Source organism: Stigmatopora argus, chromosome 10 (assembly GCF_051989625.1).
Source record: "Stigmatopora argus isolate UIUO_Sarg chromosome 10, RoL_Sarg_1.0, whole genome shotgun sequence".
Taxonomy (NCBI): Eukaryota; Metazoa; Chordata; class Actinopteri; order Syngnathiformes; family Syngnathidae; genus Stigmatopora; species Stigmatopora argus.
In genome coordinates this window covers 10,311,343-10,569,492 of record NC_135396.1, presented here as the reverse complement: position 1 = coordinate 10,569,492, position 258,150 = coordinate 10,311,343, and the positions used below count along the sequence as shown (strand labels likewise).

The window sequence follows — 258,150 nt, the reverse complement described above, 5'->3', positions numbered from 1 at the left end:
AAGTATGATCAATACTACATAACAAATTTACACAACAATTGAGATTGACAATATGAGAACCTGACTTGTTCAGATAAAGTTTTTAAGACCAGGCATTGTAGATATTTGAACATTACCGAATTGCTGTGGAATGACTAAATAGGGTACCCAACTATTTCATTGAGGACTGCATCTAAAAGTTGCCAGTAAGTGCGTGTCTAAAACGGCTGTGCACAGAATGACACAACCAAAAAGAATGGGAAGAGCTGTGAATCACCTCAAAAAAATGTCATCGGAGCTCCACCTATGAAAATGCCTTCTGCGGTCTTTTGCGTTCCTACAAAATGTGTTTTCACTCAGGAATACCATTCCACACAAATCACACAGTCATAACGGTGAGATCTAATCTTTATAACTATTTTACTCAAGTGCTTCATGCAATGTGCATTATCTACAGGAAAAAGCCCAAACCCACTAATTAATACAATAACTCGCTAGAATCATTCTGTCTGGCATTATTTGGAGACCATAAATCTGACGGCCATCAGACTTGGTGGACGGGTGCATATTGTTTAGGCATTGTTGTGAAATCAGGTAAGAAAAACATGCAATTGTTTACGTCTTAACAAACAGGCATCACCATTTGATCAGGAACAAACCGTTCGTCATTGTTAAAAACAAAACAAATGAAAAAAACATTACTATTCATTGAAGGACTGACAACTTTGATAAGCAACTTCCCCTAAAAAACAAATCCAAATTTGATGGGTTGCTAAGGATTTTTGAAAGGGATAAGCAATCCGACTTGCACAAATTGTGTCATTACTTTTCAGATGCACACGTCAGTCAAGTTTTTTTTAATTCAGCGGCTGGGCTGTAAAGATTATTTGTGTGTGGCCATAATCCTACGACTGAGGGGTGGGATTTAGAACAAAACCAGCGATAGGTGAGACACTTAAATAATTTGAAATTTGACAGAAATTTGCATCACGTCACGGATAAAACATGCATGCATCGCACTCACAGTTCTGGTGTCCTTGGTTCGAATGCAGGTCGGTCCTCCTGTGTGGAGTTTGCATGTCATCGCTGGGCCTGCGTGGGTTTTCTCCGGGTATTCTGGTTGCCTCCCACAATCCAAAGAAATGCAGGGTAGGCTGATTGAATGCTCTAAATTGCCCCTAGGTATGAGTGTGAGGATGAATGGAATGGTTCAGAAAATGAATGAATATTCCAAAAGGCCAATTGTAAAAAGGACTGTCAAGAAAAGAAGAATATGAAATTATTTATCCCAACATACCATACAGTGAACACACATTGATGGATTAATCCCCCCACCCCCATTTAAAATAAACATTAAAACCAGTTTCCTTATAGCAAGGTTTATGAAAGCAACAATTAGATATTGAAGTGCCATTATTTTTCAAGCCAATTATTTTGAAATTGCCCATATCTTGGGAACAAATTGTTTTGGGTGTTGGAGCTTCTATACTATTTTTGAAATATTCAAATGGAAATGCCCAAACTGCTATACAGCAAAAATTACAGACAAACAATATGCCATATTTAGTGCAATGACTGTTAATCATTTGGAGTCACAAGTAACATCAGGCCTTACCACAACAATTGGCATTCACGAACAAATCAGATCAACATATTGCTTTTATACTCAGTCCTAGATCAGGATTCTAATACCACAAAGTATTACTTCCTCCAAATTCAGGATGGAATTTGCTTCAGGAAGAAATGACGTGAGCTGGCAGGAAGTCAGCAGGTGGGAAAGATGAAATGACCTCTACCGACTTAATAGTGCACATCTGGAGCCAGGAATGCTCGAGAATGGTGATATGCGCACGTGTGCATACCAATTTGGGCTGGTTTACGGCTCGTTGAAGTCATTAAGTAAGAAGTCAACAACACGGTAGTCATGCTGTGAGGAGACTAGGATGCCGCATGACAACGCATCTGGGTGTGCTGGAAGCTCATGTGAAGAGCTGTTTCACATGCACAGACTAATTTGAGAGAGAAAGCTTCAAACGAGATCTACACAGAGTCGTCGTCAACGACAGGATTATAAAGAATCAAGATTTCTGATCTTCATGCATCTATAGTGTGTCAAAGACTATGTTGTTCCATTTTACGTTTGTTTGTGTCACCATGAGTTCATCCTCGCGAGTCTGTATGCATTATATCCTTGGTCGCCCTCGCCCAGAGCAGCAGACCAGTTATTAGCTGGAAGACAGGAAATGTTGGCCAGGCAAAGGAATAAGTGCCGCCCGGGTTTGGTATATGTGCCCCATTTCATCCTTTCTTCTGCCCTCCACCCTTAGAGGATGACTGTCATCAGAGTTGGATTTCAAACATTTTGCATGTGGTTAGCCAACACCCAAGTGTCATGTTTAGTGGTCGGCACAAAGGCTCTCTTCTCAAGGAAATTTCCTATCGCTGAAGATATAACCTTGATTAACTATAGCAGCTGAGGCAAACGAAAATAACGTAACCAAATAAAATTGCAGATAAGGGCAGTATTGCAACTATGACTCAGATGCAATATCCTGAGAAGAACAGATAAAATAAATGTTCAAAAATGGCAGAGGAAAAAAAAGTGCACTCTGGAGAGTGAAATGCATCCAAAACAAGACCCACACAAAGCCCTAACTAGCTCCTACGTGAATAATAGCACCAGCGTATCATGCCTTAAGCATACAGTATGTTCAGATCTAAATCCACACGTTCACATATTAATGCAAATAACACAATCTTTTAAATCTAGATATAATTCTAAAAATCTCAATGACCCAAATATCTCTAATTTAGTTACCAAATTGTTTCTTGATGCATATAAAAACTGCAAAGTGCTAAAACAATTTTGTCTCACAGGTATTCATTTTGCTGATTGAGTTTATGAACCGAATTCTCATTTAACTAAAAAGGATTAGGAGGGCATATCTTGATGAAATAATCTGATGAGAATTAACCTCAATGAATAAATGTGTCGAGAATAAAACAAATTAAAATGAATTGAGATGCCATTTCTCACACTCCAGCAGACTAGGGGTGTGCATGTGAGTAGACAGAGTATAGAGGTTAACGCAGTATGAAAACAATGGCACCATCCGTGCTAGTGTGTTGTGCGTTTCCTGTCGTGCTCAATGCAGCTGTATCCAGATGGCCTACGAGCCCGGCATGCTAAGCTAACGGAGATGAGAACAATACATTTGCCCTGAGGTAGCAAAATAAAAAAAACACTGCGGTCGCCGGTCTGACATACCTTTGCATTAATATGATCATATCCATCTAGTATATAATTTACATGACTTTATGTTGGCAAAAACCTGCTAACACAATCCTTTTACCTTGGTATTGAGTAGGAATGCACGGAAAATAAAAATTCCTGGTTGAAACCGACTATGAGGAAACCACTGCTAGCTATTACCATTCAAAATATTTTTAAATTTATCTAAAAACACAAGCCAATTATGCTGATTATCTTTGTTATTGAATTTATTCTGAACAAAAAATGCTTAGTATTCAATTACAGAAAAACTTAATTGATAAATTTGGTACTACCATTTTAACAATGCAAAACATAAAATCCTCGATTGCATTGGAATGCAATTCTAACCTATTCCATTCCTACCTACCGGTAAACCCTGTAACCAAGATGTGCCTTTACCAATAATTCATTAATTGTTTGTCACAAACTGAGGCCTCTTATTAGAACTCAAGACCAATACAAGCAATTTGACTTAACCCCTGATTTTGCCATGGTGAGTGATTACAAAGGTGTGTTGTGGCTCTTGACATCAATATCTATCTACACTTACACAATTACAAAAGTTCCAGGTAAATTTATACCCACTGAACTGTCCTTTGCATTAACATGAGATAATTCTCCTATTCCTCACATCTCCCTCCCTGACCACTCCCAACAAGCATGTGATCCATACTTGTGTCTTTAAATCAGTTCTCTTGACATTATCTTATAACTTTCTCTCCTCCTTGAGTCTGTGTATCTTTAGGTTGGTCAGTTCAGCAAGGCCGAGTTACATTCTTTGGATGCCTGCTGCATATGGTCCACATTCCATTCTGTCTGCTGAGAGGCCCACTGCTCCTCATCACTGGCTCTGCACACACACCAAGCCAAAACGGTGTGCGCTGCAGCCCAAAATAATCTTTAAATAGCTCCTCCGATGGCAGCAAGAGACCAAATCTTACTAAAGACTCAAAAATTAGGAGCTATAAGTTATGTCCTGATCTGAGCCAACCATGTTGTTTTATTTAGGTGTATGGAAAGAGGTGGTTACTTTTAGTGAAGAAATATCCCTGCCCTAAAGCTTTTAGCTCAATCTAAAAGGAGTGTGTGTTTGACTGTGTTGTTGTGTGTGCGCGTGAGTTTTTGTGTATAAGACACACAAACTACGCACAGACTCTGTTTGTTATCTAGGTCACTCATAGAAAGTGATAAAACCCAAACCTGGATGGCGTTAATTCGGTGCATGTTTACATGCATTCATAGAAATCAAATGCATTTCATTCATCATTTCGGCCTTACAAGTGTAGTAACTCACTTTTATACTCTAAATGAGTTTTGATTCATGATGCAGGCATTTTCAATTGCAATATGCTAGATCTGATCCTGCTCACTCAGTTATCGAGGTCCCGGCACAATTCCCACCAAAGGCCAGTTTGGAATTCAACTGAAGAGCAGGCATTCTACTGTCAGGCAGTGGAAAGTCTTGTTCCTGGAAGCACAAAAGAGCAGAATGATAACATTTATATTAGCGGTTATATCAAAACACAAAGCTATACTCCCAAGGTTATACCTGCAGATGCTGATGTGAAAATAAATGGTTTGCGGTATTACGGTATTCAATTTCCGCAAGAGAAAAGTCTTATTATAAATGCTATGCATTATACAAGCATAGCATGAATTCTTTTGCATGTCAACAAATTATAATTGATCTAAATTATTTCATTGGGCAAGCAAACAGGAGCCCCTTTCACAGCGTTAATGCGCTATTATTACAGACTTCCCTTTCTGTTTAAAACACAGAGACAGAATAGGAGAATGGAATGTTCCAGCGATATGATGGCAGAGGAAATAGTCTCAACCGATGTAATGTTTGTGTACTACATTTGGAATAGTAGGAAATGTACAATACAGTACATTCAGTTTTATGTCAGGCTGCTGAGCATTTTATTATTATTTTTTAATCGCATACCACTAGGGTGAAGAGGCATTTTCTAACACGCCTAGGTCTAACAAGTGATTTCATTGCTTCCATTTTGCCGTGCACTATACGACAGTAAAATCCAACACTGCCATGAGCAAGATATCGTCCTCCATGATTCTAAATAGAGTCCAAACCAGTCGAAGCAAATGGAAGCCAGCAGTTCTGCTCATCTGATGGGCCTGCCGGGGCGTGGCCATCCCAAATATGCAACCTCACTGCAGCTACCGCATTTCCACCGCAGATCCTCCGCTACGTCGATAACAGTCAACCCTAAATCGTGCTTACGTACACCAAATCACTCCACGGGCTTGTCACTCAGAAGTCTACTTGGAACCGAAAGAATGACTCAGCAAACGACATTTTTTTTCTGTTTTGTTGGTTGAGATAAATGTCAGAAATCCTGACTGTGAAAAAAGTCAGTTCCACGGTGCTCTGTGGACAATTTGGATGAGTTGAGGCCACTGGTCTTACTAAATCCTTCCAAATTCGATGATCAAGACACACACACTGAGATGAATCAGTATGTCGCAGAATTTATACTATGGAGGGTGGAATTACCATTTAAACAAATACAACAGAGTAGAATATAAATCAAGTATATGTACTTGCGCATGTGTGAGTGTCTAGGGAGTGGCCCACTGGACGTCACTACTGGACGACGATTTATTACATCTAACCATGTAAGGGTTGACAGAGAACTACCATTAACACAAGCACAAATTGGTCAAACCATTGAACTGCAACTAAAAAACAAAAACAGGAAAAAGCCAACATCTAAATTAGGTGGTCATACAGTAAGTTGGGTGGAAAAACGCCCAATTACAAACAAGAACGTTACGGTAACGTCACGTTAAAACAGACCAACCAAATTGCTGGTTATCGTGAATCACCAGTAACTGCTCTAGCTGGCTAAATAATGACAGACTCCAAATTTGCAGCCCATTTTTACTGAAAATGTGACAGTGGTAGCCAAGTCAATTTTGTGAGACACTAGTTATAACACTGTACCTCTCACCCAGAATGCAAGAGCTGAGATTGGAACATGATTAACACTAATAGTCTTAAAAAAATGCCAGCCACAATCCTCCGCATCGGTCCAAATTGTGCAAGATCACCGTGCATAATGTTCTTTTCACAGTCAACAAGTGATACATTGCGTAGCGACAGGCCATTTGTGGGTTAGTCTGCAGCAGGCGATGGCCAGAGCATCGTTTACAATTAACTTTTTGATGGTAGAAATGTTTGAACAATGAAGTGAAATTTATTAGGTTTTAAATATTATTATTAGTTGTTATCACTTAACCAGGGTTGCAAATCCCAAACCTCTGAAGGTTATTACATGACAAGGTCAGAGCCATTTTAGGGCCAACATGCTGTGTGCAGGTGGGAAAAGACACCCACTGCTTAAATAGGAAGTAAGCCATTAATATTACTTTCTTAAGAAGTGTAGACAGGCGTGCGGGGCTATGACCACCGCCAATAGGATTATATAATTGGAACCACTAATGGAGGGCAGAGGTCATTGCATAACTAAACCTGCAACAGGTTGCGAGACTTGCAGTATGGCACATCATCACATGCAAATTTTATGGTTGCTTCACAAGATTATTATTTTGAGACTAAATATTCTCAGATATATCAAAAAGCCTCACCTTTCATCCCTTTGTATTCGCCTGGACGTAGATCCTGTCCTGTGGCGCAAGTGTAAAACGGTTTTTAAACAAGTGTCTGTTCAGTGGGCACCTGGAGATATGAGGTGGGGAGGGGGGCATAGGAAGAGACAAGCTTGAAAGGGGAAATAAATGACTGAGGAGGTGGAGGAGGGGCCACTCTCCACATCCATGTTGCGCTGCAAAGGGTGGGGCCTTAAAGAATTCACTCAATCTGCTTTACTTGACTAAAAGCTTATCTTAATTAGACTATACAGGGTCAATGTTCCTGTACACTTAATTATGATCGAACTGTACCCTGTACCGCCTTTGCCTTCTAGGACAACTGCTATTAAACCAACTCTTGGAGGCTTTGGCTTCATCCTTCCTTCACCCAGACGATCGACCGGGACATCGTAGTACATTTGGACCCAGTTAGACAAATTATACAACCCTGATAGAGATACCTAGGGGGGGTATATTTACTCAAATCTGGAATGTAAAAAAAAAGATGGCAAGATAGCCATCTCTCGTTTAAAAGTTTTCAAATGGGATATTTACACTTACTTTGAGGGGAAAATCCGTCGCTTCCACTGCGCCACTGGACAAGCCGATTCTATAAGAGCGAATATGCGCAGTTGACATGCGAGGACGAATCGCACTGTTCGGGCCGGTTCCACCCCACGCCCAGTTGGCCTGTAGCGGCTCTCTACTGTAAAGTTGCCACGTCCGTGACATTCTGACGGTCCTTTCTAAACCTCGTAATAACGTCCAAAAGCCATCCCCCACCTCTGGCTGAGGTATTTATCTCGACTGCCACTTGCATTTCAAGTCGAACCGAAGCGGAACGTTCAAGGTGGGCACGACGTTTGGTTATGTAAGATGTTGAAGAAAATGACCGAACATGTCTGACCGCTTCGGTTCGGGGAGAAGGCAAAAGAAGGGGGGCCCAACCCTGGACGATCACGCTCCCACGAAAACATTTGGGTTTGATAAGATTTCTCCAACGCGGACGCCTGACAGCCACACCTTAAACTCTGAGAATTTCTCCTGACAATTCCAGAGCGTTCGACGAGAGAAGTTCTCCGCGGCTTACACTGTATGTCGAGCGGTGACAACGTATGGAGCTGTACACGATAAATGTTTGAAAACGACAGAGAGCGGAGCTAAAGCAGTATCCTGTTGACCGGTCACACCCCGTGCTGCTTCGCTGCTCCTCGGGACTCCCTCCCCGGTCTCTCCCTCCGGTCCAACTCATCTCTTCAAACCGGCTTCTCTGCTCGATCAGCTGGCAGGCTCGTGACGTAAGAGCAGCCTGCTGACCAATCAGAGTGGCGAGTGAGACACCAACCGCACACGCCCTCCTCGGGCCTGCTTTGACGAGCGGTGTTACTGGCCAATCCAGGGGTAGAACGCGATGAGAAAATAGGCGGGCTTTCCGAATGACCGCCAATCAGATTGCTTCCGCCCATAGGAGGTGCTTCATCCTCTGACCTATTGGATTGCTGGAATTGTTATGTGAAATGTTGGACCATGCTTCATATACATCTGTGACTGTATTTCTGGAGGAAGGTAGGAGTCATATTCTGTGACAAATGAGTGTTTTAAATGAGTTTTGTCTCATATGACTCTCATGTCTACTGTCATACAACTTGCCTATACTAGACTATACCACTTAACTACATTTTACCACTCCTAAAGGGCATCGGCCTCCTAGTGGATGGTGGGCTTAAGTCCTATATCAGTTCAAACAACTCCATCATCATATTACTATTATAGATTGTAGATATAAGTTGTCAAATAAAAGTGAAAAAACATGACTGCAATGGGAAAATATAGTGAAATGCCAACTCATGAGGCTGATTATGGCTATGTTCACTCTCTTTTCAAGCAGAATAAAATTCAAGTCAAATTGTCCTCGTGGATATAAATCAGATATGTATCTGTTGGAATGTGAGTGGAAATGGTAGTTGTGCGATTGGTGGGCAATCAGTTCTGGGCGTCCTTTGCCTACTGCTCAAAGTTGGCTGGGATAGGCTCCAGCACCCCGACCCTTGTGAGGATAAATGGCTCGGAAAAGACATGAATGTATGCCTGTGCACGATGCGCATTTGTTTATTGACATCTGATCTACATGTTATTAAGTAAAATACGTCACCACTTTTCAACAAGCAAACATGAAGGAGCAATGGAAGATCATCTCATATCTCCCCTTTTTACGTTCTCTTTCCGATCCACTTCAGATGAAACAGCATGACGAGGTGAACCTGGATCACCTTTTGTTCACAATATATAGGTTACGTAAACTTCATAGGTTAAGTAAACTGCTCACAGGACTCTGAGTGAACCAACCCAAGACCACGCTAGAGGTTATCATTTCACGTTTTTTTTTCCATTCTTTTCTTCTGAGTGCTCTGAATTATTTTAGAAAATTTACTATGCGATTACTACAACTGGCTGGCAACCAATTCAGGGTGTCCCCACCTCCTGCTGCTCATAGTTGGCCGGGATAGGCTAAAGCACCCCGTGCGACCCCAGAAAATGAAAGAATGAATGTATTCACTAATACAAATAAGCCCAAATAGTCACGTTTGCATAGCTGCATGGGGCCATTTAAGTATTTGCCTCTCATCTTTTTTAAGTTAACAAAGCATTTTTGTGGACTGGAGTGCAGTGGGAATTGGCTTAAACACCAAAGTAGTTCTAATGGGAAAAAGCTTTTTCTATGCTTTGTCATTAACTCATTGGTTGCCATTGATGGCAAGTGATGTCCAAACCACAGCAATTGCTGTCAATGTCACTGAAACATTATCATTTACTGCCAGACCTCCCAGGTCCAATAGATTGGATATTCATTATCGTCAATAGCAACCAATGGGGTCAAAGTGAAGAAAAACCAAATTGTGCAGCTATATTTTTTTGAGCCCTCCCTTTGGACCTCTCTTGATAAAATATTATAAAACTGCAGCTAATTACATTTTTGGACGTCTAAACTAATTTTTGCTGTCCACACACAAGGGTGATGATTTTTTTTTTTACTTTATTCAAAAATTTTGACAAAATAAAGTCATTGGAACAAAAACCTAAATGGAGAAGTCTGTCGTTACTTATAGATCTTGTTTATATGCTTAGAGCGACAAATTAAAATTAGTTCTAAAAGGTTATGAATGGTGCAACAGAGTAATTCCATTAGTCACTTTGGTAAAAAATAAAATAAATCAAAATGGCTTCAAAACTAATCAAATGTTTTCCAGTGCAATAAATCTTTGCGGTTCTACTTTTCTATATTAAAACATAAACTTAATTGTCAATAAGAAACAGCATGCACTGAAAACATTTCTTTTAACTTGAAGGAAGCATAGCCTTAAAGCGATAAACCTCCTCCGAGTGGTACACTTGAGTGTCCCTCCTTTGTTGCACAATCACATATTAACATAAAAATGAGCAAGAATGGGTGTAGCTTTGCTTATGCTGTGCTGGCAAATGAACTCGTGTGCTGCACGGTTGTGGTTTACTAGTCTGTCTGTTCATGAACAGTCGCAAATAGGCCAAAGGGGGAGTCAAGGGAAAGAGTGGCTTCTATCACTTCCAAAAACTCCTATGGTCAAAAGAAAGTGATTTGTAGTTCTGGCACCCAACCAGGTTGTGTGTACTGTTGAGGCTGAAGCCAATGAACAGCCTTACTGGGTAGAGGTTACAAAAGTAGCCTTGAACCCAATGACTCAGCACAGTTGCCTGCAAGTGAAATGACACTGCAACAATTTAAAGGGGCAGCCTGCATGTATGTGCATAGCCTTCAACAACAGCTGTAAAGTAAACCATCTATCTAAAAAATGAGGTCAATCTCCATATTGTGAGATCATGTAAAATATGTGACCCTGTTCCAGACTGCTTATGCAAACAATGCAGTCTTACAGAATGTCCCAAAAATGTTTTTACTTAGGTTTTGGAAGAAAAAAAAGTCATCAATTTACGCAATCCCGTCTTTAATGAAATCTATTGGCTGCTAAAAGTTGTGTTTTTAAGTAATCATAGACAAATTTGCATTCCCCTTTGTATTTTATGCTGTATTTATATTGTATATTCTATTTTATACTACTAGGAAGTAAAATTTGTTCTGATTTACTAATGAACCTTAAACATTTGGAGAAAGGTTTTCCTGAAGGAAACAATGGTGATAGCAAGAATCTGTAATCAAAAGCAAAGGAACAGTAAAACATCCAGTATTGACACAATGACATGATTATTACTGTGATATGTGCCAAACAAAACATAATTTGCATTGCAATTTCAATTCCATTTCAATTCAGAGACTTTAAAGTTTGTATGTTAACATTTGTCAAAAATAGGCGTCTCAATTTGAGCTTTCACAATATGGCATTCCCAAGAAATAGTTCTCAGATTAATTTCCTTTTCCATTGTCAGGCATCAAATTACAGTGGAATTACATAATATACCTTTCTGGGCAAGCAATATTATGAATGAATGTACTATATTATGGCCATTTGGATAAGTCTTGACAATTGTAGATAAAGTTATCATTTTGTTTAAAGTACATTGCATGTCGGTCCAAAGTGCCATTTTGTTCCTCAGTGATTAGTAACTCCTGCCTTTGTTTCATATCACCTCTTCAAGATATAATTGTGATCATTAATGCCAGGAATTGCGGATACTTGATTGAACCCTAACCTTTTTCCACCACAGCAAAAAAATAGTAGCAGCAATTTCCTCAGTGATTTATATGATTCACACTCAACTGTTTCATAATCTGTGCTAAAACAGCTGATCAGTAAATGGGGGGTCAAAGGTCAACACCTGACAGTTACTACATGGGTACTGAATAAAGCGAGGGGCTACTAGTTTATACATATTGTATATGTTTTCAGACTGCTGATAAGGTATATTTACACAATAGATAATAATATTTTTTTACTGATATACTATACTAGTGTACATTTTCCACAAAGTTTATCTTGGTTGCCACATGCGGGGCCAAGGCCGACTTGCTGATATGATCAGCCTTGTGGCTGGAGTAAAAGGAACAAGTTATTCCAAGACAGCCTGAACCAACCACCATCTTCTACAAACACTTTTGTTTGTCTGATACTTGAAAAAGGACTTAATGAAGATGGTAATGGGAAAAGACTCGCTCGTTGAACTGTATTGGCTGAAAGTGATGACATCACTATGATAGAGTGTCACCAAGTAGTGTTTGTAACTGTACTGGTAACCACTGCTGACATTGTATCCCAGGCAGTACATATTTTTCTGTGTGATATTGACGCAGGGTTTCCAATTTATAAAAATTGTTTAGAGTGAAACTGTATGTTAATTTACTTTAGCATTTCTTTTAGCAGTGGGGTTAACATAAATATAAAATGATTTTAGTTAGTATTTGTAGTAAATGTGTATGTATTTAGTATTTAGTAGTTTTTAATTTAGTATATATTATGTTTAGTAAATAATTATTTATTTATTAATAAATATAAAGTTAAAAAAAACATTTTTAAGGAGTAGTACTACTGTACTTGTATTAGGTGCTACTTTGAGTAAAATGTTTGAGAATCACTGCTCTAAACAATAATTAAAATGGTTATAAACAATCATGTATGAGGCAGGCAGGCCAGCGGGATGCTTCAACCCTGACTGTCACTCAATTTTCCGACACTCGCTTTCACAGATCAATAAACCTGCTTACGTAACATTCTGGTTTGGACTCGCGGGGAGATTCTTGCTGACTTTAAAATGTGCTACGCCTAATGTGCGACACTGCCAGGAGAAATGTGTGATCTAGTGACAAAAAGCAAGGCCTTGTGTAGTAGCATTGTAGGTGGCATTGTATGATATCACATTTTCACACAGTTGCAAGCCTACAAAACTAACATTTTCTTTAACCACATGAAGACCACACAGTAAGCTTGAAAAAGAGGATTTATAGAAAAATTCAGTCGTCCTGCAGCGCTATTATGTTTGCCGGTGGCATGAGAAAGGCAATGCTTGTGGTCTTTCTGTTCTTTATTCCTTTAAGATGGCGATCACAACTCTTTTTGAGCAAAACATGTTTCAGATGATGAGGTTAAATACTTATATATATCTTGTTGTTCATGGCATCATTTCATTTCCACAGATGTTTGATGGATGTCATCCTGCATTCCCACTATGTGAACCTGTTGTGAATCTGATACATTACTACAGTAAACAGAGTAAGTGTGTTACCTTCAAATCTATGATTTTTTCTGCTCATAAAGATGGTGGGAAATTTAACAACCACCTTATTACCAAACTCTGATTATCATGTCTATTTTTCTATTGAAGAGTTGTTTTAATTTTCCACCATATAAAGAGTAATTGCGGGTTTATAGAATTCTTTTAGCATACAGTTTGCTCTTTCAGGAAGTCACAATGAGTCATTTTTCTGCTTCTCTAAATGCCACTTATTCATTAGCTCCTATCTCTCACGGAGGAAGCATCCAGATCTTTTTACGTGACCAACAATTCCCCTAACCCATTGAGGAAAATTAGTCATCTGTGTTAAAGTTCAATTGAAATCATGTGCATTGTGGTTGTGACAGCTGACGACAAATCACAATGATTATGTTTTAAAATTAAGGTGAAAGTGTTGTTTCGTTGTTTTTTTCCGAGTTCCTCTATGTCCAAGCAAATCCATACGATCTATGATATTTATTAATATCTTCCTAGCACTCCTTCTGACTCCTTTCTCACATCTGTAAGAATAGAGAATGTGACAAATGGACAGAGAGCACCGTGAAATGTACAATTAAATCAATGTTCATATTGCCCAGTTCCACTTTAGTCACACATATGCTGCTCTGAACTCCCCCTGGTGCCCATAATTGGCGGGGATAGGCTCCAGCACCCCCCGCAACCTTAGTGAGGTTAAGCTTTTCTAAAAATGAATTAATGTACAAGCACAGCATGCAATAAAAAAAAATCCAGATTTTTTGTGAATTGTTTAGAGAGAAAGAGTGAGGGAGAGAGAGCTAGAACATTACACATATACAGACATATTACGTGTGTTCACACTCTTCACGTTGATTGTAATTTCTAAGCATTTGAGCAAGGATTTTTGAGCTGCCATGTTTAATTTAATTATTTGCGATTAGTATAGTTAAGTCTGGTTTAGCCTGAAGCAGAGGTGTTTACTGCTAACAACATCATTCCATCAATATCTGAGAACATGCATGCACATGCATAATGTGATAGCCCGGACAAACACATATTTGCCCCCATATACGCCACGCCTCAACAATTATATAACATCTGCATATAGGGGGAAATCAAGTGTCCAACCTAATGCTCCTCACAGAACCAATAGGGGGAAAATGGCTCAGCAGCTAGTGGACAGACAGACCAAGCTTAGAAGAAGGCCACACCTTGGATATAATGTGACAGTTGAGGAATCTGCTGCCGGCTAGCCACAAATACTTGCAGCCTGGATTTAAAGTCCATAAGCCACTGGAAAATCGCACAGTGGAGATACCAGAGTTGATGAAAACCGTTTTTATATGCTAAAATACCAGTCCAATATTTTCAAAAATATAGTGGAGTCAGTCCAGTCCACTATTTATTTGTATTAGATTATTTTATTTTAGCAGTCAGTCAAGCCAATTCTAAATCCACATTTGTCACTCCCAACATTGATTTTAAAAGTATAACAAATGTGGATGACACCCTTAAGGTACGCTCAGAAAATTTGAGGAAGTCTTACAAGCGGGTTTGCATTGAGTTTTTTAATGTAGTATTTATTTATTACAAAAAAATCGTTAGGTTAAATAACAAAGTTGCAAACTTGTTTGGCAGCCAATTTCCATTCTGGTTTCCCATTAGCATTACATTTTCATATCAGAATTTTAGATTTCAGCACTGTTTAGATTTGGGGAAGTGTATTTTGTGTTTATTTTGTGCACTTGACTGGTTTCAAGGCTTATGGAGGGCCTACCAGTCTCCAAGTCTAACATTAAAAAACTGAAATGATTTTTCTTATTATTTTAGTACTTCTGAATTTATTGAACCCCAAATTAAAAAAAGCAAACTAATTGAAATATTCATTTTAGGGTTCATGGTAGCCCTTACACAAGTTTTACATGCCTCAAGATTGCCTCTGTGTGAACTAATAGGTCCAGTCTGACTCAGCAGAATGCTAAATTTACCCCTCCCTGTACCATGCTCTAATTTTAAACGGTGCTAAATATATGATTAAGTTTCCAAGCCAAAAGGAATGGAGCTGCCTCATTGTGTCAGTCACTGTGACGTCTGAGGAAGTTGGCGTATTGGAACCTTTTAGGAAGAAACCTTGTCAGTGCTACCATCTTCTGGACATTTCTAGAATAAAGGTAGTCTCCATGGAAACCTAGGATGACATGACTCAAGACATTGTGCAAGTCAGTAAATTAAAACAGTGAAGTAGTATTTCACAATGCCCTGTCACAGTATCATGTACACCTGTAATATTGTCTTTGGCAGCTAGACAAAGCAATAAGTTCATCTGTCAAAACTACACTGTCAATAATTTACACAGTGTGACACTAATACTTCTGAACGTTATATTTGTAATGGCGTAGTACTTTGGTACACTGGCGGTGCAGGAGCATTATTAGGTTTTACCATATATGTATGGTGTGGACCACAGGTGTCAAAGTGGCGGCCCGGGGGCCAAATCTGGCCCGCTGCATCATTTTGTGCGGCCCGAGAAAGTAAATCATTAGTGCCCACTTAATGTTTTAGGATCAAATTCAAATGATTATAGATGTACATTACATTTCCTGATTTTCCCCTTTTTAAAATCAATCATTGCAATTTTTTTAATCCAATTTTTTTCTTTTGTGTTTTTAGTTTAAATATACAAATATTTTCCGTTTTCCACTTTAAAAAATTATTTTGTTTCCATTTGAAATAAAAAACATGATTAAAAGACATTTTCCAATACTAAGAAAAAAAAGCTCAAATAAACATTGCTTTAGATCTATAAAAACGGACTATTTAGGGCTTTTGATCCAGTTCTTTTAATCAAATTTAGAAAAAAAAAAATCTAGATATTAGATCTGAAATGGTCCGGCCAACATAAAATGGCGTTGATGTTAATGTGGCCCGCGAACCAACCCGGGTTTGACACCCTTGGTGTAGACCATTTTTGTGAATTTTTAAAAACTCTTACTTTATTTGATTTTACGTTAAAATCTTTTTAAATCATTTTCTGTACCACTTATCCTCATAAGGGTCGCGGGGGCTTCTACACGGAGTATACATGCCTTGATTTGGTGGCCAGCCAATCGCAGGGCACAAGGAGACGGACAACCATTCAGGCTCATATTCATATCTACGGTTGCTCATAAGTATATGAATGTGAGCGTGAATGGGTGGGAAACTGTAGTACCCAGAGAAAACCTAAGCAAGCCCAGAGAGACCATACAAACTCCATCCTGACCTGTGATCGAATCCTCGATATCAGAATTGTGAGGCAAATGCTCTAACCACTCGGACCCTGGGCCACCTCATTTATTTTGAGAGTAAAACTTAAGGTTAAATTAAGTTTGAGATTCCTCATTCTGAGCAAAGTGAAAAATGAAGTGTTTTTTATGTTTAAACACAAAAAAGATTTTTATTTAAAAATGCAACCATTTGTATGCAGCTTGCTTTCAACATGCATGTTGATCAGCCCTGAAAGTCTATTATTCAATATCATAGAATAAACATTTCTCTTTTTTTTTTACCTTGACTTGAGATATCTCTCATGTTTTATTTAGGCTGTAAACACCCAGAATAGCCAGGAATTTCTGTAATGTAAACATAACCAGTGGTGTCTGTCTGGATCACGATGCTTTAGATTAGGCTAAAGCAAATACTCAAATTTGTTCTCATTCAAAAGAGTTACAAATATAGTTTATAAATCTATATTTACTACAAATACATACTGTCTCAATATATGCTCTATATATCTATATTTACAAACAATATATACTACTGTGCCAGTCTGTGAAGTAGACCAAATTAATGTTCAATGGATTTCCTTTTTTTGTTGTTGGAATGTATTTGTTAAATGATTTAATCTCAATTATCAAGGAAAGGCCATTGAATTATGCTCAAATAAAAAGAAACACACATTTAGGAGACTGGTGGGATAATCTTGTAAGCATGTAACATTGCCTGAAGCACAAGACTGTGCAACTCATCACAGAGAGGGATATTGGAATAATAACTCAATTACCAAATGGGGAAAAGGCAATTTAAACGAAAGGGCTAGTGACCAATATAAACAGCATCTTTTGCAAATGATGCAATACCAAAACAGATGATGTTAATATAGCTGCTCATGTTATACAAGCAAAACAATCATCATGTCAATATTTTCCTTTTTTCCCCTCAATATTAATGCAATGCAAGCGCATGATTCATGAGAAAGTGATTTTCAACATTAACCAGCGCTTTATTTCTCGAATAGGGGGCTAATTTTGCTCATTCTTATGCCACAGCAAAAACAATTGAGTTGATGCAATGACAACATAAGATAGTCTTTTGTATGTCAATTTTGAACACAAACTTCATTTTGGGAAATTGCATAGAACTTAATGTAGTAGTAACCTTTATATAGTAAGATAACATGAACTTAATTATGAAGACATATCTTCCCACTTTAATTATAAAATCACTCCAGTTGCAGCAAAGGTGAAAGTAATTTAAAACTCATGCTTAGGCATTTTTTCTATGTCAAAATGGTGATGATATTGTAATTAGATTAAAAAAACATTTTAATAATGGTTTCTAAAATTGTGATTTAATAGTGGAAGTACCTAGTATTGAGAGGACGGTTAGGGTGAATGTGTGGCCCACCAAATACAGTATGTATTAATGGCATAAGTGAAAAAAAAATACTGTAAAGCCCAGTCCGATAATTAAACAAGATACAAGCTTTATTAAAAGAAAACAAAATAACTGTAGCAGAGGACATTTAACACCACAGAAGACAAATAGAACTTCCCACTACAGTGTACACACCAAATTTCTTATGTATAATGTTAATTTGAATGCGTAGTTCGAACACAGTCGCAGCCTTAGGGCCTCTGATGGTCAGCGGGGGGCTGAAATAGAACCTGCATGACATCTCATTTTTGGGAGTGAGTGAAGTTGTTCATTCTGCAACTGGACAATGTGTTTGCAGGAACTAAATGTGTGTACTGGGGTGTGTGGGGGTGTGCATGTACTGGTCTGTTCAAGCTGTCTGAATGGATAAGACTCAAAGGGCACATGGAATCTCTACATAAAATGGCCAACGGGACTGTGGCATAATTGGGGCAAGTGCTTCATAAATAAGAAACATAAAACTGCAACTATAGTTCAAATATTTCAGTTTTCTATTTTCGACAATTCCTTCACCTAGAACTAATAGAATACAATATACTATGTGTGTAACAGAGAGAACATTGTAATGTGTATGCGCACGATTTATAGGCAAAAATATAGATGAATTACAGAATAAATGACCTTGTGACGTCAACTATGAAATAAAAAACAATCTTGTGAAGACATCCGTAGAGCTTTATCAGAAAAAGTCCAAAAAACATTGATTAAATTGAATTACTACACCAACAATATTTGCATCCATCTATGCCTTAATTTCCTTCCATTTATTTGAGGTTAAAGCTAAAATAAATTCCGGCAGCAGATCATCGGCAAGTGGCAGATTTTACATGCAATTGTCCACCAGTAAATAACAGGACGTACATAGGGAAAAAACATCATTCACAGTTACCTTCACACTGAATGTGAGAGATAACCCAAGTAACTAGAGAACATGTAAAACTCCAAACACAAATAGGTCTGAGCTAAGCAAAAGCCAAATGCCGTCTGTCCATCAATGGTTCCTACATTTCAAATGTTCAAATAATCATTTGCAGAATGTCAAACACAGAGCCAATGCCAGGACGGATGTTGAAACATAAAAGTAGTCTAGAGGCTTTAATGTAATAGAGGTTATCCTGAGTTGACTACAAAAGCACTCACTCACTACTGACTCTGGTATCTTACAATGACAGCTGAAATGTTGATTTTATTAAGGAAAATCACTTACTTTCTTTGAAATCACCTTTTAATAGGGCCTTAAAGTAAAGAGTCTGTGAATGCACCTTCTAAGGAAGTCAAATCTCTTTACCCTCTGGCACCCTTCCTTAAACCCCTGTGTAAAATGTCATCGAGTCAAAGAGAAATAAAAATGAGCTGCTTTTCAAACATAGATAAGGGCAGCAAAGTTTAAACAAAAAGAACCTACCTTTTTTCCCTTTTAAATAAACATCACTTTAACCAAATCTCCAGCACCTTTGGTAAACCCGTGGCCCCATACATAAAATACTGCTGCTGTATATGACTTATGACATAACATTTCTTCTTTTCAGTCAAAATTTCTTGATAAGGAATAAACCACCATGAACTTGTTTTAAAGGTTGCATCGGTTTTAGATTTCAAACAACCTTACCTCCAAGTCCTTTCCAGTTATCTGGCTTGAATAGAATAGGAACAAATAAAACTAAAAATTACAATTGCAGTGAATAGGGTAATATATAAAGATATTTGAGATCGTGTGCGGTCGTTTGGTCGCCGGTCTTTTGGTCGCCGTCTTTTGGTCGCTGGACTTTTGGTCGCCGGACTTTTGGTCGCCCGGACCCAAACAACGGGCGACCAAAAGACCGGCGACAAAACAAGGTAAAACAACACAGTCTCCGCATCAATAAAAGCCAACAATGGCCTTGAGCAGTTTCACTGAGCGGACGTGTGAGTGTAAGAGTTTGTACTTACATGAGTTGTCACTTTAAGAAGCTACGTCCGTCAGGGTCTGAACAAGTTCTCCAACAAAACACAATAAAAGTACGGGAAATTTGGAGCTTTTCTTTAGCCTAATAATTAATCGGGCATTAAGTATGACTAAATAATAATTTGCAGTTTGTATTTAGGGAATTTGAGCAACGATTTAAATGGTAATTATCAATAACCTTCCGGGCAACCAAAAGACCGGCGACCAAATGACCGAGTACCATTTTAGATGGTGCATAACTCTAAATGGCTGACATTAAGAAGGCCTTTATCTTTATGAAATTTCATTGAAAATAAAAAACTTAAAGTTTTGCTTTTGTGTTTTTAGCACACTTACACTTAGACTAAAAATGTCATGTTTTATATACGCACCATCCTTTTCATCATTTTGTTTTAAACTGCTAATCCTTTTAAGGATTTGAGGGGAAGGTAAAGGAAATCCCTGTTGACTAAACGCAAATGTCAGCCAACGAACTTGACCCTGAGTCGGAATTTATCCCACAAAATCTGCATGAAAGTCACCTACATAAACCACTGTGCTATCAAGGCCCCACCATCTTTTTCGGTCTGGAAAAAGCGCACACCGTCAACTTCCATTTACCCTCTTCACCGTGTATAAGATCTTTGCCAGTTGTAAATAGCGTGGATATTATGAGAGCACATTGGCACTCGTTTACACGTACTGACACTACGGTGTCGGAAGACCCTCCCTCCTGCGCCTCCCCCCAGTCCCCTCCTTTTTGCAGCAAGGTGTTTTGTTCTCTCCTCTGACGCAAAGAAGTCTGTGGTTGCCCTGAAAAATTCCAAAAGAGCTCGGTGGCTCCAGTTGGCCCGGCGAATTATCGTCGCGCTGTTCGGTGCAGTCGCTGGGTTAGTTGGCCCGGTAGAGTTTCCGTCGCGGTATGTGGAGAAACCACAATGGCCGCCTCGGTCTGTTAGAAGTAGGAAAAAATGCGGGTTGCTTTCGAAGAGTTCCCAGGGTACCGTGGATTCGGCATTTCCGCGGATGGGGTCATCCTGGGCGCATACACTCAGGACTGGAATGGCCACTTCATCCACATCTCTTAAGGCTTCATTGCGTTCCCAGTAAGCTTCCCAAGAAGCAGCAGTGCTGCTGCTTGTCACACTTGCTGCTGCCGATGCACAGCCAACCTGCTCACTTTGACAGAATAGAACTTCTTCTAGGCTGCGTAGGGAACGGGTTGAAAATAGGGTGTCCATGCGTATGGTAGAGCTCAACACCGTCCTGTATCTGAGCACAACACAGCCACGGAAACACAAAATGACAGACAAGATGAGAAAAAACAGACGCTCAATATCAGCATGTGTCCAATTGCGAGCAGGCAGCGATTGAAGAACTGATTCTCGAGTCACGATGTGTCTTAGAATCAATAACCTGGCATCAAGCAGACAATCAGTTACCACAGTAACTTGATTATTTCCTAAATGTTTGTACTTTGCTTACTGTTGTGTATTTGGAAAGTGGCATTTTTAGGATCTGTTTTCCTGTATCTATCACCAGTGGGGATTTGAAGTAAAGCTACACTACAGAGCATATTTTGATGTTCAATTTGGCAGGATTTACAAAAATAGCTATTGGATTTACATTCAAATTGTAAGGAGTACTTTGATTTTTAGAGCAGAATGAAGCCTAGTGACTCCCTTTTTAAAACTGAGGTTATGGTAACATTAAAAATAGAAACATCTCTCTAAATTGCGACTTGATGTTGGACTTCAGTCACATTTTCACTGTTTTCAATTAAATCCAATTTGGTATTGCAGTGAGTATAATGTGCACTTGTCAAAATACTGCACATTGTGATTGTGTACTTAACCTGACGCTGCAAGTCAGCAAGAATATGCCCATTGATAACCATATTTAATTCCCTTATATACTTACTTGCCAGTATATTTGAAAAGTTCACCAGTTTCGATATTGTGGTAGATCAAAAAAGGCTGCAAACTTAAATGCTATACTTTTTCATTTTCTTTCTCATTTAATCCTTACTGTGGTCAGCACAAAGCCATCTAATAGCCTGCATACCCACCACCCTATTGATTTTTGTCTGAAACATCATTATATTAGCTTCCCACTATTAGGTTTGTATTGAGATCTGTGTTCTAGCAAACAATGGCACGACACACTCAATATACTGCAATAGACACAGAGTAAAAAAAAACAAAATTTCAGGTGTTTTTTTAAATGCTCTTATGGACCAAGCCTTGTATGGTGAATTTGGACAGATAATCCACATCCCCTTAAAATGTAAATAATTTCTTATAATACCAATGCAAGAATAGTTACTTTAGCTTTACTTTAGTAAAGATTGGCTTAGAACATCTCTCTAAACTGCTACCTTATATAATCGCTTATATCTTCCCCTTTTCCATACCTGCTGAGGGATATTTTCTGGTAGAGTAACAATGGCCACTGCAAAGACCAACAGAGGCCATTCTCAAACCAACTCTGGCAGCGAAAGATAGGCGACAGGCAGACAGCCGCCGTCACATAGCTGGACGAGCCGCACTCCCCCAAATAAGAGAGGAGGAGACCGGAACCTGTGCTCTCGCTCACTGCATAAAGTTTGCTCGCAGGCTGCCGGTAGCGGATGTAGCGTACAGCCTCTCTCAGGTCTGCGGGGTCTCCAAACTGCTGCAGTTTGATCGTGGTGAGTGGGGTGCCATTGTGGCTGCGGCGGTTGAAAACCGCAGGGAGGTATCCATGGGAAAGTGCTGTTTGACACAACTGTGGGAGGTAATACACACAGAGACAGTGTCTGTTATCTTCTACAGGTTTCAGACATAGGATGGAAACTTTGCAAGAACATAAACACTATGCGGCTACAACAAACGGAGGACGTTACACTCTTTTAATCCCTCATTTCATCTCATTTTCTGAACCGCTTTATCCTCACTAGGGGGGTGCTGGAGCCTATCCCAGCTGATTTTGGGTCAAAGGCGGGGGACAGACAAACAATCATGCTCACACTCACACCTAAGGGAAATTTAGAGCGTCCAATCAGCCTACCATGCATGTCTTTGGAATGTGAGAGGAAACCGGAGAAAACCCACGCAGGCCCGGGGAGAACATGCAAACTCCACACAAGGTGGACCGACTTGGATTTGAACCCAGGTTTCGCACTGTGAGGCCGACGTGCTAACCACTCATCCCCTTTTTTAATCCCTTATTGAAAAAAATAGTTAGTTTACTTCGTTCCAATGTAAATTGAAAATTATTTTAGGTTCAGGATAGAGTACGATAAGCAATATGGAGGATGAATGAATGAATATCAAGGCGGTCCGGTGGTTGAGTGGTTAGCGTGTCGGCCTCACAGTTCTGGGGGTTAGGGTTGATCAGGTGAGGATAAGCCATAAGGAAGATAAATCTCAGCGAATGGAGAAAAACTAAAATCATGACAGCGACTTTTCCAACAGTTTGGTGTCAGCTGCCTGACTGTCAATTGAGTGATACATTCCTTAAGGCAGGTCTTTTTCCGCTATAATATTATGGAGATTAAATTCTTGCCAAATAAATTGAATTGAAAAAAAACATTTTATATGTTAAGAAAAGAACAGAGAAATATTTTGTTTTATGTCTTTTCTGGCTCCTCCATTCAAATGATCTATAATTATTCTGATTGTGTAGCTTTAAGGGAGTGAGAACAGGTAAAGGAAGAACATTCAGGTTGCAACAGAAGTTTTGCACACATTTTCTACCAACACGATAAGAAGGAAAGGTAAATGGGAAACAATTTCACCGATTGACACTCACATACCTGTCAACCTCTGCCGATAACTGCCCTTATAAATGATTATGATTCCCCTTACAAACCCCCAAAAAACCTTACAAACACCGTACGACTCGTACGGTGTTTGTATGTTTTTGGGGGGGTTTGTAAGGGGAATCATAATCATTTATAAGGGCAGTTATCGGCAGAGGTTGACAGGTATGCACTCATAAATTAATTTATTAAGTGCAAACACTCCAAATCCAATCACACTGAACCACCTGCTGTGGTAGGTCATTTGCGAGGACATTTTTTCCCAATTGGTCAAGATGTGAAAATACCCAGCTGTCCTCATACTAAATACCAATTAGCAAGCTCAGGCAGCCATCAACTTTGCGTTTGTGCACCACAAATTTGGTGTCGTTAAAGGAATTGGATACTTCTTTTCCGCCCTATTTGTACCTCTCACACCTTCGTTATTGTTTTCAGCTGCTGCTACAGTCTTATTTGCAGAGAGTGCATAAAAAAAGTAATGAGCTCGCAAAGTGGAGAGTGTCCAACGAGTGAGCCAGCAGCCATTCAATTGATGCAATGTGGCCTCCTCAAGTCAAGTGATGCTTTATATTGACTCATTCAATTACCTCACTCAATGAATTGGGATAACAGGACCATTTCTGAGACTGCCATTGCATCTCTTTATTTTTGTCACAGACGTTTAAGCAATGTATTTAAATGGCATACATCACACACAGATTTGTATACTATTTGTGCACTTAAAGGTGCAACTACATTAGTGACCAAAAAGTGAAAAATGTCATATTAAGACTGCACTTTATTTTGTTTCCATTGTACACTTGCTGTCCTCTTTATCATTTATACTATATAATGAGCTCTTCAATTGAATTACACATTCCCTGCAATCAGTCATATTTTTACAGTCTGGATGATGATGATGATATACCGTACTTATACTGTAGTCTATGCAATCTTCAAGGCTTACATTGAGCAAAATTCCTTAAAAATATGTCCAATGACAGTATATTGAGAGCAATACTCAGAAATGGTTTCAAGCTTTAGATTCAGATGTCACAAAACTCTTCTTCAAGAATAGGAAAAGTAGAATAATCCTATCAAATGTGCAGAAAAAATATTCAGAAGGAAGGAGGGACTTCCCGAATTTTCAAAATTATTATTTTTCTAAAACAAATACTAAATAAAATACCTTATCAAATGGTTATTCCCAAACATTGAACCAAAATTATTGTTAGAGTTAGAACAATCTCATTGTGTCAATACAAAACCCTCCCCTTTGTCAGCTCTAATGATGAATGGCATAGCTGCTTGAAAAAATCAAAGATTGTATACACCATTAAACTGTAGTAGAGGTGCATGAAAATCATTCAATAGCAACTAGCAACGTGTAAAGTCTCTCCAATTTGGCACGATCCAGACTTTGAGGTTGATATAACTCCCATTCATTTTAGGACGTGGGACAAATAAACCAATTACATATGAATATGAACACATATTTAATGAATTTAAAATAAGAGGTATCACTGTCTGCCTATCAGTTCTGAGATCAAGGGTTCAATTCCTTCAATCTGGGCTACTGTGGAGTGTTCATGTTCTCTCCGTGCCTGCGTGGGTTTTCCCCAGGTGCGTTGGTTCCCTCACACATCCCCCAAAAATGCATGGTAGCCTGATTAAACACTTAAAATGTGTCCCTAGGTGTGGGTGTGAGCACGGATGGTTATTTGTCTCATTGTGCCCTGTGCTTGGCTGGCAACCAGTTCAAGCTGTACCCATCTTCCTGCCAATAGTTAGCTGGGATCCACATTTATCCTCGACGCTCATCAGGATAAATGATACAGAAGAAAAATAAATACTAATATAATCATGGAAGCAGTTAAAGGTAAATTCCTAACACTGGAGAGCTCCTTAGACCCACTAGTTTTTGAAAACAAAATAATAGACACTCCCACAACACATGTATACTTGTAAGTAAAGTTATACAAGTTAATTGAATGTACTTGTCAGTCTCCTTGTGCCTTGTGATTGGCTGGCCACCGATTCAGGGTGTCCCCCGCCTGGTGCCCTTATTTTGCTGGGATAGGCTCCAGCATCCCCTTGTGAGGATAAGGCGTTTGAAAAATTAATGAATGAATATTCAGAGTGACTAGGAATAATAAGTTGCAACTTTTTCAGTTTAAAATAGTTTACAGAAGGAGCAATCTAACATGAACTTGGATTTCCCAATTTGATAAATTTCCCAATTGTAAAGAAAAAAACTCCAGACACATTTTCACACCATTTGGCAATGTGTGCCAGGGAATTTGTTCTGGTTACAAGTGACAAAGAAACTATCTTCCTTTTTGAATTGCAGTCTAATAAAACGGCCGTCTATCTCTTTCAGTGGCAGGCCCTAAATTAATTACTACGACATTTCAATAAAAAAAGAAAAGAAAAAGGAATCCATCAAGAAATGTGTCAAATATTTATTAACATTTGATTAATTTTAAGATTTTTTATTTTATTTTTTAAGGAACTTTACCATGTGACTGGCCGCCATAAACAAAGTATAACAGTAGTGTGATGCCCAAAGTACTGTTGTAAATGGTAAACAAATAAAAATGCAAAATAATAGTAATTATTATTAATGAAAATCGCCTTTTAACAGTGAAAACACAAGCCACTGCCCTATAAAATATGGTTAAAATATTAAATAATGTTCTCAACATAATTTACTATGTTGTTAGACTGTTCCAGTACACATTCAAGTATACATTCAAGCAGATCTCCACTTTACCTGCAGTACATTTCTGGTGATCTTGCCAAACGAATTAGGGATGATAAGTAGAACCGGGCTGGTGGAGTGACTGGAAGTCCTGCGTCTCTTTTGATGGGCTGGATAAACCCAGTCCAAAGCCACTAGTCCATCATCGCTCAACTGCAGGATGTCCCGCACAAAGTGGACCGGGCAACCGTAGCACCAGCACGCCTCGTACACGCTCTGGAAGACGGCGTTTGCACGCCACGACCATCCGACCCGCGGCGAGTACTTGGTGAAGGTACTGCAGTTCTTTAAGAGGTAGTTCGCGAGGGCAGAAGCTTTGCAGATGAGCGCCACTCTTCGTCCTCGCTCGGCGAGGATGTGGTCTTTCAGCTGCGGACTCTTCGTCACCTTCTCCGTGCTAGAAACTTTCAAGCCGGAGCGGATTATTGCCAGTAAAAACACAACGCATACGACCACCACCCATTCCAGCATGGTCACTGACACTTGTGCACAATATAATTCGGATAGATCCTAAATCCGCCTTCTAGTCAGTGAGGAAAACGAGGTCCTCCAGTGTACTACCGCAGCCGCACACAAGCAAAGAACTAAATCCCGATTTATTTCTCTTGTAAATTAGGTTCATCATGCCTCAAGAGAGAAGGTCAGGTTTGTGCACCAAACAGACAGCTGCCAAAGGATGGAGTGGAAAAAAGGTCTCTGTGTAAACTGACTGAATACGCCTCCCTCTAAATTCAACCCCTCCTACCGTCACCAGCAGGTATGCTTCAAGTGATAGTTCTTAGAATATTTAAATTAGGAAATATTATATGGATATTATTATTTTTAAACCCATTCACGGACAGTGGTCACTACAGTGAACACCTCTTAAAGAGTTGACAATTTAATTGCTAATAGTAGTCGTAGTAATTATTCATTCATTCATTTTCTGTACCACTTGCGGGGGGTGCTGTAGACTATCCCAACTGACTTCAGGACACAGACAACCATTCACACTCATATCTAGGGGGCACTTTAGAGTTTTCAACCAGTTTACCCTGGATTATTTGGGGAGGTGGGAGGAAACCGGAGTATCCGGACATGCAAACTCCGCACAGTGAGGACCGACCTGGGATCAAACCCTCGGCCCCAGAACTGTGAGGCGCTAACCACTCATCCGCTGGGTCGCTGTAGGATTTTTTTTTTTATAAGACCTCGATCATTCATGATTGCATTTTTCATATCATTTGTTTATAATTATAAAAATGTATAAATGAATGGATGGATGATAAATTGGCAGCACGGTGGGGTGGTTAGCATGTCCGCTTCGCAGTTCTGAGATCAAGGGTTCAATCCCGGTGGGTTCCGACCTTCCTGTGTGGAGTTTGCCTATGTTTTTTTTCCCGAGAACTCCCATTTCCTCCCACATCCCAAAAACATGCATTGGGCTGACATGGTGCGGAACCTTTGTCAATAACAGAGTAGTCAATGATTTATCTTATACATGAAAGTTGAGAAGTAATGTTGATTTAGCAGTCAGTGACCTCAGATAGCAAGCAACCAGCTTGTGGAGATTATGCCATTAAAATAACATTAAATGAATCCAATTGCACTTTGGAGGTATCATGCATACATAGATTAGCATATAGATGTATTAAATATGAATCAGTCTTTTGGCAAAGTCAAATCAAGCTAATCTTTGTTGACTAACTTTTATATCACTTAAAAAACAACCAAATTCAAGTAAGCATATATGCCTCTACAATGAAGGAACATATATAAGCAACATAGAATATGGTAAGTGCTCCATTTGTATTCCAAACGTGTTAAAGAGTGAATAGTCCTTTTAATGGAAGTACAACAAAGGTGCTGTTTGTGGTTTTGAGCTCTCTGTGCTTCTGTTTGTTGTTATGCAGTATGCACACACTGCCAAGAGTGACATCATAACAGGGGCATAAACTGGGCTACGTTTTAGCCCAGGTCCAGTGCCTTAGAAAGTGTTGAGACCTTTTCATTTGTATTATTACTTTTGTTTGTATTATTTCTTATAGGTAACAATGTCTATTCAAGTGCATGCAGTACTTAGAATATCACAAGTCAGGCAGGAAAATTGACCTTCACACATTTACCTGTGAATGTCCTGTGTTTAATGGTGATTTTAGGCACCCTTATTGGACCTCTTGTTGTTAATCACTCCTATTTTGCTCCCTCTGCCTCCTGTCACCATGACACTGGAACACTAGCTTTGAGCAAACAGGAACTGTGCCAAGCCTTTTTACAATTTGATGCAATTCATTGCAACAATATTTTTACACATTTGACACGTTGACTGGCTTTAGAGTCTAAAAAATACAACATATTTGACGTGTTTTTACAGAACCAAAGCAGTGACATATTCTTAACATATCCATAAGGAGGATGATCATGTGAGGAAATTTCTACTGAGACAGAATTTATGGACTCGTTGATTGCTCTTCCCATGGGATCACCACCTGTGGGAGGGGCCAAGTAGGTTGGGTGCATAGGCATTCTGGAGGGGCGGGGAGACCACAGGTGGGGCAATTTAGAGTGTTTAATCAGCCTACCATGCACATTTTTGGAATGTGGGAGGAACCGGAGTACCCAGAGGAACCCACCCACACATGCAAACTCCACACAGGTGGACGAACCTGGATTTGAAAAATCATAACAAAACCAATCAATCCCTAACAGGCTGCAGGAATGGACTACAGTGGAGGCTTAATTAAATACTATATGAAAAGGGTACAACATTATTGTGCCCTGCCCCCGTGCATTTTTTATGTACCCCTAAAGATTAACGTGTGGAAAAAAGCCTGGGGACAAATCATTTTTCTTGTAAGATGACTGCTCTTTTGTACAGGTTTAAAACAGTGTTGTGTTGTCATGCTTGCAATGCCTTTGCAAAACCACTTCCTGAATAGCTTCTCACTTCCTGGCTGGTTAAAAATAAATACACGCATTTGATAGGCACTGTAAAACCCATAAGCTGAACTCTTATTTTGTTAGATACCATAGCTATCATGGCAACTTGTTAAAGTATGTGTTCAGAATCATCTTTACTCACAAACATGCATACGTTTTGATTTGGTGATTTTTATTCAAAATCTGTTCCTACTGCAAATTTTCTGAACAGAAGTAACGGTAATTTTGGAAAATCGTGCCAATGCTTGTTATCGTAATGCTAAGAAGGAAGTTAAAATATGATATAGCTTGCTGCGTAAGGAAAGAAGCAAAAAAAAACCTAAAACCAAATAGGAAATAGAATCTTCACAGATGTGAACGACAGAGGAGCCTCATGTTAAAATATACTTGAGAGATGGTCATATGATGTTACATTTGATGAAAGAAAAGTAAAAGAAAGTGATAGGAAAAAAAAATCAGGCCCTGAGTGAAGTTGCCTACCCTGATATTCCTTTTACTCTTCTCAAGGGAAGATGTCATCTTCACTCTTATCTAGCATAATGCTTAAATGTGTAATCATTTCTGGCTGAAAAAGAACTAGGTCATCATGAAGCACGAAACCTAATCTGATGGGAGCAGAAATCTAAAACCAAATGTCTCCTCAAATATCCAATAAATGTGGCAACGGTCCTTTTACAACAGCAATGATACTTTATGCAGTGAAAAAGGCAACAACAAAAGCTATTAGGGGTAAACTGGGTGTTCATTGACAAAATAATGTTATATAGATGCTTTGAATTCTAAATCTACTGAATTATTTGTGGGATAATCACATACAGAATCTGATCAGGTCTTCGTTAAAACATTAGAAATTAATGAAAAGGATAAATTGCTGTGTGTCAAATCTCTTTTAGCTCCATAAATATATTTAATGCAAAAAAAAACATGTTCTCGGATGGATCAATTCAATTCAATTCAAATACAGGTATAATATCCCATTCTATCTATAAAATGGTGGTTTTAGGATAAATTTGGTGACTATTCTTCTCTGCACAACTGATTTAGAGCATCTTTTGTATTTATAATAAAGCAGGGGTCTCAAACCTGTGGCCCATGGGCTAATTTGGGCCTGCAGGACTGTAGTTTGCATCACCTCATACTTAATGTAAAAAGGTGCAGCAGTAAAAAATCACTCAGGGCATATACAGAGTATTTTATAGACAAATCAGGACATGAACCCAACGCGTGGAAGCACCACCACACCAGTCAAGATGGTTTATCACTTACATATATTCCTTGTCCTATAATTCTGGAATGACTCTTTCAGTTTATAACATTTAAAACACATCTTGTTATCGTGCTTTCTTCTCCTTTCATTGGTCCTTAAACATATTTCATAACATAATTTTAAATGCCACATGGGATGAATCCCATTGTTCCGTAACAAATACACACAGTCTCGCTCCACAAAGACATTGACCTTTCCTGTTTAATACAAAAGTGTTTTCTTCCGCCCAAGTTGAGGGACCATTTTAGCCACATCCTCCCAATAGGTTTAATTGTCACAAAAACAAGCCAACCGTATCTGTTTGACTTAATGCTGTGCCCACCTCAGGTTAATTAGTAGCACAAGTCTAAGTAATGAGGTGGAAAGAAGCAAAAGATCACTTAGAGCTGCACTCTCAACGGGCAATAGCCAAGAAATCCTCTCTCCTGCTGCTCTCAAAACAACATGATAAGGCCCTGTGATTAGACGGATAGATAGGCTTAGTGTAGTGCAATGATTGTAAAAGCTAATGGAGTCACCGCACTGCTATCCATTAACGGCATACATCAGTTGTGGAAGCATAGTAAAAAAATGTACAGTTTACCAACATCATGTTCAGCCTCCCATTAAGGTCACATATGTTCGTTATTATCTTTATGTTGACTAATATGTGTAATTTCTTATCAGTTGATTACAATTTTTTCCAGCGAAGGAACCTTACCATATTAAATTAGTTACAAGGGATTTGGGCAGTGGAATCATGACGTTATATTCTATGTCCCGTAAAAGCTAATATACTTGAAGGAATCCTCAACGTATATTCTGTTTTACAATCTGAACCAGGTAGACACTCAAGTGTATTGTACCATATGATAATTAATTCAAAAATACACTTAATTCTTCTGACTTTAATATAAAGTGGATCAGTTGCATTGAAAAAAACGTAGATATATTTGTAAAAGTGGTACACTTTTACAGTTTCCCACATCTAATGTGTGAAATAAGCAGTGTTATGAATGGAGGGTTAGTATGAAGAAATGATTAAATGAAATAGGTTATGGTAAAAAGAAAAGTCCTATAAGATCCTTTGATTGGCCTTTATTCTCCATTTAAATGTGTGAATATCGTAATCAGGGACCAATCCCATTGCTTAACAGCAATTATAGTCATTGCCACCAGCCATGTGGTGGTCAAACCTCTTATTGCCAATCTGTTCAATTGTGTGCACATGCAGATTGGTGAAGTCTTTAATAATTATGTTTTTAAAGTACCGATTGTTGTGCATAGATGAAATACTTAGTCAAATAACACTGCTGAAATTTTCACTTATCAATCATAATGCTTGTTGAAAGGCCGATAGTTTGGTATGCTTTTTTTTCTTTTAATTTTAACACTGCGTTACCTGTTCAAGGTCGGGGGTGTGCATGTGCCCACCCCAGCTGGCTTTGGGTGAAAGGTGGAAATCAGTCATTTGTTGTGCAAGCCAAAATGACAGGCAGGAGTTAAACCAGGTTGCCCACACTAATGTCAAGCGAATGCACCAATACAACATCTGTGATTCAATTTGATGTGTTTCTTTCATTCTTTTTTTTTTTTTTTGCATGAGCACCTGAAGATTATGCTGTCAAAATCATAAAAATTGGGGGAGGGATTGGGGTGAAGTTGCTTCTGTCAATGACAATAGCTCCATCAATAATTACATGCAATAGCGATGGGTTGATTAAATAATTTGACTACTTTATTTGCAGTCATTGCTTTTCTCCCAGCACACTCATTTGATAAAGTCAGAATAAGAAATGCATTTCATAGTTATCAAATTTTTGCCCCCAATTCCCTTTGAAGCGTATTCATTGCTGCATTGGTTACCTGTATCTGGGGTGGTAGACGAGAAGGGACCACATCATTGGAAATCAAGCTGAAAATTTTCTATAGCTTCCTCTAGATGGGAGCATTTCTCTCTTTCTACTGTGAGTTGAGGCTCAGCCAACCACAATCAAGAAATAAGCAGTTTCTTTTATGAAAAAAAAAACAATCCATTCAAGTTAAATTTAATTTGTCAGTAATTTTTTTAAAATCAAATCTCTAATGGATTTTTGATCCAATTAACTACATGTAATTTTTCCGATGCCACTTTTTTGGTGTTGTGAGGTTGATGTTGAAAACACTTTTTATGACGTCCCCCCTCTTTTTGTACCACAATGTAATTCATAGGATATAAATATGTAACCGATTGCTGGAAAATGTCCTTATTTGATTTGTGAAGGAAACAAATGTCACTATCATTGACAAATATCAGTGAAATGTGCCTGCAGTTTGGACAGTGCTCTTTCATGCATGATGTCATTTTGTGCCTTGCAAGCATGTACTGTATTTTCATGCATGACTGCCAAACGGACCACCATGCTCATCTAAGTTTTCATGCTCAAATTCATAAGGTCCCTTAACAGACACCTGGTCAATATTAGTGGAGCATGTTGAGATCTAGTGAAGCAAAATGATCTTTCTTAAGACTCACTACCTTCAAATGAAAACATTTGACCCACCCCTGGCATTACAAAAAGCACCGATTCAAACATATAATTTAATATATTTGTTATCTTTATTGAGTCTCCTTTAAAAAGTGAAATAATGCACAAATGGGTTTGAATGTGGAGGTGACTTCTCATCTCTGAAAGGTTCAAATTGCATAATTCTTTAAAATGCCAGAGTAATAACTTGTACTGTACATTACATATCTAAAACAGAGTTTCTGCCCAACAAAATTGAACCTCCTCCACGTGTAGTATGATCTAAAACCAAAAAATCTAAATAGAAAACACAACATGACAGGGGAGTTAAGCCAATCAGTTTAGAAAATGTTGCTTTAAAAGTCTGCACACTGTTAAACTCCTCCTAAAGTAGCGTAGCACTAAAATCAGGGCCCTGATACACAATCAATTGTCCCACTTTGCTCCCCCTTTTCAATGCTCATAAAGTAAACACACAGGGGCCACCATTTGAAGTGCCACCCAATATAAACTTCAGCTGTTCACGGAGCCATATTCATCTTAAATACCTACTGAACAGATCCATGTTTTCTTCATTTTAAGCAGAAATAGTGTCAAACTGAATTGATCTTTCTGTCACTAGTGTGACCTGAGAGTTCAGAAATAAATCAAACAAAACATTCAATCACTAAACATTATCTCTTTCTACCCAGCGCAATCCTAGAACATGAATATCATTTGAAAATCTGAATCAAGAATCAATAATGTGTATTACTATTTATTTAATAAACATGGCGGTGTAAATATGGACATAGAAAATGCTAAGGTTTGCTTGTATTATGCTCTGTTCCCATTTCTGCCTGCTGTATGCATCCCTGGCTTCTTTGTTCGAGCCAATCAGGAGCTGGCTCACTTGATGTTTCCTTATACTGCAGTTAGAGAAGAGCTCAGCATACACGCAATACTGAAAAGGGAAATAGGAGAGACCATGTCATCCAGGGAGGGAGAGACCTATTACCACTGTGACTTGAATTTGTTAAATGTACAACAAAGAGGAGAGCAGTGTCACTGTGCATTGGCCAATCGGGTGCTGAGAAATTGGGCCACTTATGACATCAATGCTGGCATCGGATGAGAGCTGCCCGCATGAGGGAGCTTTCCAGTCAAAGGACAGACGAAGAGAGCATAATGTGATGCTTCACTCAACAGTACTACAAATAGATCTACATAGGCGTTGCCCTTTTTTCAGAATTAGTGCAGGTATCATAATAATGTACATGATTAGTGAAAAAAGAACCCAAAAGCCGTTGGAAAAAGTCCTATTATTTCCGCCTTTTAAGGATATTATGCACTCAGTATTACTACTGGGTTAGTTGTCATGATAGATAACCTCAAGCGGTCTATTAAAAATCTCATCAGTAGAATTGGATTTGCCGGAAAGAATTACAGTAGGGAATGAAGGTACTAAAATGAGCATGAGAGTGTATACGTTAATTTGATGGTTCAAATATTTTTAGAAGTAGTATTCAGTTTGACTTGATATTGTAAAAAAAGGAAAGCTTAGTCATTGGCCTCCATTGTTATTATTCCACAAGAAATGGGAGAGGATAGCAAATTGGAGTGTTTTGGATCTCCTTGTTAAACTCATTGTGGATTCACATAGGTCCTTAGTGGCCTCAATGTTAGTATATATTTTAGACCAGGGGTGTCAGACTCGGGTTGGTTCGCGGGCCGCGTTAACGTCAACCCGATTTCATGTGGGCCGGACCATTTTAGATATAATATTTAGATTTTTTTAAATAAATGGATTAAAACAACTGGATTAAAAGCCCTGAATATTCAGTTTTTTATAGATCTAAAACATTTTTTATTCTATCTTTTTTTAAATATATTTTTAGATTTTACAAAATGATTTTTGAACTAAAACCAGAAAAAATGATTAAAAAAATACAATTATTGTTTTAAAAGGGGGAAAATCAGAAAATTTAATATACATCTATACTCTTCATTTTAATTTGATCCTAAAACAGAAAGTCGGCACCCATGATTTACTTTCCCGGGCCACACAAAATGATGCGGCGGGCCAGATTTGGCCCCCGGGCCGGCACTTTGACACACTTTAGACTGTGATCCGCAGTTTTTTCCCATAGTTGAATTGATCCAAGGGCCGCACCGGCTTAAATAACATCTAGGTTGTACATTCTTTCTTATGTTACTCTTTTTATAGTTTTTTTCTACTATAGATAAGCTTTGAAAGAAAATCACAGTTTAGTATAATATTAAAAACGTTATTTCTATGTAAGTCGCCAATGTTGTTTAGGTCTCAAAGTGTTCTGGGTTTTGATGTAATGCTGCTTGCTTTTGCGGCTATTTGTAGCCATAAGTTCAACTGTTCAACCTGTCCAGTTTGAGCCAATGCGAAACAAAAAATAATGAAGGCTGACCCTAGACAAAAATAAAAATCGAACTGAAAATTATGTCTCTGCTAAATCATCACCAATGCCAAAGCAGATGGAGAACATCTGCTGCACTTCATTTCTGTCGCTGTCTATAGTAGGCTCCTAGTTTTCATGTAATGTTCTATACGTATGTATATAGGATATTTGGTTAAGGCTGCCATTTTTAACCACACACACACCAGTATGTGCTTTTGTGAACTCAAGATGATAAACACATTTATTACACAAAAGGGAGTGTGGTTAAACTAAAGCTTCAGATGGGGGACCAAAACATCCTGCTCAGATAGACCCGGGAAACAACAATAGGGGAGATTCACATACTGTGTCCTTAGTATAGAAGTGCCTCTGGGGATAGTGGGAAATATATGACTTCAAGACAGTCCTTTCTGAGCAGGGAATTGAGGACTGAGAAACTATTTGGCGTTGCATCTAATCTGCCACACTGATGGGATGGCGGCCCTTCTTTCCCGCTAATATTGGTACATCACAGCCTCAACAGACAATGCTATATAGTCGTTTAGTTTGAGAAATTCCCAAAGTGTCAGGTGTAAATTAGCATGCTACGTCTGACATTATCTTACAGAGAAGATCTCAGTACTGTACATGTTGAAAATATGCTGTATGATGCAGGTTTTCCATGGCTATTTATTTTTTAAAACTCGTGAGGTCATTACCAAAAATACTAAATCTGCTATAGTGCTATAGTGACGTTTTTCCCCCCGTACTTTTTCCTACACCATTTTCTATGATCATGATCAATCTCAGATGATGAGCAATAAACAGTTTGGGAGAATTATAGACTGGACGTTAAAAGATGGGAAGTGGTTTTGGGGCCTTTACACATGTATCGATTTATTTATATGGAATTATTTATGATTACCAGATGCTTTTACAGGACATTGTGGTTTGAAAGCACAGAACATACCGTATCCATCCAAGTAATATACACTGCATTATTATTTAGCCAATAATGTTTCTCGTAGGTTTGTATTTCTCCTCTTGCTGGGTAATGGGTTTAGATCATTGCATTATGTAGCTGATATGGCTTAGTGCAAGAATGTGTTACACAGCAGGGGTTCCATCAGACAGCGGATGTGCATAGAAGAATGACGTTGCCTGCTCATTCATCCATCATTTTACTACATTTTATCCTGTTCAGGGTCATAACTGAGGTTTTTTCTGAGTTTGGGGGAGAGCCAAGGTACACCCTTTATCCCAGTCATATCTACAATATGTTAAGAAGTCATTTGCAAAAACCGATTTCTCCATTTTTCTCAATTTGCATTTTTTCCCCAACACTCCCAGAGATAGCTGTTAGGGTAAAGTTGAGTGGTTTGATGATGTTTGACTGACTTAACAAAATTGAGATATAAATGTGCACGCTAGGCTATTGAACACTCTAAATTGCTATTAGGTATGAATGTGAGCATAAATGGTTGTTTGTCTTCTTGTATCCTGTGATTGGCTGGCAACCAACTCAGGGTGTCCCCTGCCTGCTGCCCTTAGTGGCTATGAATTTTTATCTTTCGATTTAGTTCCAGTGAGGCCATCGATCTAGTAAATGTTCTGGGTAGCATTATCTTGGTAATGAATTTTGGTTCATAGGCCAATAACAATTTGTGGGTACTTGTGAGTTCTTTAAAGACATGGAAGACACTGAAATTCTCTTGTATGCTGTGATGGTGATGAAGTTGAATCATCTGCAGACTACTAAATGACTAATAACTATGTTTATCTTGTGTGAGTCGACCTACTATTGCCAGCATTAGATAAGCAGATAGAAGCTGTAATAAACGACTTTCTCCCCTACATCTATCATCTTGGATCACACCTTAGGTTCACAAAATACTTGTGTGATGTTATTTGCAAATGAAAAAAAAACGACACATACTTCTTAAATGTGAATTGTTTTTATGTGTAGTACGTGCGCATGAATGCGGCATTGTTCATGGTTGACTGTTCGCAATTTGTAATTTTGGCATGCTTTAAGTTTGACAAGAGTCACTGACACTATAAATTTAGAACAATGAGCAAATGAATCATGCTAATGTGTTTTTGTATACAGTAAATGCACTGATGGTATGCGTTGTGTATATGAATTGTACATTTGATGGCAATCTTATGTATTCATATACACAAAATATCAATCACTCCCTCAATCCGACTTACATTAAAACGCCATGCGTTTTGACTGGGATGTGGTTAATTTTATTATTGATTTGAATATTCCTTCAACATTATTATGGCTTACTAGTTGCAATGAATACTGTATTGTGTTTGTTAATTCCGTTGTTTTCAGATATTAATCTCATTAATTGCTGCCTTAACAACCTCCGTTTTTGTGTGTGCGTATGCGCTTGTGTGTTATTCCAGTGGATGTGGAACTCAGTGGTTAGCTGGACAAACAGAGAGTTAGGGTCAACCAAAGGTGCCTTCAGTGAAAGAGAGAGAGAGGATGATGGAGAAAACTAATTCAGACAATCGCACTAGAACCAGAAATGGAGCACATTTTAAAAAACAACAACAACAAAACATTTCTTTTTTTTGTGTCAGGTCACGAGGGTGACATGCATGAAAGCCAGGACATTGATGCATCAATCCTCTCTGTATCATCCATTAATACAGCAAGTAAACACAATGCTAAGCCCTTTTCCCACAAAGCACTACAGCACTGTAAAAAAATCTTTGGAACTGCCATGTCTAAGGTATTATGTCGTATTATGCTTTTTGTTGAACTCATTGATGAGTGACACAGTCCTTACTGTGTTTAGGAAGAGACCTCCCACTACTTCCACCAGCATAGGAAGGGGGATTAAATGCGGCAGTGAACATGTCCAACATACAATTTAAACTAACAGTCAGAGAGTCCAGGAAATCATTTCTACTGAGATAGCTGCTCTAATTTCCACGGGTCTGTAACCCGAGTAGAAAATGCTTGAGAACCTCCCGAGTATATTCTTACCTCTCGGTATCACCATAAAACACGCATATTGTCAATATAGGTTGGAAAAGTGAGGAGGTGCCAAGCCGTGTAATATTTTATAAGTAGTATTACATTGCACGTGTATAGGAAGCAAATTAGCCAGTATAGGAGTAATGTGACTGAACTTTCTTGACCTAGTCAGAAGCCTTGCTGCAGCATGCTGTATATATTATGCTAAACATGGGAGAAACATAGATTACATACATTACAATAGTCAAGGCAGGATGTGACAAATACTTGAATTACTTCCTGGTTCTCTCCCTCCCTGCTGAGGCTGAGGATATAGTACCATAACCATAACGAAGCCAATTAGTCAACAATTACAGCATTAAAACTTAGCATAATGAGTCATTTCATAAGTTAGGAACACAATCTATTTAGAAATTTCTGTATGCGTTACAGGTTCATTATGAGCTATCAAGGTGAAAACCTTTATTTTTTAACATTTCAACACCGCACAAATAATTTTTTTGAATAAATAATGTGATTATTTAGATCATTTTTTCCTTTTTGGAGGTGGAACCTTTTTTGTTAAGACAGCAGAACTACAGTATTTGACCCATAGAGTACAAACATTAAAACCATGCCACTCTGACAAACATTAATCTAAAATACCGGATTCTATCTTAAGCAGGACACTATTATTATGAATAAGGTGTTCAAGTGAAATCGCTGTGTTTGACTAATGTCATGGTTTGAATAGTTCAGCCTCATTCGACCAACAGGTACCTTCTTGTTTCTTCAGGAACATGTGCCAATGTGGTGGCACACACAGTTTCTCAGACTATTTCAGGCCGTCACCACAGTCCTAAAAGAATTTAACATAAATGTCTGACACATTTACTGTGTAAAAAGTTTAGGATTATACCAGTAGCCTAATTTTGCTTGATGTAACACCCTGTAAAATGCAAAATCACACAAGTCCAATTGAAAAAGTAGGACTAGCCTCAGTGTACACACAATATTTTCAATTGGTGTATTTTGGCTCATCAGAAAAAGTCACCACATTTCTGGGTGAAAAAAACGACCTTTCAGATATTTCTGTCATTTGAATCAAATGTCAAAATGGGTCAAATTACGCCAAGGGTTAGGCCAAAAAGTTAGACACAAAGAGCAAAAATTTTAAACTATAAGAGTCAAAGAGCCACACCATGCAGTGACCTGCCAAAACAGACAATTAAAACCATATAATTCACCATAACACTTTCTTCCCCTTACGCATTATTTGTTTTTAGTGGGCCCTGATGAAATTGAGTGTGTTTTAAGAGAGGACAAAAATAAGAGAAACATGAAACGATGCAAGGAGCCACAGTTTTTACATAATACATATCTGGCAATTTATACATTTTCCTGTATTTTATGTTTTTTTATCATTTCAAATTGTGTATGGGAATATTTTTAAGTATGTTTTTATAAAACTGTTCTCGTTTTACAACATTTCAGGTCTAGTCCAGATCGTCTCGGTCACTGGTAGCAGACGAAAACGTCAACGTCGGTTGCTAATGGTGTCATGCTTTGAGCATGATATGCGCACCCGCGTCAGTCACTTCTGCCTTTTCACGATATAAATATAGCGCATCCGGAAGCAATGTACCCAAACAGTCAAGCTGTTAGCGTATTATAGCAGCAGCTACAGAATTTTGAATTTAGTGCATACTGATTGCGCAACCTGCCCACAAATTTTAGACTTTTAAGTGCGCCCTACGTGAGTAAATATGTGCTGGGGTGCTGGAGCCAATCCCAGCTGTCTCCGAGCCAAAGGCGGGGGACACCCTGAAACGGTGGCTAGACAATCGCAGGGCACAAGGAGACGGACAACCATTCAAGTCCAGGTCTGTGTTTAGAGTGTCGAATCAGCCAGCAATGCATGTTTTTGGAATGTGGGAGGAAACCAGAGTACCTGGAGGGAACCCACACAGGTGAACATGCAAACTCCACACAGACCTGGACTTGAACCCGGGACCCCAGAGCTGTGAGGCCGGCGCGCCAACCACTTGCTCCACCGGGCCGCCACTTAATAAGGAGAATTGCAGTCATTAATAAGGGGAGCAACTGGCCGAGTTTACCAGGTATAAAAATATGATAAGAAGCAAAGAGCCGCATTCATTTTGGCCGGGAGGCGCATGCGGCTCGAGAGCCGCGTGTTCACTACCCCTGGGTTAAGCTGAGCAAAAATAAAAAAATAAAATGGACTAAATGGTCAAATGGCTCTTTCCAAGGGCATTGTTAGTCAGCTTAACTTTAGACCTGAAGATGATCTTGGAGGCAGACCTCTCCAAGACGCTCATAGTCCACTCATGGCGAACGTCCCCTGGGCGGCGTCCGAGCGCCTAGCGACCCCTCGCAACGGGCGGAGACCACCCGGGCACCCTCTCGTACTGCGATGGGATGGATGGAGGCTGGCCAAAGAATGGAAAACGGCTGCTTTTGACTGAGTGCGTGCGTTCCTGCGTCTCCAAGTCAGGCTCTCCCCCCTCCCTCCATGTTTACAGGCGCTTGTGCCTTCTTTTGGCTCGGGCCGTTTGCTCATCAGTGCAGCCGCTGTTTTTTCGTCTAGCGGTGCGCCACTTCGGAGGGACGCAAGCCGCTGCGCAGTGAGCCCCCACCTCCTTTCTCTCCCTTGTTCCCTTCCTCCTCCCCTTCCTCACCCCCCGCCGCTCGGTCCCGGCCGTCCGGACCCCGCTGCTCGTCCGACTGGGTCAGGGAGTGTCCATCCTCGGGTCCTTTCCCCCCACCCCCTCCCCCAAGGCCGTCCAGTCCAGCTGGAAGACTCAATCTACCTGGCCCGCTCGCTGGGTGTTTTGCTTCCGCGGTATGCTGACCGGCTCCTGCCGGCCCCAGGGACCAGCGGGACGGGTTGCTGTGGCTCTGTGACCGGGGCGAAGGAGGAGGACATCCCTGTCTTCAAGCGGAGACGGAGGTCCAGCTCCATAGCAGCCTCGGCGATGATGGCTCACAGTCAGAGCAACAGCAAGTCCCACCGCAGGACTTCGCTGCCTTGCATTCCACGGGACCAGGTAAGACGTGCGGATCTTTACTGAGCAACGTCGATATGACCTTCCAGCCGGTGTGGGCCGTTTTCTGCCTCGAGTGTGGCGTATTTTGCCAAGTTTACCCCCCCGAAGGACGCATCTAACGGGCAATAACAATGTTGGTTTTTGTGCGCTGGCCATCTATCACGAGTCTTGATGAGCATCCCTGATTTAGGGCTTGTTACTCGAAGCTGTACGGCTTACTGATGTTTACTTCGACTGTTTATGTGCTCAAGGAAATCATGCTGCCCTTAGTTTTAAGCTCTATGCTCATAAATAGGACAATTGCTGTGCAAATTACTGTGTTTGTACGTGTGTGCACAGATGTCACAATTGCACGTTTTCTTCCCCGAGCATGCGCATTATACTGCCTACTGTCTTCAGTGTTTAATAATTTAACAAACCTAAACATATATACATGTATATATATATATATATATATATATATATATATATATATATATATATATATATATATATATATATATATATATATATATATATATAAATATATATATATATATATAGTCATCCATATATCTATACAAGGGCTGCAGGGAGTGCTGGAGCCTATCCCAGTAAGAGGCAGGGAACACCCTGAATTCATTGCCAGCCAATTGCAGGGCACAATAACATGGAAAAATAATGTTAGATATATTTCCAATATTTGTTTGTGTGACGAATTTTGTGTCAACATGTGTTGACCTAATTTCAAAGGGTTTCCCCCCCCCCCCCCCCCCCCACCAAAAAAAGAAGGTTAACGACCATGTGAGGCGCTAACACTTCTTTTACTACTTGGAAGGGTTAAATGTCTTAATCATTTTAAAGAATTTGAGCCGCCTGATGGTATAGTGGTTCCTACACCTGACTTCGTTGCGGGCAGGCGCGGGCTCGTCCAAAGTCACCCGGGACTAGGCTCTGGCAACCCTGCAACACTTACAAGGATGTGTGGTGCGGAAGATGAATGAATGTCAAGAATTCAACTGATTGTGTGGTCCTTTTAAAATATCCTTATCTTGATGTCAGTGGAGAAAAGTGGTGTTCACTTCTTGGCAGTAACCAATAGAGAGGTCCTCTTGAGTCAGTCTCAACGTTTATGTTAGATGACATGAGCTATGGCCTACATCTTTGCAGACTCCCATCATGACACAACCCCTCTGGGCAGCATCATTTTGCTCATTAAAAAAAAGACTATCATTATAAAAATAAAAAAATAAATAAAAATCAGAACATTCAGTGAGAAATCTTCTACCATTTAAGATAATAGCTTTAAACATGCATTTTACCCCAATCAATTTATTGTTACTTTTCTTAATAGTCATTCAAGGATATGCAGTCAAACCCCTATTTCTTTTTACTATTTTTCCTGACCACAAACTCTCCCAAAAAATATAATGATTTTTATAACTATAGGCTACAGTGTGTGTGTGTCTGTCTATGTGGGGCTGGCGATTATTCCATTGCAGATATTCTATAACGATCTATTTACAATCTTACAACTGGCCATCCAGATAAATTCAGCTTCCTTAAAACTTCACTCATTTTCACGTCCAAATCAGCTTACCTGCTAGCATTTGTGTGGGAAATATCTTTTCAAATTCACAGTTGATTCAAAGTTTACTTCATACCGTTATTGTATATTCCATATGAGTACTGTTTTAAAATACAAGCATAAACAAAGAACAAATTAACTCTTGAATGAAATTCTCAGCTTCAACTTTGCTACAATGTAAATATAATAGAATGATGCCTGATAAAAATTAAATGGACACAGATATACCCCTAATATCTGCACAGTTGTGCAAAGTGTGGCCCAAACTACTGCAATGTTTTCCGTTTTGTGTTGTTGTTGGTGGGGTTGGTTTTAATTCACATGGGATACAGAAACAATTTAGATTTTCAGCGATAATGTCAAATGACACCACATATTTTTAGTTGTATGCTTAATGGCTTATTCAATGTGAAGTAGCGTACAGTACACTGTTTATGCCTGGCAAGAACTGACTGTTCTTGTCTCTCCTGGAAAATATATCTTCTCTCTAGGGCTGGCATTCCGTTAGATCTTAGACATTGTTAACTGAACTCTGAGACTCATCATTTTCTAGTTAAATGTGTCTATGTGCTCTTGATGCTGGTTGTTTACTGGTAATTGGTATACAGGGATCACTTACACTGTAGTACTGTATTGCCACAGAAGTACTTCATTACCCATTGTGTACACAAGCGGGCGCACACACAAAGCACCTTGGTACTTAGCCAAATGAGGTTGCCATTAACCTGCCTTGTCCTTATTTGTCCCATGTCAGTAGAGGTTCATGTTTTTGCACTCGGACCCAAATAAGTCATTTGAGTTATTTAGCATTTTTACCTATATGCTTGGAAAGTGCTTGAAAAATGTTTGAATATGGGCAAGCAATTACAAGAAGAAAGTGCAGGGTGATTGTCGCAATGTTCTCAATTAAGGAGAAGAAATGTGTCAGACATGAGGAACTTCAATGCACCCAGTAAATCCAAGGCAGAAATCTAACAAAACCATTAAGTAAAGAGATATACATATTAGTTTATTTGGTAAACCAGGACCAGAAATTGATACATGAATCAAGAACTAAAACAAAGCATGTTTCTCGCTTTTTTAATGTGATAATAATTTCTCAGTTTTGCTAAATCATTTCTGGAGCCCATTACTAGTGATAATTTCCATCAACAGAATAGATTATGGATTTTGTAGATAATTAAAATTTAGAACACCAAGTGACTACCACATACACCATCAATTCAAAGCTGGAGTAAAATAGAGCTACAGTAATTACTATTCTCATCTCATCACATTTTTGAACCGCTTTATCCTCATTAGGGTCACAGGGGGTGCTGGAGCATATCCCAGCTGACTTCGGGCCAGAGCCGGGGGACACCCTGAAACGGTTGCCAGCGGATCGCAGGGCACGAGGAGACGAACAACCGTTCTGACTCACAGTCATACCTAGGGGCAATTTAGAGTGTCCAATCAGCCTACCATGCATGTTTTTGGGATGTGGGAGAAAACCGGAGCACCCGGAGGAAACCCACGCAGGCCCGGGGAGAATATGCAAACTCCACACAGGTGGACCGACGTGGATTTAAACTCAGAACTGAGAGGCCGATGCGCTAACCACTCATCCGCCGGGCCGCCTTTGCTCATGAAAACTGTGAGTTATTAGACTTGTTACATTTTCGGGAACTGTGGGGAGTCTATCCCAGCCAACTATGGGCAGTCGGCAGGGGACACACGGAATAGGTTTCCAGCCATTTTTTCACTTATCAAATTTGGCGGGCAATGACATTATTTACCACATGCGATTAAATGATTACTATAGACTTCCATTTAAATGATTCTTTAAATGAATGGCTTTACCGTTTTGTGTTGAAAGCAATTGTTTTTGACATGCTGATTCTGCTTTCCTTTCTTATTATCATAACGGTGCAACCCTAAATGCCAGTGTGAGAATGCACTCAATTGAGTCCCCTCTGGATAGGAAGCTTAGTGTTACTGTGATAAAGTCGACCCCCGCCTAATTGTGATTCAGCATTCACGACTTTCCTCATTTCTATTCGTCTGAGCCGAATGCTCACTTGCATTTTTGGGAGCCGTTCACCCGCGGAACAATAGTTAGCATTAATAGTGTTCCGGGAGGAACGTTTTGTCTGAGGACGTATGCCTAGTTTTCTAAGGCCTATGGCATGACAACCGGTATTTCTTTTTGGCAGCTAAGTAAATGTCAACAAAGCCTTGCTGCTAGGTTCCTTGTTTCCACACTCTACCTCAGACTCCCGTCTCCCAGAGTTAATGATGTTTATTTCTAAAAGTGGTGCATCCCACACAATGTCCAAAGCTTATGCATGCACTTGTCCATGAAATTACCAATCCCCCCTCTTTTAATTCAATAAGAATGGTCTTTCACATTTAAAAGCAGTAAGAATGTAAACAACATGTATGTGCATAGCCGGTTTTAGATGCAGGCCTGTAGATAATGAATATCTCCTGAGTGCAGTTATACCTGAGAGAAGCAAGGTTTGTGTCAAGCATTTCTGATGCAGTATTTATGAAGTAGGCTGATGCAGCCTGCCAGGCACTTTTTCGAACTGGAATAAGGAATATATTTCCAGTTAATCTTTGACTTTATTTACCATATGTATTTATTTATTTATTCTATGTTGTTTTTAAATCAGTCTTCTCCAGTTGATGTTGTTGGTCAAACGTGATCTCATTTAAATGAGGTATGAGCATGATGCCATGCTGCTACTGAGTTGAATTATTCAAATGTGGTGACAGTATATTATGGTACTCTCTGTATTTTCTGAACTCCAAATTTCTGAAAAACTTAATGACTTCACCTAATTGACAGGGGAGAGTTGGGAAAAATGTATGTATGTTACATATACGTATAGCGAATGTCCACTGTTCTCAATTGTTATGACAGATATTTAGACTGATCCTATGTCCATATAGTACTCTATATATCGTATTATATGGATTATAAAATTGTAATACGACATCATTATACATTATTTTAATGTAACAGCAGTTAAATTACATCATTGAACAAAACTGTTTTTCAATAACTCTGTGCAATAGTCAAGATTTTCCAAACCTGGTATAAATATAGCGAGAAATAAAATGCACTTAAAATGTTTTATAGTCCAGCCCTTTAAAATAAGTGCCAATTTTTGTTTCATTGCAGGATAATGGTTAAAAAAACATGTATCATACTGAGTCGGTTGGGGCAGGCAACAATTGTTTTATTGAGAATGATCACAAAATTATTGTACATTATAAAAGTCCTTGTTTGACAGAATATTTCATGCAATGAACTGTTATCAAAACAATGCATTTGAGATGGCATTTTAATAATTAAAAAAAGCACGTTAAAGAATAATCATAGTTTCTCTACATATTTGACCCTTTGTTAACAGTGGTCTTTTACAAATAGAGGTCAGATCTGGGATAAGGCGATGCTCCATTGCATAACATAGGCTATTCATCATCACTCATTTGCAGTATCTGTGTCAGGGAGGAGCACTGGAGCGAAGGAGGGAGGGAGTGTGCGAGGGAGGAAGGAGGACTTTCAGAAGATTTTAAAGCAAAGACATGTGCTCAGAAGTCTATTTGAGGGGAGGCCCACATTCTCTCTTTGACGCAAATGAATTTCCTGAGAGACACACAACCTATTCTGGTTTCCAGAGCTCTCGGAGTTCATCAAGGCTTATTAGCGCTTCCTGAGGGACCAGTGAGAAAATTGGTCTTCATTTCAAATAAATACACAACATTTTGTGAGTTTAACTGCTTGATAGGAAGCCAACTAAGTCAGAATTGATGAGATAAATGTCGGCTTGCAATGCTCTCTTTTTGAAACTAGCAAATGGGCTGAAATTGTACAAAACCTTCACTTTCATAGAACATCAGTCACTCTTTGTAAGTACAGTACAGTCATTTCTCATGTACATTCTTCAACAGTTTCAAAGAAAGGTAGTACTTCTGCAATATTTATGTTGCAATTCTTAAAAGAATCACAATGATACCAATAATGATCTGTCAGAGTTGCAGCATGCATCAAAGAATCTGTTAATCATACTGCCTGATGAAAGATATGCCAAAAATAATCAAAGACAAACTTTTTCCTTGGTCTTTAAACATTTCCCTGAATAATACAGTAGATGATTGCAATGAATATATAGTACTTTCTGCCTTATTCAGTATGTCAAAGCAGCAACCTCATATTGTTAGAACCTTAGGATGTGTAGCAATTTATGGGGACTTTATACTAGATGTTTTTCCTCCTGCTCAGTTAGATTATTTCATGGTCCAAAACATTGTATACTAGACTTTTTTTCTTCTGTAAGGTTAAATATATGGTTCAGACCACAAATGTGACAAACATATTTTGTCATCTGGCTTTGTTATTTTCTTATACCAAATGACAGAAAACTCAGTTTTGCATAGAATTGCATTCATATTTATGTATATATATATATATATATATATATATATATATATATATATATATATATATATATATATATATATATATATATATATATATATATATATATACTGAATTAGATAACCATGTCCACATGATTGCTGGGATTCAACCAATACTGTATGCTTTTCGTTTACTCAAGCTGCAACTTATTAAACACTGCTGTAGAGTGGCCATTTTTTCGTAAAAAAACGAAAAAGGAGACCCTGTTTCCTCACAGGGTGGATTGTTTGAGAAACAAAAAGAGAAACTATAGTGGTAACCAAAACAAAGACGCTACCCAACAACACTACCCAAATGAGGGTTATTAAAACAGTTGGCCGGCTGTAACTATTCGCTAGCTTCAATGTGAATCTGCCAAGGACAATGTCTGTAGTTGAACAATATTTCAAAATGATGTCCCTCGCTTTCAGTAGGCTCCAGTACCCCCGCAACACTTGGGAGTATAAGTAGTACTGAAAATGAATGAATGTTATGCGAGCAGGAAAAAAACTCAACCGTACTATTTTTCATCATAATAGTTCATTGATTCATTCATTCATTTTCTGAACCACTTTATCGTCATTAAGGTCACGGGGGGTGCTGGAGCCTATCCCAGCTGACTTTGGGCCAAAGGCGGGGGACACCCTGAAACAGTTGCCAGCGGATCGCAGGGCACAAGGAGACGGACAACCATTCAGACTCACACTCATACCTAGGGGCAATTTAGAGTGTCCAATCAGCCTATCATGCATGTTTTTGGAATGTGGGAGGAAACCGGAGTACCCGGAGGAAACCCACGCAAGCCCGGGGAGAACATGCAAACTCCACACAGGTGGACCGACCTGGATTTGAACCCAGGACCCCAGAACTGTGAGACCGATGCGCTAACTACTCAGTAGCCGTCCCGCCTTAATAACAGTTTCTGCTGGAAATTTGCTATTCTCCAAAAAGCACTACCCTGAATTGGAATTTTGTTTGTTTATTTGTCACAGAATATAAAGTTTTACAGAAATTGTGGATATTTTGATATTGTATCGTGAAAGATTATGGTGGTAAACCTGGATAGTAAAAGAAAAACGTTAAGCCAAACACTACAGCCATGTGCCAGACTTGCTTGATCTAACTTCACTGCATGACAGTGGAGAGAGAGCTGTTGGAAGGAGCGAGGTTTTGTGAAAAGGCAAAGCGTTGAAAGACTGGGGAGGAAAAGAGAGGGGGAGGGAGGTGGTTTGCTGCCAAGTACAGCAGACGTGTTGATGGTAAAAGGACAATGAGCCGGTCGCCTCACTTAAACTAAACACAACACTTTGAGCCCTCACAGGAATCCGTCACCAAACTTCATCTCACTCGCAATTGTTTGTGGGGGCTTGTTTATGTTTGTTTCTCACCAGGCAATGCAAACGTGGCTCCTTGCCATAATTGCTTTCATGCAGAGAGGCAAAGTCAGGAGAAAAAAAAAAGCAAAAGTGTGGAAGGACGCTGCCACAGCTTGCTCCTAAAAGGCAGCGGCAAATACTTTTAACCTGGCCTGTATACACATGCACACTCACAAACATATAGTGGCTCCCCAGCTGGCTGTCTAGATGAGGTTTGGTGGCCTTGGACAAGGATTGCCTTGTTACTTACTCAATGGTGTGTTTTCAGTCCAAAATATGGTCGGTGAGAGGCAAGCCGTAGTCTGGATGCGTAGTGTACATGTTGAATTTACTGTAAAGCCATCCGTACATCCATCCATATAGCTCCGGAATTTCATTACTGTTACAGTCAGCAAGCACTGTCCTGTTGTTTAAATATATTATACGACAAGAATGTAACGTAGGCCAAGCTGTTAACAAATCTAGAGAATAAATTGCGTTTACTGGATGGCTATTTCTTGCTTCACGATCATGTATGTACAGATAAGTAGTGACATTATTGTTTTGGTGAGTTGCAATGGTAATATAAACAGTGGAGACCAAAAAAACTCATCTTTAAAAAGATATTCACAAAATGAAGTGGGGTTTTGTCCTTCTAATGCAAAATCCGCTATACGATTTACTCTCTAACAATATTATGAAGCCGGGAAAACAGCAAGGCTTGATTTTTGCATAGCATCCAACTGTATTTTAATAAGAGACTGTGTAAAATGCAATGCAATGAAAAATAAGCTTTTTTATAAATATGCGTTACACTGGTGGGGCAGCAGGAGTGCAATACTTGCTGGTACAAAAGATGTGTATGCATTTGCCATATACCAAGTTGAGTAGGAGGCTTAGTTGATGAGGACTGACCTGGGATTGAACCCATGACCCTAGAACTGAAAGGCTGATATGCAAACCACTTTTTCACCAGACCATCTTAGATAGGACACATTCCAGTAAAAACAAATCAAAGAATTTTAATTAGTCAGACATTTAACTGGTAGATTCCTACCGAAAAAATGCAATTCTTCAAACTAAAATAAGAGTTGTCTGTCCTCGCGGAGCCTGAAATGCCCAGCACTGTCAATCAATGAAAGCCAAAAGCTGACCGGGAGAAGTAGGTTGCGGGAGCTGTGACGCACTTTACTCTTTCAGTAATAGGAGTAGGATGACAAGCTGGCATCAGTTGCCTTACATGGGTGCAACAACGTGCAGTAAAAGCACTCCACTTAGCAGTAGAGTTTTGAAGGGTGGATGGGGGAAAGGGGACATTCAGAGGAAATGATGTGTGTGAATTTCAAATGAGGTTAGTGCAAGCAGGACTTGTTAGCGTGTGATGCATTTTAGTCAAGGAAGAAAAGATGACACCTAGATTTTACAAGGGCTAGAATGTGCACTCCGTTAGCTTAACACTTAAAAAACAGCACCCTGTAATGCATATGTGCAATTTAACTTACTTTTTGGGATTTTTTTGTGTTTGGGATTGCAAAGAATCCTGATCTCAACTCCATCAAATACCAGTGAGATGAACTGGAATAGGCCATCCTTCTGGTCATTGATTTGCAATGCAATATTTTGTAAATGTTCTTTAATAGACAAAAGAATCCCAAACACAAACTTTGTGTTGTAGAAAGTCATTCCAGAAGAGTGTTTTGAAGAATATTATTCCAGGATTCAGTCCGTCTCACTAGTAAAAACAAAGCATGTCGTGTATCTCACACATGAAAAAAGAGAACGGAAAAAGGGTTCTACATAAATTTACTAACAGATGCATACATGCATTTAGTTGACACCACACGCACAGGCTTACTCGTGCAACTACTCTGACACACGTACATGCACTCCTTCACACGCACATGGTTATACACACTTGCCAGAGGCGGTGTCCAAAGTTGCCATCAGCACAACCCATTCACATGGTACACAAAAGGCTGGATGAAAATGGAAAAAAAACTGATGTGTTTCCTGCTTTTAAATAGTAAGTATTTGTATATGATTTTTTTATAGTTCTATTAGCTCATGTCATGGGACATGCGTGCAGTTTATTTTAGATTGCTGCACTTTTTGTTTTAAGTGTAAGGCTTTTTGACAGTAAAGTTTATCACGGCATTTTCTTTGTTTTACGTATTTATAGTGATCTGACTGCGATTGGTCGGCAATTGGGGGTAGGGGGGTAATACTACTAATGTCAAAAGTCATTAATGTCTCTGACCTTTATGGTGGTGTCGGCTCTCAAAAAACATTTGGAAAGCCACGTTCAAAACCCTGGCGCCATTCATCATTTTTGAGGAATTTCATTTATAGTAAAGGTCAAATGTCATGGATGCCCACCTTTTTTGACATCAGTACTATTCTCACTGTCTGTTTTGACGTCAGTTTGTCTCGTTGTACACCTACGCACACGCAAATACACACAATTAAGGTGAGCACGTTATTAGATCAGCGAGCAATGGGCAGTGGGGTCTGGTTTCACTGGGCCTCCTGAGATGCGTATTGGGAGCAATTAGCAGTAGCGAGCAACACTAATGTGGTTTTGAGCAATGACGATGATGCTGGAGGAAGGATGGGTTGGAGACGTCATTGTTCTATCCACTCTTATACACACATGAAGTCACACAAATTTCAAAACAAACAAGCTATGTTTTCATATTAACACTTGTATCGGGACTTTCATCAATAGGATTTTTTTATCCCTACGTAGTAAATATAAATTGTAGTATTACAGTTACTGACAATAGAGAATTTTCTATGGGTTTATAAGGCTTAACACACCTGACTTCCATGCTGGCAACATGGGATAATTTCCACCCAGCGACAGTAGGTTTATCTGTAATTGTGAATGGTTTCTGATTTTACAGTAATCCCTCGAATATCACAGTTAATGTAGACCATATATAATAATCGAAAAATCGCGTAGTAGGGTCACCCCTATTATAACTTTTTTTTCCTCCAGTGCTCAGTCCTAGTAGCAAGAGTGGCTTCTGCTAACGAGTTTCAGTGTGGATTTTCAGATTTTTATGAACTTTAAAAAGTAGTGAATTCACGATAAGTGAAGACGCAATAATTGAGGGATTAGTGTATATACATACTAAGAAAATGCTGACTATTGACTGCCTTTTACCCAAAGTGGCATATAATATTAATAGGGTAAATGGGTGTTCAAGCTGTCAGATTCGCTCTGTTGTGTCAAAGCTTGGTTTTTGTAAGAAGAGTTGGTGGTCATTGAGGGTTAGGGGCTGTCTGGATTTCTGAGTTCATCAGCACTAAAGTGTCTGGAGGTGAGTGAGTGAATGAGTGAGTGACAGTGGAACTGAGCTAAATCTTTGTCCAAATTTTGTCAATTTCATATTTTTCACAAATTGATACTATTGCTCCACCTGCTTGAACTGCTAAAGTGGAATTAAGAGGAAACTGCACAGACATTTGATGGTGCAGGGACTAAATGATAAGATAACAATGACAAAGGTTGAGAGAGGCTGAATTGGGCACTGAATAACCACATGCTTCGGGTCATAGTTGTTCCAAGTAAAGATGAAAAATACAAAACATGCGTCTTATAACAGATCACTGCTTACTGACTCATGCAAGCCTTAAAATGCATTAAAGCCTAGCAGCTACATAATTGAATAAACCATAGATATTATTACGTACAGTCTATAAAATGGTCTCAAAAACTCAGATATCATTTTCTCCAGGCAACATCATTTATCCATAATAATAATTGTGTGTTCATAAATCTGACAATAGGTTTGGACATCATAATTTGAATCATGCATCCTTTGACTGTTTTAAAAGATGGTTGCAAATGATGCAAAATGGAAAATTAAGATGTGAACAGAAAAACAAAGAAATATCTTAAATACAGTAAAATTGTGAAATGTAAACGGTGTCCTATAGTATCTTAGTATTTGTGGTGAGAGGATATTGTCTGAAGTAAACATACATTCACAGATTCTCCAATGGTTTTGATTTGTAGATTTTACCACTGCAAACTAGCATGAACAGTCAATATTGTAGCCTAAAATTTGATGGTATTCAACACTGTACTCATTGAAACTTCGTTTCATGTTTTGTCCTAACCTGCAGTGCAGAGAGAAAAGGTCTCTCAAAGGTTTTTATTTAGAAAGCCACTTTCAATCTCATCATTTCACTGCTATGGCAAGCAAACTGATGGTGAATACTAATACTGTATGCACATCAAGCCTTGGTAGTGACAGAAAGAGATGTGTTGTTTTCTTCATCACTAGCTCCTGCTCTAATTTTTATTTTTAGATGGATGCATAAATGCAACTAAAGACCAGACAAAGAAAAATGTTGTACCTCTTTTTATCTAAATTTTTGACTGTAATGACAGTGGCTCCTGTTTGAATATGTACTCGCTGACTGTGGTCCGTTATAGTCAAATGTCAGGGGACAGGTTTCATGTATGAACATATTTCCATGGAAATGGTACAGGTATTTTTTTTTTTTTAAGTTGGGACCCCAGGTGTTTTAAAGTGAGTGTAAGACATCACTTTCACTGGGGCTTCCCACATACTCGTGGGCTAAATACAGAACAGTTACATCAAATTCTGTCTACTCACATTTCATCTTGATTGTAGTGAATTGGATTAGACAATATCATTGTATTGTATTTCAAGTAAATAGTGTCACGTCATAATCACATTAGTTGCGCTCTAACAGCTCTGATATCTTCCTGTGTGGACTTTACATGTTTCCCCCTATGCTTGTGTGTGTGTTTTTTTTTCCGGTTTATGCCCACATGTCCAAACCCACACATGGCAGAGGGATTTTAATTGTCCTTTGGTATAAGTGTGAACTTTTTTTTGGAGTCCTTGATTCCCACCATCGTCTGGCAGGGAATTCAGGGTGTATGTTCCCCATGCCTCAAATTTAGCTGAGAGAACCTCTTGAAGATAAGCGATTTCATCAAACCAGTCTTAGGAAATAAAGCACAATCCCTCTGTTTAATTTGACCTTTAGCGATCAATATGATACGGTCTTGGGGACCTGTATTTTGATAATTTAGTACTGCACAAACTACTCTCAGCTCAGTGGTTACACGCCACTTTCTATCACAGGAAACCTTCAACGAGTAAGGTAGGTAAGGTTGTAGCATTATTGTGACCAAGTAATTCCTGAACAACTACTTTAAAGGGCCATGTACAAGGCACTTTAATCTTTGCCCCAACGTATCATAGCAACCAGATATTATTAATACCTGGGATTTCTGTGTAAGCAGGTCATCCCATCACTGGACCATCAGTGGACACTTGCAATTGGCAGATTAAGAGTGGGGGGCGGGCAACTGACTGGGCAGAGGGAGGTTCATGAAGTGACAGAGGAGAGCAAAGAAGCAGATGAGCAGAGAGGGCAAAGAGTGGGCTGTACCACCGAAATGTCAGTTACACTATATTGAGCTCCTTGTGCCATTTGAACTGCAGTTAAGGACAAAACATTACTTCAGAAGCCGCGTCGCTATATTTTATTACCAATCTTCCTGCTTTGACTCAACACTAAAGATGCAGCGGAGGCACTCATCGGGTATCATGGGATGCCACCTGGACAGTTCTCGTCCTGCTAAGCAGGTAGTGTTTGTTAACGCAAAGACTTTATGGATAGTATGTACATGTGCCGGTCCTGCGTTTTTGCATGTGTGTACCAAAAAACAAAACCATTTAACGTACAGTAGTGGGGAGATAGGACAACTTCAAGCAATGTCTAAATAAAGCTTAAACCAGCCTACTGCAGGTTTTAGCTCAATTGTCCTTGTGAGTGTTTGGTGCTTGTAAGCAAGAGAGTTAAAACGCAGTTTGAAAGATTTATTGTCACCACGTATTATTATTTCACGAATGCCATGTTTCTTTAATAAAAAAGTAGTTGTCTTAGTTTTGGCCAATTGGAAAAGGAATACAATTGCTTTGCGTGACTTTGTTATCAGGAACTCTTATCTTAATTGTTATCTTAAATGTTTTGCATTTCCCCTTAGGTGATCATTTAAGAAAGAACTTAAAGGACATTAACGCAACTGTTTCTTATAATAGTTACTCTGAAATATCTTTTAAAAAAGATTATTGCAGACCTATGCAAAAAAAACAACAACAACACATCCCCAGGTTAAGCATAATCCTAAAATAGTACATCCTTTGGCATAATTGAAAAATCAACATTTACAGTAGTTACAACTCCGTGCAATGCAATGATCGCTGCAGTCCTGCAATAGTGTGTAACACAGTAGTCATTGTCTTGGATCCAGAAAATAAACGTGGCCTCTGGCGTGTGTTGTTGACTTTCACTGCTGAAGCACACATTTCTAAAGACAGGAGAAAAGACAGCATATTATTATCAGAAAAGTCATGTGGTACACCTGCACCTGTATTATGCTGAAAGAACAGTGGTGCAACTTAGTCATTGTGAGCCAACCCCTTCCAAAACTCAACTGAACATTGTTGTGTTTTGCAGACTTTTTAGCACAAACCTTATATTGCAACTGATAAAATCTCAGTCAAAGTTTTGAACAGCGTGTGCTTGGTGAATCTATTGACTGCTCGAATAAAAATGACCGTAATTAAATTTATAGTTAATGTAGACTATATTGTAGAGGAGCTCAGCTGGCCTGCTCGAATGAGCTGCTCCATTTTCACTTGACTGACCACAGCCTGCCTTTGGACTCAGCTCCTCTTCCTCTCTATCATTCTCTCTTTCTCTTTGCTTTATCTCTCTGGTCTCACCATCTGCCTTTATGCTATATCTGCCTGCATACAGAATCTTCTTACTGTCTCAGGAGAAGACTGGGGGATGGGGGTAAAATGGGAAATTGAAATGGTTGGAAATAACAAACACGGGGAGGAGGAGTACATGAAAACTATCAGCAATTCAACATTGGTATACATATACGTATGAGAAAAGTGAGTGGGAAAGTTAAATATGATCTGATGATGGATACACTACATCCATGTGGTTATATACCCATCCGTCCATCCATCATCCATCCATCCATCCATCCACCATCCACTCTTTTATTCAACTCTTTTCCAATACATTGTCCACTTTTTGAGACCTCATCTTTCCTGGGTTTGCAATCCACTAAAATTTCACTAACTCAGTTGGCATATTTTCTTCTTCTTGTCTGTGTTTTTTATACCTGGTAATATCTCGACTTCCAGTTGTACTTTTTTATGCTGTGCCAGTACGCTCTGGTCCAAAACCAGCATAATAGGATTTTGATACAAAGCAATTTTTTGGCTGCTCTTTCTGTGCCAAAATGGTGTGATGGGACTGAGAGGGTATGCATTATTTGTAAAAATGTCCTTCCCGCTTCTCATTGTGCTGCTACTGCGCTCAGATGATTGTGCTCAAGATATTTTCCTGATGAATGCAAATTTGAATGGCTCGTAATATATTGTAAAAGGCAGGTATAATGAAAGTGTTTCATTAAATATTTTCTGTCCCAAATTGTAACTGGACCCACTAGAATTGTGCGACTAAACATCAATGATAAATTATTCATCTATGAAAAGCTGATCAATTGTATAACAGTCATCCAAAACGAAATATCTTAAACAAGCCTTAATGCAATGATTAAATCTGGGCTGACAACATTCCTATTTGCATTAACTTGGGATATTAAAACTAAGTGTTTTCTATTGCTTCAAAACAAATTTTCCCAATCACTTTTATGTTTAATTTCATCTAGTGTTAAGCATTTTTTTGCCCATTTCAATCAACCAAGATTTTTTGTTTCCTTGCCTTGATACATTTAACATATTTCTCTATGAGAAATGTCCTCAATTCCAAGGTTGAAAAATTTAATTGGCCCCCACAAAAACACATGTACACACCCTCATACACAAGCTTCCCCTGTCACCACAGAGAGAGTCCATTACTGCCAGGTAATGGGTGAATGTCACAATAGCAGGATGTCATAAAGCTCTGGAGTGGTCTAATGGGTTTTGTTCAGGTTGAGGTGACACGTGCACACTCCCACACACACTCAAGCTGTCACGCGCTCTTCCAGGAAACAATCGCCCAACAAGCTTGATGGCGTTTAGTCATCAGCAAACATATTTGAAGAGTTAACACAATTTGTGTTCAGAAGCATGTTAAGAGAGTCATCTATCTCTTTTATCTGAATTGTTGCTGGTATGATCTGTAATGCCTTTGTAATTCTTCGGCGTTAAGATCATCGTTAAGGCCAAGCACACGGATATGTGAGTTTGAAGTGGTAAATTCATGTAGATTCATGATGAATGGAAATATGTAACATCATGGTTGTAGATAACCACATTATGTCTTATTAGCTATTTTCTGGCTGAGTGGTTCACATACAGTAGTGAGAATTATTTGGGCCTATGGTAAAGTATAGTATTGTTGTGCATTTAAAGGAATTACACAATATGACGATTTCACAAGAAATGCATGTAGTGTTATACTATGGCATAACAAATTCAGAATATTTGTTTGTGTCTTAATAGGTATATTCAATAATGACTAGGATCTCGATTACTGTCATTTCCCAAAACTATCTTGGATATATCTTATGTGTGTTTTGTTGGCCAACTTCACTGTTCATACTGATGCGGTCTTGTTCCAACACTGAAATGATCGGAAAATGTCTAATAATTTTTAATAATAAAATAATACTACCTATTTGTATATGTATCTTCTATATTTGGTCACACACTGCATGAATTGTCCTGAAAAATGTTATCTTTTTAATAGTAACTATCAATGTGGTCAATCTTTTTTGACTGACAAGATAGGCCAAGAACAAAAAGACATTTTTACAATCTTTTTACAATTCAACAGCTCGTAACAAAGCTACTAATAGAGAGATGCAGCAGTCTGTATTGAAATATATAAATGGGCTATGTCTTAAAGATTGGTAATTGCATTTGTCTAAAATTATGAATTGGCAGAAATGAATCAAATCTTCAAATGACTCATCTGGAGCTGCCAGTCGTTCTTTGTTGCCCCATGTACAACGTATGCCTGTCAAGTTCAGAGTTGGTCACGTATACAAGCAGCGTGGCAAAGGAAGAGATTGCTGGCAGTTGTCAAGCAAAGTTGCCTTAGGGTGAGGCAGATGGGTTAGCCGAGGCTTATAAAAGCATTGCGTGTGTTCATTTGCTTCATGTGTTGCCTCGGTGGTGAGGAAAAGGAGGAAAGAGGAGACACATCTAGCTGTCTTGAATATCTTCATTTAATATCCTTTGATACCCGTATTACCGAACCTCCTGTTCCTTGTTACTATTGACCTATCAAACTTTTTGGTTTCTTGTGCAAATGTAAATTAGTGATTTATTTTCCAATGCTTGTCAACGCTTATTGTAGCCAAGAACCTCTGATATTGACCATAGTGAATAAAAGGAGCCCAGTAGGCTTATAGACAGTACAAGACTCTCATTTTAGATACAATGATCGCTTCGATCATAAAATATACAGTATATATAAAGTCATAAAAAGAGACTGGAGGAATAAAGTGTATCTAAGCCAATCATCTCTCACAAACACTCATACTAGACCTTTACTGTTGTGTGTTGATGTAAGCCATTAAGCTGTGTGGCTTAATGATGCCATCAGGTGCTGCTGCAGGTTGGTGGGAAGGCCTATTCACACCACACTTGCTTGATGTGAAGGGCTCGCAAGATGCCGTGCTAGGACAACTGCGATTGATTTTGGGCAAAATGCAGCCTATATACTGTAAAGCGGTCGCCAGGCCAGTCAGTCATAGGGCACAGACATAGACAGACAACAACTACTGTGCAATGGTGCAAACATATTTTAAAATGGTACCTTACCAGGAAATTTGTACTGGCTTCCTTATATGACTTCATCATCATTTTTTTGTCTGACTTTTTCATTAGGAGTATTTTGAGGCACAACAGCTGTATGTTACTACGAGCGGGGCTTTTCTTGAGCGCATTAATTATGTGTTTGTATTTTTGACTTTTGGTCCTGTTCAGTAAACATTGGTGACTGCAGGTTTAGAATATATAAAGACTGACTGACTGACTGACTGACTTCTCTTGTCTTCTCACCTCTAGACGTCGGGCACAAGTGTGGTGGTGGACATCTCAGTGATGGGTGAAGCGCACGGATTGATATCGGACTTGCTGGCGGACCCCTCGCTGCCCCCTAATACCTGCAGCTCTTTGAAGGCTGTCAGCAGCCTCCTCAGCACCCAGATTATCCTCCAGCCTCTCCATCGGCCCCACATGCCAACAATCGCAAACGCCTTCTCCGACTCAGAGGACGGGCCAGATAAAGTAGAAAGACTGGCCATTCCAAGGGTGAGTCTTCCTCTCAGTCCTTACTAATTATTTTGTCCCCCCTACTGTCTGACTAATGAAAGTGAATATCAATATAAGAGAACTGATAGTTATTTCTCGGCAAACTCCACAAACCCACTCTTGCTCCTCTTAAAAGTAAATCCTTTATGTTTGCTATTGTATATGTTGGGTAGCGGTAATATTATAAAACGATGATGAACATGCCACTGAAGAGCTTCTAAATGTTTTACAAGGCCACTGCTTCAAAATGTATGCAGGCACTTAAGACGGCATGGCAACTAAATAAAGTGTATGATGCAAGAATGGCCAAATGGGAAAGTAGGTTTAAACGCTGCCTTAGTGCACAAAATGGAGCTCAATGAGATGCTGCTTGGCTTTGGTTCACTGTTTATATACTGTTTGGGAGTTCTCATTTAGCAATGGGGACAGTTGATTATTAAACCCAGTACTGTTCCCCTGTCGATTGACTTTTGAATGGAACAGTGCCATCAATGAAACATTGATTATTTATAATGGAATTATATTGTTCTGGGCATCAGCTGCTGGTTGGCAACAAGCTCAGGGTGTATACTGCCTTCCACCCACTCAGGAGAGAAAGGTTTCATCTCACTTATGACCTTAATAGTAGGAAATTGCAGTGAGGTAAATAGATAAATGGATGCATCTTGTCGATTTTTGAAATAATGATTGTGGAATGTGTTTAGTTCTGCGTTTCATGCAGAAAAGACCATCTGTTGTGGGATCCTCTGGAAACAAAAAAAATAGTTTCACGCTACATTGGTAGGATGCTTTTTCAGTTATTTTAATGATGTATACCAATAATTTTCATAGCAAATGGTTTGACCCTTTCAAAAAGGTAAAGGTCATCAAAATAAAATCAATGTTGTGAATCCCAGCTAACTACGGGCACCAGCCGAAAGACACCCTGAATCGGTGGCCAGCCAATCTAAAAGCACAAGGATACTGACAACCATTCATGATCACACTTATACCTAGGGGCAATTTAGAGTTTTCAACAAGCCTACCCTTCATGTTTGGGGTTGTGGAAGGAAACCGGAGTAGCCAGAGAAAACCCACACAAGCCCAGGGAGAATACACAAACTCCACACAGTGAGGACCAACCTGGGGTCGACCTGACGACCCTAGAATTCCGAGGCTGACATGCTAACCACTTGGGTGCCGGGTGCTGTTGTATTTTTTTCCCACTGAATTTCAATTGATCCAACCCTTACATATAACCATATTTGAGTGTTCAATTGATGAGGTTGTATTGTATTTGTATTTTTGCATTGGCAGCGTCTGAGGCGGAGCCTTCCCCCAGGATTGTTGCGGAGAATCTCATCAACATGGACCACAACCACGTCAGCCACAGGACTACCTGCCATTGAGCCCGGACCTGTACGGAGAGACCGCTCAGCTAGCATCAAATACACCACCGAAACGTAATGGGAATTTCACTTATAATCGGGGATTGGAACAATTGTTTTAACTCTTTTGTCTTTATAAATGCAGTGAATCATGGAGAAACTCGGTCATGACAACCATCTCAAAAAGCCGTTCCATGTCCGCCTCCTGTGCTGCATCTGTCACATTAAACCACTTCTGTAGCAAACCGCTGGGAAGACAAGGTGGGTAAAAAAGTCAAACAAGAGTACAGGAATTTATTGTACACAATTCACAATGAGGCTTTTAAAGGCCTGTATATAACGTCAGTACAAAAAATAACATACTACTATGTATTTGGACAGACCTCCAAGGTATGAGTTCCTTGTAAGTATAGATGGTATAGGATAATCTTGTGCTTACAATTTTGTGGAAAAAACTTTGGAAAGTCAAAAGGACCTTGCTATCTGGTTCAATTACTGGCCTTTTGTTATTTTCTTATTTAAATAACATGTGCAACAAAACCCCCATAGACAAATAAAATGATTACTAAAGCTAGTCACTTGTGGAAATATAAAAACCAGTAAAATAACCTTGCCCTAAACACAAATGAAAACTAATTGGAAAACTTTGAGGATTTTCTCTTCCTATTCCCACTATTTCTAAGCATCCCAATTCTTGAATCCATGTAGTATCAGCCCTCATGTCTTTAATATTAAATGCATGAATTCTCTTCTACAGCTTTCACCCACACCTCCATATCACCTCTGGGCTCTCCATGTCCGTCACCCCCCATTCAGGGCACTCCTGTCTCCAGCCCAACTATCAAGACATGTTCAGTTCAGTTTCCTGAGATCGCCGGCCCGCTGACTGAGCAAACTGGCTGTGTGGTCTCCAAGAGCCACCACCGAGCCTTAACACACAGTCAGAGTGCCCCGAGCTCCACCACTCCTCACTGGCGACCTCCAGTACTCTGTAAGAGGTAAAAATAACTTCACACGCTGAGATGACAATAATTCATCACATTAAACTCCCATGCAGTAGTGTTTTTGAATTGTAAGGCCATTTCCACCAACTTTTGTGTTGTACTTAAAACCTTTGGGTTTGACATAAGAAAATCAATTTGAGGCAGGGATCAACACTGTAGCTTTTACCTTAAGATTTTTTCATATATATTTTATATACAACTTAAACTATATATGACCTAAAGCCCCCATACTTCTTTTCCCATGAATCATAATCTAATTGAGCTATTTTGGTCAAGAGCTGAGTGACCCTTTTTAAAATGTCACATTACATTTAATTGTCGACTTGAAATTATGGGACTAACAACCTTATTGGTGGGTATTTTTAATAGTACGCGGTCAGCAAGTCTGGGAAGGGTTCCCCTAGTAACAGATTAAACTAAAGTGCTATAGAGATAATTTGATAAATAATAAAAGAACTGTACAATACTGCTCCCCAAAAGGTGATTTCCCACTCCCAAAACAAACAACTATTTTTCCAAAACTCATTATTTTTGGTGTGTGGGACTCAGGTTGAATTGGCCATTCCAACAACATTCCCTCTTGCTCATTAATACCATACATTTTCTAACAAAAGATGAACTGATATATTATATCAAAATGAGACTGGAGTAACCGCCAGTGAGGAAATGAGTCACTTGATTTATCTGCATGAAGAGGAAAGGAAATGAGTCAGTAATCAGAGAATGATCAGAATGAAATAATGTGCATCCTCTGCCCTCTTTTCATCAGCTGTGGCAGGCCATTTAGCAATCGACTGAACCATGGGGTGGAATCTATTGTTAAGACAGACCGAATACCCCGTCCAGGTAAACAGTTGATTTATGCCTGCATGCATTTCAGATCCTTTTGAATATTAGCCACAAACATAACACCAACGGTAAAAAAAAGCTGTTTTTGTAGCTCGAAAGGGCCTCGTTAAGACTGCCGAAAAGACTCATAAATTTATAAGAAGACCAGTTTTTGCAATTATTATTATTTTTTTTTTCTGGTAACAAATACTTAGTAAGAAGCTTAATAATATTATTAAATAAAGGTGACGGTGGGCTGTTTGAACACTCTAAATTTGCGTGAGTGTGAATGGTTGTTCCTTTCATTGGTGTCCTCCGCCTACTGCCAATAGTTGGCTGGAATAGACTTCAGCACCCTTGTGACACTATGTGAATAAGCAGAAGGGAGAATGAATGAATAAATAAGGATACAAGCTGATTGCGCATTCCTCACAGATGAGCGTGCTGTCACCTCATCAGACTATGACAGCACCTATGACAGCACTTATGAGACCAACCACAGTGACAGCAGCGACTTTGCACAGAATGAGGAAGAGGCCGAAGTAGGAAAGAAGCTGTCTGAGACAAGGGAAGGCTGCTCAGAGTATCCATCGGAGGGCATCGTTTTGCACCCTTTGCTGCCATCCCCTGAGGTTAGCAAACAGTTTTCATTTGATGGTGAGGCCAAAACATTGTTGATCTAATCTTGTTATTTACCGTATTTCCCAAATTACAAGTTAATAATTTTTCATTGTTTTGCCTGTACTGATAGTGAAATGATTGATAAATATTGATCCATATATAAGGCGCATGGGATTCTAAGGCGCACTGCCGGGTTTTCAGAAAATTGAAGTTTTAGGTAGAGAATTGAACTTTTAGTTGTAGTTACAGAATTGAACTTTTAGTTGTGCCTTGTGGTGTGGAAAATACAGTAGCTATTTTGTTTACAAGCAGTAGGAAAATGGATGGATGGTCATAATATGTTTGATTTTTTAATGTGACATTTTAAAATTAAAAATTCACAAAAGATGTGAATGCTTGTTTTTCTTTATTTTTTATAGGTGTACTTAGTCATAACACTGAGATATATTACTATTATTATTATTTTTTTTACAGAAAGTATTGGAATATTTGCAGGCTGTTCAGCATCAGCAAAAAACACTGGGCATCTGTTTGCTGGAATGGCTACGAGGCTCATTGATTTAGGACAGGCGGAAGTGTCAGCTAAAGCAAATATTTATCCCCAAATTCTATCTAGAGAATTCAAGTGCTTTGCTCCCACCAGCTTGCTCTCACTGCTGCTGTTGATAGTTTACATGCTGAAACTGTAAATTTACTTGGCAAATTTACAGGTTTAGATTCATGATGAATGGAAAAATGTAACATCATGGTTGTGTATAACCACATTGTGTCTTCTTAGCTATTTTCTGGCTGAGTGGTTCACATACATCAGTGAGAATTATTTGGGCCTATGGTAAAGTATAGTATTGTTGTAAAATAATTCACGTTAAAATTGAGTTTGTTTGAAAAATAATACTTTTAGAAATAATTTATGCCATTCTTTCTTTATCTTTTTTTCTTTTCTCAATCCTTAGAACAAGCTAGTCCTGGCCAAAGAACCTATGGTGATGCCAGGGTTAGATCCTCTTTTGAGTCAACTCAACAAATGGAATTTTCCAATTTTCAGTCTTGTGGAGAAAACTCAAGGAAAAACGGGTTGCATTCTCAGCCAGGTAAGGACAAAGCGGATGTGTAATCTTTGTGGCATTTAATTAATGGCAACATATCCATATCAATGAAAGCAAATAGGAAATTTGTGCATTGGCTGAAAGATAAGTAGACAGGCAGATAGCAGGAACAACAAAATGTCACTATAGTCAAAGGGAAGGGTTACATTTGTAAAAGAGTTGCCATGAATCTTAGAAAACCACAATATGAAGGTGATTCACTAGAATAATTCAAGTAAAAATTGACATGTAATATCTAATGGTTAAATAAAAGAAATGAAATACAACAAAATTAAATACAACTGTGATTTAAATACACTACAGCGGATCCTGCCACATATTCATAAATGTAGTCACTATATTTTTTTCTGACCATGTCAATCAAAACTGACAATTGTTAGACCTAAAAATTTACCTGAGGCAGGTTTTTGGACAATCAGAATAAACAACAAATATTCTGCAGTAATGACACTTTTTTTAAATTGTCTACTACATCCCAGGTATCCTACAGGCTTTTTGAAGACTCAGGTCTGTTTGAGACTTTCAAGATTCCCGTCATAGAGTTCATGAACTACTTTCATGCTTTGGAGAACGGTTATAGGGATATTCCTTGTAAGTACAATTTACGTCAATTTTACCTAAATTGCTTTCTCTGTGAAACATAAATTCTTGAGGACAGATGGGAACATAAAAAATCACACGTCTCTCATCTTATCAAATACAGAGCATTAACAACTTTGTTGACAAAATATTATGTAGTTTTTGACTGCTTAATGTGGGTGAATAACAGCTAAACTAAACGAATTTATTATGTATATTATTCCCATGCCATGTCCCAAATTCTCTTTTTTTCTTACAATATTTTTATATTTTTGTAATTCATTACATTTTTCCCCACATACACCCCAAACTATGGTAGGACTGTGAGGGAATAGTTGTACAGCTTGTAAAACGGATAATTAGTTGGAACGACTTCAGCAGAATACGCAATCCATAATACACTATTGATCTGTTGTATACATAAGATATCTTCAACAAAATGCTAAATCTAAATTTGCAGTACATTTTCAATTCTAATTAATACTATGGGTCTGTATAATAATAACAACAATACGTAATAATAATAATCGAAAATAATAATAATAATAGTAATTAAAAAATAATAATAATTGAAAATAATGATAATATTTTTACATTATATTATCTTACATTTCTCAATTTCTTGGTTTACAAATAAGCACGTTTTAAAATTGCTCTCAGCCTCACACAAAGAGTTTACTACTACCCCACTGTTTTGAGGCTGTACTTCATGGATTTACTGCCCTCTGCTGCTCGGTACAGATCACAACAGAATTCATGCCACTGACGTGCTGCATGCTGTTTGGTACCTCACCACTCAGCCTGTGCCCAGTTTACCCTCTCTTGTGACTGAGAACGGCATACACAACGGTGAGATGCATTTCTTTGGTCGCGTCCCAATACCACCCACGAATCCGAGCAAAATCTCAAGAGACATCTTTTATTTTTGTTTTGTCTCTTCGCCTGAAGACTCAGCAAATGGAATAACCCCTGGTACTACGGCCTTTCTGTCATCCAAGAGGCATTCTTTGCTGGAAGACGGCTATGGCTCATTGTCTGGCCTAATTCCAGGCCTGGAGCTGATGGCCTTGTATGTAGCTGCTGCCATGCACGATTATGACCATCCAGGAAGAACTAATGCCTTTCTAGTAGCAACCAGTGCACCACAGGTAATTGAAAAAGGGATTTTGAAATATAATCACTACATTTGAAGAAGGATATACTCCGGGGCTTTACCCCTTACATAGGTACGTGGATGATCCAACATTTTTTTTTACCCTTAAGTTCTGTAGACGGTGGCCAGGTGGAAGAGTGGTTAGCACGTCGGCCCCACAATTCTGAGATCGAAGGTGCAATCGTAGGTCCAGACCTTCCTTTGGGGAGTGTGCTTGTTCTCCCCGGGCTTGCATGGGTTTTCTCTGGTTCCTCCGGTTTCCTCCCACATCTATAAAACATCCATGGTAGCCAGGTTGAACACTCTAAATTGCCCCTAGCTATGAGTGTGAGTGTGAATGGTTGTCCGTCTCCTTGTCTCCTGCGATTGGCTGGCCAACAATTCAGGGTGTCCCCCGCCGAGTCTCTGTAGTTTGCTGGGAGAGGCTTCAGAACCCCCCGCGATCATTTGTGAGGATGAGCGGTACAGAAAATGAATGAGTGAAATTCTACAGACATGTTTGAACTTAGCCACCCGATGGGGGGTTCTTTCACCTGACTTCAGTACAAGCAGTGGGGGACCAATTCTCACTGTGGGGAGGGAGGCAGCAGGCACTGTGATTGTGAGCACGAATGGTTATCTGTCTCTATGCGTGTCCCACAACTAACTGGCGACCAGTCTACGGTGTAGTCAGTGTATTGTCTGACGTCAGATAGTATAGTCTTTTGTTAACTATTATAGATCAAATGCACACAAAAAAAAAACCAACCGGGTGCATGTGTGTGTGTGTGTGTGTGTGTGTGTGTGTGTGTGTGTGTGTGTGTGTGTGTGTGTGTGTGTGTGTGTGTGTGTATTTTTTAGTAACACAATGATTTTAAAGCTTTTATGTGAGGAGAAATCAACTACATTTCTAATTAAGAATCTTTTTCAATGTAGGCTCTTCTATACAATGACCGTTCTGTCTTGGAAAACCACCATGCTGCGGCAGCATGGAATCTCTTCATGTCTCGTCCAGACTACAACTTCCTGGTTAACCTTGAACATGTTGAGTTCAAACGCTTCCGATTCCTTGTCATTGAAGCAATCTTGGCCACGGACCTAAAAAAGCACTTTGACTTCCTTGCAGAGTTTAATGCCAAGGTAAAAAAAAATAATAATAATAATAATTGGACAATGCCACACAAGGTCCATTGCATTTTACTTTTAAGTTTATTATGGTGTTTAAAAAAATCAACACAATCTGATAACACATTTTATTTTAGTGAGTAATATGTATTTTACATTGTACAGTTTGTATTAAATGGGTAAAAAAATCAGGGGGAAGTTCTTCACACATCATAACAGAGGATCTCTTTTTTTCACGTATATGTACACAGGTGGGCGACGAAGGAATGTCTGGTATTGACTGGACAAACGAGAATGACCGATTGTTAGTGTGCCAGATGTGTATTAAGCTTGCTGACGTCAATGGACCACTCAAGTGTAAGGAACTACACTTGCAATGGACTGAAGGGATTGTCAATGAGTTCTATGAACAGGTATGATTATAAACCTCTGCAATGCTTAGGCTGTTTTACATTATTGAGCTATAGATCATCTACAGCTTGGTAGAAAGATTTTCATCAGACAGGGGCTTACTTTCTAAATGAATAACATGGCCTTGCAGTTATAAACAGCGCACACTGAATTAGTTTATTCAGATGTGTAATGATATGGCATCACTAGAAGCAATAAATCCTCCTTAATTAAAAATGTGTATTTTTTTTTACTGAATAATGTTTTCACTATTCTGTTATTTAGTGACAGATTACTGTTAAGATTAGCACCATTTACAGATTCCAGAATTGGAACGTCTGTCGTCAACAGAGGACACTGTTTCAATAGGAAAAATATATTTGATCCAATTTCTGCTGCAATTTTTAGATTAGATTAGATTAGAATTTTATTTCATCCCATATTGGGAAAATTTTAATATAACACTTACATTTTGAGAATTGGAGAAGGTTAAAGCAGCCTTTTATTTTGTTGAATTTAAACATTTTTCTTTTTGTTTGCTCCCAATTGAAAAATTGAAAATAGACATGTTTATGTTGTCTTAAAATTGTGTATTTAAATCTTTGTGAAGGAAGAATTTCTCATGAAAAACACATGTTAGATATTATTAGGCAGCACGTATACCCAATAAAGTGCTTGGTAAGTGCATTGTTAATATCCTCCCATGTTATTGTGTGAAAGTGATTGTGTATTACTCATGAACAATAAGAATGGAAATGCTTCTGATTGCTCATGCAGTTATTTCTATCCGGTTCTGATTGGAATTGCAGTGTATACGTGGAAACAAATCTTGCTCTTAAAAAAACACGTGTTTTAATTGGCTTTTTAAGCATTGATTCTAAACTGTCACTGAGATCTGCCTTTTTTTGCATTTGAGGAAGCTACTGTATATGGAAAAACAAAATTATGAATAGATCTAATTCACAATTTTCCCCATAATGTACTCAAGAAAGAGACAATTGTCAAAAACTTTACTGACAGATATGATATCCTTCTAGCCATTTGTATTTATACATGTGTGTGACAAATTGTACACAAATTCCTTTTGGGCATGACTTCCAAAGAAAAACTGTCTTTGTGAATAACTGATGTTAGGCGTCAGGGTAGGAAACTTGCCTTAATGTAGCATGCGAGACGATTTTTGTATGAAATATATTTATATACTCATACGTATGCTCAGCATGTATTTTGTTTCTTTTGGGTTAATGAAGGGAATACTTGCAATCATTGTAATTTGGAACATCATACAACAAAACAAAGTAATACATCATTAATTATGTGTTACCATTCAGCCTCTGATACAGTAATTACCAACCACTGCCTGCCATGAAAGTTCATTTGAGGCGGCGCAGAAAATTATTTATCCATCGGTCCATCTATTCATCCAGGTTTTATGTTGCCATAGCAGTCTGAGCCAAAATGCCATTGTCGTGCATAAACATGAACTAAAAACACATTAGGCTTGGATTTTATGTAATATTTTAAAGTTCAAATAACAGATTAAAGCAGTCATCATAGCTACGTGACTATGCATCCATTGTGCAGCTGTGTCTTAAACCGTTACAGTACAAAAACAGGAAGGCATGCAAAACAAAGAGCTCAAAGAATAAAGGAGAAATAGCTAGGATAGTTCCACTATAAAATTTCTTCATTGTGAATGATTTCTTGTTATAATCTCTGAGAATCAATGTACCCGGTATAGTCACAAACATATTTTCTGATTTTCACTATATTGATGCAGATTCCAATTTTCATTCATTCATTTTCTCTACCGCTTATCCTCACAAGGGTTGTGAGGGGTGCTGGACGGACAGCTATTCATATTCACACTCATACTTAGGGGCAGTCGAAAATGTTAAAAACGCACACTTATACACTCATCTCATCTCATTTTCTGAATCCTAAACTTATACGCCACAAATTAATTTCCAATATTATTAAGTCAAACACTACATGTTTATATTCTGTGTAAAAAGACGTGTACTTTTCTTTGTATCTGTCATGAAATCAGACAACTGTCCATAAACATCTGATTTCCATGACATTTTCTCCCTAAATGTTTATCAGATGTTTACATTTCTTATAACGTTGTACACTACACTACTAGTACACTAACATTGAAAGCCAATAACTTTAGAATTTCAAGAAAACCATAAGCACAGTATTTGATCCACATGAAAGTAAACCTTTATTAATAGTAGTTTGCCCATTTCTAGGGGGATGAGGAAGCAAGCCTGGGCCTTCCCATCAGCCCATTCATGGACCGGTCAGCACCACAGCTCGCTAAATTACAAGAGTCCTTCATCACTCATATCGTGGGTCCCCTCTGCTCCTCGTACGATTCGGCCGCTCTAATGCCAAGTGACTGGGTCGACTTGCCTGAAGAGCAGGAGGAGCCAGAAGAGGCTAAGGAGATTCAAGATCTGACAGAGCAAGAGGGAGATTTGGGTGAGGGAAAATACAGCTCTCGATTCTGACCTCTGCCATATGTAAATCTCCCTTTGGTTCCTATTTATCTCCACACGTAGTAAGTTTTGTCACCATTTTCTACTTCTATTTCAAAAAGGCTTCCAATAACTTTCTTGGTATTTGATGATTGGTTGCTTAATTGCGGTACTGCATTTGATGTAATTTGATGAAAATGGTTTTTGTTAGGCGCCCCGGTAGTCGTTAGCGTGACGGCCTCACAGTTCTTCCCAAGTGGGTTCTTCCTGTGGGAAGTTTGCATATTCTCCCCGGGCTTGTGTGGGTTTTTTCTGGGTACTCCGGTTTCCTCCCACTTTGCTAAAACGTGCATCAAACGTTGATTGAAAACTCTAAATTGCCCCTAGATTTGAGTGTGACAGAATGGCTGTCTGTCTTCTTAAGCCCTGCGATTGGATTGACACCAATTCAGGGTGACAACACCTGGTGTGCATAGTTGGCTGTGATAGGCTCCAGCACCCCCCACGACCCTTGTGAGGATAAGCAGTATACCTCACCGGCCAAAGAGAAGGCTCATCCCTCGAGCTATGCTTAAAGAAAAGTAGAGGCTACATACCACACTATTATATGTGGTTGTCAGTTTGCCAACTGTCAACCATAAAGCCAACACTGTGTAGGAACCATCTGGGAAAGGAAGTGCAGTTTATCAGAATAAAGTTATCCAATCCAATCCAATCCAATACTTTAAAATAGGCCAGGGAGCAGGAGGACAGAAACAGGGACTGGGCATGAACTGAACAGACCCATTCCAGTCCCCCTCGTAATTCTGTGGTATAATACCTACATTCGTGTCCACAGATGGCTCATGTTACAACACTGGAAGGTATACTTGACCCTGACACAGATTTCTGACAGTGATATCTGGTCATTGCAGGTGTTTGCTTCAACTGTGGATATCGTGTATCATTTTAGTGTACTAGAGTTGGGGTCAGGAAATTATTCCACAAAGGGTTTTAACCCATCAGGATGACACCTTTCTCACCAATCTGTTGTCTTAGTGTATTGCAGTCAGGTTCTTCCTTTTTCAGCAGAAACCTAATTGGTTAAACTGTTGTGCTGGATTGGTTGGAATAAAGACCAACCCCCACTGAGCACTGTTTTGCCCACCCCTGTTAGATGCTAGAGAATTTGGTTGGATTGGGAAAAGTGTTTTTTAAATAGTGTCTGAAAACAAATCTAGGTGTTTGACACATGAAACTGAAAAATCATTAGGATGGCTATTTCTGAAACATGTCATGTCATTTCTGTCCCACAGTAAGGCAAACGACAAAGAAAGAAAGCAGGAGAAAAGTGTTCTGCCAGATCACGTCACACCTTTTGGAAAACCATGAAATGTGGAAGAGAGTCATTGCTGCAGAAGCCCAGGAGGAGGCTCTGAATGAAGACCCTAACTGTCTTAGCACATCTACCGACCCAATTACAGCCATACACGAGGAAGAAGAGGAACAAACAAGCAGAGAGGAAGATGATTTGACTGAATGCTTTGATAAAAGTGAAGAGGCACCAGCTATAGAAGACGAAGACGTCCTTTTACAATCAGAAACTAAAGAGGAGGAATCTGAGTGATAGTATGTAGAATGACCGCCTTTCAAACCGGGAATTCATTGAACCGTGGTTTGTTTGCTCTCCTAACTTGCTATGGCAGCCAGCACATCACTTTGACACAACACTGTAGATGATTTTTGGGGTAATTTGTGCCTAACCACAACAGGGTTTATGACTAGACATAGTGGGTGGAGCATAAGATGTGTCTTCGATGGAGGACAAATAATTTATGTCATTCATCATATCCAGAACTTAACTAGCCTGACCATTCTTCCCGATATGCAGATCAACAGTGAGTAATACTGAACAGGGTGAGTAAGAAATGTTCCAGAACTTGTCTCTTAAAAGCTATATTTTCAACACAAACAAGCATTTTTGTGGCAGGGCAATTTCTGCTCACAATGCCCTCAAGTATTTCCTTGCTGGAAAAAAACATGTCATTAATTTAGCAACCTCTCAGCTAACAAGGTAAACGACATCAGTCGGAGGATCGTAGTCGAATCCTTCCTGGAGCTCAACAAAGTGGAAGTTTCAAGGGGGGGAAATATTTGAAATGATATCCAGATATCTGATATATTGTCACAATAATCATTTCACTTTTCTGCCACTGCTCACATTCCATCATGTTACTCTTGTTGCTTCTAGCCTCCAAAGTTCAAGTTGACTTCCTCTTCTAGACAATGAGATTAAATCCTGGGAAAAAGCCGTTCCAATTGAAGATGAAGAACATGAATTGGAGATTGTATTATCGCATGTTGTGTGAATGCGAGGTTGGAATTTATATTCGCATACAGTGCTAAGCCACAAACATGTTTTATACAGAGGACAAAAGAGGCTGTTCAACAAAGACCTCCCTGAAAGCTTTACCTCCAAACAAAGAAAAAAATATTCAAAATATTTTTTCTTTCCATCAAACAATAATGTGTTCACATGCACATTTCCACCCAAAGTATACAAACACATTGAAAGGTCACAACTCAGGAAGACAGAGGAACAAAACAAAGATAATCTACTTTATCAGCGCTTCCAGTTCGCTTTAACGACTATAAATGTTTTTACCACATCCGTATACTTGATACACCTCCCCCCCAAAAACAAAAAACAAACATAACAGTAACTTGATATTTGATCAAATACTTAAATGATCTGTACAACTCTAGTTCTTCCTTCTGGTTTCTGTGTTGTAAGAAATTACTATACTGTATGACTTAATACTTTTACGTCACGGCAGGGTCTTTTTTTGCTAAAGGAAAAAAAATGTTTGTTTAGTGCAAAAGAATTAGCAGTACAAACACCTGGACAAATTGTTAATGCGAAATCAAACAAAGAAAAAAAAGCCCTCAATGGTCACTGAAATAACTTAAAGCATCTAAGTTAAATTCAATATTTATATCGAGCAGCAAAGATTATAATTAATGACAAGCATACGATAATGCTACTTCATTCATCATATGTAGAGGAAATGTGGTCATGCTCTGCTTCATCTGGCACACAATATCTTGAATTTGTGCACAATTAAATCCTACAGGCATCCTGCAAAATCCCACTGCTCATTGTAGGAAACCTTTGGCCTAATTGTTGGTTATGGTCTATTGTTAAGAACACCTAAAACATTGGACTAATCTTAAAAGCGTGATCTAAATCTATTCTGGTACTGTATTTAAGCACAAGTTTCATGGACCTGAACTTTTCATTTCTATACCTTTAAGCCTTACCTAAATTACCTTAGTAAAAAGCTTCATCGTGTTTATAACATGCAAAGCAGATGACCGACTAATATAATACAAAGTGCCTCCGTCGCCATTACTGATTGACAACTGCTTTTCCCTCCTCCCTAGGACATCAGTTCTCGGACCGACCGCGGTCTTTGTGGTAGTAAGCGATGATCAGGTGGGCCTGGACACACTGCAGCATCATAATATAGCGTTGTGTAATCTGACTCTGCGATTGTTGGGAACGACTACCAAAAATTGTAGAGTTTCAGTCAGGCATATCTCAAAGCGAAAGATTAGATCCCCCTCATATAGTTCCAGATGCGATTGATTGTGCGACGCAGAGTTGATTAAGTTGTGTTTGAGTATTCTTTTCAGGTACCTATACCAAGACAGAGTAAACACCATTTAATATCTGTTAAAAGAGAAGAAAGGGCATTGTTTGAACCGAAGACAGCTCATCAATTTTCATGGTTAAAGTACCACCACTTTATTCAAGGCAAGTGTTATTAGCAATTCTAAGAAAAAATAGGACTCATTGACTTTATTAGCAATTCTAAGAAAAAATAGGACTCATTGACTTTCAATATTTTTTGTACAGTACTTTTCATTATCCGTTCTTGTATTTCAGTGACCATTAAAGGATATTATAATTTCAAATTGCATCAAATTTAGGTTCAGCTTTTGGTCTTGGTCAAAATGCTCTGGCAAAACGTGGCGAAATGGCCAAAAGATTTACCTCAAGAAGAGGAAAGCGAGAATCCAAATGTAGCATTTCTTTTTGAACCTTTTGTTATGTGATACCATATACAAACACAATAATATAGTAAAATACATCTATTGTTACAAGATTCTAATTCCTATACCGAAATTTGTGAAGTCTTGGGCTACCATTGCAATTTTACTACATTTTTGCCTAGATTTTCAATCAAGAGTAGCTGACCAATTGAAGTGTTTATTTATTTATTTTTAAATCTCATTCCACACCACCTAAAGGCTTTGAGTCCTAATTTTGTATGTCGCAGTCGTATGCTCCAGTGTAAAACGTGACTTAAGTAGATTTTCCTGGGTCTATATTTGTGCCTGGCACAAAATTATAAACTATATTTATCTATTTGGAAGTAAAATACTTCTCCATTCACCCATTATTTTGTTTTCTGCAACTTGAGTCTAGTTTTAAACTCAATCATTTGGTACAAAATTAAAATTTGTTTTCAACTATTGATGTTCCACTCTATATTCTACAATTTACTTTGTTCTACTGTTGTATGGCTAACTATCAACAACAAAGCTAATGGTGGCCTAAGACCTCTATTTGGTACTTTATGTATGTCAGGATACTTTTTTCCAAATACAAATGTAGTGCTCCACGTACTATACTTCATTGGAAATTAATGATTATGCATTAATCTATACTGTTTATCTTGTTCACTGTCCTGAAGGGGTGGAGCCTATACCCGGGGATTTGGTGAGAGACAGGGTCCCCCTTGGATTTATTGATTACCTCACAGGACAACATTCACCTACAGGGAAGTCTGATCGTTCATTTATTTTATTTTTTAATGGCGATCGGTTGGGGAAATTATCTGGATTTCCATGAATTTCCATATCTTCCGATACTCCCTCTAAAAGTAATGCAATGCCAGGCTGACATCTCCAAAGTATCTTTCATTTTATTAATTCAGTAGCATATGGGCAGATCCTGCATCACTCAGGTATGTAGAACAAGCCATGTCAAACTTCTGCAAACTTCAGTAAACATGATTCATAAAAAATCGTAAAAAAGTACATGTGATGATTAACAATGATAAAATGTTGTGGAATGCACAATTGTGAAGTAACTACTGATACTACAGCTGCATTTTGGAATTTTCGTTATTTTGTACGAGAACCATTTAATGACATTCAAACAAGACCAGTTTAAAAGATTGAGTAAACACTTCAGATATTTTTCCCTAAAATCTTGGAGAGTTCTGCATGGGGCCAAAAATATACGGAATATTTCCATGGCTTACATCACAGAAGTCAGATTTAGCTTTGTTGAATTTCAAAGACTGTAGGAAACAAGAGAAGAATTATTGTGAACTACAATTCCATCTGCGTAAGAGCATGCATGCTACTAAAGGTCATGTAGTATTATGCAAGGTTTTAACACTAAGCACTCTGTTATTAAGCATACTAAACACCCCTCACAAAATGCTTCAGGTGCACTTAGTCTTCCCATAAATGGTGACCCCTTTGTATTTCTATCCTTTTAATCGTTATGTTTGGAATTACTCGAGGACAAACCATATAGTGAGTTTCAGAAAAGCCCGAGATCTTAAAGTTGATGAATCCATGAAATCCACAGCACACTGCATCCATGCACTTAATGATTATTTCTCTTTTAGCTACAAACAAGCACATTATTCTTTTTGTCAAGTAGCAAGAAACACATTTGAAGATGAAATATAAATGCAATAAAAAAAAAAAAATACACATTTTGCAATTAAGCTTGAGTCATTAAGATGGTATGGTTTTAAAAAAAAATCATTGAGCAGGCTTGTTTGTAAAAATTGCCCTACTGTGACCTAACTATTTTACTCGTTTGAGTTTTTACAAGATTAATACTTTCACATTAATGAGCTTGATCTATTGCACAGTTATCAACATGCCCTTTGTGTTAAGGAGGGCTAAGCTGTGCAATGTAATGCCCCTGACTGCTTAAATATATGTACACACATGTACATATATATGTGTATGTATGTGTATGTATATATATATATATATATATATATGTATATATATATATGTATATATATATATATATATATATATATATATATATATATATATATATATATATATATATATATATATATATATATATATATATATATGAGAAGTAAAATTAAAAAAAACACAAAACCAAGACATACAAAAGAAATACAACATGGCAAGAAAAAAATAAGAATAATATGTTCCAGGTCCTGATACCTTGTGCCAAAACTATTGGGTATCATTATATGTGATGCACATGCATTAAGAGGTAGCCTATACCACACATCTTCCACTAAAGATTCTTATGAGTGTCTTGTTTGGCATAAATATTTAAAGATTATTTTTTGTTGTTGCTCTATTTAAAAAAAAACATTTCAATCTGACTAAATAGACTGCTGTGCATGTGTGCTGCCTCCCATATAGACGGAATACATGACTTTGAGCTTCAAGCTCTGTGCACTGTATATATCCTTCTCACTGTGCAGTATTATTAATGCCTCACTTTGCAATCTAACATGCATATGATCTTAATAGCACTGTTTCATCTATAGTGCTGAACTTGTATTTTCCCCAAAAGCCCCTGTTTTTGTGGGTCAAGTTGGACTGATCTGCCTCACAAACAGTGCTCTACAGCACATTAATGAAAATCACTTTAGAAAAAAAAAGAAAGCTGTGACAAACATTATTATTATTGATGAATGGTTCATAATGTTCATGCATGTTTCTCACAAAGCTGTTGTGATGCTTTGAAGGAAGAATGAGCTGCCTCATTCTGGTTATATACCAAATGAGCTCCATTGTGTGAATGCTCACATCCAGTCTTCTATTTTACATCATTTTGTACATTTACATTAGAGTCCAGCACACCATACTTTTTTGAAAATTACTGTGCTTGCTTCCGAATTAACCCAATAGTAGTTAGTCCAATATTTTTTTGTCTATAAGCCCATGATTTGAAGCAATCAATGGCAGCTTCTTATTTAACCAAAATTGTATTAGAATTCCATAGTTAGTGTTCAAGGGGTGAAAATAATTTGCTATCTAAACCAGCCAACAGTGGCTGCCTGATTTAGTTTTAGTTACAGTAGCTACAGAATTATAAGAATGAAGGACAGTTGCGTATTATTGCAACAATAAGGCAAACAAAATTTAAGGAGTAATGTCACGAGAACAAAGATTCAATCTTGGGAAAAAAAAGATAAAAGTCATTTGCATCATGTTGAAATTTTATAATGGTTAGTTATAATGTTGCAAAAGTGGAGGGGTGAAATTATCAGAAAGAAAGTTTCAAAATGGGCAGAACATGTATCATAAATAGTGTTAGGAGTATAAAGTCATAGTGCCATGGGTAACTATTATGTTGGTATCATAGTAATACATAATTAATGTCAAAATATTTTAGCACAAAGTTGCAATAATACCAGAATACAATTGAAATGTTATGAAAGATAATTAGAAAAAAATCACCATATGAAAAAATGGTATGGTTGGGAAAAAAAAAATATTACAAGCCTAATTTTAATTGCTCTTTTTAGTAGACAACACAGTAGTAATTCTTTGTTATATATATATATATATATATATATATATATATATATATATATATATATATATATATATATGTATGTATGTATGTATATATATATATATATATATATATATATATATATATATATATATATATATATATATATATATGTCTGGAATTAGTGTGGTGTACTACATGTAGCCGTGGGTGTGGGTGCATGCAAGACAAAGCTCTCAGTCTTAGATAATCCAATAATGACTCTGCATAGCTTCTGCATCAAAATGTGCTTTACTTTATAAACAACTTTTCTATTAGTTTCCCTTGCTAATCTTTTTGAATCTTTACATCAAACAGCTCCGGCCTCTAAAATATAGAACAATATTAATATTTGCAATACAAGCGAATGCTTTCAGTAGCTTTTTTATTTTTATGACAAATTCTTATACTTATTCTACGATGACCCTCTGGCCTGGTAGTTGAAAGTTATAAATTTACAACTAAAACAACTGCTCATCGAAGTGTGGGATTTTCTTTGAGGATTGCTGCAAACCTTATTATAACACACCAAAGAGATTGTTAAACTTTCTGATGTTAGTGATTTGAACAAAATGGTAAAATGGAATGAATTTTAGTCCGCAGTTCTGTGAGCACAATCGAGATCTATCATAATGAGCCTATTTTCCGTGAAGTGTTCCGTGTGCTGCTCCTTAAGACGCAAAATAAGTGAAATTTCATTCCAGCGCAGACCATGCTGCACATGTTTTGGAATTTGATAGACTAGTCTGTGCCAAGATTGACATACTGTGGCCATGAGGGTGTGTCTTTGCCGGTACTCGGACGTTTGGGCACCGGACGTTTGGTCGGCGGGCGTTTGGTCGCCGGGCGTTTGGTCGCCGGACGTTTGGTCGCTGGACGTTTGGGTCCGGGCGACCAAACGTCCGGCAACCAAACGTCCGGTCATGGTCTTGGCCACCCTTTTTCCCTAACGTATGGCTTCTTTACACTCCCTTTAAAACATTGTTGTGTTTGCATGCACTGCCTGTCTTCTACTTGGTAAAAAAAAACAACACTAGTTGGCTTTGCGGAATTTCATTGCAAACTTGTTATGAAGAAATGAGAGCAAACCTGATTGGCAGATTACATGACATGGGGGAGGACATGCAGATCTAGTAGGATCAGCACTGTGAAATGGGATCATAGAGAGAGCCTTTCACTCCTGTGGCTGTTTGACACCCCACCATCCTCTAAAATCTTGCCTATGCCCGTTTCATGATTTTAGGAATACAGTAAAATAAAGATGGCAATAAAAATCCTGTGCGAAACATTGCGTTATACAGTGATCATGAAGGTTGGATCAACAGCGTAGCCATATTTACTATTGACATATTTACTCTACTCAATTGCGAATGAAACATGTCGACATCCACCTCACGTCGCCAGGGCTGCATATGTTTGCCTCTGCCTTGAGCGTAATCCCTTTAGATTAGTGAAGGAACTATTTCATGGTGAACTAAGAAAGCGTGCCATTCGTCCGCTAAATCGTCACTTGCACAGGGCGTGTATGCGAGGACCGTGACCGTACGTTTCGTCGAAAGACGTTTGGTCCCCGGACGTTTGGTAGAACAGACGTTTGGTAGAACGGACGTTTGGTCGCCGGGTTCGCTCGCTGTCAAATTATGAGAGTTTACTGTTGATATTTTGATATTAGATATTTAGATATTAAACTCTCTCTCTCTCATGATTATAATTTTGAGAGCTGGTCTCAACTGTGACCGGACGTTTCGTCAAAAGACGTTTGGTCCCCGGACGTTTGGTCCCCGGACGTTTGGTCGACCGGACGTTTGGTAGAACGGGTTCGCATGCAATTGATAGATTTTAACATTGGGTGAATAGGGATTTAATGACTATTATTTAATAGTAATATTTAGGTCCCAACCTTCCATTTAAATGACAAAACAGCGTTTACATGGCCTGTGCTGGGCTCGTATGAAAATTCAAAGTCACCTTTTACTCAGGAGCACACAGTCTACGAAAATTGGGTCTGTTCTTTTTTTTCTAAACCAACCTTTAGCTTGGCTCAGAATCAGGCTGGTCTCAATGACACGAAAATTGGGCCCATTGTGTTAAGACAGGTGTTTTCATGTCTCATAGCATTTTTGTTGTTTATCAACAAAATCATTTTTTGTTGTTGTTTATTATTGTTTGTCGTGCCATACCATTTTCATATGGATTGTACGAATGGTACATTGCTTGTTGTGACCAAAACACATTTTTTTAGTAGGATTAGTTATGTTTATGATCATCTAAACTACTATAGCAGACACTTGCACTCACAATACACAACACGTAGCAATACTGATGGGGAAGTTGTGTGATCCACAAGTATTTGTTTCAGTGGAATATAACATTTGATTCCTTGAACTCATTTGACTTTGTATAGAAGAATATATACTGTACATATTTCAAAAGTATATTATATTAAAAAAAACTTTTAGAAAAATATTTATTTTTACTGTTTTGTAATTTAGACACAAAACTGTAGCTCCTCTATTGCCAGACTTACTGGAAGTGCCTCTTCAAAATGTATTACAAAATAACTATACCATACATAGGGAGGATTAGAATTTGTCACTAGCAAAGCAGTGTTGATGTTGTAATGTGACTATTATTGAATTACATGATTTACAAATACTTTGAGTGTCTTTGTCCTGTTTGTCCAAGAACACAAACAGTACTGTATGAGGTTTTTTTTTCTTAAATCACGGGATCGTAATACTTTATTCAGTATTTAATTTAGGCAATTCAATATGAACAAGGCATTATTTAAGTGGATTTTTGTGTTTACATGACAAAAAGGTACTACGCATCCATTACCAATCCGGTAAGTGAACATTTTATACACATGGCAGTACTATTTCCTTTTTAAAATGTTTTTTTACCTTTTCACAACTGTTATAAGGGTAAAAATGTTTTACTTTATGTTCAAATTTAAAAAAAAGATTTTATGTGGGTATAATTATTATAAAATACGTATAGACTAATAATCGCTGGATCACATTGGCCACATTTTTTCAAAATTAAATGTTCCCTGTTCTTAAATCACTTATTAACGTACAAAATCTCATTATCAAATGTTTAAATTAACAAAAAAAAAAAAGATTTCCTGTGGGGGTAAATGTTTCAAAATATAGACTAATCATAGCTGGACCACATTGGCCGCATTGTTTCAAAATTAGGTGTTCCCCGTTCCTAAATCACCCACTGACACCCAAAATCGCATTATCAAACTACAGCTTAGTTAAGTCACAAGAAGGAAATAAATGCCGAGTCATAAAAAGTGTTTGGAGCACAGGACAATGCCTGCTTACACAAATGGCAAGTAGCGTTCTGTTTGTCATATGATATTACTGCAGTAAGCCGTATCTAATCACATGACGCCACTTCTTACTATAGGTCTGTAGCCCAAAGCCATAGTCACGCAACTAAATTCCACAGAAAAGCAGTTTTGAGGTGTAACAATAATAATAATTTCACAACATGAGTTAATATAATGCACAATGATTACTGCTTCGCATTAGTAAAAATAATAAAAACGGGTGATTTGAATGCCGAATTATAAGGTGACCCACACATACATATATTTTTTTGCACCAGTGAATGTGAATTCATCAGTTCAAACCCTTTTGACATCAGTCAATTAGCTATGCTGTTGTTATTCTTTATAGTATTGCCTGAATATCCATTCTTTAAGTTACTTACTTGCTTCTCTCTGACTTTTCAGGTGAAAATGCATGGTAACCAGACAGGAGTATTCAAACAAAACTCACGTCATCAGTCCACGTTGAATGAACCACGTGTAACCACAGCAACGCAAAAAAAGCATTTTGTCTATTATCGGTCCACACTGTGCCAGCTGTGAACAAAGGAGGTCAACCACTGTGTTTTAACATTCATCATCTCTCAAGAGTGCGGGTGTGATATGAACATAAAGCCTAACCCTTGCAGGCTTGCAGCAATGTAAAATGAGGTGAAGACTACAAACAACGTCACCGAGCTCACCTGGTACAAACCATTCAGCTCATAGAGGGAGAAATAGTTACAGTATATTCTAACTACATACAGTAATTTACAGTGTTCAATCAGCCTACCATGCATGTCCCTGGAATGTGGGAGGAAACCGGAGTACCCAGAGAAAACCCACGCAGGCCAGGGGAGAACATGCAAACTCCACACAGGTGGCCGTGACCTGGATTTAAAACCAGGACCCCAGAGCTGTGAGGCCGACGCGCTAACCACTCGCGCCACAAACATTAATAATAATAATAATAATGATAATAATAGTAATGATGATGATAATAATATAATAACAATAATAATAGTAATAATAATAATGATAATAATAGTAATGATGATGATAATAACAATAATAATAACAATAATAATAATAATAACAACAATAATAATAATAACAATAATAATAATAATAATAATAATGATGATGCTGATGATAATAATAATTATAAAATAATAATAATAGTAATTATTATTATTCTAATGATAATAATAATTATTATTATCATTATTATTCTAATGATAATAATAATGATACATATTAATAATAATAGTAATACTAATTATAATAAATTTGTTGATTATTATGATATTGTATGTTATTTTCATGAAGTTGTCGACGATCCCAGGATTTCCCAAATTTCCCAGTTGGCACGTCATCATTAATAGATATGAGGTGGTTGCTTTTATTTTGAAATGGCACTTCCTAGCGCATTTACAGCACATTGCCCTAATGCAGAGTCTGCACGGATATAGACAAGCTAAATGGAGGCAGGCATGACTTGGGCTTTCGAGTGGAGCCTCAGAACAGAAGCTGAACGAGCAGCAGTTAAGAAGCAGCGTCTCCTCCCATTCTCTTCCATCTGTACGCCAAGTTGGAGCGGAGCTGCTTGACCCACGCCCACCTGCACGCTCCCCATCTGGGAATCTCCACGTCGACTCAATCGCGCTTTGTGACAAAAGGTAAGCCAATCGCTTTTTTAATTTGACTACAATTTAGTGTTACTGGGAACTAAGTAGATTCTTCCTGCAAAACTAAACAAGATAATAATAATAATCACAAAACAACAACAACATTGACGGCGTTTTCTCTCATCACGTGTTTATTATATTCGTTTCAGTAAATCAATGTATAGATCACAAAAAAGTTTTAATACTCAATCATGATGTTTATCTCAGTTTACTCACAATTAATCTTCCTCGGTGTAAATTGTTCAAACGTTTTATGAAACAAAATGCAAGATCTAATTAAATATGACTAGCAACAGGTGCCGATGCAGATTGTTCCTTTTAGTTTCTGCCATCTAACGGACGACCATCGAATTTGTCTGCTTGTCACTACTCATTGAATTGGATTTTTTTTTAAATGTTTGAATGCTTTTATTGTCATTAAACAAGTACAATGAGATTTAAAGCTTCACCACAAAGTGTGTGCCAATGATAGATCGCAAATCTGTCTGATCTGAAAAAAACAAGTATTGTGTTATAATGTTGCACAAAATAGTCATTCCAAAGACTAATGTGTATCAGAGAGTGAAATGTGTTTTTTTTTATTGTATACGGTCTGGTGACATTATGTGCATGTTTTGCCAACAGATCAAAATGCCTATCGCTCTCCAAAAGATTCAGAGTTGGGATTTTATTATTATTATGTGATTTTTTGAAAACATTTTTTTATGGTTTGCTAACTTTGGTGTAGGCGGAACGGCGACTGAGTGGTTAGCGCATCAGCCTCACAGCTCTGGGTTCAAATCCAGGTCGGTCCATCTGTGTGTAGTTTGCCTGCGTGGGTTTTCTCCGGGTACTCCGGTTTCCTCACACATTCTAAAATCATGCATGGTAGGCTGATTGGACACTCTAAATTGCCCCTAGGTGTGGGTGCGAGTGTGCATGGTTGTCTGTCTCCTTGTGCCCTACGATTAGATGGCTACCTATTCAGGGTGTCCCCTGCTTCTGGCCCGGAGTCAGCTGGGACAGGCTCCAGCACCCCCATGACCCAAATAAGGATAAAGCAGTTCAGAAAATGAATGAATAACTTTGGTGTAGACAACATGGTTTGAGTACACATAATATGAACATCAATTTCATATTGATCGGATACCACAGGTGGGCAAACTATTCCACACGAACTGCAGTGATGGGTTTTCAATCCAACTCATCAAGATGACACCTTTTCACCAATATTGTGTACTCCAAGTGCAATCTGTGGATTGCACTCAGGTGCCTCTTGTTTCCACAGAAACCTCATTGCTTAAACTGTGTGTGCTGGATCCATACCTGTCAACCTCTGCCGATAACTGCCCTTATAAATGATTATGATTCCCCTTACAAACCCCCAAAAAACCTTACAAGCACCGTACGACTCGTACGGTGCTTGTAAGGTTTTTGGGGGGTTTGTAAGGGGAATCATAATCATTTATAAGGGCAGTTATCGGCAGAGGTTGACAGGTATGTGGATCCATTGGAACAAAAACCTGCACCCACAACTCTGTGCTTTTAGCAGATTTGATGTTTTTTGATAATTATGTGGCTGAATGTTTTCAAACTTGAATATATATATTTGGACAAAAGGCCATAAAAGACAATGACAATGTTCATTGTTGTTTTTCTATGCATTTGATCGTTGCTTAACTTAGTGATGTATGAATCCAGATTAAAGTTTCGTTACAACCCAGTAAATGGCAGCAATCAGCAAAGATTGTGTTGTTTATTGGCTTCACGTTTTGGTGCAGAAATTGAACCCAGAGAGCAAATTTACTTGCTACAATGTCACATCATTTGGGGCATCCTCAATGTGTGCTCAGCTGCTCTTCTCTGTTGCGGTGTGCCATCTTCCGGTAGATTGCCTTTCCATGTCTCGCTTTCGCTTTACTTACCTCCACGGTTGCACTTGCTGAATTCCCGACGCGTCTTTCAACTGCTTTTCAGATAAAATGTCCTTATTTGAAAACCCGAAGGATGGTTGGCGGTGCCACATATAGGGTGGGGGGCTCTCCTGGGTTCTGGACGCACAGATGCTGTCCCATCTGATAGGAATATATGACCCTACCTACTCGATTGGCGGGGATGGCACATGACTACCCGACTGCTACTGCACAGCAGTTTTATTTTCCGCATGACTAACACACAGCAGAGTTGGTTCATGTCTATGTGGAACCAGACATTCAGATAAATGAAATTGGTCATGCTCAGATCAGAGATCACAAAAATAGGACGTCAATTCACCCTTCATTATCACTGGAAATTTGTCCTTGTATACTCTGTTCTGCCATGATACATGACTAACACCTAAACACACTAAACCTTTCAATCTGACCTTTCACGCTGTGTGATCTCTAGTAAAAATAGTCGTATCACGATAGCAACGATACTTACAACAGGTAGTATGTGCATTTAATCATGTTTTATATATCACTTCTGTTCTTTCGTTCTGTGTCTTCCAACCCCGGTCCCCTCTTTTTTTGGTTTGCAATCTCTGAATAAATGATGAATACAAAGGTCCAATCACAGCCATGATAATGAATGAGCGAAAATATTGTTATTTTTAATATGAAAAAAGTTAGACAGCTTTGTAAAATTTTTATTCCTTTTTTTCCTTTTGCACACATACATACAAATGCCGTGTTGTCTGAAATGCCTGCGAGTGATAAGGCAGGAACCCAGAATGCTACAAATAGGTGTACTTGTGTCTTCTTGTACTACAATTATGTGTACTTGCATGTACCTCTACTAAAAGGATGCGTGCTTGTACTACAAGTACGTGTACTTGCGTGTTATTGTACTACAAGTACGTGTACTTGCGTGTTGTTGCACTACAAGTACGTGTACTTGCGTGTTGTTGCGCTACAAGTACGTGTACTTGCGTGTTGTTGCGCTACAAGTACGTGTACTTGCGTGTTGTTGCGCTACAAGTACGTGTACTTGCGTGTTGTTGCGCTACAAGTACGTGTACTTGCGTGTTGTTGCGCTACAAGTACATGCACTTGCGTGTTGTTGCGCTACAAGTACGCGCACTTGCGTGTTGTTGCGCTACAAGTACGCGCACTTGCGTGTTGTTGCGCCACAAGTATGCGCACTTGCGTGTTATTGCGCTACAAGTACGCGCACTTGCGGGTTATTGCGCTACAAGTTCGTGCACTTGCGTGTTATTGCGCTACAAGTACGCGCACTTGCGTGTTATTGCGCTACAAGTACGCGCACTTGCGTGTTATTGCGCTACAAGTACGCGCACTTGCGTGTTATTGCGCTACAAGTACGCGCACTTGCGTGTTATTGCGCTACAAGTACGCGCACTTGCGTGTTATTGCGCTACAAGTACGCGCACTTGCATGTTATTGCGCTACAAGTACGCGCACTTGCGTGTTATTGCGCTACAAGTACGCGCACTTGCGTGTTATTGCGCTACAAGTACGTGCACTTGCGTGTTATTGCGCTACAAGTACGCGCACTTGCGTGTTATTGCGCTACAAGTACGTGCACTTGCGTGTTATTGCGCTACAAGTACGTGCACTTGCGTGTTATTGCGCTACAAGTACGTGCACTTGCGTGTTATTGCGCTACAAGTACGTGCACTTGCGTGTTATTGCGCTACAAGTACGTGCACTTGCGTGTTATTGCGCTACAAGTACGTGTACCAATCATTGATTGTGATCATTTGATATATAATTTACTACAGGATTTGTTTGCTTTTGAAATGTGCACATCAAAATGATTGAATTTATTTAATATTCATAAACTCTACACTTTTAACATATCCATGACATCGAAGTAGAAAATAATTTTTGGATTACTTTCATCAGGGCTGTGTAATAATGTTGGTTTATCCAGGTTTCATATTACTGATCGGTGGTTATTGTTTTTGATACTCCCTCTGAACATTTTTGTTATTGTCAAAGGCAGCGGGAATCGTGAGAGTTTGAGTGAAGGACTGATTTGTTTTGAGTAACGCTCTTTAATGACTGTCACAGATTCAGCAGGGTATGCAGCTAATCAACCCATGGTGCATCCGAGAGTTATCTTTAAAAACACAAACTAAAATTTGTTTGTATTGTTAGCTAAAGATGGAAACTCTGTACACTAATTGATTGATTTATGTAAATTCTCACACTTTTTAGGACATAAAGTCGTGACTTGTTAGAATATTGATGGGATTTTGGTTTGGTTTATATTTAATGTTTGATGAAATCAAAGTGTCAAAGACAGGCTTGTATTTCCCATAATCTGAATAGACAATGTAGTCAGATTGCGGAGAGATTCTCAAACTGTGGTGAGCCAGCTCCCTCTAGTAATAGTATGGGAAAGAATAACCAATAAGATACAGATACAATCTACAACATTAACAAAAAGCATACCAATACCTTGATTCCTACATGTACTCTGTGGCAGGATTTGAAAAAGTGTCTTTATTGATGGAAAAACCTCCTCAGACTCAATTGCGCTCTTTTAAATGTAGCTAGTGCTGTATGGCAGGACATCACTAGATTACAAAGGACAAAACAAACTATTTTTTCAAACTTAGTAGTAGTGTAATTTGTAGTCATTTCCACAAAGCACCAGTAAAGTTAGGAGAAATTCCTAAATATGTATGACTTTTGAGTTTCCACTCTTGGCTCTTTGTATTTTATACAGATGTTGTTTAAACTCCAAAAAACAGAAACCAAGAATCGCTAATGCAGAAAAGCAAAGTTTTCCATGCAGTCTTGTAAACAGTAATGTTGTTGGTCTATTCTGTTAATTTATTATGCTGGAGTGGCATCACTAATTCCACTCCCTCAGGGATCACATTCACACTTTCAAATGACTTCTCATTTCATTTTCTCATTTTCTGAACCGCTTGATCCTCATTAGGGTCGCGGGGGGTGCCGGAGGCCAGAGGCAGGGGGGTGGGGGGTCCCCCGAATCGGTGGCCAGACGATCGCAGGGCACAAGGAGACGGACAACCATGCACACACTATGATGAATTATAATTATAATTGTACATGATTCGATGAATAAAAATATCCTTTTTTTGTTTAGCCCTGTAAACCTAACATAAAAAATTGACCGTCAAACTAACTCCTTTAACTACTTTCTCGTGTACTCCCCACAGCCTGTTGTAAGATGTTTCTGTTTGTTCTGAGAAGTGGGTCACATGCTTAAATTATCCATTTACAGGCTTGCATGCATCACTGCCAAGAATTTGCAATTCGTGGTAGACTACAGCAAAGCAGACACAGTGACCTTTCAAGAGGATGGAGATGGGAGCAGAGCGCGGCGGCTTGCAGAAGAATCAATGCGGTGACAATGTATCCAGAAAAATGTGCTTCTCATCCTGCTCCAGTCTTAAGGCCAGTATTTGTTTTAAATGAAAAAGGTTGGCAAAATAGAGGTCCAGATCCAGTAGAAGTCACTAAAGTCCGGGTTTCCAACATTTCCTGATTGTAGCATGTATAAATCCATCTACCAAAGCTGGTGTTATGAATAATTTAGGGCATATTGCATTATACTCTCAGAAATGTAAATGCCTTACACTCAATTATTTTAATTAAATATAATGGTACCATATTTTATATTTTATGAATTATAAGCTTCATCTGAATATAAGGTGCACATTCAATAAATTGCCTATTTTAATCATTTGTTTCATATACAAGGCACATGCAGTAGTAGTGGTGTGGCTGGTGGTAGTTCTAGTAGTAATTGGTAGTTGTGTTATATATCAACTAGATGGAGCTGTGCTGAAGGAAATTTCAGACATTGATTAGATAAGTGGTTAACACGTCAGCCTCGCAGTTCTAGGGGTTGTGGGTTCGATCCCAGGTCGGTCCTCACTGTGTGGAGTTTGCATGTTCTCCATGGGCTTGCGTGGGTTTTCTCCAGTTCCCTCCCGTATCCCAAAAACATGGAGGGTAGGCTTGTTGAACACTCTAATTTGCGCCTATGTGCCCGTAGATAGCTGGCATAGGCTCCAGCACCCCCCGCAACCTTTGTGAGGATAAGCAGTTCAGTTTTGAGTGGGTTCCTTCATAAAAGCTTTACATAAATGCTTCAAGTTTTTCTTCTTTTTTATTTTTTTAAATTCCCTGGCTAAATGTGCACTTAAGTATCACCCGTTAGAACTATTTTTTCCACAGCAGGCGGTCTTTTTTTATAAGCACATCTTCGTTTTCCCCCCGCTGGCCTGACAGCTCACGCCGACCAATTGGGGATGGTAAATGATATCTTGTGACAAACCCCAAACAATCACTGTTCCATGTCTTGTGGTTAACTTCTGTTGTGGCGAGTAATGTAACAAAAGTAACGAGTTATAAAACTAATATCATTACTATTTTCAAAGGAGCCATGCAGTTAACTGGGAAAAATAATTTTATTAAAGTAATGTAGTAGCACAGTGCAGAGTGGTAAACACATCTGCCTCACAAAGAATGAAGGATAAATTCCTCTGACTAAAGTAATGTCATATTAGCATTGAAAATTATTACAATGCTCTTGAAAACTTGCACTTTTTAAAAAGAATGTGTCCTTTGACACATTTTTCCTATGAATACCTATTGTAAAACACATTGAATGTGGAATTAAGACTGCTGTTCATCTTGAAACATGAGCCTTTTGGGAGGCACAACAGTGGACTTTCATTTATTGGCTTGTGCCTTCAGGCAGAATTTGAATGGTCTCATTGATTATTGTAGCGTAATAAAAAGAAATATTATCAAGTCTAAAAAAAAATCACTGGTATTTTCCATTGTGCAACTTGGCAAAATCTTTTCAATTGACTTTACTATTGACATCCATTTGCCTCACAAATTGTGTCTATTTTCCTGCTCAAAGAAAAACGCTGAAAAATACGGCAGACCACAACCTGACTCTAATGTTTTGGTTAGACCACCTCAGGCTTTTCCATCTCACTCTCAGCCTTTCTTCTAAGTCAAACAGCCTTTAAAAATAAGCTGAAAGTCTTCTTTCAAGGTTTGTGCAACTTTAAATGAGATCAAAAGCTCTAGTTGGTTCTTCATCCAGATGAAAGTGATGTGAGACAATAGGGTTCAAGCTTATCATAATAGCGTCTCTGGACAGACTTCATTTCTTCTCAGAATTGTTTAACTTTGGGTGGGACGTGGCACAATCCCATCGAACACAAATCCTATCCTTTTTGTTTATTGTACCTGTAAGGATAGAAATTGGGTGGCAACATCCCTGGACAAAGGTTTTATGATTGTGTCATAAACAGTATTACATTCTTGACAAAACAGTTAGTGTACAATGCAACACTGCACCCAAATTTAGTTCAAAGTGAAGACTGAACTTTGAAACATAGCTTGTTAAGAAAAATATTTTGAAAAACAGCATTTTATCTGAACAAGGTATACAAATGTTGGTTTTGTAGAGCCTCATTTGTTCTAGAACAAACAATCTTATCGTGGGCTATAAATGACTCCATTCTCTAATTGGAGCAAAGCTGCTCTACATTTTCCAACGCTTTGTTTACCCTGCATTCAAGTTAAGGGGATTGTTAGCACCGCTTGTGTTTGTGCACACAATAACTTAAGAGCCAGTTTTCACATAATTCTGCTAATTAAGCTTGTTACAATGTATGGGCGACTAAATGAGGCTCAACAGCTTTCTTCGTTGCAAAATTCACCAAGCAACTGCGAACACCATTCGCCAACAAGCAAACTTATACATGTTATATGTTTACCAATAGGCTGGTTGAGTTGAGCTAAAATAGCAAGTTGTTAATTTTTCATCGACTAGTGCTATGAAGCTGCCTGATTGGGGTAGTGGTTCACTCACCTGACATCGATGCAGGCAGGCGCTGGCTCAATTTTCTTGGTGGCGGGATGATTGTGAGTGCGAATGGTCGTCTGTCTCTCTGTGTGTCCTACAGCTGACTGGCGACCAGTCTAGGGTGTAGTTTTCCTTTCGCCTTAAGTCAGCTTGGGTAGCCACCGGCGACCCTCGCAAACATTACGAGAATGTGCGGTATGGAAAATAAATGGATGAATAAACCTATGAAAAGGTTTTGTAAAAGCAGTATAAAGAGGGCCTTACTAACCAGCTCCTGTTTTGTTGATCAATGATCACATCCTTCCTCACCAAGCTTATCCGACCATTCCTTTATAGAAACAATATAGTTGGAGAGTTTATAGTCTTCATAACACTGACTGTTGTTACACCGCCTTATACCAAAGAAATATCGTATTGGCCTTTTGGTAAAGACTAACATCTGAGCATGTCAACCCTATTAACAATATGTCTAAATGTTATAATGAAAACTATAATATAAAAATGTTTTCACTTCACCGGATTTTATAAATTATTTTGTTTATATATATATATATATATATATATATATGTGTGTATATATATATATATATATATGTGTGTATATATATATATAAAGGCATAGACTTTAAGTAATAAAGTAATTAAAGAAACTGTTTCATAGTACATGCTATAGCAGGGAGTTGGTTTTTTTGATAGAAATATACTCTTCCCTTCCAGTGCATAGTATATGAGGCCTTTCATCATGTAGAAGATGCTTTCACTGTAGTACAAAAGAACATTGCTTTGAATCCACACACCAGCGTTTTCTTTTTTCTATTTTAGTCATTTTTGATGTCATCTGTTGTTGAAGGTTCTGCCTGTGCAGCATAGCCAACAACAGAATCATATATAGTATTTCCATCAATTTTTGTTTTATTTGTGAAAAATCAATTATGGTATGATCCATCGCATGTTAATTTTGATTCCTATGAAAATTATGGTTTGCTTTTTATAGCCTTAACCTTTAATGACAAACTGGATACGGATTTCCAAAACACTGCTGGGTTTCTGATAGATAATTGTGTAAAACTAATAGAAACATTTCATAACCTAATGGGTCACAAAAGTCATTTTGAAGGGGATTCAACACTTGGGGCTGCAATTAGATAATGTGCCTCTGAGACTTTGATAGCTGTGAGCAAAATATTGCTCCTTTTACACAATCCTGTGGTACAATAACAGTTTTAAATATTGAGATGAATAACTTTGTTTTGACCGTGTCTTCTCATGCAATACAAATGAATGTGTCCTTAAGGATTCATTTCCTTTGTCCTCCATAGATGTTTCTGGTCGCTTTGTCCTTTGCCTATTTTGCAAAGGCTCTGTCAGGGAGCTACATGAAGAGCACAATAACTCAGCTGGAGAGGCGCTTTGACATTCCGAGTTACCTAATAGGGATCATTGACGGAAGCTTTGAGATCGGTGAGTTGGTTTGCTTGCTATCACTTTTATACTTCTGTGTCAAAACCATGTCATCCACTCACCCCACACACAAAATGAATGGGTCACAAAGCTATTTGAGGTGCAGAGAAAGGATTTCTTGGGCTTGTGTACATGTTTGAGATTTTACCATAACCAATACGCAATATTTTATTTTGACTTACTAGCAGTATTCCTCTTGCAAAATTTCAAAGAGTTTTAATTTTTGGCAGGAGGTAAACAGTAAAATAAACAATCCAACTACTAAGGCAACTGCTACTTCTCACATGGTGTGCGTGGTATGTGCGGTCAAGACGTTTTTACAAGTAACAGGGGTGCTCAGGCTACGGTAGTTATTAGTTCTCCCAGCTGCAGTAGTTATCATTATTCCTTCTTTATCTGCTTTTTACAGATTAACTTTTTGTGCTAGAGACTAATTTAAGGAGTTGAGATCAATCAAGTAGTCACAAGTAAAAAATAATTCTCCCTGGATTCATCATCCTCTTGAGATATGATGTTTTCGATGTCGCAAACAGCTGTATTGTGGATAATTGTTACAATGACCAGCACTGCTAAATGTCGAAAAAGTGAAATAAGGCCCGAAAAACATATTCTGGGGAGATTTTACCTCACAAGTTCAAACTGGATTTAGAATCACCATAGTGACAAGTAAATGAGAGAGGAAAAGAGAGAGCGCTGGCACCGAAGCATCCAAAGATGCTCCATTAACTTTGGTTCTTGGGCACCTACTGAATGGTAAATATTTTACATTTACGCCTCTGGGAATTTGATACTGGTGCACTTTTGACGATGTCTTGTGTTTTCGTTCCAATGTATTTGTTAAAAGTTTTTTTTTGCCAATATGTCATTTGTATATTAGACAATGCAGTCTTCAGTAAAATATTTTGATCAAAACTACAGAATACTTATCAGCTGGTCCACTTCTTTGTGCTCAATCCATTCAGCTCACCGCATCGTGGAATGATAAAAAATAGTTATATCATTCGAGTGTTAGTGTTGGAGCAATTTGCTACGCAACAAATTAACCATTGTTGCAAGAAAAATGATTGGTTTTCATGGAAAGAAAACAACAGAAACGCTAACTGGCACAGAAATAAAATTATACGGATGAGTGCGCAGCATGTGAAAAAATCTACTCTCCACTACAACACTTCCTGTAACTGACTCTAGCTTCCTGGTCATGCATGGGATTAAGATTGTGTTTTGCCCTTTGTTTTAGTTTATTTTACAAAGAAAATGACTACAGGTTGTGACTCGGTAAAATCCAATTTATAGAATTCAGAAAAAAGTACGCTCTGAGTTGAAAAATATGTTTGTTGTCCATCTCAGGGTCACCTATCCCGGCTAACTTCAAGCATAAAGTGGGCTAATCCCTAAAACCGTTAACAATTAGTTGCAGGGCACACGTTGAGACAGACAACATTCACACTCAAAATCTCACTGCAGTGAATGACAAATGATCCCACACTCTCTGCGCTGAATTGAGGCGACTATGCCACTAAGTTTATTGCATAGAATTGAAATTCAAAAGCAATTTCTGATTTCTGCAGATTAATTTTTCTGAAGTCACTGAGGACATAGCGGTAAATTTGCCTTACTTTAGGCAAATGCAGCATGATAAATCCTCACTCAGTGATAGATGTGTGTGTGTGTCTGCAAACGGTTGTCCATCTCAGTATGTGCTTGGCGACCAGGTCTGGATGTCTCATCCACCTTGTGCCCGAAGTCAGTTGGTGTGAGATGGTTTATACATTTCATATAAAAATTGAAAAGGTCATCTATAGCACTCTGAAGCGGAATTATATAGTCCTTTTTCTCCTGTAAAATATATTCATGTGGTCAAGGCAACCAGCTACTTCTATAGAATTGTTGCCAGGGAAACACAGTGAAAGGAAGGGCAACACCAATATAAAGCGGAAACGAACGTACAAATTCACCAAATGGAAAGTGCACGAAAGATTCTCCTATAGTAGACCCCTGCCTGTATGAGGCTTGGCATTCATAAATTGTTTTATATTTTTTCGCCATTCCTTGCAGAAAATGTCATTTTATTTTCTGTCATGTCAGGGGGAAAAAAGTCAAAGTTTTGTTGTTTTTGTAGCTAAATACTGTATATGGTACCGTGGAATGAAAGAGTTATTAAAGGTGGTCATTCTTTCCAAGTGCACATTGGCATGTATATTTTGCAAAATTGAGCATGCAAGGTTAGCTGCCCCAAATATTAGAATACTTTGAATGATATAAAGTCACTAATATTTGATCTCTTCTAACAGGCAACCTGTTAGTAATAGCATTTGTCAGTTACTTTGGTGCCAAACTCCATCGACCAAAGATTATTGCAGTAGGCTGTATACTGATGTCCATTGGTACCTTCATCATTGCCCTACCTCACTTCATCATTGGACGGTGAGTAACAAACAAAAGTTGGACTTTTAGTGAACATTCTGCTAGGTTTATTTTGACCAGTTGGTTTCTATAGCACAAACCTGATGGAAATAAGTCACTAACTTTTGCCTTTCATTTCCATTCTACGGTTTGTGTACAGTTATGAATTTGAATCATCAGCACGTTGGGTTGTGAATTCAAGTCTTACCCCATCCCCATGTTCCACGGCTGACCTCATCCAGGATAATAATTTACCTGAAGTGCCAGTGACGGGTTCGTGTCTGTTCATATAAACACGCTTAAGAGATGCACTTTCTCACAGACACACACATGTACCACAATGTAATAATCTCCTCCAGATTGTGAAGGAGATTCCAACCTGTCAATGTGGATATATGTGCTCCTGGGAAATGTCTTACGAGGGATTGGAGAGACTCCTGTCCAGCCTCTCGGAATTTCTTATATAGATGACTTTGCTAGTGAAGAGAACGCTGCTTTATATGTGGGTAAGAAAACAATTTTCAATATCCCTGCGGTATCTACTATAAATGCTAATCTACTGCCATACTAACTGGGGTTTTTATTTTTATTTTTACTCCACGAAAAACGTCAAATCACAAAAATAATATTGTTTTTGTTAGTCAATAATAGTAGTTATCACAACAGTGACTTAGAATTGTGTAGTGTGTTTCCAAATAATTTTATGCTAAACCAACAACATAGTTTTGTTAAACCCAAAATGGTGTGTGGTTACTGTTAGGCCAAAAGCCCCCTGTCGCAATATTAAACCATTAAATGCCATCCCATTTTTTAAATACCTCCTTTTAATTTGAGAACATGCCGTGTGTTCTAGGGTGTGTGCAGACCATCTCTGTGGTGGGACCTGTTTTCGGCTACCTGTTAGGCTCCTTATGTGCAAAAATTTATGTGGACATAGGATTTGTAAAACTGGGTAAGTTGTTTTATTTTTACATTTCCTGGTCAGAGAAAAATATCACTTATGTTTTATCAAAACAAGGTTAGGGCTTAGTCATACAATGTGATTAGTGATATTAGGAAGGCTGTTTCCTGGCAGACTTCTCATCTTTAATGAAAACAGAGGCATGATGTTATCGTCACAACAGCATGTGCAGCAGATGTATTGAGTGGGAGTCAGCACAGATTTTCAGGATTAGCAAGAATTAGTTAACGAACCAGAGAAGCTTTTAATCAAATAGAGTGCTGCAGTGAGAGTGAAAGCAAGAATACAGCCAATCTTATGCTCCGTAAGGTATTGCACATAAAGTAAGGTTCTATATGTGAACAGAGATTAGAAAGTTTTTGCTTACTTGGCTTGGACATCACTGTGGTTAAAGTAATAAAGAAGATACCATTTATTTTCAGCCTTAAATGAACGTGTAATATAAAATAAAATAGTAATATATTACAACAATAAATTTCTATTTTAGAAAAAAATCATGAGTGCAAGTTTCCATGTTCATGGGAAAAAAGGCAATTTTGCATAAATACATTCTTAAATAGTTAAAGAAAGGGTTATCAGTACTAGTATAAAATGGTGGAGTTACAAATAAAATTTGGCAATTTGTATTAAAAAAAATATAATGTATTGTAAAAACAACCTACAGAAAGTTGTACTAATCTAACATAAGTACCTAAGCACTCAATATTTTGCATTTTCATCAGTAACTTGATATTTTGAGTATTCGTGAGCCATGTTATCATGTTACACAACTTGATCAATGTCAACATTTCAGGGCGAAACATACCTTTCTGAGTCATGTTCAGTTGTAAAAACTTTAAAAGTGGATTATGTTTCCCTGAAATGTTAAATTGAATGCATTTAGCCTTGACCTCACTCATGACACTTTTGAGCTAGTACACTGCCAACAGCACAGTCACCAAGGTTACGTACCTTAAATCTATGCTGCTGGACTATCATTCAGAAGTTGTTTGTCCGAATCCCACTCAGTTCACCTGTATGTCCATAAACCAGTGTACTTAGTAGAAGTTTGGCCAGATTGCCTTAAGATCTTATTATAATTGCTATAAAGGTGAACAATAAACATTGTGTCTCTCTATTCATCCCAACACAGAAACCATCACAATTACCCCAGCAGATTCCCGCTGGGTTGGAGCCTGGTGGTTAGGCTACCTCATAGCTGGTTTCATCACCCTACTTTCTGCCATTCCATTTTGGTTTTTACCTCGCTCACTACCAGTTTCAGGCTCACCTAAGCCTGAGCAAAAAAGTTTTATTAAAGACTCTGCCTCCACAAAGCACAGGTATCCAGTCGAGGAACATACCAGTTTCATAGAGATGGCCAAAGGTGAGTATAGCTAAGACTAAATAAAATGTATTTAAGTGAAGGCACAACTCTTTGTATAAACTATCTTGAATCTACTTTTAGGCTATTTTTACATGGCAGCCTTATTCAGCGATAATATTAATGATCAGTGGCACGGTGACTGAGTGGTTAGTACGTCTGCCTTGCAGTAGTGAGCTTAAGCCTTCTTGGCCTGCTTATGTAGAGTTGGCATGTTCTTCCGTGCTTGTGTGGGTTTTCTCTGAGTGCTCTGATTTCCTGCCACATCCCACCAAAAATGCATATGAGGCTGATTGAACATTTCCAAATACCTCATAGGTCTTAAAATGAGAGAATTGATATTGATAAACAACGGACGAGATACTATGAGCTGGAATAAGAGTTTCATCCTGATTCCCCTGTCTTCTCCCAGATTTTATTCCAACTGTAAGGATGCTGTTGGGACACCCTGTTTATTTGATCTACTTGTGTGTGACTATCATCCAGCTCAACTCTCTCATTGGAATGGTTACCTACAAACCTAAATACATTGAGCAGCACTTCAGACAATCTGCTTCAAAGGCAAACTTTTTAATGGGTAGGAAGAATTTGTGTATAAAAGCCTGAAATATATGTGTAACATATTACTTGTGTACTTTATTCTGAGTTTATTTCTTTCCAAAGTGACCAACATGCATTGATCCCATATGTGAAATAAGTATACGTTGTGTATTTCACCTCTAACTACAACTGGTGTTTCTGTGTTTTGTTAACAAATCTCAGGTGTGATTAATATCCCAGCGGTTGCGCTTGGGATTTTTTGTGGTGGCCTTTTGATGAAGAAGATGAAGCTGAACTTAATGGGAGCAGCGAAGTTTGCTTTTGCCACGTCTTTTATCGGTTATGTTCTTTCACTGTGCTTCTTTGTGATGAGTTGTGAGAATGCAAAGATTGCGGGAGTCACGCTTCCATACAACAGGTGGGTTTTTAAATAATTTCACCTGCAAAAATCAAACCCCAAGAGCATGATAAAGCATTCCACCTGAACACAATCTATTCTGGCCTCAAAACAAATCTGATTTACATTAAACAAATCTGCAAATGCAGCAGCTAAAATGAACTGTAGTAACATATAGTGTATTACTTACAATTAACCAGTTTAACTAATATTATTTCATTAGATGAAGCATGTAAAAATAGTATACTATACTCACTACTGGAATAAGTTCGGGCGAAATCTTAAAATGAAGAGTTGTACTTTGTACTGTAAAACCACAACCAATTAGTATTTTCTCTTTTCCTCTTCCTTGCAGCGTGGAGGGAATATCTTATGACAAACACTCTGTGTTTACCACTTGCAACTCCAACTGTTTTTGTTCGGCTAATAACTGGGACCCAATCTGTGGAGGGAATGGCATCACATATGTTTCTCCCTGTCTTGCGGGCTGCACCAGCTCAACTGGCTCAGGGAAAAATACAGTAAGTCAAATTCTAAGATCATTAAATAAATATCTGTGAAAATGCTGGACTATGTTCAAGAGGCATGTTGCACAAGAAAGAATTTGAGCACAACACATTATAGTGGGTTATTACTATTATTATTATTTCAATTACTCCAGAGACCCATATATGACCCTAGCATTTGCAGTAATAATCTATCCAACAAAGAATTTAGTAAGTTAAATCAAAGTAGCTCTCACTAATTTTGTTTTGTTTGTTTCTTTACAAAAAACTGCTCGTAATCCCATTTCCAATGAAGTTGCGACTTAGTGTTAAACATAAAAACAGAATACAATGATTTGAAAATCACCTTTAAGCAATATTTAATTAAATACAATATGGAGAGAAGATATTTAATGTTCAAACTGATACACGTCAATAATAATAATTTTTAATCACTGCTGCGATTCTTTCTGTCTACTGAATTCCATTGAATCATATTAGCTTTTGTGAGTAGACTGCAGGACATACTAATAATAAAACTTAATAATACATCTCCTCCAAACAAGGCCTAATCCATACACGACAAAATAGCAGTACACTGAACTCACTTGGACTGATTGTTTGTAGACCAAAGCATTTTTAAAAGTTAATCAGATCTAACTAGCGTTTGCTGCTCCCAAAGTGCCAAATTAAATTCTTTCGGGCTTAAAACAACCCAACAAACAACAGTGTTGGCTGACCCATCCTCCCATTGTTCAGTTTTATTTGAAAAGTAGTCCTCAAAGGGCGTTGAAGCCTGACCCCACTCCACTCTTCAACACCGAGCCCTCCTAATATTTCATGTCTGAGAACCAGTATCCATGTGCCCATACTGCAGTGCGTTTTCTCTAATCAAATATGTTTGTTCAGGTCTTCTCCAACTGTAGTTGTGTCGGCTTGGCTGGTAACTTGACGGCGAGTACAGGTCAGTGCGCCGATAAGGACGACTGTGACAGGATGTTCCCGTACTTCTTGGCTCTCTCAGTCATCACTTCCTTCATCATCTCCCTGGGAGGGATACCGGGTTACATGCTTCTCATCAGGTAAGCCTTGCTGCAGGGATCATAAAAAGCTTTCATGCGCCTCATCCTTTGATCATCAAAGTTATTTTAAGATCAGTGAGTTGACCTAACTTGATGTTACTAAGAGACTTTGCCATGCATATTGCATGATTTTGATTTGGATACCGCATGATTAAATGCTTTGCACTACATGTTCAGTCGTAATTGCATTGCGGACATAAGGACCTTTGCTTCATTTAGATCAAAGCATTCAGAGACAATTTAATGGGTGAATCATAGTCTTGGTGTAGTAATTTTAAATTTCTGTGGATTTGAGATTTATGTAGCCATAAATCCCACTGGGATTCCTGCCAACCTTAACCCCCCCTTAAACTTCTTTAAATTAACATGATCAATATTAAATTACAAAGTACCAATCCACCCCCCCCTCTCCCGAGACAGACACACACTTAACAAGCAATTTTTGTTATAAAAAACATGACAATAAGGCTGTTTTTATTTTTAAAAAGACCATGTAAAGTAAGGCTATTATTGTTAATGTAGAAAAATGTGTAGTAAAGCTAGTTTTAGTATTAAAATAAAGAGACCATCTATTAACTATATATGTAAGGTTTTTTTATTTAAAAAAATGACCATATATAGTAAGGCTATTTTCACCAAAAAATGACCATGTATGGTAAGGCTATTTTAACCTAAAAATGACCATGTATAGTAAGGTGAGTTTTGGTATTAAAAAATGACTGTATAGTAAGGCTATTTAATGTAAAAAATGACCATGTATAGTAAGGCTATTTTAATGTAAAAAAATGACCATGTATAGTAAGGCTATTTTAATGTAAAAAATTACCATGTATATTAAGGCTATTTTCACTTAAAAAATGACCACGTATAGTAAGGCCTTTTTTCTTTAAAAAAATGATCATGTATATTATATAGCAAGACTATCATTGTTATTTTAAAAAAATGACCATGTATAGTAAGGCTATTTTCACAAAAAAATGCCATGTATAGTAAGGCTATTTTCACTTAAAAAATGACCATGTATAGTAAGACTATTTTTGTTATTAAAAAATGACCGTGTACAGCAAAGCTATTTTCACTTAAAAAAATGACCATGTATGGCTATTTTCACTTAAAAAATGACCATGTTTAGGAAATTATTATTATATAAAAAAGACCATGTATATTAAGGCAATTTTCACAAAAAATGACCATGTATAGTAAGGCTATTTTCACAAAAAATGACCATGTATAGTAAGGCTATTTTGTTATTAAGGTCATGTGGGCAGGTGTGGTTCGCATCCCAGTCGGGAATCATTTTTCCCTTAAATAGAAACAACCATGTGTAGTCAAGACTTTCCAATAATGATAAAGTTAAGTGTGGCCACTTCATGGTGTAGAGCAGGGGTCGGGAACCTTTTTGAAAGAGAGCCATAAACAATTCCTATTTTCAAATGTTATTCCTTGTGAGCCATACTCACAATTTAAAAATCAAAATACACATGAAATGTTGTAGTCATTTTGTCACTTTTAAAGTACAAAAAGTCTGAATTCCTTTGACAACGTTGTTACGCTGTTGCTAATCAATGAATATCAATGAGTTCAATGAGTATCAATGAAATCAATGACACAGTCCCGACGTGACGTTCCTATTGGTGCGTTCGGGACTCTGCTCTCTCACCACTGGTTTCCATATTTTAGCTCAGAGTCATATGCACCCATCATAAGAGCCACATGTGGCTCCCGAGTCATAGGTTCCCTACCCCTGGTGTAGAGGTTTGTTCACCTGACTGCCATGTGGGCAGGTGGGGTTCAAATCACAGGTAGGAATCATTTTTTCCCTTAAATGGAAAAAACCATGTGTAGTCAATACTTTCCAATAAAAACAAAGTAAAATGTGCCCATTCATGGTGTTGTGGTTCCCTTCCCTGACTTCCAAGTGGGCAGGTGTGGTTCGCATCCCAGGTGGGAATCATTTTCCCATAAATAGAAACAACCATGTGTAGTCAAGACTTTCCAATAATGACTAAGATAAGTGTGGCTACTTCATGGTGTAGAGGTTTACTCATCTGACTGCCATCTAGGCAGGTGGGGTTCGAAACCCAGGTAGGAATATGTTTTCCCTTAAATAGAAAAAACTGTGTGTAGTCAAGACTTTCCAATAATGACAAAGTTAAGTGTGGCCACTTTATGGTGTAGAGGTTTGTTCACTTGACAGCCATGTGCGCAGCTGTGGTTCGGATCGCGGTTGGGAAACATTTTCCCTTAATTATTTCTCTCTCTCTATATATATATATGTGCCGCCTCATGGTGTAGTGGGTCAGTCACCTGCCTGCCATGTGGGAGGCGAGGGTTCACGTCCCAGTGTTGCCAGTCAACGACTGTATGGTGTCGCCAGTCAGCCGAAGGCGAACACCACCAGGAACCCCCCCCCCCCCCAACTGTCTTCCGGTCAGCCAAAGGCTGACCGGAATATAATTGTTTTGCTGAAAAAAATGACTAAGTCTTTATTTTAATGAAAAAAGGATTACCCATTTATTGAACTACATAGCGTAGTGATCAGTCAAACGAGACCCGACCGGGATTTGAACCCCAGTTGCCCACATGGCAGTCAGGTGAATGAACCTCCAGGCCACGAATTGGCCACACTTTGCTTTGTCGTTATTGGGAGGTCTTGACTACAAATATATAGAAACAACTAAGGGAAAATGTTTCCCAACTGGGATTTGAACCCCCGCCTCCCACATGGCAGTCAGGTGAACGAACCTCTACGCCACGAACTGGCCATACTTTACTTTATCAGGATTGGAAGGTCTTGACTACAAATATATAGAAACAACTAAGGGAATATGTATCCCGACCGGGATACGTCTACATATACACATACACACGTATATTCATGCCTTGATATTTTTTCCCTTTTAGGTGCATCAAACCACAGTTAAAATCATTTGCCTTGGGATTCCACGCTTTAGCAACACATACACTTGGTAAGTTCAATCAAACTAATTCAGGTAAAACCACTATTGCCCAATTCGAATGTCCCTCATTGCAGACAAAATCAGTTCTTTCTCAAGAGCTAAGGGCTTCTTAGATTGACCAATGTGGTCTGCAACTAAGAATGATGCTTTCAGGGCCGACACCTTTGGTGAAGTGGTAACTGCAGCTGTCCTTCAAGTTAAAAGTTTCAACAAATTGCAAGGTCTTATCGTTTAAGTCAGGGTGTTTTATTTGAATATAGCGAAAAAGTTTTATGCCTGACTGCTGAATTGATTTGGATGTGTATTTACAGCAGGAATCCCTGCACCCATTTACTTTGGAGCAATCATTGACACTTCCTGTTTGAAATGGGGTCAGAAGCGCTGCGGTGGAATAGGAGCGTGTAGAATTTACAACACTACAGCATACAGGTAGAACTTTGTTAAATAAGAAATGTCGCAAATGCTGCAATTTATTTTTTTCACTCTGTCCTCTCAGGATAGCCTACCTGGGTCTCACTCTGAGCTTGAGGACAATCTCCTTTCTACTTTGCATCCCGGGCTTCATCTTGCTCAAGAGGCAGTTGAAGAAGGAGGAACATGACACCCTCCGAAGCTCTCTGGCCAATGGCGGAACAGAGTTGGAAGCCCTCAGAAAGGAGGAATTGGTGATCTCAAACTCCGACACGCAACAAAAATATTCAGAAAATGGCACAGACCGCGAGACACGTCTCTGATTTGCCATGGAAAAAAAAACTAAGGATCATTTTTCTTCATCACTCACGCAGATGAACAACGCACGCACACACACACAGTGATACTCATGAAATTTGCAGGGAATCATATTCAAACTGAATATTCAAAGGTTTCATTCTATATTTAATACTCTCGTGTGCTTTGGGGATTTCAGAAATTTTATATAGTGTAGTTAAAATATTTCTCTTTAATGTACTTTTCTTTAAAAAAGGGTATAAAACTGCTTTTATATGTGGAGTATTTTTGCCACACTAAAAAGAAATATAAGAATTTTTAAAAAATTAGGAGTATAAAGTTGAATTAGTAGTTATTTTTTTATTATAAATAGTAAAGCTGGAATATTAGAAGACTAAAGAAAAAAATAATTTTACAAGTGAATGTCATCTACCCAAATATATTGTACTTCAAAGCAAAAGTTGGTGACCAACAGCTGCACTTTTTCTCATACTTTCTGTAAACATAACGTAACAAAATATCAACTGCTCATTAATATTTGTTGAAAAGATTTCTGGTTACAAAAAAGAGGACCATTTAGTTTTTACATTTCATACATTACATACTTAAATTTGATCAACCCAAGCGCGATTATTTTACTATTTACTAAAATGACACTATCCTCAAGGAAAATAATGTTGCATTACATAATTTGCTCTTTTTGAAAACTATTTTCTCACTGATTTATTTAAGATTGCAATGTTGGGGTAAAATCACACAGTTTACTGTTACCGTGATTACAACTTTACCAAACTCCAACTATTTTGATTACACTTACAGTTTAAACTATTAATGTCATGCTGTTTTGATTACAGTAAACCTGTACACTAATTGGCATCATAGTTTAACAGTATGGGTGATTTGAATGTTTGTATGTTTAGTGGAAAAGTGTAAGATATTGAATGGGTAGAAGGAAAAAAAAAAATAGGTATTAGGTAAAAAAAATATATATATATATATGACACCAATGACGATTTACAGGAAACAGAAAGAATGAATTATTACTTGGAGCCCCACTACTGGAAAAAGGCCTTGCTGCTTTTGAATAATCCCTTTTTTTCTGTGGAACAGCACCTGGACAAGGAGTTGAGTGCCAGACTCTTTAAGGAAAGAACACGTGGTCTATAGTTGACAAATAGGACAGGACCTGACTGTAACAGTAAAGCCTGCTAGGGGAGTGGTTTACAGCAGGAGACGCACCCGTTTCAAGAATCTGAGCATGAGTAAGAGGACGGTCCAGGAAGACAAAAGGGATCACGAGGGCTGTGTGACACCTTTATAAAGCGACTAAATCTCACCATGTCACACGGTGACGGAAGGCTCGACCGGAGGACACCTTGGACCCCATGCGACGAGTGCATATAACCACATTAAAACTACACACCACGCAAGGTGAAAAAGTGCAGGTCACATGAAAAAAAAACTCTGAATGTACAGTGCCATAAAGTGTCTTTCAAGACAATTTTTCTCTAAGAAAGACTGCAAACCAGCATTCACACTGCATCAGAAGACCAGAAGATTTTTGGGTAAAGTCATCTTATTTTGCAATGTATTGCCAGCAAGCCTAATTGATTGAATTAGTCAATTAACCCAACACGGGGGAAACCCACACAGGATCAACACTCAAAACTGTTGAAGCAGACATCCTACTAATCATTGGATCAGCATGATGCCGTAGACCTGTTTGTCCTTCCATGCCAACTCGTGACTTAATCCACTGCTTAAGAAAACACTTGCTCAGAAGGATTACAGACTAAGTGCCTCTTACTGCTTGGCAACAATTCCTGGCAGTGCGTTTCTGTACATTAATCGACAAAATCAACATCTTTCTTGTAACTACGGCCATTGTTAAGTGCCGCGGTTGCCTTGCATGGTTAGTTTCCATGCAATAAACTGCTTTGACCGATTGCTCAACCGAGACACAAGTAGCGTATTTAGTACAGTGCTGTAACGAATATAGTTCTACCTCAATATTGTTACACTTCACACTGCTGATTGATTTCATGTGACGTTTTTGCAGGGGTTTTAGTGCGTGTTAAGAAAGTGATGCCAAAACGCAACACTGTCATTTTTATTCTCAGGTGTTTATTATTTTACATTCTTGGGGAAAGAAAACATCCATCTTACATGCTGAGCAATTTTGGATTTATAGTGTGTAAATATATTGTCTTCATAAATGTAGATAACATTGCTTTGTTAGACTTTATCCCTATTGAGGATACATAATGAATAACCTAATTCGAAGGTTCAACTTTATTGTGAATAGTGTATTTTAATTTAGCTGTATTGAGAGCCTCCAGAAGGAAGTTATCACATTGTAATTTGCATAACAAAATCTCATCATCTCATTTTCTGAACCACTTTATCCTCATTAGGGTTGTGGGGGGTGCTGGAGCCTATCCCAGCTGACTCCGGGCCAGAGGCGGGGGACACCATGGAGGAGATGGACAACCATGCACTCTCACACTATACCTAGGGGCAATTTAGAGTGTCCAATCAGCCGCCCATGCATATTTTTGGAATGTGGGAGGAAACCGGAGTACCCGGAGGAAACGCACGCAGGCCCAGGGAGAACATTGCATAAGAAATTTCAGAATGTATTTAATTTTTAAGTATTACTTTTGTACAAATGTCACCTTACAAGTAATAAAAAAATATTCAATCCTAAAAAGTAATCGAGGTGATGTATTAAGATACTGGATTTATTAAAATAATAATAAAAATACAGCTAGGCACGCTGTGTGCACATTCCAAAGTGCATGGTACCTGTAAAGCTAATCACCCTTGATTAAGTGTACCAGTACATTGGGATAGCAAAAATTCAGGTCGAACCAACCATGTCCAACACAGTAAAAAAACACTAACAATCACCATCGCGCCCCCTTCGGCCCTGAAAAAGAATCGGTGTAAATGCCTACTATGACCACTTCACTTTTTGCCATTGATACATTCAAATTAAGACATGGCAACTTGCTTGCTCGGTGTTGGAAAATCGCTACCTCCGAGACTGCACGACTAAAATGAAAGAAAAATGTCAACTTGTGAGGAACCTACAATAGTGATGGAGGTTAGGAAAAGAAATACACAAAAGCAACATTTTTCTAACATGGAACGGCTCAAATAAATAAGCTTAATTGGATGTTTTTCTCTTCTGAAAATAATGCTAAATGCACCATAGATATGACCAAACAAATAGAGCATTGACTCAATGAGTTCTTAGTTGCACAGTGCCAGGCGGAAAGAGAAACCCAGGCGTGAAATTCCCCTTTAAAATACTAAGACATCAGAAAAGCCCTGATCAAAAACAACAAGAAGAAGAAAAAAAAGCATTAAAAGAAAACATTGTGTGTATTTTGGGCATAATTTGAGCAGTGTCACAAGACATTTGTGAGGAGCACTCTATTCCAAAAGTTAGTCTTCCTTCTTGTTTTCAGAACTTTGAAGAATCTGAAGGAGCCGAGAAGTAAAACAACAAAAGTTACCATGCAATTGTAATTTGGCTTGAGGCAAACATACGACTCCTATTATGATAAAGTCTCACCTGAAGCTCCTGATGTTCTTTAAGCAGTCTGTCGTACTCCCTTGCAAGGCCGTCCGTCTGTTTCTTCAATCCATCCGCATCACATTCGGACTTTTTCAGTGCTGCATTTCACATAGATGAACACATTATTCATTGATCTTGCATGGGGCTTATCATCACGAGGGTCACGGAGTGCTGGAGCCTATCCCAGCTAACTACTACACACCCTGAATTGGTCACCAGTCAATCGCAAGGTGCAAGGAGACGAACAACCAATTACAATTAAAATCATTAAGCGACAAATTGTTTCTTTGATGACTGTGACTAGATTGTGAAAGCATCAGCACACGATCTCACATGCTCAAGGCAGTGGACGTGAATGAATGCCTTTATTTGAGAACCTAAGCTCAAGGAAAAGAAAAGAAAAACGTTAACAATTGAATGCTATTCATTCAACATTTAGATATGCAAGGCAGATTTTAGGCTGGTCAAATTATTTCACAAGCATCTGAGTAAATTGAGAAACTAATTTGGTCATAAAACAAACTAAACCCTTAAATCTATCTTGAGAGCATTATGGTGGATTCTCTGATTTGTTTGTAAAGTAGATTATGTATTGGAAGGAATTATGTACGGGCATTTTTTTTACATTAGGTAACCACAACCAATATTTAATCAAGTAGATGATTACTAATCGGTGGTTCTGTTCCTTTTAATCCTATGATTACCTAGCCTAACACACTGGTAGTAATTTAATGTATACTATATTTCCTGTTTTTACAAGATAAAACCTGATATTTAAAAAAACTTTGGCTTTCACCGTGTACATATTTAAACTATGGCCCGTAATTGTGGTTGTATTCTGTAATGTGGTATGCTATAACTTGCAGTCAAAAAAAATGTTGTTGGGTGTACTCATTTATGTGGGGAACTGTCAAACGGTACTAACCTTCTTCAGAAGTCTTCAATTGTTCTTGCAGTTTCTCCACCTCTTTCCTCAACAACTCCATACCCTCCGCAGTTGCGTTATCTCCTGTTCCCTCCATCAGAGTCTGAAATACAATATCAAGTAAGTTTCCAAATCTATGTCACATTGGAAAAGCCAACAAATCCCTGTATGTATGTGTGTGTGTATATATATATATATATACACACATATGTATATATATATATGTGTGTATGTATGTATGTATGTATATGTATATGTGTATGTATATGTATTGGATAACTTTATTCATGTGTGTGTATATATGTGTATGTATATATATGTGTATGTATGTATATATGTGTGTGTATGTATATGTATTGGGGTAACTTTATTCATGTGTGTGTATATATGTGTATGTATATATATGTGTATGTATGTATATATGTGTGTGTATGTATATATATGTGTATGTATGTATATATGTGTGTGTATGTATGTATATATGTGTATGTATGTATATATATGTATATGTGTGTGTATATATATGTATGTATATATATATATATATATATATATATATATATATATATATATATATATATATATGTGTATATATGTGTGTGTGTGTGTGTTCATTAATGTGCTGTCCCTTATTAAATAAATCAAACACAACCTCAATTAAAAAACAGACATTTGTCTCCGTATCTTTCTACAGACTGTATAATTGCAGGCTACCTTCTTCAGCAGTTCGTTGTCCTCCATGTACTTTTGGGAAGCTTTAGTTGCATTGTCAGCCTGTGCCTGCAGAGCCGCGGTTGTCATAGACACTGAAGCAAGTTTGTTAACCAAGGTGACTACTCGCTTCATAACCCTTTTGGGGAAAAATAAAAATTTAGGGTGTTTATGTTGGAGCTGTGAGACTGATGCAAAAACTCACAGCCAAAGAAAGACAGCAAAGCCAGAAATGTAAAGGTTCCTCTGGGCTCGGAAAAGCTTCATGTGCATGTGGTCGTGCATGTTGGGCAGCAGCTTGGCATCTGTGCCCAGATCTTTAACAGAGTACTTCCTCACCTCACGTACTGCATCTAGAGAGTAAGTTGTGATGTCAAAAAGATGTGTTGTGCCAATTCAGATTTCTGTCCACTTACCGAGGAAAAGGACAATAAGAATGACAATCATTGTAAGAAAGAATTTGTTCCAAAAGCGGGCCAGTGGACTCCAGATATTCAAACTGAAAACACTCTGCCACCTGAAAGAAAGGTACGAATGCACATACACAGTTATTACACTTCTTTCCTCATAGCGGAGCAAACAAACTATTAATTTGACCCTGGCAAACCACTTCTGATGAATTTCGGCAAAGAAACTGGAGTAATTATGTGGTGTTGGGATGATGTTGAGCGATTTGAGAAAAAATATTCAGTTTCAATTTTTATAATGGCAAATCCAATTGGATGTGGTCAGCTCAGAGGTCTGCGGTCGTGGGTCCGTACACTATGTGGTGTTTGCATGTTTTTGCGTGGGTTTCCTCTGGATAGTCCAGTTTCCTCCCAAATACCAAAAAAACAAGGCTGGTTGGACACTCTAAATTGCACCTAGGTATGAGTGAGCATGAATGATTGTCCGTCTCCTAGTGCCCTGCGATTGGCTGGCCACTGATTCAGGGTGTTACCTGCCTGGTGCCCGTATTTAGCTTGGATAGACTCCAGCATCCCCTGCAACCCTTGTGAGGATAAGGTTCAGAAAATGAATGCATGAATACTATAATCGTGTCAGAATTTTTTTCCTGCCTTCCTTGATTTTTAGCAGATCTGGGAAGATTTAACACATTTATAATAATGATTACTCCAACAAAAACTTTGACCCGCACCACAGAATAACCAGATTTCGAGATATCCAAATATATTGACATAACCAGAGGGTGTTAGTCAAATTAAGTCATCATTGAAGTTATTATTTATATAGAGAGTAAGTATATGTATGCATCACCTCTTGGCCGAAATGAAGGGCAGGCACAGGATGACAAGGATTCCAATCTCCATATATAGGAACAAGGCCACAACAGTCCATTGCAGCGTCATCTTTGGTGAGGATGAACTAGAAATAAATCAAGAAGGCAATATAGTATAAGCGAACGCAGCTTCCGCACCAGGTTCAAAGGAGGGGGCGTGGCTAATCGTTTCCTAAGAACTTTCTATACTACCAGTTTTTCAACATTTCATGGCCCATCCCTAAGTAGGCTTACTTTAATCGGAGTTTTAACATGACGTCGGACAACGTAACGAAACATTGTAACGCAAATGCACCTTTCAAAAGGCACGATCGAGGGTGCCTGTGAGATTTAATAATACATTTTGATATATTCCCCCAAATCGACACACTTTTACTTTAACATATCGGCTTCAAATGGGACGAAAATAATGAATAGAGCCTGTTTACTTACCGGGAGAAGCGCCGGATCGACGATTAAGCTGGAAAAAAAACTTAACAACGCTTTATTGGAATGTTGAAGAGTCGCGTCAATTCCATGTTTATTTGCTTACCACACTTCCTATTACGTTGGAACGTCCGGTAAGAAGGAAACATTCCACTTTCAAAATAAAAGTAATTTAACTCATGGAGTGCGGGAAACGCCAAAATCAATCTTCGCAGCAACAAAATATATAATACGGGGAGGAATTGGCCCAGGTTGACAGGTATGTATGTAGTAAGGCTTTTTTTCTTTAAAAAACGACATAGTATAGTAAGGTTTTTTTTCTTAAAAAACGACATAGTATAGTAAGGCTTTTTTTCCTAAAAAACGACATAGTATAGTAAGGCTTTTTTCCTAAAAAACGACATAGTATAGTAAGGTTTTTTTTCCTAAAAAACGACATAGTGTATATAGTAAGGCTTTTTTTCTTTTAAAAAAACGACATAGTATAGTAAGGCTTTTTTTCTTAAAATACGACATAGTATATAGTAAGGCTTTTTAATTTGTAAAAAATGACCATGTATAGTAAGGCTTTTTTCTTTAAAAAAATGACCATGTATAGTAAGGCTTTTTATTTTTTAAAAATGACCATGCAAAGTAAGGCTTTTTATATAAAAAAAAAAACAAAAAACGAACACACTCTTTTACAGCATCAAGACTACAAAAATGGCGACTATAGTACGTCATCTTCCAAACATGGTCATTGAGTCGGGAGGACAAATCACCTCCTATGGGCGTGGTTACGCCAATTGGTGACGCAGGTGCGTAAATTATGCACATGCGCAGCATCTCGCCCCTTGGCGCAGCCATTTTCATGCCGTCGGTCGAACGACTAGCACCCAAACGAGGTAAACCCTAGACTAGAGCAATTTACTGGCCTATGTGCATTTTTAACACCCAACCGGGAGATTTTTTTAGGAATCAATTGAGCCAAAACGCCAACAAATCTGTTCGTTTATTGCCAGGTCGAACACACCGTCGACATTTGAAGTATGGGCTCCTTGGCATGTCACTAGCTAGCTTAGCATTAGCCTCACGACATTTGACTTCAAAAGTATTTTGTCCGTATTCTCTCCATTATTGAGTCGTGGGGGAAGACTTCATTTTATCAAACAAAGCCGAGATATCAACGGTCAGTTTGCCAGGTGAAGGTGTGTTGAATGTAATGATAGTTTTCACTGCGATTGCTAAACGCCCTTTTCCAAATTGTAATTCTGTTTTAAAACAAAAATCATTTATACAAAAATTGTCAAGCCGACTTTGTCCTAGCTTTTAACATCAGTCTCTATATTGAATCGCTTTGTCTGGAAAGGGGAAATTAGCACTGAGCATTCACTAACTTATTTTCATTCTTTATCTTGATCATTTACTTGAAGATTTCTCTTTCCTGTAATAATTGTTTGCACTTCCCAAATAGCTTGGTTCAATCAAGATGCAGCTATTCCCGTGTGTCCAGAACCATGCACACCCTTGAGGGGAGAGGAGACTGGGCCAAGGTATCAAGGTAATATTAATGACCAAAAAAAACCACCTAAACACATCTGTTGAATCTCCAGTCTCTGTACAGTGGGACCTTGTCATACGACCGCTCGTCATACAAAATGCTCGTCTTACGGGGGAAATTTCGATCGAATAATTCGCCCGTTATGCAGTCAAAATTTCGTGATGCGACCAAGCCAGGTCTTTTTTGCATATCTTTCGTGTATAACAATATTTACGAGCAGGAACGAATAATTCAGACGAGTTCCTCCTAGGACCAGGAAACGCACAACGCGCATGCAAAAAGAGGGCTTTCTGGGTAATGAAGTATACTCCTGCACACAACACCCGTAGGCAATGGCAACCTTTCTCAGAATAAAACTTCATTACCCACAATCACTACGTGGGAAGCTCAGCTATGTCATTTCCTGTTATTCTTTCTTAGGAAAGAAGGTCCCGCGATCGTTCCTTAAAGACTATTTCTCGTTGGCAAGTGATCGTGCGTTATCCTATTGTGAGGAGGACATTTGTGTGCATCATTTTGGGAATATTTTGAAGGCAATACAACAGCAAACAGTCCATCGCTAGCGAACGTGAGGGCGGAGGCGTGGCAAACCGCCAACATTTTATTACTATTAAACCACTAGTTATGTGTTACTTTGTTAATAGATGGCGAATTAGAAGAAATAAAACATGTTTTCCAATCCAATATCCTGTTTTTGGTGTTTTTTCAGAGGGCTGGAACAAATTAATTAGTTTTCCATTCATTTCAATGGAAAACGTCCGCTCGAGTTACGAGAATCTCGTCATACGAGCTCATTTCCGGAACAGATAAACGTGGCTTTAAACCTCTGCAAAACACCACAGCATGATTATGTCATTGCTTATTTAACCATTTTGATCGGATCTCGAGGTACCACTGTATATGATAACTTTTGCTCTTTGTTTTTGCACGCACCAGGTCCATGGTGATGTCCAGACCCTGGAGGACCAGGTGATCTTCCCAGGTTGCCCACTTGAAGATGATGCATCGTCTCTGAACTCTGCTCTGAGGTTAATATTTATTATTTAACCATTTCGCTCGTATCTCGAGGTACCACTGTATATGATAACTTTTGCTCTTTGTTTTTGCACGCACCAGGTCCATGGTGATATCCAGACCCTGGAGGACCAGGTGATCTTCCCAGGTTGCCCACTTGAGGATGATGCATCGTCTCTGAACTCTGCTCTGAGGTTAATACCGTATTTTCACGCCTATTTGACGCATCGTTTCTTACGCCGCAGTGTCAGTAACAAGTGCTATTTCTGTATTATAGACACACAAAGCACGCACATATATTTCATATGGATTAAGATCGAAATGCGATAGCGCTGGCTACCGGAAGCAGCTTATTTCCGGGTTATATTGTAATGTAGCCAAGTCAAAACATACCAATCTCACATTATTTTATTGACTAAAGTTGCAATTTACTAACCCCCTCTTATTTTATAGGTGATGTCCCGATCCCTAAGGTGAGGAGGATTTCTTTTTTTTTTCAATCAGAAATTTCAATAAAAGAGATTTGAGTGTCATTTGTCTTTGTTAAAACACTTGGAGAAAAAAGACCCAAGACCCTCAATGGTCTTTTTTTTCCTTTTTATTCAAAATGTTGCTTTTGTCTACAGGTGGAGAACATCAGCTATGCCAATCAATGATCCTAAGTGTGCAAATGTATTTTTTGAATAAATATTATAAAATGTCATTTTGCTTGCATTCCTTTGCTAGTTCTATGAAAAAAAAAATACATGAGTATATTTCAAAGGTTTTATTTTCCCACAAAATGGGGTAATTGAGAAGTTCACATAGGTCTTCCAGCATTTAAAGATGAATCTCTTCTTGGAATTCTGGGGAGAAAAAAAAGAGGGTCAAAGCACAATAGACTAAGTCCAACATTAAAAAAAATAGACTGGGGGCCAGTTAGGTCAAAAGGTTTTACCAACATCAGAAGGACCCATCTCTTTGTTCAGATGTGGTGGGAGATATGGAAAACATACTGGATAGGGGCTCTCAAGCTGTTGGTGTCAAAGGCTGTGCCACGCTCCAAAGTCGCGTTGATTTGGGTGGACTCTGAAGAGAAGCAAAATACAAAGAGTATTTTTAGTACACATGACATGAAAATAATAAATCAAATAACCTGAAAAACAGGTCTTACGTCATACACGACTTCTTTGGTCTTGTAGATTTGGACAGCTTCCACCATCTCCGTGGCTTTAAACCTCTGCAAAACACCACAGCATGATTATGTCATTGCTTATTTAACCATTTTGATGCACAAATGACTCCCATTCAATCAAAAAAATAAAATACGTCTCACAAAGCTCTTAGACGGAGGAAAAATGGTTGTTTAAACGAGTCAAAAATGACCCCTGCGCTACAGTTGAATGAATGTCTCGCTTAGGTTTTGTCCAAGCCCTGAAGTCTTCCTTTAGGAAAGGGAAGGGCAAAGGTATATACGTATTCTAGAAGTGTACTGTTTATTCCTTACACCTCCACTTGATGGCACTAGTGTGAGTTACCCACACAGGATCTTGCTATTAAAAATCAACGTCAACCCAGTTAAAGTGTCTTCATTCAAAATTGGAGTGTATCATGATAGTAAACAAGCTAATTTAGGAAAGCCGTGAACACTGGTCGCTGATATCTAAACATTACTGTGACAACAAAATTTCCCGAATACGGGATGAATAAAGTTATCCAATCCAATTACACGGGTAGAGGAATAAGAAGCTATTAAAAAAAGACTCACTTTGCCGACAAACTGCTCCTTTTTGGCCGTTATGGCCACATTCTTGATGTTTCCCAGCAGTCTGTCCTCGTTGAGGGACTGAAACACACAATGGAAGGGTTTCTTTTTAAACATTAAAGAGCAATAGGTGATGCGATGTAGCCAACTTGCTAGCAAACATTTGTGTTTGCATCCACGTCGGGGCTACATCACGCCAATGAAGCACGTTCCCGTCAAAAAGCACTCTTGAAATGAGAACTGGGGCTACGAAATCCCCAAAAGACAAAGTACCGAACGCGCTGCATTGTCCTGGAAGAAGTTTGTCGGGTGTTTCTTCGGGAAATCGTCAATTCTGAGCAGCTCAGCAGTCCAACGCGCCCAGCCTCCGGCTCATCCGCCATTTTGAAAAATGGCGACGTGGCGGCGGGTCTTTTGAACTCTGACCACACCACGCCTTTGGCCACGCCTATTACACATAGACACAAAAAAAGACATCTTTTTCATCATAGAGTGCATTAGTCAGGGGGCTGGGGCTGCAAATACTTTTAGGTTGGGCATTAATACTTCAAAACAAATACATTGTTTTCATAATAACGTACTGTAGATACTTTTTGGTTGGTCTTTAATACTTTAAGATACAATATTGCACATTATGAACATTGCGGTGACGTGCACTTCAGTGTTTGTTTTTGACTTCTAAGGTTACATACTTGGATATGCTTTTTCAATTGGGATTCATTTGGCTAAAGCATTAGTGTCAAACATACGGCCCGCGGGCCGGAACCGGCCCCAAGGAGGTTCAATCAGGCCCGCAGGAAAATTTGAAAGTGGAAAAAATGCATAAAAGACATGGAATTAATATTTGTAATTCGCTGCAATTCATGGATTATCCGCTAAGGGGCGCACTCTTTCCATCAGAGTAGAAGACAAGCCGCATCACTGAGACAGACTGAAAACAGCAGCAACTCCATACATTTTCAGTATGTATTGTATGTGTATGTATGTTTCATGTATGAAGTTTACAGATTTACAGGACAGGCGAACACTTTCTTCATTACACATTTAAAATCACTCTCCTTAGTTTGTAAGGTGCACGCAGGGATTACATTTAGATTTTATATGCGTATGTGTAAGTGGTTTAAAAATTCCTTTCTTTAAAAGTCTCATTTAATCTTAAAGTGCATTACTATATTTTTCAGCACCAATTAAAGTTTTGTGCCTTTGTACAATCAGTGGGATCAGTTGCAATGCATATTTGTGAATGATAAAAGTCAATTGCACATTTGTCTAAGGAAATATGAGGTGTTTCATGAAATGTTTTGAAAAAGGATAGTTCATTAAATTTCAATATTTTCCTAATCTTCTTGTGCTTCTTTACACCAAAACAAAGGAAATACATGATATTTGGGTTATTTATAGCAGAGCATGGTATAATTTTAATGGTCCGGCCCACTTGACATCTCCCTAGGCCGTATGTGGCCCACGATGCGAAATGAGTTTGACACCCCTGATCTAGGAGGAAACCGGAGCAAGAAAACACAAGCACATACACAAATGTGCAATTTTAGATTTTATTTTGTTAAATGAGCTATCAATTCATGACTTATCTAGCCTTCTTACCCAGTTCAACATGGCAATTGTATTTCATTTTAGATTGTAGAATAAAAATGAGCATAGTATGAATATAATTGTATTAATTTATAAGTCTTTCTCTTCATCTGTAGCAGAATGGTACCACATTTTTTTAAATTATTAATACGCATTATTGCCTGCACATCTCAAGTTGGCTGTTTTAAACTGCGGATTTCCATCTTTAGCTGTGAATGAAAACAAGTAGAATCTGAGGGTGGAGTACCAATTTGTTATCGTACAGTTGGAATGCCCCCAACTTATTAAAAAAAACTTCAAAGCTCAGACCAAAAAGTTTCTGCCTATAATGCAGATTCAAAACTCACTTGTTCTCTTTTTAGCACTTATTTTGCAAAAATATTTCTGGAATAATCATCAAGTTAAGCTTACAGCATCTTTAACAAGTGTCTTGGCTTATTTATCCATTTTAAAAAAAAAATCTTAAGTAGCACAAAAATGTGTGGACTGTTTCTCTAAAATGTCCCAAGGTATATAAAGTTTGACAAAATTTACCTTGTGTTTAGCTGGCGATCAACCCTTGGGTGCACTTGGAAAACAGGCTGGATAGAGGCTCTCGAAGACCGGAGTTTGGCAACCCTGATATACAATGTTAATTGGCATAGTCCCCGCTCCATCTTACCCACAACCAGACTCAAGTTCCCAAATCATGCACTGAGCCATATGTACTCCGCAGGTAGTCTATTACGGCTGAAGTACTACATAAAGAATTAAACACTTTTCGTTCAGGCTGGGAGGTAACTCTCTCAAGCATGTAGATGAGATGATTGTGAAAGCAAGTAAAAGGAGTGCCCTGCTGTACAGATATGTCCACCCAGTCCCATATACACTCCAAAGGGGTATCCTCATGCCCCGCGAACAGAGCCGGGTTAGCGAGCAACCCACGTGCTACCATCACACCTAGAAGTGGTCAAATGAAACTCATTTCAGATTAATATTTTACCACTGCAATGGTTTTTTTCCCAAAATAAAACACGCCTTACCATCAACACCAGTGCGCTGGTGAATAGACTCCACATCACGTGGATACTTTATGTCTCCATTGGCAATGACAGGAATGGATACGCTGTCTTTGATTGTCTTTATGGCATCATAGTGCACTGGCTGATGACGTTCCTCGGAAGTACGGCCATGCACTGTTATCCACGACACCCCTGCTGACTCAACCTTCTGGCACAGATCAACTGTTTTCCTCAGGTCGTTGTGAATTCTATAGACACACCCATTTTATTACTACAATTTTTTTTCCAGGTTGATTTTTTTACCTTATTTTTATGGATGTTGTATAGTTTGGATTGCCCACTTGGCTCCTGACATGTTTGACCATGTCTTCAACCAGTTCTGGCTTGTTGATGAGGCATGCACCATATCCTGCAGACATAGCCCATCTGAAAACAAAATATATACAACTTCAGTCTGCTGCGATTAGCACAACATATAGAAACACCTCTACTTATGAAATGTAATCATTCTAGAAATGGTTTGTATAACTTGAATTTTTGTGGATAAAACCGCATTTTACATGTAAATGCACTAATTTGCCAATTTAATAAAAATACAGGATAGAGGAAGTGTATTTATATTGTGGGGGATGTTTGATTTTGTTTTAGATGTAGCGTTTCGTAACTTGAATTTCTTTCAAAATTTTCCCGATGAGGCTTTTCGTAACCTGAATATTTTGTAAGTAGAGACATTTGCTATCTATGTATGTGTGCACCTTTGGGGGCATCCACAGTTGAGGTCAACACCATCTGAGAATGGTAAAACAGCAAGCGCTGCATCAACCAGTGTCTGAGCATCGTGGGCAGCAAATTGTACGATCAGGGGTCTGTCACCTGTCACAAACAAAGTAGCAGAGTGCATCATTTATATATATTTATGCATATTATGTTAGCAGTCGACAAAGTCGGAAATACTGCTACTTACACTCATTTGTGGTGAATTCACTGTCTCTGGCTTTGACTGATCTCACGAAGTCTGATGCAACTATCATTGGAGTGAAGCAAATGTCACAGTTGTACTTCCTCACCAATGACCTGAATGCTAGTCTGTGGAGAAAGTATTGTATATTACAGTATACAGTACAGTATGACAATCGTTTGACTGAACAGAAAGTACATGATGAACAGGTTCCAAAACATGATTGTATTGACGGTGACGGGTATTGTGTTGGCTAGCTCTACTGATGTGGAGGTGTCCTTTATGTATTTCAACTTACTTTGAATATCGAACCATCGGTGCGCAAATTTTGACCACTTTTCCTTCTTCAAACATGCCGATGACACTGTTGTGGCTGGTGGTCTTCATCCTGCCAAGCTGGAGCGTGACAACTTAGCATTAGTACAAGCTACTGCTCCTCAGTCCCCACTCGTTGATAGCCTGCCGTCCCTTAAACCTTTTACAACTTCAAGTTACATACAAACAGTCAATAAAACTCCACAACTGTAGTGAGACTATGGAAAGAAGCAAGGTTTTAGGCTTGTTCAACCATAAAAAACGCAGGCTTTCTTTCGTTATACCACCATGCTTCATGTTGTGGGCGGGGCTTATGTGCAATGACGTATAAAATTAAAAGCACAGTTCATGTTTCAAACCTAACAAACAAACATTGCTAAGCAGGTGAGTATTTGGTAAACAATCTCCGAGTGAATATTTTTACTATTTTCAATAAACTTGTATGGATATTTGACTTATACGGAGTTTTGATCAGTATACAATCTGACCGCTAGGAGGCGCTCCAGCGCTACCGTAAAAATCACTTTCTCTTGCAAAATTAATGCTTTATTTTACAACGTATTTCTTAACAGGGAGGGAATATAGTAAGTTATCATTAAAAAAGTTCAAATTATTGATGCTGAATTAAAGTAGTCGGGGTAATTATTACCCCAGTGAAAATGACAATAAAATGACTTCAAAACAGATTAAAAACATCCTTTACCGGAGATTTTTTTTTCCATTTTCTATATCAGTTAACCTCTATCAAATAAAGAAAATTAAATAATTATGTGTGAATTGTTTTATTTCCAAATAAGTAACCATTTGAGAAAAAAATAAGCATTTCAAATCAAGTAAAAAGCGCAGAGCACATACACTGCAAACTGCATCTATCACATGGGGAAAAAAAATCTAAAAAACAATAAATATAAAAATTCACATAAATGCCACAGAATGTGAAGTGGAGTGTGGCTTTAAATGTTCACAAGCAGCCCAGTGAGTAACAAAAAATACTGCATTTGTCACTTAAAGACTCATGCCATGAGCACCCGGCATTCTTACAAAAGCTTACTCACACTGAACAGTTGCAGTAATCAACCAATATTAGTATGAATTGGTTTTTCCTACATAGAATATAGGGTAGAGCTTATTTTGTGTTAATTTAGTGCAGAAATAATAATTAAACAACAACAACCAACATAAAATGCATAGCTGAGTATCCTTTGTACAGTGCAGTTATCTTAAATGAGTGATTTCCTAGCATAAAACCTGAATTTTTCTTCCTTTCCTTAATTAGCACAGTTCTTCAGAGTCTTTGCTCTCATTAAAATAATCTGAAACATCAGCCAGTAACCAATTTGAAGGGAGACTTCAAGGAGTCTAGCCTCCATAGGTCAAGATCTGCAAAAACACAAAAAGTGAAATCAATAAAGTATGTCTGGAAATTAATATAAAGGTCATTTTGAAATGGATGACTAATCCATTAGCAGGCTTGTGAAGACAAGGAATGAACAGGTATTAAGTCCATTTTAGACCATGTCTTCACATCTCTGTTGTACATAGCAAACGTATGCTCCTGCTTTAGGACAGTGACAACCAGCTCAAGGGTACCTTACAGAAAAGGATGAACCGTAATGATCTCTCCTGTCTTACTGAGGTAGCTTCTCGCCTGGTTCCAACTCCACACTGGAGAGGAAACGTCTGACATGCCGGTGGCGGTCGTAGTTCAGCTCTGTAGCGTAGACAGCACTCAATTTCTTAGGGTAGATGATGGTAGTGCTCATAAAGCTCTGTGGCCGATGGCGGGGCTGGAAATCCAACTGAGTCTTGTAATGACGCCAGGTGCTGTGGGAGACTACTATGATGGTTTGCGTGCAGTGTTCAAGTCTTTGACCCCATGGCTGCAGAGCCACATTCTGAATAAAGTAGCGCTCCGAGTCATAGTTCACTGAGGAGGTATATCTGTTGATGAAAGAAATCCATTGAGCTGTAGTCTTCCAGTCAGCACAGTGCTGTCATTAGTCAAGGTTAATAGTTTTCCAGTGACTATAACGAGATACAACACAGTCTTGTTCTTTATGGTTGTTTTAGTCTGGATGTTCTGGGTTTGTTTGAGCTAAATTGCATGTGTCTCTTGTATAACTTTAATTCCTAGATAGCTATTATGGCCCGAGTGGTATTTTTTACTTCCACTTGTGATGTTACTTGGCGGTCTAACGATCTGCCAAGTGACAATAAAGCAAGGGTTTCTAAGTGATTGATTTAAGTTAAAGGATTGTAAAATAGTAGCGAACAATGATATGCTAGTCACAGAAATATGAGGCACAAAGCCCCTGGCCTCAGATTAAATCTATGGATTCCTTACAGAATGCAAACAAAGAACAGGATCATTATGTTGCCTTGTTCGGTTTCCCTAATCGCTGTCTGATAAGTAAAAATATATGACGTAGAACCTTTTTATTTATACAGGACAAAAAATTAAAAATGATCTTTAGAATTTACCAGATGGATTGATTTTTTTTGCCATATTTGAATAACAATTTTTGCTAACCTTTGTATTTTTGTCTACAATGCTTGACATTTGTATGGATAGAAAAATAACTTTAAAAAAGCATTGAAGGCGCATGTTAGAATGGCATTTTAAGAATAACAAAGATGATGATTTACTATTCAGCATACATTATGGATTTTTGCTAAATTGACTGAGGATATTTAGTATGTTTAATTTAGGGCAATCAGTGGCTTTTGACACTGTGGTTTGTCACAGATATGAAATAGTACCCTGTGGTTCCTGCGTTAGTAAACATTATCTGGAAAATCTGATCTGAATGCTGTGCCTGGAGAGATCTGTAGATATTTGACTGGTGGTCACTCAGAAAAATGCATATGCAGTACCCCTCAAGCCAATATGAAATACTATGTTCAATGCTGTAATATACAGCACAATGACAGTAGAGAAAACGGATGGCTGGATTGAAGAAGTTTTCAAGACAACCCACCTTACTTCTTTAGGGGGTAAAGTGTCAATTGTTATTCCCTCCCCAAAAGATAGTGTCTGCAAGGAACCAGATGGCAAAGTTGAACCCTGAAAAATGTTAAAATAAAACAAGCATTTTTAGATGAAACTTAACGAGAGTCCAAATGATTCTAGGTCGAGTTTTGGGGACACCAAGTATACCCAACTAAAGAGGAGTCTTTTGCAGTATGAGCCAACAGTGAACCACATTTTTTTGCAATCTAACCTCAACTATAGGCTGCAAAAGAGTCATTTGTGGTACAAGTTAACACTGAAAAGTATATATTTTTTGCCATCAATTCAAACATTTTTTTTTACATTTCTAAATGATGTCAATTTTGAATTGGACTCAATGGTGAATGCATAGTTGTATTAATAAAATTGCAGGGATGTAAGGAAATTAGTGACCCACCAGCGATCCGCTTCCTTCGACCTCCAGTACCGGACTTACGCCACGGGCTTTGTCCGGAGGCAGCAGCCAAGCACTGGGGCTCGGACTGGGCGGTAGCCCGGAGTCCGGGCTATCGAGACCTCTGTCCGGCCGGGAACTCATGCCTAGTGGGTCCTCTTCGCAAACATTTAGCAAGTTCAACCGTCCGACCATTTCAAGTAGGAAATGGCGAAATTCCAGCAACACTCTTAATTGCGAAGGAGAACAACTTCTAGAAAGAATAGTTCCTCAATTGCAATGCTTTTTGAATCAATCCTTTGGGGTTATGTCTCACGTCTTCCCAGTCGGCTTCCGCTGTTGCCCGCGTTGGAAGGAAATGTTTTAATTGAATGTCCAGTTTCCCATTTACCTTCTAACTCAGGTACACGTAAAACCGTAGACCTGTCATACATATATTTCTAATTTGAACGATATTGCTATGATTGCAGAGGGAGAAGTTTCCCATAACTTTAGCACCCTCACGTTATAACTTTTCCCTCGAAAGTTCCTGCAGACGTAAAAGGGGAAAGACCCGCCCATTGGAAGCCTTTCCTTAAATCTGATTGGGTGAAGGACAATGGGAACTAGGTTGTGGTTATAAATGAAATAAAATAATAAATAAATAAAATTAAGTACAAAAAATAATAATTTACATATATTTTAAAAAGCCGTCTATGGAACAACGGCCGACTTTAAGAAAGCCAAGGTTTTACATAGTAAATAGTATCTCACCCAAATCATAAAAAATACCAACAATACGAATGATTGCTTTGCAAAAGCTCTGATTATGATCTGAAGTAAGGATCACCTAAACTTGCTGTACAAGTCAGAAATTTAGTTACACCTTCATGGTCCAAAAATTAAATTTAATTCATTGTATCTGGGTATGAACGACATTTTGTACATTTGCCTCTCGAGTCAAAAGAGATTGTGCATCTAGAGTTCTGGACTCGAGATTATAGACTCTAGAATTTAGAGTAATACATGACAAAACATCCTATTTCTACGACTGATTTCCACACTATTGGAGCAATGTTGCCAAACAGCATATGCAAAAAAAAGTAGTACCTGGGCTTGTGTGGGTTTTCAATGGGTACTCCAGTTTCCTCCCCCAAAACATGCATGGTAGGCTGGTTGAACACTCCAAATTGCTCCTAGTTATGAGTGCAAGTATGAATGGATGGCCATCTCCTTGTGCCCTGCGATTGGCTGGCCACCAATTCAGGATGTCACATGCCGTATGCAGGTTCCAGCACCCCCGCAACTGATAAGCAGTTCAAAAAATGAATGAATAAATGGCATTGTTGGAGTGTGATTTTAGAGATTTAGTACATCAGCATGTCTACAGTGAGTTTCATTTTGATCCAGACCTTGCAAATAAATGTATTGCCTGCGTACGTGCCTATTATGTCTAACAGTGTAAACAGAATATTCCCTAATGGACGAATAATAATGGGTGTGGATATGTTATCTTGTTCATAAATATATGCAACAGAAACATTTATATTTCAAATGAATATACTGATTTGCCTTGTGGCTCTCTATGCACAGTTCTTTAACATAATAATAAAACAATTAATTTAAGTGAATTTACCTGTACTACACAGATAAAAAGTACATCCATTATTTTGAGTGCAATTCATTGTTATCTACCAATCAAAGCATTTTCTTTTGCATGAACACAGGAAACAGAACATTCAAAAGAGATAATGTATCAAAAGTAAAACACCTTTGGGAAGTTTCTTCACAATTCACCATGATCTTGGTTAGTTTTTTTTAGTGTGTTGGAAAACTAAGTCATCTCTTTGGGTTTGTAAAAATAATTCAATGAAGCAGAATGACATTTGTGAGATTAATAATTGAGAGATAAAGGGTAACCGCAGCACGCAGAATCTTTTAGTATGTTTCCTTCACAGTCTCTTCTTGATGAGTTTCTCTAGCTTGCTAATGCGGGAAGATTCCTGCTCAGGGGTGGGGGCACTAAAAGACAAGGAGGTGCTGCTGTCGCTCCCGGAGGGCGGTGTGGGTAACCTCTGCCTGAACAGCTCCAGCATGCTGCTCTGCTCACCACGTTTTAAACCCTATGCAACAGAAGATAACATTATGTTGTGTCTACAATATTCATATATAATACGAAGCGGTTCGACCCCTATTTAAATTGCATATGAAACATAAAATGCCGTTTCTAAAGGCTGATTTTATCAAGGGTAAAACTATTAGTCCCAGTTTGGAAAACACATTGTCCCCTATATGTTAACTTTGACTGTCATAACCGAAATTGCATTGACTATTGATGAGTTTTCTCCATTGCTGTGGAGGAATGTGGGCTACCTTTTTTGTTGAATTTATAAAATGTTTAACTTGGTCATATTAAAGTTCATGACGATGAAAATCTAATTTAAGGTTCTACAACAGATATATAATTTGTCAAACTAGATATCGATGTGTGCTGTGAGCCAATGGGGAAAAGTGTTGTAATTTGTCAGTCATTTTGTGTCGGGCCATTTGATAAATATGGCATTAAGCATCAATAAAGTGTGTATGAGAAACTACAGTAGTTCTGATACATTTGGAGGTTGTTGACTTGGTTCACAACCCAAGAGAGCTCCAAGACACAAAATAATAGCCTGTCGGATTTTCTGCTAGCAGAATTCATTGGTCCATTAATCACAGCTCTTCATGCCGGTCAAAAACAGGCCCCTCGGACCATTACATTGTCACTACCAAGATTGACTGGAGTTTTTTTTCTTCTTAAACATTTGCTATTTTTGTGCAAGATTTAGCAGGTTGCACATCTCCCAAAAATGTCTTTTGGCTTTGCATTTTTTGACTTCAGAGAAGCATTAAACGTCATTCCTGGCAGAGTCACCCTTGTTTCCAATTATTTGTGGGTAATTGCTATAACTACATATACAATATTCAATCACTGTTTCGTATTTGTACTTTTTTAAAATCCTATTTTTAGAATGTCTTTATTCATACAAAGTGTTTACAGGGACATTAAACCACGGCGTCCAAAATGATCAATAATAATAGTTCATCCATGAAGTGTAAAGAGTTAGGATGGAAAAGACTTGAGCAAAAAAAATAATCACACACATGTAACAATCACTTAAAAAATGAATGCTAAATGCATTTGCAATAATTTTAAACAACTGTAAAAATGAACAAACCTTCATGTCAAGAATTTTCTGGAAAGTTTCAGGATTGCCATCAGCCAAAAGCTTGATGTAGTTATCCACAAACACCACAGGCGGTTCATGTGGGGCCATAACCACCTACAAAAAAAGGAGGGGGAAATAAGCTTTAAGTTTGTTTTGACACCCCTTCCTTTCCATCAAGTTAACATGGTACAACCAAAGTGATCTTTAAATGGTCCCATACGGTGCTGCCATGACGTAAATCAGGCAAATGTAGTGTGAAGTTTCAATCTGACAACCACAAGTGCTGCTTTAAATGAAGCTGAGATTTAGAACTATTCTGCATTGCATTATGACAAGTGCCTCACAGTGGGGGACCTCCAAGTCGGTCCACCTGTGTGGAGTTTACATGTTCTCCTCGGGCCTGGTTGGATTTTTTCCAATACTCCGGTTTCCTCCCACATTCCAAAGATATGCATGGCAGTCTGATTGGACACTCTAAATTGCCCCTAGATATGAGTGTGAGCATGAATAGTTAGTTGTCCGTCTCCTCGTGACCTGCGGCTGGCCACCGTTTCAGGGTGTCCGATGCCGCCTCTGGCCCGAAGTCAGCTGGGATAGGCTCCAGCACCCCTTGCGACCCTAGTGAGGATCAAGCGGTCCAGAAAAGGAGATGAGATATTCCGCATGCAGCAAAAACATTTGGTTGAACAGGAATTCAATTTACTGATATATTTTTTAAAAGAGGGAGTAATGAAAGATTTGACAAAAATATATTTTAAAAAAAGTGTTATTTGCAATAGAGCCCGGGAACAAGAAATAAGGGGGACGGCTTGGATCAGAGGGCAAAAACAGGGACCAGCACTGAAAATATTTTTTCTTTGCCTCCTGTTAGTCATTTTGATATGTTACATGTTCAAAAATGTGTATATATGGAATGCGGCTGCAGAGAACATAGAATAATTCCAGAAGTGAGTCTGGATAAAAAGATCTGGATTGTGAGGAATTCTTAGTTTTGCAACTTGCCCTAATGGCCAAGTGATTTATATGGCAACTGTGCTGGTCAAGGAGAAGCCTATGGGTATAATAGAATACAAACATGTATAAGAATGTAAAGCGGGGGTGGGGGTGTGGGGGGGCATTGTGATGAAGTGAGGGTTAAACAAGGGTGGGGATGGGGGTTGCTATTTGAATGGTCTCAAGAGGAGACCTTGACAAGAGCACTGAAGCAATGTTGGGCTGGGTTGGAAAAGAGGAAAACAGCCACGTCTCACAGGCTCTTTACAAGTAGGGAGAGGCCATTTCGGAAATCTTTGACCATAATAGGCTCACAAAACAACCTTACAAGAAACAAACAGTCCTTTCAAACAGAAAACTGCCTCACACAGTCTAGCAGCTTTGCCTTAAAAGCAAGGTCACACCAACAACATGGCATCAAACAATCAAGTTCTAATTTGATCACACAGAAAATCCAGGCTGCAAGTCTTCTTCCACACAACAGGTTAATAAGAAATACAAAGAATAAAAACTAACAATGGAACACTTCAGACTAGGGCTGCACTTTTTTTTTACTTCTTCACCTACAAGTACCAAATACATCAGCAAATAAATGCTGTTTACATTAAACATTTAGTACAAATCCACATAAGAGCTATGTAAGAATGCTTGGGAGGAAAAAAATGATTAAATATACTTGTGTATATGGACATATTTGTAGATTTGTAGATTTAGAGCCTAATTTACCAAATATTTTGTGAAATCAGTTAAACAAAGCTCAATAATCTCTTTAGATCTATTCAAATAAAAACATACTATTCAAATAAGGTTTTCAAAATACTATTGGGTAAAACCTTCCCTTCAACACGACTGTCTGCTTGAGTGAGTAGGCAATTTAGCGCTATTTGTGTTGATTAAATAAGGCCCGGAGTAGTAAGCAAACAAGCACCAAAAGCCATAAAATATCTAAAATTGAAAATAGAATATGCCACAGATCAGTGTTATGATAACTCAAACCTGTATCTTTAGTCATTCTTAATCTATGGGTAGGAATTACACAACCAAGTCTGTTGACTGATATCAAGATAATACATTCAGTATAATCAAGGGCAACCTTAGGAAGGAAAGAAGGGCTCCTGGGAGTGCTAGCAAATTCAAAAGACATTCGCTAATTGTGTGAAGACATTTTGTTTCGCTCCAGGGACAGTTCATAAGGGTGGGGTTATCTTGTTCTAGGGCAATAACATATCAGAGCTTCTTTGAATGTCACATAGTTGGATTGAAACAGATCCAACTCACATGATTTTCTATGGCAGTACAAATCTACCTCTAATGAAGATGCCATGTTTTGGAATATGCCAACTGATCCTTGTTATATTTTGAGCTAACAGTAATCAAATCTGTGAGGGCTTGGCATCAGCTAATTTTCTTAGAGGCTGGAGGGGTTTTTGTTTGAGGTTAACAAATGGAAATGGTCAAAAGGCTATTTGCTGGCTCACCCTTGTGGGAACCCTGCGGTGTCCTTGTGAAAGGCATCATATTGTCAAACTGTTCATGGATGCAATTGCAGCACCATTTATGTATTTGTGCTGTTTTCTCACTTTGACATCTTAATTTGTGTCCATGGTCATTACTATAAATGCGAATAATTTGCTTGTACAGAGTACAGACCATAATGTGTACCACATGTAATCCTTTCTATGGCAAGGATCTTTTGAAGTTAAAATGGATCCAACATTCATCATCATGAGTAGCCATGGAACTTCTCACAAGTAGAAAGCAATGAATAATCTTAAATTAAATAAGACAGATAACTGATATTTTAGTTGACGTATTCGGTTGAGGGTTACAAGTGAGCTGGCGCCTATGACGATAGAATTTGGGCGAAAGTCAGTCCAGGTTATTCTTGTTTGCTTATGAATAAAGTTAGTAAGAATACTTTAGTTTTTAACAACATATCATTTATATGTGTGACAAAGATATGGGACTCATTCAAGAGGTTAAACAAAAAGGTACTAACTTCTAAGCCTTTGAAAAATCTGATTTTTTTTGTCGTCATGACAGGCGTGCATTTATCAGCTTCAGCTTCACCTGTCACAACAATTTGAGTGTTTCATTGTGATTGACGGGAATGTTAATGCTTTTTGTTGTGCTCAACTAGTAATTCTCAAAATTTCCCCAAGAAAGGTAGGCTCAACATTCTGTGTTTAGAACCTAAAGTTACCCATTAAAAATCATTTCAGTGAAACACAAATTTTACAGAAGTACCACAGTTGCTCACCTTTAGTATCATCTCGGCACGTGTCATACCCTTCACTACGATTTTGGTGTAGCTAGCCGGTGCCTTCCGAAGTACCTGGGAACCAATGGACGGCAAATCTAGCAGGACAGTCTTCAAAGAGTGTGTGTCCAGGAGGAGCTTGTCAGGAGGAATTCACAAAATTAAAAGCTAGCCAAAATAGCTATACAGTTGCATCAATCTGCTTAAAATTGTTAAAATGCTTATCAGTAAAAAAAATGCATTCACATACTTGTTCTGCTCCCACTGTGCTGATGGGTTTACATCGGAATAAGTGGTTGATAAATTTGGGGATGAAAGTGCTAGAAAAGACATGAAAAACAATGATACATATCTCTACATGAGACTTTGTGCTGATAAATGAATAATAAATTGATATAAAACATGAATATGTAATGTATTACTTAGTAAATTTGATGCAGAATTGTGTGAAGTATTTGCGTGTGGAGGCCAGATTGTCTCGGATGATCGGCACATTTTGCTTTATGTGCATAATGATTGAAGTTACATAAGGACTCTGGTCACCAACATGTTCCACATTCTGCCATGGCATCTGAAGGGAAAAAAAACACAAAGTCATATAGCCTCTTCATTATATGCACAGTAATTTATATGTTGTTAAAATTGTAAGAGCTATGATAATAAAAATTGCAATATTATGTCCGACCTTGCTCATTGCAGTGAGCGCCGGGTCACAGGCAGCATCGAGATCCTGAACAAGTAGCTGGATACTATTAGAGATCACCCTAATAAAATAAGACAAGTATGTTATAAATGGAAAGCTATCATTTAGGAACACTAGATGAATTATATTCACTACATACGTGCTGAATGTATCCATTTCTCCAGTCAAATTAATTCTCTCCACCAGAGTTTTATCCACTTTCTCTTTTAGTTTCTCTTCAAGCTTCAAAACAGCAGATGTCCGTACAAGAATTAGCACAGAATTACGAGAATGTGCAATAAAGGAATTATAGAGCTAGGTGATCTGGCCAAAACAATTTACCCCAGAATCTTTTTCTTGATTTGCTTCCACAAATGTTTGAACTTTTTTTTTTCTATTCTTTTTTAAAAAGTGTTGGCTTCAATGGATCTCCAGTCAAAACATTACAAATTAGAGCATGACACTGTTCAAAATCTTCCAAACCGCAGTGTGCATCAGAACATGCATTTGTTGGATTAAATGTTATGCCTGATCATCAAGATCGAATCAAGAATTTCCATTCCTGTACAGTTGACCAAATTCACATAGCATTTAAAGTAATAAATGTACACATTTCAAATGTACATACCTGTTGAGTGGTAGCAAGGCAGTACTCGGCAGTGCTAAGGATGCTACAGATGAGGCACAACTCATCAATGGTGAATTTGGCCGTTTCTGAGGCTTCCTTCTCTTTCAGCAGACTACTGATTGTCAAAACACCACTGTTACTGGTCGACCTGTAGATAGATACGCAAAGTAATAGAAAGACAAAAAGAGTCAAGAGATACAGAATATCTTGAAAAGTTGTAGCAGTGGAATTATGGGAAGTAGTAAATCATGTTGAGTTGAAATCTAGATATTTTTATGCAAGTACGTCTTTAAGTCATTTTTGAAGTCAGTTCTTAAGTTCTGACTATGGTAGAAGGATGAATAATGTGCCCAAAAGAGCAGAGCCACAATGACATTATATTTAACCCGCTGAATAAGAAGTGATATAATCAGTGACCATATTAAGATAAATTTGCTCTCAAAAAGAAACTTTGGAAAAAAAAAGTCATAAGGCACCACAAGAGATAAATGTGTATGAGGTTACTACCCTTGAGAATATTTTTAAGTGATCGCATATTGTTGACAATACGTGAGAGTCAGTGAGCGCATATATGTAATTGGCATGTTTACGTATCTGCAACACAAACAGTATAATTGTATATGTCAGTCATGATATTTAGTGTGGCAAATAATTTTAATTCAATTTGCATGCTGTAGACATCCCATAACCCATTTCATTTTCCATAATACCGCTCGCCATTAAAACAAAGTGAGGAGTGAAGCTTTTCAATTTCCAAATGAATTTTCAATTCCCTAATGCTTGTATCACCACACCAGAAGAAAGACCACACAGAGGTGTGACAAATGAGGATTAAATTAGGTTTTGGTTGAACAGAATGAATGTGCTCTTACTTAGGCAGGTTGCCTGAGAGGATCTTCCAAGCATATTCCCGCAGGAATTTCTGAAAGATGGTTGTAAGGGCAATCATGGGCTCCCCAGTGCTCAGCTGAGAGCACTGGACCATGCATTTCTTGTAATAGACAAAGAGGTCAGCACAGCTTGGCAGAACAGCGCCGCCCTCGTCTGTGGCAACCTTGGGTGGGCCCAGTGCTCGGAAGTCGGCCACAAATCTGTCTATCAATTCCCCGAGGTTCCTGCAAGGAGCAGGCACAGAATACCAGATGGCTTAACAGGCAAACATATAAAATATACATAGTCAAGCCTCTGGAATTAATTGAAATGAGAACTGACAAACACCATTTAAAGCTGTGCGCAACCATGTAATCACTGCTCTACTAAAACTGCATTAATTTCTGGTGCAATCAACCCTGGCTTCAAAGACGAGGGACTGGTGGGAGGAAAAGTGAAGGATGGTGAGAGTAACAGAGGAAACATTTGGAAAAGAGAACGCAAAGAAACCCAAAATACAAGGAGGCTGGGAGGACAAAAAAAAAAAAAAAAAAAGAGGTGTGGTATTAAAAAAAAAAGTGGTTGCTGAGGCAGCAACTTATTCAAGCCCTCTCGCTCCCTCAGCGTCTGTGGTCGTGTGGCTAATGGGAAACATTTCTGCCACAACCCAGTCAGTGGTAAGTCCAGGATAAGAGATGGAAAGACAGAGAAGCTATTAAGGTGGAGAGCAAAAGGAATTTGTGTCAGTGAAAAAAGTGAAATTGGGAAACATCAATGCATCTCTCAACTCCAAGATAATGTGCCTGTATGTAAATGCAGTATAGGAAGCTAAAACTGTTGTTCCTTACTTGTCTTGGGATTCTATGTAGACATACAGGTGAGGCTCAAAGCATTTTGAGACAATTCCATGGAAGGGATTCTCAGGAGCCTTGGGTTTTCTGGGCTACAGGGTCGCAGGAAACACAGATGGTGGAGCTATGTAATCATCCATCAAAAAGAATATTCTACTTCCTGTCCATTTAGGATAACATTCCATTCCCGCAAATTAAGTCAAATGGATCAGTGTAAATTTGGTAAAAAGCTACTCTCTTGAGATCAGATGAATCAGTGCCAAAATTACATGAATAAGCAAGCACAGTGCATATGTGGGTCATGATGTGGTACAGAATATGCAAAATTAAGCACATTGTTACAATAAATAGACAAAAAATCCCAGGTTGTCCTAAAGCTATTGATTAGGAAATTTTACATGATATTTTGGGGGAATAAACAGCTGAGAAAATGAATACATGAGTGTTTATCTCACTTTAGCCAGATCCTCATCCTTGTCATCTTTCTCAGTCCCCTCATCTTCACCTTGATCGTCCTCCAAGAAAGGATTAGAGGGGTCTAAAGGGCTCTCTGGCCTCTTCTGCTACACACACATACACACACACAAACAAAATTATTTGGGACAAAAAACTAAACTAAGTAAATCTGTCGTATTTATAGTGACTGAAAAAGTAATTATGCTAAAATCATAGAAAATGACATGAAGAATGTTTTCACACTCCATTTTAATAGGAAGAGATTAGTTTCGACTTCAATTGCAAAATGCCATAGAACACAAGTGTACAGACATAATTTGGTTTGAGCATAAGGCTCTCTGCTGAGCCAAAATATTATCAGCTGTGCACCAGCTCAATCGACTTTTGGCAAATCAAAACCCACTCAAATTATGATAAACTCTTTGTTACCCCAAAAACTGAAGTGCAATGCTTCCCTAGACGCATACATTGTGCGGTGTATACAGTATGGGAAATACTATATTTCCGATATAATATTTTAAACTGTTTCATGCGTAAAAAATAAGCAAACTGTGTATGCTCCTGCAAAAGCAATGCATGTACATCATATTCTTTAAGGCAATTATAACCAGCAGTCACATAAAGTAAGTAAAGTGGCGTGTTTTTTGCATGAAACATTGCGGTGAATGGGAACATAGAACTACAAGTCAATGTAACGCACTGCCAACTAATGCGTTTAATGCATTTAAGTAGGCAGGAGAAAAATAGTATTTTAATTCTGAACAGTTCCCACATTTTCATGATCTTAAGTTAGAGGTGGAAAGACATTTAAAATAATGGAAACATTCTACTTTGATGGAATGAGTGGTTTTATAAAAGCAATACATTGAGATGTATACATTAAAGAAAATTTAGATTCTCTGATGAAACTAGTTTCCTGCTCCAAATGAAGATTTTTAAAAAAAAGTGTCTGACATAAGGTACAATAGTATCGCTACATCATGTCATGCTTGTGCTTGTTCTTACCACAGGGGCATCAGTTAATGTGCATCCTGTAAACCTTTTTGCAAGCAGACCTTCGAAGTTTGTAGTCCTCTGAATGGCAAATAGAAGCAGCTTCACTTCAATCTCCTTGGCTCGTGTCCTCATTACTTTCGAAAGCTCCACTCTTTTGCAAAAAAAATATGAATTCACATTGACAGATACAAATGTAATAGAGGTCTCACTTAGAATAGTGCAATCTAAAGTCTTTTCTGTGACACATAACATAACTTCAAGAATACAAGAACTTTAGTGAGGGACAGGTTTATATTTCTTCCAGCTTATCTATTCGTTTTAAGTTATTGCTTTTTCAGTTTCATTTTTTATAAACTGTTGATTCCAGGAGCAAATTACAAACAATACCAACTCATCTATCTCAGTAATTGTATAGAAAGACTGAACAGAAATCACTTAAGGAGGCCAACTATGTCAATGGGATTGAACATTGCCATGATTTACATTCAGAACAGGCACATGACACCTTTGTTTTTTTCCATGCACCGTGTAGGTTAAGGGTTAGGTTGAGTCAATATATGTCAATTCCAATCAGGACTATGTAAGTCAATGTTAAAAATGGCTTTCCACATCAATGCCATAAATAGCTTAATATAGCCATCATCGCCAATGACCGTTATATGCGAGAATTCCAATGGCAAATAAAACTGTCAATTTCAATGATTGATTTATAAGTCAATTTGATTAATACCAATGAAAAAGAAATTGGTAACAAATAACCAACCATTACAGCAAAGTACCCCATGCAATTAGTCCAGAAATTGCAATTTGTAATGTAATTTTCTGCAAATCATTAAGTATTTGTTTGTATTTTCATTCAATCCATCCATTGTAAAAGACCATTTCATGTCATTAGTACAGTTATAGCAAAATGAAAAAGGTTTTGAAAATCTACCTGGTGATCTGGCAAAATTCCACTGCAATGCGTTCCGTCATGCACCACTCCTCTGGAAACATGCGTCCATATTTTTCTTCATAGTCTACGAGTTGCCGCTTGATCCAGGCATAACGGCGATCAATCTTGTCTAGCCATGCAACCTATAGCAGTTGATAAAGCATTTCTTCATCCAGAATAACACGAATCATTAAATCTCCTTTAAATCACTTACATCTTGGTTTTCCTGAAACAGCACAAGGTACTCTGAGAGATGCTGTCGGATGAACTTCTTGATTATCTCCTGTTTGATGCGTAGGTCAAGAACATTTGCAACCAAACAGGCATCCCGCAACACATTACTTGGTCCGCCAGCCCTCTGCAGAAGGGAATAACTTTCAAGTTTCTGATAAACACATAAAAAGATTTCAAATGTTTGTTTACCTTGGAGCCCTGGGATGGGAAGGCTTCTTCAAAATCTGCCAGGATCTGAGTGCCCAACTCACTTTGGGCAGCTTTTACTCTGACGAAAAAAAATAAAAAAGTCAAAGAGCAAACCCACAGTGGAAGTATGAAAGTTGTAGAAGTGTCCTACTTTCTCTTTGCTCTCATTCACTAGCTATTTGGTCTGAAGCTGTATGCAATCAATATATTGTATGTAAACAACTATTTGTAAAGACAACCTCCAAGTTATATCCATTTCGTTATGTCTTGAATCAGGCTGGTAAGTAGAGGTAATTTAGAGTTTGATACATAGTGTACTTATGGTAGTTATATTCAGAAATAGGTTAAGTTAACTTTGAAGTGTGCAAGTCAGTGCCAATTGTGTCACATAAACTTATTTTGAGCAGAACTTATTTTTTAAAAATAAAAAAAATGCCCCAAGACTCATTCAAACTTTAAACGATCAACATACTTGATATGACATGGAATGTCAGCATGGCTAAGATTTTTTTCCCCTAAAAGGGTGTTTAGCAATGCCATTAAATGATGGAAAATGTGCCATACAGCGAAAATGTGAGCACAAATCGACAACTTAAAATACACTAATATAAAGTAGATTCAATTATTCATGAGGAAAAATTCAACAAACAGCATTTTTAGTGTGCAGAAACTATTCTTTGCCACGCACACGCAGTCAAACTGAACATTTACATTTTAATAAATAAAAATAATCTTAATTAGCCAAAGGGCACGACAATAAAGATTTGTTTATGCAGAAAGACACGCACCACTAACTCAAACTCAATATCCGCAGAACTTAGTAATCAAGAACTGTTAATTATATCATGGTGCATTATATGCATAATATGAAAGTTGCTCCGCAAAAATGATTTGTTGTAATGATACATTTTAGAAAAGAAAACTCGATCGCGGAATGAAAGATAAGAAATGCAATTGGGGGGCTTGTCATGTAGCATGTATGAGCACGCAAATATATGTAATCATTCAGACAGAATTTTTCTTTCTTCAGCTATTTGAGAAACATCATTACTTCAATCTGTACTTCTGCATCATGGTACCCAGCCTTTTCTTTTTGGCTTGTCTGCATTCATCACATTTCTCTCATATTTCTTGACTTCCCCAATCATCTGTTCCTCCAGAAGAGTCACTTCTTCCGTGCAACTGTTGCACGAGTATTTCAACACTGCTTGCCACAACTCAGTCAAAACAGAACAGATGGTCAACTTTCCTGGTTACCCGGATCAACACTACTCTAGTTACACTTTACTCTAAAATTAGGCCATAATTTGCCATAACAAACATTTAAAAGGATTGCAGTGTGGTAGAGATGTGAGCAACTGTGCGTGTATGCATGTTAAGTATGAGGTACCTCTCAGAAAGCTGTCTGATCTGTGGTATGCCCATATACTTGTGGAAGTGCTCAAGTACATTTACTACTCCTTGCAGTAGATTGGCCACCTCACCGTACTGCCTTCTTCTGGTCATGGCCCTGGAACAGACATATTTTGGCTGTTTATTTTTGTATGTGCCATTGTCAAGGTCTTAATTTCTGTCTTTAGTTAAAAATAAGTGAAAAAGATTGAGCCACCCTTTAACGTGTTAATATGATTCAGATATTATATTAGAGGACTTGGCAGTACTGATTGATCTAAAAGAGAATACTTTGAGGACACATTTTGATACGGACTTCAAAGTAACAACTTCAAATCACATAAAATCTTGGCACTCAAACGCCTCCTTTTTCTCTAAAGTCATGACGAACAAATCTAATCAAAATGTACTATAGGAAAAAAAAAGAATCAATGGATGGCTGCAGGGCTTGAATCCCCGAGGGGGAAAAAAATAAAAAGGCTTAAAAGGGTTTCTGTGGAATATTCACTATCAACAATTTAAATTATAACATAAGCCTCTCATCTACATATTTTGACAGCATTATTAACAACAGACGACAGTTTAATGTTGTTTTCCACAGACCAATATTGGCACGTATAGAGTAGGTGGAAAATCACATTGCATGCTTACATATATAACAGCATACTTGATACACTAATGATGTTAATACACTAATGATGCATGATATGGAGAACAAAAGGAACATGTTTGTACTTATTTGTTGAATTCATTTGTTCTGCACACATTTACCGATATTTTTTTCTATTTTCAATGATATATTGTTGCACTCACTCTAAGGAGTCCACACCACCAACTAACATATGCAGGTGATTCAGTGTGGTGATGGATGTAGTGAGGTGGCGCTTGGCATGGTCCAACTGCTTAATATCCCTAGTAATCTCCTTAACCTAAGGAAAAAAAGAGGAAGCATTAAGAAATTAGGGAATATGAAGAAAGGGGAGGGACAACCAAAAAAGCACACAAACAGAGCAATTGTACTTGAGAAAATGGCTGACAAGAAAAATAAAAAGCATTTTTGGGATGGAGAAACACAGCTAAAATAGAGAACAGCAGCCATGCTGGTCTGAGAACAGATTGCTAAGGAATCTTGAGGGAAGGTCTACCTTTTACTTCTATTCAATCCTTTAGTGACTCCAGATTTTTAACATTCCGCTCACACACAAACCCTCACACATAGGCTGTCCACTGTTATTTATGTTTTATAATTGACGGAAGGTGCAGACTGATGAATAAGTGTGTGCGTACATACCATTTGTTCAGACTTCTCCGCCTTGTCTTTGATGTCTTTAATTTTTCCAAAAAGCTGCTGAATTGCTACCTGGGCCTGTTCCAAAGCCTGCATAAATCACAACATTATTCAAATCAGAAGCACACTTAAATGTATGGAGAACTAACACTCAGGTCAAGGAATGGTGCTGTACATTTTTTCTAAGAAATCTCAAAATGTGTACAGTAAAGTAATGTGAATCATCATTTAGCATTTCACAAATTAACGAGCACAACACAAATTTACATTTTACTTAAAAAAACATCTAAAATTCATCAGATCATCATGAGTAAACTGTATAAACACTGAAACTGTTTTAAAGCCATGGCCATTATTATGCATATATTTAGTTCTTATGGTTAAAGGAAAGGAAATTGAAGGTTAATTATTGCATCACATAGCAGGATCAGCAATGATATATATACTTTGGGATTAGGCAAGTTTTCAAACATCACCGCAGATGTTTGTTGGCATATTGACAAGAGTATGCTCGGCAATACTCTAAACTCCAATGTACAGCTTGGAGTCATAATTGGCAAAAAGTAAATGAGACTGTGACTGGCAGTGGGCTAAGACCAGCAATACTATACTTGAAATGTGGTCTGTTCTTTCCAATCACTAATTGACTGGGTGGTTATGCGATGCTTGGTTTATAGTTTTGGTATAAAATTCTGGATCTGATTTTTCAGATCAGTTTTATTCACTCTCACAACCAGCGATGGCTCCAAATGAAAAATGATCCTGCTAAAAGTGCCTGCAATTTCAGGCTCAGTCAAATTGGTCGATTGAGCACAGACTCGAGCCAGGCAAAGGGCCATGAGACCAAGCCCAACTTAAGTACTAAGTACCATCTATATTAGGGTTAATTGAGATAATTTAAAGTCCTGGGAGCCAATAAAAAATAAAGCCCATTTAAAAATAGACATTTAGACTGTAAAAAAAATGTCGGGTTGTTGGAATAACATTTTATCTAATAATAAATATAATATAATAGAAAGGAAACATGTAAAGGCTAATTGTGAAATGTAGTGTAAAATGTACTGTAACAGTTACCAACATCTGCACACACACACAAAATTGAACATGTTTAGTTAGAAACATTTCGAAATGTGGGGAAATGAGTAAACTCCATGCCTGCTATTTGATCTGGCAGTTAGGTGTGTTGAGAGAGATCCCCATAATGTTAAGATCTTAAAGAAAATCTGTACATTCTTAGGAGCCAAAACCTTTAAGGCTGCAATAGTCACTCATGCAAACTCTTCTGAATCACTCTGGCTTGGTGCCTAGTTCTCATTTCCTGTATTTAGTCCAAAGAAAAGTAGAGGGGGATTCCTGCCGAGCAGGCGCCTTCATGCCCGAGATGTTATCTGCAATTCTTTGACTACTCAAACAATCAACAGTGTATGTCTAACATGATATAAGCAGAATCTCCCAATGTATTGAAATAATTTAAATAGGAGGAAGAAATGCTGAATGCTACTAATGTTGAATCAAATCAGAAATGTTATCAACTCTGCTTGACATGAATTTATAGTATATATTGCCTTAATTTGAAATAAACATAATAAAATCTAACAACCTAGTGGAATTAGAGGTGAACCATTATGAACTATTAAATATTGTGTTTTACGCACACAAAAATTTTGACTGTAATCCACACGCCCCATTCTGAGTTGCAGCTTTCAGATCACATTACTGAAAAACTAATGCATTATGCTGCTTGCTGCTTTAAATGACAAGTGCAGAAAGCACATTGTTAGAAAGACATAAAATAAGTAATTCCATGTCAGGAGGAAGAAAATGGATGAATCAAAAGATAGAAAGATGGTAGTGTGGTAACGATACACGTGGGAAACTAAAAGTGCCTATGAAATGCTTTTTCTGACAATATGAAACATTAAAATTTTGCATTAAATATTAACAAGCATTTTTTTTGGGACAAAGGGCCCCTCAAACCTTTTAATGCAGTATGCTTTTTAACACGCCTGGCATGAAAAAAGCTAACACATGGAAAAAAGAAAGAAAGACAATAAAACAAGTAAGGAGCAAGCAGAATGATCGCAATTACAAAATGACATAATTTGCATGTGCATGACTAATAGAATGTTAAAGATTTTATCACATGATTTTATCTTTAAGGACTAGAGCTTGCCTCCAAAGCTTTTGCAGGAGACAAATGTGAAAAATATTGCCCATTTTAAAGGGGTACAAAGCACAGTCCTCACCGTTGCGGTGCTGATTGCACATTCTTTTAACACTGATATATCTCCCTGTCCCCTGATGGTGTAGGGGTTCAGTCGCCTGACTTTAGTGCGGGCAAGCGTAGGATCAATTCCCTTACTTGGTGGTAGAATGATTGGCCATGCGATTGGTTATCTGTCTCTCTGTGTGCCCTACTAGTGACCAGTTTACAGTGTAGTAAACCTTTTGCCCAGTCTGCTGGAATATGCTCCAGCAACCCCCTTAAGCCTAGCGAGGATACGCACGCAGTACGAAGTCCTTGCATGTCTGACTGTGCATGCTATTTGCAAGATAAAAAGTAGAATCAAATTAAATTTCACCTTTGGGATGTCTAGTATATAATACATTTTAAGCACATTTAATTGGAGCTTGCCTCAGTTAATGAACAGTGATCAAATAGTCAGATTTCCAAAGCAGATTGTATAAAATTGTAGTTCTAATCTTCACCACTTTACCTCTTCACCCTTTCACCACAGATGCTCTATTTTAATTCTTCTTACATTGTCTCCATGTTCCCGGATAAATTGCACATAGGCAAAAGTGTAAGGTCCTTCCCAATGGCTAACAACAGTTAGACACACAATTCAACATCAAAAACTTCTGACACTAAACAAACAGAGTAAATACATTAAATAACCCAACCAACGAGTAAACACTGCTGTGGCCTTGAGCAAAATTCCATGACAAATGGTGTTAGAAGTATCCTTGTTAGTCAAGAGGCCATCCAAAAGAACTTTTGGGATTGGTGACCCCTGTAAAACCCATAAGTGGTTGACACACTAATAGGATTAGAATGGATAACCATTTGTATATGCGATATGGCTCTCTTTTCAAAGAGTTCGAGTTTAATGGCAACTCTCAACTACAGTATTATTGCTCCTAGAGGACAGCAAAACCAGCTCATAATAGCTAATAAGATTACTCTCTTCAGTGTCAACTAACGGTCGATTATTAGTTAGTAAATAAGTGCAATAGACAACACTGCTGATGATGTGGATTTTATGGTACTGTGGTCATTATGTCTCACTCTTCATCCTAAAAAAAAGAACACCTTTCCTTCCTTCTTTCCATCTGTAGAAAAGATTTTCCTTCTGGAAATGTAGGAATTGCTTTGTGGCCTTGGAAAAACAACCTCAACTTATTGTGTGTGTGCAACCTGATGATGTTATTCGTCTAGGGTTGTTCTCAAGTGTTTCCTCTTCCAAACAGTAGCAAAGTGGAAAAGACTTGGCCACCAGGGCAGACACCCAGAAGACAACGCTCACCAAACGAAGCCTACTTTTCAAAACCATTATGGCTCGAACTTCAGCTGTCTTGTTCCCCTTAAACCACAAGCCCTTTTCTTGGAAACATCTTGAATTAAATAATGGAAGGTCTGTTCTTTTCCATTCCTGCTCTTACAAGAAAAAAAATTCTACTAATTCATGCAAGGTGATATATTTCAGATAGTCTTTTTGTAAAAAGGTACAGTTTTGCGCAATGGGGATGAATCTGAATAATTATGCCCTTTTCCATGGATTCCACTGTGTATTAATGAAAGGGAGAGCAGAAAGGATCCTCATTTTCTAGGAAATTAGAGCTTGCAGCATCATGAATTCAGAAGAAGGACCCTCTAATAGGCCTTTTAGCGGGTCTGACATTAAATGGGATGTTTCTTGGTCCAATATCATATAAGAATAACTCTGAAATATGCTACCTAATCATGTATCTACAATTACAAGTTATTTGTAAAACATGAAAAACTAACTAAAAGTGACGCGGTTCTTGTTTTTTGCCATCCACAAATCAATTAAATGAGACATTGTTTTTTCACTGAATATCTTGTACAATGGTAATACAGTGTTTAAGGTAGTGGTTCGGTGGAGCTTCTGCCGCAGAGGTCAAGACACATCGACTCATCATGTCTATTCACGATACCATGCCCCGCTTGACCATGACTGGCTGCAGATGATCACGTGACGATGCTTGGCCAATCCGTGGTGTGAATTAATTTGTTTTCAATTCATTTCAATGGGAAACATTCGCTCGAGTTACGAAAAGCTCGACATACGATCTCAGTCTCGGAACGGATTACGATCGTATGTCGAGGTACCACTGTATCTTGAATTTGCAACAAAAAAATCATATCTTATTTTACACTAAAAGAGGATTCGGTGAATGCGCATATGAAACTGGCGAGGTTCCGTAGCTCCAACAAGGTTAAGAACCATTTGTTTAAGGTATATGCATGTTTTAGCAGACAAGTTACATACTTTGTCTTTAGGGCATGAGGGAATGTATAATCCATCGGCCTATCCCAGCTGGGTGAGGTAGTGTAAAATAGTAATTAAAAAGTATAACGAGTGAGTTTTGGTAAAAATCATTTCAGGCTGATAATAATAAGCAGTGAAAAATGTAACTCATCAACTCACCTGTCTCCCATCTTGCCCAACATTGGTTTGACCTCTCACCACAGTCCTAATGTTGTCATCAAGGCGCCTGCAGAATGTAAACATGATTACAGTATATCTATCTATATCTATACATATATATTTTGCAGTCAGTAAATTACCACAGTTCGAGATGCACTCACCTTATTTTCAGGCGTATCTTGTTTACAACATCATCAATATTGGCAATAGACTAGAAAATGAAGCAAAGAAGAAGTGTCCAGCAGTTCAATACAAGTCTTCTAAAATTATATCGGTGTTATGTTACATTTGTGTGACAGTATTTCTGTGGAAAGTTTTCTGTGAAGTCCTTCAATAACCTTTGATCTAGTATGCTTTTTCTATTTTATTAGCTTACAGAGCCCCCTCATGGAAATGTAGGAAAGCTACATAACTGGACTTCTAAACATTTCACAGCCTTGAAAGGATCGGCATGCTTTCATTTTAGACTTTGATAGACCTTTTCATTTTTGCATTCTGGGTGACAGAATGAGTAATTACAGCTGGCCTCTGTTGAAAAAGACATAACTGTTTTTGTTGGGAGTTGCACCGTCAGATATTTCTCCACAATAATCAGACCCTTTTCCCTCAAAGGAAATTTGCCGGGTGACCCTTTCACATTGGCTTGCTGCTAGAGTGAAAAGGCCTCAGGAGGCAATTACTTTTTTTAAAGATAAATTTCAAAATTTAAGAGGCTTCACACTTATTTGGATGGATTTTTAAGATAGGTTCCAAAGTATTAAATTATGTGGACGGGTTCAGATGTGTAATGGCTTAAGCAAAGGGACATTTCTGGCACTGCAGGATTTGAGTCTCTGGCTTCAAAGTGTGTTAGTGATGCATTTGTTACTTTGGTCTCAGCTTTCTAAAGGTGGTTCAGGTTTAACTCAAGTGGTTCCAGGATTTCTGCTCGCCAATCTTGTCATCATTTTAACCCTACAAGGTGTGTAATCTTGGTTGAAGTCCTAGATCGAGGAGGATTGTCAGTGGTGTTGCAGGTGTTCCATTTTCTAATGATTGCTCCCACATTTGATTTCTGTACAACAAAGCTGCTTACCAATACTGGTTCTATTTCCCCCACTCGGTGCATGTATTTTACGCTTGTTTCTGATGTCTTTTGTTTTGGCCATGGTGGAGATTAGACTGACTTTTGACAACGAAATTTAAAGATTTTGGTATCAACTTTAAGACTTGATAGATGGAATCTATCTTAAAGCTATCTCTGTTGTCTGATTTTAATTTCATGAACTGGTATTTTTGATCAACATTACACTGATGCGCACATTTTCATCTGCTTAGGGAATATTTTAACTGGTACTACCCGTAAGTAGGCGGCCCGGTGGGGGGAGTGGATAGTGGGTTCGCCTCACAGTTCTGTGATTGAGGGTTTGATCCCAGGTCCGGACCTTTATGTGTGGAGTTCACATGTTCTCTGGTTTTCTCCGCTTTACTCCCATATCCCCAAAAAACATGCAGGGTAGGCTGGTTGAAGACTCAAAATTTCCCTTAGGTATGAGTGTGCATGAATGGTTCTAAAATAACCTGGTGGGCATCGATGGCTGGGATAGGCTCCAGCACCCCCGCGACTCTTGTGATGATAAGTGATAGAGAAAATGAATGAATGGATGAATATCGTAACTACATGGTCCACTATATTAAAATGGTCAGAATATGTGCAGTACACAAAATAAACTGCGCTTTTACCTGTTCGGTGGGAAATAATGTGTTGATATATTCTACTGCATTGAAGTCTGCTTTATCCAGTGGATCTTGGCTTGGAAAGACCTTGAGAACATATGAGACGTAGTTTAGTAGCATAATACTATATATGAAAATATGTGATGTAAAATTCAATTAATCAAGAAACAGATCGGCGGTGTGGAAAAAAACGCACTATAAAAAGCATGCATCTTGTTAAAATAGCACGTTGACATTTGCTTGTAAATATGAATTTAGGTATAGCCAATCCATATGTCCGATACTTTCGTCTGATTCTTTATTATTCAGCAACGTTATGCCTCTATCACACAAAAGTAAATATAGTGGTAGTATACCAAAATGAGCAGGTCTGTGTTACACGATCGCCGTTTTAAGAAAAGCCGTCACAAATGTGTCTCGAGCTACATTGATTTAAAACCCAAAGTTACCTGTTCAATCGCTAGTTGCACCTCAGGTGTGAGATGTAAAATTTCTTCCAAATCATCGGTAAATTCAATTTCTTCATCCTCCATCATTGTCAAAACATTCATTTGCCGGGAACCTCCCTCTTCCTGGTGAAAAGGCTTCTGGGAAATCCAATGACGAACGTGTGGTGCATTCACGGTTATCAGGAGAATCACCATGGTAGGTTATCAGGAGAAAAAAATATCACTCCCCCTATGATTACGTTTTTTTCTTTTTTTTAAACAAAGCTCTTCGCCAATCCTTTGTGTAGTCAACATTAGAAACAACGAAATGTGATCCGCATGTCATTAAATTGATAGCAACCAATGGACGACATATATATTCATTCATTCATTATCTGAAATGCTTTATCCTCACAAAGGTCGCGGGGGTGCTGAAGCCTATCCCAGCTGACTTCAGTCACGAGGCGGACTACACCCTGAATTGGTGCCCAGCCAATCGCAGGACATTTATATGGAATTGTTTAATTCTATTTCATTCATTTATATCATTGCTTATCCTTCTCAGGGTTGTGGGGTGCCAGAGCCTATCCTAGGTGACTTCTGGCGAAAAAGGGTACTACACCCCAGATTGGTCACCAGTCAGTCGTGAGGCACACAAAGACAGACGGACAACCATTTGCACACAGTCACCTCACCCCCAAGTAGGAAACAACTGTGTCACTAGTAGATTGTTTTGATAAGTTGTATTGCATCTTACTGATTAGGATCAATCATTAGTATGATACTATATTTTGCAGGTAATATTTCATGGTGCATAATATAATATTCTTTTATTTGTCTGTTTGGAACATGCTGGGTAAATATAATTACACTAATAGCATTTCATAACTGCTTTTGGAAAAGCTCATATACTCATCATCCAATGCGATGCAGTGTAGTGTGTATGTGCTACACCTTTAGAATATTTTTTTTTTTCCAAGGGGGATTTGAATCGATACAATTCTTGGTGGGAGGCCTTTTCTTCCACACACATTGATTTATTTCAGGTAATAAACCTGTCTTTGCGAATAGTGGAAGCATGTTTTTCAATATTACTCTGGACCTGATTCATAGACACTTCATATGATACATCTATATCCAGTCTGAGCCACAAATCCTCTTCATGAATATCAACACTGAACTTTGAATTTGTCTGATACAACCCTCTGGGCATCCTCATGTGAGGACCACTGTAGCTGCAAGTCTATATTTTTTTGTCTAATTTGGTAAAATACATGCATAATAAAAACAGCAAGTGAATTTGATATGTTTATGCATCTTTAATTACAGATGAAAACTTTTAAGAGTATGACATATTAACTAGGGCGGCCGGGCGGATGAGTGGTTAGCGCGTCAGTCTCACATTGGGAGATCTGGGTTCAAATCCAGGTCGGTCCACCTGTGTGGAGTTTGCATGTTCTCCCGGGCCTGCGTGGGTTTTCTCCAGTTACTCTGGTTTCCTCCCACATTCCAAAGACATGCATGGTAGGCTGATTGGACATTCTAAATTGCCCCTAGGTATGAGTGTGAGCATGTATGATTGTTTGTCTCCTTGTGCCCTGCGATTGGCTGGGCACCAATACAGGGTGTCCCCTGCCTCTGGCAGTCAGCTGGGATAGACTCCAGCAACCCCCGCGACCCTAGTGAGGATAGAGCGGTTCAGAAAATGAGATGAGATGAGAACATATTAACCATTCAACTAATAAGACCCGAACAGCAACATGAAACTAACAAAATACATGAGTCAAGCATTTCACTCACCATTAAGATCAAGTGAAACCACTCACCAACAGACAACCAGCACATGACAGAAAATGTCTTAAACCCAGAAACAGTGGGGGCACAAAAGCAAGGCTTTGAAACATAATATGAAAAACCAAGAGAGTGGTCAATAAAAAGTCTTATTAAAGAGACAGAGAGCAGTTACTAAGTGTGCTGTTGCAATGGTATCATCTTCTTCATGCAAGATGAGCTGAAAGCACTTTGAAAATCACCAGCTTCAGGCAGAATTCACGGTTTGGAAAAGTACTGAAAGGATTTCCAAAGTGGATGCATCAGCCTGGCAATGTGATTGTGGATGGGGAAAAGAGCTCTTTAGGTAGCTCAGGAAGGGAAAACAGGAACGTACAAAGTCAAAAACCTGCAAATTTGAATGCACAGCACGATTCATAGGTATGTTGTAATAGATAAATTGAATTATTGTCTCTACGTCTGCTTGTAAATATATTTTACACGAGAAATAATTAGGCATCAATAAAAAAATATGTTTTTAAAAAACTGGTGGTTGCCAGTTACCATAAGCATAATAAAAAGAATGGGAGGTATTTGGCGACCAATTACAAAGGCCATACAAGAAAAATAGAGCTACAACTGCGCTCCAGTAAACCTTACTTAGACTATGTGGTCATTCATTTTTGAATGCGCTTTAATAAGAGTTTATCATTTAATTAGTGTGTAAAAACTTGTGATCATGGGACCTTAAGCACAATTTAAAAGAAATAATATCAAGTAAAGGTGTGATATACTAGGATCTTTCTAAGACACATTCCCTCTTGAAATAAATGAAAGTCTCACATTGAGAAATCTAGCTCTAATCTAATTTTACTACGGTCTCTTTTTGATCTGTAGTATGCTAAATGTGACATTAGATTTTGCCGATAATACTCATTTTTCATCTGCATTAAGATTTCGATTTAGATGACAAGGATATTTGATGTTGGGTGGACAGCAGTCATTTTACTTGACTGGGATTATATTTCATGGTAGATTTATCTGTTTTGATGAGAATAGGAATGAAGAAGATGGCTCATTTTAACTGCTGAACAAATTCTGCCACAGTGATCTCGGCTCTGTAATTGTCTTAACGGCAGGTAAATTTAGACTGGTGGAATGTTTTTATTTGCAAATAGAGCGTAGGAGGATGACTCGTCATATGATCCAAACAATATAATCACTCATCATTCAAAGGGAACTGGTTAGATATATTTTGGGCACCCATCTCTTTGGTTCATTTCATAACGAATAGGGCAGAAGATCTGCTAAGAAAAGACACATTTGAAGCACTTCCTTCAGGCAAAATTCATCATATAGTGAAAAAAGTCAGGTCGTTTATATTTGATTTAATTATATGTTTCTCTTAATTGCCATCTCACATCATTTAGGAATGCTGCTTTATTCATGGTCTTAAATTCCTATTTTGTGCCAGGATGAATCAGGGTATAGCAAACAGAATGTTGTCATGGCAGTAGTGTTTTGAGAAAATGGGCTGTTGAATGTTGTTTACATCTCTTCTTCTACTCTGCAGAGCGTGAACAGCACAAGGCCAGAAGTTAGTCTTTGATTGGACATGTTTTGGTGTTTGTCCTTGGTGGAGGTCTACTTTACTCCACTCGTGTTACTTAAGTTTCAATGTGTATCCTCTTTCTATTTTATCATCATTTTCTGAAAAATAAGGGGTAAGAGTGAAAGAAAGAGAGAGAGAGAGAGAGAGAGGGAGAGAACATCATCGGCACTGTCAAGCCAATGTAGAATAATGTATTGATATATTTACATATGTGGGTGGCCTGGTGGTAGTGTGTGTTGGCCTCAGAGTTCTGGGGTCCTGGGCTCAAATCCAGGTCGGTCCACCTGTGTGGAGTTTGCATGTTCTCCGCGTGGGTTTCCTCCGGATACTCTGGTTTCCTCCCACATTCCAAAGGCATGCATGGTAGGCTGGTTGGACTATCTAAATTACCCCTAGGTATGAGTGTGGGCGTGAATGGTTGTTTGTGTCCTTATGCCCTGTGATCGGCTGGCCACTGATTCAGGGTGTCCCCCGTCTCGTGCCCGAATGTCAGCTGGGATAGGCTCCAGCAACCCCTGCGACCCTTGTGAGAATGAAGCGGTTCAGAAAATGAATAATTGGATGAAGTTATATGTTGTTAAAATGCCTACTTCTAGTCTAGCCCTTAAAACGGTACCCAGTCTAAGCCATGTAGCTACTACATATGTAAAGGAGGTTGTCCAGTGACCCAAGAGTCAGCTGTTTGATTCAGGCTCTGATTGCCCACTATTAAAATCCCCTTGGACATGACAGCAAACCCTAAAATTTTCCCAGTGGGCAGGGCAGCACCAACTACTAATCAAGACCTTCTAAGGCCTTTTTCAAATTGGCAGCCGAAATACGATTTTTAGCCCATACTGAATCTTTTTGGGGTCTCCCAAAAACCCTAAATTACATGTCAGCCAATCAATCACAATCACAACACCACCGAGTAGGAATCGACCCCATACTCCTGGCTAGGAAGTCAGGCGGAAGAACTACTGCATCACTGACATACGTTAGCTGCAGGTAGTGCTAATTACACACACCGGTCAATGCTGAAATGCACGGCACCAACCTGCTTTGGTACAATCGAACTTGAGTTTGAACTTTTTATCTATTCATGTTTTCTAGATGAGACACATTCTAAGCAATTGCATGATGATAAAAACCTGCTGGATGTTGCCAATGTTGCCACAGCAACCTGTCGGATGGGTCAATTATTTGGCCCACGCTGAACAGGGCCAATTCTGATTTGGACACTTGCTTAAAAAATGTGAACAATAAGCCAGCACTGAAAAGTAGATACGAGGACAAAACAGATTACAATCACATATGCCTGCAGTCTGAATACAACCAAAGTAAAAGGTCATTTTGAAATATGTGCGCTCTACTGTGAGCTGAGCAGTAAGAATGCAAAACAGAGAAAGCAGAAGGTCTATGCAACTGCTGTTACTAATGTGATTCTTGTGTTTACCCATATGGACAATTTGGCAGAAGTGGATGTAATGTTGCTCTGTGTTTGGACCTTCTATCTTTTGACAGAGTATTTGTGTCCAAAGATAAATAAATCAAGAGAGAACGCTTTACCTTGCTCTGTAAAAAATGTCAGTAAATAAACAAATCTGACAAAAGAGGACACTGGATAAGAAAAAAAACCATTCATCATTTTCCCTGACAGGTGCAACAAAGTCAAAGTGATATATAACAACTGTGACAATCACGTTCATTAGGGTACTTTGTACACCCTTTCTTTTTTGCTCTCTTCCAGTTCTTCCTTCCAAAAAGCATCTCTGCGAAGATAAAAATCCAAGGTTTTAGCCATCAGTCTGCCAAGCAAGCCATCAAGGTAACCCCGGCACCATGACATCCAAAAGGGAATTCAATACCATCTTCCCTTGTTAAAGTTGATCAGTATCCGAGATTAATTTGCTTTCTAATCCTTTTGTTTTGCCATTGTCTTTAATTGGTGAGCAGAATATAACGTGTTCTACTGGTACACTCACCACTGTCTCAGTCAACTACAACTACTATTTCTATGTCCAAGTTATTACCAAAAATGAGCAAAACATATAAAAGGTGATATCAGGGATGCTTCTCAACCAGGACGTGAAAATGGGTTGAGGAACAGCTACCTTTTATGTCTTTCATGTCTCTTTTTATAAAACAGTTTCTTGTTGGCAGTCATATAGAAAGACTTGTTTTTCCCCTAGCACTATGTCTTCTTCAATCACGCCTATCTGGTCTCGCCACATTGGTGACCCTGATGAATATGTAAACCCCCAGGGCATAAATAAGTGTTTTCCTGGGACATGTCGCCCCAACTTTCACAACCTGCTGGCCAGCAACACCAATGGCAGCCCAATGTGACCATGATGAAGCACTAACAGAAGCAGATGGCTGGCACATCTGCCAACATTGAAACGATGTACCACATGAGAGGGCTCACTGCAGAAGAGGGGGGTGGGTTGGTGGCTTGTGCAGGGGAAAAAGGACCAGAGAGGCCTCCCACTCAAGAAGAGGACACAGATTGAGTGAAAATTGCCGTTAAGGGCTTTAAGCCATAATATTGTTTTCTGACCATTTTCTTGCTGGCAGGAAAGAAAAAAAGACGTGTTTCTAACCATCACTGTATCTTCAATATTCTCTGATCCTGTTTCATTATAAACAAATGAATAAGAACATGCAAACACCTGCACAGTGAGGACAGACCTGGGGTCGAACCCACAATCCCTGAACTGTGAGGTAGACACGATAAACCACTCGGCCGCCGGGCTCCCCTTGAATATTGACAACTAAATTACTTTGTGATTATGGTAGTTCAAAAGAGATCACTCATTTAAACTGCCAGAAAAATCTTGTCTCAAGCAGCTGCCTTGACTTACTGTCACTAAAGCCACTTCAACAGTGGAGATTTTCAGGATTTGGAAAGGAAAATCATTTTAGAAATATGCAAATAACCTCATGAGGGGTCTTTCAGGTTTAGGTGATTTTCTATGGTTATTGAAAAACTACAATTTCAATGAACAAAGTCCCATTGTCACCTCAGGGGATACTTTACTGAATTCAATAGCTTGGACATGATCTTGGAAACAGGTTCAAGACAAAAGACCATTAAATTGTGCGTAACATAAAGAAGGACTTCATAAGGCTTTAATTTAGTAATATTTGCATAACTGCTACTCCCTCCTTGCTATTATCTTACACCAGTTATATGAGCACACTGTGTTTCATAAAGCATAACTCTGTAAACCCTCAGATTCCTACACCTGCGATAACCGATGTATCTTTGGATTACCGGCTGATTCTGTATCGAATAAGAACTTTGTTATGGATGTCTTTGTGTTTCTTATCCTAGGGAACGGATATTGATTAAATTGTTTGTTTGTTTGTGTTTTTTGTTTGTTTTGCTCACAACTCTAGAATGTATATAGCAGAGCAGCCGAGTAAAGTGTCGAGAGCACACTTTATAAATAACCATAAAAATAATAATTTTGCATTCATTTTCAATAAAGATTTTATATTTGATTTCATGTTGGCTCACTCTCAAGTAAAGGAAAAAGAGTGCAATGCTAATTCTTGATAGAACACTTCATTTCTTTAGAAAGCAGCAACACTACAGACAGAGAAACAAAATCAAACTTGGAACTTTTCATAGAACGGCATTCCTCTGTTTTGGGGATAATCTGGATTGAGTTATTTATTTTAAACACATTGTTTTTAAAGCCTTGGCATTAATTCTTGCCTTAGTGGCCTGATCCCCGCAATCATGAAGCAATGTTTTGTCAAATCTAAACAAGTCCAGATGAGCTATGCTTGTTTTTTTTCTTCTAAATTGCTCTTGGGAACAGGAATGAAAATAGCCACAAAACACATTTTGATAAGACAATTTTTGTGATAAGAACACAGAATTTATTCCTGTGGTTTTCTATGTCTCAGTCTTTCTATCCACAGGCCCTCCTCTCACTTCCGCCCCCATGTTCAAGGAAAAACAATTGTAATCCAGCACCTATTCTTTTTTTTATAATCCAATTCTCTCTCTTCAAAAGACTCTCAAATGTCAAACATGATTTTATGCTTCTTTTCTGCCTCTTTCTTTTACACCATCTAGTAAATGCATCCTCTATTGACTCTTTCCACTTTCTGGGTTGAGTAAAGTAGTGTATAATATTTATATTATGATCATTTTTTTCACATAACACAACAAGTCATTAACAGTCACACTAACCGGTCCAAGCAGCCCACTAAATAGTTTGAAAAAAATGGATTTTAAGATTCAAATACTAAGCAAAGCATCGAAAGGGTCGTATCCAGTCCCTTTATCCAAAGTTTTCAGCAGATCATCAACTCACATTATGCACAAATATGCCGATTTATATCCTCAAGACCACTTTCAACATTTCCCTGAGCCAGAATGTCAGAGAAACTTTCAATTGTTGGCCTCACCAACTCACTTGTAATTGGATTTTGGACTCCCTGGGAGGCAGAATGCAGTCAGTATGCATTGGCTTCAAACAGAAGCACAGTAGTGCTGAGCAGAGGCTCTTTTGTTCTCCTTACCTTGCAATGGTTCAGTAAAGTCACACCTCTTATCGGGCCTTGTAATACTAAAGTCAAATTCACAATGTGCAAGTGTTTGGATTATGTAGACAATCGGAAGACATTGTTACAAGATTTGCATGAAGAAATACATGTCAAAAGAGCTCATCTTTCACCATGTAATTATCTATATTTCTGAAAAAGCAACTTATCACTCCATTGTCACAACAAACTGAAAAACGAGTTCAATGCCCATGAACCCTTCTTCTAAACCCAATCAACGATGAAGACATTTATCACTAAAATGTCTTCTTTGGATCATTTTCCTTTGGGAAATAACATCTTATGAGTTGGTCTTGGTCATCGTACTAAATATTCTTAATCGTTCAAATCTGTTCAAATTCATAAAAATAAATGTACTACTTCTTTCAATTATATATGACAGAGTGCCCACAGAGGTGGGAAAAAGCAATATACATCTCTCTAGTTATGGCATACATCATTCTATAGGATTTAGTTGTCAAATGAACGTGCTGTACAGCATGCTCCTAGTTGATTCATGGTAAAGACATACATGGTAAAGGCAAATTCATTTTCTTCTGTATGAATCAAAAGAAGAATCTCAAGTGAATTCCTATTTTGAAAAGGGCCAATAAGGCAAGACCTATCATGACCTAAATTTTATTATAGCCCAAGGGGGACTGATGCTAAATTCAGTTCTATAAACAAAATGGTCATACATTCACTGTACTTTAAGTCATGCTTCCCGTCAAGCATTTTGATCATGATATACTCTGTATAATCCGAGTTTGTTTTTAGTCCAATTCGATTGCTTTTAGCCTCTTTTTCATATTTAAGAGCACCTTTGATGTTTCTCGCTCATACTCTTCCATTCGGTTCTAATCCACTTAGCTTCACCTCTCTGAGCCTCATTTTTCCTCTGCTGTTCTCGCGCTTTTCATTTCCCTTTTCACTCTCCAAGTAGAGAAACTGCACTTGGTTTCTGCCATCCATGTTGCTGATTAACAGTTGCTTCTTTCCAACATTGCTTTTATCAGTATATTCCATTTGGTGCAGTAGGTAGAAAAAATGAGAAAATACATCTTGCTGTAAGAAATTTTGTTTTCAAAATGTGTTCAAATTCAGGGAAATTTCCCATCAAAAAATCATTATTTCATATAGGATCAATTGTTTGAGGTGAGACAATAGAGCAGAAACAATGTTAATGTTGAATATTTTACATGCAAGCTAGTGAATCACTGAAATCTTTAAGCGCCGCGAAACAGGATGCAAATTTTATAAAGTCAAAATAGAGGTGCAACTGAATGAATAAAAAAAATGGGAGGGCAGGCATGGTCTACTAGTGCCTGTGCTGACTTCTCAACACAGAGTTATTAAACCAGATTCTTTTCACATTTCACATATTTTTGTCATCAATTCCCAACTGCAGACGTGTAATTTGCGTTTTTATGTATTTTGATTATCAAAATTGCCTAACAACCAATTCAAGGTGTGCCCACCTGTTACCCATAGTTGGCTGGGATAGGCTCCAGCACCCCACGCGACCCTTCTGAGAATAAGCAGTGCGGAAAATGAATGAATGTATTTCAAAATGCCTGACCTACAAGCAACTTTGAAGACATCATGACACAATCCAAGGTTTGGTCTTGCAATGAGAACTGAGCTGTAATCCTTTTGTCTCAGATTCGAATCCCCCTATTGACCCTTTACTTTTTTATTTCTAAAACAATGTTTGAATATTTTTTTACAGCTGACTGGAAATGGTAAACCACCCTTAGATGTGATTATTACCATGATCACTGTGAGGATTACCTTCAGCCGGAATGTAGTATATTGTTGGCTTATTAAAATAGAAGTAGATTTTAATAATTAATATGCCCCCCATGCATTTTACATGCCAGCCCTTGCATACTTTCATATACATATATGGATGCATGAATGCATACATATACATAGTACATACTGCTTGACAAAATTTATGGATTTTATCTGCAACTAAATGACAAATTCAAATACCTATAGGATTATCTTTCTACAGGATTATAATTGTAACGGAAACCCCCAGGTGACATTTGTAATTTTAGTGTGGCCACGCAAAAAAGTAGCAAATGTCAAAAGCTGTGAGAGCCTGGTATAAAGTCCAAAATCGTACATGTTGTACAGACAGATTCCGTGAAAGCCTATCATCCATGAGACATATTACATCATTTCAAAAATGAAGTAAGAAAATGATATAGGAGGATTTCTGAGCTTGTAGTGTTTTGGAAATTGTGAGTCCTCGCTATGTGACATTTGAGTAGAAAGTGAAACTTTACAAGTTTTCTCACTGGCTTGAAATAGATCCAATAAAAGTCAACGCCCTGAGGAAAAACCGGAACATCTTGACAGTATTGGCAATTAATTTTACACCATGGTCTTGAGTAATTGGGCTCTATTCACAGGTATGGCAGATAAAAAAAAGAAAAATGTATGAGTCCTACATAAAAACCATAGGGGATAGGATTCAGCTGAACTGGGACCTGATAGAGAAAGAGAGGTACAGAAAATAAATGGATGGAAGTTTTCCCAAATGTCATGAGAAATTAAAATTGGAAATCATTGGGATTTGAAATGTCTCGTGAGTTTGCTATGAGTTGGGTAGAGAATTGATATGTTGATTTCAAATTCCTGGTCACCACAAGAGAAAACTTTTAATCATATCATGCAGTAATTGAAAATAAAAAGTGTTATAACATTTGGTGCCATCAGTCTGTCAATTTTGTCTCAATTTTTTATTTTTTTTAAAGAAAAAAACTCTATGCTCTTCTAGTATTAATCATAATTAATATTGTCTATTAAAAAATGAAAAAAATATCAACAATTAGGAGTTTTTTAATTCAAAATAACTAAGATTATTCTTTATATTGGAACAATTATATATTATATATCATAGAATTTATGGATCAGGGGTCTAATTCTCTTTCCTATCTGTCATGTAACCACAACACTTTCTTTTAATACCCAGATTTAAAGACAGTGTGACCTCATTATCTCTGATTAAGTTCTTGTTGTTGAAAGATGTTCATTGCAATAAGCAGATGGGGGTTTATTCATTTAACATTATGCTCGAAAAGCATCTACGCTTTAGGCTTGATAAAGTTTTAGTGCAAAATTCTGTCATTGAATGCAAATCTCTTAAATAAGATAAGCTTCAGAGACAATTCACTATTTGTCATGATATCAGAATATAGAGCAAGTAAGGATGTTTAGTGGCTTTTGAACATGCACCACAAAAATTCCTCTTCTCGGGTTTGCATTATAAGTAATCCAGTTGTTTTTTTCCCACATAAGACTGCAAACTAAAATATTTTCTTAAACTATCATCCATTTAACAACAAAAACAGCAAATACACTTCAGCTTGCCAAGAAATTGACTCATTGACTACATAGCTGACTTTATGGTGAGGCTTGGGGCAAAAGGCCTTTAAGTGCAGTCAGTTCAGAAATTAAAAGAGTTGACCCGGATCAATGACAATAAAGTTTGACAGGAGGTTATTTGAGGCATAATAAATCTAACTTTAAAGTCAAAGTGGTTCTGTCTCTTGTGTTTAGCAAGCTATACCGTAGAATACAAAGTCTATTGAAACCCCAGGCTAGGTTTTCATGGAAATATATAATTTCTCTTCTTGAGCAAAGAAAAACCCCCCAAAAACAAAAACAACCCATTTAAATTGATAGGTTGGCTTAAAAAGTTTGAAGTGCAAAATGTAGACAAAACAAACACTGCCGATATAAGTGTCTATTTTTTTCTTTCTGACCGAGGGATGAACTTATAGTGAAGTGAATACGCACAAGGAAGTGGAGCACACTATTTTAGTTAATTAATATGTTTTGTTTTAATAATAATTCTGCCACGCAGACAATTTTTTTTGTGAACAGCTTGTCAAATGGTTCAATGAACTCAGTTGCTATCGCCATTAGATGTTGTCATCGACGAAGAATTGTCTAATTTTCATAAACATATGAACCTTCTCCTAGTATAGCTCCTCTGTCAATATCCTCCTCTCCTCAATGAAATTTCTGATAGGAAGAGCTGGGCAAGTTAATAAAGAAGTGAGGCCCAGGGAAGTTACAATTTGAGATTAAATTCTGGTCAAAATATTTGCATTTCTCCAATGATTTGTATTTTGCATCAGTCTGACTGCCTTGTTGCACTCTGCTGCTTCTCATAGAGAGTCTTAGTATGTTTTTTGTGATTTTTTTTAAAATTTAAACATCTAGTTTTATTCATAAACCTCAAATGCTTCAGTTTACTTCAAAATCTTTATCTTTCGATTAGAGCAGCGTGTGGGTAATTTTGGCTTTAGTGGTGTTGAGTGCTCTTCAGCATCCCTCTTTTAGCCTGTCCAATAAGGCTAAATTCTCCTTCTTTTGATTTCCTTTCCCTCCTCATTTCCACAGACCATATGTAGGTCACACACTTTTGATAAGTTTGACATATTTACTAGACAAGGTTGTTCTCTCATTGATTTGAAAACTAAAAATCATAATTAAAAAAATCTCAAAACATGTTTAAACAAAATGTGAAAATGATCTCCACCTCTACGCTCTACTAGTACCATATGTACTATGTTGTTATGTAGGCCTTTTTAAAATGTATTTAATTGGATCTATACAGCACCTTGGTTGTCTTTACTCAACTCGACTCGACTCTACTCTACTCTAAAATTGACAAATATCTGTATGTACATTCATGTATCATGATCTGCATGTATATAATACAAAAAACATGTACAATACACTCAGAAGTCCCTAAAATAAATGTACCGTAATGTCTAAAGGGCAAAATACTAAGTATGACAATGAAAATATGTTTCCTTTCACATGACAACTCAGATTTTGTTCTTGAACAAGGGTTGCTTTTATAGCTATTTTTGTGTAAAAATTCAATAATACCAGTAAACCTTTATCTTCACATACCCAGACTACTATTTTATAGAATGACTCATGCCATGCAATCACGATTAATGTCCATTTTCATGTCAAGAAGGGAGCTTGACTCTGCTTTTGGTGCACAAAATGAGCAATTTATATACGTGAAGAAATCTTGTTTAACCGCAAGGACTATTTTCCTCAGGTCATTGAGGTAATTCAATCATTTGAATAGAAAATAAAATAGAATTATCGCTGTGGTTATATTGGACAGCCACTCTTAACATAAACTAAGCACTTTGGCTATGTGTTTTTTTTTGGTCATTTGTCTGTGTGCCCTGTGGCCGACTGGCGACCAGTCTAGGTTGTACTCAGCTGGGCTCCGGCAAACCCTGGGACCCTTACGGAGATGCGTGGTATGGAGGATGAATGGATTAACATGTTTAAATTGTAGATACATCACTGTATCTATAAGCACAATAACTCCATGACAGCTTACCCTGTAAAAACCTAATTAAGAAAATCTCCCAACTACTCCTAAATAATTCAGTGTTAAAACATAACAATTTAAAAAGGAGGTTTAATCCATACACGCAGATTCTGCATTATTAATTGAGCCCTGACAAAAATACTGAAAAGCTTTCCCCTTCCAACTCGATAATTGGCTTGCCTACAGAGGCAATGACAATACAAAACATAATGATATCATGGTGTGGTGCTAAAGGCACATTAGCCTTGCCCTTCCCAGAAAGAGTGTGACAGAACACTTGCTTCATTTCTTTAGATAGCAGCAAGAAGGAAACATCTTTTCAACACGTCATTCTCCTACAATGAAGTGGCCCAATTTAAAGTTCTCCCTTGAAGCAGATTCATTACAAAGCAACTTCAGAACAATCAATGGGAAACGGCAGCAGAGAGGCTGCAGCTCCAACACGAAAGAACACTAAGACAAAAAAGGCTCTAAATCTACCAGGATTGCTGTAACAATCCTTGGTGTGGGCAGAGATGCTTGCAAATTCCAAGTAAATACTGCTTTTGTTCACATTACATTTTCATGTTTTGGAGCGGCAAGTTAGAGTCGGAGCTTTAAAGTACTAGTCCATAGTTGGTTTCGTTCTACTTTCTTTATTACTACTAAGAAATTCAACATTGTATTGTACTGTCAATGCCGTTCTATTTTTTTCCAGGAAAAAAAAACAGTCTGTATAATTTCCTAGCAGGCTAAAATATTTTCTACTTTCTTTATTACTGGTATGGAATTCAACATTGTATTGTACTGTCATTGCCATTATCTTTTTTTTTTCAGCAAAAAAAAGTATAATTGGCAACCAGGCTCAAAATATATTTCTACGTTGTAATATTTTAGGCTTTCATTTTCTCCTGAAATGTGCTTGCATGTTGTAAATGGGCCTTGCCTTCAATGTTTAAATATAACAGTATAAGTGGCAAATAAATATTTGATTTGATTGCTTTTCATATTATCTGTTAAAGTACACATCCGTATTTAGACATGAGTGTGCACCAATACACTCAAGATGCCTGAGAATATTATTCTTGATGCTGAACACAGTTGCACAGCAAAATCAGCAGTGTTACAGCAACTCCTATGGTGTTAATTTGCACCCTTTTCTGGTGTTTAGGAATTCATTTGCAGTGTTATACAAAAACTCCCAAGTTAGGGTTAAAAATACTTCTATTTCAGGGGATATTTTACCCTACTCTTGCTAATAAATGTTTGCAATTTTTGTTTTGTGGGTGATTCTTGAATGTTGTTGTGCAAAAAGAAAAAGAAAAGTTCAAGCCCGAGGTATGCGCTTCCGATGCCAAGTCTATTTGCTTCTCTGTGCTTGTTTGAGTCATCTCCGATTTGGGCTCCTTCTATACACATCTTACAGTTCAAAAACAGGCTTGCTATCTGAAATATTTATGAGTTTTAATTGAGATTAGCAATTAGAAAATCTGCCTCACAGTTCTGAGATCAAGGGTTAATTTCAGGGCTCTGGCATTCCTGTGTGGTGTTCTCCCACAATCTCTGTGGATTTTCTCCCACATCCCAAAAACATGCATGGTAGGCTGACTCACCACTCCAAATAGTCCATATTGGTGAGTTTGTGCGTGATCGGTTGTTTGTCTCCTCCTGCCGTGCAATTGGCTGGCAACCAAGTCAGGGTGTCCCCCACCTACTCCTCATTTTTAACTGGGACATGCTCTGGTAAGCCTGCAGAACAGAGAATGAATTAATTAATGAATAGAGAATGGATGTGAACTCCAGAACTCAATCATTAAATTATTGACAAGGCAAATTCAGTGAATAGCTACTCTTTTGAATTAATTATTTTATTGTCTTATCATGGTGATTTGTGAGGCGTGGCTCAGTGGTACAGTGGTTGTTCCTCACCCAACCCAGAGGTTATGGGTTTTCTGCCCTAGTGACCTTGTCTAAGTATTCTTCATCAAGATACTGAAGATCATGTTGCTCCTGATGCTGCGTCATCAGTAGGTGCTAAATGAGGATATAGTGTCGTAGTGCTGTTAGCCCCTTGAAGGTGGAAATGAACTATACAAGTGTAGCTCCAGTTACCATGATTCAGAACAGTATAGTAAGCTGCACTGCGTTGCCATTGCTGAGTAATTCCAGAATTTGGATGCTGAAATTGTTCTCGCTGGTGGTTCTCTCTTATCCCTGGAGAATTTCTTTTTAGTGAAGTGTAGCTCCATCTACCATGATTCAGAACAGTAACTGTAACAGTAACAGTAAGCTGCACTGCGTTGCCATTACTAAGTAATTCCGGAATTTGGATGCAGCAATTGTCCTCAGTGGTGGTTCTCTCCCTGGAGAATTTCTTTTCATTTCCTCCACTCTTTGGTTTCTTCTCACAGACCTCCTTGAGTCTCTTCCCCATTTTCGTCTGGCCCCACTCTATCTCTGTCTCTTACTCACATGTATCCCATCTCTCATCGTCACTTGTCAGGGTCAACAGATAAGCACCTGCCTACAGATGAGTCACAGAGCCAGACAGATTGAGTAGAGCTAGAAGTCCAGTAGTTCCGGAATCTGGAGATGGATCATGTTACCAGACTTTTCATTTTATTTTTTTCTTCAATCAAGCATATTTGAATGGGGATTGTTAAAATACATATCGTAGTCAAATGCACTATACTTTTATACATTGGATAAAGAGACACATTGTAGTTGTCCTTTCCCAAAAGTTTTAAAAAATATTTTAGCAGGCATTTTTTTGCTTGGGTATTTCTCATTAAAATGTGGTATGCACCGTAATGAACTTTGCTCTGATTGACTGGCGATTATATTCGGGAAAACGCTTCCCTATGATCGACTAGTGGTGAAAGCAAGCGTTTATAATATTTCCTCCAGGTGATATGAATGTTTGCCTATGCCTATGGACAGTTCAGTGTTTCATTAGCCTATCACACACGTTTTTAGTTTGTGGGAGGAAACCAGAGTACCCATGGAAAACCCACGCAGGCATGCGAGGAACATGCAAACTTTACACAGGAAGGGCATGATAATCACTCTTCCACAGTGCTGCCCAACTCACTTTATTCTGGGTTTGTGTCTAACACAATGTCACAACTTGACCCCTAATTGGAGTTGTGTTTAAAATGCTACCATTTAAGAAATGAAATTAAATATACTATAATCCTGGTTCGGAAAATAATTTAAAAAAAAGGATTTAATAATTTTAACTGAAAAAAAAAAAAAAAACCTTGTCAGAGTTTGTCAGATGATGCAACACTTTCTACATCCATAATGCCAAGATACTAGGTGGGCGACTCGCAAGTATGATGTAAGCACTTACAGTATAATGGCTGACAATTTTACATCATATCGTTATCCTTTCAAAGCTCCTTGTATGCAAAAAAATGTGATCTTCAAAGGCAATGGCATCAATTGACAAACCACATAGATATCAAACTGCAATGTTGTCAAATTATTTGAGCATAAAAGGTTTGGTGGGCGAGTTGATGGAAATGGACCTTTGTGGTTTTACGTGGTCTTCAATGCTATGTTAAGTGTGACAAATGATACAGTACAAAGCAAAAATCGTATTAGGCTATAACAGTAAATTCTACATTAAATTTGAATCCGATATTTTAAGGGGGCACTAGACCCCTCCAGGTTTTGGGAAACCTGTGTGCCCATTTTATGTCTACAAAGGTGAGTAAAGTTTTTTCTCATTTTTTGTTTTATTTCATTATTTCGATAATGAAATATTTGAATGATAATTAGGTAGACGGCACAATGGTTGATTGGTCAGTGCGTCCACTTCACAGTTCTGATCAGGGCTTCAATATCAGGCTGTGATCTTTCTGTGTGGATTTTGCATGTTGTCTTGTACCTGCGTGCGTTTTCTCTGGGTACTGTAGTTTCCTTCCGCATCCCAAAAATATACATGGTTGGCTGGTTGAACAAATAAATTGTCCAGCACCTCCGGGACCCCTGTGAAGATAAGCAGCATGAAATATGAATGAATATTTAGGTACCAGTAAATAATATATTTTTTAAAACCTCTATCTAGTCGGTTACTTTTGCCCAGTAAAGCATGTGCAACGCATTGTTTAATTTTAACAATATCTTTCGGTCTGTGTTTCACTCGTATCAGTAATTTTGGTTTTGCTAGTCATATACTTTTTTATTGCAATTGAAAAATATGATTAAAATAGCATCGGTGTGCAGTAGTAGACGTATGGAATGTTGAGCATTATCTTCAAAGTGAAATAATATAAAATTGATTCTTTGCGAAAAATTTGTTTTAGTACCCAATGAGTCATGTGTGGCCGTCTCTTTTGAAGATTCAGCAATTGCTTGCAGGAAAGAGACCTATCCATTAAAATATCAGGGCACATTTATCAAATCTTTAGTCGTTATGACCTCACTATTGTTCCATCTGATTGGAAATGATTGAACTTTGACCTTCTGAGTGGATCTCATCAGCAGCCCCTTTCCACGTCAATAACCATTATTCTGAAGAACACTGCAATGGCACTCAAGGTTCTCAACTTGAGCAAGTGCCACAATTCAACCTTCAATGGAACATCCACAATAATGACAAAGAGGAAGTATCAGGCGTTATCTTACTTGTCATAGACATTCATCTCATGTTACAATCAAACTGGCCTACTTTTACAGCCTGTCCAATACTGTGTACACAGTCTTTGCTTTTCCTAGGAGAGTGTGCGGTCCCCCCCTCCAAAAAAAAAGATTCCAGCTAAACTTACTGAGCTTTAAATGACAGTTGAAACTCGGCCAAAAATGAACCAGCATATCAACTTGTTTTGCACTCAAATCATACATCTTCCGCATTGATGGCATGTGATCATACATATTGCGTCTGTATTGTTTCTGTCTTTCTTTTGAACATCAGTGTCATCATGTCACCGATCATTATGAATGATCAGATTAAGAGGGAGACCAGAGATTAGTTTGTTGACAAACCCTTTGGCCGTTCTCACACCATCACTAAAAGTAATAAAGCGTGAAATGAAGCATTCAGTCTGTCGATTTCATTTATTGATTACTACTTTGCTTCGTTCTTGTTCAGTTAGGCCTCAGATCTCAAGTCCTGTCACTTTGGACTTTTACCCATCGGTAAATGAAGCATGATTAATTCAATTGTTACGCTCTACAAGCCCATACTAACTAAATAACTAAACATACATTTTTATCCCAATGATACCAAAAATATCTTTTAATTTTATATGCTGATGAATATATCCTAGAATTTTAATAACATAATAAAGATGATGAAGAGTGATGAAGTCTTATTTTGGTTTTGGACATATTGCAAGATGATGAGAAAACAGCTGGATTTTGTGTTAAAAGATTTGTTTTGATTTCAAACTCATTTGACCATAAAACTTGTTTTAAAAATGTTTTTTATATCAATGACTGTTTTTTTTTTTACACCTGGCTGAATTGCCCTACCTTAGCTAATCAAGATGTTTTGACATTCATTTGTTTTAAACAACATTTATTTGTAAACATACAGATAGCTTGGTGAATGCTACATATTCATTCAACAGCGCTTGCCAATGAAACAGAGTCACATATAAAATATTATAATATGGGCCTCGCTCCATTTCATACGATTTTGTTATTGTGCGAGTTTGATGTTGTTAGATACGTGTGTGAGACCAGATGTAACCCCTATCAAGGTAAATATGTCTCACTAACAGTTGACTGGCTTTGTATGCAATAACCTTTGCATCCCTTGGTGTGAAATACTGCCAATCTGGCTGGTGACTGATCACATGTCTGCCCTACTGGCTCATCCCTAACCACAGCATTCTTCTGTTGGATGTCATGATGAGCTCAGACATGTCACATCAAATGCTTGTCTTTTTTCACTTCATTTCCCATGTCTTATATTGCTTTTGGCAATTTTCTTAACCTTGCCCTAAAATTCTTGTGTGGCCCACAAAATTCCACTCCTGTCTTTGAAAAGACGAAATAAACCACCACATTCCTTTAACTGCCACCATGCTGCACCTTAACCCTACAGGGACCAATTTGTGTTAGCAAACCACATTTGATTGTGTTTTTAAATGAGAGTTTTTTAATTGAACCTTTCATTTAAAAACATCATTACAAGTTTCTTTCAGTTTTAGTGATATTTTCTTGTCTTTTACGTATATATACTTTGCTTATGTTACACTTTATCAGCTGGACAGGGACCTGTTAAATATTTGCACAGTGGCCTGTCTGTAATCAATCAGTTGGCACATTATCATCCTGTTCAATAAAAACAGCATGTGCGTGTGTATATATGGGAGATTGAATTTCAGCATGTTTGAGAGTGTATGTGTATGTGTGTGTTTGTGTACGTATTGCAGAGGTTGTGTATGGGAGTTGGATGAGAAATTTCGGGCTCCAAAGGGAGTGAAAGAGCTATTCAGCGATGGCAGCAGGCTGGTATTGATCAGATGTTGTTTTATAGTGCCTTGCAGGAAACAAACTGTAACAGAAAAAAATAATTGGAACAAACAAAACATAAAGGCCTAGTGCTTAAAAAGAACAATGACTTTGTGTGACCAGAAAAAGATAGAGGTAAATGGGAACACGTGTGAAAGGAAACAACATCTATATTTATAAGTGTAAATGAGTGTAAGTAAGGGCTGACTTCTCTTCTGTTGGCAACTTATTCTATTCATGTGTAGCATCACATCTAAATGCTGCTTGCTTATGTTTGATAGGAAGTCTCGAACTGAGTCTCAGAGCCCTACGTTTTTACTTTTGGTCCATCTCTCCATCTTCATCCCAATTATCAGAGGTTAAGAACAGATAAATGTTAGCATTTCATGATTGCATTCAGGACTCACACAGGAAGTCTTCCACAGGGTGGGGAACTTCTGCAGACTGTGAACGAGGTAGAGAATGTGCAGAGTCACACTTCCAAGCGTATCCGCACAGTTCCTCACTAGTCTGGAGCTGAAGACAACAGTAGCAGAGTAGGGCACCTCGACTCCGTTGCTGGTAAGCGCCGACAGCTCTTCCATCTTATACCACTATGGAATGGTTGGTCAGAGGCGTTGCCTCTTCTCCCGGCACTTTTGTCCAGCTCCGACTTGGTGTTTCTTAATGATCCCATTTACTTTGATTTGCTTTGTACTTTTTGATTTTTCTTTGTTGTTCTGCGGCCTTCGTGACTGTACTGTCTAACTTATAACTATGCCTTTTCTTGCTACTGTCACAATGAAATTTCCCGAATACGGGATGAATAAAGTTATCCAATCCAATCCAAACAATTCAATGATCCACTATTCTGCCGGAAGTAATTTTACACCAGTGTACAAAGTAAGGTAAATGAATGAATGAAATACTAGCTTGGTGAACATATGTATAATTTTTTGTCCTAGTCCTTACGTCAAACCGGTTGAACATCTGTTGTACAACGACAAACAAGATGTTTCTGCTCTTGTCCATCCACATTCATAATGCTTAGGTCTGTTCATAGCAGCCCTCTAGCTGTATTTAACTATTGATTTTATTTAAAAAAAATTCAACAAATCCATGTTTGTGAAAAGCAGGCGTGCAAAGAGCCACAGTCAGTCGCACCTTTCAAAACATTGAAAAGAATGACTTTTCTCCAGAGAGAAATACAGTCCCTCGGGTCAGAAGTGTTAGGGGCATGTTTATTTTTATTCCCTTACAGCTAAGGCCTTGGGGTTGATTCTGGCAAGAGTGTCAAAATCCACCAGCACATTAGGATTCCCCAGGGCATAAAACCAAGGTTTTTATAAAGCCGCAGATGCTTTTTCCATTGTTTATTCTACTAGAGAAGGATGTTGGGAAAATAGGTTTTCATTAGATTCACGCTTTATGGGATTCTCTACTCAGACAAATGCCTGTCTCACGCATTTCAGGTCATTCTCAAGCCTTACACCACCCCACATTTCTTACTCCCCAAAAGTTATAACATGGAAATTGTCAAAATGTAAAAATAATACTGAGTGGTCTGAACTTTCTATGCATATTTGCTTGCAGGCATCATGTTGACCCGTAACATGCAGGCATTTCTGTCTGCTCGTATTTCTGTATAACCTTAAAAAATAAAAGCAAACAAGTATTTATTCAGCACATGAAGCACAGATTTTTTTTTTTAAAGATAAAATAATGTGAAAAACCTTGTGCTCACCTATAAAAGACTTGGCCTGCAAACATCAAGCTATGAGGAAAAAATGAAATGTTGATACTACATTTTCAAGAAGGAATGTACTCAAAAATATTCATTTTCTGACGTCCAACGTCAAGCTGTTTATCTAGTTTGTGGCACATATGTTCATTAGAATCACCAATACATAAAAAATAACAGCGTCTGAGTTCAAACTTCCCCTCCTAATGACAGATATATCCATCAATTGGAATTCCAAAGTTCCATCCTGAATCTTGGCAAAGTTAAATATACATCTTTCCTTATATTACAACCTGGAAGCACAATTTGGCAGGTGTAACAAAAATAGTTATATAAATCTGATGTAGAAAAGATCTGGGGTGTTTGAGAATGACAGTTTGAATGAGTGGCCATATTTTTGCTTTCTTTAAGAAGCAAGGCTACATAATAGAAGTTAAAAGGGCTTCCCTCGTTTTGGATGAAACTTTGAGAGTTTAATCTCATTCATGGGCTACATTTGAACCCAGTCAGCTTCGCGATAATATTTAAGCTAAGAGGGGAGAAGTTTAAAAGCTCCATTTTATGTGCCACAAAGCTTGGTTAACTCTAACAAAGTATATTTATCAAGGCTTTCTCGAACATCCTGCAGCCCTTACTTGTGAATGTGTCCACTAAAATGACAAAATATCCCTCTGCTCGCCTCCCCTATCCACTCACAGTGGCATCGCTCTCAAATAAAATGTTTCTTTTTGTCGACATCAATATGGCCTTAATTGTGCTCACGTTGTGGATCTTTTCTAGACATAAGATTAAAAGAAACTTATGTGAATGAGAGTCAAATAGTAGCTTACTTTCAGCTTGTGACTATTTAAATGTTTTGAAAATGCGATCGACCTGGGATCAAACCCTTGATCCCAGAAGTGTGAGGCCAACACACTAACTCATCCGCCGGCCTCCTTTTTTATTACATAACTTTAAACAGCAATAATAAAATGGAGAAACCTCTAAGAAAAGAAAATCCATCCCATCACTCGGAAAAAGCTGCAGCTGTATTCCCTTGACATTATAAACTGTGCTTCCTTCTTTGACACTGTTATATTTTGGTCCTTTATTGTGAAGTAGTGCACACATGGGAGTTCCCAAGTCTCTGTATTTACGGTAACAAGGGTCTCACCTCACTGCCTGTTTAATTAAATGCCCCAAACACAAAAAAGTGAAGAAAAACAAATCACTAATTGGAAGACAGCAATGCCAGAGATGTATTGTCGTTTTTCTCTTCAGAAAAAAAAAAATCAAAACCAATATTCATTAATCTTCGATAACACTATCCTCAACTTAAATAGTTTTCAAGCACTACTTTGATTTAATGAAATGCATCGCTAACTTGGTTTATTTATGGGTGATGATGAAAATATCAGCTGTATGGAAGAGTAAATGTAAGCACATGAGTTCATTTGTTAATCAATGAATTGTATGCATGCAGTGTTACAGCGTTAAACAACATGTTATTGCACTGGTTGTGTCCACAGGTAAGTAACAGTAATTCCTATCCCAGCCAATTATGGACAGCAGGCTGGGGACATGCTGAATTGATTGCCAGCCAATCGCACAGCACAAGAAGACAGACAACCATTCAGGCTCACACTCATATCTACGAGGAAACCGGAGTACCCAGAGAAAACCTTAGCATGCCCCAGAGAAACCATACAAACTCCCCACAGGTAATAAGGAAAAATTGGAACCCTTGACTTACGGTTTGTATATAAATTATTTTATATCTTGAAAATTCTATTGAATCACCAATTTCAAAAATGAGAATGAGGATATCTCAGTCAGCAAAGATATACAGGATGCATTTGATACACTGTGCTGTAATTACTCCTGGGTCCACTATGAATGCAATCATTATGAGGCAATTAAAAATCAATCTTGTTGCTTGCATAAAGGTAAAACATAGTAGCTCAAATGGAGAATTAAGACAAAACTTGAAGTTTATTTACAATGTTTTCAAAACCCAACTCATCATTAAAATTTTAAAAAGCCATCTATCATTATGAAAACTAAATGTGCTATTGGCTAGCTCCTTTGAATTAATACGGTTTTAATGGAGTCTTTTTCGTAAGTTCTGTTTGACTTTAATTTATTCATTGTGCCTCACACTCAGTCCCACACATTCTATTATTACTCTCTTACGCCCAGATGAATAACGTAGAATAGCCGAAAGGCTGGTGTGGATTCAGAGAGCATGATTTTTAGTGTCAAGCATGTTAAAATTGACCATTTGACATAGTTAAAAAAGCACTGCGATGCATTATTCAGTATCTTTGTGAAGATTTATGCTAGGGTCTTTGTAGTGGTTATAAAATAAAAGCCACAGGAAGAAAATCAGTGTTACATATACATGATGAAACATTTGGAATTATCAGGATGCCCGCGACCCTTGTGAGGTTGAACGGTATGTAGCATTATTAGCATCAAAACTTACATTTGAACTACAACTCAAAGTGTATTAGGTTGTTTAATTTAGAGGAAGATACCATATTTTCTCTCCAACAAGCCAGCGAGTTTCAATTTGTGTTTCTATGTGTTTCTGAATGACGGCAGAAAACATGATTGTGCATGTTTAGTGCATTCATTGTAACTTTACAGACAAACTTGCAGATTTCACAAGTGACTATTCGACCAGTTTCCGATTAATGGAATACTTGTAGCGTAAACCTGCAGTATGCCGTGCTGCCCCAATTCCCTAAGACACAGTGGGATAAAATGTAATACCAATAATAAAAAATTATATCAATTGGTTGTCTATCTATGCAGTATGTTACAATATGAATGTGATGGCCTTCCATTAATGTAGGAAACAAGGGAATCAAGGCAGGCAAACAGGTTTAGTCTAAAAAAAAATCTATTAAAGAAACACAGGAACAAGAAACCTTGAATACTAAAAGAAAATGACAAAGTGTAAAGTACCAATGAAACCTTGATATATGATTCCTTCAAAACACTGACCCCAACATCTAACACTAACCCCCTCTAACTCTATAAAACTCACAACAAATCCATGACAGGACAAAACACTAAAATAAGCCAAAACCTGCTAAAAGAGCGCAGGACACAAACAAATTGTATTGGCAAGCATCTGGAATAGGCATGAATGGGTGAAGGGAGATGATTGAGTGCCCCAAGTAGTAGTGCTGACACGAACAGGTGGAGATGTTAACTTAATCAGTTGACAAGACAAATGAGAAGCAAAGCAAAACAAGACACAGCATAAAACATTCAGCCATTGTCCGTAGTGGTCATCATCACAAGGGTTGCTGGACTCTATTCCAGCTGACTAAGGGCAAATACCTGGTACATGCTGAGCTGGTTGCCACATATAGTCTTCAATCAAGCTACTAAATCTACACAAAGAAATGTGGCTTTTAACCCTCAATCTCAGAACAGCCAGGTGACATAAAAACAAGTCCTACCAACCTAATATAATTCAGATGACTGATTACACCCACAATCATACTGCCACTACCGCCCCACACCAAAGTCAGGTGAGTGAACCCCTACACCATCAGGTGGCTCACCATAGTTTGCAACAATTACAAATCAACAAAGGTAATACTATTCCTAACAGGAGGCTTTAGAGTAATCACTGATTTAAGAAAGCACCACTATACTAACTAACACACAACTTGATTTTATTTTTTCTAGAGGGACCCATTCTTTCGTTTTCAACATTGCTTATCCTTGTCAGGGTTGCGTGTTGCTGGAGCTATCCAAGTTCATTTCGGTCAAAAGGGACACTACACCCTAAATCTCTTGCCAGTTACTTGTAGGGCACACAGAGACAGACAACCATTCGCATTCAGAATCACACCACCACTGAGTGGAATTTGATCCCTGCTTCCTGCGCCAAAACCAGGAGAAACTGTCATCTTCAGCTTTATGTAGTGCTGTATAATTGCCAGGACACCATACTATGCTGTATACTTTCACTGCTTCTTCAACCACATACAGTAGATGTTATGGTCTGCAACAAACAAGTTGGGGACCTTGGCTCTATTTTGATATTAGTGTTTATTTTTATATTTATAGAAGTTTTTTTACTCCTTCAGGTATTGACTATAGTCCTGCTTCTGTCTCTCTTGCACCTCTCCTCATGTGCAGTAATGGTTATGTTCATATTTCCCCTCACCTGTCCTTTTGTCTTACCCGCTCTGAATGAAATTTGGGGTTTGCGTTTTTGTTGTCAGTGGAAGTGTTTGACATTCGGATATTAAACGGAGTACCGCAATCATATAATTAGTCTTAAATAATGGCTGAGGATTCTCCTAACATTTCCAAACTCCGTCTTGGAAGGCAACAAAATAAAAAGTGGAAGGCCCTGAGAGAATATTGTATGATTCATTGTGAAGCCAATTATAGACAGGCTGAGTCTCACATTTTGTCAGCAGAGCCTTCAAACCAAATCACAAGTATGCAGGAAACCCTAGCCTAAAGTTTTGACCAGAATCAGTGTCATGTCAGCGTGTATCAATCTGATTGTGTACTATTTTTTCTTACATTTTATTGTTGTTTTTGTTGTAAACTGTATTTTAGGAGAGTTAAATTATATTGTTGAACTTTTCCCTCGATCACCCTTTTCAAATTATCTTACCTTTTAACTTCTTGCTCTTTTTCATTCCAAAAACATTAACTGAAAGCTATATAGCAAAACGGTAGTGTTGTACCCAAAGGAGTTCAATAGACGTACTGACCTAGTGCATATTCTATTTCTAATCATGCTAAATGAACGTAATGTATTTTGGTTTTGTGAACATTTTTTGGAACAAATTCATTCTGAAGCCAATGATGGGATGTGGGAGGAAAACCAGAGTGCCTGGAGAAAACTACACCAGCCTGGAGTGAATGTGCAAACTCCACACAGTGGGGACTGACTTGGGATGGACCCCACGGCCTCAAAACTGTGGCCGACATGCTAAACACTCCTCCACCGGGCCGCCCTTGAGCTTCCTTAGAATGAAGAGAATGGTAGTGTGTTCATTATACAAGTCTAATAAGTTCAGACAATGGTATTTCAATTTGGTATGTCAAACCTCTTGGCCATTTTCTATTTTAGTTTGTCACAAAACTCAGAAAACTACATCCCTTCTAGTATATCGTCTACTCCAAAGGAAAAATGTAACCAGCACTTTAGTAGTTAGACCTATTTAATGTTTATAGGAGCCAGATACTCCCCAGCTGCCCCATTCTTTTGTCACTCACCCTTAATTGAATATGCAAGTACTACGACGAGTGGCACATGCAGACATTTCAGAGCAGACAGAACCGCATCCGACTGTTTGTGTACAAGAGGCTGAATCTTCTTGACAGGTCTGTCTAAGAAGGGAAGCAAAGACAGAGCAGGAGTGTAGAAAACAAACAAAAGCAATGGCAGTGAAAGACGGGCAAAACAATGTGATATAGAGAACACATTTTTCAAGGAACGTGGCTGCAAGACTGTCAAAGTGAGAAGATGAGGAAAAAAGAGAAAACGAGACATGAGGGAGAAAGAGTTAGTAGACAGCAGCTGGAGGGCACAATCAATTTAAGTGACACATCATATCACCGCAGGGTGGGGAGGGGGATGGCGCGAGTTTGGGACAATAAAAGAATGGGACATGTGTTTAGGTAACAGATACCCAGGGTATAGGTGTGAGTGGAACCTAAGGAGATAGCAAGTCAGAGATAGAGGTGAACATTGAATGACAGATGGAAGAAAATTGTGTGGCTATGATACAGCCCGCGTAGTTTATTTTAGGACAGGGGATTACGTATGTAAGGTGTAGCTTCAAGGAACAGAGTTTTTCAGGCACGAATGCACAATTCCAATTACGTGTCTAAATATGTTGTGGTCTATTACAATCCACAGCTGCAGTCAAAGAGTCTGACACATGAGAAAGTGGGTATAACTTTTTCCTCAAAGCAGATAACCAAAGCAGTACTTGCATGGATGTTGCATATGTGATCTGGCACAAGTGTGCTACAGCACACTACTGGCTGTGATGAAGAGGGGACACACTCTTACTGTTTTGCGACAATAAATGGACAGGCAGAACTTTAAAATGATGATCATGAAGAGAAATACAGATTAATGGCTTTCATGAAACATTTGCTCCATTCAAAAAATAATGGAATTATAGCCAAAGAGTATTTTCAGTGATGAACAGATTTTTTCCTGCTACAGATGAATTGCCTTTCATAAAACATTTGCTGCAGTGTCCTTGCATAGAAGTGAACTATTCTTCAAATATATTGTCATACTAAGTATAACACAGTTGCTAGGTAACACTGATGAGACATGTTCTTTGAGGCTGATGTACTCTTCAGGTTTCCTGTTGGGCAGACAGGTGTCTCTGCATGGGTTTGATTATTCTACAGGGTGTCATGGCAGTTGTGACTGCATGATGCCACTCGAAAGAGGAAATAAGTATGAGATGATTATTAGCACATGACATCACTACACACGTTTTGTTTCACTCAAATAGTATGCTTTTTTGAACAATCTGTTCTTCCACTCTACTGCATTATAGCCTGTGCACACATTTATGTCTTTGAAAATTTCCGCTTCTATTTTAGTGATTTCATTAATAATGACCTTCACTCCTCTGCCAACATGGGAAAAAAAGCCAATGGCTTTTTTTGTTGGAGGCTTAAATCATTGGTGTTGAAAATCAAAATATGAATGCAACTGGGAGAACTTTTCTTAATAAAACAAAGTTTAAGTTCAGCAGTATGCTTTTTTTTCTCCAAAGATTGACGAGATTCAACACTTATTTTGCTGTAAACCCTATCCTTCAACCACTGTTTCTTTTAGGACTTCTTTGGGCTTCTCCCTTTTGACTACTTTTTTTCAGTAAAAAATCATGCTCAATGTACTTTAAGTCAGGAGTTTGACTTGGCCAATCTAAAACTGGCACCTTCTTTCACATTCAACCATTCACATAGGCGACACTAGTATTGTCATACAGGGCACTGCCAATTTGTACAAGTATTTCAAGGGGTTGATTTGTACCAGTGTTCTGGGACTTATTTTAGAGATGATCTTGCACCTTACTGTCTGTCTCTGTCATACATGATTCAGCAGTAATTGCTACTGGCTGTGACCACACATTGACACATGCGTACCGTCAGTTGTGCACAGTTGAAATGCCGGATTATGACACCGGGTGTTTGGGGCAGGCAAAAAAAGCAGACAAGCAGGCATTTGCATGTTGAGTTTCAGCCCAATTTGTGTGTTTCGAGACTTGCACCTGATTCATTGCCCTTGGTCTCTCATATGTACTTTGCTGCCCGGCACTTTAAGGTTCATAAATTATGCACTATGTATTTCCAGCAAGTTTACTGTACATGGTACATGTTTATTTTCCAAAGTCAATTTACAAAAATCCAAGAATTTCAGGGCTTTTTGAAGTTTGGCTAAAATTGCAATTTTTTTGCAACTTTGATGATTAAGATATATTTCTGCTTCTGTACACAATTACGTTTGCATATACAGGACACAGGTTTGTTTGGTATTTCTCATGTATGTAGGTACTATAAAGGTCACTCTACTGAAGACAATAAATATCACTGGTGTTGTATTTCGTTTGCACTACCCATGCAGTGACTATTCCATTGAGATGTATTGCATATTTATTGGCAGCTTACACTGCTGCTGACAATTTTGCTACATTGCATATGCACCTCCACTTTCACTGAAACTAATTCTGCACTTCTCTTTGCCTAATGTTCTAAATATGCAGATAAACGGTTTTGGATTCATGATCATTCTCATGTGCTGACTTTACACTTTATTGTTCTAAGACCTAAATTTTCACAACGTGCAATTACCAAAAGTGTATTGTGTGCCATTCTCCTCCCATTTTATTTTTTTGCCCTCTCTAACAATATGATAAAAATAGCTAAACTTCAATTTCATAATCTGCAAAGCATTGCCTACATTGCATAAGGCTACATTTAGGTCAGTTAGTTCCACAGAGACTCTCTGCTTGCATCAGTCCAAAAATACTTAGACAAAGCACCACTACATTTAACATTCTGTCCACCATTCAACTGGTTAACTGCAAGCCAAGTTGTTCCCATGGGCATTACTCTTTTATTTCACAGGAAATTATTAAAATAAAAAGTGAATAGAGAGAAGCACACCCAGCATACTACAAGAAGTTTTTGTGTTGGGTAAGAAAAAGAACACTTCTTGAATTCTTGATTGGACATAAGTGCCACATTGATAGGCTGAAGCAGTGAAGCAGCAAAAAGCGGTTATTGTTTTTCCAAGTTATTTTTCTCATGATTTCTCTTGGTTTTATTTACAAAATGTGTTCTATAGTCCCTTTATTTAGTCTAGCTCTGAGTGTGCTCATCTGCAACAACACCCGCACAAAATCTGTTCATCTACAGTATGTCATCTTTTGCTCCTTTGTCTTTTCCTCCTGTGGAGTCATATCCCTTGCTTGATTGTGCACAGAGGAGAATAGCAAGCATCGTTTCCTAATCACAAATGGAGCACAACAAGGTGTCTTACCTGTCAACCCACAAGCTTAAGATTTAAATTTGTTTAAGACTCTAAGGAAAATTAACTTTATCGCGAAAAGGAGGAAAACACAGTATATTACAGTCTGTTTAAATAGAATAGAAGAAGAATATTATAATTAAGTTGGAGAATTCATTTGAACCAACTCCATGGCAACTGTTAGTTTTCAAATACATAAAGGCTTACTAGCCTTTTCAATGCAAATTCAACAGCTCTGTTATATGGCCATATCTGTTGATTAAATCAGCAATGTACTGTAGGAAATTGTACCAGGGTACATTTATGTGCGTAAAAGATTCCAACAAATCTTACAAGCTCAAATGAACTACAAAAGCCTGACTCCATCAACCCAGAAACAAGATAAGAACTATGGGCAAGAATAAGTCTCCATTTAACGAAACAACCCATAGATTGAAACAGCTTCAAAAAATGGGCTCTGAGGATGGATGTGTATACATCCCTATTATATACTTAGCAAATTTCATTCTGAGGCATTTACAAAGAACAGAGGAGAACCAATTTAGTTTGGGTTCTTACCAAGAAGAAGAACAAAGCGAGTGAAACCATAAGTCTTCCCTCCCAGCAATCTAGAAATGATTAGTCATAGACGACCACAACGCAGCTCAAAGGGCATACATAAATTTGTTATGGTACACATTATCTATATACACCATTATATCCGTTGGTCTGATACCTGCAGGCTAGTTTTTGAAAATTGGAACAATTTGGAACACACATAAGTAGGAATTATTTAAGAAACAAATGAATCATTTAATTCCTCTAGCTAGCAGGCATACATTTTTTAAATGATGAAAACTGCTTCATAAAATAAATAATTCAGAAGTCTCATTGAAATCCATTGTGATTGTTCCTCAAAAAAAGAGAGCAAACATACTGCACTGCTACGGATAAACAAAAAAAAAGAGGTTCCCTGAATGTTTTAGATTTGTTGGACTGACATTAACATTTTAAAAATCACACATTGATACGAGCTTGAAAGAAAGAAAAGTGAAGAATTTAAGAACACTGGCGCGTGTCAATAAAAAAGTCTTGTGGTTTTCTAATCATAAAGTATTGGGCAGAGACGAAAACTCGGTTGCATCAGTAACAGAATCATTTTAGCAATGAATGCAGATTTGGGAAGACATGGCGAGAAATACAATGTGAATAACATATGAATTTGAAAAAGAAAACAAAAGTTATGGAATGGACAGTAGCTACAGAATTTGAGGAATTTTACAATCCATTTGACCTCTTCATCTAGTATTTTATTTGTTGCTTACCCTGCTCAGTGAGTGAGCTGGAATTAATTCAAACATACTTTAAATTTAGTCAAAAACTGGATTACACACGGGAAAAGTTGTCAGGCATTCGCAGACACATACTGTATAGTGACAGATAATTATTCACTCTCATATTCAGACCATAACTGAATGTGAACACTCCCTGAAATTAGGCGAATGAACAGTACGTACTTGTGCAGCCTCAGTGACTGCATTATTCAAAAGAAGGTAGGTGACAAGAGGAAAGAGTGAAATGAAAGACTCCAACATTTTCATCATGGAATTTGACATGTTGAAATCTTAATTTAAGGTGGACAGTTAAAGGCTTGCTCATTTTTACTTCACCCAGGGACTAATGGACTCATATATTATTACCCTTTTCGTGCCACTTTTTAGCTGCACTTAACAAATATAGATGTCATAAATGATCAATATATGTCTTTCACTGTGATTGGCTGGCAGCCATCCCAAGTTAAACATATCCTGAAGACAACTGGAATGGGCTGCTACACACCCATAACACTGGTGAGGATAGGCGATAAAGGAGAAAGATGGAATTTTGGGGGGGTTGGGGGGCACAGCCTACAGAGAAGATAGTTGTTAACAGCACTGGCTAATTTGAAAGTAAAAAAATATTAGGGTGTACATTATATATAAAGAAAAAAAAGAGGATTTAAAATTGTGAACAATCAAGCTGTCTTCTCCTCAGGTAAAAGAACCAAAATTGATTTTCTCTTTCTCGCTGCCAGCCTGAGCTGTAAGGCTGGCATCGATTCCATTTTATTGTCACGGAGCTTTTCCACGCTGCAGCAACAAGGCTGCCCAAAGCTGCCACAACAAGTTGCGTTTTTGAAGTCGAGGCATAGCTAGCTATCTACAGTATATACACACTGCAATACAGTGGAGGAGCACAGATGCAGAGGAAAGCACTCAGGTCCTCATAAAAATGTATACTGACGCAAACACAAAGTACACAATTTTGTTCTTTGCCAAAATAAGAAAAGTTTTAAAAATGGAAAACATTTTCTTGAAATCTTCAAATCTGCATTAAAAGATTTCTATTCATTTAAGTCGGAGTGGATTAGTCCTGGTGGCAAGTACAACTGATGGTCTTTCACAGGTGCCACAGGAGATTGGATGGGAATCACTGCTGTGAAGTATAAGGTTTTCCCCTTAATTTCAAGGATGCTTTCTCCTCCAAAGGATTTGTAATTATGCATTCTTCAGTGGGGTCACCTTAATTAAATATTACCACATAGCAGTCACTCCGGTAAACTCAAGTGAGACTGGGGAACTTAAAGTGTCATTACCTTGGTATTATCCTTAATTAGAGTAGAGGGATTGTTCAAATCAAGTTTTTTCCCCTAGGTACCTGCTGATTTGTAACAATGCAATCTATTTGCACCAGGAAGTCTTTTTATTTCACAGTTTCGTTTCAGAATGGTCAAAGCAATCAATAAATTGGCTTAGACAATGTACCATAAATTCCCAAAAGCAACAACACTCCATTTTATTAAATTTTTTCATTCATTTTCTATACCGCCCATCCTCAAAAGGCTTGCTGAAGCCTAACCCAACTGTCTTCGGGCAAAAGGCAGACTACACCCTAGACTGGTCGCCAGTCAGTCGTAGGGCACACAGAGAGACAAACGGCCACTCCCAATAAAACAGCCACCAGCGGGAATTGAGCCTGTGCCTGCCCGCACCGAAGTCAGGCGAGTGAACCCCTACACCATGAGGCGGCACTCCATTTTTCTTAAGTAAGAAAAATACACAAATAGGTTCTGCTATGGAACATCGAGGTAGAAAGAAGGTACACAAAAAGATGGATAAAAAACACCAAATTCCTTTCTCTTCATTCATATGCAGCAGCTGTCTATCAGGACCTTGAAATAGTTACTAAAGTCCCCACTGTTACACCCTGAATCCACAAAAGCACATAACTTAAAAAAACACTAAGAACTAATTAAAATCAACTTTGGAATCGACAGAGTACTCTTAAAATCCCGTAGTGCTTAATTAACTGGGCACTGTTGAAGCAAGTATAGCATATTTTCTTACTTCTTTTTACATCTTAAACTGACCTTCTGCAATTCAGAATCAGACAAAGCCTTTATTGGAACTAAAATACTTTCAATGTTCGACGGTTTGTCATGTATCAGTGCTCTGTTACCAAACTGAATAAACGGAATACTTGCCCCTTTTTCAAATCTGTTGGCGCACTAATACATTTAATCTTAGAATTTGTAGTGTAATGGCTTCAACAATTGGACTAACATTGCTTGAGACCAACAGTATACCCTACATTAAGAACAAAATCATCATGGTATATTAAATATTCCCATTTTGACATTTGTGTGTGTCTATAAGTACTGTCCCCTGTTTTTACAAACTGCCTGGCTTGCATCATTGCAATCTGTGAAATTCACAAAACTCCTGTAGCATGCTTTCAGCTAACAGAAATACTTTGCCACATAGCACATCTTTACAACCTGAGAAAATTACTATGTCTAGTGTGTGGTCATGCTCTGCTGGAAAGTAGCATGAATCAGGATTAATATTTGTACTTTTCAAAGTGGAGAATTGGTCGCTGGAAACCCAGGACTCCATACATATTTTACTTAGTTTATTCGGATGGATTTTATCCTCCCATTTTATCCTGAAACACTTTGTCTATCTTTCAAACCTCTGGAGAGGAGTTATACTAAAATGAGTTGCAATTTTTAGAGATCTAGTGCAATAGTCTGTAACCATAATAGACAATTCTAATGCTTTGTCACCACTCAAGCAGGTAAACAGCAATTTAATGCACTCAAGCAGGGAAATTTAGCTCAGGGACCTAAGAGGTTATTAAAGTAATTCAAATGTGTTGATTATAGCATGACTGGAAAATCATAAGCTAATTTGTTCATGAACTCACAAATGATGAAGATCAGCAGAGCCAGAGAGGAACCTTTTCTCCTGCCAGTCCAAATCAGAGCACCCTTGTATTTCTGCAAAACACATTGATATTAAGTACATTAAGCACAATGAAAGTGGAAATAAAACAAAATATAATTTAAAATTCCCTAAATGACTTCCTGATTGCTGTGCTTAAGTGCGTTCCGTAAAGGTTTTCCCCCAATATCCAGAATAGTTTTTCTAGTATTCGTATTAAATGAGTAGTACCTGTTCTTGTGGTCAATAATGCTGGCATCACAGACATGCTTTTCACTTTGTTCTTTTCACACAAAAACACATGAGCCTCAACTTTTGTAAACACATTTTCTGCGCCATAGCAGATCTTAATTCATGTGCAAGCACAAAGCTTTTTGCAGGTGTTTGCCATTTTGGCAAATCAGTCTGGACTCAGCTGGCCTTTCCAGGCAGCAAACCAATGGTTTGTCCTTTGAGATGCACCTGCTGCATTGACAATTACGCCAGCGGAGAGTCAGTCTTATATTGAGCCAGATTTGCATCAGTCATGAAAACACAGCCACCATGTTGAAAGTTAGTAAAATATTTCAAATAAATGAAAAAAAATGCAATGTGTTAAAATGTAAATGATGTCTATTTTTATTTTTATATGAATTTCTGCTGGTAAAAAGAAGGCTGTTGATTACTGGTCTGAGTAACATTTTAATTATATGAGGAAATTAATAACAAGGTTTGTATTTGAAGATGCATGCTCCTTGAATTCCATATTCCCCATCTAGAATACAAATAAGAGTTATAGTCTTACTCATAAACACCAGCGTTTTATGGAAGGATAGGGATGGTTTGTGCTAAATTAAAACAGACACTTGCAGCAAAAAACATTAATCATAATAGGAAAAACACTTATTGTTGCCATTTTTTCACTTCCATACCCCCTGAACGCTGCCTTGTTTTCACTTGCAGGAATGTAAAAAATATATATTCATGATGGGTGTTTTTTATGACTATAATGATAATTTTATAGCACTACCAGTGTTATACAATTGTGTATTTATTCAATTTTGAGATCAAAAATTGTGTTTCTCTGTCAACTGCCATGGTGTAATACCTATAGCAATGGTGGCCCCTGCAGCTTTTGTGCCATCCATTGATTTATCCATCCAGGAGGATGGCGTGTATACCGAGTCCTATTTTACCTTACTTTGGGCGAAAGACAGGATAAGAATCTGAATCAGAGTGCATTTATTGTCAATGAGTAGAAGTGCAATGAAAGTGATACAACAGCTCCCAAGGAAAGTGAACATACATAAATTCATGTACTATCACACATCCTCAGCCGTAGGGTGTGATGTGATGTGATGTGATGTAATGTAAGATTTTATATATATATAAAAATAAAGGGAGAATTTGGGGGAGAATGTTCTATCTGCAACAAACACCCTTTTATGTTCATACTTCAAAAAGAAGCAGCGTAAGCAGTTCAGTCATTTTCAGTTTTTCCTCACAAATAATGCCTTATATTAAGGCTTTAATCCAGTGCAGTTGATTTGTTCTGAAATCTTTCATCCTCTGAGGATTTCCTTGTATCAGAAGAATGCATACGTCACGTGTAATTCAAGTGAATAAACATATTGTAATATTTTGTGGTCTTTTTTCTGAGTTGGGATTGATTTAGCTGTTTCAAATGACTAGTAATGCTCACTACTAAAGTGTATCTATTCAGTATGTACAATTTTAAGTTTCCCCCAATGCCGTTATGCATTGGTGCTGAAATGTGTGACTCTCAATGTATCAGTATGCATATTATCTTATTCAAATGATATGCTGTTCACATCAGTCGTCCGCTGTCGTTATGCATTCTTTGTTTGTGTCACACCAAACCAAACAATACCATTTGGATGCCATACCCAAAAGTCCACCATGGCTAGTTCCTGAAATGTAATAATACTAATGAGTTGAAGTCCATTAGCAGTTACCAATTTCTGTTAAGGGGCGCAAGAGTGCTATAAAAGCCAGTATTCACTGCTGTTTATTCTCGTTTATGTGGGCTGTTGGGTGGCAAGCACTGTTGGCTCCGTGATATAATAATAGTGGTTAGAATATTCTGAACTTCAGCACTAAGTCTGTCAAGTTAGCTGAATACATCTTCATAATTTTTTTAATGCAATCTGTGAGCTGGGTAGTGACAATTCACCCACGCACATGAATACGTGAACCATGAACATGTGTTGCCAGCCTCATACTAACTTTGAATGAAAGTTGACATATAAACGACAGTTTTTTTTAAAGCATTTTTAAAAGTATGGGTGGAAAAAGTTTAGTTATGTAAAAGCACAAACAATTTTGAATACTTAACTGGTGCCTGACTTAAAAAATTATGGAACATAAGTCATCTAAATTTTTCTCAGCTGAATGCTCACTCAGATATTTAGAAACTATTCATGGCATGACAATGATGTGTACATATTTACCATGTATTCATTCATTCATTTTCCAAACCGCTTAATCTCACAAGGGTCTGGGGCCTCTCCCAGCTGTTTACAGGCACCAGGCGTGGGACACTCTGAATTTGTGGCCAGCCAATCGCAGGGCACAAGGACATGGACAACCATTCACAATCTAAGTCCTGAGGATGCATCTAATTACCACACTGACAGATTATTAATGGGAACCTCTAATGACTGTGTTAGGTGACCACAAGCTGATTACATGGTATCATGTTGATGTAGGATTTATTTGACTAATCAGGGTTGTCACCGCAGTTAACGACTGAGCAATTAAGTATTGTTGAGTTCATGTTTAATTAAAAAAATATGGGTATTCACATCCAGCACATGATATTAGTATTTTTGCTCATAAACACTTTACAGTGACCGACTGCAAAGACTTCTAATGTGTGTCCAGAAAAGAATACTCTCCCTACTGAGAAACAGGGCCTAACTATGGACGACCTGAATCAGCGGCCAGCCAATCGCAGACCACAATGAGACAGACAACCATTCATGCTCACACTTATACGTAGGGGCAATTTTCGAGTGTTCAACCAGTCTAACATACACGTTTTCAGAATGTGGGAGGAAACCGGAGTACCTGGAGAAAACCCACTCCAGATCATACAAACAGAACTATAAGGCCGACACATTCACTCGTCCCCCAAGCCACCTGTTTCTAAAACACTGTTTCTTAAAAAATGTTCACTTTCAAAGACTCTCAAGACCACAATTTTAAGGCATTGGTCTCATCTCAATTCCAAATAGTCTCGGTCTTGTCGCAATCTTGGGTCTGGCCTTACTTGGGATTTTTAGTCCAGACCATTCAAGATCAGCATTGATCTGCTATAGTACTTCAACATTAGTCACGCATTTTAAGGAAAATCACCAGGTAAAACACTTCATACCATACCATTGCAATTTTCCGTGGGAGATAGGTCTGGATTGCGAACAGGCCATTCTAGTAATGGCTCTCTTTCACTATATCGAGCCATGCTGTTTATGACACATGAAAAATCTAGCTTTCAGCACTATTGTTGCCTTCCCAGATACACAAGTTACCAATGCTCCAAGCACTTACTCACATCAACACCAATGTGGGCCTTTGAACTTTTATGGCAATCCAGATGCCCCATTCCCTTTTTGGCCCAGAGGAAATGACAAAAAGAACAATAACAATATATTTTTTTAAAATTCAACTTGAGCCAACTCAGATGATTACACATTCAGAGTAGCAAGCCTCATTTCTGCGGGGTTTGAGGCTTTTGCTTAATTTAACTTGCATTTATAATTTCTGATTTCATTTGTTCCAACTTCATGCAATTTAGGGTTTGCATTTGCCTTACTTTCACCTCAATTGGTAATCCTCAGAAGATTTAAATTTGGGGTGAGGGCATTAACAACAGTCAACATTTTATAGTTGATCTTTTTTATTTTACATTATATTCCAATCTAACTTAATTAAAATTCAATTGTATTATAACACATTTAATTGAAGTCAGATCAGATTTTTTTCCTGAGAGAGATGTGCTATACGGAAGTGAAATGAGGACAGGGTACGATATGATGGGACAAAACTTAAAAGGAGCAGTGAGCCCAGCAGTGTAACAGGTGGGAGGGCATATGTATTCAATGCGAAGTACCTTTATTCATATTTGGAATACACCATCCACCCCCCATTTTTGAAAAGCAAAAACACTACTGCCAGGTCTGGCTTTTAGGAGCTCTGTAACCTGTCACTGTATTTGATGAAAATGGGGAACAAATCTTTCCGAAAGCATTATAGTGCACTGGCGAGCCGAGGTCCAGGCCAGCCTGTTTTTTTATTTTTCATTTCCAATCTACTTTTACTCTTCATGTTCCATTTTTTTCCTTCAAATGCTACTCAATTCTAGGTTAGATAGTTTTACATGCCAACAGCAACTGACCTCATGTTTTGCTTACTTTCTCGTTCTCCTCCTCCTCAATATGTCCCTTCTTTCATCGTTCACATCCTATAGTAATGTCAGCCAAAGTGGTCACGATGTACTGAAAAGCAATCCCACTCACAGTTTTCTTTCTAAAAGATGCTGTGGTATCTTTTAAAACCTGATGGATGAGGCTCTTACTCATGCACAGTTTTTTTTATGTTCTACAATGAGAGCTAGGTTGCATTTAGATGTAGTTGTGTTTTCACATTTGTAAACTGTATCATAATCTCAGGGCTGGTTTTCATAAACACATCTTAAACAAAAAAGCTAACAGATCTTGATTACCCTAAATTGGGGATTGAAGTCTCAATCTCAGAACTGTTTTTTTTAATTTTTTTGTTAAATAGGTCTTCCCAATGTTTTTTCATACCTTATAAAGATTTAAGATTCCAATCAAATTCTACCTGTAAATGCTAATATTTATATGCTGATATTCATGCTTCAATAGATTTGGTTGAAATACGCAGACCTTCACTCAGTGTTCCATAAGCAAGTCAAAGCTACTTTCCTAAACTTGTCATTTCAACTCCCTTTATCTGAACAGTTTTGTGTGGGATTACTCTATTTTGGATAAAAATGGAACTCATTTTTGTCTCATCTCCTGTCCCATATGGCTCTCCTTCTCTCTTCTCTTTCCAACCCTCCTCTAATCCTATCTTCTATCCTCGAATTTCCTACTTTTCTTTTCTTCCCCTCTCCATGACTGCCCCATCTCATTCCCTATTTTTCCAATCCTAACCTCCCCTTACCCCCTTTGCTCTAAGACGGCCCTCCCCTCTCCTGGTGTCCTTCATCATGCTCTCTCATTTTGGCCTTGATCCTTAGTGGTTCACTTCTCTCTTCCTTTCTTCCATACTTCATTCACTCCTCTTTTAAACAAACAGTTCTTTCTACTCCTATCTGTCACTGGTTCAGCAAGGCCGCCATTCTGGCCTCGTTCCCTTTTCTAATTGCCCTCTACGTGCTTTTTTTCTGAACTTTTCATTCCACAACCTTTCTGATCATACACATGCTTCCGACTGTTAAATGTGCGTTGAAACAGATAGAAAATATCCACAAAGGGGAAACAATCTGCTACTTCAGTTTTAAAAGGCTAATTTATTTGTTTATTTTTATATTGAATATGGTGGGGGTTAAATTGTCTGCCCAAGGTCCACTCACAACTCATAAATATATGCTTATCCTATAGAAGCTTATTGTAAATTGCCAGAGCATTAAATTGCACCCTCACCAATAGGGCTGTGAGTGAACTGCAACAATAAACTCCAATATTAATCTTTTGTTATTGCCTCCTTTCACTTTCTGTCCACTCTTTCTGTCTTCTATATGTTGACTGGTTATTTCTCCTATCTGAGTCATATTGTTTTTTTAATACCATTGTTTTGTTTTTTTTATTGGAGCAAACACGTGCCCTTGCCACTATAAGAGCCTTACATGCAGTTCTCTCCATCTGTGGCCTCATTGCATCACAATTTATGCTTTCCCTCTGTTGGTCTCCATTTCTGTCACGTCCTATTCAGGAATGACATCAATTCACCATAGAACAGCTTTTCTCTTCTCCAAAAGTTATAGAATGCAGTTGCTTTTTGAGCTCTCAAATCATAACCATTCCCTGTTTTCTTTTACAGGCACTTACAACTCTGCTCTTTTGGTTTCCATATTTCTACCCTGTACTACTCCAACGCCCTTAGTTTTGACTCGAGATTGCTATTCTCACTCTTCCTCTTGCTCTCTTCACAACGCTCATTACCATGCATGTGTCCGTGTCAGGTTTCATTCTGTCAGCAAAAGGTCAGCAGCAGGGATTTCCCAGGGCATCACAGCTCGCAGCTCGAGCACAGTGCAACTGCAACCTTATGGTGCATATTAATAACAAGTGCAACAGCACGATTACCCCCTTAATGCCACCATCTTGCATATTAATCACCAAACAGCCAAAGGCTTAATAACAAATGCCACAAGTCTAGTACAATGTGATTGTTTTAAAGACTTAGATTAGCTCATCTGTAGCACTTCCTCTTATCAGCTAAAGACAATAGCATGCGTAAAAGCAACAACCCTGTGAGCATATTCAAGAGGCCAGCTGCTGTGGTAAAAGGCTAAGCACAGACTCATCCATGCTCTGCCTGCTGGAGATAATCTATTCTCCACAACACATCCTCAGGGTCGAGGGGATTTAGAGCATTACAGCGAACTTTGGGCCAGAGGTGGAGCACACGCTTAAATGGTCGCCAGTGCATCACATACATATAAACATCTATTTAAACTCACATAGGCGCCAACCATTAACCTACAAAGCCTTTATGGATGTGGGAGGAAAGATAAAGTATCTGGGGGAAAGCATAGATACATAAGCATTAATTGAGGGTAGTTGGCAGGCTCTTCAGGCCGCATCGTATTTATGGTGTATCAAAGAGGGTAGTAAAGTTTTAAAATGATATTCATTTGTGCTCAGATCATCAAGTTTTATATAAGGGGACAAACTAAACAAATGGGGAACCATGAAAATACTACTTTAATTTAATTGTGCCATACAAAACATCTGTAACAAGTAGATTAAGTCATATCACAAGTGCTAAATTTATATGTACCTGCCATAGTTTGTTTTGTTTTCTTGATATTTGAGTATGTACAATTGCCACTTTAGTAGTCTAATTCGATAATCTGTGCATGCAGCCATATCCTTTTTTTAAAGGTTTTTACGGTTTCTATAAGGATGTCGTTCCTTATTTTTCTTTTTTATTTATATAAATACACTATTAATGCTTATGGTTTCAGTCATTGATGGTGTAGTGGTTCATTTACCTGACTTTGGTGCATGCAGCGTGGGATCAATTTCCACTCAGTGGCAGTGTGGTTGGTTGTCTCTCTTCGTTTGTGCCCTTCAACTGACTGGCGACCAGTTTAGGGAATCGTTTTCCTTTTGTGTTTAAAAGAAAAAAAAGTTGAAAAGGCAACAAGGCAGAAGGAACAAACAATGTGCAACAGAAAAACAAGACTTTGGAAATCACCCTGACAGCAAATATGCAAGGACTGGCCCGAATGTTACAGCACTTAAGTGACAACAACTAAATACTAACTGTCTAGAACTGAAAGAAACTAGGGAACTCAATACAAGCAAACTGTCAAGATAACAAGGTACACCTGGACAAGGGAATGAGGGAATCTGATTGATTAACACCAGGGAAGAGGGTGTTGAAAACAGATGGAAATTAAAACATAATCAGTCATGAGATGAATGAGAGAGAAAAATCAACTGAAAACAAAGAAAACATCCAATCTATTATCCACTATTTTTGTTTTTCTCTGCATGATAGCTGGTACATTGCAACTTCAGAACTGATTTCATATAATTACTCCAAATACTTTTAACAAATATCTATATAAATTTAAATCAATTAATAAAAGGTACACAAAGAGTGCTCAACTCAAATGTTTTTTATATGGGGAAGCAGTTGTACTACTTGACATGAAACAAATCCAATAATAGAATTACCATCAATCTTATGGTATATTTCTTTGACGTTCTTCATGTTTGAAGCCATTGTAGATGAAATAGGGTGGATGTGTGATCTTCTATCACTATTTCATCGCGCATGACATCACACACGTCCGGTAGCACGTTTAGAAGAAAACAAGATCTTGCTGTGTCAGGTAGCCAGCAATGTTGAGATAACTTTGAAGATCGATTTTATTGCAGACGAGGCAAGGTTGGCCAGCAAAGGTTCAATAAATACTTTTTGATTGGTGATCGTTTCTATTTTTACTGACAACCATGATTCACGACAAAACAAATGAACTGTGGGAGAATTCCCGACACTGCTGTGTGTAGTTTGCCTGTTTTTCTCGTGCTTGTGTGGTTTTTTTCTGGGTCCTCCCATTTCCTCCCACATCCCATATGCATGGCAGGCTGGTTGGACACTCTAAATTTGGTATGCATTAGGTATAGGTATGAGCGTGAGCGTAAATGTTTTGGTTAACGTTGGTGTTTCTTCAGCAAAAACATAAATAAACCTTGTTTTATATTAGAAAATTATTTTAAAAAACATCTCATATTTCCACGGGTTTTTAAAAAAATCGAATTTCAAAGCTTTTCTGTTGCTTCTCTAATATTCACTTGGAACACTAAAGATTGAAATAGCGTTTCTCCCTGGCCCAGTGGACCTTAAATCGCTGCCATTTCGTGACAGAGTTGTTTGTTTCTATCCTCCTCTTCGTGCTTTATTCCAGTCTATAATTTTGTTCATCTCTCATTTGCATTTCTTTTTTCATAAAATGCAGGTTTCTTTAGATTTTGTGAATCAGTGACTAGGCAATGTCTAAACCCCTTCTTCAATTTCAGCCCCATTGCAGCGTTCCTATTACATTCCTTCTCTCGCTCAGTTTATCTTTGCACTTATTCATCCACTCAGTACACACAAGGCGGCAGGGCACTGTAGCAGATGCAGTTGACGTTCTGCACCAACGGAGCATAAGACTGCAGTTAGCCCGCTTGGCATGAAACAGAATGCCTCAGCACGAAACAGAGGTGAACACAGCAGGACTGAGAGCCCTCTGGAGCACTAGGGGCATCTCACATACTTGTCACGCCGTAGCTTCAGTTCCTCCGTGTCACCTATTTCTGTTCGCATACTGTTCTGCTTGCTCAGTCTGAGCTGAGTTCAATCATGTGTATGAAAAAAAAATATCCCTCCTTATTGTGTGACCAATTTTTATTTTTGTATTTTTTAAGAAATCAGCACGAGATGGGTCTTCAGTATTTATTATGTGTCGTAAGGTTGACTTCGGGTTATGGTGAAATGAACTTAGACTGGCGTAATAGAGCCAATACACAAGAAATTTGATGGATGGAATATGCAATTGGCTGGACACCAATTCAGGGTGACCCACCGTGACCCCTGAGAGAATAAGCGCCCCAGAAAATGAATGAACGAACACTGGATGGAAAATGTATATTTTTATGAGCCAACTATGCCATTAAAATCACACTAAAAGTTATAGTTGACTTTTGCTGTGTATAATTCTTGTCTGTCTCATAGATAAGAGATGCGTGTTTGAATTTCTAAAGGTACAGAGATGTGAATTTGTATGCACTCACAACACCTTTTCACTGATTTGTAGAAGTTTTCTACTTTCATTCAATACTTCTTTGAATGATTGAATACTATATATTATTACTATTATTAATATTCTATAGTAAATTCCAGTGCTATGGCATTTACCTCACTTTTTTCCACACAACTCAAGGAAGAAACTAATTGGCCACATTAATAATCATACATATCCAACTGATCGATAACTCAAATGTCTAATTAGCCAATCACATAGACATCGTCAAGATGGTCTGCTGCTGTTCAAAGCAAGTACTAATATGGTATGGCTGTTAGTTCCAGATGGGCTGGTCTGGGCATTTTAGAAACTGCTTATCGAATTGGATTCTCACACACAACTCTCTCTTGGGTTTTACAAGGAATGGGCCAAAAAGGAAAAACATCCAGTTCTGTGAACGATAGGACAGATAAAACTGTACAGTTGAGTGTGCAAACAATGGGAGTAATGTGTAGTGTGTAACCCAGATTAAGGACAAAGCAGGTGTCACTTCCATCAACTTGAACTCTTATGGCCATTTTCCTCTCGCCTCTGGGACCAGCAAGCCTTTTTCGCCATCGGACCTGCTCAAGTTTACTCCTAATCAAACCATTCTCTCTAAACCCTAGTAATGGTTACCCGTGAGAATGACTCTTGATCAGAAGTGTCTAAAATACTCAGACCAGCCCGTCTGGGACTAACAACCATTCCATGTTCAAAGTAACTTAAATTGCCTTTCTTCTCCATTCTGATGCTCAGTTGAATAGCAGCAGACCGTCTTAACCATGTCTACATGCCTGAATGCATTGAGTTGCTGTAATCTGATTGGCTGATTGGAAATTTGCGTTATCGAGCAGGTGGACAGGTCTGCCTCAACAAAGTGGCCGTTGCGTGTAGAAACCGGTACTTTTAGAGGGCATATGTAATCAAGGTAGTCCTGTTTGTTTCTCTTGACAGAAATAGACAGGCGGGCAAACAAAGAGCCAATTCGACTCGCTAACACAGTAAAATGAAGTGCCTGAAACATTACGGACAGCATTCATATCACCACCAGAAGGTAGAACTAAATAATAACAAGATAGATTCCTAATCGGTCATGCATTGGTCCAAGTGTGCTCAATGTTATGTCCTACTATTTTCTTTTCTTTTCAATTTAACTACAATTTTTAATGAAAATCTGATGTCAGACTAACTAACACTTTTTTTTGTTTTGGAATTTAAAAAAAAGACTGCTTTGATTAAGAGTTTGAAAGGTGTGCCTTGTTATTCTAGCACTATGCATTGTAATGTAACACATTCAGCTCAAGGCCCCACATAGACTGTATGTCTGACTAAGACAGCTCAGGGAAATCCCATGATGCTTCGGGTCAGAGGTTCTTCTTGAGTAAGCTCAAAGACGATCATAGGGCAAGCTGTTGTTTGGCTGTTTTCCTTCAATTCTGGTTAATCTGAAATAAAATCACTTGGCAGCCATACGTAGCCTGGAATCAGTCAAATGCGTGTGTTTCATTGGTTTTTCCCTGTAACATCATTGTACGTTCTGGGGAAAAAATAAAATAAATAAACCCATGTACGTACTACGTTTGCAAGATTATTTCATTCATCATATTGTAATCGTTAATTTTTTTTTTAGCTTACTGTCAATGAAATACAGTAGAAGGAAAAACCACGGCTGAAATCCCATTTTCCCCGTAACAGTGTATGATAACGTGTTCTGTTTTGTATATAGTGTGACTGGATTTAGTGTTCAATGATCTGTACTAAATTTACAGTGTTAAGAATTCAAAATAAGAAAATGAAAGCCCTTGTTGGCATATCTCTGCTCAGGCAGTGTTCTTCCATTCAATATAGTATACCATGTCGCCACAATTTCCCAATTGACTCTCTCTCTCTCTCTCTCTCTCTCTCTCTCTCTCTCTCTCTCTCTCTCTCTCTCTCTCTCTCTCTCTCTCTCTCTCTCTCTCTCTCTCTCTCTCTCTCTCTCTCTCTCTCTTTTCCTCTTCACAGGAGAAATATAAACCCTTTTCCATTTTATATTTTACAGTTACAGACATGACTTTATCCCACTGACGCTACGTTGTTGTTGTTTTTTTGCAGTAACGATTTCATGTCAAAAAAGTATGGTATTTTATTATTGTTACAAACAGGACTGTGTTCCAATTATGTATTTTACAGTTATGGCAAACAAGATGATTTTCTATAATCTGACAAAGATACCTTTCTGTGCCAATATTTTTAAAAGCAATAACTTTCCTTCAGTTATGTTTTCTCAGTCTCGGTCCTCTCTATTGCCTCTGTTATCCTGTTCCCTTTTACTGAAAGAGAGTCATGCACGTTAATTAGGAAATTGAGTCTTAATCACTGTGGCCGCTTCACATCTCCTACACTGCGACGATGCAATACATTTGAAATGCCGTATTTACAGTACAAAGCAACTCACGTTCCAACTGTGATACTTTTCACTTCAATGAAATGCAACATGATTTGTAAATTACAGCTCATAGCTTAATCTGAAGAGCCGGTAAAGGCAATCCATTTCAAGTGTGTACTTCACTTGATACATTTCTAAGTATTAAAACACGGGAAAAAATATTTTTGAAAGTTGGGTAATGCATCCCAATCATAATCAGTAAATGAGCAGGAAATTGGTTCTATAGTACTTTATATTATTATATTTATGTCAGATTGTTAGGGGGGCAGCCTCACAGTGGGGGACCTGGGTTTAAATCCAGGTCGGTCCACCTGTGTGGAGTTTGCATGTTCTCCCTGGACCTGTGTGGGTCTTCTCCGGGTACTCCGGTTTCCACATTCCAAAAACATGCATGGTAGGCTGATTGAACACTCTAAATTGCCCCTAGTTAGGAGAGTGAGTGTGAATGGTTGTTTTTCTCCTTATTGCCCATTGAGTTCACCTGTCATTTCCCCGCCCCTAGTGTACCTCCTGCTTGCTGCCTCTTGTGCAACCCACGTGTTTCTGATTATCTCATCAACCCATGTCTGTCTTTTGAAACCCTGTGTGTTTGTCAGTCCTTGTCATGCTCATCTCCATGATTGCACAATATTGCATATTTGTATGTATTCACCTACATGAAACAGCTACTGCAGCCATTTAAAAGCTGGTCAGCTGTATAAGGCCGCCTAATAGTGTAATGGTTCACTCACCTGACTTTATTGGGGGCAGGTACGGGCTCGATTCTCGCTGGTGGCGGTATGATTGTGAGTAGGAATAGACGTTTGTTTCTCTCTGTGCTCTATGGCTGCCTTTCGCCCCAAATCATCTGGGATAGGCTCCGGCAACCCCCGCAACCATTACAAGGATGTGCAAGACCTAAGATAAATGAATCAATGATCTGGATAAATCTTTCTACACATTCAACCCTCTCACTTCACCTAAAGGACCAAATACAGCTGTTTCAAGTAACAGACGTAACGAGAAGAGCAAATGTATCACATTCTATCAATATGCTGTACATTAATTGCATACAGATAAAAGAATATATGTACAACATTAAGAGTGTTTGCTCCCATATAAGCCATGTAGCCTATATGTGACACTGGCTTCTTCAATCCATTTTTGTAATTGCTTATTATTATAGGCTCACCCATGGATATGCTGGTGAATACAATATCATTAAAAATCGACTGGATGTCTTAATAATTACAACATAATTTAATCTATGATTCATAACAAATTCAATTTTGTGGTCTTCACAACTCACTCAGCTAGTTGACATACTCAGAACTCCACCTCATTACAGTTTGGCTCTTGGTAGGAAGTGATTTCCGAAGAATGGGTAACGAAAACAAAGTTCCTGCCAAGCCCTTTTCAATCTAGAAATTTATCTCATGTTTGGGCACAAATTGAATCACCTGGAGGAGTTATGACAGGAGCACAATCTGTGGAGAGTTAGTTAGAGAAGCGAGCACGGATGGCTTGTTATGAGGAAGATAGTAAAGTGAGAAAAGGTGGAGCAGGGGACGTAACAAGGATACACATAAGTGTGCCTCTGTGTCTGTGCATGTGTATAAGGGATGAAGCAAGAGAATTACAGTGGGATAGATCAGAACATGTTGAGAAGCGCTTTTGGCTTTTCTCTGAGGATAAAGCTTTTCCGCCTTGTGGTGCTGATTCCCGCAATGAAGCTGTCCCTGGTGCTGAATCGGCTCTTAGAGTTTTTTCCCCCCTTCCACTCTTTACCTCCCAACTTTCAGTCACCACATTTTATAACTATTCTGTTTTGTTCCAAGTCAACCTCTTCATTTGTTAACACATCCTGGTGACAGTGACAAAAACATTCTCCCATGATGATATAATCATAAGGATAAATTACAATAATGGGTTTTACTTGATGTAACATTTCACAGCCAAAACATATTTCTAAACATATTGATAGCAGTTTTCAGGAATTAGTAAACTAGAAAGTCCAAATTTTACAATTTGGAGTGCATTTTAAAAGTCACACAGGTAGTATGAAAACATGTTTCAGAATCAAATGACAAATGACTTTGATCATTCTTGCTAGCAGGTGAAGGATAAGTTCAGGCTTGTGTTTTTGTGTAGTCAACCGAAGTCAATGAGAAAAGCAATAATAGTGACCATAAAGCCAGAAAAACAGTTTACTGCTCACAGCAACATGGGTCATGAAAATCAGTGAAGTCTAGCTAATATTAATGGGAAGAGACTCCTCATCTCCATGGCAAACACAATGAGTCTTTAATTATCACTTTGCCACCAAATGATATTTATATGCTGAATTATTTTAAGCAAAAAAGAAAACAACAACATGCATCTAACTTTCCATCTATTTTCCAGTTGTTGTTTTTTCATCAACATGACAAGCCATAATCTCAGGTTAACTTTTTACATGTATTACAGTACTTGGTGCTACAATTTGCTTATTTAAGATCAAACTAATTTCTAGGTTTGAACGCTGAAGCAAATTTGATCCTTTCAGCCTTATAAAGAAAATTATGGTCGATAGTAGTTGGTAGTATAGGAGAATTAATCCAAATCCCATAAATAATCTGTCCAATGCACAGCATGGATGAAGAAAAAAAAGGGTATACTCACTGGGATGTCTTTTGGTTAAAAACTTGTTTCCAGAGATCAAAATAAGCAGCTATGATTTCTCCATCAGTGGTTTGAATAAACCACCACATATTTAGACTGTGGATTACAGTATCAAAATAGCTATTTTTTGTTATACGGTTATTCGAATTTGATCACACACTAATACATGTGACACATGAAACTATCATGTCTTTCCATAATATACAGATAAATATGTATGCCTCACTCCTCCCACCTGTCAGTATACGCTAACAATGTATTTGTTCAACTGATTGCCAGATAAAACAAGAGAGAAAGAACTGTTGGAACATATTTTCTTCATTTTTCCCCCATCTCTGAAGTCTCATCATCTGCAATCATCAAATTATTTTCTTCTACATAAATTACCCAATGTGTAGCTATAATTAGATAACTGATGGGCAAAATGGAGGGGGGGCCTTTCAAAAAAATCAGTGTTGGGGTACTTGTGATTACAGTAATCGCAGCTATTATTGTACAAATCCAGCCTTGTTTGTTTCATGGTTGAATTCCATCTGCATAACCCTTAATCAAAAAAACAAATGTCATTTTATGCATGCTGTTTAAAAAAAATCACTTGGGGAACATAGCTAATCTACATCCCCTAGTGGCAAGTTCTATAATTGTGACGATGCCCTTGAGATGTAACAACTCAATTCAGCAGTGTGATTTGTTCTACCACCGTTTGTGCATTTTTGGGTAAAATAACACATAATATTATCTTGACAAGACTTTTAAACAAGTGTATCTTAATTTTGTGTGAGCTCCATCAGGCGAAATGAAGTATTTTCTGCTTTTCTTTGAATTTGAATAAAATGAATAGAACTATGTAAGAAATTTGGCTGCTTTTCTCTTAATTGATTTGTTTATTTATTTTTTAATTTTTTTTATGTGTACCTTCATCCAGGACAGTTTCCTCGCGTCGCGGTTTCGATCCTAGTTTGGTCCTCACTGTGTGGATTTTGCATGTTCTCCCTGGGCTTGCATGGTTTTTTTTCCCGGGTACTCCGGTTTCCTCCACATCCCAAAAACATGCAGGATCGAACACTCTAAATTGCCCTTTGGTAAGTATAAATAGTTTTCTGTCTCAGTGTGTCCTGCAATTACCTGGCCATTAATTCAAAGTGTCACCTGCCTGGTGCCTGTTGTTAGCTGGGAAAACGATCCGGTAGAATTACACGTCGAGTACTACTACCGTGTATGGCAAACATAGAGTTAATATTTGAAGTTCGATATTTTTAGACTATTAAAAAAAACACTCTTTCAGGCGATCGCCTCGTGTCAATTCACTGTCGGCAGCGGGGCATCGACAGACGGACGATTCAAAGAGGGGGAGGACGCAGACTAGGTTGTGGCGTTTGTGTGGGTGTATCAGCTGCCGGGACGAAGCCCACCTAGCCGCACTGTGTGAAAGTAACTGCAGGCGGGGCCATTTAGGCAGCTCGCTCACAGGACCGGAGCGGACGGACCCCATTCTATCAGGAATAAGACCGAGCGGCGGACCGTTACCAAAGGCTCGACCCCCCCACTTCAATATTGCTCGCCATAGACTCCACTGTAATTCTCCCATCAATTGAGACGGACGACCGGTCAAGACAAAGTCACTTGCGAGGCGGAAAAGGAGCAACGACCCGTGGGAGAGCATCCTCTGGATAACCTTGTGGCGGATCCCAAATCTATTAAGCGCCACCGGGGGAGGATATCATTCCTTCAGGGGTGTTGTTGCAAGAGCTTGCAAATGGCCGAACTCTGCTGTTGGGACAGTCGTGCACTTGGATCTGGGAGGTGACATAAAAAGAAAGAAAAAGCACGCGCCTGCCTTTGACAAGGAATCAGACTCCACGCTTTTCCCCCCTCGCCGTCATTGCCCTGCTTGTCATTGTCTATCGAACCAAGTGCGCGTTTCCAGGGATAACGCTCTGATTTGCCGATAAATGGGCGACTGAAATGGTGTTTGCGATGTTTTCTCCGCTCTTTTAGGGGGATCAAAAGCGAGCGCTGGGTTTCTGAGGGGCTGCTCCCCCAGCGGGTACCGCACCTCTTTTACTGAAACTCGACCGATTCGCCTCACGTGGCAGAAAAAGCCCCCAAAGTGACAGCGAGAAGACGGGAAATTGAAAAGTGGACATCGACTCGATAAATGCTTCTGATCAGGAGTGGGATTAATTCACGCATTTTTTGAATGAAGGGGATTGTGCACTTGGTCTGACAAGAGTGGAGATACCTGGAGAAATAATAATAAGGCGAGGGAGACGCACAGGTATGGCATTTTAATACCTTCATTACTACTTTTTGATTATTGCGCAGTTTCTACCACTCTCCATTTGAGGAGAGCACGTTGAAGATCTGAGGGAACCAGAGGAGGCACGATGGGGAGATAATGGCGCTGGGGTTCTTCTCCCACACGCTCGAGATGATGCGATGGTATCCAATGTGAAGACTGGAAGCAAATGGGGCAGTGGGAAGTGGGATAGGAGGGAATTCTCTTTTTTTCTTTTTTTTTAATTCTGAGACTTGAGCAGAGATTGTAGCATTTCTGCCTTATAATTTGGGGGTACAGGGTGTGAGTCTCAGTTTTTGGCTTTGCTACATTTTGCTCCTTCAGCTCCTTGTCACATTTCACAAGCAAACACGTGCGGAATAGCCAAGTGTCCATATCATTGTGAATTGTCTTGGTAATGTGGATTTATTCCCTGCTTTGGGCCGGTAATTAGTCTTAGGTGTTTACCACCTAACGCCCCAAGTCATCCTTCTTATAGACACTAACAAGGACACCCATTATAAATCATGAATGGTTGGCGTTTTCAGATATTCTTGGATGGAAGACTGGATCAAGTATTCACTGTAAGCGTATTGGTGAGTGCATAATTAAACAAGTTAAAAGGGCAGACTGCCCCAGAGGACAAGTGACAGCCTTGTGGAGGGTAGAGGAGATCTGGGGTGACTTAAAATGAGTTGTCAGGGGAAGAGGGCAGATGGAATACAGAGATGCACAAGGGAGAGGAGATGGGCCAGGTGATAAGGGAGTCGTGTTTATGGGAGGGGAAAGGAAGGCATAATGATAGCAGAGTAGAGGATTTCTGGGCAGGTGAGTGGTGAAAACAAGGGAGCATGGTGGTGGATAATCATGAAATGGAATTGGGGGGAGGAGGAGTGGGTGGTTGTCTGGGGGAGGTTAATGGTGGAAGCTGCCCAAAAGACACTGTGGAGTAATAGCAACTATTGGCAAGTATTGCAGCTTGCATTAAAAGCTTCAGCAGCAGAGAGCTATAGGGGCCAAGTTTACAAAACAATGCTGTGCTGTAGCTACTCTTTGATATTATTATCTAATGGTCTGCTGGGTAATGGCTCTTGCTGCACCACAAGGAGACAGATAGAGAATATAGGGAAGCACAGAAGTGGAAGGTAGAGTGGCAAACAGCCAACAATCTGCATACTTTGCTGTGTCAGCCGTCAGTTTTGCTTTACTGCTGGATTTGCTGCATCTTAAATTGGCCCATTTGCATTTTGATGGGATTTTTTTGTCATAAAACAAAGTATGTATAAAAACACAAAAGACACTGAAAAAAGTATTTCATCCCACTTCTGTATCTAAAACCTATTTTCGCTCTTTTTAGACATTGTTCCATTTGTAGTCTTAATTTGCATTTCCTGAATCTAGAGCTGAAAGACATTTTCACCAAAATAACACAGCCCGAAACAGACTATTTTTTATGCAGTCAAAACTGCAAATTCTATTCAACCATATGATTCGCTAAAAGGGAGGCGATGAGACTTACAGCGGGATCACCAGGGAGTAGTACGCATACTCAGTCTCTGACTGGCATAGCATTGAGCACATGAGGAGGTGTGTCCTTTAATGAAAGCGCATTGTGTGTAAGGCGTTACATCCTTGTCCTTAATACATCAACTAGTGATGTCCCCATCTGATACTCAACATTGATATTGGTGCCCGATACGACTATTTTTGGAGAATTGGACAGCAACGGATTTGGTCCCAAGACCACATTCTATCCAGTAGTTGTGTGTGTTTTAGTACCATCGTGCTTTTTGGCTGCTGTAAATCAAACAACTAGGTAGGTAAACATGTTTGCTAAGTGGGGGTACATCTCTTCATAAACTAATGACGGTAACAGATTATCGTGTAATATCATAAAGAAAGTGATTCATCATTTACTGGTTACATTATATTTCCTGGTATAAAAATATGGGCATTGGTTTTGCACTGGATTGGTATTGACTCAACATAGAGAAAAAAATCGGATTGGATCGGAAGTCAAAGATTTAGTATCGGTAGATAACGAGGATGAATGTGAATTAATGCACTTTCTTACCTTACTGTGGGAGTATGCATGTTCTCTCCGTGCCTGTGTAGGTTTTTTGTGGGTACTCCTGTTTCTTTCCAGATTCCAAAATCATGCATGGCAGGTTGGGTGAACACTAAATCGTCCGTGGGTATGAGTGTGGCTGTGAATGGATGTTTTTCTCCGATTGGCTGGCCACCGATTCAGGGTGTCCCTCGTCTGGTCTTGTAGTTAGCTGCAGAAAATGAATGAATGTTTTTCCTGAGTTTTGAGGTCCTATGTCTATTCTTTTTAGTTGAAGATATCCTAGAATTAATTTGAGTGCAACTGTAATAGTGACAAAAAATGTGAATCTGGTGTACGGTAAATTAAATGATAATTTTTTGAGCGGGCTATTAGCAGTACTATACGCAGTTCACCTCAAAGACATCAAGTCGCTCTGTGTGGGCCAATTGTAGTTGCCTGTGTAATGTCTCACATGGAGCTTGCTGAGGCGGCCGCATGCTTCCATGTTGGTTGTTGTTCCATGTGACCCTGAACAGAACATTGCACATGAATGAATGAATTTGTCTACAGCTGGGTACTGAGAAATGTTTGGCAACAAGCAATCACCACCATTTTAATTTGAATTAAAGAAGTATTTTGTTGGACATGATGAAAGTAACATGGATTTTTTAAGATGTTAAATTGAATAAACTGCATTTCCTTTGTCTTGTTGAAGACAAAATAATTAAGATTGAGATTTTCTAAAGAATTACATTAAGAATCACTTGTTAGAAAAGAACATAAGGCCATATTGCCTTTGCTGTGGTCCACCTTGAATTCATCTGGCGGACTTTTCAATATAGAACACATCGATATGGGAAAGTGATGAGTACTGACCTGTGGTCAAGTATCAATATGGGAATGATTTAAGAGTTCAAGCTCAGGAGTAAAAGGGCATGATTTTTGCTTCATATACTATTGAGCCTAAACATTGTGCTAAATAGTGAGGAAAATACGGTGAATGCCTAAAATTGTTCGTAAATCTTTAGCTGCTTTTTTTAATTGCCAATGAAGCAGTGGGATAACAAGTAAAAAGACCGAATAATTAAAAAGTAACACAGTTTAAAAGTGTCTATTCATCCCTAAAATGCATGATTTGTTCAATTATTAAGTCACCAAGGATTGAATGGTTAAAAAAGAAAATATCCCTGCACCTTATTCATCATGTTCACAATTTGTCCATTTCTTTGTACGAGCAACCTTCAACAGCGAATTATTCTGTATTTGCCATGTTGAAAAATCCATCTTTGCTCGTCAACGTTACATTAAATAATTATGTTGAAAATCTTTCATTTCTAGAACATGATACGTGTAATTATATGTTGTGTCTCCATAGAGAGTGAAGCCTCCTCTCACAAGAATTTGTGTGGAAACTCAATCATTGTACTTGTAAATAGAGCAGGAAACACAAAGGATGGATTTTGTTTTTGACCTACATCAAGCTCTGAGGTTCAAGGCAAACAGATTTGATTCATCAGGTGATTACATACTAAAGGAAAAATAGGAATGAGAGCGTGAGAGGAAAATATTTCAGGCGCGAAGGTCACATTGACAGAAAATACCCATCTCATGCATACTGCTTGTGCAATGATTTCGTGCTGTGTAACATTGCATTAGTTCTGTTTTAACATTTAGCCAGAAATACAATTCATAAAGTATGGTGACCATTTTCAGGCTTACTCGTGGCCTGCAGTGTTTTCATTTCAGCTCATTTGAAATGAAGTCCTAAAGGGATGGGAGGGGGCAGGTACATGATATTGCTTCAGTCAGTGAAAGGCACACATTTGTAATAGAGAAAGAGTGTGATGATGAGAAGGATTTTACTTCCTTAAATTCAAGTGAATTAGGAGAAAATTGAAGTAGTGTGCTGTAGATAATTGCCATTAAGAAAGAGAGACCTTAGTGTTAAAATCTAATTTGAAGTACCACATTTTCCACACTATATCTTGCATCATTTTCATTTTTTGGTTAGGCCTGCCACTTATACCCAGCGTATGTTGTTTTTTATCTATTGATTAAAAAAAGGCTGTTGTTCTTTATATTACTTGAACATAATGTTTTTTGTTTGTGTATGGCAAGTTAAAAATCAACTCATATATACTCCAGTGCGACTTTTACATTTTCCCCTTTCATTGTGCATACTTTGGGTAGCGTGACTTTCTATGCTCAGGTGCGACTTATAGTCCCAAAAAATACGGTAGTTAGAATCCAACATGGACTTGGTAGGAATAAATCAAGTAGAAAGGGGAAATGAAAACCAAGTTGCTATTCAGTCTGAGGTGGCAATTGCCGTTTTATGGTTTGGTACGGTGAGACCAGATGACATCTTCACGATGTTTTCAACAAAGCGACACAGTGTCCACTATAGGAGGGGTTTAAATGTCGACACTGATATGTGTGTGTCTACACGCGCTCTGTGACAGATGCTGGCTCATTGGCACATCTCCAGCTCACCAGGGAAGAGCGAGTGAGAGATGATGCTGAGCGTGTGGAGAAAAAATGAAAGGTGCAGGAAAGGAGAAAGGACTGATGCCAAGAGAGACGGAAAGCACAAGGGAGCGAGTAGTGTGCTGAATGCCAAGCAGCATGCTCGAAGAAAGGTGCTGTGTTATGCTGATATATCACTGCTGAGTCAAACCACTGCATCCTGTAAGTTACCAAAATGCATCTCTAGGGATGACAGTTTTGCATCCTCACTTTTTATTTATTAGCTTCTTTTTTATTTATTTTACCTTAGCAGAAAGAGAAATTGTTTATTTTAGGATGTATTTTCTTCCAGGTAAAAAAAATAATAACTTGAACTGGTGTGTTTGGGAAAAAAATATAAAGAAGAATGGAGATCTCTGGGGATGGCAGTTTTACATCCTTACTATTTATTCATTAGATTCTTTTTTTTTACCTTTGCAGAAAAATAAATTGTTTATTTTAGCATATATTTACTTTTCCATAAAAAAATAATAACTTAAGCTTGTGTGTTTGTCGCAAAAAAGAATGGAGCCATTTAATCAATGATATTCACTTGCAAACATACACGTTTCTGGAGATTTTTTTCTCTAATACTATAAGATCAAATACATTTTCTTTTAAACCTAATAATGCCTTGTCTTCTTGCTGCAGACCTAAATCGGTGTTAAACATTACTATTAGATGAATGACAAAAGAAAATGCTTTTGCCAACAATGTCAACTAAAATGTCAAGAGAGCACAACCAAATTGGGACCATAACCATTACTGGTTATAGGGCATAATTACCATCGCCTTCTACGGAAGCTGGCTGCAGGAAAAGCCTTAATTGCTGAAGCAGTGGAAGCAAAAGCTTTAAAACTCATTGCACAGCAAAGTGGTAATATATAATATGAATTAAGGGTGGTCGCTACAGATAAAAACGTAGAGGGCCCTCATAATGGTTTGGGAATGACATTACTATTACATCAATTTGTCTCTGCTTTAGAGTTCATTCATTCATCTTCCATACCGCCCATCCTCGATTAGGTTGTGGGGGTTGCTGGAGCCTAACCCAGCTGTCGTCGGGTGAAAGGCAGACTACACCCTAGTCTAGTCGCCAGTCAGTCGTAGGACACACAGAAAGACAAACAACCATCCACACTCCCAATCATACCGCCAACAGCGGGAATCGAGCCCACGCCTGACTGCACCGAAGTCAGATGAGTGAACCTCTACACCACGAGGCGCCTTTATGAAAATAGTGAAAGCTAAAAAAATAAATACAAAAAATACAAACGTTTTAGTGCATACTGTTGTTGCAGTAGTTAATAAAACATGGAAAAATATTCCACTGGACACCAAACAGGATCATTTTTTTTCTTGTTTAAAAAACTACAACTCATGGTCGAGAAGGTTTAAAGACTCCTGTTTTAGAATATGTGATATGCTTGTGTTTTCGGTGAACAGTTTTGTTTCTATGTCATTAGTAATCGCCAAGCCTGCAGTGACATAGTAGACCTAACAAGCAAACTCAGATAGGGAGTAGAGATAGATCGAAAAGGAGTGTGTGCTTACCCCTCTATCTCTACTCATCAATTTCCAGTGTCAGAAAGAAACAGTGCCAAATAATGGATGGATGCTCCACTCTTTCAGTCCCTTCTCAAACAATTCATTTGTTCATTTTTCTCTACTTGGGCACTTAACTCTTCCTGTCTTCTCTTCTCTTTAGTTTGTCTTAAGACTTTTTTTCTCACTCGACCATCGCTTGAGTGTCTTGACTTCTGTATATAGATGGCTTGTGTATATATTGCTTGCTTGTACAAGCTTAAATAAAAGTCTGAAAACAGATGTGCTAGCGATGGATCTCAAATAAAATGAGCAGGTTGCAGTGAGAAATCATTTTGTTTGCCATTTATCTGTTGTCTTACTGATGCAAGATCTTGCAATTTGTTATTTCACAATTCAAAGTTCAAGAAAATCCATTGATGATGGTGTGTCTTGTATAATTATGGTGGCAAGAGTCAAGAGCAGTTTGATCTGTTTTGAAAGCATATTTTTAGTCGTATCATGATTTCAGATTCCCTTACAAACCAACAATTGTTGTGGAGTTATGAGTATGAGCAACTCGCACTGTTTAGCAAGGATAACATTTAGGAGAGTATTGAAACAGATCCAAAGAAATATTACCACCAAACATCTTTGCCTTATAGTCAATTCGGTTCCACTCATCTCTACAGTTGTTGTAATTAGTAAAGGCCAATTTGACTAAGTGTTCTGAAGTGAGTATTGGGGGTAATTAACCGCTAATTCTTCTTTTTTTTGCTGTTTGTTTCGTTATTTTTAAGTTTGTTTTTAGTGCACTTCTGTCCATGAATGTCCTGACCTATTAGCAAAAATGATGCTGCTCAGCCAAGCTAGCAAACTGCATTAGTTGAGACTGAATTAAGATCAATATTATACTCTTTTGCTTTATTTGCTTTGAATCAATTAATAAATTCCTATTCTGAATAGCAGATATGAACAATGTATTTAAAAAGTATGAAAATTACATTTTATCAACAAAATATTGGTACATCTTTAACAGTATTTTTTTCTTTACTCTCCACCCTAGTCCACAATACATTGCTCAGTATGCGATATATCTTAGTATGCAGGAGACCTCAGCATGCGTTAGATCAGATGTGAGTTCTCCATAAAGTGTGCGCAAAATCAGTTAGAATGAGTGATTTACTACCTGAAGAGTGATCTTTGTAATAAAGAAATACAATAAAAAAACGTTGGTTTACTAACTAACTGACTCACAAATGCCTAATCAAAACATAACCTTTAGGTCGCTAACATTGGTCATAACATTTTAAAGCTGGAGGGCCACGCTCATGCCACTCATCAGTGCTGTCAGTTCCATGTCTTTTTAAGGTTGGGTATCTGGTGCAGTCTTCGTGAATGTCACATTTGCCATGTGATGTAGCCCTTCGTGTGATTTGTCATGCTTTGTATCTTCTGGGGCGCCCCCTATAGAATTAGATCCTATGTGCCCTGTTCTTTTTATCGGCATTATGCAAATAGAATGTGCACAGCTGTGTAAGTAGGCTTCAAAGCAATCTAGTACAGTCCATCATTTCCGTTAAAATATTTCTCTGACATATCAGTTTTAGTTTTCTTAGTAAAAAAGGCAGCAGGGGAGAGTTTTTTGATTCATTGATGGTGTAATCACTTGTGGCAGCTCTAGTCTTTCCTTTTAATTGTACATTTTTTTGTCAAACATAATTTGAATGAAGGCTTCCACATACAACAAACACAACTCATCTATTGTGGTTGATGGGGAGTTATTTCACAAAAGTAGAATGTCGGTCAGAATTTGTCTGAATGTACTGTAGACGCTAGTCACACATCAATGCGCGCTCTCATAGAAAACAAGGAATACAGCCACAGTCTTAGGTTTTGAGACATTTCACCATTCGGATGAATGTAATAGACTCTGAAAACCTTTGACAATGGTGTGTATTTCCATCAAAGTAGGAGTGCAATATGCAACATTTCCTACATGCATGACTCATTTTTTACCCTAATTTACAAGAACACGTGCCGCTCCCTATTCATATTTGATGATTTTTTGATTGACAGCTGCAGAGGGCTGTAGCTGTGAAAGCAACCAGCCAGGAATCAGTGTGGCAGCAGCTTTATATATTGCAAAGTGCCTGAAGCGCCACCTCTTCATTTTTCATTGAAATTCACAGTTCACATACGTATTTTTAGATCCTATTGACAGTCCAATAAAACCCAAATGTCTAATAGTGTATTATATCAGAGGGGCTCTTTTTTAAAATGTCTTCTTATTCACATATTCATTATTCCTACTTGGCTTTGTAAACAGATGTCAGTAATGTTGAGCGATTATGCAGCCTTTTCTGATATAATTTGAGTTCAATTGCTTTATTTTTTGTGTTAAGTGCTGATGTCAAGAATAGCTTATTTGTACAACCCTGTGTATACAGCAATTGTTATAATTGTTGCCTTTGCGTCGCTAGGGTTGTTATCCCTTATTAAACTGCCACTGTTTGTCTCAAAATTATAGACAACTAGGCCAAATTGTTAGTGCCCCTTCATTAAAAAAATAACCACAATGGCAACAAAATATTTTGCAAGTGTCAAAGGTTATAATATTTTTTTAAAACAATGTATTGGCAAAAAATTAGGTTCCTTCTTATTTCTGTCTTATTTTATATTTTGGCCCACATGATGATAAAAAAACTGTTCTAAAATACAAAAGAGACTTCTTTTTTTAATACATTTTTTTCCCCTTCAAAATCTCTTTAGGAAAATTGCTAATGATCATTGCAGCATATGTCACTGTTTTTTTCTAACCAATTGTCGGGTGTTTTCATCAACTTTATTGTTTTTTCTTCGCTGTGTGTCGAGTAGTGATTCATTAATTTCAATGTGGGGCCTGTTTACTTTTTGAAAATGACTATGAATGGTTGTTTCTGCCCTTCATTTACAGACACCGGTTCAGGGTAAATGCTGTAATTGAACTCAGAACATGATAATACATATACCAATTGATAAGTTTTCAAAGACATTACAGTTTTAGTTCCTGAAAGTGTACCGTTTGACATGAAAATAAAACTCTTCCGAGCTCTCCAGATCAAGGCGAGATAAGGTCAGACATCCGGCAGGAAACTTCCACTCAGTTTGCTACATCTCTGATTGTGTATGAATATGTCCCATTAGAACTGGGAAGTGTTCCATACGGATTTGTTAACTACTCTGTAAATCACTTTATAGTCAAGAACAAATTACTCTCTGAAGCTACAGGACAGGTGTCTTGAGTTTGGAAGGCTGCCATCAAAAATGAACATTTGGATGACAAACTTAAATGGACCATTTGGGTTATTTGCACAATTTTGACCTGCATTTTTACCAGCAGTTTAACAACTTTGTCTTCAGTAGGCTCATGGGAAGTAGCTGCAGGTAATTGGTGTCCAGTTTTTACAGCCTGTTGTCAATTGCTGCCAAATAACTGAGTTGCCAGATGTTGCCTAGTGCCGTCTGATTAGAACACTGTGAATAAAAATAAATAAATAAATAAAAACCAAGCTGTTAAATTCTTCCCCTTGATGACATTGCTACTGGGTCAACCTCACCCCTTACCAGCCACTGTGCAGGTTGATATGATAATAATTTAATAGTCTCCTTCCCCTTAAGAGAGTGAGTCATGAAGTAAGAGCATTATATAAGAATTAATTAGGTCACATCATGAGAGGACAAAGTGATGTTTTGTTCATTGTCTGGCTTTGTAATGAGACAGATGCTGTTTAACTTTACTTTTAACTTTAATTCACACAGTCGTGCCATCCTTTTCCATTGGCAACTGTGTAACACGATACCAGCAGCGACACTGAATTAAGACGAAGGGGATTGTTAGCACCAAATACATATCCATTTATGTATTAACATGTTTATGTATGACATGTAGGTGGAAATATGAAAATGCTTTTCCATTGTAAATGGATTGTCAGGATCTGCATATTTTCTGTCACGATCTGCATTTTTCTGTCTATGTTCTCAGACTGTAAGGGTGGATATAAAGGTAAAACGTTCACAGAGACCCATCAAAGCATTCTTTACATTATTTTACAATGAAATCCACTTAATTCCTAGTTGAAAGGCTAATTTTGCTAACAGGTTTTCACCTGCATGAACCAGTCAGACTCAATTAAGCAGAACTGTACTCATTATGTACTTTTTTTTTTTTTTTTTTTTTTAAACATCTCTGATGACTAACAAAATTATCGTTCATTTAACATCTTTTTACTTTTATTTGAACACCATGGGCGTAACAATATGACTATATTTGAATTGAAATGATTTGTCAATACAGTGCATTAAATCTAAAAGGCCCGCCTTATTCTGCCCTGCCCTCTGAAATGTATTAATGTTGCATGCCACTGCATTGTCCCTTTGTGATGCACCTAATGTCCTAATCTATGCATAATTCTAAAGCACAATGATTTGTACATCATTGCTATTCGCCATTCTATAACATTTTATAGAAGTGACAACAGTAATCTTCAAGTTCATGAATTAACAATCCAAATTCCATGGTTTAGACCAACTATTATTGTTTCCACATACATAAGCACATGGCAAATTGACAACTCCATATGACGTCCTTTCAAAATCTATCATCACACAGTTGCTTCATCTTTTATCAAGGATCTATATGTATGTATGCATTGGAAGAATCTAATTTACATGCTTTTATGAGGCCTTCACGTGCATACTTGGAATGCCATTACAACATCTAAGTAGTGTTTGAATCTCCAAGTAATATTGCAGCTACAAGAGAAAAACCTGACATGTTTGTTGTTTTGTTGTTTCAAGATAATTGGCCTTAGAGTAGGCGTGGAGGCATTCTGGACCACAAGCTGTTTTAACGTTTCACGAGGCTGCATGCGTTCACCTCCACTAGGGCACCTATGTTTTTCAACTTTATTTTTATGCAAATGTTTATTTTGCAGTATTAGACAAGAGGCACTTATTTTTCTGCGCCTGCCGTTCTTAACCTGGGTGACTGAGAAAATGGTTTGCTCAGGGGAACGTTGATTCATATGAGCTTTGCAAGTGGAGGTAAAAACAATTCTACCACCCTAATTACTCCTGTATGCATGAACTCATTGCAGTTAATCTTTTTTTAAAATTGAAATTCCACTTGATTTCTAAACATACAGGAAATTAATATTTATTAACGTCTGCTTTTGCTATCTTGTTCCTCATAAATCACATCTCGGACTATGCATGTTAACCTATTAAACCACGTGATGCACAAACAACTCAGAAAACATTACGCAAGATTGTGGTTTTGAGTGGCCCATAAAGGATGAAGTATGGCACCATAAACTGTGCATAAATTGAATGAAGTCAGAATAAAATTAAGTAATTACTCGGGAAATATAACATCCCGTTGCCCCTTACATAAAATGGTTTGGCTTCTTTCTTATAGATACTAACAAAGACCAATTTGTCTCAATGTGTGTATGGAAGTACACATCGACAATAGATACACTGAAATTTTCTTTTTTGTAATCCGTACAGGATATAATTAATTTGCCAATTGATCTAAGTTAACACTCAGCATCCACTAGAAGCGTCCCGCCGTCTTTTTATTAATTCACAAAGTATGTCAAATTCATGCAATGGCTCAGTATATGTTTTCTTTATATTTGCAAAATGTTCGCAGAAGCAACATCAATTGTGAGGCGTCAAATCATTTTTACGCCTTAGAAGAAAATCAATTATAGCATGTCCTTTGAGTGACATGCCCATGTTTGCTGCAATGGGAGCGTATGTCTCCTTGACAGCCAGAAATGCCTGTCAAATATTGTGTGTAAAAGCCAAAAAAAAGAATAGAGCATGAGAGAGACAAAAATAAATCTTGTTATAGACAGCAGCTGATGCATTGAAGTCAAGCGTGTTGTAAATCTGGAGCAAATAAATAAATACATATGTATATGTATACAGTAATCCCTCGATTATCGCGTCTTCACTTATCGCAAATTCTTATTGCGATTTTTTTCCGCTATTAATATATATATATTTTTTTTTAAATTCATACAAATGTGAAAATCCATGCTGAAACTCGTAAGCGGAAGACACTCTTGCTACTAGGACACAGCACTGAAAAAAAGTTATAATAGGGGTGATCCTACTTCACGATTTTTCGCTTATCTCCGCCATGTCTGGTCTACATTAACCGCGATATTCGGGGGGATTACTGTATGTATATACACACATATACATATATATTTAAAGTTAATGCTTCGGAAACATAATATAATCGTTGCTGAATAAATGCATACTGGGTATTAAAATACAAACGTTGTATGAACTATGATGAAGAAAATAATGATTAATCTTCTGGGATGGTCTCAACTAATTATATACACTTCATTGAAGTTTTGTTGCCTAGTTTTTATTATTTGTCATTGTCCAAATGAAATTACTGGATAAAAAATAAAATGTGTAAAAAAAAAGTAAATTGCAAAATGTTTGGGGAATGGCAGACAATTAAAGTGAAGCCTCACTTATGAATTTAGCCTTATTCTATTTTTATTATCCACTGACTACAGATGTGACCAGAGGCACTTTTTTTTCCCAGGCTGAAGTCATGCTCGTTAACGTTATCTTGCTTCTAACTCCAAAATACCCTCAACATATAAAATGACATCCCATCCATTCCTGGAATACTCTTATGGTACACATAAGACACATCCCAAAATTTTTTTGGGAAATTGGAATGCCAGATGCATTCAAGAAGGCAGCAGTATTTGCTCTCATTACAACAGTCATTTGATTTACGTGCAATTCAGAGATGTTTGGGTGGTGAGCATGACAGCCTCACAGTTCTGAGCTCGATGTTGTCTCCCGCCTGGTGCGTATAGTTAACTGGGATAGACTCCAGCAGCCCCTTGACCTTTGTGAGGATAAGCAATTCAGAAAATGAATTCATGAATAAGAGATGTTTGATTGGCATATCACTGAATGACATAGGTCTGTAAATGCTTAATAATCTTGGGTCATAGATTTGTTTTGAGTATAATAAGATTAGTTAATGGCGGTGTGATTGTGAGTGCAAATGGTTGTCTCCATCTCTGCTCTACAACTGACTGGCAACCTGTTTAGGGTGTGGTCCACCTTTCACTGGTATAGGTTCCAGCTCCCAGCGACCCTTACCAGGGTAAGCGGTGTTGAAAGTGTATGAGCAATATAATGTTGGCTGGATATTGTCACAGAATCTCAATACCACTCCATTTTCTTTTCAACCAACCAATTTTTACCAAGTACTATCTTCCCCATTCTGCTATGTTTCTTAGTTTCAGGTCGTCATGGTGACTCAGCTTTCACCCAACCCATGAACAGAATTCCAATCAGACTTTGTGCTTTTTCAACCACATGCATGCTTGAGCACTGTGACTGTGGCAGTGCCAAAGGCCTGATGAGAGTAATGACAGATTAACGTGCATCTACTGGCAACAGCTGACCTCTCCTTGAGCAACTCGTAAACAATTTACCCCTGCCCTCCAAACCTTTTCTGTCATTTGTTTTCTACACTACCAATTCTCTTTGTTTGCTTATTCATCTCTCTGGTTTATTTTTATGCCCATTATCATTTGACCTTGCTATCATAAGCAGATTGTACATTGTTTCATCACAGCTCAAGCTGTAAAACTGGACATTGATTAATTCATAGAGATTTTTTTACAGATCCAGGTCCTCACAGTCTGGTTTACTCGGATCTCACACATCACAGACCGATAACTGATGCAAATTGGTCTAACTTTACATGCTCTACTACAAGGGCATGAACTAAAAAGTACCCTAGGTAAATATGGGTCAATTGATAGTTTTTCAAAGAAAATCTTTGCATGTGATTTATACATTATACCTTCATTCATTCATTCACTTTCCCTTCCCTTCACCCACACAAAGGTAGTGGGAGTCTTGGAGCCTATTTTTTCCAATTTCAAGCAGTAGTCAGGGGACACCCCAAATTGTTTGCCAGCCAATCGCAGGGCACAAGAGATGGACATCCATTCACGCTCACACTCATTTGCAGTGTTCAACCAGCCGACCATGCTTGTTTTTGGGATGTGGGTGGAAATTGGAGGAGCCAGGGAATATTCACGCGGGCAATGAGCGATCTCATCAATCTCAGAAATTTGGTGCACACTAACCTCTCATTCACCGTGCCGCTTGTATACCTCACATTGAAATACAAATGGATTGCGCTTTAGTTTTGACTGGAGAAGCCAATATCATTGATATTATCAGATAGTGTCTTTTTAGTGTTGATTGATAATTGTATACTGACTCCATTGGCACATTGACCTGGTTAGGATGCAGCATTTCTTTCTTCTTCTGTAACCGTCATCTCATGAACCTTTTACCTCTTAACCAAAGCTATAAATAACATTTGAGAAGGCGACTTACCTCACTGTGTTTGTTAGTTTGACATCTGTGAGGAGTGTCATCTTTGTGGCTCAGACAGATATGTATTATATCCTCTGTAAAGTGGCTACAGCACTGCAAGCCATTTGATTACCTGCACAGAACATAGATTTTGGGTAAACAATCACTACATTTGCGGTGCCACAGCTTCGTCATTCTGTATGAGGTATGAGTGATGTCATTTTAGGGTAATGATTTATGATACACTTGCCTAGTTTTTGGAGTGGTCATTTTTAATTATGTTATATGATTATCATAATATGTATCCCTAATGATATTATTACATTATAATATATAATCAAGTGTAGCGGTTCATTCGCCTCACTTTGGTGCGAGCAACTCTTTCGAGGATGTATGGAAGATGAATGAAAAAAAAATCACTACGTAATGCACAGAACAGAAAATATGGAATCATTCTTATTTTATTTCTTTCTAAAATATGTTTCCCTATATAATCTTGAACTGTAGAAAGAACTACTGAGCATTCCTTTACTGCAAACAGCTCACCTTACTTTCCAGCAGGATATTTAAGTTGATACTTCTATTGCATATTCCATATTCGCAAGTGATATGATCTTGAATTTAATTTCCACATGGCCTCATCTGGATTATTACGTGCTAAACAAGAGCTCTCAGGTCAGTGTGTCAGAGAATGTGATGAACGTAGGATTAGTGTTTCCAGGGACACATGCACACGCACAGACACACATAAATAAATCCATAACAGGTGGAGTGAAGAGGGGCAGCAAAACGCTGGATTCGATTTGGGATTAAGACAGCCACAGTCTAGGCCAGGCCAGGATGTTAAGTGTGGTAGTAGGCAGCTTTGCCTAACATAAACGACCTGGGTTTATGTTACGGCCATAAACAACTGCTTGTCCTTCCTGTGATGTTAAACAGATAGAGACTTGCCACCACTATGCTTCAATTTGGCACCCTTGAGCGTAAGGAGATGCTTCTCATCTGGTTAGCTCTTTGGAAAAGGTAAATCGCAGGAGATTAACTCCTTGAAAAGTAGATCTTGGAGCAAAATAACCCGAGCATCCCTGGTCTAGATCATTAGTGCCAATCCAGGTAGTGAGAGATGATAACTGGTACCGAAGGAAACTTCCGTTTCACTTAATTTATCCAACAAGTTCTTTTGCTCATCTACCTATGCCAATGTTACCATTTATACACCAGAATATGTCGTGGCTCCCCGCAGGCCTGTTAAAATAAACACTCGAATTTCACACTTAGTAGTGTAAATTGAGGGACTCATTATCCTTTCAATAGCCATATTCCATGTGGATACTTTGATTGTGTGCTGTACATCATATTGTGTGTGAAAAGGGATGCTTTAAGTTTGGGAAACACTAAACCACAACGTTGACCCATTAGACCAAACACCCATTACTGGCACTGCATATACAATCCCAATCCAACATTTTCATGGACAAAATCTTAATATCAAATGTAATGTATGAATCTCACATCGCTGACTGATGTCAAGAAGGCACACTAGACACAAAAAAGGTGGTGGGCATAAAGATGTGAGTGGAGGTATACAAGACAGCTTGGAACAAAAGATGATGAGAGAGATAGAGACAGTGTTATTTTATGATGCTAACTTGTATTGCCACATTGTCACAAACATTTGCATTGTCTGAAAAACAGAAGAAAAATAAATCACAAGACTGTGAAATAACATAAGTACTGATATTTTTAGAATGCATATTAAATATTAACGCACAAACTCTCTTGTTATGTAGATTTCAGTTCTTGACTTACTTTTATTCTTTCCTCAATGTTTCCTCTGAAATAATGGCACAAGTTATGATGAAACCTGGAGAAGATCTAATTTGGCTGGTTCCGCTCCATTTCTCTGTGTCTCTGTGGTGTTTCAATGTCCTGACAGGCCTTCTTCATAGAACAAACAGGCTGAAATTTTACTTGCAAAAGCAGATAAGGGGTGTTCACTATGTCAGGTGGAGAACTAAAATAGGTCACGAGCCATTCTCATGTGGTTCTCCTGATGACAAGAGGAGAAATATGTTCTACTGGACCCTGCCTTCTAGGCAACTGCACTGGGATTTTAGTTATTTAAAATGTATTAGAAAGTCTAGTCAAAGGCAGCCTGGCGGCTTTAAGTGGTTAGCATGTCAGCCTCACAGCTCTGGGGTACTGGGTTCAGATCCAGATCGGTCCACCTGTCTGGGGTTAGCATGTTCTCCTCGGACTGTGTGGGTTTTCTCCAGGTACTCCGGTTTCCTCCCACATTCCGAAAAAATGCATGGTAGGCTGATTGGACACTCTACATTGCCTCCAGGTATGAGTGTGAGAGTGAATGGTCGTCCGTTCCTTAACAAATTCTCCGCTGAGCACACCAAGGTTGGGACTACAGCACTAGTTTTATTTGCGTATTTATTCATCAGTATGGATGGCTCTGTCTTGAAATGTTCCTGAGAGTCAAAATCGGTCATGTGGAATTTCCTCAAAGGGACAAGAAAGTTTGAATTTAAATATTTTTGCTCCTGGCAGATATAAAATTAATGTTGTGTATTGTGTAATCAAACATTTTATTAAAAACGTGGAAAATATATGCCTCAGATTGAAAAATTGCTTGAGCATGTATAGTATTATCAGTCAATGAGTTTAATCTTTCAATCCTGACTATGGATTCTGGTTCTTTGTGATCTGCAGTTTTGATTTAAAAGCTGCAACCGGTCTCCTTTACAATAAAAAAGCGACAAAATCACTTCTCACAATGGCCCATTTCTGAATAATCTCCTTCAGGGTGCATATTGAAAGAAAATGCATGATTCAGATGGTTGAGGAAATCGGTGCAGTGTTCAAAGATGTAACCCATTGGTAAATGCTTTGAGCATACATATGCTCACTCTTTGAGCTGACTTTGTTCACTGCATATACATCATGTTTCTGAAAAGGAGTCGCAGAGAACAAGAAATAGATGGTACATGCGAATAGCATAACGTATGATCATCTTTTTCTTTGAGCTGCTCTTCACTCTGTCATTTAGCTTTTACTATTTTCTGAAAGACGCCTCGTGGTATAGACGCCTGACTTCGGTGTGGGCAGGCGCGGACTCAATTCCCGCTGGCGGTGGTATGATTGGGAGTGCGGAGGGTCGTTTGTCTCTCTCGTGCCTTACAACTGACTGGCGACTAGTCTAGGGTGTAGTCTTCCTTTCGCCTGAAGACAGCTGGATTAGGCTCCAGCAACCCTTTCGAGGATGAGTGGTATGGAAGATGAATGAGTAAATGAGTAATTTTCTGGACCACTTGTCCTCACAAGGGTCGTGGGGGTTGCTGGAGCCTATACCCGCTGGCTTCAGGCACGAAGCGGAGGACACCCTGAATTGGTGGCCAGACAATCACAGAGCACGAGGAGATGGACAGCCATTCGTGCTCACGCTCATAACTAGGGGCAATTTAGAGTGTTCAAACAGCCTAACATGCATGTTTTTTGGAATGTGGGCGGAGACTGGAGTACCTTGAGAAAACCAACGCAAGCCTAGGGAGAACATGCAAACTCCACACAAGAGTACTGATCTGGGATCAAACCCAGGACCCGTGAACTGCGAGGCCGAAGCGCTAACCATTTAGTATACTATATTCATTCGATCATCCCCCGGATCATCGCAAGGGTTGCTGGAACCAATCCCAGCTGACTTTGGGCGAACGGCAGACTACACCCTAGACTGGTTGCCAGTCAGCCATAGGGAATTGCACTATATTTGTGGTCATGCATTCATTTTAAACCAATGCAGCAAATTCCAATGAGAACACAAACTTTACAAATAAAAAAAGGAGACAACTCTATTTATTTATTCCTGAATCGGAACAAAACAAACTGAATACAGGTGTGAAAGCAACCAAAATCTTGTTTCTCACTTGTCGTTTCTGTCTTATCTTTATTTTCTTGTCAAAACCTTTTATTTCTTCACAATGGAAAAGGGATGTCTGCCTTCCTCACAGTCTACTCTTTTCAGTTGTTGAAAAGAATATGCCTTACTAAAGAAACACGTTTTCCCTTGTAGCAACCACAAACGTTTAAACATGACAGTAAAAATTATGTAACGAGCCTTTGCCTGCTTGTATGTATTATGAAAAAGACAAACTACTGGTAGGGAGGCTTATTGCAAACTGTTCTGTGTTTGGAAATGTGTGCTCTAGTGTTCAATTGTTTTCTTTGCTCAGCGTATATTTATGTTACTGGCAATAAAACTGTATCCTGCACATAAGTAATGTGCCAGTGTGAACTTATATCAAACAATGAAGCAAAGTTAAACAATAGGCAAGGTATAACCGACATCTATATTTCCATGATGTGAATGGTGTCTGTTTCGCTGGGGGTTTCGTTTTAAAATGTAATACATTGTAAAATATCTTGTAGACAAATGCTAGCCACCTCGAAAAATACTTAGACTTAAGCTGGCGTAAAATGTTGCATAAACGGATTTTCATGCCAACGCAGCACTCTGCACGCGTTTAGCCTTGTGCCAAGATCAGCATACAAGTGCAGTGAGGGTACACCACACCCAATGGATTATTACATGGACAAATAGCATACTTCAACAAAACCGTGGAAGATGGTGTCGAAGCTTCAAAGCAGGTGGTCTAAACCAAAGGTTTTCGATGAAATTAGGTCGGAGTGAAAGAACAGATTTTGGATATTTTTTTTCTGGAGGGAGGGTTGTTTGATTCCTGTTGAAAAATCTTTGATAGAACAATTTTCAATAACATCTAAATTATTTTTGATGGTAGAGTGTAATAACATTCTTTGAGCTTCAACTTCGTCAATAGATAATGAGGGAGGAATTCTGGAAGTTTAAGCTTCGGGGTTCACTTCTCATGCTCCTTTCATTGCAATACAGTATAATGTATGTTAATGGGCCCTCTTCAGTATTTTTAACAACATTTATTCCCATGAAGGCCTAGATTTTATGAGATTTTACTCAGCGCTTCCTCTCTCGCTCATTTATCTCTCAGTTGCTCCCGAAGCGTCTGTGTTCTGCTATGAAGTGATTTATCCAAAAGTGTCAGCTCTCAATAATGTCAGGCTTAGCAGGTCTTAGTGGAGAGCCAATTATGCTTGCCCAAGTGCCCATACACATACGGCACACATCGGATACCAGTGTAATGCTGCTGTGTATATTTAAGTGTTTTTATGGCCGATCAAGATGGTTGCAGACACACTCCCAACATTCCCGCTGATAAGTGATGCATTAAACTGCTGGGCTTTTAAGCTGTCATCTCTTACGCTCTTCCTCTCGCCCTAATATCTCTCTTTCTGTGTGCTATCCATCTGAGTGTTTGCTTATTAACAAATAAGCAACACCATCTATTCATTTTTTATTCTTTTTTTTCTGTCTTATGCGCGACATTGCAGGAGTCAACGTGCTGCCGATTTTCTCTAGTGTTGTATATTTGTGTGTACTAATCCACAGAAACATGTCCCAGAGAAAACCCCAAAAGATTAGTTAGACTGTGACCTCCTTCAATATTTGCTTACTTCCTTCCATAGGATGATTGAACATAGCAAATATAAAGCTGTGCTAATGCTTTAATGGGTTGTCTTAAAAGGTTGTTGCTTGATGGAATATGCATTTCTGTGGATAATAATTATCTTTCCTGAACCTATAGATTTTATATAATATACTAGAATAACTCCATGTGGGGTAGTTTCATTTTAAACACATTTTACACCATTTCTTTTTAGTATGATTGTGTGTCTCCAGTTTCCATTTTAGTGGATTCACACGAAGATCAGTAAAAAAATGTTTTTTTAAATTTTATTATACCATTTTCAATGTACTGTTTTAAAATTCCACCTTTTCAAGACACATTGCGGGGTTGAGGGGACGCATTTTTAACTGTCTTTTGTTAGAAAAAAACGTTTCTCAACTTAGTCCATGTACAGTAAAGATTAAGTTTGTGTTTGACAGATTTAGGAAAGATGACGGGTAAAACACACTGCTTGATTGAGCTATCCATCAGTTGCACTGACTCTTCCAGTTGGAGCTAGTAGAGCCGGAAGGCATATTTGGATTTAATGCAAAGAAAACTGAGCATGATTGGATGTGTGACAAGACAAACGCACATCAGTGTTTGTTAGTCCCCTATCGTGTCTGTTTACATTTTGACTATCAGGGTTCTCATAGTATCTGTGCTAAATAAGCAAAGACAGCTCAAACATCTTGACAACACCCTCTCATTCTGGTGGCAGCCATTGGCTGACATTTCTGCAGAAGGGCATCCCACTTTTCAACAAGCATTTGTCTCAATATACTATGCAGTTGTATTGGTCAAATCTGGCCCAAGTCCAAGATGAGCCCACAAGATTTCAAATGGGTTGAAGTCAGGACATTTTATTCTCACTACTTCCAAATTCAGGAGCATGTCTCTGATAAGCCACACTGTGTGTGGGCAAATCTTGTCCTCTTAGAGGAAGAGATATTGAGTCTGTCTCAGGCTGTTGAGATATGGGACTGCCATTGGTATTGAATCCCGTTTAGATTTCTCGTTCCAATGAGTTTCTCAGCAAAGATGACAAGTCTCATTTTTCTAGTAGGGGAACACTAGTGGCCATTGCAATGCACCAACCAAAAAAAAATGCTGCTTATCAGTGCAGCAATACACATAGATTGCATGAATCTGAACCTTTTCCACATTCATGATCTTACTTCTGTGAATCTGGACTCATCACTCAAAAAAACATCGATCACATTTAGGCCCCTGAACCTTTGAACAATAAACAATGAACACAAGAAAATGAGCTTTTCAGCATTGGCAGAGAAAAAATGGCAAATTTTTCAGAGGCACAAGCCACATCTCCAGTTGTGCTGTTAATGGATATTGCCAATAAATGTTGCACCATTTGTCCAAGCTGAGTCCCTTACTTATTGAAAGAGTTTGTATGCTCCTTTAGCGAAAGTGATGCGCTGCCCTACCCCTCTATGACACCCTAAAACCCCAACAACAACAACATAGTGTCAGAAGTGGGACAAAAGACACGTTCATAACTGAAAAGGACGAATGTGAAAAGATTTTATTTCTCCCCTTCTTAGGCTTTAGTGGCAATGCCGTCGACTAACCACCTGCTTCGATAACAGAGGGTTACAAAGCCTTCTCTGCAATGATTGACCATTTTACAAAGTAGGGTTTTGTAAACTTGAAGCAGAAGCAATGGGGCTTCATGTGTTATTTTATGCCAGTTAATGGGTTAGTCTTCCCTGGCTCTCTCGCCACAACGCTACCCCTCCTGACCATAGTCAAACAAGTCATACAACAATGGTTGTAAGTTGACATTTGTTATTTTATAAAAAATTATTGAGGCATCAATTCATTTTTAGGTTGTCTTGTATTTATTATACTTAATATGGAAAATTCACAGTTGTTCTGTGAGGATGCACTTGCCAGTCCAACCTACAAATCCATTAGGTTCAACATTGTATTTAGGTTCCGTGCCAAGATATTGCCATAGGGAGGATGTGTGATTGGGGTCGTCACGGTGGACAGGTGGTTCTTTATATAACAATGTTTGTCAATGTTATGTGAGGTATTTTTTATCTAGGTTGTTGTTGGTGGCCATAATGCATTTGTATCCATGCTGTAGGATTTTCAAGAAAAAAAAATACATTATTAAGTCTGATAAGGTTATAGCAGAGGATGTCTTTTAAGTAAACATTCTTCAGACGTTAATGTATATGGTTTGCTATTGAATTGTACTCCCTTTTTTTAATATTCAAATCCTTTAAATTTGTGTGACAAATTGAAACACATCTCTGGTGATGATAGAAACCATTATCCAAGGAAGTGGCAATTAAGTTCCTTTCATCAATGTTTCTTTCTGCACATTCATCAATATGCTGCGATAATTATTGCATTTATATAATTTGTCGTATTTTGGTAATTAATTTGCAGTGCACAGGCATAGAGACTGCTCATTTGAAGAAATTAAACTTCTATGTTACTTTGTATAGTAGTATGTATCTGTATCTATACATAAGATCAAGGAGGCTATTACATTATTTCTTAAAGGAGGGTTTCTGTGAAACCTGATCGGGTTCATTTTCTTTATTATTTTTTGTTTTAACTTGTCTGGTTCAGCTGCTTAAACAAAAATAATGGTAAATCTGACAGTCTTTAAATACTGAAACAATTTTAATGTACTACATGGGAGTTTAGTGTATTACCATTGTTTACTATATTATGCTGTTTATTCAGAGAAAGCAGTTGGACTGTAAAGTGTTTAGGTGGGGTAGAAGAACAGACAGATGAGCAGAGTGAATAGTGCTAAAAAAATCTTATATCTATATTGTACATGTTTCTGCGCTTTGCAATTGAATGCCCTCCCATGTAATCCCTGCATTCAAGGTTGTTTCTACTGAGCTGGTTTGTGCCAGAATCTTACTCTACACACTCTCTTTGCGCTCTATCACTCAGTCTTTGTCTTAGTTTTTTATCAAAACTTCCTACACCACCAGTCTCATCTGAGTCAAGAAAACATTTCCCACCTACCATCTTCCTTCACACCTACAAGGCTCCCTTCTACAGTATGTTTTTATTTAAAAATGATTTTGCATTGTGTGAGTGGGACATGCATCAAACAGATACCAGACCATAACATTGTGTCTTTTTGAGCTGCGCAGTGCTTTGTGCAAACACGTGTAGTATGTGGTTAAAGTGTTTTGAAGTTTGTGTGTTTGTGTGTGTGTGTGTGTGTGTGCATGTGTGCGCGTGAACATGTGTACATGGATATATTCTGACGGCATGCACACGCACCAGCTCACACAGACACAATTTTAGCCATCACACATAAATTTAACACACAATGTTGACCATCACAGTAGATATAGCAGGTTGGAAGCCTAATTTAATGTGGCGTATTCCCGAATACGAGATGAAATACATTTACTAATCTAATCTAATATTCACCGACTGCCAATGTGGTGTCTCAGACGTCTCTCGACCACATCAAAGGAAGTTTGGTGTGTCAGAATTTCTGCCTGTTGTGCCTCATAATAAAATTCAGCATGTTCCTAGTATTTATTGACAACTATTGGACTTTGTGACTGCCCTGTGCTTTCCCTCTCTCTTTTTTTCACCTGCAGCGTGTGACACCTGCACAATCACCACAGACCGGGACACACAGACGGACAAAATACAGATTTTCTGACTTTTTAATTTTTTTTATAGCAAAATGTCTTCATCTGAGGAAAGCAGACAACCATCACCATAACCTATCAAAACTGAATTCAGAAAAAAAGGCCCACCATATTGTGGTCACCAGTCAGTTTCTGGGCTATCATAAAGACATCCCAACCCAGCTAACTACAGGCACAAGGTGGGGAACACCCTGGATCACACTCATAGCCAAGGGTAATTAAGAGTGTTCAACCAGCCTAGCATGCATGTTTTTGGGATGTGGGAGAAACCCAGAGGACCTGGAGAAAACCCACGCAAGACCAGTGAGAACATGCAAACTCCACACATTGAGGACCCACCTGAGATCGAAACCTCAACCCTAGAACTGTGAAGCCAACGTGCTGACAACAACTTGTGGTCTCTTAAATCTCATTATACTCATACAATGACAATAAAAGCATTCAATTACATTCAATCCAAGTTAAGAATGACTAAACATGTCCGGTTAGTTATAACTATACTACACTGTATTGGGTAAAAATTATGAAAAACAAAGAATAAATTTGCCCTAACCAATATCTGAAAAACTCAACTGTGACAATCGAAAGTCGAAGGCACACAAAAAGCATCATGGAGACGTATCCCCCTCTTAGACCATGGTAGGCCAGCAGGGTGTTGGTAGAGCAACTCAATCATGCCAATTTCCATATGAAATATAAAATGCAACAGTGTATGTTGTATACACCTTTCGGGTAATATTTGAATTTTTGAGCTTGCCGGTTTCATGACTTGAATTTCCTTCGGATCCAGAAACAATTTCCCCATTCAGATATTTCGTAACCGTACTATTTTGTATGTAGAGATTTTCGTAAGGAGAGGAACTACTGCATTTTGCTGATTACAATACTGCAGGGGGAATTTCTTCTTCCAGATACTATATTCTTATTGCCCAGTAAAGAAACATACAGGCAAGCTGGGAGAAGGGCTAGGCAAATGAGTTATGGTTAGGAGAACCTTGCTCAATGTCATCTTAACATGTGTCCCAAAAAAGATTACATTTTATTTCACATGCATTTAGATGTTATATATTTTTTAATATATGTGTTTTAATGGCATTTTAATCTCCTGTCTCTCCACTGCTTTCTTAATACTGTCTTCCTATTTCAACAAGACGTATGGGTCTTCCTTGTGTACTGTGAATTGTTTAAGACTAATTATTTTTTAATGATTATTTGTCAGTAGATTTTGATAATTAGGTTTACAATTTTTTTGTGCTGTGGCACACAAGTGATATATTATGTTGCACAGATAATATTTCTGCAGTGTTGCCAGAACCTGCTATAATAAAAAAAAAACTTATAAACCAGCCTTTCACTAAATAAATAATAGCCAATATCTATTTAATATACATAGTAGTGATCATTGTTTGTTCTTATCAAAGATTCAATGTAATTAAAGTTCATTAATATGGGGCCATTTGAGATCTACATGCACCTTAACTATTGCTTCAAATGACAGGCATTCAAACCAGTCCCCAAGGGCTGCTGTGCCTGCAGGTTTTTGTTCCAACTAATACATTGCACACAGTTTAACCAATGATATTTCTGCTTGGATAAAAATAAATATATATCTATATATACATAGACATATATACAGTAATCCCTCAAATATTGCGGTTAATGTGGACCAGACATGGCTGCGAATATCGAAAAACCACGAAATAGGGTCACCCCTATATATATACAAGGAATACAAAACAGGAATTGAGCAGAATGCCACAGGTTCTGAACACTCTCCCACTCCTCTCCCTACTCCTACAAAATATATCTTTTTGGACATGCTATGCATATTTGCATAGTCTTACTATATACACCATTTGGCTTTGATGCAACAAGAACAACACTGATCACATATCAAACCCTAAGACGTATGTTTTGTGTCTCGATTTGATTGTCAGCATTTGTGTCACAATATGCAGCGTGGATTTTTGACCATAAACCCAAAAAAGAAATCTTTTCTCACTGCTGTCTCCCCCAAATGGCACCTTGGGTAATGTGAATCACAATACTGTACAACACAGGCAAATTACAGAAACGCAGCTATATGCGGATCTTTATTACAGGTCTTTCTTAACCATGAATGAGCTGAGATAACGTACATGCATTGTGCAAGAATAAACAAATGCTTGCATACACCTGGAACATAAATTACACCCTTGTCTTTCCTTGAACGAAAGGAAATCACTTGTGTTGCATGCTGAGTGGGGTTGTGAGAGGCTTGCGTACAAATGTGAGACGTGAGTGCGAGCCGGTGGTGATATACAAGTGCTGGGAACCCTTAGAGAGCAGCTGCCAGTGTTAGTAACGGGGTGTTTGATCTCGGTTCAAATGCTCATTTTCAGGCAACTTATTTTTATGTTCACCACCACTTTGGTGTTAGGTTTCTGCAATGGAGCAACAAAAATGTATTGGCCTCAGCTGTGTCATCAATCAGAGGCATTTGATTGAAGAATTAATTGTTCTGCCAAAAGCGCAGGCTCTCAAAGAAATTGTCTGTGTTTAAGGTAGTTTCCTGTTTTGTATTTGTATCCTTGGAAATCACCAACGCTACAAAGTGGTACTTACGGTAAATAAATGTTGGGATGAACATGATAGTTGTCCACTGATAAAAATCTGTTTATTGAGTGGAATTAATTGATCACTGCATCTTAAGGTAATTGAGGCAAATTAATCAGACTTTTTTAAAACAAATATTTAGGAGAAAAAATACTTTACCCCTTTTTTCATATCCCAATCCATTATCTGTATTATTCCTCCTTGCGGGTGTCCTAACCTATTTTAGTTTATCCTCTTTTTGTTTTCTTTGGTACGCTTGACCTGCTCCTCTTCTCCAAGATGTATATTTATAATTGGAATTTGGTTTATTATTAAATGCAATATCATTGTGGAAAAAGCTTGACTAGTAACAATATGATAACAATATTTATAAAACTCATGTGAAATAGAGTTTGCCCCCAGGGATTTATGGCTGGGGTCATTGGAAACATATTTTTGGATTTGTATTATCATCAGGAGTGCATGTAGAAATGCATGTGAAAAATACCGGTCAATACTTAAGAATAAAACTATAAAGCAATGTAGCATGAAGGAGCTCTAAGCCACCTTTCAAAAGGGAATTCTTTTATTGAGCAGGCATGCGTGATCTCATTCTTTTTGTGAATACAAAAACCTTGTGACCGTAATGACAATTTTAAATGTTAACCATCTGTTAAATTAACCTTGTGTCTGACAAAAGGGGGGTTCTGTCTTTTTAAAAATATTCTAGGCTGTACCTTGTTTCCGTACTACCAGCATCATTTAATTGAAAATTATACCGATGGTGGAATTATAATGTGATAACATTGACATTGCTCACATGCCCCTCAGAATTTTCACTCAGATATTTGAAGTTAATTGCTATCAGACTACAAAAACACTTGAAAAGAAAGGTGCGTAGCAACCAGTGGTCTTCTTAAAGTGGAACCTTATTTACTAACTTTACTATAGTGTGTATATGTTATGAAAGAGTTACATTTTTAATGAAGGTTAAATTAAAAAAACCTCAACGATAACTCGGTGTACATTACAACATTAGATTTAATGTTCGTGCAAACCAATGACGGCGCTTGTATTCTTATGAACCATTATTTTACTGAATCTCATTTTATGGATTTCTTTTGATAATTTTGTATTTTAATTTTTTTCGAGTACTTTTGCCATCATCCATTAACATCTGTCAGCATTGTCGTAGTCATGTTGATGTTGATTTCTTTCATTTTAAAGACTGTTGCAAAATTCTGTCAAAATATGGTTTATTTTTGAAGTATTTGTTCCTGGTGTCTACATAGCTTTGCATATTTAGCTAAGTCAGTGGTGTGAGTTGACAGGTAGCTTAAACTCAGGGTGACAAGTATACATTTTATACAGTAAGAGGGTTAGGGCTGTTAAAGCAAGTGTCTGTAACTCTTAGTGAACTTTCTTTGTTAAAAAGATCTTGTTTGAGTTCCAACACGGAGTGGAAGCCTTTATTGCAGCTCCACTAGGTTGTGGAAATACCCCCAAATGACAAAATTATGAAGAAAAACTAACTACGTTGATAATTTGGTCTAAATTATAGAAAGATGGACTGTTATGGTTTTCTCCATAGATGAGTTTTTCTCTTTGATGGAAATTAGGGTGGAGAGGTGTCTGGCAGTTGATACAGAAAAAACACTGACCAAATGATACACTAAAACGCGAGCGGTCTTCACGTCAGAGATGAGCACATTAAGAGCATTTTGTAACGCGAGACAGAAAGAATGGTAGACAGTAGGGAAATATGTTTCGGGCTGCTGAAAATGTGCAACTGTTTGGACTCTCAAAAGGTTTCATTTCGGCAGTAATGGGAAAAAATACGGTACATAATAACAAATATAGTATATATATATATGCTGGGTGAACAGCATAAAGCTTTTATGCAGTTAGACAGTGAAAAAGACCAGTTGTCAACTGATTTTTACTGTAATTCAAAGTATGATTTATGCCCAAGCAGTGCATCATTGCTTGGTAAGAGGCTTCTTGAAATAACAAAAAATCAGAATTACAGCCTAGTAGAGATTTTGTGCAAAGCATACTTAGGAGAGAGAAGAAAAACAAAGCCAACGTATATTGCATAGCCTGGCAAAATTACTGTCACCGTCCTTACGTAAAGCAAAGGCAAAACAATGGTTCCAGATGTGATAGACAATGAACTAAGACAGAAGTCAGACAGGTGAAAGGACAGATTGACAGATGCTGGCTCAGTGTTATTCAAGGGTTTATATCTACTATTAATACAGGGTGACACAAATGGGGAACCTTTTAGCATTCATTCATTCAGTCATTATCTGAACCACTTTATCCTCACTAAGGTCACTGGGGGTGCTGGAGCCTTTGCCAGCTGACTTCAGGCCAGAGGCGGGGGACAGCCTGTATCGGTGGCCAGCCGATCGCAGGGCACAAGGAGACAGACAACCATTCACGCACACACTCATACCTAGGGGCAATTTAGAGTGTCCAATAACCCTACCATGCATGTTTTAGAAATGTGGGAGGAAACCTGCAAACTCCACACAGGTGGACTGACCTGGATTTGAACCTAGGTCTCCCACTGTGAGGCTGACGCACTAACCACTCAGCCACCGGGCCATCCACATTTTCTTCTAAGTAAATGAAATATTTAAAACATGACATTCAAGAAACAATGGCAGAATTTTAAATTTTTTAAAATTACATCCTACAGATGCCGACTACCTGTAAAATTGCATTCTTGAAATCTGCTATTGAGATTTCTCATTGATCGTTTTGATAAACAATAAACACCCTTTTTTTACCAGCTACTGAAGAATATTACAGAAAAAGTTGGGACTTATAAAAATTAAGTATAGCCTAGGCTTGTCAGGCTAAAAGCCTGTGCCAAATTCCATGTAACAGAGATGGCCACAGAGTCACTGGAATGAGTGCAATAAAATGTGCAGAAACTCAGAGAAAGGTGCGTGTGTTCCAGAATTGACATTCTCTGCTGGTGCAATACTCATGTTATCGAATTTTGCAGAGGAGTAACTATAACCCTGATTTATTCCAGTTCTATTGAGATAGTCAATGACTCAGACACCCGGGCGTGATCGCAAGAATCACAATACGACTAGTAGAGTGAAAACTTTGTCCTCCACACTACCACCCACTCCGAGACAGGCATTGTCCTTTATAGGTACTCAGTTCCAATCCACCTCTCCAGGAATCACCCACCCCATTGTCCTTTTAACTCACCAATCCTTAGATAACTATGTACAAGATTACAAGGTCAACAGTTGTCTGAATTTTTTTCTCCCTGGATTGTTAAATTCAACATGGATTACAATTGAGTCTAAACTAGTATGTTTGAAAAAGAAGCACAGTCTTTGAAAGGGTGGCAGACATATTGAGTATACACCTGGATGAACAGCATGCTCCATCAAACCTCCCGGCCTGTTTTAATCCACCTCACTCAAGAAGAGTCACTAGTCCCACAAGGGCTAAATCATGACTAAAACAGTTAAAATCCAGACACGATCATGGTAGTATTTTATGTCATGCAGTTTAGCTGTGTGATTTTTCAGCACAGGAACAAATAAATATATCATTAATTAACAGACTCGAGTAAAGCAAAGTAAACTACGCACACACACACACACAAAACAGGTTATATCTTGGATTTAAGTGCTCGGAAAAATTAGGGAGATCCCAATCCGTTTGTAGCATTATCAATGGATGACGGACTTCTATAAAAGATATGAGATTGCCTTTAGTTATAGCTGAATATGCTAATTGAAAATCCTTGTTATACAGTACTTCTATACAGTTATATGAGGAGGAAAATTAACTTTTTATTGTTGAGTTTTTTTTCATTAGTATTATTATTGTCCATACATACTGTTATTAATATTATGTTTTCTACTGTGACTTGAGTTTGTGATTTTGCAAGTGCTCATTTAAGGTTCTTTGTATCTGTTTACACCGCAAAATTCTCCAAGTTCTAAGAAAATATTTTCCCTAATCTAAAATATGCATCATCACTAACACACAGTGCACCCATAATACAGCACAGTGAGAATTTATATTAGATACTAATTTGTTCAACTAACACAGAGCATCCACATTATGAAAATACACAATGCATTACATGGCTCGCTTAGAACTGTAATTACTTTGTCAAAAAAAAAAGATCTGAACACAGATTGCGGAACAGATGCTACTTGAAAAAGCAATAATTCATTTTCAGATCCTTGCTTTCATCCTAAAAGCTTTTATTGATGTTATATTTTCAATTAATTTAATTGAATTGTTGTAATCCAAATGTCAATATCCCACAAAATGCAGAATTCTACCAATAGTAAATATTAAATTGCAAATTCAATGCCTGAGCGCTGTTCCTCACTTGCTATCAAACAGGTGCTATATGCAGCCAGAATTCCTATTCTTTATTATTTTGTCGATATAGTAGCTTTTTTAAAATTATTTATTATTGGCTCGATGATGAGTGATTAAATTGCAGGTCGCGTCAAGGTTCTGTGACTAAAGGCTCAATACAGGGCTCCAACCTTTCTGTGTGGGATTTGCATATTGCCCCAATGCCTTTGTGTTTTTTTTTGTGCGTACTTCAGTGTCCTCCCACTTCCCAAAACTATACAAAGTAGGTTCATTGAACATTTTAAACTGTCCATAATTATCAATGCAGGCGTGCCCTGCAATTTGCAGACAACCCGTGAAGGATGTACATTGCCGTCAGCCTACAGTCAACCGGGAAAAGCTCCAGCACCCCCATAACCCTCAATAGGATAAGCAGTGTTAATAAGGACCAAATTATTTTGAGCAAAATATGATTTGGGAAATAAGTTTCTTGTCGCATATTTCATCATTGGATGTTCTTGTATTGTGTGTCATTGGACTCCTGCTCAGTCCTTTTCTATTTTTAACACCACTTCTCTGAACTCAGCAGTGTTACTCTGGTAAAATGATCTGCCAGAAAGCCTGGAAAGCGGGGGTGTGCGTGTGCATGTGTACGCTCAAGTGTGTTTGTACAGTATGCGTGTATTTTAGTTTGCATGTGTATTGAAAGAAAAGATTGTGTGTGCAGAAACATAATAATGTACACAGTATTGTACATATGTACCGTACATGATGGCTGTATCCATAGAAGGCAGAAATGGCAACTAATAGTTTTCAACTGTAAAAAATATGAAGTGGTCTTGAGATAAAGAAATCATTTGCAAAAACAGATTTTTTTTAACTGATTTTCTTTCACTACAAACTTAAAATAATACATGGGTTTTCTCTGGGTACTCTGGTTTCCTCCTAGATCCCAAAAAATGCATGATAGGCTAGTTGAACACTCTAAATTGTCCTTAGTTATGATTGTGAGTATGATTAGCTGGCAATTCAGGAAGTCCCCTGCCTGCTGCCCATAGTTGGCTGAGCTAGGCTCCAGCACCTCCCTCCCCGAGACCCTTGTGAGGATAAGTACCTCAGTGTTCAACGTTTGCATTTTAAAGGGGTCCTAGAATGGGTATGTTTAAAGGGGTTATTAAAATGCTCAGTCAGTGATTTCTTTAGTTCACTGGTCACTACTGACTACTTTACAGACATGTCTTCTGTTGTTCGCTTTGTATCCTCTGCACACAGATGAAGAGATACAAAGACAGCGTATCATCTTGTTTTAGATTGCCTGTAGTGCAATGCAGAGTTTTATTTATATAGGCAATCTCCTCAGATAACAGCTTGACTGCCCGCCATTTGGTGTTTTAGGTCTCACAGGCTATCCGATGTGTTGTTCCAGTGTGTTTCGGCTTATTTTAAGTCCATGTGACGAAAGAACAACAGCCTTTTCCATCTTATCAATGTCTGCAATTTAATTTTTCTCATTACAGTTAATTTCTTTGCTGCATGAGCCCATGGGGCGGTGCATGTGTGAGTCTCTGATTGCTGTGGGAAGGCGATGAGTTTTGCTCTGAAACTCTTCTGGAGTCTGTCAACTTACTACAAAACAGGAACTTTAACACACATTGACACGTTATATCGGATGTAGCACAAAAAATATTTTTTTGCGCTTAAAACAGCGTAATGTGATGAATAAATTACAGGTATGGGGCAATCATTCATGGACAACATTCCTTTAGTTTAACATAATGGCAGCAATGCGCCGGCCTGAAGCTGCTTGCTGCGATGATGAACAATAACGTTTTCACAGCTTTAACAACTTTTACACCTTGGGATAGATATGATACATTTATTTTCGCACCTCATAATCAGTAGAAACTATCAACTGTCAACCCCATTCCTTAAAGTCAGAGTCGCATGCTGCTGGTCTTGAAGCTATACCAGCTGACGTTGTTTGAAAAGGGCTAAGACACAGGTCTTGAATTTCACTTTGACTTTTATTAGTTGCATCTATGTGATGAGGGTGAATTTTTTTTGCGCCCTTGTGCTCTCTGTATTTGCTAATGAATGTGTGTAATGATGTTTTTGACCTTGGGTAAAGATGTATCCTATTAAAATATTTTCAAAATAACGACGGGTGGTGAAGTACAGTTGATGTGAAAACATTTGCTGATTAGAAATATCGGTCACTCAAGGTCAATCACTGTGAACTTAATCAGCGGTGACTGTCAAAGCACATCAAGAAGCGTATCAAGACTGAAGAGGTGGCGCCTTTTTCAAGTCTATAACCTTGATTTGATTGGCAAGGTTTTCGGTTTGAAGAGAAAATAGTCAGTTTTCTATTTTGATTGTTACATTTTATTCATTTTCTAATAGTTTAAAACCAATTTATGTCTGTCTGTCTGTCTGTCTATGAAAGACTGTAGGATGAATTATGCTAATTTGATGTAAAATGTTTCTACTTATGAAAAATCCAAGTTATTAAACTCCTTTTGGAACTAATTAATTTTGTAAGTAGAGGTGCCACTGCTGTTAGCAAATACATACATAATGTAGCAGAGGGAAAAAAAGTATATACACTGGATGGGATTATCGAGATAAAAGAGAAGGTCAAATTTCCAACAACACGTTGATGAAACCTGTGAAGGTTGTGTGCAATCTAACAAAGCACTGCGAGGTATATTTTGATAGGGCTTGAGGATTTTAAAAAATGTGTTTTGATTTTTGTCTCTTTGCAGGCTCTCTAGGCTCTTTGCAACTGTTGGGGAAATTGATGGACAATCTGTTGTTATTTCTATATTATTCATTCATTTTCTGTACTGCTTATCCTCACAAGGCTTGCAGGTGTGCTGGAGCCTATCCCAGCCAACTATGGACAGTAGACGTGGGACACCTCAAATTAGTTTCCAGCCAATTGACAGGCATGGGGAGACTTAACAGCCATATATGCTCACACTGATGCAGACATTTAGGAGAGCTCAATCAATGATCAATGATGTTTTTGGGATATGGGAGGAAACTGGAGTACCTGGAGAAAACCCACTAAGTCACAGAGAGAGCGTGCTAACTCCACGCAGTAAGGTTGAAACCCACCGGCGATTTAATCCTTGATCTAAGAACTGTCAGGCAGAAGTGCTGGCCACTCTTTCTACCGCTCTTTTTCTATATTATTCATTCATTCATTCATTCAATTTCTGAGTGGGATTCTGTCTCTCTGTGTGCCCGACAATTTGTAAACTTCATGCGTTAAATTGCTGTATTTAGTGGATGACATCACAATTGTAATATTTTTGAATGTAAAATAACCTTTTCTCTCTCTCTCTCTCTCTCTCACTCTCTCTCTCTCTCTCTCTCTCTCTCTCTCTCTCTCTCTCTCTCTCTCTCTCTCTCTCTCTCTTTTTCGGTTGGGCTCCGTTCCTCCAGGCGGCCTATAACTTCCGTCAGTCAATATAGATGTTCTCCATGTTGACCCTAATTGAATCACCACACACTTGACAGAGGTAGGCATACTCTCTGTTTTCTGTAATTTTGTTCAATATAGTACTTGGTCAGAATTTTGTTTGAATTGATTATTTCATTCACGTTGTTGTATACTGTAAACAACAGAGAGGGGCTTGGTTGCGGCTTTGCTGTATCTGACAAGGTTCATTGAAATGTCAAGAATATGAAAGCATTCAGAAGCATACTTCTCAGAAAGCTTGGTATCAGCTGCGGGACAAATTGACCTGAAACATACAGCTAAGGCAAAATGGTGGCTTAAGCACAAATAGAGAAAGAATGCATTCACGCTTTTTATTGGGTGGGAACTAAAACCCAGATGCTTCCCTGGAAGTTGGTCGACTAAACCATTAAACCAATGACTTGCTAGACTATTTTCATCCAGATTCACTATTCATCAAGATACATATAGATCGGATTTGTAGTTTTTGTATGGGATTGAACGCTTGCTCTCAGAAGTTTGAGGAGGATATGCTTACCATTCTTCCACTGTGCCGCCCCAATTGCAATTGTCAAAACATTCAGTTTCATAAAGAACCGCTAGATTATTGCTGGCCTACAAGTACATATTGAACTTGTTTATTGTAAATGCCTTTGTTTTTCTAAAATCCCAGCAGTATAACGTTGCAGGTTCCATTTGTTTGGCTGCTCCTAACTCCAAATGTAAAATAAAAAAATAAAAATAAAAAAAACTATATTAGTTATGACCTGTCCTAACATAGGGGTCTATTTGTTTGTGTCAAGAGCTACTCAATAAAGTGTACAGACTCATCTTCCACTAATATCTGCACCTGAGTGTCGTGATTGAAGTGGCCGAATCCATTGATGGGTATTAAACTAATGCCTCACAGCTTATCTCCGTGTATGCCCACATGTGTGGATAAACATTGCCATTATTGTAGAGATAATAGCTTAATTGGTTTTCAGGGGCTACTCTCTGTTGGCATTAACACAAAGATGGGTCAGTTTGAAGCACAGGCTGTGCTTTTGTGCATGTGTATTACATTGAATATGTAAGCAATTCCCTAATGTGGCACCTGCAAATCGTCTTTGTTTTCCCCTATTACTGAGCTCTCATTTGTTCAAACACAGTTTGTCCTATCCACTCCTGCATTATTACATGTTCTATTTTCACCCTAAACTTTATTATTCCCCTTTTCAGTGTTATATAATAATATCACTCCCTAATCGACGTAATAACTGAACAGCCTGCTATTGCTTTCTGCAATATTAAAATCATCAGTCAACCTAAACCTTTAGCACTCCATGAAATTTAGAGGTCCGAAAAGGTCAAAAGGAGGAAAACAGTACCGCGAACTGTCAAAGAGTTGGGCAAAAAACAAATTCCATGAACGAATACTTTTGTAGTTTTTTTTTTAAAAGAAAGTACCCATTCAACAAAAGTGAAACAATCAAATAGGTTTGCCAATTCATTGTTCTTCAAATGTTTATGTAATATGAAAAATGTATGTTTATTGCCTAACCCCCATGTGTTACGCCTGGCTTCAATTTCTTGAGTATACATACACTCTTGTCTATGATTTAAATCATTTACATATCATATCGCAAGGCACCACTGTATAATATTTTTGTCTTGAACTTCTTTTACACTCCATCCTTTCTGTATTATGATTTTCCAATGTACTGTGCAAAATAATCTGACATTAACTAACATGCTTTGGAAAACTAGCCAAGGTAAAAAATATTATGACAGATGAGCAGCTCTATGGCACTGTTGCTGTGTGAAAGTAGCTCACACAAGATAAATTGATGAAGGCCCCTGCAAGAGAATATCGACAGACAAGAATTGTTGTATTGTCTTCACATCACCTCATTATGTACTATACTGGAAGGACTATTTTCTAGATGCACTGAAAAGATTGGCAGATGGAGGGGTCACAAGAGTGAGCTGAATATTTTAAAATGTATACCGAGTGAACGTATTAGAAAGAATCACATAAAATACGACATCCCCACTATAGCTTTTGTGTGGTCCTGTTCCTAGTCATAGTAGGCCTTTATGCAGTCAAGGTGAAGGTTTGTTTGAACAACAATGTTTATCAGCCCCCGTGCATTTATGTGGGGATTTGTTTTGTGCCATTGTGTGAGCATCTACAGGGCTGTCAGCTTGGTCAACCAGCTGGTATGAGATTTGGATAGCAAGGGAAATCTGCCAGAACCATGACCCCTTGCTCACCATGATATTTACTATTGCCAAAATTATGAACAAATACAGCAAAATATGCCAACATCCGTGGGAGTATGTGTATGTACATTCTATAAAATGTGACATATATTGGACTAATAATGCATTTTAAAATAAGCTTTTTCAAACAAGTTATTAAAAACGAAGACGCAACAATCCATGCATGAATGCAAGCATAATGATATTGTTGATTTTTTAGTTTATTTAAGCTCCTTGCGCCAGTGTAACGTTTTCATCCATGTCCGCAAAGCCTCATCCATTCATATTACATGTTTTTAGACTAGTTAGAGTATCTTTTTATAAAGCTGAAAAATATTTTCAACTTTAAACTTTCAAGTTGTGTTGCTAATTATCTACTGTGGCATAAAAAAGGTTTTGTCATAACCATTAGGCCCAGACATTTGCATGACAAATCTATGAATAACATTCTTTTCTGACTTATCTCCCATTCAAGTGTACAATGACGCACAAAATCCAATTGCATGTTGTAAGTGTACAAACATTAATCGGTTGAGGCACTTATTGCCTGTTTTAAAGTTGCACTTCAAAAGGTGCATTAATCTTCTTTTATTATTTGCATAATCCACAATCTGCACTCGGAGCAAGATAGCTTTCGACTCAGCACAGTTACCACATTCTTTTTTAATTTGCCCTGGAAATCACAATATCATATAACCACTTAAATTACTCAATTAAGAACTGAGGGCTTGACAATTTGAAAAAAAAGTGTTATTTATTTGGACATCCATAAATCCAAATAGTTGACCATTTAAAACTGACCAGGGTTGCCTATTTGTTGGCTTGCAGACTCTATCATTTAAAAAGTGTTCAATGTTCACGGACAGCAATAATTCTTTGTTTATTGTGCGTGTGCATGCATGTCTATGTAGGTTGTAATATGACAGAGTGGTGTTCTTGGACAAAAATAAACTAATGACCAGTAGCCTCTAGTATAACATATGCATTCTGTAGTTGCACTCTCTAGAGCAGGGAATCTGTTCATCCCCCCTCCCTTCAAACCCTCCATCATTCTATGACGAAGACACAGATTCAATACTTCCAAGAACTTCAGACCAATCTTGTTCTTTCTCACAGCCCCCATACACACACTCAACACCCCCACAACCATAACACATACTCTTCCCACCTCCTCACTGTTACCATCCATGTGTCATCGACTGTTGCTAAGATACAGGCCTCCACCAAGTTGCTTAATTCTTTTACCCATGGTTTTGACACATACCCCATTCTGTAGGATTTTTTTCTTTGCTTTTTCAATTGTCTTCTATTTTACAGTATGTGTTGCCATGCCTTAACAGGCTCAATTATCTGCTATCTGCCAAGTCATTTTATATCTTTACCCAGACATTTCCCCTTATAATGTATAATTAAGGGCAGGTTTTTTAAAAATTAGTTTAGTGTGTTCCAAGACGCAGTTGATTTGTAGGAGCTTTTGTGGTCATCTATGACCATGCATTTTGACCCAGTGGATAAGTGGTTAGCGTGTCGGCCTTACAGTTCTGGGGTCAAGGGTTCAATCTTAGGTGAGTCTTCACAGTATGGAGTTTGCATGTTCTGCCCGGGCTAGCGTGGTTACTCCGGTCCCCTCCGACCTTCCAAAAACATGCATGGTAGGCTGATTGAACACTCGAAATTGCCCCTAGGTACGAGTTTGAGCATGAATGGTTGTTTGTTTCCTTTCCTTATCAAAAGCCTCCACCTTGAATGAATAAAAGTTTCTTGCTCGGGGAGGGTTATTGGGAGCAATCACTGCAATAATACTACAATATTTGTGTAAATCTGAGACTTCAACTTATGGTCAGCAGGTAAATTGAACCAATACAAAAATGAACAAACTGCTCCAGCTGTCCCTGGTTAAAAAGTGCCAGACTACATAATCTAACTACAATTGTTTATTATCATGGCCCACAGAAGAAAACTTGAAAATATCCTTCATGGAGAATGCATAGCCTGTCATTCCAACAATGTCAACATTTTACTCCAGACTAATTTTAAGCAATAATATCTCATTAGACTTTGAAAATGTATGATTTTCCAGATGCAAGGTAGAACAGCCACACAACATACTGCAATTCCTCCATTATATTTGTATTTCACTATTTCAACATAAACCACCGAGTAACTTTAGCATATTAGCACTTACAACACTCAAACTAAAGACATTGTGTTACAGCTTTTATGTTATTTCACAAATAAACTCATTGATTGCTATTGACTGAGCGTCAATGCCACTGAAACATGATCATTCAATGTGAGCAATCCGAGTTCACTGCTGTTTGCGGTCATTCACATTAAATTATTGAATAGAGATGTTCCTTTTTTCTTTTACTTTAAATTGTAATTTTTAAATAAGGTATTTCCATGACCATTGTATATTTTTATCCCCAATGGAAGGGTAATACAATTTAACTCATAACTATGTGTTTAATTATATGGTTATAGCACCAGGAAAATAGAAGTTTACCAGAAAAGCCTCTGAGAATACGGAGGTTCAATGTTATTGATTAGCAAGGCTTTTCAAACTGTGCAGCATAATGTAGTCAGATTGAGCTGAGACAAACCACATCATGTGTTTCAAGCCAAGACAAAAATAGAAATGGTCTCATAACTAGCAGTGCAAAGCGCCTAAAGCTGTGGCTATGAGAATCCTTGCAGCACAAATAATTATATTGGAGAGAGTTGAGACATTTTTCATGTGTTACAACACAGAGATAGATGAGTATCAGTATAATAACTTCAGCCCAATCTGGCCCCATTTTAGACCTCTCATTTTAATTTAGTTTTTAATTAGTAAATGTTATTTCAGTGTGATGAATACAAGGCAAGAAAAGACTCCCAAGGTAAAAGGTGTTACCAAAAGATGCTGTTCATTGGCATGAAAGAATAGCCTTTCAAAACTATCCAGACATAACGAGTGGCCGAAGAGAAAATGTCAATATTTTTTTTAATTCAGAGCCTGATGTGTTATGATTAGTTTCCACTTCGGGATTATAAAATAATGTTCAATTATTGGAAATATAACGTGGACACCATGATAAATTGTTCACACTAGCTTTTAGCGGCTGTGGCTAAGATCAGTTTGTTTACCTATTGCTGTTGGTAAGAGATGTGTAGGAGGCGAAAGGAGTCTGCATTAAAATCTGGCAACAACTTGAAAATGTCTTCGCTAATGCTGCCAAAATGAACATCTCTCAAACATAGGACATGATAGTTTGGATCAAGCCGGAGACCTACATTTCTTTGTATAGCTTTGTATAGTTAAGATTTTGTGCACAGAGAATACATTTTACTTTTAAAAGTAGACGGGATGAAAAACTACTAGGCAGTGACGACACTAAAACAAAAACTGGCAAAAACTCAGACCAAAAGGTTTTCCAAGAACTTAAAGGTTTAGCACTCAGTTGTTCTCAGCTTGTGCCCATGTTTTCAGCACATGTTTTATGCGTTTAAATGAAAATCAGAAAAATGACTTTACCACATCTTAAAAGGGAAATAAATGCATTATGTATTCTCTCATTTCTGTCTTCCAGTCGCTGTGTTTTAAAAGGCTGATTATGGAACGCCTGTGGTTGTCTTTGCTGTTGCTGGCAGCAGCATGCAAGGGACAGCAGTGTCCGAAACGCTGTATGTGCCAGGGCCTTTCACCATCGCTCGCTATCCTCTGCTCTAAAACGGGCTTGCTATTTGTTCCTGTTGCTATAGATCGACATACTGTGGAGCTTCGGCTTCAAGAGAACTTCATCACAGGTACCATGGTGACAATATCTTCTTCCTATCCTACAGTGATTATACTGGAGTAAGTTGTCTGTCGTTTGACAAAAAAGCAGTTGTAGGAGTGTACAAAGTACTTGTAAATTGATTATTGTATTTAGCACACAGAGCAGAGTAGCCAAAGACAGCTTAGTTTGGTTTTACCATGTTTGCTGATCGTATTATATTAGTGTGTCGGTGAAATAATATGAGCTGCAGGGGTGGAACAGCACTCTGATATTCAACTAATGCTGTTTTGTAAACACTGAATGGACGGGGAAACTCCAAATTAATATGTCGCCTGGCATTGCAAAACAAGTCCAAAAGAACTTTCCATATTGGTTATTCTGCTACTCTTTCTCTTCAAGAAATTGCAAGTTGAAGTTGAAGTAGAATTATCCTTGCAATTGCTAACTTTATCCATTCTAGTATATGCTGCATAGGGTTAGAAGTATTAAAATACACTAATAGTGGGTCATTTAGACTAGCAGAGATCACCAAATGTTGACAACAGCAGCCTGTGAAGCCTTTTTACCTAAAAATTAAACCACTTGCAGCTCTGATGCACATGTGTCACAACTACGAAAATGTCGCCATTTAATCTCTACAAGTTGCTTTTGGACGAAGAATGTCTGCAGCAACCAGACAGAGGAAATCACGAGGGCTCTCGCGACAACTCGCAAATTCAGACGCAATCGCGTGCTAACATCAGAGACTTCCACAGAAACATGCAGGTGCCATGTATGTCCCACTATAACTACTTTGTCAGCCACTTGTGAATAAATGATGGTTGAGGGCAAACATTGTTTTACATTGTTTTATCACGAAATAAACAATAACATTTTAATTATCGCATGAGTTTACAAGCTCATGAAAATAGTAAATACATATTTTATCTGTTCATGAAACTGGAAAGTATGGACAGACTCCACGACCCTTGTTGACAACTGTGCATAAGGAAATGGGATGTTTTGTTTTATGTCAGTGCTAAACTTCCTTTCCAGAATGGGGGTATTTTTTCAATTTTCAAACAGGACAAATGAATAAAAAAACCAGACATCTGCTTTAAGCCTACAATTACATCCGCTACGTCGTGGATGTTTCTGCAAACGGTGAAATGTGTCAGATTGAACAGTAATCTTCAGAATACCTATGACACCGTGGACACAGCCAATCGTGTAATAGCTGCAAGTGGAGTAATCTAGGCTTTAGACCTATGGATCAACTTGAACAAGCACTTGTATGCCACTTATCAGATGCTAATGTTTTGAGATAATGGTAATCTATTGTATATTGAAGGGTTTGTGCTTATCAAGCCTGTCAGCTTTAGCAGGTTAGGTCATTAGAGAAACTGCATTTGGAAAGAAAGAAAAAAATCCCACAGGCATTTTTGGAAACACTGAGCTAATAACAAAATGACATTTTTTTGCTTGTTTGGTTATTTTTGTTGTTGTTGTTATTCACACACACAAAGATACCTAACAATTTGTGTATTATCAATTTGTCTTTTGAGGTTTTACACTATTTTGTGTCTGCTTTTTTTCTAGCTGTCCGTAGAAAGGACTTTGCCAACATGACCAGCCTATTGCATCTGACTCTGTCCAGAAATACCATAAGTCAGATCCTTCCTTCAGCTTTCAGCGACCTTCGGCGACTAAGAGCTCTGCATTTAGACTCAAATAGACTAACTGTTATCAAGGTAAACTCAATGAATGCCTTAAGAGTTTATTTGGATTCAAAAAGATAAAACTGCTTTCAATGTCATCTAAATGAATGGATTATTTGATTAATTGAAAATTTCTAATACTAAACTTACACAAAGAAAGAAAAAAATGTTCAAGTGTGTATGTACCACAGCCTTAGTAATAGAGCCAAGCTTCAGCACAACATTACAACCTATAGCAGAAAAAAGACGGTTGAAAGCTTTACAATGTCCAGAGAATATTATTTATTGATGCTTGTTTGAAAATAGAAATATTATACTGTTTTAATGTGTTTATTTATTTTCTACTTCTTTCAGGACGATCATTTCATAGGCCTTTCCAACCTTCGGCATTTAATTCTGGCCAGTAACCAACTCCATGCAATATCTCCCCATGCTTTTGATGACTTCCTCTCCACACTAGAGGATTTAGACCTCAGCTACAACAATCTTATAAAACTTCCTTGGGACACAATTGGGCACCTAACAAATGTCAATACTTTAAATCTGGATCATAATCTCATTGAAAATGTTCCCCAAGGTGTCTTCACTAATCTACACAAACTTGCTAGGTAAGAAAATCACTATAGATAAATTTCTAGTATGATGTTTAAAGAGTATCTTTGCTGATTTTATGACGATATTGAAATTGTAATTTATTTCTAACTATCCCTTGGGTATTTTTACAGATTGGACATGACATCCAACAAACTGAAAAAAATTCCTCCTGACCCTCTTTTCCTGAGAATCCCAGTTTATGCAAAGTCCAGAGGCAGTCCCCTGTCATCCTTGGTTTTGAGTTTTGGTGGAAACCCTCTCCATTGCAATTGCGAACTTCTGTGGTTGAGAAGACTGACCCGAGAGGATGATTTGGAGACGTGTGCTTCACCACAAGACCTTAGTGCCAAATACTTCTGGACAATCCCTGAAGAGGTGGAATTGTACTTCACTAATAATTCAAAAGATAATGATAAAAACTGACAAACTAATGAAATATATGCTGACTCCCCTTAGGAATTTATATGCGATCCGCCTGTGTTAACCCGTAAATCACCTCAGACTGTGTCTTTAGAGGGCCAACCTACCAGTCTGAAATGTAAAGCAAATGGGGATCCAGAACCAGAGGTGCACTGGATCAGTCCAGAAGGCAGACTAATATCTAATGGCACAAGGTATTGGACTGAGCTCCAAGCTATAATAGTCTACACCGTAGACTATTATTGTATACTGTACAATAATTATACGGGAAAATGCAGGTATTAGGAATAGTCCAGGTGCAGTTGTATTGGTCATATAATCTAAAGTCACATTCACAAAAGAGTTACTGAGCAGAACTTTGCAAACAAATTTTTACTTAATGAATTTTCGTAGTAAATTTCTCATTTTACTTGGAAAACCTGGGACACTGACGCCACTAAAGATAACAAAATGAAATTCCTCAAATCAAACCTAAATTCATCTTAATCCTGTTTGACACTTGGAAAATATGATGAGTATGTTTCCTAAGCTTAAACATTTGAAAAGCAAATTTTAATATTTATTTTTGATTTCTTTCAGAACGTTGGTTTTCCCTAATGGAAGCTTGGAGATCAATGTCACATCATTGAAAGATTCTGGAAACTTCACATGCATTGCCTCTAATGCAGCAGGTGAATCCACAGGAAGAGTGGAACTGGTTGTTACACCAATGCCCCATCTGGCAAATAGCACAAGTCGTAGCAAAGACACATCAGAAACAAGAGAACCCGCTCTTTCTGACATCCTAACTTCGTCTAAAGTCGGGACGCTCAACAACGACACCAGAGCAGGAGATCGCAGGGTTTCCTTGGTGGAGCTGACTGGAAACTCTGCGCTTATTAGATGGAGCAGTCAGACAACTATGTCAGGCGTCAGGATGTTCCAGGTCCAGTACAACAGCTCAGGGGATGACACACTGGTGTACAGGTCAGTCTGTTTAGTATATGTCAAATTTCCAGTTGAAAACTATTAATGATTACTATACACCTATTATCTATCAATTTTTGGAGCATTTTTGTGTCATGCCCTTTAGTGCAAATATGTCTGTGTGCATGTGTTGATTGTCAAGGCTGTGGATGCTGTGTGAATAAAAGCACATAATAAATAATACAAATAAAATAGTATCCAGTGCAGTGACAAATGTCTCAACAACTGAGTGTTGATGCTGACAATCTAAGCAAACCATATTTCTTGGTGTTGTAGATTATGCCTTATTACTGGTAGACAGATTTCATTTCTGACATTTTTTCCTTAAAACAAGTAATTTAAAATGTCCTTTGTTATTTAAAACAGAAGAACATCTTACAATATTAAAAAAGTTCTGGCAATATCTTGTGGTATCACTCGTTATATTTTCACATGCGGCCAATGTCTCAGAAAATCATTAAAAATCCCAGTTTTTTTTTTGAAAACCCAAGGATATTCAATGGTTTCCATAGCAACACTTGAGCAATGCTGGTTATGTGATAAATGGAAAGTTATTTTGAAATAATTTCTTGGCTATTCCCCTTTCTTAATCAGCATCATACATTGTTCCAGCTAAATAATACTACTCTAAAAGTATATTATAATGAAATAGATTTTGATGGAGTGACAAAAATGTCATTTGGCTTAAAGTGAGGCTGAACTTATTGATTGATCAGTTTGTTTGTGTGAGAGCCAATTTGTTACTCCTAAAACTTACTCTTGAATTGCTTATTTTGTAAATATTCTCTTGAAAGCAATAGAGTTGAAAGGTTTATTCTATGAAGCAGCTTTAGAAATATGCCTCTTTGGGCTGTGTCAGGTCCAAGTACTGTGGCACGTGAGAAGTCCAGTACAAAATAAATTCCAGCAAATACATGTTGATTCATTTTCTGAAGCACTAATCCTTGCAGGGGGTGCTAGAGCCTATCCTAGCTAACTACCAGCACCAGGCTGGGGACACCCTGAAATGGTAGCCAGCCAATCGGAGGGCACAAGGAGACGGACAAACCCAGGGGCAATTTAGAGTGTTCAACCAGCCTATCCTGCATTTTTGGGGTATGTGGGAGGAAACTAGATTACCCGGAGAAAACCCACACAAGCCGTGCGAGAACATGCAAACTCCACACAGTGAGAACCGAACTGGTATCGAACTGTCGACCCCAGAACTGTGAGGCCGGCACGCTGACCACATGTACGCCGGGCCGGCCAAAATACATGTTTATCTTTGAATTATACCAACTGGTATTTGCCTTATTTCACCATCTACTACATACACATTACCTCAAGACCAACTAATGAAAATAATTGATTATGATATACAATTTCTATAAATATTGTTGATAACCATGAGTGCAAATTCTGTTGGTTTCCATATACCTACCAGTACTTTAATGATTAGGGCTACATTTATCACATACAGTTGCTATCTCTATGATTTATCTTAACGTCATACTCCCGACCTATGAGAAGCCATTAGGAGATGCGTCACCAAATAGCCTATTCGGAGTAGAAAATAAAAAGCAATGAACAATAAGTGCAAGTGCATGTTTGCGTAGTTCCCCCCATCCTGCTCTCTGTCTTTGGTCAATATCCATTAGCTAGGCTGAGGCACTTTATTTTGAAAAAAGAAGGCTGAGGAAAAGATAGGGCAGGCAATGAAAGTACAGAGACTGGGGATCAGAGAGGACTGGAAAAGATGGATATAGGGTACTCTATTGGCACTCAAGACAGACACTCTTTGTGGTTGCTGTGTTTTCATGCATCTAAAAAAAATCCAGGCCCACAGTAGGGCATTCCTTGTCAAAGTTATATAATTTTAATGGAGAATACCTTATACAGTGGTACCTCGTCATACGACCGTTCGTCATACGGAATGCTCGTCTTACGGGGGAAATTTCGATCGAATAATTCGCCCGTGATGCGGTCAAAGTTTCGTCATGCGACCAAGCCAGGTTGCCATGGCATTTTTTTTGGCATATCTTTCGTGTATAACAATATTTACGAGCACCGGATGAGCTATTCAGACCAGGAAACGCACAACGCGCATGCGCGGTGAAAAGAGGGCTTTCTGGGTAATGAAGTATACTCGTGCTCGCAAAAGTATCCCCGGCAGCAACTCTATCATAGGCGCCGTTCGATGGGACGCGAACACAGATACTACAAGCTAAAAGGAGCCGCTAGCCAGCTACCCATGAGAAATCCGACTCGGATCGCTGCCGCCTGTGCGACGAGGAAACAGAGTCGTCTGAACACTTATGGCTCCGCTGTCCGGCCTTAATGACCGAACGCTACCATCGCGGCTTGGGCAACTCCCTGGATGAACTTATCCGTGTTCCAGTGGCAGCCCTAGCGCTGCTGAGGGTAATCCTCAGGCGCCTGAGGTGAAAAAGAAGAAGAAGAAGAAGAAGAAGATGAGCAGCGGGGCGATCGCTGATAAGACTGCTTGCTGCTCGTTGGCAAGTGGTCGTGCGTTCTCCGATTGTGAGGACATTTGTGTGCATCATTTTCGGAATATTTTGAAGGGAATAGTACGACAGCAAACAGCCCATCGATAGCGAACGTGAGGGTGGAGTGTTTGTTCTGTTTACGAGTGCGTTGTGTGGAGGGAAAAAAAAAACGAAGCCCCTCTCCCCTCGGCGAAATCCGGCCAATTTTAGTTAGATTAAACACTTTATTTCTATTAAACCACTCGTTATTTATTACTTTGTCAATATATGGCGAATTATAAGAAATAAAACATTTTTTTTCAATCCAATATCCTGTTTCTGGTGTTTTTTTCAGAGAGTTGGAACGAATTAAATTGTTTCCCATTCATTTCAATGGGAAACTTTACCTCGAGTTACGAGTAACTTGTCATACGAGCTCAGTCCCGGAACGGATTAAGCTCGTATCTCGAGGTACCACTGTATTTTATTTTGCTGCAATATTAGCTATCACACTTGTGAACACATTTCAAAAGAGTGGCCACTCTTGCGGGTGGAATACTTTCAATGTAACTTGACATTTACAAGACCACTACTTATCACTGTTTGACCAAATCTGGTTACGTTACATTATTAATACAACACTGTCTTCAAATAGGGATTACTACCATCCATGGGATGTTTGGTGAATTGAAAGATTTAGTTTTGCTATTGAGCAATGTGAAGCTGCAACAACATCATGAATCAGTTTATGCAGACATATTAGAAAATAAGAAACTTGTGTCTGCTCATTCACCCCCACATTTAACCTCTCGCTATGTTGTATACTTCCTGCCTGACAGCTGTAATGTTTGGTTTCAAACAGTGTGTTCTGCTTCACTGATCTTGTTCTCCTTTCATTTTCTGTTGGCTTTCCATCTTTTAAGTCTGTTTCATGTGTTCTTATCTGCTTGGCCTCTCATCTCCCCTGTCCTGGCTCACATTTTCTCTATGTTCCTGGAGGAATGCTAAACTCAGCAGAAAGCGACTGTCCAAAGCATAATCCCCTTGTTTGGCATCCAGCTGTTCTTTTCATGATTGTCCCAAATCAATGTTTAATTGTTTAGCGATATGCCTACCCTGTAAGTTCCCTAAACTCATCAGCCCACTAACAAACTAAGCCCCTTCCCAGCCTTCAGATCATTATACATGCAGGAAAGGATATTACAAAAGACCCCGGAAATAGTGTGAGTGAATGGATGAATCAGATAAAGAAAGGATGAAAAAGGACATAGAAATTGAATGGATGACAGAGGATTAAATGAAAGATGATGCTTGTTAAAAGGAGTCTACGAGGGGAGGAGATGACAAATTAGTGAGGTTTTGGGGAATTAAAGAGGATTTGAATATTAAAATGGGATAATAGATGATCGCCCTTTGCCCGCTATATGCCTCAATAATAATGTAAACACATGGTCTTACCTTTTTACCGTGTTGTTTACTTAATTAGAATTGATTTTGTAATGTATGCATATCAACTAGCCTTTATACACTGAATAACTGCTTGTGCTATTTGATAAAGATGTTTAGTAGCTATTGCTATCCTTGTGGACTACATGACTTTCATAATCCGACCAATGTTTTCTAGTATAGAAATTCATTATTGTGGGAAAGCTGTGGTGTCTTGTGCCTTGGCAGTATTTTATTCAGGAATCATACTTGAGTCTCTCCCAACAAGTACATGCTACTAAAGAAGTCTAAAGCTCAATTGCTATTTTTGTCCTACATCTATACTACTCAGTTGTCAAGGTTACAGAACCACATTCCATAGCAGTCGTGATGATAAACAACACCAAATGGTCACCAGAATACCATTTTCTAAGATGTTTTCTCTAATGGCTAGCATGGTAAAGTATCTCCTTTTTTTGCGTAAAGCTCAAAAGGATCACTAAAGTCCTGTTTCATAAAAAGCTTTGCTATTCTTCAGTCAATGAATGGTAAGGCACATTTCCTAAAAATGAGGAAAGTGTGATTTCTCGTATGAGCAATGGTTGTCCTGTAAATATGACTTTCAGGGCGCAGTGCAGGATGATCAATAAGGTGGGGGGAAAACGAGAGTCAAGTGTAAACTTGCAGAAATCGATACTGCATGCAAACATCTCTATATTCACCATGAATAGATTAACAATCTCACACACACTGTATACAGGCATGCAAGGAGAGATTTCAGAGTGATGTGATGATGTTTCGCCCATCCTGAATAGGGAGAACTCTTACAAAAGTCAAAATGGAAGCTAGCATAACGAGTTGTAGTTAATTTAATTTTTTTGCAGTAGAAGGAATTGTACCAACAGCCAGAGCAACCTGGGCCAAAGCACAAATTCTTATGGATTTAGTGACTGCTGCTCACAATATTCATGACTTTTGTAATGTTTCTTTCAATTTGGAATTCAGGGCCTTGATCAAATATTTTAAATCTTAATATCAGATTCCTGCTTTTCACTGTAAATACAATATTTAAAAAGTACACGTGTGTTTATGTTGTTTAACTATTTATTAATTAATTAATGTATTTATTTATTTTATTTGTTTTGCATTTGAACACAAACCAGTCACAGGAAACATGATTCTAGCTGGAGTATTGACAATATACTTTGTGGAAAGGGTTGTGTATCATGGAAAGATTGATTCTTTTCCTGTTGGTATGGCTATGAAACCTAAAACTGATTGAACTGCTCTTATGTGTGCCTCTTTTTCTGTCATTTATTCAACACACTAGTTTTTCTTTACGGGGTTGCTGCATTATTCATGGTCTCGTGTGCCATTTCCATTTTCTAGTGTCTTCTTTTTGGCCTTTTGTTTCCCTTTTTCCAAGATCCCTCTAAAAATAATTATATGCACGCCTTAATGCATAATCCAAAATTATATTTTCATGCTTTTCAAGTGGTAAGCGTTTTGTTTTTCCAATCAATGGAGGCTTTAGAATGACCTATTACTTTGTATTTATCAACTATTTTATTGTATTTACTAAAGAGCTACAATCAAACGCTTATAACACAGAGGTTAGGTCCTACTTCCCATTTTCCAGCATGTACAGGAAGTGATGCAATCTGATGAGCCAGCAGTAGGACTCATTCGCACGATATATGAAATTAAAAATTAAAAGTAACATTCACAGTGCGTAGCAGGCAAAAGAGGATTTGACCTTCTACATTCCATCTCCTTAATTATTTATATCAGTCTCAGTCCAAATCCATTGTTGCCTATTATTTTTAATCCATTCGACCTTGTTGCCTCACAGCTTTCTCTAGCTTAGTTTGTGTGTGGTCAAATGCCCGAAAAGTATCTTTGCAACATTGAATATGAATATATATATATATATATATATATGAATATATATATATGAATATATATATATATATATGAATATATATATATATATATGAATATATATATATATATATATATGAATATATATATATATATATGAATATATATATATATATATATATATATATATATATATATATATATATATATATATATATATATATATATATATATATATATATATATGAATATATATATATATATATATATATATATATATATATATATATATATATATATATATATATATACACACATATATACATATATACACACACACACACCGGAAAAAAATAAAATAAAAAGAACACTTTAAAGCATTTGTCCCATGCCCCTAGCTCAATTATTTGCAATCATTTCAAAGAGCTATTGTGAATCAATCCCCCCCATGCTGAGGGGAAAAGAAAACACAGATGTAGTAGTGACAACCCGTAAAAGGATGAATATAAGTGCAAGAAATTGGGAAAGAGTGAAGGAGTAAAGGCAAAGATGCAAAGATGAAAAGAGGATGGTGTGGTGTGGTGATGGAAAGGGCAAAATGGATAAATCAGGTAGAAAAAAAAAAGAGTGACAGATAGAAAGGGAAATGAAAGATGGTGGGTGGGGGATACAAAAAATGCCTCATTAGGAGAAGGTATCCTTGCTCAGCTCAGTGCTGTCCTGCTGTCAGTAGTCCTCATAAAGGTCTTAGCCAGGGGTAAAAAATACCAGATCCACGCAATTTTCTCTCAAAATAGTGTATAAGAATTCATTGTGTGTAAAGTTTTAGATATGTAAGATAACATTGTTTGTGTGTGTCATTCCTTGTGCTGAAAAAAAGTCCTAACAGGTACTAACAGGGATATAGGAGTAGCCTATGAGCATTGTCACATAAAAATTATATTTAATACATGTGCAGACATGTGTTTTTCTACAGTGGTCAGTGGCTCATACATATTTGAAACTAGACACAATGAATACTTCAATATTAATATGGTACATTATTTTGATATGTGAGAGACTCTTTAGACTTTACACTTTGGAGATGTTATTTTTCTTAAGCTTGGGGAAGAAAGGGTCATATTCTTCATGTTTTAAGTCTTCAACGTCAGGAAGATAAAATGAAATAAGAAAAAAAATGCATTTCAATTAGTGATAGGGCCAATGTGATCCGGTATCGGTATTGATATAGTTAATTAATTCATTCATTCAAGGACCTTGGAGGTTGTGTTAGATTAATCACTTTAAAATATGCCCATGGTGTGATGTAAGATCTGTTGATTTTTTTTCTGGATTAGTAACATATCTGCATAACTCCATTTTATTTTATTTTTATATCTATTTTCTTTCTGAACTATTCTGTCTGTATTTTTCACCACTTCATACATACTAAATAACATGTCATGTATTTAAAGTAATCCTATTTTAATGTATGCCAATCTAATCAGAACAGGATGAGGAATCCCTAGTTTTTAAAATGAGTTTCATAATCTCCCAGTATGAGAACATGGAAATCCTTGAAACACCGCACATTTACTGTACAAACTAACTGCAGATCATTTTTTTAAAACATACTGACAGTCACTCTGTCTCAATTATTTGAAAAGTATGCATGTGAAATTCTAGGCAAAAGCACCACCACTTCGAAATGGAAGATTAGAAAATTCCTAATCCTGTGGGTGTCCATCTACTTTCTTATATTCTGCTATTGAGTCATACTGGGACACAGATGAAACCGTGTGTGTTAGTACATGAACATACAAAATACAACAAAAATACCTTTGTATGCTTGAGTTGTAGTAGCATAAAACAATTCTAGATTTATTAATATGACCAAAGAGTGAACTTTGTAAAAATCAGGAAAGGATATCATCCTTGTATTACTAATTGTTTGCCTTAAAAACCTGATGTATCCATAAAACCCAAATGCAATTTCCCATGTTTCTCTTAAAATTTGAACCATGGTCCAAGCCTTTAGGAAATACAAAGTTCAGACTACATACAAAATGAAGTGATTTGCATATTACTAGAAACTGATTGAATAAAGACCGAAGAAACATCTTTGGCATCCACTTGTTTGGACGGTGTCATACTAAATGCAAAATCATAAGCAATAAACTAAACCAATTGAGTTGATTGTATAACCTTTCACAATGACCACCATTGTATTAGTTGTCCAATACATGTTAGTTAGTGCCTTACAACTGACTGGTGACCAGTCTAGGGTGTAGTCTGCCTTTCGCCCCAAGACAGCTGGGTTAGGCTCCAGCAACCCCCGCTACAATTTCCAGGATGGGCAGTATGGAAGATGAATGAATGTTAGTTAATCCTGGGTCTGTCATATTGACTCCATTCGGATTTAACTGAGAGCAGTGGATGTTTACAGTGAACTTTCCTAGTTAAAATGGATAGGATGAACGTAGCGACACACTACAGTCTTCATCTTAACCCTGACATTGCATTAATTTTAGTGATTAAAGCCCACAAAGAGGACAACATTCACCTATATATGCACAATTTTCCTAGAAAAAACAAACAACAAGGGGACTCTGGCCTTCAACGGGAAGCAGGCAGGTTGTTTGGCAACCTCTGCACATGGCTGTTGAAGGAAGAGGAATATATTGGATGGACATGGATTTGTGATTGCAGATTGTGTAAAACCTGCGTCTGCATGTCAAAAGACCCTATTGAGGGGATTTATGTGGTGTTTGATACCTGCTTACTTCCAGCTAATATGTATTCAGGCTCCAGACCATCCCATTGTTTATAAATTGCTTTCATATATTTGCGGAGAAGGGATCTGGTTTCTCAAGCGGACGTGAGCCTGGAATAATGTTAATACATTTTTTGGGGTGTTTTGTTTTCGACTCATTAACATTTAATTCCTGAAATTCCAGGAAGCATCGAACGTAATCCCTCAAATTTGATGGATAATGTAGACCAGACATGGCTGCGATAATCAAAAAACTGCAAAGTAGGAGTATTTCTACGTGTTTTCGGGCCAAGAAAAAGTACACAAGTACAATTATTAATAAGCATGTATTAAATGTTCTAGTTATATGCATGTGAAGACTAATGTATTAAAATGTAAATATAAAAAAAACTTTAAAAAACAATTATAAATACGGCACTGAGTGGGTTTAATGCTTTCTTTAGTCTCCAATCCAATACATTTTCATTATAATGTTTTCTACCTTACCCAAGATCCTAATTAAAAATGTGTCAAATGTGTCTCTTTGTGGCACATCTGAACTATTCTGAATGTGTTAAAATGACAGCGGAAAGATCCATTTTCTTGGAGATTTTCCATTGGTGTTAAGGAGTGTTTTAACAACAACAGCTGATTAGACAATTTTTACAAGCGACAAAATGCATGGCATTGTTTTTGTCAGATTGGGTTCTGTAATGACATTTTCATTCCAAGAATGAGATATTTATGCATAAGGTTAGAAGCAAAGTGATTTCATGAATTTAACCATGTTACTGTCAGCTAATCTCACACATGCACAAAGAGAAATGTAAACACATCCGGTCTGTGCTTGTACAGACACTCATAAGCGCATGCAGGCCAACAATATAATAGAACCCACATGTACACACACAGTTCTGTTGTTTAATATCCTCATGCACTGTGTGCCTTTGGGTAAAACTGTCACTTTAATTTAATGCACGATTCCCCAATATCCCAGCTTGCTAATTGATTCTGTCAGACTCTTCTGCTTGAGAGAAACTGACATTTCTCCCTGTTTGATTATGTCTGTCACAATATATGTGTATGTGGTTCTCTCCATTATTTACTTAGTGCCATGTGAACCTTTATAAAAGCAAATAAAGTTAATAATTCAATATTTATAAACTATGACCTCGACATTCTTTGTAACCAGCTTTATTCTGAGACCCTTTTAAATTATCAAATAGTAGACATGTTTTGCTAGAACGTGCATATCAACGGGTGTGCATGTGTGGATTTATCTCTTACACATTTACCATTAAACTACTTTACACACGAAGACACACATGAACCAAAAAAAATCACAACAACCCTGGAACCAAGTATAGCATTGGCAGAATTATTGGTTATTTCTGGGCACATTGTCGCATTTAAAGATAAGAAGGCTGATTTTACTTTTCACACGCACTTGAGGCAAAGTAACAGGATTATGAGATTAATATCTTGTAATTATTTTTTGGCCTTATAAATCCTTGTTATTTTCTTAATGCAGCAATATGTGCTAACACGTCTGTCTGCTGTTTAACGCTGCAAGAAATAAAGTTGAATCAGTCTTATAGAAGGAAGGTGGGAGTAACTTTTTTAGGCATCATGTAGGAACTCAGTTTCAGAGAAACTGGGGAACGACTGCTGCCGATGTGAGGGACACTGATATAATTTAGCAGGTCTCTATATGAGTCAACGACTCATTTTCCGTCTACAAATGTCAAAATAGTTCCTTTTCACCAGAAAATTGCTTTAGTAGTAGTGTGATTTTTTTTCATATTCCAGATTAGAAGTATGTACCAGGAAAAAATTACAAATTTCAGAAGGAAAGGACATATTGAATGAAGCTCTTGAGAAATATATGTTAACATTTTCTGACATATCTATAAATATGCATTTGTTCAAAAAATATAAACTTTGTTTCCCTTCATCAATTGCTGTTGTGCTGTCCATCAATGCGCCTCTAACAGCTATATCATTTTTAGCTCTTAGATGTTAGAAATTGATGTATTGCTTTTACTCCATTTGAGACACTCACTGCCATTAAGGATTTCCTTTCAAACTGTAAGGGATTGGCAATAACGCAACCAAGCAAACACACATACACGCAAACCTTTCTAAACAAATTGCATTTATCTTCCCATCCTCTACAGTCTTTCATCTGTTTTTCAGCCTTCATGTCTCGGTTCATCTTGAATTATTAGAATACTCACTGAATTGTCGAGACATGTAGGCTATCATGAAAACCAATCGTCATTAAAAATTAAATAGACTCAATTTAGAACAGAGGTGGAGAATTCGGTCCTCGAGGGCCGCTGTGGGTGCAGTTTTTGTTCAAACTGATCCAACACAGACATTTTAACCAGTTATATTTCTGCTGAAACAAGAAGCATCTGATTGCCATTCACTGATTGCACTTGTAGGACACCAAATTAGTGAAAAGGTTTCATTTTATGGGTTGGAACGAAAACCTGCACCCACTGTGGCCCTTTGTGGAATTAATTGCCCACCTCTGATTTAGAATATGGCACATTTTCCTTAAAAATACACAGAACAAATGAAAGCTAAACTATTATTGTCTTATTTTTATAAAATAATTGTGTAAACATGACAAATATACCTTAGGTTACAGAAAAAAATATAACATACAACACCAGACAACAGATATAGGTGCAAGATGACCTTCCATTTATAAATCAATGGTAGCCAGACCACTGGCTAAGGTTTATCCAAAGAGGGCTACATGTCAGAATGAGTGTTTTTTTGTTTTGTTTGTTTGTTTTTGTTTTTTACCCTGTCCGTGATTGTGCCGTTACAGTCTTTTTTTCTGTATTAGTCGGGATCTGCCCACCTGTTCAATCATCAAACAGCAGTCGAACACACACTTACAACCTCCCTCAATCTTAATCTAGATCCCCCAATTTACAATCTATTCCTGACCCAACTAATCTCACAATAATCTCTGACCAGATTATATGTTCCTTTTTAGCTCGTGGAAGAAATTGAACAGAATCCAGAGGCAGAAAGAAGAGAGCAATTCTGACTGTTATTTATTTCCCCAGAGACACAATTTATGACCGTCAGTAAAGTCGGATGAACATTGATGGAGACTGGCAATACTGTCCTACAGTGGACAAACTCTGCTGTATTTATATTGGCACTCAGTAAAGTACAGACCAATATCAAGGTGTAAAAGTTTTAAAATATGTGAACTTTCAAGTCGTGAACAAGGGGTTTTGTCAAGCTGCTTAATTTTTAAATTGTTCTATTTCCGAAACAACCTAAATAAATAATTTAATGCAGGCCTTAACAAAAGTTTTAGTTAGACGCTTCCGCTTATTTTTCCAGCATTCAAATTAGAGAGGACGCTGTAAAAAGAAAAAAAATACTCAAGTAACTGTGTCCAGAATTAAATAATAGAATTTCCTCCCATTATATTTTTTTTACGCGCACTGGATTATAAACTGCACCTTCAATGAACAAGTTTAATTTTATACATAAAAAGCACTTGATAAGGCACACGTGTGGATCAATGTAGAAATAAATGTTGTAATAAACTATGCATGTCAAGATAAGCAAAATTCATAATAAAGCCCTTTAATGAAAATGACTTTGAAATTGATACAGTAACTTGCATTCTGCCTTATCAGAATGTGATTACTTAGGACTAATCCCTAATTTTGTTATTTGAGTTCTGGTTTAATTTCATGTATATCAAGTAAATTAATAGTGACATGACTTTTTGTAAAACTATAAATGAGTCTCTCTAGTATGAAATTCAGGTTGGCCCTGAATGTTAAACTAAATGAGGCAATTTCCCTAAGACAAGTCATGAAATGCTAACAAGAGTGCAAAGGTTTGGAAAAATAGCTGAAAATAATCATGTGTTTAAGTGGATGTGCATATGCGTGTTGAATTATGCATAAACATGCTCATTTCTTTAAAAGTTCGAACAAAAGCACAGGCATCTTTCAGGGCCAAACAGGTTGACAAAAGAGTGAAAAGAATACTGAAAGTCAACCTCTATCCTTAAGCACATCAGCTTTTTGATTCTTACGGGAGTTCCTTTTGCTTAACAATAAATCGCAAAAACCCATGTACAGTGGGGCAAATGAGTATTTAGTCAAACACCAATGTGCAAGTTATCCTACTTGAAAAGATTAGAGAGGCCTGTAATTGTCAACTGGGTAAACCTCAACCATGAGAGACAGAATGTGGGAAACAAAAAAACTGAAAATCACTGTTTGATTTTTAAAGAATTTATTTGCAAATCATGGTGGAAAATAAGTATTTGCTCAATACCAAAGGTTCATCTCAATACTTTGTTATAGACCCTTTAATGGCAATAACGGAGGCCAAACGTTTTCTGTAACTCTTCACAAGCTTTTCACACACTGTTGCTGATATCTTGGCCCATTCCTCCATGTAGATCTCCTCAAGAGCAGTGATGTTTTGGGGATGTTTTACAGCCAGAAATCTTGCTTGTTTGTAGGTGACCAAATACTTATTCTCCACTCTAATTTGAAAATAAATTCTTTAAAAAGCAAACAAACAATTTGATTCTTTTTCCACATTCTGTCTCTCATGGTTGAGGATTACCTATGTTGACAATTACAGGCCTCTCTAATCTTTTCAAGTAGGACAACTTGCACAATTGGTGGTTGAATAAATACTTACTTGCCCCACTGTATACTCTATGCAAGCATACAAATACGGATATTGACCCAACGAATAATACAGTGAAAAGCACTACATAATTCAGAATTCAATCAATCAATTCCAGCTCAATGGAATTGTTCAGGTCCCCGTACCACAAAATGGGACACATATAGGGTTCATTCACTTTCAATTGCAATTTTATATCACACAATCGCAATATGGACCTCACATCGAGATATATATATATAATGCTGAGACTTTCCTTAGAGAACATTGTAGCGAGGCAAAAAGCATGGAAGACGTTCTCCCTAATCAAAATGCTTACACTGATTTATTCATTGTGTGATTAATACTTTCGCAATGAAAGCTCCCTGTTGTTGTTAAATAACGCTGGCTTCACAATGATAGACCATGATTTGTTCGTAAATTATTTAGAATTTCGTACTCTTCCGGTTGCTGACACCTGACTTTTATTCTGTCCTCAAATGGGGGCGCCCTGTGACAGTCTGGCTGAATGGTCCAAGTCTGCTTCCTCGAGCGATTTTGTCATCATACTTTCGCCCTTCACTGTCCTGGCCTGCTTGCACTGGATGAATAATGGCACATTAATATTTTAAATTCAGCCAGGGTACATTAACATAAATATTCACTCAACGATCTGCTTAGATCAACGGTGACAAACCCGAGGTTCTGAACGTAGCAACAGGACATCTGGTGTGTGTGTGTGTAACAGCATTTTGATTGCCTAAGAGGTGATTGACGGACAGTATTTACTAACAATGCTTCATCTTATCAACCCTAACTGAATGCAGTCTGAAAAGGTCAAACGTATACACATATATCGCTGGAAATATGCATTAACATGCAGCGAAGGAAATGTCAGCCAATTTCTCTCCAGCAGTACATGCACGCACACTATTTAGCAGCACCGTGAATCTGTGATTTTGTGTTGTAACAAGGGTGCCTAACGAACCCGCCTCTCTTCTTCCAAGAGAATAATAATGCCCTCTCGGAGTGAAGCTGGTGATAGCAAATTGACATCTGTTAATGTCACTTGTGACCACAAAGTGCAAAACAACTCCAGTCCTACTACATTCCCATACACACACACCTTCCAAAATAAAACCCAACACAGCTACATTGCCGTTGAATTATGTGTTTTTTTTAAAAGGACAATGAAATGTTATCATTCTGTCATCCATCCCCATCTATTCATTTTTCTTCTACTGGTTTATCCCAAGTCAGGTCACTGGGCAGGAATTGAAGCATGAAAGCCCAGACTTTGAGTCAAGAGAACCCATTATTCTGTTATAAGCAGGGATCCAATGCAGATGCCACCAAATTGGTCATTGTCTCTGTATCATTATTCAGAAATCAACATTGGCACAAGTGTCAGGTTCCAATGAAGTTTTATAGTGCAAGCCGATGGTGTTGGCATTGCTATGGTGAGGTGATAAATATGTTTAAATATTATTCTTTTGCTTCATCCTGTTTATAATGCAAAGGGAATGTATTATTGTGAATTTGACCGATCCCAGAAATTAATTATTACAAAATGTTTTTACAAAATGGGTTGAACTCCAAGCAATAGAATAGGAAAAAGCTCACTTGCACTTTATAGATTTTACAAACCCCAGCCAGTTGAAGTCCCTTCCTGATTTCCCTAAGGTACCATTCCCAATAAGCTAAGATGAGAGGAGTCCCATACAAGATAACAAGTTTAAGAGTCAAAACGGAAGATGTTACTCTGTTTGCTTAAATCATTCAAACTACATCAGGGGAAACATGTTTATAGGGAGGAATGATCATGGAAAGACATTTCTCCTACAGAATACAGAGGTGGAAATAATTTAGAGGCACAGCTGTTGTGTATCTAAATTTGGAAAAAAAAGAAACACAACAAAATACAATTGGCCAAATGGTCAGAACTTTGTTTTGAAGACAATAACTCATTTGAAGGCCTTTGTGAATTACCAAAGAGTGTCAATGGTTAGATATGAATAGTGAAGTTACAGCATTATAAATACTACTTTTGGTGGTTTTATGCAGAAGTGTTTGGAAATACATGAGCAGAATCTACAGAAGAATGTTGCATCTTATTTTTCTGCATGCCCTAGTTTGGCTGGCCACAAAACACACAACAGCTTTTTTTAATGTCAACACCAGACATGCATTAACTTATCTCCGCCTAAGGAGGCAATTTAGGGTGGTGAGGGTCAAAATAACATGGCATTGAAGCTTTAAATGTCTGTTCAATTCCAGTTTGCAGACACAAGTTGATGATAAATAGTATGTAAGACGTACAAAATACCAACAGTTATTTTTCTTTTAGTTTTGTATGGTGTAAAGTAAACACGAGCAGATTAAGAGTTGTTTTTGTGTATTTAAAAAAATTGAATTGGTTTAATTACTCAAGTCCCAATTGGAAGTGCTCAATATGACATTTTAGTGCATGCTGTTTATTATATGCCACAGAATGTGTTGGACCTTCGGTTTATCTCCTCAGATAAAATGTAATTAAAAAGAAAACAAAATCATGTTACTGCAAACATAATCTACAAACATACACCACTGGGAAATAGAATAAGCAAACAACACCTTCATTACTTGTTTTAGGAACTAACATTTTATGATAACATGCATGTATAATTTCACGTGATTCAATCTTTGTTATAAAAAAAAACTGGGCACTTGTTCATCATCTATCAGTAGTTGAGTTACATGATCACTTGGTACAGTCAAACCTTTATTAACCTTGATTTGTCTTTGAGTTTATGGTCATGGTCAAATAAAAGGAATTTGACACAAGCTATTAAAAGTATGTCAACCATTAAGAACATTGATTTATAATCCAGATTTGTTTATAGACTCATCTCATTTCTACAAAAATTCAGTCCAATTTTAGGAACTAAAAATAATCTATAATTGTTTCAATATATTGCTGAGATTTGCTGACTAGGTTTACTTTTTTGCCCTCACCTTACTGTCTCCTTTAACATCCTTTTTCAAAAATGGCCTGTTATTCTGAAAGTCTTTAACTTGAATATATATTGCCATTTATACTGTATATATTTGTACACATGCGAGATGTAATTTTAAACCCGTAACATAATTCTGAACATTACGTTTGCCTCACAAAATCCATGCACCCATTGCTGGGGCCAGCCAAGCTAAGAAACACCTCAAGCGACAAGATTCACACCGTTGATGTTAACACGTACCTCTACTCAAATCTTTAAAAAAAGATGATCTAGTTTGGACAAACTAAATGTGTTTTATATTAATATTTCAACTGTTCATTGACAGCTGCCTGCTTAATATCTTGCATCTAATTGCATCTGTTGTCTCTGTATTTCTAGGATGATTCCCTCCAGTACCAATGACTTCCTGGTTCGTGACCTAGCTGCTGGGAGAAGCTATGACCTCTGTGTCCTTGCCGTGTTTGACGATGTTGTCACCTCACTGACTGCCACGCGTCCCCTGGGTTGCTTGTCATTCACAACAGACACAGAGTTCAGCCAGTGTCAGGCATTACACAGTCACTTCTTGGGAGGAACAATGATCATCATCATCGGTGGAATTATAGTGGCCTCTGTTCTGGTTTTTATTATTATATTGATGATAAGATACAAGGTTTATAGCCACCAAGGGACAGCCCATCGAAAAGCTGCCATTTCTGCACCTGTGCCAAGACAGCAGAGCAATGGCCAGGGGGCTGGTAGTCAGGCCCAAGTCTTGCCTCGCTCTGTTTCAAAAATGACGGACAGTCAGGACGAAGAAGCAGTGGGTCCGTCTCGGGCCGTGTCACCTAGCAACACTCTGAGGGACACTGTTGCATTGGTCGTGGAGGAGGCCAGCGGGCGGAACAGAATGACACGGACTGACTCTACAGCCAATGAAGAGTTGCTCTCACCCAACAAGGCCCGCTTCAGCGGCCGGGTTGCCATTGAGATGAAAAACAGACCGCCATCTGTCACCAAAGAGCCCACTTCCCCCAAGGAACTGGCAGGTAGATAGTCGACAGACAATGAGCACAGATAACCGAGGGGGCTAAATAAGCAAAATAAAGTTCATAGGGAAAGAACATACTATACTAGTATATAAAGAAATAAGGATGTGTGGAACAGGAAATAAATCGAGGGTGAGAAAAAATTCTAAAGAGTGTGAAATGATTCAGGAGTCTAAGATAGAATTTGTTAAGGGCAGAGTGAGTGTGAAAGAGTGGTCAAAATAAGCTATCCTTGTAAATTCAATGGGGACTTAAGATGTAAAAAAAAAAAACACTATTTGCAAGGTGCGTTTACATTTATTTTTTATCCTTTGCTAAAACACTTAATACTTAACTATTTGGGGGAAATTCTTCATGGTGGTTTATACACTAAATCTTATGGATGTGATTATATTTCTGTTATACATTATATTACCAATTCCTATGAAGATTGCAAAAAGTATCCGCAACTAAAGTACAAATACTTACAATTACAAAACTCTGTGTGTGTAAATGATAAGTATGAAAGGTTGCCAACCAGTTCAAGCTATATCTTGTATCTTGCCCTTAGTCAGTTGAGATAGGCTCCAGCACCCACATCGACTCTCATGAAGATAAGCAGTACGGCAGATGAATGAATTAATGTGGTTTATAAAATACTAATTTTGGCCAAACATTATTACTTTGCCACAACAATAAGACAAACTGCATAAAGGGCATCTTTTTTTTAATCTTGTTTAATACAGAAGAAATTGGAATGCTAAATTCCAATATGTTAATCAGCACTGACCTGACAGCTTGTCCTGCCTGAGCGACACGAAATCACATTACAAACAAATTCTAAAATAAGTATTAACAAATGATCCATTATGCAGAGAAAATGATTTAGATTTCTTTTGATTTATTTATTTATTGAAGTGGCAATATGTGTTGGAAAAAGTAACATTACCATTTTTCCAAAGTAAGGAGTTGAAATAATATATATTATAACTGTTTTTAAATGTAGAAAGGCCAAATAAAAAGTAATTAAACCAACAAACAAGTAAGGTGGAAATTGAAATATTTAGGCAATTATAAACTGTCTGTCTGTGTGTACTTTTTTATTAGCAGTTTAGATCCTCCTCCCTTTACTTATTTCTTCATGAATGCAACTTATTTGCCTTTGAAACCTCGGATGGGTAACAAAGTATAATGAGTGCAGGGAGAATGTTAGTGATACGGAGTTCTCCACACAAACTACGCAAAGGGGGAATTATTCTGCGAGTGAAAGTGCTTAATGATAACGGCAGTGGAGGGATTTAAAATGTAAAGAAAAGTTGGCTTGCTTTGTGGGCAAAGAAAAAGTCTTGCAACAGCAATGACAAAACTAATTTACCATGATTTAAAAATCTAGTAATAAAAACTGAAATATAGCACATTGTTTACTCGAAAAATGAAAAGGAGCAGAAAGGCATCAATGTGACTGAGTCATAAGAAATGTCCTGGCCTGGATTTTTTGATTCAACCGTGCTTCACTAACAGTGAGACATTCACATTGTATTAATGCATTTTATCAAAGGAAAAGTTCCAAGGCGTACAAATGACTAAAGGCAAATGTTCATCAGCATCATGAAACCGTTTTCTAAAAATAACAAAATCTAACTTCAGATCGTTCCCTTAATGCCAGAGGCATCATTTCGACCTTTTGAGCTCTTGTCCCCACATAGCATACAACTCCAATTCAAATGAAGACAATACTTTGTGTTAAACATTTAAAATATGAATGCAAAAATTTGCAAGTTATATTCAACTTATATTCCAATCAATACAGGAAAATATATGTATATTTACTGTTGAAACTGATAAATGTTATTGTTTTTAGCAAATAGCCATTAACTTAAAATTTGATGGTTCCAACACATTCTAAAGAAGTGTCTTCGAAGTTGCTTGGATGGCAGCATATGTTTCTTCAAAACCTGTGTGTACCTTTCAGCATTAATAGTGCATTCACAGATGTGTAAGATACCCTTGCCAATGGCACAAACACAGATGCTGGCTTTTCAACTTTGCGGCCATAGCAGTCCAGATGGTTCTATTACTGTTTGGGCCAGAAAGCATAACATGCACAATTTCCAAAAAACAATTTGAAATGTGGATTTGTCAGACCACATAACACTTTCCACTTTGCATCTTAATTGAGCCTGGACTCAGAGAAGCCCGTGGCGTTTCTGAGTGTTGTTGATAAATGGCTTTTACTTTGCATAGTATGGTTTTAAGTTCCACTTACCGATGTAGCACTGAACAGTTTTTACTGACATTGTTTTTGCAAATTTTCCTGAGCCCATATGGTGATATATTTTAGACTTTCATGTCAGTGTTTGATGCAGGGCCACCTGAGGGATTGACGGTAACAGCCCCTTTAATGTCAATCATGACACCTACTTGTTCCCAAGTCACCTGTTCACCTGTGGGATGTTCCAAACTGGTGTTTGATGAGCAACACTCAACTTTATTAGTCTTTTTTGCCACCTGCCTCAGCTTTTTTGGAACATTTCACAGCCATAAAATGTAAAGTTAAAAATAGTGTGCTAAAAGAAGCAATGAAGTTAATCAATGTGAACATTAGACATATTGCCTTTGTTTTGTTTTCAGTTTAATAGAGGTTGAACATTATTTCCAAATCATAATATTACTTTTCTTTGGATCTGTTTAACACAACATCCTAACTTCATTGAATTGAGAGTCATACATCACTTGTCCAATATTGGAGCCATTCACTGACAAAAAAAATAATACTGTCAAAACATTCTGATGCACTAAAAGAAATTACACACATTGACAACAGAATGTTGCATGTTTATGTTAGTGAATATTATTAAATATGAAACAGCATGGTTGTTGAATGCTATGCATTTCCCCAGGGGCCGAGTGTGTGTAACTGCTGTTTGTGTACACAAACAATGTAATGTCATACCATTCCACAGCCTAGAGTAATGTAATCAAGACTTTATCAAAAGCAAACAAAAAAGCCTATAGTTTTCCCATCAGGTGTGTACATGGCACAGGTTTGTAAAATCAAACACCTTGGCCTGGAGACTGTTTCTACAAACAGTAAAAGAATGCTTTGTTCTGAGGGGCTCAGTCGAATCCAGCATGGCACTACGATAGGATGCCAACTGTGCAACAAGTTCAGTTATTTAATTCACAACACAAAATTATGCAGTGGGCTCAAACACACTGCCAGTGGACTCAAGAACAGTAACATACGTGCTTTGGGATGAGTTATCGCTATTCTATCTGGCAATTTGGTCTGGATTTGACCATCGCCAGCAAGTTCTTTGAGAGCCAGTCTCCTAAGATCCAGCGAAAGGAAGATGTTTTGGAGAGAATTAATCTTACAACAAAAGGT

At 38.1% G+C, this 258,150-nt stretch overlaps 8 protein-coding genes and 5 long non-coding RNA genes across 25 annotated transcripts in view; 4 read left to right on the top strand and 9 right to left on the bottom strand.

Moving 5' to 3' along the window:
• Positions 1-2,949: 2,949 nt before the first annotated feature.
• LOC144083972 (uncharacterized) lies at positions 2,950-8,110 on the bottom strand. The gene is made up of 3 exons (XR_013303672.1): positions 7,430-8,110; positions 6,866-6,956; positions 2,950-4,721 (listed from the first exon to the last, which is right to left on the bottom strand). It is a non-coding gene; the product is annotated as an uncharacterized LOC144083972 (long non-coding RNA).
• Positions 8,111-20,217: 12,107 nt separating this feature from the next.
• abhd15a (abhydrolase domain containing 15a) lies at positions 20,218-26,864 on the bottom strand. The gene is made up of 3 exons (XM_077611815.1): positions 26,219-26,864; positions 22,078-22,430; positions 20,218-20,936 (listed from the first exon to the last, which is right to left on the bottom strand). The coding sequence occupies exons 1-3, from the start codon at positions 26,675-26,677 to the stop codon at positions 20,291-20,293; spliced, it is 1,458 nt and encodes a 485-aa protein (XP_077467941.1). The 5' UTR covers positions 26,678-26,864; the 3' UTR covers positions 20,218-20,290.
• A 13,936-nt stretch (positions 26,865-40,800) lies between these two features.
• Positions 40,801-75,435, top strand: pde3a (phosphodiesterase 3A, cGMP-inhibited). Of its 3 annotated transcripts, none has more exons than XM_077611826.1 (15): positions 40,801-41,316; positions 58,777-59,022; positions 60,319-60,464; positions 60,535-60,650; positions 61,147-61,387; positions 62,163-62,239; positions 62,657-62,853; positions 63,796-63,933; positions 64,428-64,539; positions 65,269-65,376; positions 65,476-65,675; positions 66,596-66,799; positions 67,036-67,197; positions 69,430-69,661; positions 70,953-75,435. In XM_077611826.1, the coding sequence occupies exons 1-15, from the start codon at positions 41,245-41,247 to the stop codon at positions 71,261-71,263; spliced, it is 2,562 nt and encodes an 853-aa protein (XP_077467952.1). In that variant the 5' UTR covers positions 40,801-41,244; the 3' UTR covers positions 71,264-75,435. The 3 variants fall into 3 exon arrangements, with proteins under 3 accessions (XP_077467952.1, XP_077467951.1, XP_077467950.1); XM_077611825.1 differs by having other exon boundaries at positions 41,095-41,316; positions 62,681-62,853; XM_077611824.1 differs by lacking the exon at positions 40,801-41,316 and adding an exon at positions 54,108-54,318.
• A 1,960-nt stretch (positions 75,436-77,395) lies between these two features.
• Positions 77,396-107,093, top strand: slco1c1 (solute carrier organic anion transporter family, member 1C1). 5 transcript variants are annotated; one of them, XM_077612411.1, is made up of 17 exons: positions 77,396-81,269; positions 82,053-82,276; positions 87,467-87,639; positions 91,396-91,537; positions 93,829-93,961; positions 94,101-94,213; positions 94,300-94,446; positions 94,794-94,892; positions 96,034-96,267; positions 96,677-96,841; positions 97,027-97,222; positions 97,557-97,722; positions 98,596-98,768; positions 101,673-101,737; positions 102,040-102,157; positions 102,225-102,393; positions 103,547-107,093. In XM_077612411.1, exons 3-17 carry the CDS (start codon positions 87,544-87,546, stop codon positions 103,601-103,603), a joined length of 2,073 nt encoding a protein of 690 aa, XP_077468537.1. In that variant the 5' UTR covers positions 77,396-81,269; positions 82,053-82,276; positions 87,467-87,543; the 3' UTR covers positions 103,604-107,093. The 5 variants fall into 5 exon arrangements, with proteins under 5 accessions (XP_077468537.1, XP_077468535.1, XP_077468532.1 ...); XM_077612409.1 differs by adding an exon at positions 83,013-83,070 and having other exon boundaries at positions 102,225-107,093; XM_077612406.1 differs by having other exon boundaries at positions 102,225-107,093.
• Positions 105,059-109,530, bottom strand: bcap29 (B cell receptor associated protein 29). Its single transcript, XM_077612413.1, has 8 exons — positions 109,367-109,530; positions 108,913-109,020; positions 108,072-108,172; positions 107,861-108,008; positions 107,659-107,794; positions 106,945-107,047; positions 106,017-106,117; positions 105,059-105,922 (listed from the first exon to the last, which is right to left on the bottom strand). Exons 2-8 carry the CDS (start codon positions 109,002-109,004, stop codon positions 105,887-105,889), a joined length of 717 nt encoding a protein of 238 aa, XP_077468539.1. The 5' UTR covers positions 109,005-109,020; positions 109,367-109,530; the 3' UTR covers positions 105,059-105,886.
• Positions 109,531-110,033: 503 nt separating this feature from the next.
• LOC144084094 (uncharacterized) lies at positions 110,034-112,617 on the top strand. The gene is made up of 6 exons (XR_013303722.1): positions 110,034-110,244; positions 110,814-110,900; positions 111,837-111,928; positions 112,017-112,108; positions 112,368-112,387; positions 112,541-112,617. It is a non-coding gene; the product is annotated as an uncharacterized LOC144084094 (long non-coding RNA).
• Positions 111,713-114,087, bottom strand: LOC144084095 (uncharacterized). Of its 2 annotated transcripts, none has more exons than XR_013303724.1 (4): positions 113,932-114,087; positions 113,662-113,739; positions 113,050-113,133; positions 111,713-111,726 (listed from the first exon to the last, which is right to left on the bottom strand). It is a non-coding gene; the product is annotated as an uncharacterized LOC144084095 (long non-coding RNA). The 2 variants fall into 2 exon arrangements; XR_013303723.1 differs by lacking the exon at positions 111,713-111,726 and adding an exon at positions 112,502-112,982 and having other exon boundaries at positions 113,068-113,133; positions 113,932-114,086.
• A 1,110-nt stretch (positions 114,088-115,197) lies between these two features.
• Positions 115,198-117,824, bottom strand: dus4l (dihydrouridine synthase 4-like (S. cerevisiae)). Its single transcript, XM_077612412.1, has 6 exons — positions 117,506-117,824; positions 117,214-117,335; positions 117,005-117,122; positions 116,553-116,675; positions 116,271-116,497; positions 115,198-116,187 (listed from the first exon to the last, which is right to left on the bottom strand). The coding sequence occupies exons 1-6, from the start codon at positions 117,592-117,594 to the stop codon at positions 115,922-115,924; spliced, it is 945 nt and encodes a 314-aa protein (XP_077468538.1). The 5' UTR covers positions 117,595-117,824; the 3' UTR covers positions 115,198-115,921.
• Positions 117,825-118,288: 464 nt separating this feature from the next.
• Positions 118,289-121,484, bottom strand: rflnb (refilin B). The gene is made up of 4 exons (XM_077612414.1): positions 120,930-121,484; positions 120,501-120,586; positions 119,155-119,463; positions 118,289-118,902 (listed from the first exon to the last, which is right to left on the bottom strand). Exons 1-4 carry the CDS (start codon positions 121,119-121,121, stop codon positions 118,896-118,898), a joined length of 594 nt encoding a protein of 197 aa, XP_077468540.1. The 5' UTR covers positions 121,122-121,484; the 3' UTR covers positions 118,289-118,895.
• Positions 121,485-121,792: 308 nt separating this feature from the next.
• vps53 (VPS53 subunit of GARP complex) lies at positions 121,793-142,860 on the bottom strand. Of its 2 annotated transcripts, none has more exons than XM_077611994.1 (22): positions 142,723-142,860; positions 142,280-142,360; positions 140,719-140,768; positions 140,558-140,624; positions 135,888-135,974; positions 135,410-135,525; positions 134,595-134,714; positions 133,205-133,283; positions 132,996-133,139; positions 132,782-132,924; positions 131,857-131,998; positions 130,851-130,958; positions 130,393-130,487; positions 129,547-129,789; positions 128,675-128,822; positions 128,207-128,289; positions 128,050-128,128; positions 127,787-127,935; positions 127,615-127,684; positions 127,365-127,502; positions 124,121-124,225; positions 121,793-123,028 (listed from the first exon to the last, which is right to left on the bottom strand). In XM_077611994.1, the coding sequence occupies exons 1-22, from the start codon at positions 142,822-142,824 to the stop codon at positions 122,858-122,860; spliced, it is 2,520 nt and encodes an 839-aa protein (XP_077468120.1). In that variant the 5' UTR covers positions 142,825-142,860; the 3' UTR covers positions 121,793-122,857. The 2 variants fall into 2 exon arrangements, with proteins under 2 accessions (XP_077468120.1, XP_077468121.1); XM_077611995.1 differs by having other exon boundaries at positions 130,851-130,955.
• Positions 142,861-157,614: 14,754 nt separating this feature from the next.
• On the bottom strand, positions 157,615-189,693 carry LOC144083860 (uncharacterized). 2 transcript variants are annotated; one of them, XR_013303648.1, is made up of 5 exons: positions 189,620-189,693; positions 184,175-184,289; positions 176,915-176,987; positions 159,874-159,974; positions 157,615-157,730 (listed from the first exon to the last, which is right to left on the bottom strand). It is a non-coding gene; the product is annotated as an uncharacterized LOC144083860 (long non-coding RNA). The 2 variants fall into 2 exon arrangements; XR_013303647.1 differs by lacking the exon at positions 189,620-189,693 and adding an exon at positions 184,381-184,401.
• A 3,148-nt stretch (positions 189,694-192,841) lies between these two features.
• Positions 192,842-258,150, top strand: part of LOC144083602 (leucine-rich repeat and fibronectin type III domain-containing protein 1-like protein) — a 75,308-nt gene continuing 9,999 nt past the window's right edge. For 2 of the 4 annotated variants that reach the window (XM_077611582.1, XM_077611579.1), the window contains exons 1-9: positions 192,842-193,806; positions 227,892-227,968; positions 233,724-233,940; positions 235,491-235,642; positions 235,964-236,217; positions 236,335-236,578; positions 236,660-236,817; positions 237,203-237,589; positions 254,134-254,783. In XM_077611582.1, the coding sequence (XP_077467708.1) occupies positions 233,748-233,940; positions 235,491-235,642; positions 235,964-236,217; positions 236,335-236,578; positions 236,660-236,817; positions 237,203-237,589; positions 254,134-254,783 (2,038 nt within the window). In that variant the 5' untranslated portion in view covers positions 192,842-193,806; positions 227,892-227,968; positions 233,724-233,747. Of the gene's footprint in view, positions 193,807-198,318; positions 198,545-227,891; positions 227,969-233,723; positions 233,941-235,490; positions 235,643-235,963; positions 236,218-236,334; positions 236,579-236,659; positions 236,818-237,202; positions 237,590-254,133; positions 254,784-258,150 lie in introns of all 4 variants that reach the window. The other 2 variants (XM_077611580.1, XM_077611581.1) reach the window with 2 other exon arrangements.
• LOC144083664 (uncharacterized) overlaps positions 195,987-258,150 on the bottom strand; it is a 69,141-nt gene continuing 6,977 nt past the window's right edge. The window contains exons 2-4 of the long non-coding RNA XR_013303593.1: positions 208,331-208,442; positions 196,270-196,384; positions 195,987-196,085 (exon numbers count right to left, since the gene is read on the bottom strand). This is a non-coding gene — a long non-coding RNA (uncharacterized LOC144083664). The remainder of the gene's footprint in view (positions 196,086-196,269; positions 196,385-208,330; positions 208,443-258,150) is intronic.

What these genes read in the sequence shown, in the direction of transcription:
- pde3a (XM_077611826.1), top strand. Translation starts at nt 41,245, where the DNA reads ATGATGGCTCACAGTCAGAGCAACAGCAAGTCCCACCGCAGGACTTCG. An exon ending in CTTGCATTCCACGGGACCAG is followed by an intron (nt 41,317 to 58,776) that starts GTAAGACGTGCG and finishes TCTCACCTCTAG; the next exon opens with ACGTCGGGCACAAGTGTGGT. An exon ending in CGGGTTGCATTCTCAGCCAG is followed by an intron (nt 63,934 to 64,427) that starts GTAAGGACAAAG and finishes ACTACATCCCAG; the next exon opens with GTATCCTACAGGCTTTTTGA.
- abhd15a (XM_077611815.1), bottom strand. Translation starts at nt 26,677, where the DNA reads ATGCTGGAATGGGTGGTGGTCGTATGCGTTGTGTTTTTACTGGCAATA. An exon ending in TCACCAGAAATGTACTGCAG is followed by an intron (nt 22,431 to 26,218) that starts GTAAAGTGGAGA and finishes TACCTCCCACAG; the next exon opens with TTGTGTCAAACAGCACTTTC. An exon ending in CAGAAAATATCCCTCAGCAG is followed by an intron (nt 20,937 to 22,077) that starts GTATGGAAAAGG and finishes TGTTGTGCTCAG; the next exon opens with ATACAGGACGGTGTTGAGCT.
- slco1c1 (XM_077612410.1), top strand. Translation starts at nt 87,544, where the DNA reads ATGGAGATGGGAGCAGAGCGCGGCGGCTTGCAGAAGAATCAATGCGGT. An exon ending in CCTCACTTCATCATTGGACG is followed by an intron (nt 93,962 to 94,100) that starts GTGAGTAACAAA and finishes GTTTGTGTACAG; the next exon opens with TTATGAATTTGAATCATCAG. An exon ending in GGTTACATGCTTCTCATCAG is followed by an intron (nt 98,769 to 101,672) that starts GTAAGCCTTGCT and finishes TTTCCCTTTTAG; the next exon opens with GTGCATCAAACCACAGTTAA.
- bcap29 (XM_077612413.1), bottom strand. Translation starts at nt 109,004, where the DNA reads ATGACGCTGCAATGGACTGTTGTGGCCTTGTTCCTATATATGGAGATT. An exon ending in TCTTATTGTCCTTTTCCTCG is followed by an intron (nt 108,009 to 108,071) that starts GTAAGTGGACAG and finishes CTTACTCTCTAG; the next exon opens with ATGCAGTACGTGAGGTGAGG. An exon ending in AAGAACATCAGGAGCTTCAG is followed by an intron (nt 105,923 to 106,016) that starts GTGAGACTTTAT and finishes CGGCTCCTTCAG; the next exon opens with ATTCTTCAAAGTTCTGAAAA.
- dus4l (XM_077612412.1), bottom strand. Translation starts at nt 117,594, where the DNA reads ATGAAGACCACCAGCCACAACAGTGTCATCGGCATGTTTGAAGAAGGA. An exon ending in CCGATGGTTCGATATTCAAA is followed by an intron (nt 117,336 to 117,505) that starts GTAAGTTGAAAT and finishes CTTTCTCCACAG; the next exon opens with ACTAGCATTCAGGTCATTGG. An exon ending in ACAACATCCATAAAAATAAG is followed by an intron (nt 116,498 to 116,552) that starts GTAAAAAAATCA and finishes GTGTGTCTATAG; the next exon opens with AATTCACAACGACCTGAGGA.
- rflnb (XM_077612414.1), bottom strand. Translation starts at nt 121,121, where the DNA reads ATGGTCGGACGGTTGAACTTGCTAAATGTTTGCGAAGAGGACCCACTA. An exon ending in TCGAAGGAAGCGGATCGCTG is followed by an intron (nt 120,587 to 120,929) that starts GTGGGTCACTAA and finishes AACATTTTTCAG; the next exon opens with GGTTCAACTTTGCCATCTGG. An exon ending in TTACCCCCTAAAGAAGTAAG is followed by an intron (nt 119,464 to 120,500) that starts GTGGGTTGTCTT and finishes TTTCATCAACAG; the next exon opens with ATATACCTCCTCAGTGAACT.
- vps53 (XM_077611994.1), bottom strand. Translation starts at nt 142,824, where the DNA reads ATGAATGTTTTGACAATGATGGAGGATGAAGAAATTGAATTTACCGAT. An exon ending in ATCAGACAGCTTTCTGAGAG is followed by an intron (nt 133,284 to 134,594) that starts GTACCTCATACT and finishes TTTTTTCGTCAG; the next exon opens with AGTAAAAGCTGCCCAAAGTG. An exon ending in AGGATGAGGATCTGGCTAAA is followed by an intron (nt 130,488 to 130,850) that starts GTGAGATAAACA and finishes GCGACCCTGTAG; the next exon opens with CCCAGAAAACCCAAGGCTCC.